The 247964-nt window shown below is 39.7% G+C and overlaps 10 protein-coding genes and 1 long non-coding RNA gene across 23 annotated transcripts; 7 read left to right on the forward strand and 4 right to left on the reverse strand.

The window, feature by feature from the left end:
• Nucleotides 1-8688: 8688 nt before the first annotated feature.
• On the reverse strand, nt 8689-123618 carry rgs3a (regulator of G protein signaling 3a). Of its 4 annotated transcripts, XM_026353996.1 has the most exons (25): nt 123350-123618; nt 123154-123281; nt 118712-118863; nt 112331-112381; nt 110531-110589; nt 110329-110423; nt 109985-110053; nt 106583-106643; nt 104507-104597; nt 93338-93405; nt 82012-82093; nt 81357-81462; nt 80782-81211; nt 78739-78778; nt 78071-78396; nt 76528-76605; nt 73413-73524; nt 70768-70811; nt 57074-57208; nt 37224-38189; nt 20747-20817; nt 13340-13441; nt 12138-12199; nt 10982-11148; nt 8689-10872 (listed from the first exon to the last, which is right to left on the reverse strand). In XM_026353996.1, exons 3-25 carry the CDS (start codon nt 118788-118790, stop codon nt 10672-10674), a joined length of 3495 nt encoding a protein of 1164 aa, XP_026209781.1. In that variant the 5' UTR covers nt 118791-118863; nt 123154-123281; nt 123350-123618; the 3' UTR covers nt 8689-10671. The 4 variants fall into 4 exon arrangements, with proteins under 4 accessions (XP_026209781.1, XP_026209782.1, XP_026209784.1 ...); XM_026353997.1 differs by lacking the exons at nt 93338-93405; nt 104507-104597; nt 106583-106643; ... (5 more) ...; nt 123154-123281; nt 123350-123618 and adding an exon at nt 85571-86041; XM_026353999.1 differs by lacking the exons at nt 78071-78396; nt 78739-78778; nt 80782-81211; ... (10 more) ...; nt 123154-123281; nt 123350-123618 and adding an exon at nt 76857-76963.
• Nucleotides 123619-123766: 148 nt separating this feature from the next.
• On the forward strand, nt 123767-126977 carry rabepk (Rab9 effector protein with kelch motifs). 2 transcript variants are annotated; one of them, XM_026354002.1, is made up of 8 exons: nt 123767-123933; nt 124368-124422; nt 124497-124651; nt 124820-124975; nt 125215-125379; nt 126077-126226; nt 126357-126506; nt 126682-126977. In XM_026354002.1, the coding sequence occupies exons 2-8, from the start codon at nt 124370-124372 to the stop codon at nt 126906-126908; spliced, it is 1056 nt and encodes a 351-aa protein (XP_026209787.1). In that variant the 5' UTR covers nt 123767-123933; nt 124368-124369; the 3' UTR covers nt 126909-126977. The 2 variants fall into 2 exon arrangements, with proteins under 2 accessions (XP_026209787.1, XP_026209786.1); XM_026354001.1 differs by lacking the exon at nt 123767-123933 and having other exon boundaries at nt 124355-124422.
• A 202-nt stretch (nt 126978-127179) lies between these two features.
• On the reverse strand, nt 127180-130959 carry hspa5 (heat shock protein 5). Its single transcript, XM_026355003.1, has 9 exons — nt 130806-130959; nt 130152-130302; nt 129805-130036; nt 129555-129689; nt 129347-129459; nt 128863-129253; nt 128524-128761; nt 128265-128432; nt 127180-128150 (listed from the first exon to the last, which is right to left on the reverse strand). Exons 2-9 carry the CDS (start codon nt 130265-130267, stop codon nt 127582-127584), a joined length of 1962 nt encoding a protein of 653 aa, XP_026210788.1. The 5' UTR covers nt 130268-130302; nt 130806-130959; the 3' UTR covers nt 127180-127581.
• A 2453-nt stretch (nt 130960-133412) lies between these two features.
• Nucleotides 133413-149943, forward strand: golga2 (golgin A2). Of its 3 annotated transcripts, none has more exons than XM_026354116.1 (27): nt 133413-133550; nt 134930-135082; nt 137519-137671; nt 137956-138002; nt 138202-138265; nt 138869-138928; nt 139570-139650; nt 140108-140146; nt 140274-140336; nt 140584-140677; nt 140808-140914; nt 141073-141131; nt 141299-141440; nt 141878-141967; nt 142166-142273; nt 142416-142503; nt 142952-143094; nt 143212-143430; nt 143702-143815; nt 144025-144249; nt 144521-144620; nt 144867-144958; nt 145089-145317; nt 145530-145691; nt 145809-145915; nt 146148-146340; nt 146810-149943. In XM_026354116.1, the coding sequence occupies exons 1-27, from the start codon at nt 133503-133505 to the stop codon at nt 147064-147066; spliced, it is 3237 nt and encodes a 1078-aa protein (XP_026209901.1). In that variant the 5' UTR covers nt 133413-133502; the 3' UTR covers nt 147067-149943. The 3 variants fall into 3 exon arrangements, with proteins under 3 accessions (XP_026209901.1, XP_026209902.1, XP_026209903.1); XM_026354117.1 differs by having other exon boundaries at nt 145533-145691; XM_026354118.1 differs by lacking the exon at nt 137519-137671.
• A 1523-nt stretch (nt 149944-151466) lies between these two features.
• Nucleotides 151467-191514, reverse strand: dnm1a (dynamin 1a). 6 transcript variants are annotated; one of them, XM_026354124.1, is made up of 23 exons: nt 191158-191514; nt 184575-184648; nt 183549-183698; nt 183071-183274; nt 182572-182670; nt 181599-181759; nt 181341-181483; nt 181124-181259; nt 180407-180474; nt 178313-178451; nt 175789-175875; nt 175236-175306; nt 175060-175111; nt 173983-173994; nt 172191-172304; nt 157113-157222; nt 156769-156880; nt 156547-156561; nt 156009-156179; nt 155642-155883; nt 154872-155075; nt 154124-154160; nt 151467-152993 (listed from the first exon to the last, which is right to left on the reverse strand). In XM_026354124.1, exons 1-22 carry the CDS (start codon nt 191316-191318, stop codon nt 154139-154141), a joined length of 2547 nt encoding a protein of 848 aa, XP_026209909.1. In that variant the 5' UTR covers nt 191319-191514; the 3' UTR covers nt 151467-152993; nt 154124-154138. The 6 variants fall into 6 exon arrangements, with proteins under 6 accessions (XP_026209909.1, XP_026209905.1, XP_026209904.1 ...); XM_026354120.1 differs by lacking the exon at nt 178313-178451 and adding an exon at nt 179757-179895 and having other exon boundaries at nt 191158-191513; XM_026354119.1 differs by lacking the exons at nt 154124-154160; nt 178313-178451 and adding an exon at nt 179757-179895 and having other exon boundaries at nt 191158-191512.
• On the forward strand, nt 167348-168808 carry LOC117152938. The gene is made up of 2 exons (XR_004463403.1): nt 167348-167683; nt 168151-168808. It is a non-coding gene; the product is annotated as an uncharacterized LOC117152938 (long non-coding RNA).
• A 1165-nt stretch (nt 191515-192679) lies between the features above and the next one.
• Nucleotides 192680-201669, forward strand: ciz1a (cdkn1a interacting zinc finger protein 1a). The gene is made up of 16 exons (XM_026355259.1): nt 192680-192833; nt 193265-193474; nt 194208-194335; nt 194497-194711; nt 195541-195652; nt 195794-195881; nt 196025-196131; nt 196261-196340; nt 196505-196711; nt 196834-196964; nt 197141-197234; nt 197344-197457; nt 197563-197703; nt 197867-197945; nt 198073-198194; nt 198847-201669. Exons 2-16 carry the CDS (start codon nt 193311-193313, stop codon nt 199387-199389), a joined length of 2325 nt encoding a protein of 774 aa, XP_026211044.1. The 5' UTR covers nt 192680-192833; nt 193265-193310; the 3' UTR covers nt 199390-201669.
• A 65-nt stretch (nt 201670-201734) lies between these two features.
• c12h9orf16 (chromosome 12 C9orf16 homolog) lies at nt 201735-203418 on the reverse strand. Its single transcript, XM_026355260.1, has 2 exons — nt 203050-203418; nt 201735-202687 (listed from the first exon to the last, which is right to left on the reverse strand). Exons 1-2 carry the CDS (start codon nt 203126-203128, stop codon nt 202437-202439), a joined length of 330 nt encoding a protein of 109 aa, XP_026211045.1. The 5' UTR covers nt 203129-203418; the 3' UTR covers nt 201735-202436.
• A 316-nt stretch (nt 203419-203734) lies between these two features.
• surf2 (surfeit 2) lies at nt 203735-206440 on the forward strand. 2 transcript variants are annotated; one of them, XM_026353796.1, is made up of 7 exons: nt 203735-203786; nt 204068-204257; nt 204467-204618; nt 204786-204889; nt 205521-205706; nt 205904-206037; nt 206138-206440. In XM_026353796.1, the coding sequence occupies exons 2-7, from the start codon at nt 204183-204185 to the stop codon at nt 206228-206230; spliced, it is 744 nt and encodes a 247-aa protein (XP_026209581.1). In that variant the 5' UTR covers nt 203735-203786; nt 204068-204182; the 3' UTR covers nt 206231-206440. The 2 variants fall into 2 exon arrangements, with proteins under 2 accessions (XP_026209581.1, XP_026209580.1); XM_026353795.1 differs by lacking the exon at nt 203735-203786 and having other exon boundaries at nt 203814-204257.
• A 1751-nt stretch (nt 206441-208191) lies between these two features.
• On the forward strand, nt 208192-213144 carry surf4 (surfeit 4). Its single transcript, XM_026356422.1, has 6 exons — nt 208192-208434; nt 210622-210808; nt 210982-211058; nt 211160-211203; nt 211838-212024; nt 212635-213144. Exons 1-6 carry the CDS (start codon nt 208387-208389, stop codon nt 212899-212901), a joined length of 810 nt encoding a protein of 269 aa, XP_026212207.1. The 5' UTR covers nt 208192-208386; the 3' UTR covers nt 212902-213144.
• Nucleotides 213145-215642: 2498 nt separating this feature from the next.
• ass1 (argininosuccinate synthase 1) lies at nt 215643-238234 on the forward strand. Its single transcript, XM_026356279.2, has 15 exons — nt 215643-215822; nt 217497-217631; nt 218871-218939; nt 219488-219676; nt 220404-220460; nt 220548-220622; nt 221167-221237; nt 221347-221377; nt 226654-226744; nt 229900-229984; nt 230468-230532; nt 233652-233783; nt 235067-235223; nt 237658-237723; nt 237830-238234. Exons 2-15 carry the CDS (start codon nt 217530-217532, stop codon nt 237876-237878), a joined length of 1239 nt encoding a protein of 412 aa, XP_026212064.1. The 5' UTR covers nt 215643-215822; nt 217497-217529; the 3' UTR covers nt 237879-238234.
• The last annotated feature ends 9730 nt before the right edge of the window (nt 238235-247964 follow it).

A 247964-nucleotide genomic window follows, 5' to 3' on the forward strand; every position in this document is an offset into this window, starting at 1 on the left:
GATCCATTTTTATCCGGCAGCCTATAAATGCACCATCAAAGAATAAGTTGTCTGCAATCGCAGGATGTGGCATGAAGCCTACAGTAAGCAGCTGTTGATGTGTCAGTTTCCTATCCTGTATTACATTACCACTCCTCAACCAAACCCACCCACCACTATGAGTGATGAGGCAAGAAGGAAGAGAAGTAACAACCAGTCATTCTTGTGTCAGACAGTTTTGTCTGTCTCAACGAATCCATCACTCCTTGAAATGGGCGTTGCCACCTAGAGGTTTGAACCCCTCCTATGTCTCATGGAAATGCTTGCTAAGACATTAACCATAAAAGGTTGATGAAACAATGCTGCTGTGAGTTTGCTCATGAGTTAGCAGCCAGTCAGAAATTGCTTATTGCAGCAATGAGACGTCGCCAAGCTCCTACAGTATGTTTTTCCATTCTCTTGTGCTAACCGTACACACATAAACACATGGCATACGCCAATAATGGCTTTTCAACAGATCCTTCTAGGAAAGATCCTTCTAGGACAAGTAGGAATGTCCTGAAATCTAAAGTAAGAGCACGTATGCAGCTCTAAAAGGAGCCATTAATTGCACACTGTGCATTTTTAAATATGATTATTTGAGGAATGTACAAAAACATACTATACTATAACAGTTCAATTCATCAAGCCTCATGAAACATCAGTTATGATGGGTCTAAGTAACCTTAAAATACATTCAATTATAATACTGTTGTTATATGCAGTGATTCCTAGCAGGCAGAAACCTTGGAAAACTAGTTGGGGCTCCTTGATACACAGTGTATTATTATCATTAATCAGGAAAACTTAAACTAATACTTAATCAATAATAGTGTTATTATTAAAAAGTGCCACATAAATGCAGAGGGCTTGAGGCTTTGCTGTTTCTTTCCAGGCTCCTGCATTAACTTGCACAGATTTGGCTGACACATAAAACCTCAGGGAGATCCATTTTGCAGATGTATGACACGCAGCCAAGATGGAAACCGCTGAAAACCCCTTTAGGTGATCCAATGCTATCAGTCACCACATTCTTAGTGGTGGAAGATAAACTTCATTCAGCAAAGTTCAGACTGATGCCTGCTGTCCAAATATTTCTCCCACTGAAGAGGTTTTTATATTAGCGGATAAGATCTGATGCCAATTTGGCAAACGGCCTTTTATGTAATAGTGTTTGTATCCCAATCTTGTGCAAATACATTTTGTTTTTTTTATCCATGTGGTTGGCCCAAATATGTTTCTAAGTCCTTTATTTGTGTCTTTCTGTAAGAAGGAACACGCACACACACAGGCACAATCATCTCTTTCTCCCCTTCATTTACAGCATGAAGCAACACCCAGCATTTACAGCAACGCATCTGATGCATTCACAACACATAAACAACCAATAAATCACAAGACAAGAAACAAGAAAAGCCCAAAGGGTGGTTAGTGTTAAGATGTTGTATAACCGTTTGACTGCGACAGAAAAATGGAAAACGGATAAATCATTCAGCATTATGGCAAACATCTGCATATGCAGCTCAGTACATCTAATCCATGTGTAAACCTTGTATTGATTAGGCTATGCTTCTATGTGTGTTTGGACATTGTCATTTGTGTGTGTGTGTCTGTTAAGTCAAGGAAATTTGACTTTTAACTCATGACAGTGTTACAGTGAGCCTGGCTGTACAAAAACTGAAGCACCTAAATAGGATTCAGCCATCATCCATTCACCATTTACACCTGTGCTTTTTACTGTGACATGTCTTTCATGACAAAGCTCTGTCGAGAGGATTCTTCTAGTTTTTTTACATTTAAATCATTTTTTTTTTTGGAGATTTGACACACATCAGCCTCTCAGCGGAGTCATAGCTGAAATCTGGGAACACTCTGACGTCGCTACAATAAGGCGCACGTGTGTGCAGAACTATAGCAAGTACGCTTGGCTAATGTTGAACCAGGATGCTGTTTTGTAAACTAAAGGAAATGTTTGCAGCAACATTAGGACATAACATTTGCTGTGTTTATCTTGTATAAATAGTTTGAAATGCGCTTCAAATGTGATATATGATTGTCAGACCAGTAGTGTAGTCTGACCTAACATTGGAGATATTAACGTGTTCTTAGAATATAGTGTTATGATTGTTGTTAGGTTGGCCTAATCAGAAACATATGACTCAAGTTGTAATACACTTTCATGGTGCATTACAGATATATGGGAGACCAATCAGTTCTCAGCGTGCAAGGCCGTGATGACTAAATGAATGAATGTTGCCTGAATGTACTCATTCAGGGAAGTCAACTGATAATCAGCTGATCTGAGTGTCCCAAATGGTTTGATTAAGCCTGAGCTGACAGTTTGGACTCCATTTAAGGGCATGTATTTAACATAAAAGGAACAAGCAACAATAAAAGGGAAAAATGTGTGCTCAAGTTTCCATCTCAACACTTTCCACTTGACTCAAAATTAAAATAGTGCAATGTTGACTGATAATTGATTGATCAGTAATTTATCTCACAGCTACAAACTGTCTACATCATTTTGAAACTAGCTTCCCTTCAAATGAATAATACCCGGTCTCTTTGTATGTTCCAAGTCGTGACCTTAAGATAATCCAGAGGCACGTGGCAGCAGAGGAGAGATGAGAAGTTTGACCTTATCTAACAAGGTTAAAGTGTGACCGGCACAGGCCGTGATATACAGCAAGTAAAAGAAGCTGGGTCATGTGGTACAGCACAGTAGTAAACAGAATGGAAGATGACAGATGCTGATGTTTCCTCACATTACAGCTGGATGGACCTTAACCAAGCAGCCGCAGCTTCAAGAGCTCCCAGTAAAAAGAAACTGAGGGAAAGAGAGATAGATGAAGTGTCAATTGTTAGACTTCGTCCTGTGTCTATAAATAAAACCTTGTTTCTCTGTGCTGCAATTTACAGAATCTACCGCACAAACGCTCATCTGTCTTCTGGCACAAGCCCCGGCTATTTTTCTCACTTTCCAAAACTCCTCCAGGCCATGATTTATGACCCTTTACATCATTATTAACGACGTGTTTAAAATGTAAAGAATGTGAGTATTTAAGGTCATAGCCAGTGGCCGATTCAGGTGATGAGGTGCTGACGTTGAGGAGGATGTTGTTTCTATTTTCACCAACGCATGAAATCAGCTTACCAGAGAGAAAATTACACACTTGTCCTTTTGTGTGCTTCACTGCTCGGAGATATGCAGAGAAGACGGTGTTCGATCTGCCGCCAAGTTCACGGTCACATGAAACGATGTGTGAGTGAGCGTCATCTTTTTACAGTCATGGATCATCATTCCTACAATTATGCCTCACATTTTTTCCATTTTTTCATGCCTACTGGGCATTTTCCCACATTAAAAAGGAGAAACTGTGCTTCTAAAAATGTCTCTCTGTTTGTTTTAACATGAAGAAGTATAAAAAATATATTTTCTGTGGCTTTTGTTTTGCCAACTTCAAGACGACTGAATGAAAAATGAAAAACAGGCTCTTCCTCGGTTACAGCGAGCGTTCGTCATTCCTTTCTATTTAATAGTATCTGTGAAGAAATATGTGAACCAGTTCGTGAGTCAAACCAGATTTTGGAACAATGTATTAGCCGCGTTGTGGTGACATCATGAGCTTGATTCATTTCCTCTGTTTCACTTCCCCACTCGGAGTTACACACACGTTCACTAATGTCAGCTCACCACAGAGCCGCTTGATTAGTGTGAATCAAGACACATAATCGACAATGCAAGGAAACCGAGTCATAACTGCAGGGTGCACATCTGTAGCTTCGATCAGCCGAGTCCGAGAAGTGTTTAGTGCCACGCACAAAAAAAGTATTCAGGAAGAAATTCAATTACCAGATGGATATTATGTTACATTAGCTAAGAGAGAAATACAACATCCATTGTATTGGATTCATTCAGTAGTTGCTGCGATTTCTGTCTGAACCAAAGTGGACGACCAGCTACTAGAGCTGTGACACTAACAGATAAAATTCATATAAGATATGATCAAAACCTACTAGAACAGTAGTGGCATTATTCAGCCTAAATGAGATGTTGACAGTCATGTTTGCATAAACACAAACAAGTTATAAATGACAGTAACTAACAGCCAGGTAGTACAGGTTGCATCACACATTAGCATCACTATTTGTGTTTCCTTATTACCTCATTTTACATGTAAAACAAAGGCGCTCTTGTCGTGTAGCTCTGACTAGTTGAACAACTATCTGCTGCCGATGCCTAACGTCAGTTTGCAGGGTGGTGTACTGAAGTTAGCCAATTAGCTGCAGCCCACTAAAGTGCTTAAAACCTGCCTGTAAATGAAATGTCACTCAGTTTAGATGCTCGTGTGTTCCACTGTTAACATCTGTCCGGCCGTGGATGACAAGCTACAGTTCAAGTCTGTCAACGTTATCTCCAGCAGCTTCTGTATGATATATATTATAAAGGTGTTTTTCCCCAAGTAAACTATTTCCTCAAATACTTAACTGTAAGAATAAACAGTGACTAAGTTTTGTATTAATTGTCTAATGTCATTTGGACATAAGATTCTAACAAACATACATAGTCACATTTACACTTGCTAACAAAATATCTATAAACAAACTCAGCAAACAACATTATGGTCTCTGTAAAGGACATTATGGTTGAGTGATTTTAGAGAATTAATGAGAAGAAGTCGAACAAACGAGGTCCAAAACAATGTCGAGATAAAGGGTGCTTAGTAAACTCCACAGTTACAGTAAGTGTTCATTGGCTTATAATCTGATGGGTTAGTGGGTTTTTTGGTTGATTACAATCCTATTAGTGAAGTGCAGTATTTGAGCTTAGTGTAACCGCACTTCCTACATTCATCATTTTAAGTGTTTTGCAGTGGAAATCCCACCTGCTTTTTCTCCTCCCTTCTCCCCTTGTTGAGTGTTTTACCTCTATTCAGCACCCCCACCCCACCCATCCCCCACCAACACACACACACACACACACACACACACACACACACATAACAAACTCTGATGACAAACTAAAAAACATTATAACACACACATCTACAAAGTGATGAGTCAGAAAATATGTTAAAAATATATTTGAACAAATCTTTCCTCCAGATCCAGGAGTAAGATGTTGAACAGATGACGTTCCAAAAACATGAGCAAAACAAAAAGGCCACATCCTCTTGTACCGTTACCAAGTCTCTGTCCTAAATGTCATTGAACCTCGTGAGTTGAAGTGAAACGTGAAAGTGAAAACACCAGTCACACATCACGTGGGCTAAAGTGGACGTCTGGACTCATCTTACCTGCCGCCTCATCCTTTGCGTTTTTCCCCTTCTGGTCGACCTCGTAGAAGGTAACTTTTGATTTTACAGCTCTGCTGCGCGGCGCTCATTAAATGCTGTTTCATTATGTAGGAACCATCTGGAGAGGTTTCACCTCCAAAACATCTCCTGGGAAGAAAACTGTGTCCTCGAACCCTCAGAAAGAGCAGAAGTGATTAAAATAACTTAGCAAACAGTGTGTCTGGTCCCAGAGAAAAGAAACAACAGAAAACAAAACTGTTATGCAATGAAATGGATGGTTTGATGATATCAGCTGACGGACACTAACACAACTAGTATTTAAGCGCAGAACACGTTGGTTAAGGAGGGAGCAATCTGCCAGTCCTTGACACCCAAATTGCATTGCACTGCACATTAACTCCTTCTGCAGCAGTCGACATCACTGCAAGACAATAAAACGTCGCTTTGAAAAGTTTCCAAAGATCCTCAGCATGGCAGGCACGTGTGCAGTTTGCTCATTTCATATGAGCAATTTATTAAGCATTTTATGTATGTTGTTGTTGTTGTATGTAGTGTGTGTGTGTGTGTGTGTGCCTGTTTTTGTTTAGTGTGTCTAATTCCAAGGTCCCCAGCTGCTTCCTGTCAGTCGGGCTGTGTTTGCCTGAATCTCTTGCACAACTTGGTCATTTTTCAAGAACAACTTTTTTCTTTAGGTTCTTACATCCATCCATGCTTAGCTTATAGTATATGCAAAACACACATAGACGACAGACATGCAGCATGCAAACATTCAGGCCATCTTAACTCGCTTTACGTGTGACTCAGTATAAGAATTGGTTTACATGTAAGGAATAAATGTGTTTAATTAAATATAAGAAAATATTATCTGCTGAGACTATACGCATGAAGACTATATATAAAGCCAAAGGGAAAGCTCTGCGTCCTTTCAGTCTTCCTTCCTGTCTCACTGTTGTTGAATTCCCTATGCAACCGAACCTATGACGACATCTGCATATGCTACCAAGCTATGATGGAAACATTGGAGCATGAGGCAGGTAGAGTGCCATGTGCAAAATGTTCCACAATGAAAGTGAGCTCAGCACAGTTAGGGATTTCTTCACTGTATGTCACATTTGTGCCAGAGTAAAAGAAAATCTGGAATCGGTACACGTGAATTGCCAGGCTGCTGTTACAAAGTGCAGGTGCAAGAAAAAAAAACAGATTATATGTTGATGTTATAACATGTTATAATAACATCACCTCAAACAGCAGGCAGAACATGAAATGAATGGAGGAGACTCAGAATATAAAAGTCACTCTAGTGTAAATGATCCTTTTTGATCTGTTCACAAATATTACACTAAGCTGTGCGGATAAGATTTGAACTATTGGTGTGAAAATAAGTTCTGTGCAGTTCATAGAGAAGACAACAAACAAATCCCTACACAGCAAATGGGACTGAGGGGTCCACTGAGTCATTGGCGAGACATGACGTTTCTTCAGTAAACCTGCCAAGTGTTGAAAGGATAGGCAGATCTTAGCATGGAGGATTAATCGAGGCTTAAGCCCCTTGAACTGCTGCACAAATAGAGTCAGGAGGGGAAGTAGCACCGAATTCAGCATGACTGCATATTGTGGGTCATCTGACTTCATGGTGCTAAAAAAAGATATCAAGTAAGCGATCTGATGGTTATGAGGTCAGCTGATAAAGATATAAAAGGAACTGGAATGTTAAATAATAGTTTTAAGGGTCAGTTGCAGTTTCATGTCTTGGTTAGAGTAGGCCTTTGTACAGCTTGAGTTTCCTATCCAAGGAATCCTATGAAGGAATGAAGCAAGCGTATCTCCCCATTATACAGCAGACAAGACAACGATGTCGAAAATCTGTAACTTAAAATAATAGCACTTGCTCTCGTGCCATGTCCTTGTGACAAACGTTTACTTGGCCTTGGCTGAATTAATGTCAGATAAGAGGCTGTCACAGTGGAGGAAACATTTAGAGCAGTGCAGGACACAAGATCTCAGCGGGAAATGCCAGCCGGAGCATTTAGGGGCTCACGTGACAGCTGAATTGGAAAACAATGACAGACTGTGTGATATGGTTTACACAGACAACAGAGAGGAAGGATATTTCAACAAAGGGATTTGGTAAGGGAATCCAGCACAAGAGCGGAACCTCCATTGTATGGTATAAAACACAACAGTGTTAAAAAATACAAGCGTGGGCTGCGAAGACAAAGAGGCAGTCGGCAAGGAGCGAGGAGGAGAGGAAACAGGCCGAGAGAAGCGATAGAAAGGCTGATGACAATTCCTTTTGGGAAAAGAAACTGTGTCTGTCAAAACAGATGGCAGCTGGTAAAGAAGATTAGACACTGTTACTAGTGTCTCCCACAGCACTTCAGACTGATCCACCCCCCAAACACAGGCAAACACACACACTACACTCGCAGACCTCCAACTGTTACCTCTCATCCCATCTCAACAACCCGAGAAAACACTCGACCCCGTGTCACACTCGCCTGCTCCTCTGTTCTGAACAACAGAACAGCTGGGATCGGGACGAGATGTTCATCCAAGTCTTTTGAGTACGGCTCCGCTCGTTCCCCATTTTATTCCTCACAATGTATGAAAACATACCCAGTTTTACAGTTTGTATGGGAGTGTGTACGCTCCAGACTAACCCAAGATATATGTTGCTTATGAAAATGAGATTGTGCTGCACATTGGGACAAGTAGTTCAAACTGTCAGATGATCAACAGGTTGCAGACAGGCCAACAGTTTGATACATAATCTAATTGGATTATCTGGGGATAAATCAAGTTCAGTACGTCTAAAATAATTAACAGATGGGCTAAAGTCTGTAATTTGTGATGTCAAGAAGAAAAAAGACATGTGAGGTCTGTGGATATAAGTTGGATTTTAATCTCAGCCCTGTTTGTCTCCATTCTGCTGGATCTGGAGTCAATTCCTCGACGGCTGGTGTGCCCACAGAGATGTTCCCCAACGACCACTTCATGATGCAGCCCGTTCACATATCACCAGCAATATTAAAACCACTTCACACGTCCACCAAGGAGACCACACCTAATGACCCTTTTGGGCAGTATGAGGGGGTCATGGTCTAACGATTCTCTACTCTTCACACCTTTTCTATTGTCCACCTAATGAGCCTATTCAGGTCAGGTGAGAAATGAAACCAGCCTTGAGCATAAAAATAAATTACCTAATAAACGTTCCCAGACTCAATAAGCTCTTTGGATGAGTAGTGAAAGGAAAGAAGTGTATTTCAAACCCCAAAGAATCCCTTTAGCTCTTTGAATGTGTGTTTTCAATCAAATTGCAGTGGCACACATGCAAATGGACAATGTAAGAAAAATCCAGAGACAAAACATCTTATTTTATCAGTTGGTTGGTTTATTTATCATTAGCAATGACACCAAATGTACTCTACTGTTTTCACTTGCTATCATAGGAGATGCATTTTGAATTGTAAACAGTGAAAATGATAAAATGCATTTCAGAGAACTCCTTACAAGCAGTGTATGACTGGGAAAAAGAGCAGATTGTACCTGCTCTTGCTCACCTATTTTATTTTAACAATACATGTCATCTTATAGTTTTGAGTCTCTCATATTTACATAGATACAGCTGGGTCCCACATTCACCACCAGCAGAGACCTATTGGTTTTTTGTTGTTTTTTTTAATGTGTTATCACATAATTTTCTTAAAGAATTATATTTACAACCATAACGCCCACCCCAGCTGCCTGCTGCTGGAGGTTAATACACAGTTAGAATCACTTGCTTAAAATTCGTTAAACTACTTAAGGTTCTCGTAAATGTACGTTGTAAGTCAACCTTATAGCTCTAAGTTGTTGTTTTTTTTTCACATAACAAATAAAGTTAATGCAGAGCTCAAGCCGTTTGTCTTTTCCCATAAAAATTTAAAATTAAACCAAAAATAATAATAAAATAAACATTAAAAAAATATTGCACTTAAAGTTCAGGACCTGTTTGGTGGTTAAGAGGAAAGTGAGAGCTTTTAGTTGAGTGCTTTGGAGGACGTGAGGGCGTCTGTAGAAGCATCCAGTAAGTTAATCTAAATAAATAGGCAAACCTTTGTACAACATGAAGCAGTTTTTTCCCTCTGACTATGAAACAAGCAACGTCTTGTGTATTGCTCAGTAGAACTAGGGAGTGCAAGTTAGATCCCTAAAGCATATAAAAACAGTGAGTGTGTAGAAAAACAGAATCGGTTGAGAAGACAAACTGAAGCTGAAACCTGTCGTAGCGATGTCCTGAGAACGCTTCCTGCATTAGTCCACAATACGCTACAATGTTAAAGGAAATGTCTGCATGGAAACATCTGTCTTTTTTCTTGCTCCTCTTGGATTTTTCATGTCTGGTCTTTGGAGACAGGAAGCAAGTCGTCTTTCCCCCCGTTCCCCCCCTCCATCTCTGGCTTTTAATGCGACTTTGAATGTCTTTTAATGTGAGTGAGATACACATCTGTGTTTCTTCACAGCTGCAGTCCATTTGTTATTTATACATCTGTGTGCTTTGCCCATCACGGTCTCTACCTCTGTCCAAGTTAAGCGAGCACAGCGTCTTTCCACAGTCTTAGGATGAACCGAATAGGATGAAAGTCATTTTTAAAAACTTTGAGAGGATGCAGGGGGGTTAACAGAGATGCGTGTGAAACACAGCGTCAACACTATTTTTCATTCAGACATCATCTCGTGTTTTGTTTCCCCTTCATCACACAGTTTGGAACCTGATCAAAAATAAAAACACGAAGAAAAAGGACTTTGTGTCGTACCAACAGCTTTGAAGTCGCTTCACAGAGGAAATGGTGGTGAAAAGGAGGGGGGTTAAAGTGGGAGTTTCAAAATAAAAGCAAAAAAAGTGACAAAACAGTACCGGACTGTCTTCATGTCTGCAGTTTGTTTTTAAGCAACCCCTCCTTTTTGCCAGTAAAACTGGATACAAACTTAAAAAACACAAAGAAATGTCATTTTTCTTACAAGACACTGACACAAAAAAGCGACAGTGATCAAGTGTCCAGCTCGTGTTTCAGCCCTCGCTTGTGGGCTTTTGTAGTTTAAGTAACAGCCATTCATCCATTCATCAGCCCATCCATTCATCCACTCATCCAGCCGTCAACCTGGTAAACTACATTCCTTTGCAGTGCCATAGCTTTGCCGGGTCCTCTCACACCATAACAACAAAAACATCATAGTGGACAGGATGACAGACAAATGAAAACTAAAAAGGCAAAGAAAACCCTTGAATTCCACACACCCACTGTACGTTTTTCAAGTCTGCTCATTTCATCATCATCATCTTTCTCTTCTCCTTATATCTTCCTCTGTTCTCTTATGATGAAGATGAAGTTGAAGTGGAGCTGGGCTTTTTTTGGTTGATTAAGTCCAAGTAGAGTTCTGAGCGCAGGAAGCGGGGATATGAGTCTTTCTCCATCAGCCCATATATCCGCCTCTGCGCCAAGTCAAAGCAGGAGCGCGTCACATTCTGCAGGTTGTCCTTAGTGTGGTCTCTGGTGTATGAATCCAGGTTTACCTGCAGGCAGGAAAGATTCAGAAAGTGAGACATGGGGTAAGACTGCACTGCTGGAACGTGCGTGTTTTATTTTTTGCACAAGGCTGTTTTTGACTCCACTTTCGCTCACCTCTTTACACGACTGAATGGCGATGTATTCTGCAAAGATTTTCTTGGCTTTTGAGGCCATCTTGGACTGCGACTTGATCTTCTTGTATTCCTCGCATGCTAGCCAGAATTCCAGATTCTCCTCGCTGAACTCCGTTCGCAGGAAAGCTCTGAACGCCGCCAGACCATCTGAGGGAGAGAGCAGAGAGGAGGAGAAGATGAGAATAAACAAAAGGAGAGTTGACTCGAGTGCCATGGCAACCTCGCAGCTGAAGCCTTCTTCGAGTTTCGGCGGCCTGAAATAGCTCAATAACCAGATGAGTCATGTGGTTGGAATAAAGTAAGACATTAAAAAACCCTCCCAACAACGCAGCACATATTAAACTCCTCAACATCATATGAGTTACATCACCCCACTGACCCAGTCTTTCCTTACTATTCAGCGTGGCATCTATGCATCACCGGTGCGCATGCTGTTAATGAACAAAGGATGGTTGTTTCGGTGTACGGGGGAAATGAGCCTCATTCTGGCACTTTGAGCTTTTTAAGTTTCGGTCAAGTTAATGATTTAAGGAAGAAGGTACTCAGAAGAAAGAATAGCGGGAAGTCGTGTACACCCACCGCTCCTGTCTGCACCTTTCCGTTCCCATGAATCACCCACGCTGATAAGCAGAGCCAGTGCGAGCAGTCATCTCTTACCTCACTCGGGTAAGCAGGGAGTGAGGTAAGAGGTGATAGAGAGGAAATTAGAAGCGAGAGAATAAAGAGGCCAACAGAGCTGAATGAGGAACAGATGTGACGTTGGCTTTGTATCAGCTTTCTGCTTTGAAGAATGATGAGTGACTGTGGAAGGTAAATTGTGGAAGACAGAAATAGCAACATGCTTGCAGGTTACCTGCTTTAGTATGGTGTCAGTCCTTTGGGATTAGTATTGTATCCGTGTGTGTGTGTGTGTGTGTGTGTGTGTGTGTACAATGTGTGATCCATACGTCATTACATGCATATGCCCTGCTCTTACCAACCTTCTCCCCAAAGTCAAAATGCACCGTATGTTTATATTCACTCACTATCAAATACTTTGTTGCACTAAACTAAAGCAAAAATATTAAAGAGTAAAGACGGTAAACTAGGGAGACGATAAGAGATACAAGAGAATGAAGGAACTAAAAGTTACTTACATTTGTGAGTTAGCAGTTTGTCAAGTGAGTCCCCCCATTTTAGTGCTTCCTCCGGGGTGGGCCTGCAGATAAAAGCAGAGCGATTCTTTAACAAGCCCATCTCAGCCAGGTTTCTCATTGTGTGACCCATCCGCAGAACTTTGTCTATGTTAAGTAGATGGAAGTGTGGAAGCAGATAATTCCTCTCCGCTGCTCCCCTCCACTCTATTCTGTGTCTACTGCTCTTTCCCTCACATTCGGTTCTGCCTTGTGAATGGTTCCCACACTGAGAGCCATGAGACATTCTGCTTCACTCTGGTGGGGGTAGGCTTTTATATTCCCACTGAAGGCAGGAGGGGAGGGACTTCAGATAGCCAATGGGGGAAGTGCTGTTGGGTTTAGAGACCTCCTCCCCTCACTGGTGTCTGTCTGCCCCCTGCTGCCTTTCATCCTTTCTGTGCCCTTCTGTGAAGCACGCCTCTTTACAGTGCTCCTCAGTCATTGTAGTCCACATCTGAGGCCTTATTGAGCACAGCAAGAAACTAGTTGCTGTGTAACTTCAAGGACATTTTGGGCAATTTGGACATTTTCAGTACCTTTTGAAAATGCATTAGAGTTTTGGCAGACACTCTTACATCTATTGCACCAAATCAACAAATATTACATTTATTCTTACACTTTGATATCTTGTTCTCCCACTGTTCATGTGGTGAAGCATTACTAATACTTTTGGCAACGTGCAGAGCCAGGTTGACTGTATGTACTTTTCAGTGTAGGTTCCTATAAATAACATGATAATATTAGAAACTATCATTTAGCATTTAATGACCAAAAGGCTCAGGGGAACACATAAAATTAATAAAAGAATATTTGCTCATCTTTTACACTCTTACATCTTTCGTAGCCACCGGTGTTCAAGCATGAGAACATTTAGTCTCTAATGTCACATTGGATCGCTCATAATTGCAAATATATTTGATTTGGTAAATATACTTCCTAGATCATTTACAAACAATTCACTTTCCCTTTCCTCTGACGTACATTCCTCACTAACACATCCTCTCATTCATTTTATTAATGTCAACCGTTACAAGCACACTCCCATCTCTCTTACTGCCCACTTGTCTGTCCTACTAGACCAGGTCACCACCAGCTGCGGTGAGACCCGGAAAACAGTCTCGCACACACCCACATGCACATGCTGTCAGGAAGTGGCCACTTACTTGACTGACTTCATAGATTTGTCTAGCTTGCTGGCTGGGTTACTTCCTGGGGATTCATTCCTCCTCCGCAGGAAAGCCAGCCGATTCTTCATGTCTTTGGCCCTGGGTGAAACAAAAATAGAAGGGGAGAGTTGAAAAGGGAAGGAAGAGTGGAAGGGAGATTTATGAATGGTGTAGGAGGTGATGTTTTGAGGTGGGAAAATGGAAGAAGGATGAAATGAATGAGAGGAGGTGGACAAAAAGAGAAATGGAAGAAAGTGTTGAGTCTCCAAGTCCAAAGTCCACAACTGAAACAATCCAACGAATGGGAACGACCAGTTAGGTTGAGCATTGTAAATCCAGTCCATGTGAAATCAAACCCACAAATGGCAGAAAAGATGAAAATAAACGTGTTGTATGTACATTTTTTAGTCTTCAGTCAGATACGTTGGACAGAACTTTTCCAAAAGGCGATGGTTAAGCTCCTTTTCCTTGCTTCGTGTCACTGTCTCTCTTGTCAATCTACTATCTCTAACAGACTTTCCTGTAGATGTGTCCCTGGCAGGTTCCTTGGCAGGGACTGAGCAACTGTGGCAGAGAAGGAGGAGAGAGACTCAATCCTCACTGCTCTGTTTCATCACGCCATTCTCCATGTGCCTAGAGGTGTTGCTTAGAGGGAGCCGACCCAGGGCCGAGGTGACAGGGCACAGTGACCTCTTCACTGCTCTTCTGCTTCCCTCCAGCAGCGGCATCCAAAATCCTCCAGACCACCCACTTCACCTCTTTCACCTTTCTACCTTCATCTCACTCGCACATGCACCACCTTAAATCTCAGACAAGGTAATACACCCACATTCGGTGCCCACGGGGTCCAAGAGAATTCTGCGCATTCCCATAATCCCATGGTAAGTGTCCTGGCTTTTCCCAACCTGGAGCACGTGCTGTCTCACTGGGATGTGACCTCACTCAACACCTATTTCCTGAGTCCCTGCTTTTGATTTCCACTGTGGATTGAACGGCCTGCTAATAATGCAGCACAGTGGTGTGTGCTCACTGGCCCTAATCACTGCAAGCTGTCCTACTGCCAACCCGCAAGCCTCGGGAGAGCCTGAACACCCCAAATTAAGAAACATGGCTTCCAGTTATAGCCACTTACATTCAAACATGCACTGAAATGAGGGGGGGGGGTAGAGGAACAACTAGCACAAATACTGTACATGAATATACTTGGATGCCGATGAAAGAACGCCCACACAAACATTTCAAAGAAGCCCCCTGCACCTGTGCCACTTCAGTGGTGCTTTTATGCCAATCACAGGTGCTGGAAAACTCTGAGCCTGCATCAGTAGTGTGCTGGGAAGAGGGGGGGGTAATTTATTCACAAGTAAATACAAGGTGGTCACACACAGCGCATGGTTGGACTGAACACACAACACTGAGCTGTCTCATGTGGGGTTTCTTGCCAGGACAGGAAAAGTACAAATATGCCCATACACATGACACAACAAAACTTCATGCTGCTGAAATATGGCTGACTAGGGCTTTTAAAATCAAGAAGAGTGGGATTTTGTAGATGCATTGACTTTACATAAAATGTCTGTGCCAAATGAAACAAGTAAAAGCATCTGGTGACAGTCAGAAAAGCTGTTAGGCAAAGAAATCGAAAAAGATGGAAGTTTTATGTGAGGAGAAAAATAGTTGGTGGGAAACACAAAGAGTAATGACATTTAGAAAAAATAAATTCCTAATAAAATCCATCTCTACCTCTTCTCTTAATCCACATCTCCTACATTCTCCTAATCGTACCTAAATAAGAGGTGACTCATCACTCGACTGAAATAACAAAAGAGCGCCACAGAAACAGGATTCAACCAGATGTTACAGTGGAAAACGCAGTTTAGGTCTCTTTTCTCAGAAACAACAGGGTGCTCTAATGCAGAATCCCTGTGGATAGTGCACACTTGCCAGCCTGATGGACATTATTACCCAAATAAAAAACATGGTTGCTGTTAAATAAACTCATAACATCAGGGCAGGATTTATTAGATTGTTCTATTTTTAGGTTGTACTCAAGGCAATGAGGTCTTGAGTTGGCCACGTGTTAGCTAAGACGGGGCCTCTGTCTTGCAGGTTCATATGGGGAAAAAAGAACTTGCATTTTATAAGGGCTGGAAAACAGTTTGTTTGACAAAGGACCCTTTATTATTTATGTCTGGTTTAATACACGCCGAGCCCAAGTGGGAATAATGTGACAATGATGTCATAACAAGTCACTTCAAGAGAAACATATGTTTCTTTACTGCCACCATGTGGCTGTCAATTGATATTGCACACACTGGAAAGTTTCACAGTGTGCTTACAAGGCATTATTCTTTCGTATCTAATAGTTGGCGTCTACACTGAAACCAACATGGTTATCCCATCATTTATCTTTTTGCCTATTGTCTGAACCCAAATACAGAACCAACACTATTCTTAAAAACGTGCTGTAATAACACTTCTTTCTTCAGTCTGTACATTAGGTGGAATACTCCTTTCTCATTAGAGGAAAATACACATTCATTCTTGCAACAGTGTCATGTAAATGACATGAGATGTAAAGTAGTCTAAGCACCTCTACCATTTCTGTGTTATTGGCTCTCACTTTGACAACCTCTCTATTTAAGGTTGTTACTTTTTCCTCTTCACTTGTATCTTCCTCGCTGCTAATAGATCCAAAGCACAACTTCTAGTAGCAAACACACTCCACTTAATTTATTACCGTAAATATACTTAACTCAGTCTGCAAAAAGACTGACTCTTGCTCTGCACCACATTACCAAACTATGATGAAACTAGGATGATATAACAAGCTGCCATCCAGAAATGTAATTCTCCAAAAGCTTACAGCACGACCATGTTTGCAGCACAATATGACAATGTGTAGACACATTTTCACACTCTCCAACTACAAGTGACTGCTTGTAGTTGGAGAGACCCCTTCATGTGCTTGAGTGAAGGAACAAGAGGTCTTAAGCGTCGCAATTATCTTCAGGTTTCCGTACTCTTTATTCCCTCTTTGCGTGGCTCACATTAGATGCACTAATAGCACCCCACTGGCTATTCCTGGTGTTCTGAAAAATAGGCCACACTCCCAGGGAAAGGCTCTGGGAGCACATAGACAGGCATACTACAAATCACAATGTACCATACAAGCACAAACTAAATCCACTGCCTCACTTTACCCTTTACAAAGTGTTCACCAGTTGTCAGATCTGGGGTTTAGCAAAGAGTACAGAGGGGGAATTAAAGTACAGATGACGAGCAGAAGCCCAATGTAAAAACATTCAAGCATGTTTTCATTCCCTCGGCCACTTTCTATTTACAGAAGGCTGTGTGCCTCTGACGTGAAAACAGGACAAGTCACACTAATAACATTATGCAGCAGAGTGAGCATGTTTGTGCATCTGCATTTGTGCAACTATAATGTCTCAAGGGTTGTGTCAGTGTGGCACATTAACACCATTCGGGCTACGTGATCAAACTGTAAGTGGTTGTCCTGTGCTTTCTTTGCAGACACAACAGCCTGGAGACATATCCATAAACATTGAATCAACACGATAAGGAAGGGAAAGGCGTGCCCTCTCTGTGAAGGTGTGAAGTACCTCATAACAAAGAGAAAGTCGCTCTGCAATGTTCCTAGAAGAACAATGAAAAAGGGAATTGTCCTAAATTTTGTCCATAAATATAACACTATCATTCATAGTCTCCCTCAATCAAGACTAAAAGGAGCTCTATTTCTGTGCAAACTCACCTTCTTATCCACAAAGACCACATGAGCAATCCTATTCCTGAAATCCAGGCTGCATATAATAAGAAAAAGGGGCAGTCTCAAGTTAGAAGTTAAAGCTGCTTCCTCCAAAATAGTTTGAGCTCTTTAGCCTCACAGGGGATTCTTCTTCCTCACTGTGACTGTCAAATGAGTTCCAAGGGGTCAGATAGCTTCCTAAACACCTCTAGAGCTACCATTCATGTGGGACACAAAACCACTCTGAGCCACACTTTCCTTACTCTCTAATGCTTGATAACAAAAAACAAAGCTTACATGAACCTACCACTTACCTTTCAAGGTACTTCTCTGAGAAATCCACCATAGTGTGAAACATGGGTGCCAGCCTGAATGCAGGTTCACTTGGGGTGTGTGGAAATTTGACTGCATGTAAGCCTATGTCAAAAGTGTCGGTGCTCAGGCCCCAGTTTGTTTGACAATCACATTCCTCTGTCCCCCAAGAGGCTCTGGTGGAGCTTTATATAGTTCTAGGGGGCTGAGGAAGGCGGACCCTGTGCTCACCCAATCGTGACATAGTGTTGCCTGGACAGGTTTTAGTTTGATGGGTAAGGAAGTTGAGATGACATTTGCCTTTTTTGCAAAAGCAGTGAATTGATTTTCTTTTACTGAACAGTTGATTTTAGGATGGGAATGCCTATGTGTACCTTGTAGAAAGCAAACTCACTCTGTTGTCTTAAGTAGTGTTAAACGAGTCAGCACTGGTTGGGGGGGTGGCATAAAAAAAATAGGCTAAACCAAATCTATTGTCCAGTTGTCAGCTGTTGAGTTGCACCGCAAGCAATGTAGTGTTGACAAGGAAGCTCCCGCAATGTTGGAAGGATGCTTTATGAATGGAGAGGTTTCAAAGCATAATATTATCTGATCATCCAAAATTAACTGTGTATAGCATGTATACCTACCATGCTGCATGAATACACAGCAGGGTGGTCTGACTATCATCAAGTGTCCCCACTTATCTAAACCTGCATGTCCATTATTAATTAGGAGGTAAACAATTACAGTTTCAGAAAGTCCAGGAACTTTAATTTACTGTCGTTAATTTTAAATTTGAGATGTCTATGAACACCACAACACAGACTCACATAATTTCAACACTCATTCTATATCAAGGTGAATGAAAATCATGTTTCACCTTGGCCTTTCACAGAACAGAAAGGAGTTGTTCATGTATCCTGGCAACACAGCAGAGAATTGATGTTAATTACTTGAAAAGTCGAGATGACACAGAATCGGTATTATCTGAAAAATACAACTCTTTATCTATCAATACTGTAATGAACATGTCATCAGTATATTCATCTTATACATGACAAACACACAGAGGGTTATTTGTGTTTTGTTTTACAAGCTGTGTTTGCTCTGCCCTCTCTATCTATCTGTATTTCCTGCCTCTATGAATCAAAGTTGGACACTAGCTGTAATTACATGAGGCAATCTTCTCAATACACACATGTTTGTTATGGAGTGACAAACAACTTCTTCACCCTCTGGTTATGCATCATTTTTTATAAACTTAGATTCATCTGTCAAGAATCTCACTTTGGTGCACTACAGCTGTTGGTGTGCTTTATTGCTACTTGTTGAAAAGCACAGAATAGGAAAAAAAGTGTATCTGTGAATGGACCTGTTACTTGGGGAAGCAAAGCCTGGACGAAGTAAAGACAAAAGGTGATAATGGAGTAGGAGAGAGGCAGAAATACTGCCGACAATCCCAGGAAAAACAGCTGTGCTGACTGCAGAGAACAAGGCACGTGAAGCCAAATGTGCGAAAGGGAGATGAGGAAAAGAGAGAATTAAGTGCTGGAAGCAGGAAATGTAAAAAATGTACAGAGACGAAAAGGAGAAAGAATTAGAGGATGAGAGAAATAATGCCTAGGAAGTTAAGGACCAAAAGGTCTTTGTTATTCTAAATGATGCATGAGTAAAAAGGAAACAATGAATTCTCTGTGCTATGGAAAAGAGCTTTAGAGCAGTGGAGAGAGGAAATTTAAAAAAGGCAGATATAAAGATCATTTATATTTATAAATTTATATTTATAATCCTATATACTGTATATTCTTCAATTGATGTTGACATTGTGTTTTGATATTTTTCACTCAATTGTCATTCCACTGAAACTACTACTACTAATCAAAAGAGCAAATATCCCACTAATTGTCAGAATGAGAAAAGCTCAAAGACCAACAGTGAAAGCTGAACTTAAGTCAGCATTATTTCAAATCTACTTAGCAAAGAGGTTATAAACACACACAGCACACAATGTACAAAATGGAGGGGCATTTGGAAGAGAGTAAATCACATGTAGTGTTACTACTGGATACCCCTGAGAGTGTCTACAATACACGAGGCTCAGAAAGGTCAGTGGGTTATCTTTTTCCCATTGACTAGTGGTGACAGAAGTGGGTTTCAACAACAACAAGTCATTCTATTCACAGGACAAATAATGGTTCCTTCCATGCGAATTTAGTCAATGTCAAAACTATTCCTTAACACTAAAGATGCCTCTAATGAAGCAAAAAGCACAGGTGACAAACGAGTCACCATTCAGCTAAATCCTGATTTATCATAGTGCCAAGTCAAAAAGCAATTACTAACTAACTAACTATCACTGAATTGGAAAATGTGCATTTTCAAATATCCCTAAAAATCTATTATGTGTTCTCTGAAGTGTTTGTTTTATTAAAGCAAATAAAGCAGAATTGAAGCTGTTTGCAAGAGCTGACAAAAAGGCAACGTACACGAGACTCTTGGAAAAAAAGCAGTGGAATCTTAATCACTTAATCTGCTGGTTAACTAAACAACACAAAACACAGCTTGTGCAGAAGAATGGGTAGCTATCAGGCCCAAGAACAGTCAGTGAGTGGTTTTATTGTCTTTGGTGGCGTGAAAAGTGCTTTCATCTTGATGAACAGGAGCATGAATAAGGCTCATTCAACAGCTGATGAATCAGTGAGGCGTCGACACACACATCTGATGTACAGAAACACACCCAAACAAAACACTCTCCACGCACACCTTGTTTCTCACACCACGGATAATGTGAGACACACATATGGTACCACACTCCTCAGCAGCACACAGATAATTTACCACTTAATTAAGTAGATGGGCAGCGATAAATGATAAGCTTTAGCTCGCACAGTCACCTTTAGCATAAAATGTGTGACTGCATTTGTAGATCTGTGAACACGTGCAGGAAATGCGCAGACCGTCACAATGGCCAGAATAGGGCACTGGATATTACCCAATATCTTCTTCAATTGCCTAATTCATTCACACTCACAGAAAACACATTATCTGTCCTGATATCTCAGTTAACCCCCCGGGGCTGGCCAAGAAACAAGGCATTATCATTCACACTAGTTTGGGCACAAGTAACAACATCGTTTTACAAGAAACGTTTCAAATTTTTGCTCTTTCTGGACACATGTTGATTAAATTAGCACAATAATAAAAGGCTGAGTCTCATTGATACTATTGTAGTTACAGGTCACAGGTCGGAGGTTCACAGGTTGAAAATGAGCAGATGGTTAAAATGTAAATGAGAATAAAAAAGGAAACACACAACAAACAGGTTCATCTGGGATGACAGTACTCACAGGTTCTTAGATTTCTTCTTCTTTGTCCCGTCGGGGCTGACCTCGCAGCTACAGGGGGATCCGGAGCTCAGCTGAGGGGAGAGGAAGGAGAGCACACACTGCATCATCCAACCACCACACAGAAAGATGGTCCTGTGGTCTCATGCAGATATGGCGGCTACTTTTAACCAGCTCCAAAAGGCTGTGACAGCCTGGCTGTCCAGCAAGACAGTCTACAGTGAGCTAAGTGTCCTCTGGGTGCCCAGTTACGTTGAACTGAGACTAGTCCAGTATGTAACACATACAGCCAGTCACCAAAATGATTAATCCATAGCAGCAGTCCACAGTGTAAATCCCACAAGGCAAAGCTCTCTGAGATGTGTGGCTGTATGTTGCTGAACCAAACGGAGAGTGTATGCAGCAGATGGTGTTTGTAAGCAGTATGTGTCCGGGTATAACAAATTAAGGAAAATCTGTGAGAGAGTGTGAAAGACTACGGCTGTTGTTTCTGTTGGCCTCCAACAGTGCCCAAGGTTTGAAGTGTTGAGCCAAGACCCCGGTTTCACATTACACTTTCTGCCAACCCACTGTTGTGATTGGCTAAGAGAAAAGGGGAAGTTGCTTCAGGGTGTGGAAGGGGTCAATCTCCACTAATCTGATGGCCTGCCCCATTGTATGTGTGTGTGTGAGAGAGGCGCTAAATAATGAGCCATTGTATTACAGAACTCATTTGAATCCTAGCTAGATACTGGCCACAAGTAGTGGCACATGATGGGGCCCAAATCGAGTTTCAACATTCAAAGTGGGATTTTTTTTTTCCTTTTCTTGTCAAATTTAGAACAGTTTGACTGACCATCGTTTCTTCAAGGTGTCGTTTTGAGGCTCATGCGACACTCTATGTAAAAACCTTGCAGGCTGTTAAAATGGCTGTAAAGTTTGTAGTTTTCTCATCGGCCACAAAATATCACAGCACAAAAATTAAAAAACATCTCTAGAAACCCAGATAGTACAGTAACATGTCCATCTATCTGTAGTTCTCCACCAGTGAGGAAGCTACAAAGTTTTTCCAGACACCTTTCATCGGGTGAGTGTTGAATCAAAGGGCAGGTTTTAGATGTAGCACCCCTTTAAGACTAGAATTTAAAGTAGAGGTGATGGTCAGTCAAGCAAGTTGCTTTTCCATTACATGAACGTAGTGACCTGTAACATGGGGTTTTCCACAATCTGAACCTTTCTGCTTCTTTTTTTCCACAGTTCAGTATTTTACAAATAAGGAAGGAATAAATATATTTGTTACTAAAAAGGTTACACACTTCAGACGTGCATTGTAAAAAAAATTGCAACAGCGGAACAGATGTTTCCATTTATACATTTTGTGCTTTCCATTGTTCTTTGTTCTAGAAATGTCCAAATGTCAAATGTACATGAATGAAAAGGTTACTGCATTGTTGTGTTTGTTGCGTTTTGGGTGGGACGAAACACCTGTTTGACCAATCACAGCCATGCCATTACAGGCAAGTACCTGAAACTTGATTTAGTACTACCTCGGGTGGTTACATGTTAAATGAAATGAAGAAAGCTAAAAATTAATACCTTAAAAATTAGCAATTGAATACTTAGTGATGTGTTTTTCAATGCTGTTGTGTGCCTAATTGTGTCCACACTGTGTATGCGGCCCTATTATTGTGTTTAAACAATAAAGCTGAGCCTCTTGAGCAAACATTTCCTGTATTACACATCGTCTATATTGAGTCTCAGGGTAATATCCTTTTGTATTTTACATTGACATTGAACCCAGTTGATAAATTAATATGCTTTTTAAGTGACTGACAACTGCAAAAAACATGAAGTGAAACTTTTTTATCCCTTAGATTACAGTGCTATACATTCAGTACTTCTTGTAGAACATAGAAGAATATTATATTAAAAACAGCATCTTTTACCAACCAAAGTTCTCCTGGAAGTTTTAGTCCAAGCTTTTTCTGACATCAGATATATATATATATATATATACTGTATATATATATATATATATATATATATATATATATATATATATATATATATATATATTAAAAACATTACATATACATTTCTATACATATATACATATATATATATATATATATATATATACATTTGCTCTGCTTGCATCCCTTAATGTTTTAATATCAAGAAGACAGACAGAAAATGGGCAGTCACCCCGATCTCAATAAATAAGCACATTTTTAAATACATTTTCATTGTTAAACGTTTTGGACAAGGTTGTAATAGAAATGTATATGTAATGTTTTTAATATCTTTAGTTACCTATGAGCAGCATGACACTTAAACTCACATCAGGGCAGTAAATTAGATCTTGTTTATTGCGGTTGAGGCATTGACTCATTGTTTATTTGACTCTGCAGAACAGATTTGTACTTTTACTCAACAATAAAATATCTGATTTAGCTCCACCAGCTCTGGCAGTAACTAAATCCTCCTTCCAAAAACAGCTACAAACTCAGATCATATTCAGTTGCATGAGCAGGGATTTAGCCATTGAGGATCACGAGAGACATAAAAATCTAATCACTAATCTCAGCGGGGACCAGCAGAGAGGAGAGTCCCAGTCCCTATGGAGCTGTCAGCCAGGCTTTCCCCAGAAAGTACAGAAAACAATTGAAAAAGGACGCAGACTTTGCCCTCTCCAGAGACATTTGTCCTGACGTAGCCCCCAGGACAGGATTATTCAGGGGTATCAGTAGAACAAATTATGCTGTGCAGCCACTGGAGATTGTCTGCCTGTCAGGCCAGGCTTTGTTCAACTAGCTGTCTGCATGTAACTGGATGCTTATTCATGCTAGACTGGTATGTTCCAGTTGGATGAGATCCATATGTACACAGATACAGGGAAATGTGTCTGCCCTCCTGCAACAACTGAGGTTTTTCATTGAAATGCATACAAACTGTTAACATCATTCAGCACTCCGACCACATCTGTCAAGGCGCTTAAAGGGTAATGTGGATTGCATTCAAACTGGAAAAGCAAAAAACATTGGCCAGACACAGCTCATAAAACAGAATATTTTCTCATACCTGAAAGACCAATCAATTAACTTTTTAACTCCTGACAGCATACACACACACACACACACACAGTGCTAAATCTCCAGGCTATGTCTGATAGAAGAAGTACGACTCACGACTCATAGTTGTATCTTGTCAGTAGGAAGTCATTTAAAGGGAGGAGCTCTCTTCAAATTACAGCACCGTGATATCATAATGGATTAAAATGGCCTTCCAGCTTCCTTTTAATTCCCATTTATGAGGATGACAGTGCAAGCTGCAGAAACACACTGATTAAATTCCAACTGAGAGAGGTCATTATGGGCCTCAACAAATCACTGCTTGCTCAACACTAAATACCAGACCACACATTTAACACAATAGAGAACAGAGCAACTCTAAAATTCCCTATGATATAAATAAACTTTAGTTAAACAACCTTTTGTATATTTTTAGTATCTGGATGCTCAAATTTGAGTTTTTTTTGTGATAAATATAAACAATCTAATCTTATAACACACAAGAGGCTTAGACACACCACACACACACACACACACACACACATAGTCAGCCTGTCTGGCAATGGTCAGTGGAGCATAAAGAGTCTTTTCTAAAAATAACCCCACTGTGTGTGTTTGCGTATGTGTCCATGCTTATTTGCTCACATGCCTCGCTGAAGACAGTAAATAGAGAATCTGCAAAAGACCACACCACGCAATAGGCCCTTAAGGCATGAGATGCAGATGTTGGCATGTTGTTAACGGTGGTGCAGATACACCAATTAAAATGGTTAAAATGGTCTTTGCAGCAAAACATGTTATTACCATATGGACTATTTGTGTGAACAATTGTCCAACGATGTAAAGTGGAGTTTGAAGTATTCATGAAAAAGTTGATAGACACATGTTGACTTGGTCTGAGAACATGCCGGTTGATCCCAAGTAGAGACAGAATGGCGTGTCTCTGTGTGCATGTGGCTGCAAATGAGGGATTACCAATGAGGACAGGGCAAAACTGTCTCTTTGTCTCAACAAACTGGACATTCTTCACGGGTGCATTGTGCTAATAAACACATTGTAGGGACAATATTCTGAACAGCTCAGAAGCATTCTTGACCCAGACTCTAAATCCTCCAGTGTCCTAAAACCCCAGAGATGAAGGAATGAATCTCGGTCTTTGTGTTCTGTTTCAGTTCAATGCTGCTTTTCTTCATCAGACCTCCCTCAGGTTGCTTCCTTCCTTTTTCTTTACCCTGTTTTGGATTTTATTTAAAAACAAATTGACAAGCCAATGTCTGAACAATGTTACAGGGATCCAGACAGTTCCCATTCCATTTAGTGAGGCCTTGCATTAGAAATCAGTTTCCTGACATTGTGTTGCTCTGCTCTGTGTATGTGCCACGGCCATTTCAAACTGGTGCGGTGACGTCTTCCAGTGTGGTGTCATGATTCTGCTCCTGGCCTGGGTTTAAAGCAGCACGAATCAATTTTCTTTTTGCAGCCTGCTTAAATCAATCTCAATAGACAGATTTCACGAGGTGAATAATTAAAGAAAATAAATTATGGAAAATGTTATCACTTTGAAGCCCAGGTCTAAATATTGCAATTACATCTTCTGAAGTAATTAGCTAAAATATCAAACCGCATATTAACACAAGATCTGATCTATTTTAATTTCCTAATTAGAGAAGAAAGAAAAAGGGGTGTACTGCAGACTTAACCAAAGCATTTCCTGAAATGCTCAGACTGCACTATTTTCAACTATTGGATTTAATGTGGTATTCACTATACAGAAAACATGGATTATAGTGTATTAAGTCAAAGTCCTTGCACATTAGTCACATATTAGAACAATTAATCATTAAAGCATTTTCTATTTCTTAATTCTAGTGATAAACTACAGATGGAAAATTTTAAGTTTTCCTGTTCTTAACTAGAATTTGGCCACTCTGTCATAAACCTCTTCCTCTTACTATAATAATCTGACAATTAACAGGCATCTTACCATTTTAGGATAGTTTGGCACAGGATGAGCTGTGAGCCGCAGTCACAGCCTATTATCACACACACTTACACAGTGTGAAGCACATGTTAACAACTTGTTGCAGCATCCAACAAAGCGGACTGATTCATGTACCTGTTCATGTTTTTGGTGGGAGTAAATACAGACACATTTTCACCAAAAACATGACTCCTGCTGTTGTAATGTGTTGGTGCATGGTACAATGATGGGTAAAACACCTCTTTCAATTGACTTTGGATAATAGCTCAATTTACAAAACTGTAAACACTTTGCAGAAACAAGCTGCAATTTACACTTCATTTACGCTTGACAGAGCAGCAAGAAAATAAAGCTACAACAGTGACGATCTGGGACATAATTCAGAACTCAGAACTCTCTCTTATACAAAACACTTGCAACACATGTCGGTTATGCATAAAGAATTCTCTATGTTGTTGCCAAATTGTCTGGTTTGCACATGAAGCACAGATGAAAACATGTCAATGTCAAACTGAAGCAGCTCATAAATTAAACTTGGGCAGAGAAATATGTTAAGAATCTCTGCAAAGAAGACCCAGTGATGTGACCTAAAGATCAGAAAAAAAACTCACTTTTACAAGCGAGGGACATAACTGTGAAAACTGTTCAATCTGGGCAAAAACATGACAAATTTTAATATACTTGCTTCTCCTTAGTTGTTTCCATGTTACATCTTTATAGCATTCCTTGTGCACAACATGTATTAGTAAGCTAAGCAAATAACCAGATCCAGATTTGCTGTTTAATGATAATCTGGCTATTTCTTGTTCTTGATAAGTGTGCGCACTTCCTTGTAGATCTTGGCCGGATCGTTGAAAGAAAATAAAAAAGTAAAAAGTGAGAATACAAGGCTCCGTCTCTGAGGGCAGTGTAACAATAGATGCTTTATATGAGCTAAAAGAACAAGAAAATAAAGAGAAAAAGATTTAATAAAGTCACAAAGCAAGGGTGAGAGATCACAACTGTGGGGGAACTTTAGTGATTATTAAGCAATATGAAGCTGATGGCTATGATGGCTACAGACAGTCTTTTCTTAGTTCTTTTGGTTTTATAAATGCCTTGAGAAAACATTCTTTATGTGTTTTTCCTCTCTAATTTTCATTGATTTGTAATCACATAATTGATTTAATGTTAGGTTTTTTCTGCTTCAGTTTATGCCAGTATTTTTCCAACATCCTTCACAAATAAAAGCAAATATCTGGTTAAAATAAACTTGTGGTTGTAACCGAGGGAGTACAGTTGTGTGTGTTTCTATAAGAGTGTGTATAATTGGATGGTGGCTACCACGCATTCTCACACACGTAGGGTACAATTGCACGGACACCATACTGTGTAATATCTGAAAATAAACTCAGTGACCTACGGCAGGATACTGACTCATTTCTATTAAAAAAAATGAAAGCACATACAAAAGGTGCATTGTCTTCATATGTGTGTGGTAATACACAAATGAGTGTGTGTTTTGTACTTGATTAGACTCTCCTCTCCCTCCTGTTATTGAGCGCAGTTCAGGAGACGACTGGCTGCTTCCTGCCTAAGAACTTCCCACATCACAGGATTATAATGAACAATACTCAGACAACGTCACGTCTCTGAGCTGCTCAGAAAGGCTGTCATGTTAACGAGTCCTGACTCTGGTACTATCCATTAATATGTTATTGGCATTTACTCACCAGTGGATGATATTTCTACTTGGATATTTAATGGCTACAGCCTCACAGTTAATTTCCAAAGCTAGCACTCGTGCACGGGCCAGCCATCAGAAACATCAGTGGGGAACTATCATTCCCGATTGGCTGCAGCATTGATTGGGTAAACCATGAATATATGAATGTATGTTTTGTTACTAAGCTACGCAGCTTACACTATATCTCAACAAGCCAATGACAATTAACAATGAACCGCAGCATGTATTAAGTTCCAGTCAGACTCTATTATCAGAAATGAAAACATCAGAGTGACATTAATTTTTTTCTGTTTGTTTGTTGGTCTTTATATACCGTATTCCACCCCTTGTTACCATAGAGGTCGCAGAGGTGCTAACGATTGTTATATTGATAGTACTTACTAAGGACACTTCTGGTCAACTTGCAATTCTTTTCATTCATGTATCACTAAAGTGCCATGTGTCATGTCAATGAATGGTGTGTGCATAACAGAAAATAATTTCCCCATGTTTAATTGCAGAGTGTTAGAACATTTATATGAGAGATTTCCATCACACTGTCCCACTGTCTTGATTTTGCAACAAGGGGCTGGCGGCCAAGCCCCATCATAACAAATTCTACTCTCATTCAACCCTGCTCACACGTCTGCAATACTGAGTTCTACATGGTAGCATCTTGAGAATAATAATTGAGATATTTACATGAGGAGGTGAGGTGTTGTGAACTGTGGGTGGTACTCCGGCCAATTAGTAGCTACAGGAATCGTATTCAAATTCAAAAGAGAGGGCTGGTTTCCATAAAAGCTAAACAATTTCTAGGAAGCACAGGATGAGATGTAGGAATGCGATTCCGACCGCAGCAGCCAGAGAATGATCTGGGTCACATAGCCACTAGAGATTGTGCTTCATATCTCAGTGGAAGTAAACAACACATAGAAGTCATGGAATAGCTGACCTTACTTTACAGACAAGATTAGAACATCTGTTCCCTGTGAATCGTACGTGAAGCTGAAGTCAAGTAACAAGCTGTGTGAAGTGGTGGTTAGCACTGTTGCCTCCAAGCAAGAGACACTTTTGTTTGAATCCACTAACAACAGCTGGGATTGGCTCCAGCATCCCGGTGACCCTTAACAGGAAAGGGGGGATGTGATAATTGATGGATAGATGGATGGTTGGATGTCCCACAATGGTTCAAATAACACAATTTGACTGGAGTCAAAAAGCTTCTACATAGTATGTAAACAATAGTTAAATATTAATCATGTGGACTTTTTTATTCCATTGATTGTGTAAAAGAAAAGAGAGAGTTACTGTCTAGCTACCAAACTATCTGGGACCAGTATAACAGTGATACAGGTGAGCTACCATTACTACAAAGTGTCAGGCCCAATTACATGTTTGATTTCATACTGCACACCTTATTCTAACATCAGGGAAGGAACTTTTGTGAATTGTCTTGCTCTACCTTCAAGGCTGATTGTTTCTTTGACCCTGTTCCCATCCTGTGAGGACACCATGTGCACTCCCATAATCCCACCAACATTGTTGACTCCTGCTGACTCCTGTCTCTTGATGGGTGTGAGAGAATGTATGTGTCCTGTCTCTGCATGTGCTGCTACACAGTTGTGTGTGTGTGTGTGTGTGTGTGTGTGTCAAAGATTCAAATCTAGCCAGGGTTAAGTTCTAATGTGGACCGCATAGCTGGCGTGCAGATGAAGTACAACACGTTCTCGTTATCTCACTGTATGTACAATTTTTATTCCAGACAGAATGGGAGACTCGGACAAAACGATTTTGTCCTTCAAAATGTTCTCTACACGCATGACAATGCAAACACCTTCCTAAAATGGTAAGGAATCATTTAAAAGGGTAGTTTAGAGGATTTGTTAAAGGCTCATCTTGACACTTTAGTGGTTTTTAAAGACAACAGAAGAAAGTTCGGGGCAACGCTTTGAGAGAGAAAGTGAGACATTATTAAATTCTCTGAGCAAGTAAGAGCATTTAAGGTGTTGTCTTAACAATTATATAACAACATAAAGCTTCTGGCTACATTCAAGACAAGTAGAAATAATTAGGTTATATTAGATAATCAATCAAAATTCAGTGTGGAGCAACTATTGCTGAGGGCTGGCAACTGAACACAGACACAGACAACTGAAGGCGTGCCCACTCTCCACCCTGACCACAGTGTGCAAGAACATTACTATGGTTAAAACATTTTCCACTGCACTATTGCTTGTCTTTAGTTGCGTCTTTTCTATAACATCCTTTTGTGGTGGTAGAATTATTTTCATATATTTTGTTTGCTGGCTAGATTTTCTATGGAAGGATCTCAAGCTCACATACTGCAGATATTATTTATTTTAGATATTTATCTATGAGACTACATAGGATCTTCATTTGTGTGTGTGTGTGTGTGTGTGTGAGAGAGAAAGTGAGGGACATCTATCTACATTTATGTAACCAGTTCCTGATTTTGCCAAAATACTGCTATGGCAATGAGTGGTGTCAACATCTACATTCAAACACACATGAGACACAACTATAAAACAAAGGGCTTCTGGATCCTCTCTTGGATTAAGCGTACGTCAGGACAGGACTTTGTTGTACCAGTGACAGCATCCAAAGACCTGTCACTTAATGGTCCAGCTGAATAGATTGTCGGGCACTTCCTACTGTGGTGGGAAGAGAGCATGGGTTTGCTAAGTGCCATGACATCAAGCCATCACGTGTTACAAAAGAAAGACATCATCAAATAAAGGTCACTGAGGAAATGTTGATCACTGATAACAGTACCTGCCCGTATATTCCACTCAGTTGGTTACAGTATAATCTTATGCTGCATCATGAGGCTTTGTGTTATTGTATTAGTCATGTTTATTATAATCATTTTTATTTGCTCAGTCAAACCACTTGATGGTAACTAAAACAATGTCTCAGCACCTCCAGGCTTTAGCAGACTGGATTGCTCTGTAAGGTGTTCACGTTACGTCTTCCTCTATTTGTTTCAATCATGGAGGACAATACCCTTGTTACACTAACACTCATTTGGTCAAATGTTAGTTCACACATGTGTCATGCACAGAAGCAATCTGTGAAACATGGATACAGTTATACTGTGGCTCCTGTGCCAAGGACCTTTGCCTGCTATACTTCAGTGTTTCACTTGTTCTGTTTTGTTCCAATGGGAAACAACCACGAATTGTTTTTTTCTAAGGAAGTTATAATGGTCCTGGTTCCCATTCTATTACAGCAAAATCAGAGTTAATGGATGAAAACAGCATGTTCCCACGCTCTTTCATACGCGGTTCATAGCAGGAACAATCCAGGTAGCTGATTAAACTCCTCAGTTATCACAAACAGCCAAACAGTTGCTAACAAATAAATAAGACTAATGCTAGCTTCATTAGTTTAGGATAAGCCAGTTTTCGTGGTGGGGATTTGTGTGTGTGTTTCAGCGTATGTGGCGCCTAGTAGCAGAAATAGAGAGAAACAGAAAAGATGCAAGTATTCAGGCTGCATTTTTGGCCACGTGGGAGCTTCCCTTGCAAAGAAGGATTAGCGTGGGAGGCTCTCCTGTGGTCAGGAGTTACTGAGATCAAAAAGACAAATTGGTTTCATTTCTGGGTAAAAATACCAAAAGAGCATTCATTTGTTCTTTGGAAATGATCTTACACAGTACTGCAGGTGTTGATCCACATGGGGCACTTAGAGTTTTAAACTCTTTAGTTAGACTAGGGTTAAATTTCTCATTCAGACATACAATAAATTGTTTTTATTTTTGTGTTAATGTGACGCCTCTGTTTATGTGTCTGTTTCATAGTACATTAATTTAAATTTAATTTAATATAAAACTACATCTGAAACATTACTCACGTAACCAAAACATTCCATAGTCGTGACCAACTATTCGTCAATCTACAGCATTAGACTAATTTACACCCATATGTTTGAAAAAGCTGATAGATAGCAAAAACACATGTTTCTAAATTCAACTCCAGCGGGATTTCCAGTGGGAAAGAAAGAAATGTAATAAGCAGATGTGTAGAATTTATATAACAAGAAGATAATATTTAATTTTACAGAATCACTTTAAAATACCCCTGTCAGGATAGAGTGAAAGTGATAGCTCTTCCCAGAATACTCTTATTTGTTATCACAGTTGCTCAACTGGAAATCATGTTTTCCCTTCCTGTTGGTATAACTGGTTATAAGAGCCAAATATGTTAAGTACTTGTCTCAGTCTGTCAGAACACAACATCCCAGAAAAATATGTATATTTAGCAAACAGGATGCAAACAAAACACAAGTGATCGCTCCCTCAGCAGCAATAATAATAGCTTAGCAACCTTCTCATGAATGCTGAAGTGATGTGCCAGAGGACAAGAGTGTGGAGGATCATTTCCTCAGCATTTCCAAAACCAAGGCTACCTGCAGTAGCAACCTAACTTTACCTCACAATGAGATTAGAAGATTATTTTTGTTACAGATTACTGGAACATCCGCTGTGTGCAAGGCCGTCCTGCACAGGTTTCAGGTACCACAAAATTGTATTATGTCAGTTGAAACCAGAGATTTTGCGTTTTCTCCAGTATTACAACAGGATGCAATAAATCATGTCTAGTGTGTTCATCTTTATATTATTGTATGAACAAGATACAGTGTACACATGAAAGAGCCAAGTCTCCAAATTTCAACTCAAAAACTAATGCTGTCTGCAAAAAATTATATATTTTTAAATTTACCACTTTACCATTTATGGTCTTAAGTTGGTCAGAATAGGAAAGAGAATATACAGTATAAGGTCCATTGGGTTGTGTGTGGTTGTGTAACATATTATGTCTGGGAGTAGAACATACAAAGGAATCACTGGTATGTGTATTTTTTGTTTCACATACAAAACAAAGATAAAGGTTTCTTTATTTTCTTTCTATTTCAAGCACATGCAAAGTTGTGCATTCCTCTTGCTTTTGCAAACATCATATTAAAAATAATAATCTGTCTGGAACCTTCCAGACAGCACACAAGTATTTCACCCAAGTGAGATGTCTCTGATTTCACAAGTGACAAGAATTCCTTCCCAAATAAAAAAGTGCTGTCTGCATTGTCTTATGTAACTATCTTTCCTTTTGAGGCAGCACACTATTTACTACCCTCCATAATTCTAGTGGTCTCCTGCAGCTATAGTCATTGTCATTTAATTTTAAGCTGAAGGTACCAGGAACTGAAAAACATTGCATTCAGTTGATTCACATTTTTGTCAATAGACACTTGGGTGACTGGACACTGTGTTGACTGTTCTGAAGCTTGTTCAGTCAGCTCAGTAAATATTTACATGTTACTCTTTTAGAGTTTCACTGGATATATCCGGCTAGACAACCAACATGGATTTGAACCCTGGAGACCCTTTGTCCCTTCCAGGACATTTACTGTACAGTCAAACAGAAGAAAATCTATGTGTTTTCAAATAATACTATCCAATCATTGTGTCACAGTGCTTTTGCAGAATACTTGTTTTTTTATGTACATATTTACCCTAAGTAAATGACCAGTGACATCTATTTTGGACAAACGACACTTGAGGGGATGAAACTAGCACTCGCTGATACCTGGTATTTTTAAACTGCTTCCATGAACCTCTTATGCTGTTCATTCAGAGTATGAACCACTCTGTATTATTAGCTCTGGTCACATGCACTGGAGCATGTAGGGTACATATTGCAGTCCTGATTATCAACATCAAGTACTGTGCCTCTCTCATGCTATAACATTTGAGCTAATATTAGGTAAACTACAAAGATCGTGCACATTCAGGCCTTGGGAATTACTAGAGGTCAGCACTAATAGCTTTAGACTGCTGAGATCCTGCTAGATCTCACTGTACCACGTAGCTGAGGTACTTCAAAAAATACATAACTTTATCCACAAATACACAAGTTTACTAACATTTTCGCATGTGGGCCCGAAATAGCATGTTTAGGTTCCTGTAACTGTTTATTCCGCTTTTCACAGAGCAGTGGACATTTAGTGGAGGTCTGGGAAATTTAAAACACTACGTATACTCTGAAGGTAAAACACTCCAAACATGTTATTGTTGGCTTTTCAAGTGGACTCTGTAGCAGCCTGGAGGACAGTCACAAAAACAGTCATCCAGGTCAGTCCAAACAAATGTTTGTACACGCCGATCAGCTATATGCAAGCTGCAGTGCACTGTTTGTTCTAACACCTGTTGGAACAAACAGCAATCTGTTTTTCCCATGCTGCCACAACTTCTGACAGTAGGTTAAATAATGTCTTTCACTTTTCCCCACTTCATTCTGCTTTTATGACCAAGCTGCATATAAAATGACAGTGTTTAATTCAGTTTAGAACATTAATTTAGTTGTGCTGTAGCCTACAGCCCTATTTCAGACAGGAATATTAGAGGAGCTGATAGAGTGAGCAGTGCATGGAAAGTGCTTGAGTGTTGAATTTTAAGTGATGTTGAAGATAAACCATCTTATTTTCACTGTTAAATATGACCCTGAATATAAAATGTTATTAGTTAATTGTAATTAATTATTAAGTAATGTGTAGTTCTCTGCATCATCATCACAAACTCCCCTCCTTTTGTTTTGCAGACTTCCTGTGAACAGAGAGTCCAAAGCTAGCTCTTTGCTCAGAGTAAGCTTGCACCACACATGTGCACACCTGTTTTCCAGAATGAATACATGCTAACCTATTTTCATGTTCTTCTATGTACCCCTGTGTATGCTTGACACAACCCAGGAATGTAAGCCATCACATAACTATCAGTATACACATTAAAATTGTTTCCCTCTAACGTCTGCAAAGACAGCAGCTATTTATCCAGATTTCAAACAAACATTCAGTCCCCATAAACAAAATGTTTGGCCTGCTTAAGCCAAAAATGCCGGGTTAGACGTACATGTGTCTGCACATCACTAACAGAGACAAGGTGATAGATAATATGGTGTCTGGAAAAAAGGAAGCTTTTGAGACAGGGCAGCAAGAGTGAATTTAATGCTCTGATTGGAAAAAAACATGCAGGTGTTTAGTCTTGTATGGCCACTTACTACATGTCCTTTTGTGAAAGCCAAGTCCCAATGTGGCTAAAAACTGTAAACAGATCAGAGGATTTTTAATACTTTATCATTTTCATTTTAGTTGTTTCATGGACCGGACATTTTCATTGTGCTATAAAGAATTACTGCTTTTTAATCCAACCACAGTTGCAGGAGCTAACATTGTCTTTAACCTTTAGACCATTAATAATAATGAAAGCTGTCCTCGACAAGATGACAAATTATATCCTGCTAAATATTAGTCCTGCTGAAAGCCCTGAGTAAGTCTGATGTCAGATTGTTAGCATCAGTTACTGATATATTCACATCTATATCCATTGGAGCAAAATCAATTAGTCATAATTTTGACAGTATCTATATTTCAAAGGCATTTGTGGTGCATTACAAATATTAGTTAAAAAATATGTAAATGAACATTTGATTAAGGAGTAATTTTACAATACAAATGTTAAGCAGTCTGCAGGAGAAGACGAGAAGTCAAAAAAAATCTATTAGTCAAACAAAATGACATTATTTCTCTTGCCCTGCTTTCTGTTTGACTCTGGTTTTGCTTGGATTGATGATAGGCCACTAAAGACATTAGGTGAGAGGAAAAGGTGCAGAGCGGAAAGAAAGACAAGACCAGAGTCTGAGCTTGCTGAAGGTCAAATAAACACAGGAGCCTGGAAAACTCAATTTGGTGAGTCGCTGTATCTAAATGATTAATTGTGCACGATCCAAAAGATCCTTACTTCATGTTCTGATATCTAATAATGTTTAAATTATGATGCAGCTTCCACATCAGTAATTGCACGTTAGTGACTAATCACAATGAGAATTCTCTCCACTCTAATACTGAAAATAAGTACCAACAAGCTTTGAGAACTAAGGCAGCATGTGCATGCTTTAGGAATATCATTAAATTTTCTTGGGCAAAGGTCGGACACATGCACACAAACTCACACATTCACGTTCTACATCTGCAGATGTCACAAGATTTATAAGTGAGGGGAGAAGAGAGATGATTTTAAATAATGGAAACACAACCCTTTATGGAACAGTATCCATGACGCCAATAGGTAGTAAAATTACCCTCGAATCTGCCAAGACCAATAGGCTCCAGCCCTGTCTGCTGCATTCCTCCTCTGCACTGCTCACACACACACTGCCATTTAAGGCTGCTGTGTGCGCTGACAGATTTGTGGAAGCAGAGGTAGATAAAACATAGCACTGCTTCTGATATTCTGCAGCAATAATCATCCCAGTCATTTGTCTTTCAATAAGTCTTGGAGATATAATTGAACCTCCTTTTTTTAATCTTCCGTTGTTTATCCATTTGTCTTTGCTCTGTTTTTAAGAAACCAAGCCATTACCAAATGCATATTGATTAAATACATGTGCAGGTCAAACTACTATAAATACTGTCGTTGGAAGAGATGGTGACCTGTATGCATTATAGTTGAAGAGCAATAACTCTGGGGAAATTATAATATAACTTGTGATACTGTTAGTTATTTGAAGCATATTATGTCATAATTTACAGGACAATGAGACACACTAAGATTAGTCATTTGTTTTTTACTCAACCATGGCCAAACTAAAGTGAAAAAAGACATGAGGCACACTTATGTAAGGCTGCTAAGCTAACAGGATGTGATTCCCTGTGCTACCCTCTGCTTCCCTCTGTTGGACAACAAGAGCAACTACTACCTGCACAATAACTACGTCAACGTCAGCATGCTTTTTATTACGAAGATATGAGTTTTAAACTAGGTTTAACTACGTTTATGTAGTTGATATTTTAGCATCAATAATCTGCATCATATGCTGACTTGAATGCATTTGAAATATATTATAAACTCCATATGGCAAAAACAATTGTAATACCAACTGTCTGTGACACAATCAATTGCTATTTTAGTGTGTCATATATAGCTCCCTATACATGAATGAAGTGGTATACAGCTGCCGTTCCATTAATCTTCCAACACATTTACTATATACATTTAATTGTGTAATTGTAATTTAATGTAATTCATCAGATGCTTTTATCTAAAGTGACTTACAAGTGAGATACCGGGTACAAGGCAAATGCAGGGTAAGCGTCCTTGCCTAAGGCCCCCTGCTGGACGTAGTTCACAGCTGGGATTGGAACCCCAATCTCCCACATGGGGGGGAGAACTTACTACACTAACGGCTCATACATGCTTATAGTACATAAATAAGTACTATAGTACATGTATATGTACTATATGTATATGTCTACTAACATCTGATAACATTTATTTTAAATTAGGCTTTAAAAGTGTCTTTAAGCTTGATAATTTAATTATTTGGGGTACAATATTAAATATAAATGCTGCCCTTTGATGTATTGTACCAGATTTAGCTTTGAACTCATTGTTATGTGTAGACTCTGGGCAGTTCTTTTGCACTTGTGCTACTTTACCACTTGATGTCACTATTTTTAATGAAACCAGTGAACTAAAACTTTAGGCTGACAAATGAGATCATTCATGCACAGCTGACACAACACTCTGGAGCGTCATAGTCATAGATAGAGCTACACTTTACTCAGTATGGGAAAATAAAAAATCCAGAGATTTTATAATCCAAATATGCCAATACCAGTATGTGCATGTTTTAATATTTACAACCCTTCCTGTTTGAAGCTGCTTACCTTCCTCCCAGAGAACAGCATACATAGTTGATGCATAGAGCCTCCGTTCTTAGTCAGCTCTTTCTTCAGGGTTTTGGGTGATGGGAGTGTCCAGCCGCCCTTGTGGTGCGCTCCACCGACCTCCAGACAATTGATGGCATTGTCAGAGGTAAAACAAGGTGTGCGGGGGTCCTGCAGGAGGCTCCCTTCGCTGTGGGTGCGTCTACGGAGGGAGTTCTGCACACTGAGGCCCCCTCCTCCGTGTTTCTCACAGGTGGCACCCTCCACCATGCTGCGGCGCTTGCTGTCGCTACGCTGCAGGTAAGCGTCATCGCTGTCGTCTTCATCATCTTCCTCTTCAGACTCTTCATCTTCGTCTTCATCGTACTCTTCTTCATCAGTATTAGGCGAGGAGAGGGCGTCAGCACTAAAGGAGCGATCAAGGCGCAGCTCAGGGATGACAAACGAAGATGAGGAGGAGGAGAGTGGAGCGTTGATATCAGGGGGTTCTGAGGCATTGTCCTCATCTGTGTTTGACACCACCAGGTTTAGGTTGACCTCCTCATTTCTCTCTCCTTCTTCTTTTTCTTCCCCGTCACTCCTTGCACTCTTTCTGCTGGTCCTATCCTCCTCGTCTTCCTCTCTCCTGTTCTCTACGTCCTTCCCGTCTCTCCATATGTCCATTTCATTTCCCTCCATACTCTTGCAATCTTCACCTTCAGTGGAAGGAGGTGGTGTGGGAGGCACCTTATGCAGCTCCATGGACCCCATCAAACCACCAAGGGGCATGTAGACTTCATCCAGAGGAGTGAGTGGCTCTGATGGGTGAGGACTGCCCAGGGTTGGGGGCTCCGAGGGACTCGAAGGGTACAGACTGCTTTCCTCACCCTCTGAGCTGCGGGGGGGCAGATGGAGACACACACCTCCTCGATCTCCTCCTACTCCACCCAGTTCACATGAGGGGGCATCCACCTTAGGCTCCAACATCTACAAAATGGAGCAGGACAGAAAAAGAGAGAGAACATTGAGTCACATCTGTGTGGACAATTAATGCACCATCTACATAAATAAAACAAGTTTGACACACCATGACTGAGATTTACATCTCTGCCTTGAGCAAAACCACTTAATTATTCTATTCTGAGGCACTGAATTTGGTTTTGAAATATCTAATGTCATGCTTACGTGCATGCTGGTGTGACTGAGTTGTACTGCCAGGATCAAACAACATTTACATTTTTTAAGAAGCTCACAATTTCCTGATAGTCCTGTCATGATTTGATGATAAGAGACAAACTACATACTAAATCCTGTCTGGTCAGAGCATGTGATCAATGCACATATTGTCCAGTGTCAAACTAGGTGAATGACAGCATAAAATTATGACATGCATCTTTTACTCTGGGTCTCAGAGTGCGTTGTGTTTCCAATGGTGACTGGCTGAACCGCCAGATACCACATTATACAATAATGTCAGTGCCAGTCAGTTTATATTGAGATGTGCTGCTGTTTTTCTCATCTGTGATGCTATATACTGTAATACATAGGAGCTCACAGCTCTTATTCAGTCAATTCCAAGCTGGTAATGGGCCCCGAGGGATCATTGAATAAAAAAAAACATCTTTCTGAAACTAATGTGATTACTAAGAGTTAGTGCCAACCCCCCATTTGTTCTTCCAACTATCTTCTCTCTGTTATGTTTATGTCATTTCAATGTAGAATAAACTTCTTTTTAACCTAAATGGTTGTACATACACACACAAGCACACACACAAAAGCACTCCACCATCTCCACCCAGGGCCAAACACAGTATCTCTGTCATACATCAATGTGTGCACACATACACACACACAGCACAGGTCCTCACCCCTGCATTTGGCAATCTTTTTCTACAATCTCCTTCCCAGAATCTTCTGGTTTTAAATGCTGCTTTAACCTCTTCCAGTCCACAAAGCCCTCGGTGGGTGGATTATAACAAATGCATTTTAACCCACAGAACTGTATTTCAAATTTGACTAAAGATGATCCAAAGTTCTTATTGATACACCAACTTTTTAGTGTCTATTTGATGAAATGATCCTGCATATGCAACATATGCAAAAAGATCACATTAAGTGTATTTTGCTGCTGCTAAACAGAAAGAGTTAAAATATCTGCATTTTGTATTTCACCCCCCAGCTCACACTTTCTTATTTAGTGTAATGCAATAAGGTGATGAGAAACAAATACAGCACAGTACAATTATATTTAATTAAAGTAGAACAAGTTGTAATAACACAAACATCTGTTATTCAACAAAACCAGCTCTACCTTCTTATAAGTCTGCAGGAAGTCCTCTTTAAAAAGGGCTCATTGTGCTGGTCAAGTTAACTCATGATGACGAGCAACGGTCACAAGATGCTCTGTTCTAATTACAGATAATACTGACTCCTCTCAGACTGCTCTCATGATATTTCACAAGCTGTTTGCGTACTTTTGCTGCTCAAATTAGCTTCCCCAGATACAACAGCCCTGCTGGTGTTTGCTTCTAAACTTTTGACTTGTATTCATGAACTCTGCAAAGAACTTCTAGGACTTTCAGTCAAGATCGACTCCAGAAGAAAAAAGGTGAACTATAATTTTCCTCAAATGTAACTACAGAAGGTGTGAATATGTGTCTGGAGACACCATATTAAGGTCAGAAACTGGGGTCACTGTGCCTTCTGCAACAATATGACCTCATATTCTTCATATGGGCCATGTAGAACCTTAAGGCTCTGTTCTGCGCCAGTTTCTTTTCATCTCTCACTGAAACTAAGAGAACATCTGCTATACAAAACATTATAATGGGTCAATTTAAATGTATATTCTGTATGAGTCACCAAACCAATCATGATGCATCATTTACAATGACTCCCTATTATTATTCAATGTTCATTTAAAGAGTTTTGAGAATTTGATTACAGTATATGTTAATGACAGATGTTATACCACATGAGATATAACTTTATAACGTTCTAGGTCTATTCATGCTATTGTTTGCAATTAAGTATTGCATGGGTGGGTACTGGCTTCCTGGGTTGGGTTGGTCATTGTCACTAATTTTGTCTGTGATCTTGGACAGGATCTCAATCTAGGGGAATGAGAGTGTCCAGTTTGGGGTTGTCAGAATCCTCTCTTTGCTCTTTGTAGATGATGTGGTTCTGTTAGATTAATTTGACTGTGACATCTAGTAAACATTATGCTGATTTTAAGTGGTCGGAGTTAAGTATCTCAGGTCCTCATGAGTGAGCCACCACTAGGTGGTTGGGCTGGCTTAGACATGTGACGCAAACTTGAAGTAGCGCACCTTTCTGCTGTAATGAGAAGCTGAGTTTATTTGGGCAAGAGTTAATGATGCCTTTAACTGGTTTTCCTTGAACTAGTAGAACTCCTTGGAGCAGATACAGTACACGCAGGATGCATTGGCTTGAAACGCTGTGGGATCCCACAGGAGGAGCTAAAAGCTGTTGCTAGGGAGAGGATGCCTGGACTACCTTGCTTAGCAGTGCTGACATCATGACCCAGCCCCAGCTAAGCATCACAAAACGGATGGCTGGAAAAGCAATTGAAACTATATTATATAAATTATTTACAATATATATCTGAAACAATTTCACAACAAAAATCTAGTCCTTGAACTTAAACACTGAATCCTGCATGATTTTATTTTTCAAAAAGCCTTTCAATTCTAGTCAGGGATCTTACTGTGAGCAGCACAATCTAGGTCTTGACAGACCCTGCTTGTTTGTTTGGGTGGTGTCACTTTAATTTGCTGTTGTCCCAGCATGGCTACTGTGAAGCCCTTTGAGACAAGAGCAGTGACTCAAGGCTATAAATATACACTCGACTTATCTCGATTTTCATGGATACATACAGTACAAATGTCCCACAGTGATACAGACCTCTCATTTTCCCCCTATAACTCCCTCTTAACCTCCATGTGATCCTATCTGAATGGTTCACAGCAGTGTTACAATCAAGACATCCAGGCTTCTTACTGACTCACAGGGTGTATGAGTGGTATTTTTAGAATGACATGCACTTTCATAAAAGCACCATGAGAGGAAAGTGGAAGTAAAGTTTCTGCCTTTATATCTTTCTGCCCATCTGTTCCTTCCTTTTCTTGTTTATGGTGGTCCAAGTCAGAAGAGTGAGTCACTGTCTGCTTTGGTGACCCCCCTCCTCTTTCCCTGTCTTACATACATAAACCCCTGACTGTTGAAGATATAGTCTGAGACACAATGGAGCCACCTGTCCTATCAAATAATCACTTGTTCCTTCTCACACTCTCTGCAGTGGATACATACATGCAAACACAAAAAAAACAAGAGGCTTCACATTAACCATGTAGATCTTTTGAGTCTATTTTATGTCTTAATTTTAAAGAGATGAAAATATCAAACACAGAAAAATTCAAGGCTTTAAGCAAGTAGGGCATTCACCTGCATTTTGCCTGCTTCAAAGATAAATAAAAGTCACAATCTAATGGGCAGTGTACACACTCTTTATTCTGTGCTTTTGTGTGTGTGCAAATACATATGCATGTAATATACGCATACACAAATATGGCTCAAAATCATCAATGATTCAACACAACACGATCTCTGGCATTGCATCAATTAAGCAAGGAAATAAAACCAGCACTAAAAGGTAGAGAGAGTGGGATAGAAGATAAGAGAATGAATAGATGCAGGAGACAAAGTGGACAAGCAGGAGGGAAAAGGAGAGCCAGTGAGGGAATAGTGGTTGATGAATTATTGGGAGAGGGCAGACAGAAAACTAAAACAGGTGAATAGAGGAGAAAAGTGAAGCGTAAATCTTGGAAAAAGGCCATCTCACATTTTCAAGTAGATTAGCAGCATTACTGGTCTAACAATAGACTAACTAGTATTAACCACCTTTGTCTAATATGAATTTCTAAACATAATTTTGGAGGTGCAGGTGTTATATCTGCCTTAGTTGTCAAACAGTGGGACAAATGGAAAAAGATTGGATTCAGTTCCCTGAGAAGATTTTATTTACGGCCTTGTTGGACAGCTAATTTCATGACCTCCATGAGCTAAAACAAGGCTTCATTATCTGAGAGCTTTTTCTCTGTGTTAAAGGCCAGGAGGCAGCCATACTGGCTACTGATATTTTTCTTCCACGCGTTAAAAAGCCCCAATGAATTTCATTTTATGTAATTCATGTCATTTTTCACACTAACGTGAACTTTACCAAAGTGAAATGGGGATTATAAGGTTGTGTAGCCACACTAACAGCGTGTCTCAGTATGGCAAATGCCCTTCATCACTTAGTCTAAAAAAATATCCTAACACAACAGCTATGCAACAGATTGCCGTGAGACCGTGCCTAGAGGATGACTGGCATCATCATCGGGTTAATATTTGTGGTAAAGAGTGACCTGTCTCTGATGGACAGAATACTGTACCATGCAGTTTGACACAGACATTCATGATATTTGGGAACTTTTGAAGATCCTATAGCTATTCATTCAAACTGACATTATCTTACAACGATCAGAGCCTCAATAAGTTCGGTTGGCTCAAGCTAGTTGTGCTAATTTATCAGTTAAGCACTCTACAGTATGTGGGCTAAAAACCAACTGGAGCCAGCGCATCAGCAGATGGTGGGGTTTAGCACTTTTCCTAGACTGCTTCAGTGTCAATCTGGGCTTGGGTCCAAAACTTCAAAGAAATAAAATCAATATCGAGTCAAACAAAATGAAAAATTGGGAACAATGCATAATGGCTCAGAGTCTTCACAAAACTGCAGAGGACCAGTGCTTAGATGCAGATTTCTCTCTTCCCATAATCACTGTGAAATAGATAAAGCTGTGGCACAGACACAGTGTCTTTTGTTCACAGACAAATCATATGCCACAAACAGATGCACAAATGCCAAATACATATGCATACTTATCAGGCCTGGAAGTCTTAAAATAGGACTTTTAAAGCCAAAGTGGGCTGTGGTGGGAAGCTAACCTTAACTTTACTTTCCCACATTCTGTGGATTATCAATGTACAAAAGTAGAAGAACACAGTTTGGGAACTAGAGTTATATCACATATTGTTTTCTTCCACTATTCTGTGCAGCATATCACAATTTTAATTTATAGAATATAAAATGTTGTTGCAATTTGTTTACTATGATCTGTGAATAGGTTTTACCATACAGTGACACCTGCCAAATTACTTATTAATGACTTGTTATTGATATAACAATGTTGACTAAGTGGAATAAAAGTAGTGAAGAAACAAGAGCAGAGAATTCATCTTTCTAAAATATCAGCAAGCAAAACAACAAAGAAATGATCTATTTGCAAAATGATAGTAATATCCTGAAGGTCTAAGTCTCTGAAGGTCAAAATCTAGTAAATAAAGTCAAACACAGTAAATAAAGACAGGAAAACACACACATTTGTGGACAGTCACCCAGAGACAATCATGTGAACTTGTCCCACAGTTACCATGGCAACCAGAGACCCAACCCAGGAGATCAACCGTGCAGTGCATTCGCTAAAGCTGCACCTATGAACTCTTCTACCCATCTTAGCTTTAATTTAACTAATTTCATGTATCCACCATTACACTTGCCAATCCATTTTCAACTTCAATAAATCCAGCTGATTAGCAGTGCTGTTATAACAAAAGGATGTGGTTTCTATTCTCTTCCTCTTAGCCTTTCCCTCTCTCTCTGCACTGTTCTTCACTAACGAAAAATTAGCTGGTACAATGTCGAAGTGATGCACATAATCAATCTATATTAACTGTGTTCTATTGATGTGATTGACTTCTTCAAAGGACACTTGAAGTCAGAGAAGTCTAGAGAATACTTCCTGTTTACAAAGCCCCGAGAGCATTGTAAAATTAACACAGTGAGAGAAACAGGATCAAAGTTAATCAGACTGGGCACTTTCATACTTGGTCTTCTTTCATTTAGATGTTGTTAAATTTATACTGACAGATAATGAAAAGTATTCCAATCTCCTTTGTTTAATGTTCCAACTTTACATTTTGGTCCATTTATTATAAGTACTGCAGAACATACTCAGCATACCTATTTGAATCTATATTTCAACAATGTGTTCTTGACTGCTTGCTTTCCCTTTTCACCATTTGTAATGGACAATTTCCTGCACACGGAGCATATGATCCCCGAACAGCTTCTGACTAACCAATGCTGCCGGTTCAGTTCAATGATCGCCAGCACACTGTGGTTTAGATTTACTAATGCATTTGTCCTACTTACCTACTTACGTTTACTAAAGTAAAGCAGCACTTCCAACCTGTACAAATACATTATGAGTATGAGTAAGTCCTGCACTGAATACTTTTATTAAGAGTAAATTAGTATGACCAGAAAAATTTACTTAAAGCCTTATAAGTACTTATTATGGAATAAGATAACTTAGTTGTATTATCATAATATATTAATAAATCATTATTATTGATGCATAGATGTGTAAGTACCATTCTAGGAGCTTGTATTAGGGTTTTGCAAAGTAACTAGTAATTATAACTGATAACTGTAGGGTGAGTGTACAATGAAAGACACAAATGTAGTGGAATATAATTATTAACTAGTAGAAAATGAAAATAAGTATACTCAAATGTTTTTTTATTTTACTTTTCTTATCTTATATCTTAATATCTTAATTATCTTATCTTAACTATATAAACTCGTGCACACGCTGCAATGACAGGTCAGATACTACAAAATACTGTCTAATCTGGAAAACATTCTGATGTTTGCTGCTGGTTTAAAACAAAGAGCAAAAAGTGTATGAGTGAAGCGTATGTTTATTGGCATGTCTGTGCCAACTAAATATATACTAGGCATGTTCTGACATGAGGATCCAGTACAATCTGCGGTCTGAAGATTTAGATGCATTATTGCTTTGAGTAAAACCAATAACTCATTAAGGGGCCAGACCATATAGATGATCAATCTCTGAATGGCCTCATTATATGCACCACAATGCACCGGCCTCTTTTGCCCTCGATTTCACAGAGAGAAGAGAGATGAGGTGGTAATAGTCGTTTATCTGTTAGACCCTTCCGTTGTGTTCAGACCAAAAGGGAAGAAGAACACAGACAATGGAAAAGGGAACAAGTGAAAAAGGTTCTTTAGATCAAAGGAAACCAGGAGGAAAAGCTGCCAGATGAATGCCAGGAACGTAAAAGTACATATTAAATAATTGTATTAAAGGAGGAGTGCTAAAATATTTTACCTAATTGAATTCCAATAATTATGGGTCTATTTCTGTGCTTTTGACTTGGCCATGTGCCTGGCCACAATATAAAGTAAAAATAGGTAAAGATAGAAAGGCTGACACCTGACAATGGCAATAAATGCAGTTATATATTCAGGTTGCAGTATCGCAGGAATATTTTTTATATCAGCAACACTAACTGAAGCAGAAAATACAATATCTCACAGGACTGTTTGGGAGTAGTAGGTGCAACTTATTATCATAAAGACTACATAATATCATTAATATGGAACTGTGACTCCCAGAAACCGTGCACTATCCATATCAGCTGAAAAGTGGAGAAATGGCATGGGGCTGGGTTTTTTGGGGGTGTGCGTGTGGATGCCACATCCAGAAATGCAAAGGCATTATTGATAGAAGCTGAGAGTTCAGAGAGAAAATGTCATTGACGTAACTTGTCCCGTGACGCCAGGCAGCTGAAGACAATGTGACCATTGAGGAATACTGGAAAAGGCCTTCACAGTGAGAACAAAGGGAGATGTTTGTGCGAATGTGTGTGGTAGGGATGGAAGGGTTATGTACGAAGTGTATGTGACTGTGTGACAAACAGACAAGCAGTTGTGACATGCGTGACATTGTTTTTAACAAATAACAAACTGCTTGTCTCTTCGAGCCGAGACTGGCTGTGTAAGACCAGCTGATAAATCTCATTTAGTCTTATGTGTTTGTACGTGTGTGCAGCAGACGGATGGCCCACTGACACTGTCAACTATCGATCAAGGACAAGGGAAAGACTGAGGGGAGCATGGATGAGGTGAGAAGAGAGGAACATGTTTTTCCTGTAATTCGTCTCTCATTAGAACTTTTAAAACTCCAATATCTTACTGCTGTCCTGTAAATTGAATTCAAACACAAGCTACAAGCTCAAACACTATAACATCAATTTGTGTATCAACAGGCACTAACACAGACCACACACCCTGCACCTAATTCTCTCATTCTCCGTCTAAGGGGAGAATAACCCCACAATATCCCTAATGAAGAAAAGAGAAAAGCAATTTTCCCCAGTGTGCTTCCTGTTGTTTTTTTCCCTTCTGGTCCCTCTGTTTGCACTCTCCTCTTGTCTCTATCACTTTCAGCTTGACTCTAACATGGTTTAGAGCATGTCTTCTTAATGGCTATCTCCCTACTGCTGTTCTTCTCTGTCTCCCTGATGCTCATCCTAAGACTCTCTAGCTGAGTGGAAGTCTAAATCATGTCACCGGCACAAAATAAAAGTAACAAAAAGGGGGCATGTTAACAAATTGCTCCTCAGAAAATAATGAGCTGTCTTCAACTCTTGCTTTTAAAGAAAAGTAAGAAAGTGGAAAATGGAAAGCAAAAAAACAACAAACAGGTGGACAGAGTGAAATGAATAAATAGAACAGCAATGAAACCCACCTGAGCCAGTCATAAAGATGTCCAGTGATAAAAAAGTCTTTATTGCCTTTTCCTATCTTTCCTCCCATCTCTACATCTTATTTCTATCCTCTCTCCGTATGACCAGACCACTCCCACCCTCCCAGCAGCACAATATCAGCAACTCAAACTTAACCGCATGAATACTCTCTAAAATCTCTTTTACCTCAGAGGCCACAGAAAAGCACCATAAAATCCATTTGTACAAAAAGCTCTCTGTTGATCACTCACAAATAATGATATATACTCTATAAATGTGTAAATGCGAAATGGGGGAAAAAAATCTACCTGGCAAGAGGAAGCGGTTCCAGGTTACAATCCACTAAAGGCAGATACAGGCACTCCACACATCCCCATTAAAGTGGCCTACTTCCTCTGTCAAACTGGTGTGTGAGTGTTTGTGGCTGGCTATCTGGGCTGGTGTGTGTGATTCTGTCAGTGTGGGCTAGGCCAACTGAACTGTGCAGAGACAGAGAAAGAGAGAGATAGGGAGAAATATAGAGAGGCAGAGAGAGAGAGAGTGAGAGAGAGAGAGAGAGAGAGAGAAAGAGAGCAAATGCCCAAGAGGCTAAGAAGGTAGACTCCCAAGCTGCACAAACAAGTGAGAAGGAAGGGGGTAGAGGGAAGAGATAGATTTAATGAGAAGAGATGAACGAGCAGTAAGAGCTCAGAGAGAAGCATATGCTTGCACGTGTGTGATGCGCATGTCCACCAAACATACTAACGGGTCTACAACGTCCTTCATGATAGCAGATGTGTGTCTGCAAATACTGCATGACGTAAGTACATATATTGTGTCCATTTGTGCCTGCACAACACCTCCACCATCCGTTTCACTGTGAAGACATTAAGCTATTACGTTCAGGTCCCACAGGACGCACAAAGCACACAATGGACATATCCATTGTAAACGCACAAAAACATACTTAAAAATACATACAGTGAGCTATAAAGTCATACAACAGCTATAATGCATACGACACAGGAAACATGCTTTATTGTAAAGACGTCCTTTCCAAAGGTAAAGCACTAGACTATACAGTACACATCACTTCTAATGTGATGCAGTGATATAAAATCTTAATCACTGACAGTTTGATCATCACTTTACTTTGTGGTTATATATTTAAGTGTGGCATTACTCCCATTTCTTTAGACATGGGAGTAGGCAGAAATGACTGGTAATCTTGCTTTACATGAAATCAAAACATTTGTACACTACAGCTTTGTCATATTACTCAGTTGTGACTGATGTGCAGTGACAGTTTGATTATTTTTTATCATTGTTGTCTAGGTCACTGTAGATATGCCCTGTATGGCTATATATAGATACATGTGCACTGTGTAACTGCACTGAGTCATAGCCTGCCACAATAACCTTGACTTGGATAACATCAATGCACCATTTCTATTTAAACAATGCCTAAACAAGCCGGAGACCAGAAAGGACCAGTTTACATTTAGTCAAGTTAATGACACTTCTCGCCATCAGCAGCGTGGGTTTAAATGTTATTCCGCACAATGAACTACATTACAAGGAGTTATTAAGATGTACATAATGAAAAAGAAGCACAGCTCACTCCTTTCAGGTAGGACATTTAACATTTTTCTTATACCATACAACACATTTTTGGGCACTTTTACCAAAATAGAACTTTTTCTTAGTCCCTTAGAAAATATTTGAAAAGTACAAAAAGTTAATATTTGATTCATGAATAAATAAATCTGCCCAAACATTTGATGCCTACATTAAAAGTTTGTTATACCTGGTTCCATATATACATTTTGTTTAGACAAGAACATAAAATTATTAAAAGCTTGTCTCAATACGTAACCACATACACCAGCTTTATCAGAGTGGCTACCTGAGTCACATGGTACTCTCTCTCTCGCTGTCTCTCTCACTCATTCACACACAGTCACTCTCTTTTCTCTCACCATTCTTATCATAAGAACCTCTCGATGCTACTTACGAAATGATTTTTTATCTTCTCAGTGTGACAAATGACGTTTGACATTGGACAAGTAGAAGACATGCACACACCTGCAGTCACTCTATACGGTTCCTTGGGTCAACTCACTGACAATACAATTGCAGAGTAGTCTGACTCAAAACAAGGCGGTTATGTGCACGGAGCAGGACCAGCTCAATAGTACATTCAACAAAATAAAATAAAAAATAAAACACCATCTACAATTTCGCTTGATTTTAAGCATCAAGAGACAGCATGGTATACAAATAAGGCACTAAAGCAGAGTTGAGTCTTTCATTTCCCTCCCTCTGGAACCACATGCACCTGAATTCACTAAAATATAAATCACACCACACCTATTTGTCAAATTTCGCCCATACTTGTGTCTCAGTGTCTTTATATTCCCAACTAGGAAAGACTTTCTATGATATCTTTGTACACAAACCGTGTAAAAAAAAAAAAAAAAACAAATTGGACAAAAATTGTCCTTTAAATTAAAAGTGTGAGATAGGCTAATAATCCTTGCTTAAAAGAGACAGGAGCAAAATCCTCCACCACCAATTTCAAAAGCAGTGATTACTGTGCAACATCGAAAATTTTGTTTTAGGTCCTGGTTCTATAAATGTTCTTCTTCACCCAGAAACACTATTTGTAGGATAGTTGTAGTTGCACCACACAAACAGTGCCACTCACAAGCATAACCTATGCATATTGAACAAGCATGCCAACAATCAAACACGATAATTTCCTCTACAGAAATGCGCCCAGAAGTCCCATGTAAGAGCTTTCAGTGTGACCTTCATAAGAGCAGTACAGAAAGAGCATACGTTACCTTAGACACAGGCATGTGGACGTGTAGTGTACTTGCTTGCTTGTATGAATGTGTAAACTGTGCTGTTGATGTGTTTCCTGGAGTATCGGCACAGTTCATCCACTCATATACACGTGTGCAGCGCGAATAGAAACAGGCTGATAATCCAATGTGACCATGTGTGATTTTTTTCCCCCCTTGTCCGTTTTCTGGATGTTCCAGTGCTTCTTTTCTCCTCCTTGTTCTGTTTCCTCACTGTGTTGTTGCTGCAGTCTCAGCTTTTCCCCAAGCTCAGTAATAACGTGCGTGCCAACGTGTGTGCAAAAGACAGTGAGAGGGGAAAAGAGGAGAGGTGGATAGGGGGGTAAAGAGGGATTTGGTAAGGGGGGGGGTTAAAAAAAAAGACGAATGGAATCAAGCAGCGACAGAGGTGTGAAAGGAAAAGGAGGACTTGTAAAAATGCACTGTATTAAACACATAGAGGGAGTGATGGTTATAGAAAAGATCAAATGCAACTAACTCTCTGGAGACCAAAGCAGACAGCGTCTTTTCTCTCTCTCTCTCTCCCCTTTTCTTCCTGTACATGCTATTTTTAGAAGTTGCTCTGTCACAAATCAAAGCACTGTATCAAAACCTCTCAAAGAGCAGGATGTTAAGGGCCAGGTCTTTCGCACTTCATAAATCCCCCCCTCCCCAACACACACACACACTCACACACACACACACGCACACAAACAAACAACACTGTCTGTTACAATGACCATGTGTCTGCATCAGACCTGGAGGGAGTAATGTAAGCTATTCATCAGGCCTTATCTAATCATATCATGTGCTAATAGGTAATGGGCTTTTCAAATAGCTATTTTAAACATGGTCAATTACACTGCACAGACTACTGTCTCTCTCACTGTCTGTGGCTGAAGGTATTCTCCAGGAAGAATTTGCAGATTATGCATAAAGTAATAATAGACATTTAAAAAGAATATTAACTTTGCTCCATTTCAGTGTCCTGTTTACTGATAGCAGAGTTGTTTTAAACTTCTCAAGCTCAGTGCTGTCATCAAATAGTTGTACTAATCAAAATTGGCTTGTGTCAAAAAAAGCCCCATGTTATTTGCAAATTAAACTATTACCCCTGCTCTATTGCATGCTCAGTGAAGCAAACATTTTAGAAAAACTATATATACATAATTAATAATACGAGTGAATGGATTTCATGCTCTGCTGCACCTTCTTAGGATTGAGTCTGCAAGGCTTCTTGTACATCCTCTTGTGCAGATGCATAATTGCCATTATATAACATGGTTATGAATAGTTAAAGGTGAGCTAAAATAAAGCCAAACACCACTCCATCAAAGAAAAAATCATTAATGTTTAAAGAGAGACGGGGGAATTAATCGCACACTACCGGCCACATAAATAACATTAGTGTGCTGAGTGCGTGAGTGTATGTGTAACTACGCCACATCAAATCTTGGACAACTTCTACGCAAAACTAAGATTTAAAATAAAGTGTGAGCAAATACCAAATGTTAGCAAATATGTTACCAACTCACCTGTAAAAAATGGCACCAACACGGATATATTGGAAGCAGTAATAACTTCACTATAAAATCTTTAAGCATGGGTCTTTATATCAGCTCCATTTGAACCAGTTCTAAAATTGAGTGTTACACTTTGAAACACACATCCAAATTTAGCTTGCAATGTGCCATTTGTGTGTTGTGTGTGTGCGGGTGTGTGTGCGCACGTGTGTACATGTGCCGGCACGTGTGTGAAGAAAAGAGATGAGCAAAGACAGGACAAATGGAACTCAACCTTATCTAATTAGAGACAGTGAAGGGGAAAGAGTGAGTCTGTTGCAGCGAAAAAGAAAAGCAAGAGAAATGTTATTCACACCACGATGCCTGAACTAAGATGCTCATATCTGACATATTGAATATTATTATTCAATATTTGTATTCACACTGTTTATAATTCCCCATTTACAATGAGATCACAGGTGTGGGTAGCAGCTCACGCCTATCATCTCTGGACACCCAGTGAAAATAAACTGTCACAAATCACACACCTTCCTTTCAGCTACTTGTTAGCCTTCTCCTCACATTCTCCCATGTCACTTACTGTGTCTTATTGTAATTCAGGGAGGCTGTCCTTGTCCTCCCAACTGTGGGCTTAAAAACCACTACTACACCTGTCACTGCCTCAACATATTGTCCATCACCACACTATTACTGCCAACGTGCTTCCTCTACAATTATTGGAGGCTTCCTAACGACCCCTATTTCCTGCCGAAATGACAAAGAGTCCTGTTCAATCTTTGATAAGTTACTGTCATGTAAGACCGTCATGAAATCCTAAAATCAGTCCAGAACAGTCCAAATCAGACCCTTATCCCCTTAATCTCAAACTTTTTGCTTAGGCTTGTGTGATATTTTATTTATTTCCTCTGTAGATTTGTAGCTTGTGCTCTTCTGCAAATCTCATGTCCAGTTCACGCTGTCTGTCAATATAGTGCTGGATATAATACTTTCAAACTAAAATGTACTAGTTTGTCACTTATTCAGATTAAAGTGGCCTACTTAGGGGCATCATTATTGTTATTATTCTATTCTGCATTGTTGGATCTTCATGAACATTCTTGCAGATCTACATCTACAATCTACACCTTTAGTGTCTTGTTGAGACTCAAGTTCTCAAGGAACTTCTGAGAAGTGATTTACAATACTGCTGATACTGTTTACATCAATGACTAAGGTGTAACACTCACAGCAGAGGTGTCACGGACGTAAATAGATGTCTGCAATGCATCATGCAGACTGAACAGGCAGACAAGGTACAGTAACCAGGGTATGATGATCGTGGGCGTGAACGTTTTATCGCAGGTTTGACATGCAATAGTGGAAAATACAGCAGGATGGTGGCAGTGGGGGAAAAATGATTTAGTTCTCTGATAAATATACAAATACACAGCAGACGTGGTGCAATCAGCATATTTTCTGTTTGTTATTTTGTGTCACTGCTTGAAATGCAGTGTGTTCTACTAGTGTGATATGCAACTCAAAAGATGCATATTCACTGACAGCTCCTATCTATCCAGAGCTTCATGTTTCATGTATCATTGATCGCATGCATACTTATTTGCCTGAGGCAGACAGACATGGTAGAACAGGAAAACAGAAGAAAGGAGAAAGCATCACCTTTTTTACTTTCATCATAAATAAACAGGTTGACAAGTAAATAGACTAAGAGCGAGGGAATGTGAGAGGGTCACCATGCGTCACTGCTTCTTCCAACCTAGATGCTGTATTATAAGCACCTCCGCAGCTAAAACAGATTCTCATAAATGTGAAATGAGCAGCCAGAGAAAGGGAACAGAACAAGCTGGCTTCAAACCTCAAAAGAGACACTTTGTTCATTAGCAGCAGCCATCTTTTATTCATTGATCATATGAGCCTACGTTCTAATGGAGAAAATTTATGTGACTTTTACTGCAGATAATTCTTTTTCCTCTTCTGACGCAGGGAAGGAGTGCCAGCATTGCTCATCAAAAGCTAACTGCATGTGATGAAGTATGGATGTCATTTTCAAAATGGCCAGTCCTGCTTAAATTCCCATTTGAGGGCGTGTGTGTGTGTGCAGCTGAACAAATTTATTTTTCCAGCAGCTTAGTGGCTAATGCTGCCCAGGCAAGAATGCACCAGAAGCTTTCCAAGGAAGGAGCTCAGAGACTTTTAATGGCTGTGGGATCACCAAAGCACAAAGCTAAGTCTTTGTTTCTGTATATGCATTCCAAATTAGGTAAAATGGTAAAATAAAGATAGTATTAGTTTATATCATGTATACTGAAGATGTTAGATGTTTATTGTCTAAGAATGTAATTTAATGGAAGTTGTCACAATTACCAATTAATTTTTACCAGTGAAGTGACCCAGTATGTTTTTCTGTACGGGAAAAAAGACCTCAACCAGAATATATCTGAAGTTGCAATATGATACATACAATCTGTTACTACATGCATATAATACCATAGCATATAATCTCATTTATTGGGGTCACTTTGCTGCAAGTAATTTGCTGTCATGGTACAGGGCTGACAAACTGAAACAGTGAGACAGAGGCATCTGTTATTCACGCTGAGATTAGTCATCACAAAAATTTGCCCCAAATCCTCTGTATAACATCTGTTGACTTTTAATGAAGCTCCACACAAAACAGAAACTGGCAAATTCTCATCATGCCCAACTCTCGGAGGGGGGACTGGTGGATTAGAGTATCTCCTAGTCAAAAGGACGCATGTCCAAATTTTTCCAAGGGAAAGAATTCAAAGTGTTTAGGGACCGGAGGAACTGGGGCAGCTGCTGACATCAACATTGTAACTCCGTTTGCTGGTAAAACATGACTGAACAAAGCAAAGTGAGAAAATATGTACAATGAATGTGATTTCAGCAGTATGTGTTCCCCTTTTGAAGTGGATTCTGTGCGCTCTTCACACTTGAACATAACTCTTGAGTAAAGTGCATGCTTCAGCTGAGTGTGGATTTACTTGGCTTTGTGAATAAGGGACAAATACAGCTTCTGAGACCAGGGAAATGTGTGATTCAATGGGTAATTTTCTAAAGCTCCTTTTCTACAGTTATTACTCACTGGCAGCAATACACACAGCGCATCAAAGATCAGGCACAAACAGAGTTGTTTAAGCACTACAAAAGATATATTATTTCATGTCAAATTACTGGAACTTAGTGGAGTCTCCATGTGTTTTGAACTCCATATTATACAAACTACAGTAGTGATTCTGAGACTGGATAAATAAAAACACAATTCTGTGTTTACTCTGTGCTAATTTAGGATATGTATGTTTATAGATATATTTATCTCTATCAACAGGGTCTTTATTTATGTTTTTTATGTTACGTTTTATGTTTATGTGTCAATGGGTCTGACCTATGTGGGTCTGTATATGCCTATGTACACAATATATTATGACTGTATGAAATTACCAAAAAGCTACATCCCAACGTGTCCAATACACATGTTCATTTTTAAAATCTCTCTTACAACAGAAGGGACACTACAAAGGCATTCTCTGTACACTTGACAGGGCTGATTTGCACATAATTAAACACATTTGGAATTGACTGAATACAAACTATTTGCCTCTAAGGTACTCTGGAGAAATGCAATCAAAAGTGAACTAATTTGTCTAGATGTAAAATGTTATGATTAAGCATGTATCCCCTTGCCTTGAGGATATCGTTTAGATTTCCATTTACTGTAATAAGAGATTACAATAAAAAGTTCTAATAACCACACAGAGAAAGTAGAGAGGAATAATTCCACAGAGCAGGATGTGCATGTTGTATTTATAAGTTAATAAAGGTTGTAGCATCTGCTTTTGTTTATAATAAAAGTTCCTTTCCATAAATAACAGATATATACTACTCAGCCCGTCCAAAAAGTAACTTGCACACTCTAATATTTTGTTGGACTGCCTTTAGCTTTTATTACGGCACTCATTGGCTGTGGCATCGTTTCGAGAAGCTTTTGCAATGTAACAACATTTACTCCTGTCCAGAGTTGCATTCATTTTTCACCAAAGTCTTCTCCAGCACGTCCCAAAGATGTAGATGCAAAAACTGCAGCAACCCCAGATCATAGCAGTGCCCCCACAGGCTTGTAAAGTAGACACTAGGCATGATGGGTGCATCACTTCACCAAAATAATCATCCATGCAGTAATTATCCAATGGGAGGCTCTTACCTATTTGCTTAGTTAAATCCAGGTGGTAACTTTTTTTTTTTTTGGATGGGCAGTGCATATGTTTGATTTTGTGTGACTGAAACCATGTTACTAACCATGGTATTTGATGTAATAGCAGTGATGTAAAATGAGATGTATGTTGGTATTGCTTAGGAATTTTTTGACTTCTCTTCATTTTTCTGCTATTTCTGAAAACACTCTAATCAAAAGGATTTACAGTCTTTGAGCAGACATAGCTCATTTTATTTGTTTGGATGTTTTTTCCACCTACACTAACATATGACTCTATGGCCACTCGGTACAGCAATGGTTAAGTTTCAGGTGTGAAAAACACTGCTTTATTGAAGGGAGTTTTATTTATCTGGCCATGTCTGGACATAGTCAGCCTCAAACATCAGCCTCCATTAGGTATTGTGTCTCCTTAACCTAAGTTTACACACTAGAAGAGTTCATCTGGTTTGTTATGTAAGAAAGCAGTAAAATATTTGAATTATTATAATTACTATAATGTTTATCACGTGAGCCAAGGTAATATTCTAGAAGGATGTTTACAGAAATTAAATATCACTAAAAATCAGAAACAATAAATGACAAGAGTTTTTTTTTACCATGTATACCTACTGATCAATACACAAGTGAAAGCCGAATCAATAACATTGGTTTACATGACTGCATGCTTGCCAAGCTGCTTTGCTATTGAACACATTGATCACTGCACTGTGTGTAAATGTGTTCATTCATGCACCTAATTGAATCTAATCATGGGAGGAAACACATATTGAAAGCAGTGAGTAAAATCCCCATGTTTCAGTGGATGGTATAATTTGCATACACTTCTTGCAGAAATACATTAAAGCAGTAAACTATTCTTCTCAAAGTTCATGAAGTTCACTCTAAAGTAGTTCAGACATTGGAGCATATTCAAATACAGTCCAGGTTCTGGGTCATTTACATTTCTGGGTAATGAGGTCTCATCCCGAATCATTTCAGATGAACCATATGAACACAAACACGCACACATATATACATGGGCCCACGCGTAAATACACACACATGCAGAGAGAGGAGAGGATGAAAGACTGTCGGCTTGTCCCTGTCTCTTCCTCTCTTTCATGTGCTGATGAAATGAAGCTCTAATGTACAACAGGTGTGCAGTCTCCACGCAAGATTATTTATCCCTTTTAATCACCTTTCAGCTAAACTCAAACAAACTGTGATAAACTGGACTGTCTTGGCTGTTTCATGAAAAATGAAAGAAGCAAGAAATGGGAGCGGTGTTTACATAAATTATCAAAACATTATCCACACAAAAAACATCATCAACATTTTCTTACCATAACTGCACAGAGAACTAAAGCAGAGCAACCATTCAAATGCAGCATTAAAGTTGCTCAAAGATATGTAAGAGCTAAAGTAGCATAATGATGGTAGTGCAAGCTGCAGCAAAGTGTTATATATTGACTGACTGAGTGTGTACGTATGCTTGAGTGTGTGTGGTGTTCACATGGCATCTGTGACGGGGGTATGTACAAATATATGCATTCCCATGTGTTCATGTGTTTACTGATTCATCTTTGGCCTCAATCAAAAATGTAAATACTACTAGACATGTGAGTCCATGCAGCTTACCTGGTCAAAATGTGGACCAGCAGGCTCCCTCCTGTGAAGCTGGAGCTGCTTGTCAATGTTGTCCTTCAGGCACTGACACACGCGGCGCTTCTGGTCTGCTGAATAGGCTTCCAGGCTGAGCAGGCAGTCACACTTCTAGAGAGAGGGAGAGAGAGAGAGAGGGAGACAGAGAGGGAGGGAGGAGAGAGAGAGAGAGAGAGAGAGAGAGAGAGGGAGAAGCCAGAGGGGTGGAGGAAAGGACAGCAGGCAATTAGGCGTCCACTGTCAAAAAAATAAAGAAGTGTCTGCTGATGCTTGGATAGTGAAGGTTTCATGATGGATAGAGCATGAGGGGAAATGTTACAATACAATACAAAGTATGAGTATAAAAAAGAAAGGATTTTTTTGCTTTATTATGGGTTCTTTAAAACGATAGCAAGCTGTGTTTAAGTGTGTGTGTGTGTGTGTGTGAGAAAGACAGTGCCTTCAAAGATAATAACGACAAAAGAGCTTAATCCTTCACACATCATCAAGGCATCAGAGGTGTTACACTCTTATATACTGTATGTATATGAGCTTGTCTGTGCGTCTGTGTGCGTCTCCTGCAGAACTGGGTCGACACTGCCTGCATGTTTCCTTTAAGACCTTTCTTTTTGTTCATTCAGCTGTCATCTAAACTTTGTTTTCATGACACCACAGACTGTAAAGTGGCAAAGCCCCTTGGGTGGCAAAACCCTTGCATTAGTGAAATTAGATAATAGCCAGTATTGACTTTAGGCAGAATTTGATATGCTGACAAAATGATTGCGTGACCAATGGCGAGATGGCACTCCAGAAAGAACATAAACCAGTACACTTATGCTGGGAAATACAAAAGAATAAATATATGGCAATTGGTTGATTAAATTAAGTTGGCAGAGATTGATGAAAAGCTTTTTAACTCGACAAAAAGAAATACCCCTCGGCTGAATCTCCAGGACATCCAGTATCCATGTTTGATGTCATTGATGTCCAGATTAAACATTTTATGTGTTAATGGTTGTTTTTAGTCACGATTCCAGCAATATACTTTTGATAAAAAAAAACAGATCTTATAGGAATTATTCTTTGCAATATTACTTGAAACTCATTTATGTCAGTTTATTGCTCCAAATCCTAATTTGGAAACAGCTTCCGAGCAGACCTCTTAAAAAGTTTAAGGAGGAGAGTTAATGGGAGTATTATATCTAGGATAAGAACACTCTGTGCCAGTTAGTGTCATTTCAAGTCTGAAGTTGTGTCTGTGCTGAAGTATTTAAGGGCTGAGTGAAAATAGGGAAAAAGTCCAGACTTTAAAATATTCAGTATATAGCAGACAAGTTGCCTTCCAGTGATGCAACATTACACTCCTAATTGTTGCAAATTTTGAGGCCACCTCATAACCTTAAATACATTTTAAAATATATAATTAGTGGAAATAGTGAAGATGGCAAAAGCCTCTTGGTTTAATCACATAAAAATACGTTATAATCATCGTAAATATAATTTAGTGCGCAATGGCAAAATGTTGCATGTTTCTAATGAAATAACAAAACACACAAATATCCGAGCACCAACATCCAAATCATCATCACTTGCTTACTCAAACACCCTGACACATTCACATCAGCTCCTCTCATCCACCTTTGCCCTTCTAAGTAGTCAGCTACAGAATAGTTTTCCATTATTCTGTATTTTTCAGAATGAAGTCCAGAAGGAAAGTAGCCTAAGTTTCAATTACATTTAGAGCATAATGTTTCTATTTCTCCCCTTTCCAATTTGATCATTTCCATCTACCTCGGTTGTTCTGCTTCCGGCGGTGCCGAGGAAAAACATTGTCCTGACATTTTTGGGCACGAGTCAGGCTATAAATAGGATTTTTTCCATTTTGTACATGTCTTCAGAGATTGATTGAAGTCCTCGGGGCTTTTCTTGACACTCACTGCCCTGGTCAGTGGTGAATCATGATGTAAGTTTACTTGCCTGCTTCCTGGCTGCATGTCTTTTGCATGCCCTGCTGTGCTGCTGTCACTAGGATTATCTGTCTTTTAAGAATGGGGATGCTGCTGTTGTAGGTTTGCAGGCACAGTGTTGGGTTAAAGCCTTGACATTGTTAGTGATACTGATGCAGGGAAAATTGGCATTTTAAAGCCTGAATGAAAGATTATTTTACTTGGACACACCATCAAATGTACTGTATAAAAGGCACAGTCTTCTGTGAAATAAAAAATATATAAGGAGAATGAAAGAGAAGCAGGTTAGATAACAAACGCATTTACGAAATTGTGCCTGACTGTTTTTCAATTGCATATGATGATGAAATAGGGGCTTTTTCAGAGCGGACAGAAATCAATGTTGATGTTCTTAGATATCCATCATTTGGACTGAATCTGAGTCTATAACGGTGCAGTGGAGGCCATAATATTCAGAACACATGCGCATGCACACACATACACACATCAAGTTCAAGTAAACAACTAGGTCCTGGGCATAATCTTATATTGCTGCTGTGAACCAAATTCTCATCATTCTATCTGAGGTTATTTTTTGATATTCTACAAGTCAGGTAAGGTCAGCAAAAACTGAAACTGAAACCCCACTTGGTGATGTGGAAGAAACACAACCAAGATGGAAATAATACTAGATCTTGTGGTTCCCAAACAATCTACCCTAAATTACTGCTTGCTTAAAATATACAATAAGGCTAGGATGTGTTTCTAACTGCCTTCACATGCGCTGCACACATTTTGTGATTTGGGTGTATCGCATTGCTTCACCTACGAGATTCTTACTGTAGCTACATATTTGCAAGATACAACCATTGAGAAAATAAAAACAAAAAGGAAGCAGCTGGGACACTGTGAGTCACAGCTAGGTCAAGAGCACAAGGCTCGGAGCAGCAGGAGGACTTACATCCCTAATCTGTCAAAGAGAGGAAGTGTGTATGTTTACACAGCCTTGGTGTGTAAATACAAGGCACGCAGTGCATACTATACTGTAAAGCACTTACTGACATCATGGACATTTTGTCTTGAGTAAAGAGAGAAAAGAGGATACAATAGATAATGACTAATGCAGACTAACTTAGAGGTCTTATTGTGAGCTATAGATTTTACATCGAATACTATAGATTTTTTCACCATATCCTCAAGTGAACTCTTCTAATGGAATACTAATGATGATTTATTTGTCTCAGTTATCACTTTTCATTTCTCTTTTTTAATTTTTGTTTCACATATAATGCATTTTTGTGCTATTTTTCCTGACAGTGACTTACATGTCAGTTAAAATAATCAATCATGCCAGCAACTTGGCAACCTTTTCACAGAATAGACCACAGATCACAGACCAAATATTTTAGGCAGGAATCACTTGGGGCCACCTGGAGCGTTCTATGATGTTGGCACCATTAGTTTAAAGTCTTAGGATGCATACAGTAGATTTTGTCGCTCATTTAGGGCTAAAGTAACTTTAAAAACACAAATCACCTTCATCATTTGGATTGTTTTGAGTTTGGGGAGAATTGGAATCTCCCAGATGCAGTGGAAGCTGATTTTCTTGGTAAGGTCAGTTATTAATGAAACACTTTGCATAATAGTCCGACTATTTATCTTATTCAGAAAATGATCTACAGAACCGTATTAGCTAAAATACCCAATGTTTTCTATACTCTAGCTCTTACATGAGTTCAACCTTTTTATAAATCCACCCGTCGAAGAGATAAACATGAGAGCTAATGACACAAAACTCAATGAATGGCCACTGGCCTGCCATGGAGTGGCTAAAAATACAGGCAGCATTTCCCCTTAATCAGATTGATTAAAGTGCTCCCTGGTTGAAGCCCTCCCCCGAGCCATCTGGCAGATGAGTTTTCAGTGTGTCACTGGACTGCTGTCAACACAGCTCACCTAAGCTGCTTTAGCGCAGGTTAGCGTGGTTTCAGTGACATCTAATGCACATAATATCATTGAAGGGTCAGGTATGTCTTTTGTAATGTAATTATTATTATGTGCAACGATCACATTCATAGAATATTATGAATGTGTAAAGGATTTGTTCAACACTTTAATAAATATGTTTATTGGCAGTTTTATTGTCACTATGAGGTTGCCAGGGAAACATTGGAGCATCCAGGATGTCAGTGTTTCTTCCCAAAAAATACTCCAATATCTAACACTATTTAAAAACACATTCTGTCACTTTGGTATTTATGTATAATCCTTTAATCATACTGTAAGTCAAACGCAGCTTCAGATTGAACCTGTTAATGCATGCACCTATTATTGATGTTAAATGTGCAACGTCAGCTATCACAAGCATGACATTCATAATCAATTCTGCTCCTCCCAGCACTTCCTCTCCCTGCTCTGTTCTGCTCTGCTATGCTCAGCTACACTCTGCTCGGCGCTTCAGAGTGTTGTTGTTATGAAAATACAATAAATGAGACTGTCACAAAACTTAGTAATCAAGCAGACATAATTGAAATTCTCTGATTGGTTTGAAGATGAGCCTCACTCACTGCTGTTCAATGAGTCTGGCTCACAATAGTCTTGAATATATTTCTAATAAATTTGTAGTATCCTAATATTGTATTCTGTCTGAAGTTTATTCAAGTAGTCAGGGCACACTTTTAAAAGTAGACAGTGATATAAAAAAAAGTGGAATCTTATTAATGCAACATGCAAAGCACATAAGATAAGTGCACTAAAATGAGATGTACATGTCCTCAGTGTGCTGTTCGTAATCTCTACAAGGCAGTAAAATAGATCTAAAAGACATAATGCCACCAATTGCACTTTCTATTACAGAATAATGATAATGTTTTGTTTTTGCAATACTGTACATTTCTAAAATTGCTTTTCAGATTTTTGCCAGAAAAAAAAAAACAGAGCAGCAGTAAAATAAAAATAAAATGTATAGGTCCTATTACATCAAGTGTCCCAGCTCCCTACACTGTTTTATTAAGCAGCCTCATACCCTTTTAGTAACACACAAGCACTGAACAGACTATAGCAACTTGTCATTGCATCACAACTGAGGCAGCGTCCAACGGAACTATGAGAACGTCATTGTTCTTATTGCTACTTAATCAAGAGCATGGTAGTACAACAATTACCCCTATATGTAGGATCTTTTCTTCATTCCCATTTCACTGCAGCCAGCTAGGGTTTCAATTCTGAGCACGGAGGCTTTGTAACTGTAGCATTTAATGGCTTTGTAGTTTCCAATTAAGTAGCATGTAAACAACAGCTAATGATGCTAAGGCAGCTAGCTGGTGAGGATATACTTAGTACAGTATATCCTCAGTAATGTCAGTAGATGTGGAAGCCACTTAGGCGACACTGTCCTTTCCTGCTATTATCTGTACTGTCTACTTTTCTGTCTTTTTTTAACTCAGTTTACAGCCATGTTAATTAGCTTTGAGGACGGTGATGTCCATCTGACAGCTGGACCAGACTGAAATATTTCCAATAATCGCTAAATCGATTACCATAGGATTTTCAACAAATATCCACGGCCCCTAGTGGATGAAATCTAGCAATGTTGGTAACGCCCAGATTTTTCTCAAATACCACTATGACGTTTTCAACTACTTCACCGCGTGTCATTAAATGTAATACAGATATCCAAGACCATCAGATCTTTTAATCCCCTTAACTAAAATTGTGAACATGGTAAACTTTATAGTTGCTAAATATCACTGTAAACATGTTACCTCTAGCCTTAATCTTCCTAAATGGAAATGTCCCTATCCAGACATCTGTATACATGAGAAGGTCCAGTAAAGACATGTGAGAGAAACGTAATGGAGGTCAAGTCCGGTTCTGTTTGAGTCTAGTTTGACTCAAGACAGTGACATTTAAACAACGTGTTTTTGGAAACATGGTTTCCTGGTGCAGTAACTAACTGTCAACTTAACTGGAAACTGTCAACTGCACCACACAAAAACAAAAGCATACTTTATATTCCACAAAATATAAAAGCACTGAAGGCAATTTCCTTTCCCACACCCTTTCATCTATTTCTAGTTTGTTTGTCTGGTTTTCAGCTCAGTGCTCTGCTGTGGTTTGTACAGACAACGCTGCCATGAAAAGAGCATGTAAATTCAAGTCCTTGACCCAAGGTCACCTTGTATGGCCACTAGGGAGGATGATGAGCACATGACAGGACCTAGAGGAATATTTCTGAAGTCAAGTACTATTTTTGAGAAGTTTTCTCTGACTTTTGTCACAGTTTTTACCCGGTCAGTGCATCAATAATCATTTGTCTAGTGTATCGATTGTGATTGTGAAGTATGAATGTACTGTCTCATAACATAACATATGTATAATAAATACATCAGTGCTTATTATATGAATTTGATTGGTTGTTGTAAAACCTTTTTGTTAATAAATAAAGTATATAGCTATGAACATGGAAAATGTATTAGTAAGTTGGAAATTACTTCTCCACTTAAAGGTTGTGGCTGATTCAGTCACTGATTACCAATTGCCTGATGGAACGTGGAGATAAACTTCAGTTCAGTACAGTTCAGGAGAACACATCATCATCAGTGCGGCTGGGTAAAGTTGTTGGTGGTCATTAATCTCTTTAAGTCGTTACATTTAGATGCATAGTCATTGTCATTGCAGTACGACCAAACTGCTCTGCCATGTTAAGCAGGTATAAAAGCAAAGTACACGTTAAGTTGTGACTCAACTAGAGCAAAGAGGGGAAGTCTTGGATAAATTAGACTCCAGAGAGACTGGACCTGTCCTGGCTATGTTATGGATAGCCACCATAAAGCAGGAATTTTGCTGACAAGAGCCCTTGGCTTGCCTTCAGGCTGCAAGTAACAGCCCGTATGTCATGAAGTTAATGACCTGCTTGAAGGCACAGACAAACTCAAATGAATATGTATAAAAGGGATACTGCTGTGCACATTACAAACAAGCACCTATAGGTGTGTGTCCTCATCAATGAGATTAAGTTTCCTTCTCCATTCAATCACCAAATCCCAATTGCCCTATATTTTACTGTGTCCACAAATGTGACATTAACATCATATTAAACAAAGAAACTGACCTTTAACTCTACAAACCTCTTGCAGAAAAAACTATTTGTATGCACAGCACTGTGCTCTGTTTGCCTGATCACAGAGCTCCCTGCTGTTGCACGGCCTACACACAAATCATCACACTGTGATTTCACCTAGTTTGGCAGAGTCTCTGCATTTGGTGCCTCTTATCTCTTATCACATTTTCTATAATGTTTCAGGTGTGCAAAAGCTAACTAATGGTTTAAAACCAATAACCAAAAACACTATGAAGTATACTTTGCAAGTACAATGCAGGATTGTAGTGTTTGTAGCAACTCACCAAAAAAGCACAAATTTTATATCTGAAATATAATATAACATGTATGCAGAGATGAGGTAAGTTGTTCTAGCCATTGTTGCTGCTGTGGTGGTAAGTGGAGATTATTCATGATGTTGTGGTCATTAGTGATGACTGAATTGTGACAATTAGATACTAATGGCAATTTCTGGGAAATAGTGATAAATTAGTGACCAGCCACTTAATGGAATTCTCAGCTTTCACATGTGGAATCCATTACCACATTTACCACATTTACCACATCTACGCAGCAAATTTTGGTACAGTACAAAACTAGTCACAGTGCAATATAAAATAAGACAATGCAAAATAGCCATAAAATTTCTGTCCTGGCTGTTATACTTGAGCCTTCACAAACACGTAAGAGCTATACACTCTACATTTAAAGAAATAGGGATTGAAGTTTGACACACTGTGTGATAAGTTCTGCTAAACAGACAATTTCTTACCAAGGATTGTCTCGCTCATGAGGTTGTGAAAACTTACATTAAAGTCAGAGTAGCGTGAAGCAGCCATTAAGTAAGTGATCCTCTTTTAATCAGTTACCCTTTTCCCAAGCTTGCAAAATGTTTTTCCATCAAACTACAACTACTCCTCTTGGAAAAGAAATGACACTATGATTTCTGTCCTTTCAATTTCATGCAATTTAGCAACACGGTGGGAACAATACAAATTTCTTGCTCTAAACCTCTGAATGTTCCTTGAACAGAACCATCAATCAGTAGCACTTACATCTCCACTGTCAGATAGCAGGTGCTGCTGAAGCGAGCTCGCCTCTCTGACAAACCTTTTTTTTGGCCCGACCCGGTCGGCCAAGTTACCCATGATGAGTCTGTGATGACCCTGATACACTCCACTTGTCAATAATCTTGTACAGTGTCTCTCCTTGGTCTCTGTGTTTTTGGTTTACCTGCATAATACTTTCTGCTCCCTCTCTTCCTGCGTCACTGACACACTTACACACACACAGAGCACACTTGACTTTCCAGAGACACAATTGCAAACCTCCTCTCCAACACACACACTTTCCTTTTTCATATAAATCTGGGTTAGATCAGTTCTGTTTTGAGCAAGTGCTAAAATAGAATGACCTCCAGCTATGGAGGAGAAGGGCAGGAGTAGACAAAAGGAAGGGAGCGGACTGTGACAGTGCCAGAGATGGAAAGTTAAAGGAGGCAAAACCCAAAATGGTATAATAGCACACAAGAAGAAATAAGGAATAAGCAGTCTTTAACCCCAATCCGCAGTATGGTTTAGTTTGTAAGTATATAAAGAAAAAGATAATGAATGCACTTCAAAAATAAAATCTAAACACATTTAGACAACTTATCTCGTCTTTGCACTTTCGTGATGTACAGTAGGAGATACAGTGCTTCACTCTGATGAGGAGGCCTAGCAGGGAGTTTACATGACGAGTGAGTCAGTTGGGAAAAGTAGTATGTAGTGATAGAATCCACATATGTTGCTGCGTGATCCCCTGGGAATCAGTGCAAATCTCCAGTTTTGGTCAATATGCATTTCTGCTTGTGTGTGTGTGTGTTAATGTCTTTATGTATTTAGTGTGTTGCTTACCCAACTTTTTCTGTCCTTTTAGTAAACCACCACATGTTCTGGTATTTCTAGTATTATTAGTGTTTTGTTTACTTTTAAATGTTCAGTATTTTCTGCCTTTATTGGACAGTCTATGGTGGAAAGAGACTGAAATGCTCAAGGGGAAGACGAATGAAATGCAACACATTAAATACACATATTGTAACTGATGTCTTTGCTGTGACCAGGCGAGGAACTCCGTAGTAATTAGCAGAAAGGGGAATAGTAGTCTTCATGAGAAATGCAATGTTGACTGAAAATATATATGAAGTCATGAGAAGGGGTCCTGAATGTCTCTTTTTTCTGTGTGTAACCTTAGCAAAGAGCAATTCAATTAGAGTTGCTCACATTGCACACATACCTCGTAGGAGTAAACACAAACACGCACAGAGAGAGACTGCAAGGGTCATCATTCACACTTCACACACTTCAAACATGTTTTCATCTTCTCTGATCATTAGACCTCAACGTGCACAGAGCTAGATGCTCTTTCTCGGTCTCTACTCCTCTCTCCATCCACTTCACATACTCCCCTACTTTACATGCCAGTGTATCCTACCAATAAGACCAGAAGGTCAACCACACTGTGAAGACTCTGTCATCACTTAAAGATAAATGAGCACTACAGTAGTACACCAGGTGTTTCTGCTGACTGTCTACCTGAGATAAGAGTGTGTTCATTAACTTTTGATAATGTGTTTCCTTAATGTTTATCTACACACAAAATAAATGTGGGTTTTGACAACAGAATTATATTACACAACTAAAGTTGCCTCTCTAGTTCCTCTTACAGTACCCGTGAGAGGAAAGAGCAAAGTGTACACAGTGTTTCATCGTGGCTGCTCTTTGTTCCATGAGGTATGAAATGAACTGCTGACAGGTGTATCAGTTATAACAGGTGACTGCACACTTTCTGTATGGGTGTGAGGGAGACTGAGTGGGGCTCATCTGACAGGACGGATGAAGGAATGAGTCTGACAGGGGAAGGCTGACCCAAGTAAATCTTAACTGGAAACAAGCACATACACACAGACTCTTTGCCGTTTCTCTTCCCGTCTTCTTGTCTGTCTTCTGTCATATATTCAGTACTAGTTTGGTATTTTTGGGAGCATTGTTGCAATGTTGTCTCAGCTGACTGTTGCTGCCTGCTGAACCAATAGGTCTTTTCAAGTCGGAGGTGTCAAGCTGTCAACAGCCCCTCCTGTTATGTACTATAATGGGAAATTTGTTTTTTCATATATGGCATTTATGACATATTTGAGCTACAAAGAGTCTCAGAGAAAACAGAAATATGAATTATAAAATACAAACAATTTAGTAAGAAGCAGCACAACTGAAATGAAAAGCTACTGCACAACACGAGAGCTGACGCAACCATTTTTGCAGACGGTTTTAATATGTCATATAAAATCTAAAGTCTGCCTTAAACTCTCTCAGAGTCTGTCTATGCCTCTCCCATGCTGTCTTACGTAAGCGATTCTATTTATATATGCTGCCTAATTGGATAGACTGAATAATATTGGAGCTTTTTCCTTCCTCTTTTCCAGCCTGTGGGACAGATATCAGGTCCCTTTCATTCAGTCTGGAATTTCTAAAAAAAAAAAGATCCTTTAAAAGATTCATAAGCTGCTAATGAGGTTATGCAGCACATTTCAAAGCAGAAAATAGTGTCGTCACACTATTTTTTGCATGTGTGTCTGCACCACGAGGGTTTGGGGTTTATATAGTTGCTCAGTAAAAAGATTAAACAGGAGCAGGCATTTACAGCCAAAACAAATTGTAGATGAATCACAGTGGCTGAATGAATAAAAAAGAAAAATTGTCTCTTCAGCTTCACAGCCTGTTCAGCTCATATTTACAACCACCTCTGAGACATTACACCTCAGTTTAGGTTGAAGGGTGTTGAAAAGCTGTACGTCTCATATAATCGTTCCCAAGACACCAAAAGTCTGTCTCGCCTTTTCTCAATTTGTACAGGCCAGAAAAGTCGAGTTCCAGGTAGTCATAACATGGTGTTCTACAATTCATTGCCTTGTCACAAATACATTGAGTCCACTGGCACCTATGAGAAGCTTCCCCACCCGGCCTCTACACAGACTGATGTTTTTTCCTCTCCGTGCTCGATGTGATGTAAGAAGCAACATAAAAGGTTGGTGTGACAAAAAGCACTAGTTTTTGTATAGCAGATGTTGTATCCAACCTGAACCTTAGCTGTTTACATTTCTTCAGTCTGCCCTAATCGCATGTCCATATCTATAATGAACAAGTCATGGGTTGCTGTCCTTTCTTTTTTATTCTGGCCATGAGAACATCCATTCCTAACTTACTCTTCAGTGTGAGAGATGTGGGACAAAATCCTCAATCTCCACAAAATTATTTCTACAGTTTAGTGAAACTAACATCATATTTTGGAAATTTGATTTGAACAAATCAAAAGTGTTTCTCCCAAAGTTTATTTTTTCAGAAACCATAAAAAATTGAAAGATTCCTACTTGATTGCCTCAGCTGTTGAAGCCTTATGTTGCCTTGGATTAAACTTCAAAAATGTGGGTTTTATGCTCCATCGGGATGTTTACACTGCCAACAACAAATTGCTGGGCCAGCGACAGCTGCCATTCATTGCCTATGGAAACCTGGTGTACAGTCGTTGCTCAGTACACCCCACTGTGTAAGACAGAGACAAAAAGACCCCAGCAACACGGCAGGGGAAAGTTGAGAAAAGCTCGGCTCTATGGAAATATGCTGTGACGGAGTTCAGCGACAGCCAGCCAAGAACCAGTAGGGATCATCCTGATTTGAGCAGAAACTACAAAACAACAGCTTTGTCAGAGCCAAGCAATTTGTCATTGAAACTCCCTGTTATGCTAAAATGGCATAATAAGAAGTGATTTCTGCTTGGCTACTGTAGAAAAATGTTTGCACACACAGTTTGGAAATGTGAGTATTGATGAAAGATCTACTTTTTAAAGCCATTCTTTCAATCTTTATGCATCTTAATGCTTAACTCTTCCAACCCAGTAGGAATGGGTACCAATTTGGATCCACACACAGTTTCCATTTTTAAAAATTTTACGGGGTGCAGACTGTCACATTTGTTGATTAAAATAACAAACTTTAAATTGTCACCAATTTAGATTAATCCATAAACATCAGCTACAGCTAGTAGCTCATGAAAAACAGGTGTAAAATTAAGAAGTTCCATGTAGTACTTTAACGTGTTAAATATAATAAATCCGCATTGAGTTGTTCATTTCATTTTCAGGTTGTGGTAACAATTTATTCATAATATTAGATTTTAGTGTTTATGCCTTCCTAACCAACCAAATACATATCTTAACTTAATCTAAGATGTTTAGTTGTTTATAGCTTTAGCTGTTTGCAAATATTTGGCAAGAGAGTCAAAATGATTCTGATTCAATAATGGATTCTGTATGTGAAAAAGTGCGATCAAACCCTGACCCTGCTCTTTGCCATGGTGCCACACAGCTACACACTCTCGTTGGTTCAAGAAGCTTGAAACTGCATGGCTAATATTTCAGTATTCTAATGTTTGCAACTTGTGAAGTTTGCTCATCTGCCAAATTATTTGGCAGAGAAATGTGGCTGGAGGTGATGGTGGGAAGGTCTCAGGCACACAACATAGTTCTAGGTCCAATTTTTTACACAGGGTAAAAATCAGTGAAGTGGTTGCAGAAAATCTGTGGCGGTTTTGAACAGTTAGATGCAAACAACAGAATATGAGGAAGGAGCGAGTGTGGGAAGGTGGAAGAGAGTGAAGACTAGAAGTGATGAAAACATAGCAGCAGAAGAAAAGGTAGGGGCAGCTGAAGTGATGAGGATAGTGGACAACTGGCTACCACTACATGCTCATTAACTACAACAGAGTTGCCAAGAGAGAAGAACATTTCAAGGCTGAAAAGGACAAGCTACAAAACAATCAAATCCTTTCAGAGTATCTTTCAGATAACTATCACTTCATGCTTTCTGTTTTCGTCTTATCCTGTTTGCTTTTCTGCTGTACTTTAAGTGGCCTTTCAAGTTTTGCTAAGACCATTTTTTCAAACTACTGGGATTCTGTTGTGGTCATGTATTTTTTATTCTGCTGAAACAATGGAAATTTTCAGTTACCCAGTGTTGAATAATTGGTGAACAAAGCTCTGAAATATTAATAACTCTACTTTTCCATTTCATGTTGAAAGCCTGAGAGGTGTTAGAGCAGGAAGAGGAGATGATTACTGGTCATAATAACGACGACCATCTTAACAACAAAACTAGATGCATCATAAGTGACCAAAGTTGTTATGTCAGCATTTAGAAAATTACTTTGTATTCCACAGCCTTTTTTAAATGAGGTTTATTGAAACTCGTCAAATATTTGTTTGCCCAATAATAATCAATAACAAAAATCCTAATAGCTTGAAGGTGAAATAAAAACTTGACTTTGTATGTGTTTCCCTATTTTTTGTTAAGATATATACAAACATCAAAATGCATGTTGCATGTGTGACAGAAGTACGTCTGACACGGAGCCAGATCAGAGACAGACAAACAGAGTAAAGAGATTTTCATTAGAGCTTTCTGCTAATCCTCGTGTCTTCAAAATAATGTGATTTCCACTGGAGTCAACTGCCCCTCTGGCTAACAGACAGAATAGGCTGCTCATATAAGACCCTCCTTTTGCCCATTTCCCTGTCTCATTTTCTTTCAAACACATCCCATCTTTTCTCTTACCTCGGTCATGTGAATAAGGTAGAATCTCAGTTCTTCAGCAAAATCTGTAAGATAAAATAAAGGGATTAAATGTTTCATTCTTTCTGCATATCTTTTTATTTCCACTGAACTAACCAACTGATGTTCCTCTGTTCAAATTTTAATTCAATTTAATTTCTTTGATTTTTTGATTGTGATTTTGCAGATAGTTTTACTGAGGGAAAGCTTTTACTGTAGGTCAACCTGATAAACATCCACCCATATCTCACAGAAGAAGTGCTCTGTGAGACAGGCCTGTGGGTCTGGAGTCAAGATAAATGGTTTTAATCAAAAAACACACTGTACATCCACCTGATCTATACCTCGGGGATAATGTTCACTTTTTATTTATATACTGTATGTGCTTTACTATTTACAGTTCACCACATACACAAACCAATGATTGGTAATGACAATGTTTACAATCTTTCAACTATACTGAGCAGCAGCTTGACCCTAAGAGGAAATTTAAAATTATTATATATGAGAAGTTATTTTTTCAAAGCATTTAATTGAGCATTGATCTGGTTGCTGTATGTCACAAGGTCTCTAAATTGGCACAGCCCATGCTATGCTTTAACTCTCTGGCCTCTATTGAACAGAGGAGAGGCCAAACGTCCTCTAAAGATTTTGGGTGATGGAGTTGTCACGATAAGTTCATGTAAAGTAGGGAAAGCAGGGCCCATGTGAAGTGCTGCATTTTTAGATTTTAAGACTTTTCTTTCCATAACTAACAGCAGAGGTCAGTGTTGGATGTCTTTCTGGTTTTCAGAAACCAGCAGAGTTCTATCACACAGGATAGTGCTGTCTAAACCTAAAAGCTCACATATTTAATGTTGGCTGTGTTGATGTTGATTCGTGCAGTGTTGGCCACCCGTGGGTTAGACAGTTATCCTGCTGCAGTGTTTAGCACTGTTACCTCACAGAACGGTGGTTCTGGGTTCATCTCTGTGGTATATGTTTATAGTTTACAAAGAATAGTACTTGTATCTCCAGTATATCTGGAAAAAAACTTACATATTGTTCTTAATGTTGCAAATGTCTCTTAAGCATTCTTGCTTTCTGCAGAGTAGACATACTGTACATTGTTCTATTACTAATTATACAGTTGCAGGACTTGACAGGTGAATTTACATGAGGTTTCTTAGCTTGTTTAGTATAGTGAGTATGTTTGGGCTGATACATGGTCATTTTGGTTTTTTTATGTGCTTGATACCACTGTCAGTCTTTCCCACGCTCCTCTGCCCACTATCAGGGTAACAGGAACGCAGGAAAGCCCCGGTATTGAACTTGTACTGTGTCATTACATGCACGCACACACACAAACACACACACACGTCAAACACACCCCTGCTGAAACAAACACAATCCCCCGGCGCCTCTTTCCTGAGTGACGCTGCTGAAGCGAAATAACAATGACAGGCAGCAGGGTGGAGATGTGTGTCTGTGTGTGTGTCCTCTAATGAAACACACACAGACACGCAAAGCCTGCTGAATCCCCACCCTGGTGATCTCTGATTGTTTAGGTGAAGGGTGGAGGTCAAAAGTGGCCCAGAGAAGACCAGCGATGTCTGTGGTTTCAGAAAAGTTTGTGCTCCACTAGCTTTTATGTATTTTCATTAGCAAATCTCATGCTTTCTTAACTAGTGTTAGACAAATGAGTGGGTGAATTACTTAATGTTTCAACATGTCTTATTGAAAGACCTGCATGCAGCTGCTCTGTTTTTCTTTGTTGTCAAAACTATGACCTTTAGACACATTCATGCTCTGCAAACTTGTTTTGTATATTCTCTCCTGCTCGGTATTGTCAACTGACCTGACACATTCAGCTAGAGTACAGAGTTACTTATTGTTTCTTACCCATTCACTGCTACATTTTCCACACTGTGGATCTAAAACTGCATCTCTCTCCACTTGCTCTGACCCAAGCATCACTCTGAACTTTGCCCATGTCTCCGCCCACCACTCTAAACACAGATATTTACAGTGAGCCCTATTTATTTGACTTGCCTGGGGTTTTTGGCCAAGCTATTCTCTCCATACTGCCAGAGGAGATGGTTGTTTACACCAAGGTGAAATAAAAAGACAAAGCAACAGGAAGTTGGGCAGCGTTTCCCTAAATATCCTCCAATTAAGCTCAACAGAAAAAAATATCTCTGTAATCATAGTGCTGTATGTTTAATTCTAATTGTGAAATTTGTGTGCGTAAGTATGTTTCCTTTTTGCATCTGTGTTGAACTACAAATTGTGGCAACATACCGATAACATTGTTTGGAGATGTATTTACAGAATGCAGTTTTGGCTGATGTTTTACTGTTTTAGGACTTTTAATTTGTTGATATATTAACATTTCTCTGATGTGATTGTTAATGCATCTATTTGATCTATGCTGTTTTTAATCTATTTAAACGGTGGCAGACTAAGATTAAACTTATCTCTAGGAAGTGAAAAAAAGAAATTGCTGTTGGCCTGGAAATTTCTGTTGTCTCCACTGACTAAAGTGCTCTCACATCTGCAAGGTTACAACACAAATAACGAAGCCCACATTTCTCCTGCCACATTTGGACATTTGCATATAGCTTGACAAATCAAGGATTTGGTGTTAGGTGTGTTCATGCATTGCGTACCGTCCTGGAGTCGCAGCTGTCGGAGGTACAGGGGACTCTGAAGCACGTTACACCTGCCTGGCTCATTTTCTCTCGTCACCAACATCAGGTCGCTGTAGACAAACACTGTAACCTGAAAGTGGAGGGGCAGAGATAGAGGAGGAAGATGAAAATGAGGTGAACATGAATAATAAACCAGCATGTAGAGAGGAGAAAAAAAGGAGGCCAAATTTGATTTATACAGCATCACATCATCTCACAAGGACTTGACACCTTGAAAATATCACATCTCGCAAACACACATCTGAACTCCAGTGAGATGCACATAGACCTACCAGTGAACAAATTTTGCACCCATAAAAGTATTCTCCCGCTTATGTCCTGACACAGGAAATTCACACGTACAGCAGATTATGGTCAAATCTACCCACGCCTAGCTGAGTTTCTTGTTAGGTAACATACTTAGGTTAGGTACATACACATAAAAAATAAAGGTAGACATTCAAGGGAACACAAACATTCATACTCAGATTTTGTGCATGTCATTATCCAAGCGCGACACAGATAAATTAATTTCATCTTACTGTAAATCCCCGGAACAAAGCTGTTATCATTCAGTTTATAGCACACACAAAGTTTACATGCAGTAGCACTTCAACAACAATATATTTAGTTGCAACAGTTAGATGCTGATATCAGAAAACGTCCTTTATAATCATTTAATGGCAACATGCCATGAGAGCACATGACTAACTTTATGCTTCTGCAGTGGTAAAGTGAGCATAACAGAGCACCAATAATGAAGAGAAATAAATAGATTACGCAAAATTAGAAGCCTACTGTAAATGTGTGCATGATGAATGGGCATCAGCTTTTATGCAATTTAAAATGCATACAGAAGAAATCATGTAAATAGGCACTGTTTCAGTACAATGCTTTTGCACCAGTAGCTTCCTCTAAAGGGTGAGATAGCAGAGAGTATTTCAGATGTAGTCAAAATGTGGTTTGTGTGTGTGTGTGTGTGTGTGTGTGTGTGTGTGTGTGTGTGTGTGTGTGTGTGTGTGTAGGTTTGAGTGGGTGGAAGTAAGTGTAAAGAACAAGGACAAAGCATATGAGAGAAGAGCAGCAAACAGTTTACACACAGGCAGACCTGTTTGTGTTTAGGTAACCTTCATCAAGTTCAAGTGAACACTTCACATACTTAAAACTTTCTTACAACTGCTAAGATTAAAATGTGGTATTTAAACATGAGTTGTGTATGTATATATCTTTTTACTACGCATTCATATAAACTCAAGGAGTATTCAAGGAGTATGTCACTTTATCCTCCAATTAAGCTCAACAGAAAAAATATCTCTGTAATCATAGTGCTGTATGTTTAATTCTAATTGTGAAATTTGTGTGCATAAGTATGTTTCCTTTTTGCATCTGTGTTGAACTACAAATTGTGGCAACATACCGATAACATTGTTTGGAGATCTATTTACAGAATGCAGTTTTGGCTGATGTTTTACTGTTTTAGGTTTTTGACTAAAGTGCTCTCACATCTGCAAAGTTACAACACAAATAACGAAGCCCACATTTCTCCTGCCACATTTGGGCATTTGCATATAGCTTGACAAATCAAGTATTTGGTGTTAGGCTTTTTACTACGCATTCATATAAACTCAAGGAGTATTCAAGCAGTATGTCACTTTTAAATATTACTTCTTTTTTTTTTAAATCCACTAAAAGCCCATTTTGTCCAAAAGTCACTGAATCCAATTATATCAATGTTCTTCTTGTGATCAGATAATATGTTTGTGTGTTTGCCTCCAGGCCACACTTGGACAACTCTGGTGGGTAAAAATTGGAACAACACAGAGGATCATATAAAAACAGTCTGTATAAAATGGCACAGTGGAGAGAAACTCCCTCCTGACAAACATTGGCTGTTAAATATTTGTTTTATGACCACAGAGAGAGGGCAGAATTACCTCCCATGCCAGCAGTCACTGCACTTCACTGCACCACACAGCAAAGATTATCTGACAATGCATATTAAAGAACTGTGGCGAGGGCCTAGTTCAGTCCAATACTCTTTTTTTCTACGTATAGTACAATCCAAACTCCCCTTAAGACAGGAATTAATCATTCAAAACTTTCTTTCCTGCAAAGTTCTTGCAGGTTGCTATAGATGTAGCTCATGGTAGCTAATGATAATTTATAATATACATTCATATTTCAAGCTATTATATGTAAAATAATATAACCAGCCTTTCTAATTTTAGCAGAACAGAATAAATAATGCAAAATAATGTCAAATTGTCAACTGTTATTTCTATTAGGTATTTGACAGCTAAAACAGTATTTGTTACAGAATAAAAAAGCAGTATTCAAACGTCACAGACGCAGAGATGTAAACGTACACGACTATTCTTACTTTTGTTTTAAATATTTTACAAACATTTCACTTTTACTTTATCAGTGAGTTCCAACAGATGCTTATAATGCAGATTATTCTTGTAAGGCGATCTTAACATATTGTCAGGGAATCATTAATATTGTATATATGGAATAAGCTTGTTCTTTTGATACATAAAACAGAATATTTCTGTCAGTCAGATCTTGGGCCCTCTCCTGCTTCATCAATTATTCATTTTCCTTGACTCATGTAGACCTGATAGTTCAGGCTAGTTACAAATTCAGTGTTCAGATGTTCAGATATCTCCTCTCCCCATATGCCTCTCAGAATTTTGCTCTGGACTTGTTATCCCTTTCTATATAAAAATGTCTATATGAAGCACACACACATTTGGACTTGAGAAGGATCGTCACTTCCAGTTTGGCCAAATAAACAAACCATTTAAATTGTTGTGACAAACAGAATGTTTGAAATCTGGAGAGGAGAGGGGCTCAGTCTTTCTGTATCAATTTAATTCTATGAAAGAACAAAGATCATTTGTTTCCTCTTTTAACAGATGAACAAAAGCCAATTCATCTTCTTGGTACAGTTCTGCAGCTATTGGGCATTTCTTGTGTTTGTTTTTTAATTGCACGTTATTCATAAAACAGAAATGACTACACAAGAACACACAAACATCACACACATACTCAATAGGAATATTAGCAGCATTACTGCATTCATGACCCTTACCTTGAGAGAGTGGTGCTTGCTCTCATGTAGTATCATCTCCTCAGATATGATGAGCGTTCGGCTGCACAGGTCAAGAGGCTGGACGTACAAGCACAACAGATTACAGACAGATTAGGGCAGTTAGTACGTTTTTAGGTATAATGTTGAGGCTCATACACTGATAACTCCTATTTTTTTAACGAGTGACCACACACTTATATGGAGATCTCCTATTATTTCTTTTTGCCTAGCTCTCATATTCATTAACATATATTCAACACTTTTCAAAATAAAAACTAGACTATAGTATTATATTTGTTATTGACTAATTAAAAAAAAAGTTTCAGTACCAAATCCATTTTTAGTCCAATATCCAAACGATCAGCTAAACAGCAAATAGCTAACAGCAAGACGTTTTTTACTGTGTGAAATACAACTGAAACAGCGAGCTTCAAGTGTGAGGCGGTCTGTGTGGTCTGAGTAAAACACTGACACTAAAAATGAATTAGCACTGCAATGTGGGAGGAGGGAACTTCCTCTCAAGTCCAGAGTTTGACAGGGGGCCGATTCAATCTATGTGTATGTGTTACATTTGCATACTGTGTGAAGTTGTGTCATGGTTGCACTCTATGTGAATTAACAGGAAGTGCCACCACAGTCCCTGCATTTTAAATGGCTAAAAGACCCCAGGATGTCATCTACGTGTGAAATACAGCATTATAGTGGTACAAGATACTGTATTAATTTAACTCTAAGCATATGTGTGTATTGTGCACAGGAAGAAGCAAGACCATTTATGCTTTCATGACAGATGACTCAACATAACTTGTTGCTGCTTCCAAATATGTTTACTTTTGTACACAGCTGAGCTTTTGTGCTTTTTGTCTTTTGTGTTTTTAGTATCTTAGGTTCACTAACATATTTTACCTAGTAATAAACAATTTACTGCGCTATAACTTGAAGGCAGAAATCCTGTTTCATTTTGACCCAAATGTAAGAGGGAAAGCTGTCACATCTAAAATGATACCATCTTTTGCACTATTGACTATGAATTTCCCTGTCTGACCACTGAAGACTTCACAAAACAGTGATCTAGTGGTGTTTGAAGCATACCACATAGTTGTTACATGTGTAGTGCATCCTGCCAGGTTTTTGTGTGTCATCACCCTCTTGCTTTTACTGTCTTTTTCCTGTACACTAAAAATAAGAGTTTTGTATATTTTGAAGAGGTCTGTGGGCACTCCTAAAGCTCATTAATTGACAGTTTTAGTATGGCAGCCATTGTGAGAACACTTAATGATATAATGCATTCTCTAGCCCCCTACTTTTTAATGTATGCATGTACTGCCTTATACCAACCCATCACAACTAGCTGCTTCAAACTAAACTTTACCCTAAAACTAATTCTAACCTTAACCCTAAAACCCCAAAATTGCTCTTTAAACACTCTCAGCTACAGTGTCCTCACTTTATAAAGAAGTCCTTACTCCAAAGGTTAAAAATCCATGCTGGTCCTCACAGTGACACACACACACATACACGCACACACTGTATATTGGCCCACCTGGACAAAAATGGGAAAGATAAGGATCTTGGGTGCCACTTTAACATATCCATAATTGGCATGTGCAGTATGTGAGCGAACAATGGTGCAGTTCTGGTAATTGGCAAAGTTGGAGCTCTGCTGCTGATAATTGGGTACACCAGCACCGGTGGAGGTAGACGACACTTTAGTTGTCTTGGAGTTGTTAGACCGTCGTAAGAAGCCAGTACGGCTAGAGAGACCCCCAACACCAGCGCTGCTACCGCTCACACCTCCAGAAAAGGCACCCCCACCACCACTCGGGGGCTGTGGACCAGAGGCCTGCCGTGTGGGGTACAACCTGGCAGCTGTGGAACCAAAAGAAGAAGGTGAGTGTGTGTATGTGCACATGGAGACAGATTATACGCTATGCTATACAATTGGAACAATATTCTGTACAGGTCAGCTGGTCACATTTGGTGCGAAGATTGTCCAGAATTGAAATTAGCTGTGAATCAACAAATCAAAACTGGCAGATACACAGTTACCCCAATTAAAATTTTTAATTTGTCTTAATTTAAATTTAAATTAAGAAGTATTTAACTAATGGTAACTAAAAGTTGAAAATTAAATAGGAGAATGATGGGAGTTCATTTAAGCCTTTAACACAGTTACATTAGTAGGAAAATTACATATTGTGATTGTCTTACCTAATGTTCCCTGGTTGTCTTGGTAAACAGGCCTCAAGATCTGAAAGCAGAACAATATAAACTTACATTAAAATTAAAATGGCAACAAAATGAAATCTCACAGTGATGTATGTATATGATATGGAATAACATACAGTAGGCTATATAAGAGTTTTAAGAACATATTGAGAATTAAACTAAAATTCTGGTCTCAGTTTCCTATTGATACTATTATTTTTAGTTTTAATAAGGTAAGGGCCGCCATGAAACATATTTTCTCAGAAAAAATAGGAGTTTAGATAATCACTCTACTCCCTGTAGTATTTGTGCCCTACACTTTCATTGTCTCCACTGCTTTTCCATGGATTTGGGTTTCAGGACCAAGCTGGATATTATCATCTGTGATTACTTGCATGACTCTGAATTTAGTTTCTAGGACTCATCTGAGCCTGTTTGGATTGTACTGGACTCAGTGAGGCAGTAATGGTTTCTACATGTCATAACAAATTACAATCAGCTGAGGGATTAAAGACAGAGAGCTTCTACCATGTCATATGTTGTAGGAGTTAGGCAAATATTTATACGTATAAACATTTAAACATATCAATAGCACATCTTACTGCTATTTTCTGTATTGTGGGCTCCTCAGAGGTCTTCTTTTTCTAAACTAGAGTATTGTGACGCTGTGATAAGTGACCGACTTGACCCATTTCCACAGGGCTTTCGGTATATTTAGGCTGCGATGCCCACCACAAAATCTCACCAAATCCCTGCCCCCTTTTTTGTTTGGGAAACAAGCGATGCGTGTTTGAAGGGGAATGTTTGTTAACCATGTCTCACTAATAATTTATCTGGGGCTATGAGACCACCCTACAATGTATCTTTCATTATATTGTCTGTCATTTCTCTGAATCCGCTTCTGTTCTTCACGCTGCCCAGAACCCACTGCCTTTTGCCATGCACTGCACTGTCCCTTAACTGAACCTGAAACGCATTCATAGATGAAGATGGGCACAGCATGAGGCGCACACAGACAACAACAACAGCAACACACACACATACACACACACACACACAGTTTCTAGCCACAGACACTCATTAGCAACCAAACAGAGGAAGGATATGGAAATAAGACAATTTAACAATGAACTCCACATATGGCAGCAAAATGATTTAGTGTGCTAGATATGTTTAGGAAGTCTTGAGAAACTATTTAGAAACTGTAAGATGAATGCACACTGTATCAAATAAAAGACAGAGGGAACAGAGTGCAGGGAGTGTCCCATTCACATCCTGAACCTTTTGTTACCCTGAGGTAGTTAATAGGTTAGTATTATGTTGTTACAGGGTTAGCTGAGGAATTCAGTTCAGTCTTTTTGATTTAATGACTTTGCTTTATTTTATTTTTATGACCAAAGATTTACCCCAAATACATGTCAGTGGATCCAAAAATAAGTATATGCTGTATAAAATGCCATATACATGTCATACTGTGCATGTACACGGATGTTATACTAAACTATGCGTTAAAAAGTATTATTTTTTGTGGAATTATTTTTCTTCCTTATTTGCCAGAACTATTTGTTTTTAAAATATTGACGTATAATCCATGGCACACAGATGATTTATCTACAGGATGTCTGTAACATAAATAATGTCAGATACCGGTGCACTGTTTTCCTAATATGACTTAGTTGATACAATAGAATATAGTTATTAAATATTGGGAAACCTTCACATAATACAGGCATATATTTTATCAACAGCTATATCTTTTGTTATTGTGTCCTCTCGCTTCTCAGCCCATTACTTCATATCTACATGACACTGAACTATATGTACTGTATGTAGGATGTTCAAAACATGTCAAAAAGCACACATTAGTGAGACAACAGTAAGCCAAATGGCCCAGACAGACTATATACAGAGTCCTTCTATCTATCTATCAGCACCAGGGATGTAAGGTAAGGAGACATATCTAGGATGAGCCACCATATGACCATAGGGAGGATGAGGAGGACGAAGAAGATGATGAAGATGCAGCCCACCACCAGTCTGCGATACCTGGCTTCCAGGGTTGATGGGCGCTAGGATGATGTAGTTGTCACCGTTGGATGCCTTTACCCTGGTACCCTTAAGTGTAGCAGTGTGAGGGTGGTGGAGGTGTCGCATCTTCCCATCCAGCTCCTCGGCTGACCCTCCTTGAGCCCCCCACGCCATGGTCCCCATCCCTAGACCACTATTTCCAGCTTCAGAGCCGTTGACCAAGAGCCTGCGGGTGGCAGTGGCACGGTGGTGAGCTGGTAGAGGGGGAACAGCTGGGGGGGTTTTGCTTGTGCCGACATCTGGCGCACGTCTGCGGGTAGGGGGTGAGGGGGCATCATAGTTAGAGGTTGAGGGCTTGTAAGAGGGCCGGTGGATGAGGCCCTCAAAATTAGGCTTAGCTGAGGGACCGGTGCGCCACACCACCACTGTAATTTCATTGGTGCTGTTTCTATAAAAGAAAAGAACAATAATGATCAAATGTAATGAAGAAATGTAAATGTAATGTATATATTTGTGAAACTGTATGAATAAATAAATGCTTGTTATTGTACTTACATATCTTTAAAATAAGAATAGATTTTATTAGTCAATACCTGATAGCATGAGCTAAGTCCACACATTTCCACTGCTCCACTGGTTGACCATTAAGCTGCAGGAGCGTGTCCAACTGCTGCAGACCTGCCTGATCGGCTGGACCTCCTGCCAAAATGAAGAGACAGAGAAAAGTCTGATCACTAAAAACTGTCAAACACTACTCATGCAGTTAGGGGCTACAGACAGTAATAATGTGATTAGCTCAGGATTCACTATCTTGTTCAAAGACCTGGCAGCAGGGTGGACACCTGCCAACATGGGGGATTTATTCCAAGTCATCAATTTGTCAGACATGGTTTTTATAAGCTGCAGCACCTTGCTGATTGTCCAATCTTAATGGTAATTCTCAAAAGGTTTTATTATAGCAAACTAAGGACCATCAAGATAAACTAAAACAACATTTACAAAAAAATAAGACACTGTGATGTTGATCACATTGTCTACTGCCTTTTAACTGTAAATTAACAATAAATCTGTACTTCCAGAATCAAGAAGCAGTTAATCCACCTGTTTTGACTCCATATTTGGAGTAACAATATGTGACTGTTCTCTCTTTAGGTGCAAAGACAGTGCAGAACAATTAACGCCTAAATATTTCAACAACAACCTTTTAAGAAAGTTTCATACATACTGATGTGTGCATTCAAAACTTGCCTGGATCAACAGCCTGCACCCTCACAGGTGAATCTGAGCAGATGGTGAAGCCATATCCATCCTTTCCTCGAAGGATGGTCACCTGTAAAACACACATACACACAAAGTCATTTTGTGACACAAAGATAGGACCTTTTACTCTCTCTCTCCCAGTACCTTAGCAACTCAAAGTAGATTTCTGGCAAAACAATCCACTTCCTTCCTACAGGACGATTAAGTAGATTTGTATTCAGCTTCTGCTTCCTATTAAAACTGTCTCGACAGCAGTTTCCCGGTGAACCCAATTAGCTGAGTTAGTGGGAAAAACAACTCCAAGAGATTGAAGAAAGACGTTCTTTGTCCATTTATTGGGGAAGAAGTGAATATAGTGAATCCAGAGAAAGCAGATTGCTTATTTATGCACACCTATAGTTTGTACAGCTATCACAAAAAACGTGTCACTCACACAAAACCGTGGAGTTGTATAATTAAGTTTTTTGTCAATATCAAAGTTAGCAGGAGAGTAAAGATTGTAAAGTTTTCATTTTATTCTGTAGTTTTAAAAAATCCAGTATTTTTCACTGGCATCAAAGATTGATGAAATTAAATTCCCAATATCAAAGTTTTAAAATTGTCAAAATTCATATGACAAATAAAAAATAAGAAGACACAGTGATCATCTGCTTAAATGTACTACATCCACACACAATCACACTAAAAACACACTGGTAATGCTGATGGCTCTTTCCCATTGTCTCTCTTTCTCTTTGACCCCACATCGTCAAACATTCAGTACCTGTGCCTGAAGGTCCCAGCCAAAGTCAACAAAGCTCCATCCAAAACATCTCATTTTTCCAGTCTCATCTGCTGATCACCAGGGGCCCAAAACACACACAGACATCCACCCCTGATCTCTCTCTTCTGTTCTACAGCAGACAGACACTGCTGCTAAATTGCAAAGTCTATCCACTGCTAAGACTCAGCCACTTGAAGAAATATGGTGATTATTCAGGGGCCTGAAGCTTGTGATGACCCTAAAATGTCGGGTATGATTCTGGTTTCTTATAGTCCACTGATTTTATATGTCCTGTGTCACACAGTTCTGGGCAACAGTTCTTTTACCATATTTCTTCTACAGTTCAGTCTCTTAGATTTGTCTCTATTTCAGACTACCTCCAAACTGACCCTGCTGAAAAATATAACTGTCATGCTGCAGAGAATGACAGCTGCTTTGTTACCGGCCATTTTGAAGAAACTAGGATTGTGAACTCTTATAGTACACATGTAACCTCTTTTATATGTCTGAAACTTGACTGTCTTGTGAGATGAATTATTAATTAATTAATTACTATTAATTACTAATAACTGTTATTTTAATTACTACTGAGTTGCTTTGAGCATTACAGACATTTACATATAACCCATGTCTATGTAATAAGAAAGGATATACAACATTTAAGGACAACTCTTATGATACTGTGGTTAACCGTCTTCCTCTGAGGCTTGTGAAACACTAGCTGACATACACATAAACAAACACCAATACACTAACCTCATTATATATGCTAAAATCGTTGCTGTGCTCTCGGTATATATTTATGTATACAGACAGACAGATATACACTAATCACCCTTTAGTCTGGAGGAGAAAAAGTGCAACAGTAGAGAAAGAGAAGAATGAGACACACACACACACACACACAGAAACCAAGAAAGTAGCTGCAGGTGGAGAGCGACCAAAAGAGACAAAGAGCCATAAACTAGATGAGTCACAAGCGATGGTGACAGAGAAGATGACAAAGACAAATAGAAGAACAGATGCTGTGAAAAAAAGGATTAAGGAAGAAAAACAACAGAAGAATCATAGAAGATTTTGAAGGATCAGCTTAATATGGGAAAGAAAATTTTAAAAAGGCAGAGACAGAAAGAGAAGAGAGATTTATCTAACACACCTCATCAGTCTGTCTGTATAAGTCTATATATATATATATATATATATATATATATTATATTATATATATATATATATATATATATATATATATATATATATATATGTATATATGTATCCATGTCTGTGTCTGGTTTAAAGGCTGTCATTGTGTCTTTTTTGATAAGACTCACAGAGCTGCTTTATTTGGTCTGATTCATCCAAACTACAGAGCCTTTATAGCATTAATTCAATTTGTAAGTACAGTGGAGTACAACCACATGGACTCACATTGGACTGCGTGAGAGACTCGTGCCCTCTTTTACACTTCTAAAAGGAAGCTGAGGGATTTTCAAACTAGAGCAGAACAGAGGAGACTTGCTTTGGAATAATACTATAAAGCAAAATGAATGTTGGTTAAGTGATTTTTCCAACGCATCAATCACAAGACATATTACAGAAAATGAATGAAGATAAATGAGTCGGAAAGGTCCCAGTCTGCATTAAATATTTAAATTGTATGAGCAGGGCCTTATTGATGAATTAATAATTCAATCAAAGGGAGTGTGGAGGAACTTATGAGAATAAAACATACAATTTTAACTTTCATGGAATTTCATTTAGAAATTTCAAAGGGAGAAACCGATGTGTAACCTGTGTCTTTATGTGTACATGCATGTGTGGAACAGATTTTTCTTTTTAACATTTATGCCTCATTGCTCCACTGTCCTTTCACACATGAATGCTTTAAGCCAGGAGGAGAAATCCTGCCGATTTCAATCGGACAAGTACATGCCACGTTTGGCTTGTTCAGCAGATATAACGTCCGACAGATACTTATACAATCTACCAACCGCATGTTTGATATACTGTACATACATATATGGTCAGACAATGTCATCTGGGTCAATTTGTTCCTGACTATGACAACACACCACCAATCCACTTACACACACACACACACACACACACACACACACACACACACACACACTGTATGAGTAGTGGTATGCTATATTTATGTCAGGTAATTTAAGGCTTAGCTTCATTATTTAGTATATTCTACATATTCAAATTACTGTCCAATCAATTAAATGAACCCCATCACATCGGATTTCCTATTTTAATGCGAAATTTAAATGTACACAAAGTGTCTTACGTAAGAAAAGTGGAACTGGTTCATTGCATAGCAAATATTTGTCTCCTCTCACCCACACCTGCGTCTGCCTATCAGATCCTTCTCTCCCTATGTGAGCGATAAATAATATAAAGGGCATTGGTGTTTGTTTTTCCCTATCAGGAAACACCTTGCTTTAGATCTCCTACATGTGTTAGCAGTAATGTGTTGGACATTTAGTTTAAAGTGCTTTTTATCTCCACAGAAATAGCAAAAATAATTAGGTTTAATACCATGAAACAATGATATTACGACTCACATTTATTTTGTGCAGCCTTTGCAATTCAAAGTACTGTAGTTTTAGCAATTAGGCTAAAAATAAATTCTAAGAGTACTGATCAAAGATTGTAGCTGTCAAAGTTTTCATTAAGTATTCCACCAACAATGACAGGCTGTTACTGCTACTGCACTCGATGCACTTTCACTCTTGACTTTCCTTTCCTCGCCTTTCTCTCTCTGTAACACAAACACACCTGAGGCAGCCTACATCCGATGCAAAGGTGGCACAGTCCATGGATAGTGTGCATCACAGGTCCCCCTCCACCTCTTTCACCTCCTGCTTCTCCACCATTCAAGTCTGAAGCCAGCACACACACGCTGTGACGCTGATTTTCAACCTGGCCAGCCCTTCTGCAGCCTGAGTATCTCCACAGTCTTCTTTGTGCAGCTGAGTGTGTGCTCCTGGGGCTGTGCTCTGACAGCTCGGTGGGCTTCAGGGTGTTATGAATCATCTCAAAAGTTGACAGCTGCCAAAAGAGTGGCCGGGGTGGGTTTAGTGCACTGTCCAATATGTCCAATATCCAGGTGTCAGTCCAGCTGTATTGGTTACAGATAACAACTGTGTTTCTTTGTCTGTTCAGTATAAAAAGAAAGGTCCTTGGAAATGTTTTGTTTTGTCAAACTGACCTCTGCTCTCCATCAACTTTCCTCAAATAAGCCTAAAGTAAATTTTCACAAAAGTTCTTGATATGTTTTCTGCAAGACAGCCGTCGCACTTCCACTGACCTTCTGCTCCACTCTTGTCCTTTCAAGATTTCTCAGTAACAACTCCAGTCATCAACACACATTGCACATTCCAAGTTGTTGAGAGTCTGTACCATTTCCATGTCATTTCATCCACACGTTTTTCTCCTTGATTTCCTCCTTGAACCTACAGTTCAGTTGACCCTACTTCTATCCTCTATCTTTTCTTTTCTCTCCTCTTGCATTTCTTCAGTTTGAGAAGATAGTGTCCAGCTTCTTGCTCTGTGGCCTGAACAGCAGCGGCTGCAGCAGTGCCTGACATCAGCTGTGTAAGAGCGAGTGGCGGCGTCATGTAGGCGAGACTGGTGCTGGCTTGGCCTGCTCAGGCCACACTGTAGCTCCTGGCAGGGGCGCTCATGGGAACTCTTCAACAGCAGAAGAATAGGAGGAAGTGCCTCCCACTGCCTCCCCTTTCCACACACATACACACAGATGCGCATGCACACATGCACTTATGCATACCTCGCCACTCCACAGCCAGGACAGCTTTGTGTGTCTGCCCCCGATAAGGCCAGTTTGCTTCCTGAGTCCACACTATAAGGCTGTGAGAGGTGCTACAACATTCAGTCTTTTGCAAATATACACTGTAGTGACTAATGTAGGTGGCACAAGTGAGACATGAATGAATAAGGAAAAGGCAGGATTGAGGCAGGATGAGAAAGGCCAGGCTTAATAGAAATGGTTAGGTGGGCAGGAGTATCAAAACCTATTACAGTGGACTAGACCGTATTTACCATTTACCATAGTGGAAATGTTTCTGATTGTTTGGGTGTAACAACGTTTAATGACCACATTTCCCAACAACAGAGAATGATAGCAGTATTGTTTGGGCCCACATACCTTACTCACACACATACACATACCGCAATCAGACTTCACACCTCATCAGACTCTTTCCACCTTAACTCCCACACTCCCCAGTCTCCGTCCAGACATTATACTTGTTTGTTATGTTTTCAACTTCCATATTTCCTTTGCTTTTCCTTTCAGCTGCTCTCCCTCGGCTCTCTAACTACACAGTACGGAAACTCACAGGTCTGTGAACTCTGACAATCCCCACTTCTCTTGCAGTTTTTCAAACATTACTTTTATTTTTGTTTTTAAGACCTGTACGCCAGGAAAAGAGGTGGTAATCGGCAAAAAATAACAACAAACACCTCAGCAGCACTGAAGGAAAAAGACTGCTATATTACAGCTAAAACAGTGGCCAGTCTAACCCTTAGCAACCCCATTAATTCCCTTCCTTTTTATCTTTTGGATGTCTGGCTCATGGAATGAAACATGGACAGAGAAGTGACAGAGAAAAAGGAGGGGTGAAAGAAGAGCAATACTGCACTAGTCTCTACAATACTAATAAAGTGACAGAAAAGGCCGTTGTCTTAAGATCCCTTCATGCCAGTAGTAATGGCAGCTTTTCTCTGTTTGCCTTTTGAAAAGGGTGAGGGTTACCCGTCAAACACACAAAAAACACTTTCTCTCCCTTTCACGCTGCGCTGTTCACCTCTAAATAGGCAGAAGGACGGATTAGAGGGAGAGAAGAAAGGGAGAGAAGAAAGCATGTCTTAGGGAGAGGAGTGAAAGAAGAGTTTGAAAAGCTTGTCTAGGAGCCAGACGAGGCCAATCTGTTCTTTAGTAGTGTGGGATCTCTCTCTCTCTCTGTCAGTCTCTCTCTCTCTTTCTGACCTGAATAAACAGCTATCAAAGGAGGAGGCGTCCCTCAAGCAAATGAATACACAAGATGGGTCTAAGGCCAAGTTCAGGGTCAGAGCTAAAGTTGCACTTAAAATCCAAACAGTGAAAGTTCAGCATAGGGATTCATAACTACAGGTACAACATTTTAGAGGTGCCACTATGAATAATACGAGACTATGACATGACAACCAAACCAAAGCAGCCCCATGGCTTTAGCTTTGGACTGAGGCTAGGCTTATTCAAATTGAGCTGAGTGCCTCATAAATACATAAGTCAAATTAATTAGCTTTGAATTTCACAGATAAGTGCACTTCAAATTCAGGGTAAGTACAAAGTAGTGGAAATAAAAACAGTAAAACAAGAACTAACAACTAATACAACTAAACAACTAATACTGTAAAGAATCTATAGTCAGCAGCAGCAGTTCACTGAGGATCACTTAGGCACACACGTGATTTTTGCTAAATCATCTTTATACAAATTTTAATACCATCAGGAGGTGCCATTGTTATTACACAATATAATATCTGCTGGGACCAACTGACCAACATACTGCTCTCTACTATAGACACATGTTTGTAGCAATTTTAAACCTCTGTAAGACAGAGGTCTGAGGTTTCATTCACCCATGGACAAACACACACACACCCTAGACCAGCAGAGTTGCCATGCATGGCACTAGCCTGTTCATCAGGAGCTATTAGGGGTTCAGAGTCTTGACCCTGAATTTTGACCTTGAAGGCAAAATTTACAATATAAACAGCAACTGGCAGGCATCAAACCACATTAACATTAGGATTAATGGAAAATTCTCTCATCCACCTGAGCCACAGCATATGACAAACACTGTACAACTATAGCCGTGTGCATGTGGATTAAACTGACTTTTTCTTTCAAATTAAACTCCAGTGCAAAATAGCAAAGGGCGAGGATAAGCATTCATACATCCTTCATCTACAAGAAAACAGAGGAAGGTTAGAAGCAGCCAGTGACCTAGGCTTAAAATACTCACAAAGGGATATGTTATGGCAATAAAACCAACCATTCCTCATTTATTCTGAGATGCTGGCCAGAAAATCCAACCTCACTATCCTCTTTTCAGTTGACCTCACCCTTCCTTCCCATCTTTTCTGTCTCACAGAAGTGTCAGACCCATTTTCACAGAGACGGTTTAGGAGCTAATGTTAGTTGACAAGCAAAGTGATGCAAGGGGACATGTTGTTCAGGGTGCATTCACTGTTAATATTCATGAACTCTCTGCAACCTTGAGCAGATAGATATTTTCTTCCTTTGTTAACATAATTGGTACAGTAAATTCTAACATGGCACATGAAGAGATGAACACTTGTGCTGCATATGAGGTTTTTACTTTATGCTACAGGTGATTAGTGTTACAAAAAGTGGTTTGACACAAATAGCAGATTTATTTAAGTTGTTTAACAGTTTTAAAAAGGCATTATCTTAAAAAAAGAAAGTCTTTCAAAACATCACACCAAGTGAAAACTGCAGTTTACCATTACACATTGGAAAAAGAAACATTCACTTTGACACCATTAAAAGGCATGTGGTTTGCAGTGAGTCAGAAGAAGATACTTGATTGGTGTGACATTTTAAAGCCTTATTTATCCAAAACGTGTTAATTATCTTAATGTATAAGAACCCTACAGTAACTTGATGTTACAAGTGTTCAGTTCTGATGACAGCTAAAAGGTTTAGTCAGCAGATAGGAAAATGTTCTTAAAATAGCCTGGTGGTTTTCTGAGCAACATTCCTTTGTGGATATCAAGTATTACTTTCACCAACATCTGAAGTGTCCAAAGCCTTAAATGAGCCCTTTGTAAATCACTGAAATTATTCATGTGTAAGGCCATCATCAAACACTGAAAAATGTTTGAGTAGGTAAAGAGCAGGCAGTTAGTGATACCACAGAGCTCTTTGTGTACTAGCCATGATAGCCATGGGGTGAAAGAGGGAGAAAAGAGAGGAAAAAAGGAGGAGGAGGAGGAGAAAGAGTTGGAAGAGGAGGCCTCAACAGTCAAGGAGGAAATACGTAGCAGTCCAGATGAACAAGAACAAGGCAACAGAAAATAGGTAAAGAGAAGAGGAGAAAGTCTAAAAGGTTTTCCATTCTCTCCTAATTTAGTCTGTGAATGTGCTTCCCCCCTTTCTTATCTCTCTCCTGAGACTATCCCCCACAAACTGCACAATCATCTGTTACTCTGATTTAACCAGAGATAAAGAGGGAGAGAGAACAAGAACAAGACGGGAGGGAGGAGAGTGGAAAGGAAAGGAGCACTGACAAATACGGATGCAAATCGTTTCTGTCTCAAATCTGTATTTTCTGCATCATTGCTGTCTCCTTCACCTTCTATAGGACTTCAAAGGTCCTTCCAAATTCTTCACATACTGGATGAGCATCATTATTTTGCTAGCAGTGCAAGACATGTAATGGCACAGCTGTATAAAAAAAATAATATTTTGCTTGTGATAAACTGTATCAAGTACAGTGCATCAACACAATAATAAAGGCATGGGGTCAAATGCGGCAGCGCTACTTTGTGAGATCATTATTACATGTTGAAAAACGAAGAGTGTGTGAAAGGTGGAAGTAAAGTGAGCTCCTCTGTCTAATCCTGTCTAAGCTTATTAACTACAGTAACTCCATATGACCACTGCCTTCCACAGACTTCACATCCTGGAGTGTTTAAAAAGAAACGCGGATACATTTCAGTGACACACTGATCTGCTAAATAGGCTTAACTTTCAGCCACTTCAGGAGTTTAGGTCTGAGCCATAATCATCAACTATCATGTTTTGAATAAAATTATAGTGTATACATTACTAGAATTTCCCATTTGGAACTTCCATTGTATGGATGACACTTTACTTTGTGATATGGTTTATGTCTCAAAGGATCTGTTCGAATTTGAAACCTGCATGATAATGATTCAGCTGGGGAGTGCTGACCATTCCAACAACAACAGTGTCATGGTTAAAAACAATATAAAGTTGACACAAAAGTCATTTCATTCCTAATTTGTTTTTTATGACTAATCACATAATACAGCTGTTATCTGTTTTACTGGATTTGTGTCCTCTGAGTAGTGTGTTAGTTGAAAGATGAAGGTTTAGGGCTACACTTCTGAGTGTGAATTCTTTCTTGCTTTTGACAGCAATGTCTGGAACAGACTGGGACATTTGTCTTAAAGCAGTCCCATGTGTGGTTGTGGTTTCCACTGTCTTTGTACTTAAGGTCTGTCCGTATGTTTTATTAGGCTACAGCTTACATTGAAATGCTGTGTTTTCCTACAATCTGCTATAAAAAAGTCATACATGTTTTAATGTTGGATTGAAAGTTGTTTAACAGCTTTCCAACAGGAACCTATTATTACAAACAAATGCCTGTGGAGGAAAGATACTACAGTATATGTCTCATACAGTGTGCGCTATCTCACTTTTCCTTACTTATTTTTGACAAAGGCACAACACATGTAAACATGGCCACTGTCACACTTGCATCTTAACATGTCAAAACTGAATTTTCTAAATTATTATCCATGTTGCCATTGTATGGGAACAGGAGTCAGAGTAAATTTCCATGAAAGTCATTCTGGAGATTTGCCAATTCAGGAACCAGTAAGAATAGGAGGCAATGGAGGAATGAATCTTGCCCCATAGCTATAGTGTGAACAAAAGCATGTGAGAAGATGATGCATTCAGAGCCAAGCAGGCTATTCTATCTTTGGTGAAAGGGTCAAATGAATCAGGAAATAAAGACAGAGATGATCCTCTACCAGTAATCATCTGAATGGTTTTGTTTTCCATTTCATTAACAATGTCTGTGCTCCTGATGCACCAAATTTAATTCCAAACTCGTTCAAATCCATACAAAATCTGCTAATGTAAAGTATTTTCATATTAATCTGCAGGTTTGACATACATATACGGCTCATTAAGACTAGGATGAATCATCAACATTTGATTTCCTTATTTCAAGCAATTTTTAAAAACATTTCCTTCTTTTCTGTCAAGAAATAAGAACATAAAAGTGATTTTAAATATTAATGTTTCCATTATTTTATTATTCAGAAGGAAAAAACGTTTTAGACATGCAACTGAAAAGGCCCCTTTAGCCTTTAAGCATCTGAGAGCAGGTCTCTGCACTACTGTGAGCAGGTGGACATGATGTAAGGATCATGCTTTGTTAGTATAAAAGAAGAATCTATAACTTGAACTATGAGAGACAGACAATGTAAGTTTAGCTGAAGACAATCCTCATCAAAAAAAGGAAAATATCTAACTAAATAACCATCCTGTAAAAGAGTGCTACTAATCATGCATGACTCACTGAGCAATCTTCTATGCTGCCTTGTTCAACAAGAGAAGGTGCACATATTAAAGGCTGCACCTTGGTTTTTATAGTAAAATTTTCTGCTAGGATTTAAAAACTGGCTTGACAGAATGAACCTTTTATATGTTACACCTTCCTAAAAGAAGAAGAGGACAAAGAAGGGCTGGCTGTCTTCATACCTCCCAAGGCCCAAGAAGCTTAAGCAGTGACAAAGATTATACTGAGGACTAACCACACCAGACAGGGTAAAATCCACATAGTATAAAAATACCATATTTACTTTTGTCATTTGTGTGTCTGTTATACTTTAGCTGAATGCTGAGGTCTCTACATGTAAATCAACTCCTCTTACTGTCATTATAATGGCTGCTATCAAGCAAATAATGACTTCAGTAATAAATATCCTGCTCGCTAGCTGTTAAAATGGTAAAAACTATACCAGTTACGCTTCCTACTTCCTGCTTAAGTAGTCTTTCACATTTATTTTTAAGTAACTCACTGCTACCATGCAGTCAACAACAGGGGAATCAAGAAAATGGACTTTAATCAGATTTTTAAACACAAAACTAAGAATCTATGCATATCAGGCGAGTAAAGAAAACACAGGAAGTACTTATGATATGCATAAATAGACTAGAAAAACTTTTCATTTTCGCCTTTCTTTTTACAAACCATGATTCTGCTCCACATGTGACTCGTGCATTTCAACAAAAAGTGTCTTTTGAGAAAGTGCTCCATTAAGTGCTCCAAGCTCAAATGCATGATTCAATTAGTTGTTATTACTGCTGATAATGTGTAACATGGGATTCATGCAGTAAATGTCTTACTTGAAGGCATGTTTATGCATGATGGGTTTGAGCAATGCCACGCAAGTCAACTACTTTGTATGTATTATTAGGCATATTCATAGACTGGGAAAGCATATGTAACACATTAAGTAAAAACATATAAAACACAGACAAATTAGCAACAATCAAAAAAAGTTAAGCACATGTATATATGTATGGAGAAATACTTCAATCACAAACAATTAAACCAATGGCACTATTAGACAATTCTGTACACACATCTCCAAACTGCATGAAACTTTAACAATATTTGTCTTATTCAAGTTTACAAATGACCTTTACACGGACATACACACAGAAAATAGAAACAGTTTGAGCACACTTACTGTTAAGCATTGCATATTCTCAGGGCGATTGGTCTCGGGGACAGCACCATGGTTTGACAGCACAGCCTCTGAAATGTAGACAAAAGAATCACGGGCTGAAACAGTGCCTTTAGAGCACATTTCTCCCTGTGCCAACACAAAACAGCCTTCTGGGTGCACAAAAATCAAGTTCTCAAACAGTTCTGAGAGTCCATAAAAGTGACTCAGAAAGATAACAACAAGCAATTATGGCAACAGTTGTCTGGAGCAGGCTTCGCTGGGCTGGGATTCAAACTTCAGAGCGCACATAAAAGGCAAAAGCAGGCAAGCTGAGTCAAGGAAAATCCCGTAAGATGTGAAGATCCAACAAACTGCCCAAGAGAGGAGTGGAAGTGAGAACAAATGAGAGGGAGGGAAGGAGGGGTGAAGAAGAGAAAAGGAACTCCTCTCTCACTCTATTATCCGTCCGTCACAGGGCTCCTGGGAAGTTACTATGGTTACAGCGACTCACGCCTCAGTGTCCTTTTAACTATTGCTCATAAAGGCAGCATTCAGCTTTGGGCCACAATGCAGATCGCCCTCTCTCACTTTCTTTCTGTCTCTTTCCTACTGCATTTTATTCTGTTTACATCTGTCTAGATCTCCTGCTTCATGTACATATCCTTACCTCTCAGTTTCTCTCTTTTCTCTCTTTATAAAACTTCACACAGAGCCACCCCTTTCCAAACAATACCGCAATTCCACTGTTTGGTGTTTTTATCCTTCCTCTTATACCTCTCTTTGCTTTTCTCTTTCAACAGGACCCACACCTCCTTAGGTCAGTAAATATCCTATCTCAGACTGCAAAAAGCTATTTTTCTCTGGTAATCCAGCGCAAAGAGCTGGAATGTGAATGTGATGTGAATCCTTTTAATGCAAACAAAACCCAGTCTGTTTTGTTTTTAATGCTGGAGGCTAATGTTTTTACACATAACCTGTCTGTCCATAAACTGTGCATTTATAAGAAACTGGTGGCCATTACTCACCCATAATCAAGTGACTGTTATTGTAATCTTGATGGCAAAAACCCTCTAACCTTAATAAGTATTTATTATTAACCCAATTGTTTACCCAAAATCTTAAATCAGATTTATATTTTTGAGATATTTGGAAAGCACTTGCAATGATATTGTCAATTTCTGTTAGTTATAGTGGTTTCAGATGAGAAAGTGCTGTTCTATAGAGCATAAAAATATTGTGACATTTAAATTAGAGTAAATCTGGATTTAAGACAGTGGGTCACATCCAGCCCAAGAAATATTTCTGTATGGCCCCAGTGGACTGCGCCAGTCCTTAAAAGGGTTCATAAAAGACACTGCACACATATCAAATGTATTCTTTAAATGATATCGAAACCCTCTGGTTTTAATAATGTTTTATGTATGACATGTATTTTTTAACGCAGTGATTAACTCCTCAAATTAGATTGGTCAGCAGAGAAATAACAAAACATGTGGAGAATAAAATCAAGTACCTCTTAATATTTAAGATATTTAAATATTTCTACCTTCTGCAATTTCATAGTTCAACCACAGAGTACTCGGTTCAATAGTTGTGTATACCATAGTAACCCCAGACTTTTTTTAAAGATTCTGTCACTAGTTAATCTGACACCTCCAGGGGTCCAGCAAAAGAGAGGGGCTAACCTGGCTGGCATCAAGCCCAGGAGAGGAGGCCTTTGTCTAGATACAACATCAGTAACACAGGGCATATGAGGGGAGAGATAGAAGCTGGCAACAAGAAGTATGCAGAATGACTGACATAAAATTGGGGAAAAGAAAGTGGGACAATAAAGGACTAAAGTAGCAAACAGTGGGAAAAATATACACAAGGAAATTCAGGGAATAAGGAAAAAAGGAACATAGTCAGTAGTAGTTAAAAGGTAATAAGAAACTGAGAGTATTAAAGAACTACAGACAATGAAACTAGGTGGGAAAAAACAAGTGTAGGCAGAAAATGAAGACATCCAAAAGGCAAGAATAAAGAAAAAAACGAAATCAAAAGGTGTTGGCAGACTTCTGCAGTTGAAACAGCCAGGCTCAGATCTGCCAGAACATAAAAAGCTCTTGACTCGCCCCAAGTCCCTCATTGCATCAGTCATTCACTTGACACCCAGTCCCTCTTTTCACCTCCTGTCGCCCACAAACAAATAAACACTTGTTGGAGAGAGTGGAAAAGCTATTAAAGGAGGCGACTGCCTCCACTTTACTGTTTTGAGTGTCACAAGATCACCTCAAGCATCTAGGAAATTATTGTTTAAACTGCTAACACCAAGAAATAACACAGAACATAAAAAATTAACTGACTGGCAAATGTGAGATTTCAAGACATAACACTAACACCGTGATGAGTGGATGACAGGATGCCGTGCTTCAAACTGCTGCTAATGTTGACAACCAATCAACACATTTGAGCCTGACAGGCCTGATGTGACAGTGGAACAGTAGGAACAGTATCTGAATGACATGAAACATGGTAGGCTGTAACGTGTACTCGTTTTTAACAAAGGCTGTGAGCAACACTGAGGTGACAGAAATCAAACTACTTTGTAAGCAGTACGAACTCAAACAACAAAAAGTCTGGCAAACATAAAATAACACCAGATTGCGCTTCTCCCCAGATGATACTAAGTGCATTTGCACTCAAGTAACCAGGTTACAGTCGGCTTTGACAAGAAAGCTGATTTCTTAGAAAACCTGGTTACCATAATCGGAGTAGGGGGTTAGAGAAATCTGATTTCCCGAGGTAGATTTCTCCTAGAGAACGCTGATTACTCTGCCACGTAACCAGTTTTCTAAACAGCTTTTTGCAAGAGTGCATGTGCAGGAGAAAGGCTGCAGACACTCACCACTCTACTACAAGCTGAGAAGTGTGTCTGAATGAAAGGAAAGATGCAATCTAGTTTTTAAATTAACTCCCAAAATTAAAAGCTCCCAGTAGACATCTAAATAAGTCATTTTTCACTGTGCATTTCTTTAATTCGGACAGTTTGCGCAGATTACTCTTTTGCTGCACGTATATTCTGATTTCCAGGAGCCAGGTTTCTTGAGTGCATGTAAACATATTCCAGAGAAACCAAAAAACCTGGTTTCCCTTAGTAACCAGGTAACATTGGCACATAAGACTTAATTTAATTTTTAATACAGCTTGAATTATGCCAATAAGTTAAATAGGTTAAGCAAAAATGTGAAACACAGCCAAACTCTATACTTAATTATGGTAAATGTGAATTACTGCCTAATGATTTGGTGATTTTACACCCATGAAAATATATTTTAGGTATTGCACAAATAAATGTAAACAATATGTTTAAAAAAAACTACATCAAGAGTAAAAACAGACATAAGTTAGAAAAAAAAAGAGATAAGAAAATAAAATGGAAATTCATCTTAATCATGTGGGAATGGGAGGACATTGGCTGGCATTATGGTAATGGTTGGACAAAAGCTTCAATTTATCGAACAACTAGAGTGGAATGTTTTAATCAGGGCTCAGTGTACAAACAGATCTCTTTCCCCACAAATCGGTTTCTACACACAGATAGACATGACAGAAGAGCTGATACAGAGATCCTAAAAATAAAAAAATAATGTACCGTGACTGGCATTTAGATACCTAGAAATCCAGGAGGCTATTCGGTACAGAACAATTTTAATTTTGGAGGGAAATTGTCATCTGGTATAATTCTGTACATATGAATTATATATGATATATATGTAACGGTGCATGGCGTATAGTGAAAAAAAAAGTATAGGGACAGAATTCAGGCTTTACACAGAAAAGTAATTACTTTAATGTTTACTACACTTTGTGACAAACATCTAATAGGTTTTCCTTTGTTTCAAATGATACTGGTAAAGCAGTAAAAATTGCTTAATTCAGCAGTTGTTTCTCACTATGCACTCACACTGCATAACTATTTGTATGCATACCTGTACTGTCATCCTATTGCATTAAAAAATATTCCTGTCTAAATGGGTTACATGGTGACTTTTTTGTATATTCCATAAACAAATGTTTGTAGGCAGCAAACACTAAAAGATAATATGTGCCAAATTATTATCAGTAGTTCAATGGCATAAGTAGAATTCTTATAATAATTCTTTTTTTTTTTTTTAGAGGTCAAATACTTCACATTATACATCTACTTAATGAGAGTAATGGAGGACGAAGATGATCCCTACAGGCGTTCAAGTCAACTCAGCATCATTGCAATAAAACCCTCAATAAGCCATTTCCAAGATTTCCTGAAATTTTCATTACATCTTTTTTTGGCATTTTGCCATTTATTGGATACATGTCTCAACAATTGAGCAGACTAAGAGAAATTGGAAATAATGGTCTTTACACTACAAACTGATTTTGTAGCAAAGCCTGTCTAACCAGGTTACGCATTGCACTAAAAGTTGTCATAGTTCCCATTTAAATCAGTTGGTATTGCAGATGTGTAGATGACCTCTTAGGGACAAACCATTTTGATAATTACAATACAGGATATGGCATCCTTTAGGAGTATACCTTCTTCTGTTTTCTGAGTTCTAAAATGATACAGCTTCAGTTTCCTAATTTGGTGAACATGTATTTTGGATTAACCTAATGTACTGTACATGATTAACACTTAAAATATTTTGCCTATGCTTGAGTTATCTGAACACTACCATCCCAAAGACAAATACAATTCAAAGCTGACAAAGATGTAACATTAAAATTGAAAACACAGAATGCATCGCCAACAACAGGGCAAACATACCGCAGTAAAAAACACCAACACTCAACAACAAGATATTATAATGACTTTTGGGCATTCTGGTTAGCTACACAGTAGTGATTGATGCATTTCATTTCCTGTTCTGTCCTTAACAAGGCACAACACCCAAAACAGATTATATCTGCTGTCTGTAGACTTAAAGTGTTGAATTGTCCTCATACGGATTTGTATAAAGGATTTAAGGAGAATAATCATGAATGAATCAAATCATCAACTTCAACCACTTCACAAGAATTCACCACTTATTGGCAGCCACATAATTATGTGTGCATGACAACATTCAGTCAAATTCTTCTGACCCTTACACATAAAGTGCCAGCCCATTGGAGATTAAGGAGTATTTATATTTGGATGTTTGAAGGATGTCTGCTGAGATTTGTTATCCCCTGTTACCCCTAATGACTGCAGTGGTAAAATGTCCCTGACCTTCTTGTTCAGATCATCAACTACTTTAATTTCTGAAATATTTCCTACAATACTTAGCATTCATGATGCCTTTGGTAGATTTTTTTACTTGTACTTTGTTTAGTACCTGAGAAAGCGACCTGCCACATACATGTATTTAAGATCCCACAACAGCCCCAAAGCCTCTTTTTTTTAAATATACAGATCAGATTCTGTCCACCCCGACAATTAAGTTCAATTTCAAAGGCAATTGTCATTGGAACTGCTTTCCATTATCGTTTTTCTTCGAGACATCGTATGCAGGGGATAATTATGTCTAACTTTAATGCCAAACGCAATGGCAGCTCACCTACACAATTGTCACTTCATGCCTGATTAGGCCTTCTGTGAAGACCATGTGGGCATATACAGCATGGACTGTACATACATACAGCTTAACGTATGTATGGGCCTCTACTAGAGCAGAGAATTTAACTCTTAACTTGTCACAGTAGAAAAAGCACAGGCTGCTGATGCCATCCACAAGGGCTCTGTTCTTTTCATTGAGGTGGCCCACTGTCATGACAGTGTGACAGCGGGCCACCATAAAACTAAAGGAGCTAAAAAGCTATTTTTACTAACAGCTGTGCTTTCCCTGCTGTAACGTGCAAATGCACAAAAGGTCTGTTGTCCAACACAAAACACAGTCATAAATGCTTTTGTATTTTTCTTTTTACAGCACAGTAGTGTAAGGTTTTTATTTCAGTACACAGTTTTCAATCTATTAAATTTTACATCTTTTCAATACTAAAATTAATAGCATATTGTGTGTATTTGTGAGACAGAAAAACAGTAAGATGTCCAATTGGCACAACACAAAGTCAAACACAGTGGCACAGAGCTAAGTGTAAGCTACTGGGTCAAATGTAACACTTCAGATTAAGTGGATATAAGCTCAGTGTTAGTGTTACTTTTCAAAGGAAACAGACACACTGAATGTCAGATATTTACTAAACACATTGTCTTAAATGATTATACACACAAATTCAGAGCTATTATTTATCTAAACAACATATAAATATAAAAACGCAGCCTTTCTATATACATTTGTCACATATTGTACATTTTAATCTTCTGATTAATCTGCTAAAGGCACAGCTTGCCATCTGGAAAGCCTGGCAGTGTTCATGTGTGTGTTTACAGTATGTGTGGGCTGCGTTCGTCCATTATAAAAAGTGTGTATGAAGCAGATGACACACTTTTTATGCAGAAGCCCAATGAGCTTTCTGCTATTTTTTGCTGTCATGCATATCTACATCACCTGACCCACATCGTAAGCTTGTTGGAATGAAATGAATTAGCAATGGTTAAAAACACATACACGTACATGTCACTCTGGGTCAGTTGTCTCCACTGGCACAGTACACATTCGAAAACAGCTGAGCTTTTAAGTTTCACACACGCTTTCTATTTCAGCAAATAACAAATGCAGACATATAGAAAAGATACGTAAGCTTACAGCTTTTACAGATGTACAGTGACATACCAACCCCCCCTCCCACTCCCACACCACAATTTGCACCTAGAATAATAATGAGAAACTAATCCACTGACATGTCATTCAGCACTGTTTATATAAACTGGTTAGGAGAATTAGTAGAAGCGTATTCAAATACATGTCTTTGTCCAATATTACTGTGCCATAAAGGAGGTTTCTGCCACTGCGTCTTACAAAACTGTGTCCTAAAAAATAACAGTAATTGCTCTGTCACTCCTTATCTCAGAAATGTTGTTTGGCTGCCACTCTTGTAAAGTCTATTTCAGCCTCTCATTTCATGTTTAGCAAATTTAAGATGGCAGCCATTTTTGTAGCCCTACGGTGTAATTAGCTGTCAAAGCTCAGAAGACATTTTTGTTATGGAGGCACAGAGTCCATGCAAGAGGAAAGTCTTTCTAAGCGGCAACAGAACTAAAGAGTAAAGAGAAGCATGATATTTACAAACAGCCCCTTTTTTCTGTTCCAGGCACATAGCCTGCATAGGATATTTTTTGTGAAGAAGCATATTTTCTTTGAAATGTACCTGTCATCAGGGTGTATAAAAGATCAAAAGATAAAAAACAATAAAGGATAAATGGGGGAAGAGTTTACATAATCTATTCTGCGTTAATCCATCTCAATATGTCTTGTGTGTAGCTCTCAATCCCAAATCCATTCATCCTTTCAATCCATTCAAAGACTAAAGACTAAAAAATTGGATCTAAATAGGTCACAAATATATGGTTTGATTTTTAAAAAGTGAATTTCCTTGAAAGATGTGTACTGTGGTATTTTATGAAATGTTACTGAAACAGGCGTAAATATTGCACAGGTACAGAGGAGTGATGTGTCAGCTCCCTTCATTGTTGATTATAATCTTTTATATTATTATTTTGAATTGTTACCAGGACACATACATATAATGTATGATCCGAGCCAGCTACCATATATTTTCTTCCCATTAGGCCAACAATACGTTATATCATGTGTGGAGCGTCTTCTTGCCTTGTAGCTCAACACTGCCTCAGAGATTTTGGCCTGTCAGTGTCCTTGCTCTGAACTGGCTCAGATCTCTGGGTGACGGATTAATCAGTCACACTGATCCAAATACTGCACCTCTGGTGAGTGTCTATGCACATCAACATGGTTTACTCTAGCAGTCAGTAAAGGACATATTTGCAATGATATTTGCTTATGGGGTTTTTGCAAAGTGGACAAGACATTATAGGATCATGACAGTTACTGTAACATGCATTGTGTTAGAGGTAAACAATACCTGATCAGATTTTTTTTTTTCATTAACCTCGAATAACAGGTTAGAGATGAGATAAAATAAATGCTTTGGTTTTTCTAAAGTACCTGTAAAGGAAATAATTTCATTGCATTTGAAGTAAACAGGTATAATTAACTTTTATACATATCTCCACGGAAAATGACATATTCTTCATTATTTACTTAAATTATTTACTACCTGAACACTTTGTGTTTCTTTTGGATATAACAGTGGATATAATGTAATTATATTTACATAAATATATTCCTTTACCCATCATTTCTGCTCTCCTCACATATTTTGCTTCTACAACTTGTTAATGCTGTTTCTTTTAGTTCATCTAGTTACTGCACTGAATGGTAAAAAAGTGCATACCGCACCTCATCCGCTCAGGGCGCTGAGGTTCTGTCTACTTAAACCAGAGGTAGGCAACCCTGGTCCTGGAGAGCCACAGCCCAGCTTGTAATGGGGTAATTTAGCATTACACATACGAAAAGCAATCACACACTCACAACCAACTACTGCTCATACATGGCATCAACCTATGCAACACTCAACCTGTGAATCTGAAGTATAAATAACAGTATAAATATTGTTGGGAATAAATTACTCAGATCCTTGATCATTCATTCAGAATTCCAAACACATACTAAAAGTGTCATATCTTTATTTCACTTAATGTTGAAATACTAAAGTGTGTTTAAGATTGCTGCTATGGCACAGCTGCTTTCAAGTAGAGAAAAGACCTTGAATTTTAAACATTACAACATAATGGTGGACCTGCCAGGCTCCCAGTGTGACTCATTCTTGTTATCGAAGAATTGTGATATATGATACAATCTATATGTTGCAAAATGTGTGCCAGCCGTTTAGTGAAAGACTTTTTCTGTTCTCTCACTTTGCAACATTACATGAGAGAAAAAATGTGGATTAACAGGCAAATGATGATGGTGTTTGACTGAGAAACAGTGATGTCTGAATAAAATTTCAAGTGAGGCAGAAAGAGAAAAGACTGTGGAAAAAAAAATTCTGAGCTTAAGGATATTCAGAAACATCCAAGTGAAAGAGACATCTTGCAAAAAATAACGGGACTCAGACAGAAAAGAGGGAAGAGAAAGTGAGAGACAGAGGACGCACACATACAGAAAGATATTGTAATGAATGACATGTTACTGCATGTCATGGTGCAGCAGTGCCTCCATGGCCTACATTCTGCCAGCTGGCATTGCACAAGTGCATGCATGAGTATGCACCCCCACTCGCACACATGCAGATCAGATGAGACAGTAGTGGGGCAAAATCACTACTGGGAAAGATTAAAACATTCTACACTTATTAACAAAGCCAAGCATGCATTTTTGTTTGTTAGTTTTCTTTTACATCATTTGAAATTAATTAAGTAAAATGCCTCCGTTTGCACTTTCTCAACATCTGTGAGTACTAGTACAAAATGTGTGTCGTTGTCAAAACACTTCTACACATCATACACCAGTAAAAATAACTCTCCTACGTAACCCTTGAGTATACTTTAGGTCAGGATCCCCTTTGTAATGGTTTGCTGCTGGCTGAGTCTAGTCCAATCTGATACCCCTGTCCCAGTTCCATCCAGAGAAGCATAAAACTAATTTTAAAGTTGCATGAGGCAGATTAGCCTAGTTCAGCCAAGCAGTGTAAATTGGGATGGGTTAGCTAACGTCTTACGATATCACCATCATTCTCATAACCTAGAATGGGTCTATGTGAATAAGCAGAAAAAAAGTCAATGGTACTGAGAATGGAGATTGGACACTGGGGTTACAGAGTAAACTAAATAAAGTGCATAGGTATATGGGTATACTAAAACATGTAGAGATACTATGATTGATCCATTGAATAGGTATGCAAAGCTCCTTAATGGCTCTTCAGTGGAGAGGAACTGTAATCAATTCAGCTCAGCAACAAATAATTAGATGAGAATTGACAGATTAGCAGCACCAGAACGACTAACAAAGAGATATTACAAGTCATGTACTGTACGCAAAAATAGAAACTAACCATAGAGTAAAACAAAGATGGAGGAAGAAGATGAGGGGAAAGTAAACTAGGATGAAGAGGAAAAAAAGATAAAACAGTGACAAGACACAGCACAACATGCAACTTCTAAATATGCAATATACCCATGTGCAGTGAGTACAGTCAAGTATAATAACACAAACATAGTACTCACCTAGTCTAGGCTGCCCTTAAGGCTGGCATAGAGTAGCATAACTCCAACATACACACAACACCACCTCCACCAATGTAAAACTACTAGTGAGTGCAAACATACAGTATGTAGCAGGAGAAGGAGCAGTCGAAGAAAAATAGAAGTCCAGACAAATGTGCACGCGCATGTGTGTGTTGGTGGTACATGTATGTGTGTGCGTGCGTGTGTGTGTGGGTATGTGTGCCTGAGTGTGAGGGGAGATCCACTCCAGCAGCGAATGGTATGCGAGGGCTCTGTCACTTTCTCTCTCGTGCTCTCTTTCTGGCAACAGTGACGCGTCAGGGTTTCGACCAGACCACTCACTCCCTCCCACTCTCTCCGTCTTTCCCTCATTCGCTCTCCCAATCCCTCTCTCTTTCCCTCTCGTAATCCCCCGCTCTCTTAGGTATCCCACCTCCCAACCCAAAAACTGTTAAAGACTTAGAGCCACGAGCCTGGCACACTTCAGGCATACATTCACAAACATGTATAATATGTGTGCAGAATACAGTTACAGTTAGTATTAGTTGTTTTCTTCCTGTTGCCATATTTATTCAAGATTTGTTTGACCGTTACACACAGCTGACTGGCCATTAGAGTTTTTATTTCATTTTGTTGTGTGTGTGTGTGTGTGTCATTTGTAACTTTTAACTATTTTCCATGTCTACCTTATCTCAGAAGGTTCAAATGTTTGTGATATCAGTATCAATGTGATACCAGAGTTTTTTTATTGGTACCAAAACAGTTTATTTTTGGATACATTTGGTTGGAGAAGTACTTAATGCAGTTCCTGATAAATCATGTATATAATGCATCAAATTTGAGAACTTGCCTACAAATAATACATAAGAAAAGTTTCCTCTTAAACAAGGAAATATCTAATCAAAAAATTAAAGGCACAGTTCAGCATGTTCTCCAAAACCTTTAAGACAGAAGAACCAGACCCAATGATTAAATTAACTCACCAGTCGTGTGGTAGATTTGTTGGGTGGGAACTTTAAGATGTTTCATCCTTCCCAGCTCTTCCCCCAGTAGGTAGTACCATCCATGAACCTCCTACAGCAAACACACACAAAAACAGCGAGTGTATGTGTGTGTGTGTCTGTGTGTGTGTGGGTATGCATGAGCGCTAAGTTAAAGCTTGGGGATTCAACCTAATGAGTACTAAATTTAAAATTTGAACACACAAACATGTTAAACACAAACACAGCAATACACCAAGGCATAGATGCAAAAGCACACACACATACACACATTCAATTTGATGGCTCCTCAAGGGCTGCAAACACTGAACGCACACACACATTCACCAGTCACAATGCCTTAACTTATTCTAGCAGCTGATGCCCCCACTTCTGCTTTGTGTGCCAGATGGTGCGTGTGTGTGTCTGTGTGTGTGTGTGTGTGTGTGTGTGTCTGTGTGCGTGCGTGTTCTGTGTTTGCCACTACTGTATGTGTGTGTTACATAAAGAGATGCAGGCTGCTGCAGAGGGGGTCTGATTTGTAATCCTGGTGATGTGGACACAGTCTTGCAAACAAGGACATGAAAACACTGTCACAGGCTCTGCCATCATTTTTCTCTGTGTCACACAGTATGCAGATGCATGCATGCACACACACACACACAAACACACACACACACACACACACACACACACACACTGCCAGGCTCATCTTTTGTACTAAATAATGTGATGCCATGGACAGTGACAATAATCTCCATTTTAAAAGCATCTTATCTGAGTGGACAGATTTCTGCGGGCTGTGGGACAAGAGGGAAGGATGGGTGGGAGACTTTTCAAGAGAAGGGGGAGGGGAGGGCATATGTCCTCAAAGTCAGGGAGGGATTTACACCGTCATTCAATATAGCACTGTACATGTAAAAAAGGAGAAAGAGTGGGGCAGTGATGGCTGTTAGTCAAGAGAGAAAGAAATTAGAGGGGCAAAAGTCCACAAACATCAGACAGGCAAAATATGACAGGTAACTACCGTAGATAAAAAAAACACAGCTGATATTCATACGCTCCTAATGCTTCTGAAATAAAAACACCATGGAGTAACAGAAAGGGATCGATTTATATAAAGAGATATATGGAAAACAACAGAAAAGAAAAACGGGTGTGGTGAGGGAGATGAAGAGACATAACTTGCTGTGACTCAAAGCTAAAAATCCCTCATTAGCATATTAAGCCAATAAAATATTCATTGGGATAAATGTTACAGGAAGGAAGCCATAAGGCTGACTAAAATATAATTTGTTGTTTGTTTTCCTCACTGATGTGAATGTTACCTACAACCACAGAGAAGATTTAGGGAGGTGTGTTTATGAGCAAACAAGATGTTTTGTAAATTCACAGCTGTGTTCATGCTTGTTTTCCTATTTTTATTTTGTAAATAACAACATTTATGTCAACTTCTCAGCCAGTCAATAAAATAATTAAAATGTGTTATGAGAACAGGATGTGCTGTGTTTTTACCAGCTCAAAAACACACTGATACAAGGAAACAACAAAAACAGGTCTTGTGATTACAATGTAAGTGACGTCTAAACACTTTTTATTAAAATATAGTGCATGTTTATATCGTATTTAGATATGGTATATTGTCATGCCATACCATAAATGCCATTGCCAAAACAGTCAACTCACTTTGAGTGGAGGTTTACATTGTGTAATGTTGCAACATGTGAATCTGCAACATCCTCTATTAAAAAAATGACATGTTTGCATTTGAATTTTAAAAAAGGAGACTGTGTGCATGTTTTTGTGTGTGACTTAAAACATTTCTGTAGAAAGAATGACTCAAAATGTGTTTCGCTCCAGTATCTGTAAGCAGTACTGCTGTGCCATAACACTGTTAACCCTAAAGTGTTTCATCTCAACTATTAAGGTCACTGGAATTCATTCACACTGAACTAAACTCTTAAATTTATGGTCTGATGGACGGATGAACACACACACGCAGCCACAAAGAATGAAAATTAAAAAGGGGCTATGTTGACAGAATATCTTTGTACCTGTAATCTCTGTGTTTAAACTCACTTTGTCTGGGTCCATAAGGGAGCGCACACCAAAGCTCATACAACCCAGCAGTACACTCATCCTGTTGATACACAGGGAGACAGACAGAGAGAATACATAAGTAGGGTAAAAATCAATTAATACCTCCAAGTAAAGTCGAGCATCATCATCTATAGTAACTCGGGACTGAAACCGCAAATGCATTTTTTATCTTCGGAGCCCATTGAAACCAGCAGACCTGACAACAAATCCAAACTAATCAATAAAATGTTTAAAGTTTTATAATGTTTTAACCTTAATCCCAGATGGCATCAAATTATATCGTAGTGCACTAGTTATAATAAATAGAAAGTAAAAGATCGGCCTCTTGGGTTAAACTGTTGCTGTAAGAACCATAATGAAAAACAATAATTCAAATTAAATAAATAAAAAATATTGAGAAACTATTTTAATGAATATGAAAACATATACCTTACAGAACTGACTTGAATAAATATATTATCAGAGTTATTGGCATGTGCATGTGGGCAATAGACATGGAGTGGAATGAGGGTTTAATTCTGCATACTGAAATATTTCTTGGCTCAACTCAGTGAGGCATACTCTGAAAAAGTTCAACTGCACCAACTGAATATATTGAGGACAATGTTAAGTTTGTTATAGTTCATTCTCCCAGAACTTTCAGTAAATTCTGAATCAGCTCTGTGAAACTTTCTTACTAGTATAGTCAGCCAGACGCTATACTGTATGTGCATCACACATAATAGTTTACTGAGGCAGCAGTGCTTCTTTTGAACTAAAAGCTAATGTCAACATGCTAACATGCTGATGTGTAGTAGGTATAATGTTTATCATGATGTGATTCAAATATGTATGTGCCAAATTTGATCAATTGAATCAATGTTGAGATATGAAGAAATGTTCAGTCAGGACCAAATTCAAAGACTGAACAACCAATATTACCACACATGGAGAATCCTCCATCCATATTGGAGCAAAGTGAAATTAATTTCTTTATGATAAAAATACAAGGACTTGTTGTTTTAGTAAATGATTTATCTTATTTATAAACAAATTAATATATTTCAGACACATTTTCTGCAATAGGACTAAATAAGCTTGATATAGATATAGATATTATTCAGTGATTGAAGAGCAGGGAAAAAATGCAGGATCATCATAAAGGTGTGTACAGATAGTGTTTGCATGTGGGGATAAATAACACTGGCGAGGTCTTGTATTAGATTACATTTGTAAACAGACATTTAAGTGAAGATATTAATTAATTTGTTGCAGCACACTGTGTTATTGTGTCTATACATCACAGTACTGCTCATATTCTTGCTGGGTTTCACTACAGCAGCACTTCGGCCAACCAATATTCTGTGCAGTTAAAGAGGATTTGCTGAAGAGGCACTACTTCCTGCATATAAGTTGAATAAGCACCTTCTTATGACATTTTAGGCTGGACCTGAACGGTGCAGCAGTTAAGATCACCCCTGCAAAGTACACAGTACTGTACATTCCAGTACTGGAGAAATGATCAGGTGAGAAAGCCAACAGAGATTCATGTCCTTGTTGATTCATTAGAAACACCTCAGAGTCTTTGCCTATTTTTTTCAGACAATAATGCTTTATTTGCCTCTGCAGTTAAAGTTAGGTATACACTATATAGTGCTGATAAGACAAAATCTTGTACTTTGCAGAACACTTCGTACAGCCCAATGCTTGATAACTGCAGCCACCTCAACGACATTATATTAAAATAAACAAAACTAATTTCTAGCAGTATCTAGACATTATTTAAGTGTGGCAACAGACCTAGTACTTCATCTCAAAGCACTCAAAGACATTTCTTTGCTGCTCATATAAAAGATGATAAGTTCCCTAAAAGTTCAAAGATGAACACATTTTCCCTGCTTTTCTTCCTCCTGTCGCCTTTAGCTGTCAGAAGCAGAGCAGGTTCCCAAATGAAACTAAATAAATAATTCTTTTTTAAAAACAGGATCCAAATCAGTCCTTTATTGTGGCATAATGTGAACACTGGATTTGTGCTATAGATTGTGCTGACTTTGAGTCTCTCAGGTGCTTTCCTTGACCAACTCCAGAATAAAGCTGTGGATGGAGTTGGTCAGATCACTGCTGTTTATCTGTGGGGACAGACAGCTGGTGCTGAACAGATGCTGTCCTGGTTTATTGTAGAAGACTACAATATTGTTTTTGCTTGACGGAGCATAGGGAATATCCATGATTATGTCTGAAATGAAGTGTGAATTTTGAAATATTTCGGGGTGATTGGTATGCTAAATACAATTATCATAACCTTGGTTTTGAGTCATTCTGCACAAAGACAATGACAGTTGAGTGTTAATTGATATTTTTTACCAAACGGAGGGCAAAGAGCCCACTGCTACTAATAAATAAAGGTCCTGGGCAAGCTACATTTGGAATTATATCAGTATTTAGAAAAAAAACAAAACTAATATTCAAATATTTCCATTAGAAACACTATTTCCTACTGGCTTTTCCCAATTACTAGCAACCATTTGGTGTGAATGGGGCTTAACTGCTTACTAAAGATGAGTGAATCACTCTTAATCTGTGTCCCAGAAACGGTGCCAGAAAGGTCTTTATCTTTATAATCATTTCATAATCTAAACTCAACCACTCATTTAAACTTGTAGCTCTATACAGTACATCTCTACATGCAGTCTCCTTTTAAATGCACACTCCGTGTTCTGTTTACGGTCACTCATTCAAAGCAGATGCCCTCAAACTTTCTTACCTATTTCAGTCACCTGAACTTCCACAACATCCTGCTCACCTGTCTCAGATTTCTTCAGCACTCACTGAGTATCTGAACTCTGTTTTCTCCTTCATTAAGGAGCCTGCATGCCTGTCTGCTCTGCATGTGGTGTTTGTCATCCTGTGTACTGTGCACCGATTGTGACAATTACATTAGTCCCTCTCTGTTCATGGCGAAGAGCCTTAAACCATGTTAAGAAAATAGTGTTCCTCAGTATTTCCAGCACATAGCAATGCTCTTCTTCTGCCTGCTCAACACAGCATAGCGTGAAAAAATGTGACTCATCTGACCATATGTTTTCCATCCCCAGCAATGACCCTGTTTTAAGCTCAAGTCTGCTGAGGCAGGGAGGCGAGTAACACATTGAGACTCTGCCAGATTCAAACACAAGCAAATAACAACAAACTTGCATGCACAGGAGCACTCAGCAACATCAATTATAAAAATGGCATTTTGCTGACCTTAGTTGCTAACATGTGACAGTTTTCTTGAACACAAACATCTAAAAAATGAGTTTAAATGAAAACTTACAAAGACGATTTTCTCCATTATCTTCCCGTTGATATTATCATGAGTCAGACTAGCACCATCTTCAACCTTCCCAGCAGGTACTGTACCTTGTTGTAGAGTCAGAGTTCCACATTGTGAGGAGCAGCCTTTTATGAAGGTCCGACTCAGTGACAACACTGAAAATAAAAAAAAATAATTTTGAATTAAAAACAGTTTTCAGACAAATGTTTACAGTCGCACAGTCAATGAAAAGATATGATTAGAGTATATTAGCAGGTGTGATTCTATTTGTAAGTTTTGCAGGAATCTAATTTATTTTAATTTACTGACGAATAGCGGATGCGCTGGGCAGAGTGTTTAATTGAAGAGAGTTTAGCAGAACTCTCTTCAATTAAACTACCACTACATCATTTTTAAAATGTTGTGACATATTTCTAGATGAAAAGCTTACAAGTAGAAGGTCTGTAAGAAAATGGGATTCCTGCAGTCAGGAACCATCTGAGTCTTCTGTCTGTCACTAGGATCACCGTCTGGGAACATGCCAACCTGAAGAACACAGCAAAGCAAAGGCACAATTAACTTAATCTATTTCCACTAGAACAGTGACCACATGAGCATTTTTATATAATTCAGTACAACAGTGGGCTACATACCTTAACATAAGAATCGCAGGGCCCTTGGCACCCTTCCAGCATGCCCCTTGCCTCCAAAACTATGTACACAGAAAATAGAATGTAATAAATTATAAAGCATCTCATTAGATCATAATAAAGACTGCTAATGTTATAGTCACATTAAATACATACTCTATGCACTTTCAATTTTCAGGAGCTAGATTGAAATGGCACCAATAAATAAATAACACTGGTTCCACAAAACCTATGCATCACCATCAGGTTGACTGTGGCTTAGATTGTCTGGTGAATTATTTTCCAAACTAACTTATTGTTGTTGTAATAAAGTAATCAGATTATGATGGCCTGTGCATATGTTAAAGACCCATGAAGTATAAATTATACAGCTATACAACTCTAATTAAATGGGCTGCCATAAATTGAATCTAGCATGATTCATTCCCTGTAAGTCACCTTTCTTTTTTTTTTTTTCTTTCTTGTTAAAGTACAGTATGTGTACTTTAGGAAAAATAAGAGGATGCCTAGCTGCTGAAATAACAAGCTGTAACAATGATTTGCAAGTAATAAAATATTTCCACTGGCTGTGAACTCAAACAGGAAATATACAGCACATACTATATAGAGACAGCTGCTCAAGAAGTGTGAGAATATCAACATTTGATGCAGTTTTTCCTTTGCCTTCTTTGCAAAAAGAGCCATTTCATCGTAGGTTTAATTTTGTTCTATCCAACAAAAAACATGTCTGGGATTCAAAAGGTATCAGCCCCCAGATAAACATTGAGACAGAATTATGATTTAACCTATATCAAGTCTAACATTTTGCTCTCCAAAGCTTTCTCAGGACACTACTGTGGTTCTTTAAGGTATACCAATAATATGTGTGGTGAGAATTCCCTTATTAAATTGCTTTAAAAATCAATCCACACTCATTACAGTGTAATGAGTTATATAACAGCGGTCAGCCAAGATACTGTAAAATAATTCCTTATATTACGGAAAGCAATGTTTTACGGTTCAATGTGAGAAAGCCCAGCCAGTTCTACGTCACGAGGCTAGCTGAGTGTAATTTCTGATGTCCTCAGACTCTGATAAAAAATTTAATATCTCAGACACTACACGCAATACATTTCCACAGCTTCAACTGAATTTTATATCAAGAGCTATGACAGCATTATTTGCTGTGGAGACACAACATGGTGAAGCAGCCACGATTTATGAAATAAATACACTATTTACCAGTGTATTTATAGTGATCATTTTTGAAGCCATATTTACTGGTGGTGTATATTATCTTGAGAGGTGTTTTAATATTCTGTCCCCTCTTGGGTATGTAAATTTAAGTGGCAAAATTTGATATTTAAATACACAGAGTAATCTTTTATGTCATGAAACAGAAAAGAATGGACATGAACACACACTGAGAAAAACCTCTAGTTTAGCATCTGATGAGTAAATGGCCATTCACACAAAGAAATGACAGGGGCACAAAAGAAGCTGAGAGGGGAGATGGGGACTCACAAACAAAAGTAGGAGGGAATATGGCGTTGGTTGCTGAGAGACCAAATTAAACAATTGTTAATATACCCAGCTCCCTTCCCACCTACCTATGCCTCTTCTTATTCACGGTCATAGTTTGATGGGTAATCTGCACTGTGGCATTTAATATTTCATTTTTTATATCTAAGGTGCTACACAAATAAAGTTGCCTTGTCACATAGTTTTTCAATATTTTATATAGTATTTTATCAAGGCTTAAGCAGGCTCTGTACTTTCTTTACCTATGAACTAGGTACAAGTGTCTCCATAAAAGTAACTCACCGCTAACAACAAGTACTTCATGTTCTTGGATGACTGACAGCTTCAGCTGACCTATTCAAAACAAAATAAAGAGGGTTATGGCAGAGTGACAGATATCATTGTTTAACAAACAGAATAGTTTATATTTAGCAACGGGTCAACATTTTGGGACTATATTCTGGCTGCTTGACTCCCTGGAGTCCCCACAGAGTGCGTGGAAACATCCAGGGTATGACTCACACTCCTAATAGCACATCTGTCTGAGAAGAAATCTTGCACACAACCTCTGTACAATCAAACAGGCTAGGTGTTCCCTCTTCTATCAGTCCATATGCAAAGCTAACCTATACATCATCCCCTGGTATCAACTTATTAATTTAACTCTCAGCAAGAAAGAAAATAAGCTATTCTGGTAACACATCTGATAACAGAGCATAGTTCTCATATACTGTAAATTTAAAAGTCTACTTTCGCCATGTCATGACCACATCTAATTTAATTTCACTTTTAAGAAATGTATAAATACAATACCATGTGCATCCTCATGTGCATGTTGAACTTGACAACATCAGAACTGGCAGCACAGGAAACACAAGCAACAGTTTTGAAAGTGCTACCCAATATAAAAAAGGTCAAATAGCCTCTAGGGGCCTTTTGTGTGTGCGTATGTGTGTTCTGCATGCCGTGGCTGCACCAATCTGTTCACACTGTAACATTGTGTCATCTCCCATCTGGGGACCAAAGAGCAGCACTTTGTCATCATAAGTTAAACTGCACATGTTTGATTGATTTTTTATTATTACATTATTTATTTAATTATTTATGTTTTATTTTGTGTGTGTGTGTGTGGGTAGGGGGGGGAGGAGGGGGGGTTGTCAACTGTCTATCATCTGTCACTTTTTCTCAGCCTCAGTCACACTTTCTGTCTGCTGGTTTCTTCGTTTCTCCTCTGTGATGTTAGAAGCTCTAGGAGACTAGGAGCCATGTTGACATGGTCACTGCTAACACTGGCTTTGTACTACTCTAAATTAATCCTGTTCATACTGTCTACAGCTAAAATGTGGGAGCCTCGTTGTGTGATAACGTTGCTGGCACTTCGGAGCTTGGGTACAAGGGATGTTTGTCGTTCCCACACTGAACTTGGCATGGTTGTGTGCAGCTGGCTGCGGTAAAAGAACAAAGAGAAAACTCATTTGAAATATCTTCCTGGTATATCTGAACCTACTTGCTACAAAGATATTTCCGAAGCAGTCTAAAAAGTGACAGACACAGTCAAAATCATAATGCAGGTATAAGCCAAAGGAATTAGAGCAAATTAGAATGAGCTAATTAGCAAATTAGAGCTTTATTCAAACTAATAAGTGTCAGGAGAGCAATAATATGGAGAAAACTAATTAATACATATTACTGTAGATCATAGCTGTAAGAAAACAACTAACAATTTTACTAAAAAGATCTGGCAGAAGTATTTATATTCCACCTAAACACCTGGAGATGGAAGAGTGTCATATAGATTAGTGTAACAGATTGAGATCACAGTCAATACATTCCTCCAATAATGGAATAAATAATGCTTATTTTTTCAGCTCATGAAATGAAATGGAAAAACCAAGGTACGATGGGGTAGATATTAATTGTCTGTTACGATGAAAGATGGTGTTCAGAAGCAGAAGCAAAGGGAAAAACCAGTCAGTAAGGACAAGAAGAAAGTTGTCTCTTTAGTTGTCTCTAGGCAGATGTCACTTGCATTTTGGAAGAGGAGGTTACAGCCTGCAAGAGCAGGACTGAATTAATAGGGCATGGCAGACGTGACAGGACTGTGGGTCAATACATGCATAACACATCAACACGCATCATAGTGCATGCACACACACAGGACACCCAACATAGACTTTATAGATTCTTGACTACTATGTCAACATCAAAATAACAAATATTTCATAAGTCCTTAGAGTCTATAGTATTAAAACTATTCCTTAGGGAAACATGATGCACCTACTGAAACTCAAGTTGTTTTGCTCATTCACAATTTTAATTAAGTTTATTTAAACAAGTTCAGTTAATATTACAGCACAGGTAACAAATCTTAATTTTAAAAACAGACTTGACTTGGATGTGATGCTACCATTTTACTGAACACTAAATTTAAGCAAATATAAATTTCTTCTACCTTTAGTAATTAAAAGGTACTAAATACACCCTCAGGTGACAAAGATGCCATTCTCCAACTTCAGTTATGATGCTAGTGTGTATGACAGCATTTGGAGCAGGAGAGAATTCAAAATGCCAGACTTGTCCAGGTATAGGAAAGGTCAAGAGGAAACAAGCCCTAAGTGTAAGGGGGATGCCAAGCTTCCACCCTTTATGAGAGAAAAAAAATCTATAATTAAAGCAATGTAGAATATTAAAAGTCCAGAATGATACTTTTTATAGCAGCCATAAAAAATAATGAGACCTATTAACAATAAAACTATTCAGTACAATGAACAGGCAGAGCAGGTTATCCTAAAAGACAGAAAACCAGATAGTAAAGAATAAAAAGGCTAATTCCATTTAAAGTGCTTACATTTATTCTCTGATTTTTAAGGTCACACAAGACTCAAACGTCTTGTTTATTTTTTGCAGTTATTATAGAGTCATGGGCTGTAACAACCCAGGAACACATTTCATTTATGTGGAAATTAAAAAGTAACTTTTCCCTAAATCCTTGTAGATCTTTTAGTAATTGCTCCACTTCTTGTCCATGTGCCAGCTCAATTAGGCCACAGTGTGCCACTGTGTCCACTAACATGACATGAGTACAAGCAAGTGAGCACCAACGTACCATGAATTCAGTACAGATTCAGATAAAATCAACAACCTGTGACTAATGTGGTGACCTCTGTGACTTTCTTTGGGAACCTTACACATGCAACTTCAAAAGAAGAAAAACATTCTATTAGTTAAGTTTTCCATCTGCACACATAATGTACACTATAGCAGCAGCGTTTTTGCCAAATTTTGTATAAAATGTTGTCTTGCTTTGTCGTGGAAACAGTGATTTTGTCATTTATGCTAACATTCAAGACAATACTATGCTGCCATGTACCTCTGCGGCTTTAGACCTGATTCAATGATCCAGAGCCATAATTACTGTGACACTGAGGACACAAAGGTCATGTTATCATCTTTTTGAAGATATCCTTGGTTTTGCCACTCATACCCATATAATCGCTTTAGGATCTTCTTACAAAAATGAAGAATGTTATCCAAAAAGACATCTTCAATCAGATTACCAAACAAGGAAGAAAAGGCCATAGACAAGCTGGTGCGAAGGTTATGTAGTATATGTGTGTGTGTGTGGCTCTTCGTTATCCTTTGCCTCACACTCTTTCACTATCTGTTTTAATAGGCTTTGCCGCTTAATTGTCACATTTACATTTGAAAACCTGTGCCCTAGCAGCAACCAATAAGGCCAGGCCAAGGGACACTGTTGGTCTTTATGTGACAGCTAAAGTAGCCATTATCAGCAGAAAGGAGCAAGAAAAGAGACCAGAGTTAATCCATGTTCTGTAACATTTTGTGTGAGAATAGGAGCCATTTTGAAAAGTTTGGAAACTGCTGTGTATAGAATTTAAAGTTTCCATCTGGGATTAGAGCCAATTCACCCGAATCGATCCAAAAAGGGAACAAAGCAGATTTGATGAGAGACGCGCAAGGTGTCTTCTCATTTCCTCACAGAATATCTTTTAACGGGCTTGTTACATAACTGCCCAAAACTCATTTTCTTTCGTGTTAGCTGCCAAAACCAGTGCGATGGAGCTCTTGCTGCATTATCTAATCTAGGAAATGGATCAAATTTATTGTGTCCACTGAATCTATAGAGACACCTATATGTCAGATGCCAATATGCCTTGAGAGACAGAACACTACAGCATTATTTGGTGGTTTCTAATGAAAGGTTTGGGGACTACAATTTAGGATGAACTGCACATTTCATATCTCTAAAGGGCCTTGGTCTGTGTTTAATATTTAATCATCTGAAATGTTTTTGTATTGTATGTATTTTAATCATGATGAAAAGGAACTTCAATGAAGAACATACTGAGGAAGAGAAGGAAGAAAAGTAAGTAATTAAGTAGTTAAAAAAAAAAATTCTAATTCTCTAGATAGTAATCTATGGCAAACTCAAAAAGCTAAATAGTTTGGGAGCATATAAATACGGAAATGGGAAACTTGTAAAACCATTTAAGACAACACTACTTCTTTAACTGGAATAAAGTAGAGATAGTAAAGGTAAAAAAAATAGAATAAGAATGAATGAAAAAGGAGTGCAGTGTCTTCTGCCTTGCTCCTATCCCCTTATTTCTGCAGCCTTCATCTATAACTTGTCTGACTGACTGACTCAAGCATTGCCTCAAACCCCAACAAATGGAGCAGCAATTAACTCTACAGAGGGAGTGTGACTGTCAAAGAAAAATTTGCAAAAAACACAAAACCTGAGCGAAGCAGAAACTCAACTCAAAGCACTCGATTCAGTAGTTACACATCAAAACATGTCAAGTCACTTCAAATTTCCTAGCAGTAAAATGGGCCATTTTCTGTTACTATTGGGCAGCTCAAGTAAAGGTTTGTGTCCTAGTTGTTGTAGCATCGTGTGTGTGTGTGTGTGTGTGTGTGTGTGTGTGTGTGTGTGTGTGTGTGTGTGTGTGTGTGTGTGTGTGTGTGTGTGTGAGTGTGAGAGAGAGAGAGAGAGAGAGAGAGACCACATTAATAGGAGAAAAACTGTGGCGGAAGTTGCAACAACCAGCACATTTGAAAAGCATAAGTAAAGCCATCTAATGGTCTGTGTACTATAAAACTATGAAAACAGTAAAAAATAGTCTAATCAGTGAATGAAATAATAAAAATGTAAGCAGATTCTTGATTCAATTATCAAAACATACTGTATATGTTGAAATGCATGAAAAACTATACTGTAGATAAGAAACAAATGCCAGAGAGGAAGTGAGAGCATTAGCCTTTGACCACTTTGGTGGTTTGGTAATTCACTCTTTGGCAGTGAAAAATCTTTCCCTGAGGGTGCCCACAGACTTACTCTACCAAACAATAGAAGCTTTCAGGAAGAAGCTCATGGCCAAATTTGACCCAGTTCTGAAAGGGCACACAGAAAAAACTAATTGAATGGGAGGATCATGAAAAACACAACATATACATATAAACTGAATCAACAAAGCAAAAGTATCAACATAAATATTAAATATCCAATGCTTTATATCAGGCATGCAGAGTTATAGCCCACAGCCAATAGTTTGTGAGCTCTTATTCTGACTAGTCACCAAGAACTAAGTATCCTATTTGAAGAATACAGGTAACTGTGGTGCCAAAATTAGAGAGCAGTGGGGAGTGGGAGGTCAAAATAGGGAGTCCAAGCTAATTCTGGAGCCATACCCAAGAGGCTTACTTGTGCCTTATGTCTGAGTCCAATCTGCATGTAGTAGGTGCAGCAAAAAGCTTCCAAGATATCTTGGGCTACTCCAGGTTGCTCTATTCTCACTAACTGACAGGACCTGTTGAGAGGCTATGTGACGGTGAAACTGAAGCTGTGAACAGACATGACACTCACTTGCTACCTAATGCAATAGAATACAGATAATACAGAACTGTGTTTAGAAATTAGGTTACAGTGAGTGATGAAGTCGTGCTGAACTCATTTGTGTAAACAGGGTGGCCAAAACATTAGATACACCTTTTAATATAATGAACCTCACTACGACTCCACCACCTACCAATGATGAACAATGAATAATAAATCAATAATAAACATATAACAGAAATATTAGTGGATCTCTTGCTCAGTCAGAACTTCCTTCCAGACCTCCCCCTGACACACACCCACACAGGCTGGCATAAAATACAAAACCCACCTCCACAACTGAATCCTGCACCCCTGTAAAGTCTTATCCATATTCATTGGAGAGGTAAATACTGGATAATGGATGAGGTTTTAGTCATAGGAAAGAGTGCAGGTGCACCCTCCTCTAGTCGCTAATACCCTCCATAAATGATTAAAAGTGTCACGAGATAAAGAGGGGCAGGCTCATTACCAGACCAAAGGACTTGTTGCTACATCTGAGCCCACTTGTTGCTGCTAATAATATGCTTCTCATGTTTGACACTCTGCGGGATCGAGTGTCTATGCTGTCAGACCTATGGGACACATCCTTTTATAAAACAAAGACACATTCCTTTACCATCACCATGATAGACAAAAAAGAAATAAAATCCGGCCCAGACAAAGACTGTTGCTACCTTTTCCGGGGGGCTATGGATGAATACCAAACACTTTTCAACTTCTCAAATAACACATATCCCATTTAAATCTATGGTCTATTTTCAACCCGAAAAACGGTGTGTACTCACCACGGGTTCTGAGGAGGTAGGATGATGTCTCAAGGGAGTCGGAAGAGGGCTTCCGCAACTGAACTCTTAGACAGGTCATCTTAAAGAGAGAATGCTAGCTTCCACTGGAGACAAGATGGTTTCAGCAGCTATAGAGAAGAGAAACTTGATGCCTGTTTGTGTGTGTGCACGAGCATGCAGTTAAGAGAATGAGGAAGAAAAAAAAGAGCTTTTTAAAAATATATATAAATTACTATATTGTTTTCAGCTTTTCTTCATGCTGCTATAATACATACCTATAATCCTCCATTTTAATCTGCATTAAATTAAACTTTCAATAAAACAACAGAAATGTAAACTGATACACTGTAAATTATTTGATGTTTATTCTTTTAAAAAAATGTGGAACAGAAAATCCAAAGTCAGAACAACTCAGTTTTTAAGTTGTAAAATTATCTGAAAATTTGTCTTTTGCAGTTATTGCAGTCATAATATTAATAAATTTGCGTGTGAAAAAACACATAAAAGTAAGAACACTGACACTGTCAAACCACAGCCTCCTCATGTATAAGAGCTATAGCCTCTATCTATGATTTCAAACAAAGCTTGTAAAGGGTAAGTTAGTTTAGTGAGTTTAGTTATGTTCTTTAAGTTGTCTATCCATTGAGTAGCAACAGATCTGCAACGTACCCGTAAAAGCCTTTTTCACTGGGTTCATCTTAATATTTTGGCTTATTCTGTTGAAGCTGCATGTTATGAATGGGCCACCTACAGGTAACAAACATGTCTGCACATGTTTTAGAGAAAACATTGTTCTCTATTAGAATCCAGCAGTTTCTTAGTTACATGATTTTACGCTAACCAAACAGTATGTGTTCACAGTACTTGATTGTACCTGTACTTGGATTTGCAGTCAACTGATATTTACACACACACACAAGTATTAATATGTGAAACCAGTGCTAGCTGAGATTTCAATAACTGATCTTTTGGTTCACAGAGAAAACATATTCACTATTTACTTTGTTGTTGGGAACATTTATCAGTTAACATTAAATACAGTATGTATTTATTTTTCAGTCAATGTTATAAAAGGCAGCTAATATATTACATTATGAAAGCATGAAATACATAACATGCCACCATCCAGAGCAAACAACAAAACATGTTTTTAATACCCAGATTAAGTCATCAGTGACTGTGTAAACTAGATTGAACTAAACCAGTTGTGGTTGTGATGATAATCCAGATTACTTTACGATACGATTTAACACACCTCCAGGTGAAATGTGACAGTGACAGCTACAGCACATTGTTTTGACATCTTGTCCAGTGGCAGTGTACCAGTAACCCAGAGATGAACTCTCCATATTAAGCCAGATTACCAAACTGCCTGCCCACCAAGAATGCACCAATCTCAAGCTGTATTTAAGGGAGATTTTTCAAATCTGGTTGTTGAATAGTGCCTACTGCCTAACATGAACCGTGTCCAAATTCAAATCATCAAGTATTGTACACACAGCATGTTGACAACAGAAAATGCACTCTGAGAAACTATTTTGGGCAGACAAAAAATATATCTTGAATTACCTCTTTCTCCTACCTCCTGTCTATTCCTCTGAACTATGAAAAAGTCATAATCGTTTTCCTTTTTCCTCTCATTCTATCTCTTCACAAAAAGTCCCTGATTCATTTGTTCCTTATCAGTTACAGTGAAGGGAAAACAAAGGAGTTCTCTGAAACTCATACTCTGCTTCCCTGAAGAGGAAACTGGGCAGATACAGTGACATGGCTTGGTCTGACCGGGACTTTCATATGTCAGTCACCCACACAGAGACAAAAAAATACACTTTTGTTAAACCATTTTAAATATGCACAATGAAAAGCAAATTGTGTTTCCAATACTAGTCTGTCAAAATCAAACCACACAGCTATTCAACAATATACTATATTTCCTTCACCCAGCCAGTGTGTTCTTACAATAAGAATATAATGTATAATAATATAATTTACTGTAATAAAACATTATGACACTATACTGTGTCCTATAATACCCTCCTGCTTAAGTCATTAACATTAAAACAAATTACAATAAACATTTCTTATTATTATTAATGTTTTAACGTAATTGTGGATGTCTATTTGTCCTACTTTCTGCCATATTAAACTTTTATTTTTCATAAAGAAAAATGCTTATCCAGTGGACTCCAAAAACACAATTCCCAGAACCCAAAGTGAAGTCTTCAAAAATCTTGCTTTAGTTCAACCTACAGTTGAAAATTATTAATATGGCATTAATGTTTAAAAAAAATGACCTGGAAGGAACTGCAGGGTACTGACATACAGTTTGTGTCAGGCAGACAAGTTTGAAGAATTGACAATATCAGATGCAACTGGAAGAGGAAAGTAGAAGCAAGAAAGATCTAATTAAGATGGAAGAGATAAGTAAGAGAGAATGCGACATATTCCTTAAAAAGGCAAAGTTTCAATTTGAGCTGGAAGATTGGGTATGACTGTGCAGAATTCCATCTCTCACAAAGAGAAAAAAGAGAGTGGACTGTGATGTCCACATTGCCATAGAGGACAGTCGCTACAAGGAACAGACTGGTGCATGGCCATGCTAAGTCCATTAAGTTAGTTTCCCTATCTAATCAATGAAATACACAACTAATAACAATGACAAAAGATCATAATGCCCTGACAGACTAACACAAGTTTAATTAAAAACAAACCTAAAGTAGAAAAGTTACAAAATTTGCATTGAGAATATACACTGTCCGTCCAAAATAAAAGTTACACATTAATATTTTGTTGGACCGCCTTTAGCTTTGATTAAGTCATGCATTCGGCTGTGGCATAGTTTCGATAAACTTCTGCAATGTCACAACATTTATTCCTGTCCAGAGTTGCATTAATTTTTTGCCAAGATTTTGTACTGATGATGGGAGAGTCAGACCGCTGAGCAAAGTCTTCTCAAGCCCATCCCAAAGATTCTCAATAGGGTTTAGGTCTGGACTCTGTGGTGGTCAATCCATGTGTAAAAATGATGTGCCATGCTCCCTGAACAACTCTTTCACAGTCTGAGCCTGATGAACCTGGCATTGTCATCTTGGAATATGCCCATCCCATCAGAGAAGAAAAAATCCATTCATTAATAACCCGGTCATTCAGTATATTCAGGTAGTCAGCTGACCTCATTCTTTTCAACCCCAGATCATAGCACTGTCCCCACATGACCTTCTTCCACTGGACAGTTCCCAACCCAGTTTTATTAGTTTCATCAATCTCCTTTAGATGTTTTCTTTGTTTGATTCATGCCAATAATTTGACCCTTTGACACTGAAACAGATAAACATCTTTTTCCACAACCACGGGATGTGTCTTCAGACATGTTTGTTTAAGAAATAAGAAGCTACTCACTGCATCAGTTAGGGCTAAATAACTTGTTGGCAACTGAAACGTAATAATCCATGCAGTAATTATACAATGGGAGGCTCTTATCTATTTGAGTGTATTTTTATCCATGTTTCTCTTGATTTATCGGATTCTAGATGCATTATCAAACTCATTGTAGCTCTCTGTTGCTGACACAAGGTCCATTTTTGAATGACATTTTAATGCAGTAATTGAAAGAAATCTCAATTAAGGAAATTAAACACAGCTCTTCAAATTGCTATTTCCTGCATCAAGAGGTCAGTGTTGTGAAAGTTGTGTTGCTGTTCAGTAAGAACTTAAAATAGTTACTTCTATGTTCACATTTCAATATATACTATTAGACCAAAAACAGAAACTTTCAGGTTAACATAACACAGACTCCCACAGAGGCCTATACATGCAAAAAAAAAATACAATGGCGCAGCCTGCTGGTCATAGTATGAAATGCAATTTTGTGTGCAAGCAAAAATGCACTCCAAATGGATATAAACCCCACATGGAAAGTAATAAATATTAAAACTGCAATTCACTCAATTAATTATAGATTACAATTGCAATTTAAAATCTATCCAATTAATGCAGCTATAGAAATGTCGACTTTCAGATCTGACAATGGACATGCAAACTTAATTCTGCTGCATTTTATACATGTCTTGTATTTTCTACACAAAATGCAGTGTGTGTCTTTTTGTCTGTTAAAATACATATATACATATATTTTATTGGCAATGTGGGGAACTGACAGACATATGTTTTGCTTCACACTACTACTACTAATACTAAAAGGCCTGAATGACACAGTGTACTGTACACAGATAATTTGAAACTATCTCCAACAAAATCCATTAAATGACAATATATATTTAAGAGTTTATGTGACTAAACGTACATGCATTGTTTCTGTATGTGGACAAGCATGGAAATTCAATGTGACACAGTATTTTTATCATTATTCCCAAGGTCCTACGTCTTTGTAGCTATGCACCTGTAAAACCTGAAAACCTCACTGGTCGTCTGAGAAATCTTACCTTGGTTTAAAGGACAGAAGCAGACGTTTGAACGACTCTAGTTTTTAGCAGGAACGAAACAATATCTCCCTCATACTGCAAATCCACGTCTTGATGTTAAACCTGGGATGGTAGCCGGAAGTGACTGCCTTTTCGTATGAAACAAGATATTAAAACTATGATATTAAAAACTGAAACAACAGAAAATGAGACTAACCTGACTTTCTCCTCTTTCTGCCACACACCGAGGACAAAACGAAAACTCACTTCACCGCAGTCACTTTTCTTCAACTGGAGATGACTTAAAACAATCTCTACAAGCGTTTTCTAAGCTAAGAGGTAAGCTAAGTTAGTTATAGTATGACAACATCTTCAAGTTATTTTCAAGTGCGGGGTATTTTTAACTTCGACATCTATTTAACCTTAATTTAACGTTAATTAGCTAACTGACAAAACAAACTCTACACTGTAAAATGTGAACTTTGTGGTGGCTTGTTGTCAAATTCAGCAGTAGATGGAAATCTTAAGGCAGCTGCGCATGCTCTGAGTGTAACCATGGCAATTACGTTTGGAGCGCACCTCAACCAGCGCTGCTAACGTAACGTAACGTAACGTAACGTGTCAAGCACCGTTTACAACGTAGATCTGTGTTGTCGTTGTGAACTGCATATTTAAGCTAGCTTGACAGTTTCACTCAGTCACAACAACTGTTACAGCTGTGTTGAAGATAGACAAACAAATACCGACCTCAGGTGAATAACACGGAAAATTAGTCTTACGTCCTTCCACACGGAAGATCAGGTGAGCGGGGCGGGAGCTCTTCACATGCTTATTTCGGTTAGCACGTAACGTTAGCAGCTCGACAGTGCTCAGTGTGTTCCCACTGCTATGATGCTGCCGCTAAATTTAATTACTGTATTTCACAGATAATAAATGAGAATGTGTACTTCATGAATCATTTACAAGAAGAACTATGAAGTCAATTAAATGTTTTGTTCATTTTTATAACGTAGCTACGTGCATATCACCCGCTATTCCGGAACTTATGAAAGTCCTAAGTAAAGCTATGCAGTCTGAGTGAAACCAACAGAATCTGACCATAACTGGTTATGTATCAGCTCCTCTATAGTTTATCTAGTATTTTTGATTTGTAATAGCTTCAAACTTAACAGATTAATCACTGACTAGAGACGTATGATAAAACCAAACACAAGATCCATTCATGTCTTTGACAGTCATGGAATTTCTCCCAGTTCTGGATCCTCTAGATAAACCCAAGGAAGGCATATGGTAAGTTGATGGAGATTAATCATATACTGAAAAAACTGTTGTTGCCTATGTTGAATTTCTTTTGTTGTCCATAGGTATTCTTTCATACCCAGGGGAAGTGCTCCAGGGGCTAGTGTGGGTCATACCTGCACCTTTATTCCATGTGGAGAAGGGGGAAAAGGAAGAATTCTTATTGTTGGGGGAGCCAACCCTAGTGGCAGTTTCCCTCATTCCTATATTATAAATCTAGGTAAAATGTCAACAAACAGGCTTTACTGTGTTGTTATTTGTGCACAATTGACGCCCATTGTTAGTTATTTTGTGTTGAATGTCTTATAGTTATAGTGATATTAATGCTCCTATCACCATTAATTAATGTGTCATGTTAATTGATATTTGTACTCTGTGATTCCACCAGATGATCATGAATGGGACATCCCAGAGTGGGAGGCTTTAGAGGCACGGTATGAACACTGCAGCTTTGTGCCACAGAGCAATCCTCAGAGCTTGTGGGTGTTTGGGGGAGCACAGCAGACTGGCAATCGCAACTGTATCCAGAACGTACAGCTGACTGGTAAATCCTTATTTTGTTAAGTAGTTTACATAGTTATCTTTGTTATTTTGTAGCATTGAACTGTATGACAACATACTAACAACAATGTCACTCCCAGATTTAGATGAAAAGTATGTTTAGGTAACAGTGCCACTTGGTTTCAACTGTGTTATAAAAAGTTATTATGATCATACAGATTAGTGACAGTTATCTTCTCTAAATAGAGAACAGTCTTTTCTGATATGTGTGTACTTGTTCAGACAGCAGGTCTCACTGGAAGAATGTATCCATAAATGGTAGCCCCCCCTGTCCCAGGACATATCACACCAACTCAGCTTGTCTTGGGGACAGACTGTATGTTTTTTCTGGTGGTGAAGCGGGAGCTGCACCTGTGTCAGACCAAAAACTTCATGTCTTTGATACAGGTTTGTGTTGAATAAGACAAGAACATGATTTGAGTTTATAGCTAGAGCTTATAGCTGTTCAGAAGATTATGTGACATATGTTTTCTCACATTATAGCTTCAGAAATACTGAAGAGGATAGATGGCAAACAACACAAATCTTATATTGTCAAGTGACTGTTACATTCCCTATAGACATTTACAGCTCCATGACTGTTTTCAACTATTTTGGGCACATGTTAAGGCAGGCATTTATGCCATTTTTACTAGTAAAACTAGTAAATGACATTTGATGCAACACAAGTTGCCACAAAAGTGCTCTATTCTTAACCCTAAGATCTAATCAGATGACTAAATTTGTGTAGGTCTGTTTGTTTAGATGTGCCCTGTTTTTGTACATGGATCATTGGCCCAATGAATGTTAAAGCACCAATGTTCATTATGTCACCACAGTTGCTTACAGGGACACTTACAAAATTCCTCACCAAAAATATTAGTAACTACTAGTTTAGATGGTTGCCGTGAAATGTATAATGTATAATACACCTACTGAAATTGTCACCCTTCCTCCAGCTATTATTGATATGTAAATATTTTTACATATCATGTGCTCTAAAATAAGTTGAAGTGTACAACCTAATGTATGACACCATAACTGCCATACATTGAATGAGATTTTTATGCTGTAAATTTGTAACTTTTATTTAAATATTTGTCAGTGTCTTCCACCTGGTCCCAACCAAAAACAGAAGGCAGACACCCACCTCCCAGACATGGCCACATTATTGTAGCAGTGGGTTCAAAGATCTATATTCAAGGAGGCATGGCTGGAGAAAAATTCCACAATGATATGTACTCACTCAACACAAGTAAGTCGTAGTCATTGATAAGATTTAGATTTTCCATCTGACTGGTATTTATTTCAGTTGGTCATCATCAGTATCTTGGACAGGGATGCTTTAAAGTTTTTGGTAATAAAACTGTGGCTGTATTTTAAAGTGAACATGAGGTGGGAGAAAATGCAGGTCAAAGGAGACATTCCACCAGGAGTAGCAGCCCACTCCGCTGTGGTACTGGGCAAGAGCATCTATATCTTTGGAGGGATGACTGCAGATGGAGCCAGTAACTCCATGTACAGATTCAACACAGGTATATTCCCTTTAACTAAAGGAATACAGACTTGCTTGCAGAGTTAATCATGTCAAATGCAACCGTTAATTTCTACAAATGGTGTCTTATTAAGTTCAGTTCTGATTTAGCATATATATATATATATATATATATATATATATATATATATATTTCACTTATATTCTTCTTACAGACAAAAATAGATGGATCATGATGAAGTTTGAAGGGGATATGCCACCCAATCGCCTGGATCATTCAATGTGTTTATTGCCATGGAAGGTGTGTCCTGAGAGTAACGGAGATGAGGGGCAAGCCAACAGCCCATCAGTCTCAGAGACAGTACATCTAGCCTTTGTATTTGGAGGGATGGACACACAGGGTGTCATATTTAATGACTGTATTGTGACTGTGGTGAGATGATGTACTTTAGTGCTGTAATATTTTTTCTGCAATAAAATGTAAAGTACTAAACTGTTTTTTGACTGGAAACCATAAGACCAGTGAGCATGTGCTTTCTATTGAGACCAGACCATTTAGACATAAATGTAATAAGAAAATTTAGAAATTCTGATCATTTGAGCTAGGGAGTAATAGATGTATATACACACACTCCAAGTATAATAAGTCTAGGAGATGATTCTCTGCAAGCTGTTGTACCAAAAAATGTAAATGAAGCCAACATAAGACAACATTTTATATCAAACATTTATTTCAATGTCTTTCCAGACGTACAATGACCAGATTCAATAAATAACTTTTAGTTTTGCCTGTGAACATGAGCCCTTGAACCCACAGACAATTGCCCACCCCACCCAGTCCAACCCCACTACAGAACCCAAACAGACTGCCTGAGAACAGCAGCAGCAAGCCTCATATCCAGGCTGACAATACCTCCGCCTTTTAGCGAAGAGAACACCTCTCACACACACTGAAACTTATTTTAAAGTCTCTGAAGATTCAGTATGGTTGCTTGTTATTGCCACCCCTTCTCAACCATTCCTCTCACTATCTGAGTCCCATTAGTCCAATATGTACATCTAGATGTCACTACCAGAGAGGCAAGGGGCAACAGAAGAGTTGATTTTAAACCTGCCTACAACTCATCTTTATCTTCTGGCTCGCCCTCAGCACCCTCAGGTGGCGGTCCACCTGCACTACCATAAAGTTTGCTGATAATGGGCTGAACAACCTCTTCCAGCTCCTTCTTCTTGGCCTGGAAGTCCTCCAGTTCAGCATCCTGGTGGGACTCCATCCACTCAATCTTCTCCTCCACTGCCTTCTCAATGGTTTCCTTATCATCATCTGACAGCTTTCCACCAAGCTTCTCCTTGTCACCAATCTGGTTCTTCAGAGAGTAAGCATAACTCTCCAACTCGTTGCGGGCATCAATTCTCTCCTTCAACTTCTTGTCCTCATCAGCAAAGCGTTCAGCATCGTTCACCATGCGCTCAATGTCCTCAGGTGTCAGGCGGTTCTGGTCATTTGTGATTGTGATCTTGTTCTTGTTGCCTGTACCCTTGTCCTCAGCAGTAACACGCAGAATACCGTTGACATCAATCTCAAAGGTAACCTCAATTTGTGGCACACCACGAGGGGCAGGAGGGATGCCAGTCAGGTCAAAAGTGCCCAGCAGATGGTTGTCTTTTGTAAGAGGACGCTCACCTAAAAAGATGGTCAGTGTGTAAGTTTTTGCAATACTTAATAGTTCTGCATACAATTAAAATTATAGGTTTACCAACAAATTGTTTTAGCAACACTGCAGTGTCCAATTCTCACCTTCATAGACCTTAATGGTGACAGTAGGTTGGTTGTCAGAAGCTGTAGAAAAGATCTGGGATTTCTTGGTGGGCACCACAGTGTTCCTGGGGATCAGTTTAGTCATTACTCCTCCAACTGTCTCAATACCAAGGGTTAGGGGGCACACATCCAGAAGAACCACATCACCTGCAATAAATGGGGACAAAAAATGGGGTCAAAAACTGAAAGCTCAATTCAGTAGAAGAGATACTTCTAATTCACAAAGCTGATTACTAACCAGTGTCTTCCTCTCCAGAAAGCACTCCAGCCTGTACAGCAGCTCCATATGCTACAGCCTCATCAGGGTTGATGCCCCTAGAAGGCTCTTTGCCATTGAAGAACTCCTTTACCAGCTGCTGGATTTTGGGGATGCGAGTAGACCCTCCGACCAGAACAATCTCATCAATATCAGACTTCTTCAGGTCAGAATCTTCAAGCACTTTCTGTACAGGCTTCATGGTGGAACGGAACAGGTCCTGGACAAGGCAAATAAAACATTTAAATGCTTGTCAAACATCCAGTATGTCATCATGCAGTTTTCAGTGTTTTAACATAACTGATGGGATCAAGAACTTACCATGTTCAGCTCTTCAAACTTGGCACGTGTCAGGGTCTCAGAGAAGTCTTCTCCTTCAAAGAAGGACTCGATCTCGATACGGGCCTGGTGCTGGGCAGACAGCGCTCTCTTTGCCTTCTCAACCTCACGACGCAGCTTCTGCACAGCACGGTTGTCTTTGCGCACATCTTTGCCAGTCTTCTTCTTGTACAGTTTGATGAAGTGCTCCATGACGCGCTGGTCGAAGTCCTCACCTCCCAGATGAGTGTCTCCATTGGTGGCCACCACTTCAAACACACCATTGTCAATGGTCAGCAGGGAGACATCAAAGGTGCCACCGCCCAGATCAAACACAAGAATGTTCTTCTCGCCATCCCTCTTGTCCAGGCCATAAGCAATGGCAGCAGCAGTACTAAAGAATACAAGTATAAAATCATTATAGTCAAATGGAGACATTTTCAGGACACAAATCATTAAATGGTTCATTAGATCATTAGATACTTACGGCTCATTGATGATTCTCATAACATTCAGACCAGCAATGGTACCAGCATCCTTGGTGGCCTGGCGCTGGGCATCATTGAAGTAGGCAGGGACAGTGACCACGGCATGTGTAACCTGAGGAAGAGATTACAACATTAGAGTCAAGGATTACAAGGATTCTTTAACAATGGTCAAATTTTTAGGGGTATATTTGTTGATGTTATTTGTACCTTCTTGCCCAGGTAAGCCTCAGCAGTCTCCTTCATCTTAGTCAGCACCATAGCAGAGATCTCCTCTGGAGCAAATGTCTTCATCTGGCCACCAATGTCAACCTGGATATGGGGCTTGGTCTTCTTCTCAAGAACCTGAAGAAGAAAGCGCACTAGTATTAATATACCAAGCATGTCACTCAATTACTCAAGTGTCTGGACACCCTAAATTCACAACTTTTATACTCTGGACAGTTTAAAGTAAATCTACCTTGAAGGGCAGGTACTTGATGTCCTGCTGTACAGAAGGATCATTCCATGTGCGACCAATCAATCTCTTTGCATCAAAGACGGTGTTCTCAGGGTTAGAGGTCAGCTGGTTCTTGGCAGCATCACCAATCAGACGCTCTCCCTCACTGGTAAAGGCCACATATGATGGGGTGATGCGGTTACCCTGGTCATTAGCAATGATCTCCACACGGCCATTCTTGAAGACTCCAACACTACAGGAAAGGATTATAGAGCTCATTATTTACAATAAATCCTTCTTGGGTAAAACTTACGGGCAAAGTTGTGGCATTACAAAGTACTTAAGGTAGAAGTTATTTTTCCTCTCACCATGAGTAGGTAGTTCCCAGGTCGATGCCAACCACAGTCCCCACATTCTCCTTCTTGTCGTCGTCATCGGCAAACACGGTGCCGGCCACCAGCATTACAACCCACAACAGCTTCATGGTTGCTTGTTTTTACTCAGATTCTCAAAAGACACCTGCGGGAAAAACAATTTGTGTGAAAACGTGGCCTTGAGTTCGTGAAATGAGCTCTCTGTCCCCCAGTCTTTGTTCACGTTATGCAACTACCAGCTAACCATATTATTTAAAGACATCTTCTTTGCCGCAGACACTTGATGGACGATAAGCATGGCCAATAAATCTCTTTTTTAAAGATGGAGCACCACTCCCTCGTCGAATTGACAACACATTTTTTTCTATATCCGCCGGTAACTCTCCTAGCTAACCACATTAGCGGCCCTCACGTTAGCACACACGAGGGAAAATACCTTATCAAAATAAGTAGTAAAAACTATGTCCATGCTGCATGGTATACTGCACTCACACTATTTGATATAAAAGGTTATGGCGATGTTCGTTAGCATTACTTAGCTTGCTTTATCATTATGAAACTGTCTTGCAATGATGTTCAATCATGTATAGAAAGTACAAAAACACTACGTTGCCACACTATCATATCCACGTCAGTATTAACACATACCTCAATCGCTGTATTGCCAGTGAATTAAAGTTGACGTTGCCTCAAAAGGTGCTAATGTACGTCCCGTTTTGTCTGTTCTGTGTCTTCTCCTCTGTGAAATGATGTTGAATGAATCGTGGTCTCTCCATATATAAGCCGTCACTGCTTCCCCGTCGTGGAGGACGGCGATTGGCTGAGCAGCTGTTCGTTGGAAGGCGCTGATTGGCGCTCACCGGCACGCTGGCTGCCGCTGATTTGCACACATCGGTCCGAGGCGACGTCACGACTTTGTGCCTACTGTGAGGATGCTGATTGGCTGTCTGTCAAGGGGATTCACGCAAGTAGTTGGTGCAACGACACGCCACTCTAATAAACAGGGAAGAGGCCTTTTTCACATGTCGTACATCTGAAAATGGGACTGCGGTTTTTATAATATGTCCTCATGTACTAGTTTGTTATATGTTCCCATGCTGATATTGTTACAATCTGTGGGTACTGTGTTAGTTATATGTGTACAAATTATGACTCACAATATGAGTAATACATGTGTATTATGTATGTGACTGATGAGCCTAGAAGCATAGTTGTTACATCAGATGGATTACCTTGTCTGGGCATTTCATCAGATAATGTACACACTTGCAAATGAAGATTAAGGCATACTTCTTGAAATGCAGGCAGTCTGCAGTGATTTGACTGTTAAATTTTATAATGGGTAGGGCTACTCTACAGCCTATTGTTTTGGTGATTGCATATCGATTACAGATTAGCTCAGTTATTTTGCACGCTATAAGCTACACCTAAGTTAAAACATACAAAACAAAATCAGACAACTGCTTTGCGCCTAAAATCTCAAAAGTCAATAGGCCAAGGTTGGGTAAATGGCTACAGGATATTCCCCTTTCAAATCTTTTGACTTGTACCAGGCCAGCCTAAGTATCATGGAAAAATTAAACTGAAGTTTGGTAGCTGTGTAGTATAAGGATGTATAGTAACTAAAAATAGAATCAGATGTTACTTGTGTTTGTCTTAATAATAAAGTCACAAGAAAAATATTAGACATTTCCTGGTGTTTGATTTGATCTTCACCAAAGTCACAAATATCTACAAACACAATATTTCTAAGCTGACAAAATACAGTTTATCATAATCTTTTATGTCTTGTATTAAACACACCTATTAAATATTTTGAGTGATGGTGGATAATGGCAACACTGGAGTGAAGGTGTTAGCAAACCTAAAGTATTATCAATAAAATGACAATGGAGGTATGGTTAACCTTGACTTATAAAAATACCCAAACAGTGCCAGTGCTATTCACAAGCAGCATCAACAAAAAAAATAGATGTAAGAAGACCTCCGATCAAGAGACCTTCGAGCTGTTCATTTGCTGGAAAGAGTAATCTCAAAGAGTTACTCCACAGTTGGATGGATGTAATTTGGTACAGTGGCTGTGGCTTTGGAGACACATAATCTGCCAAATGCATTGACCCGTCAGAGCCCAGACTGCAACCCAGTAGAGATGTTGTGAAATAACCTCAAGAGAGGTCAGAATAGAGCTGAAGGAGTTCTAATTTAAAATGCAGGTCTGGTCATGATGTTGTATATCACGATAAATACCAATGATCTCCTTAGATTAAAAATCTGACAATCAGGTAGATCAATTCACTTGTTTCATAAATAAATTAAACAATATTGCAGTGACTTGCATTTTTCTGTGCTTACTTAAAATACATAGGCTCATTTCTAGAACATTCTTGAAGTATTTTTCTATTTTGAATTGCACAATTTTTATTTCAGTAAAAGTCTAGACATGACAGGGCCAACAAGAAAATCTGCAAAAGAAGTTTTTTTGTTTTGGTTTGGTTTCGATTTTCATGTCAGAAAATGTCCTAAATGTTTTTTGGCTTGTATCTGGTATCTTGTATAACAGGACACACTAACAAGGCAGATCCTTGGTAAAAAGAATGAACTAGCTGATTCTGGAAATTTCTTTCTTGTTTGCTTGACATGGGCAACTTTGTAAGTTTTACTTCTCTTAATGGTATTTCTGGCTTCATGATATGATTGGATATTTTTTTCATAGGAGTCTGCTGATCTCTGATATGTTATTAATGTGTTCTCTCATGCAAACATAAACTTAAATGCATTAAACTTCCGAGTTGCAGGTCAAACTGAGATAGTATTGTTCTGTACCTGTTTTGTTCTACTGAGGGATTGTTGGCAGTTTAACCTCTTCTGCTGCCCCTGTAAAACTTAAAGACTCATAAAATAATTTCTGATGATCACAGTGACTGTTTTACCATCATTGAAACAACATTTTTCTTCTGTTACAATGAGATTCTGTATACATTTATACTTAATTTGAAAAAAAGTTTAGAAATAAAATTACAATTAGCTTTTTAATTCATTAATTAAATTTACAGCAGCCTATGTGACATGTTACACTGACTGCTTTTGAATGAAAACTGTCACAAAACAATAAACATGCTATTACGTTAAAAGGAAGCGCATTGTTATTTTTTATTCAGAAAATAACAATTGGAAACCATACAACGTAGTTATGTTGTATTGAATGCAATCTGCTCGATTTAAAACGGATTTCTGGAGGTTTTTAAGTGTAGAGATCATACCCTGGATACGGCGCCTCCTACCGGCAGAGGCACCACCGGGCACCGAACTGATGACGTGGTTCGGTCGCTTGACCAGAGCAGCAGGATGGCCGACCAGAGCAGGCAAACAAAACTCGCTGCAGCTAAGAAAAAGGTAAAAGATTTAAAACCGACACAGTTGAATAACATGGGCAGTATTAGTTCAGTTTTTCGTCTGTGGGCTTGTGTTGCGGGTGTTTCTTTCGTTTAGTTAAAAATTCCTTTACGGACTAGGGGTGTTGTCATTACACGTCGTCCGACATCTGTGCTGTCGCTCCCGCCGCCTTGCTCGCACATCTCAGGGCTTCAGTGCGCAGGAGAATCCGGTGCTTCTCCTAGGCCTCTGCTGATAGCTTTAACTTTCCCAGATTATGTAGACTATTTTTAGTGCTTATAGGCATTTAAAACATCCCACACAGTTTAGGTAGTAAGTGTAGAAGTAAACTTGCTCTCTTGGTGCATTGATTCCGCGTGTCTTTCAGGTTAACGTTAAATTAAGTTAGTTAATAGCAAACCATGACGTGCTAGCTAACTAAGGCAAGTTAACGTTAGCAGGCTGGCTAACTAATGGCTAGTTAGCTATGTGTGAGTAAAGAATGCTACACAGCTGTCGGGCAGCTCAGTCTAATCTTGCAGAGTGGCTTGATTATCCAACAAAAATTGGTCAACAAATCGCAATTTTAAAAAGAAACAGTGAGCTAGCATCGTTGCATAGTTAGCTGGATAGGATGACGGGGAGTGTTTTGACAGCTGACACCCCTCTTCCCTGTCCTGCTGTGTGCTTTAGCTAGGTGTGTTGTTAGGCTAGTGAGAAGGATGGCCTTATCAACTGAGAAATGTTAGCTTCAGGAAATGACTCGTCAGCATTCCTTGAAGCGATACAGTCTTCGTGGATGAAAGATCGTCGTGATAATAGATATTTAGTTACGATCCAACCCCAGTATTTGATTGCAGTGCCAGTAGTTCCCTTATAATTCCCCATGGTCCACCACGACAGCTGTCTCTGGCACAGGCACATTCCCAAACACACACAGTCACGAGAAAGTGAGTTAACTGCACATTTGGGTGATTATGATTATCACATTATTAACTTTATGTTCTCTGTTTTAAAACAGTAAGCACCTCAAACATGCAAGTCTATTTTTAATGCCTAGTATTTTGAGTATCCTGTGTATCAGTAGAGACAATTGTGTCCCTGCCTCATATCAGACTAAATTAACATCTCCTGATTCTCCTGGCCTGAAAAACTCCAGGAGTAACTGCTGTATTTCTCTAGTACTGAGTATTGTCTTTAGTTGGCTTAAAGTTGGAAAAAAATTCAGAGGCAGAGAATTGGATTTGTAAAGAATAATACAATTAGATTAGATTTCATAAAATATGCAGTAGAGATGTTTTTTCTTAGTTTTTTTGTTCGTTTGTTTGTTTACAATTAAGAGATGCTTGCTGCATTCTTGCTCACACATCCATTGTTTCATTTTCTCACGCGCTGTTTAGCTGAAGGAGTTTCAGCAGAAGAGCTCCCCTGCTAGTGTGGGAGGAGAAAAGAGTGGAGGAGGAGGTGGCGGAGCAGGGGCCAAGAAGAAGAGGAAAGTGAAGGAACTGAGCCAGCTCGATGCATCTGCAGCAGAAAGAAACTCCCCAGACAATGTAAGTCAGTCCCAGACTTTGCATTCAAACACACAGGCACACACACACACACACACACATATATGTTTGTCAGTCGGCCCTTACTGTTCAGGTAACAGTCTCTAGTTCTCTAGTTATCTGTGCACTTGTTATGACTGTGCATTCTGGATCTGGTTTCTCAAGTAGTTTGAGAATGTCCTGATTTTGATGATGTATTTCATCCACTCTTAAAACTTTAGTTGATCTAGTTACAACAGGCAGACTAGGTTTAAGATGAGATCTTCTTGTGTACCTTGGGCATAAGTACATGTTACATGTTGCACAGCTGTCAGTAGTCAATAGTATTATTGTAACTATGGGTGTAAAGACCTTTGTTAGTTTTGGCTCTGCTCAGATGATCACAAATATTTTGCCAGTTGTGAAATGTTATGGCTGAATCACTATCAAGCTGGCAAATAACTTCCTCTGTCAAACGCACCCCATGCTAATAACACAATAGCAACATTAACCGCTGTCTGCTGGCCAGGTGATGGGGTAAAAATAATGTTTAACCTAGAAAGACACTGAACAAGAGACAGGGAGTAGTGTGATGTTTTCAATGTGTTGTCTCTCTATTAATAACTGATCTGAGGAAGAAAATGTAGACATTGTGAATATTCAGGGAGTTATCTTCATCAAACACCAGTGTTTATATCTTGTTAATAATCAAATAATCGTTGAAGATATGAATCATAACTAATCCTAACTTTAGCATGCTACTTCGACACATATAAGCTGGCATACAGGTCAGTTTTGCAGATCATTTAACACAATGGTTTCTGTGTCTGATTGGAATCTGGAAATGTCACAACCTGAGACCTCATTGAGACCTCAAAATTGCACCAGTTGTTTTTATGCATTTTCTTTCTGTATCAGGGGGCCATGCTAGACAAATTACTAAACAGACATTAAACTGTCTAATCTGTGGCATTAACCAACAGGGAACATTTTACAACAGTAGACATATAGTGAAGATACTGTATGTTCAGTTATTAAGACATTTAGCTTTCAACAAAATGCTATGTTAGGTTTTCTATGTATGTAGAGGTGTCTAAGTAGGGCAACAATAATTGTAGGCTATGATATGAGATGAAAATGAGATGTGAATTTAATGTATTAGTTTATGTGATAGTTTTTTGTTTAATGTGTTGGTTTGTAGAGTCTACAAACTAAAATTGCAAGTTTGTCAGGGAATTGATTCCCCTCAAACTCAGCATTTTGGATAAATGATGTGATGCTTGTTGGCAAACTAGCTTAGTTTCTCTTCTTTATAAACCTACAGCATTTTACTTACAAACGTTCTCTATTTAAGGTGTCTTGTTTCAGCTGCTTCTGTGTCTGCTAGTTTATATCTCTGTCACTATCTCAAGCATTTGCTTCTCTTTCTTATCTCCTTCACTCTTTACTCTTGTTTCATTTTTCCTGTAGTTTGACAGTATTCTGAAAACACTTAGTCAAAGCAATGGATTAGTCCTACCTCCTTATGGCAACAGTCAGGTGAGCCTCTTTCTTCTTATCTATTCTTTCCTTTCCTTTCTTTGTTTCTTCCCTGGCTGTATTTTATGTCTTCTTCCTTCAGCTGTAAATAGCTGCTCCTCATGTGGTGTTTAATATTGAACATTGCTTCCCCATTTATGCCTTCCTCTGACATCAAGTGCACTTATTCTTTCTGTCACATAGACATGAATTAATTAATTTGAGTGCAAATTCTTGCATCGGTGCTGTGCTTTTTCTATCTATGTCGAGAGTGTGCATTAATGATTTGAGAAATGTGCAATGGAGTGAGGGTGCAATGTTATTCTTTAGAGTTCATACCAGTGTTTTTGATGAACTTGTAAAGTTCAGCACTTCATGCAGACGTACAGTGTGAATGGGCAGGGTACAGTGTGTGGGAATAGTTTCAGTAGTTTCATGGCTGTGTTGTCTGCACCTTGATAGATCATGCAGATGTGCATCTGGTAAAACAAGAAATGTTTATGTGTGTTTTACTTTTTTAACATTGGTCTCTGTGCTAGTTTTGGCTACCACAGTAAAATGTTTAAGATTATTGAAAATATCTACCAAGCACTTGAGTTACAGTTACGCTGAAGAGTTATTTGCCATTCATTCAAATCACTGTTTGAATCATTGGCATTTATAAAGTATTGTCCAGAGTTCTTGTTTCAGAAATAGTTTAATGGGTAGAATTAGCGGGGAAAATGGGACAGCAGCAGAGAAAACAGTTGAGCTTTCATGAAGGTGCTCTGTGGTCAACCGGACCCATTTGCTTAATAAACGATCACCTTAATCTAAGCTCGTACAGTAATCAGGTTATTTTTGTGCATTTAAACACATAAAATTGTGGCTTTTCGTCATAAATGCTGTTTTTCGTGGCTTTAATTCAATGTGTGTGCATTTTTTGTCTATGTGTCACCTCAGACCTTTGCTGAAGTTGAGGCCATGGGGTCTTCAGTTCCTCAGCTGCTGGAAGACCCAATTGTCGAGCCTGGTCGTGACTCATCTGTGTCTAACTCTGCTAGTGCTAACACTACTAATAACCCTGAGTCAGTTGCTCACAACATTGACCTGCAGGTGTGCCTCTCACTGTCTCTCACTCTCATATATTGTCCCCATTATTACTCCTGTCTGTTGCACTATAGGTTATTGATTTTAAAGTGTTGGGCAAAATCTACAGTTTATGCCTGTAAAATGAATTCTGCAACACAGCAAATGTGCAAAAGTTAATTATTCCAATTCTGGTTTTGTTCATGGTGTGTTGTTTGCTTTGTTTTTGTGTCTTTTTCTTAAATGTGCTTAGTGAATCTTTCTTTTTCTCTGTCTCACTGTCATCCTCTTTTGATCCTGTGTCTCTGCAGGATTACCCTGATACCAATGGCAATGAGAGTTTAACAGAAGAAAATAGGTGGGTTACCTGACTGTCCATATAATATTTTTGTGACAGTGTATACTTTTATATATAAAATTATGTTTCACTAAAGTTGATGTTTTGCTTTTAAGTGGTGCAAGTTTAGAATTTAATTATTGTACATATAATGCACAGCCTTTATGTCTAGCATGCTCGTGAATGTGCACGTGTATTTATGTTTGTGTTTATCCTGCAGGCCACTATCTTCCACAGAGAGCTTGCGGCAGCTCTCACAACAACTGAATGGACTAGTCTCTGAGGTAGGAATTCAGAACTACCGATGTCATCCCACCTCTCTCTCTATTGTGGACCAGCAAAATGTCCTCACTTTGTAAAAATGTCCTCAGTCCAATGGTTCAAAATTCATACTTGCCCTCATAGTGATAGCCATACACACACACACAACTTTGTGTGTGAATTTTTAACAATAGCACACTGTCACTGATGAGCACTTTCAACTAAAATGTGTTGCATCTACTCTTGGCAGGAATACACTGGAAGCATTTTCAAATTTGCTAACTGTGCTCAGTGGCCTCAAACACACTCACAGCATCAACTGTAGCACCAAACCACCTTAATGTATAAGCATAAAGCATAAGAATCAAACTAGGCACCAAATGTTTTTGTGATTCTTCCTCCACAACTTATTTTGGCCTCACAGGTCGTGTCTGGGCTTTTTGTGTATTGGACTGAGAAAACTGTAATGTTATTCTCAAAAAATATATATGAGGCTAGCCCAGGCATATTGTAATTAGCTGTTGAAAACTTAATAATGCTGATTTCAGTATATAAATCTCACTTAGAGACATGAGAATGCATTTTCACTTTTAGCTGTGCATTAATGTGCGTATGTATCTTTTTAGTCAACTGCTGCATATGTGAATGGGGACAGTACGCCCTCTGTCAGTGAGAGAGATCTGGAGGTAAGTTGGAAATCTGACCTTTCCTGTCAGCTATGTTTTTGTTTGCATCCCAATTTAGAGAAATCAGTGTAATCATACAACAGAAAGTTAATACCAGTTGATTTGCAGGTAAGTGTCAGCAACACAATATGAGGCAGAGTCCTCTGCTAATGGTATTACCAGGACATGCTATTAAGGGATCATTTAAAATCAGACTGTGCCCAAAATTAAATTCATTATCAATGTAATATACCCAGAATGAATTCTCTTGCAGTATTTGATTATTAGTCATGTGATTATGTGCTTGCCATGCAGCTGTGTGCCAGCAGTGTTTACAAGAATAAAGGTTATAAAGCATAGAAATAATTATTTATAATTATTTCACCAGCCACTTTGGAATTACATATGCAAATGACACCTAAACTTATGAGGGCTAACAACTATCATATATTTGAGTTATTTGATTCATTCGTCATTATTAGAAACACATCTTCGCACCACTTGGAAAATAAGTATTATTGTTTAACTCATGTTAGTGATTCACCTAGAGTTTTTTCTCCTCATGTGTCCTTAGTTTAACTTTTGTCACTTCACTATATCCCTGTTTTTTTTTATTTTTCTTTCTTTCTATCTTTTCCTGGATGCATGTGTGCACGTAATAGAGTCGGAACCAGGAGCTGGCAGCCGCCCTGGAGTCCACCAGCCTAACAAACTCTCAGCTCAAAACCAAGCTTGACCAGCTGGTAAGAAGCTGTGTATGTGCGTATTTGTGTGCGCACGTGACTGGAATAACACCTTTCCAGCCCTCTTACAAATAATTACCTATTGCATGAACTGTGTGCACTCTGCACGTCATCTTGAGTAAGACACACTGGAAGACATCCTGCATGGTTTTCATGTTATTTATTTGTGTTTCACTTGGTTTATACACACATCATAAGGAACATTTTAGGTGTAGAATGGTCTTAACCTGACAGAGGCAGATATATAATAAAACAAATTTAAAAGTTTAAGAACCAACAGAATAGATTCATTATCATAAAAAACATTTGCTATTATTGTGCTGTCTGGCATGCAAATTAGGTATTTTGCACCAGAATTGTATTTTGTTGAATAGGTATACAGTTATTTACCAGGACTCAGTTGATTAGGAAAAAAATGTTGATGTTTCCTAAATTTATTGTCCTGTTGAATTGGCAGGCACAACAATCTCAGGAGCTCTCAGATCAGCTTCAAAAGGTAAACAGTTTTTTTTTCCTCCACCTGCAGAACTGCCTGTTCATTCCTGTCTCCTTTTTTTTTCCAGCCTACTGAATTTTCACTTCCTTCTTAGTCATTCATGAACTTCTTATTGTTCTTCCTTAAGGAGCGAAAAGAATTTGAGCAGAAATTTTCAAAAGAGCAGGGAGCCATGCGGGAGCAATTACAGGTAAGTTCAAACACATCAACTGAAATTGTCAGATTTCTCATTTCTAAAATTGTTACATCAGACAAACTTGTTAAATCTATTAATGTGTTTCAGTGTAGGCCTTCTTTTACCCTGGAGTAAAATGGATAGAAAATACACCATTAAATGTAGTTTATGTTGTCATTGAATGATTGACTTGATGTAAGTTGATGTAAGTTGACATAATCTTGACTCATACCTATCAATGCTTTGTCTTTTCTCTTCGTAGGTTCACATCCAAACTATTGGCATACTGGTATCAGAAAAGACAGAGCTACAAACAGCACTACAATACACACAACAAGCTGCACGACAGAAAACAGGTGCGTGTTATATAATGAACAATGCATACGCTCTAATGACATTTTAGATTAAATGGCAAGACTTTGCACCCACAACAGTTGGTTAACAGTTTGTGTCCATCTGTGTCTGTGCGTATCTGCATGTGTATAGCCGAGGCAGAGGAGTTGAACAACCGTCTGCAGGCAACAAAGCAGAGGGTGTCAGAGCTGGAGAGAACTCTTTCTTCTGTCTCATCACAGCAGAAACAGTTTGAAAAGGTTTGCAGTCATCACTTCCTGTAAACAGCAGGAACAACAACAATTCACTGAGAGATCAGTAATGTAGATGCATTGCATTACATATAAAGACACCTTCCTTCCTCGTGTATTAAATACATATACAGACATTGCTCAAATGTTTTTTTTTTTCTTTTCAGCACAATAAAGATGTTGAAAAGGAAAGAGACAATCTACGGCTAGAGGTGTTTAGACTAACGTAAGTCATTTTATCTTAAAATACAATTGATGATGTATTGCATGAAATTTCCACAGCATAACATTTTGAAATTGCTTTGAAATAAAAGGTGGTATTTCAAATTGTATGTAATGCAGCACACAACAAAAGCAGATTAGTTAAGATTAGTGTACTTTATGTGCTTTCAGCAATTTGAGTGAGGAGTCAAAGCAGCAGAGCTCAGAGTTGTCAGAGCAGTTGAAACTGAGTACACAGGAGAATGGAGCGATGAGGCTTGAGGTGGAAGATCTTCACAAGAGGCTTGAGATAGCTGAGCTCATGTTGCAACAGGTGGGTCAAAATACTTGCATGACATTTGCGAACATAAACATCACAACTCATATTTCTCTTTTAGTGTTCAACACTGTCGCTAGATGGACCTGGTTTCAAATTCACTTGTCAGCTGTCTGCCTTTCTGTGTGGAGTTTGCATGTTCTCTATGAGGTTGCATGGACTTCGTCCCACAGTCAAAGACATGCATTTGGGTCAATTGGTGATTACCTATAGGTGTGAATGTGGGTGTGAATAGTTGTCAGTCTTTGTATGTCAGACTGACTTGTCCAGGGTGTACCATGCCTCTCGCCCAATGACAGCTGGCATGGGCTCCAGTACCACCGTGACCATTAACAGTAATATCATTCAGTCTGTTTGTGTACAATGCAGCCAAATGTCTTTTTTTTCCAGCATGTTAACCTGAGATTCACTCTAATGCATTATTTTTGTTCCAGTGCTCCAATCAGTCAGATCCTACCAGTGCAAACCAGCAGGTCCAGTTACTGCTGGGAGAGAAGCAACAGCTGGAGGCACACAATCACCAGGTCTGTGAACATGAATCTTTCTCTTACAGTTATCTGTCACACTGCACACCTATGTGGCCTGGTGGCTCAATGAGAACGGTAGCTCCGCCTCACATTTTAGCAGACCTCAGATCCGAAATGAATGCCTATTTATTTCTTATGAGCAGAAAGTCTCTTTATGTTAACAGTTTCCCTTTTATGACGTTAATGATATTGTAGCTGATGGAGTCGATCGCCCATCTGAAGACTGAGAGGGACTGCTATGCTGAGCAGATCCAGGAGGAGGGCCGTAGATGGAAGGACAAAACAGAACAGTTGTTGACACAGGTGAACAATACTCTGATATCAGTACAGACTAAGTATAAGAGTAAAAATATATAGTATAAAAATAAGAGTGGTATAGTCACTGTTCTTTATTATTGATTTAGTGTCAAACAAAAACTAATTAATTTGCTGCATGTCTGTGCAGGTGTCATTGGTTGCAGAGGAGAGGGACAGAAACATCAACAGAGTCCAAGAACTGGAAGCCAGCATTGCAGAGCTAAAAAATGCTGCAGGTGCTTTATCCTCTTTTCACTAATTTATCTGATCAAAGCAGGATCCTTGATTTTAATTAGATTTTGTGCAAATCACCTAGCAATGTGCACCCGATGAAGTTGTTTTACTAATTAAGAAGGCAGAGCTTTAGAGAAATAACAGATATAATAGTGCAAACAGACAAATGTTAACTGTTTACTAGTACTGAAATATTTGTCTGTTAAAAGCTGTAAATCACCTATTGTGCTGTCTTGTTCTCTAATCAGTTTAACATCTATGCTTCATTTTACGTATTGTCTAGAATTCACATGGTAAAATACAGATTTTTGAGGATGGTATAACTTTGAAATAGAATTTGGCAAAATCCTCAGTCTCAATAAGCTCAATCATATGTGTTGTGATTTTCTCAATAGTCTGGTGTATTTTCTAGTAACAAAATTATTAAACACCCTCCTTTTTCTCATCCAGCATTACTGTCCCAGGAGAAAGAGGCTCAGGAGGATGCAGAACTTCAGCCTTCACAACCATCAGAGAATGAGGTGTCTCTCCACGACACCATCAACAGTCTCCAACAGGAAAAAGAAGCCATTACTGCGCAGTACCAAGCACAGGTATGCATTACATTGTTTTCACCAATCACAGACATCTTAATACAGTATTAAAGTGGTAATTTCTGAAAATTGGTTTTGATTCGATTTTCTTATCAGCCTCTGTTATATTTTTTCCAGCTGCGAGATAATGAGCAGCTGAGCCGCTTGTGTGCAGAGCAGGAGACACGTTTGGGGGAGTTGGAGCGGCAGGTGGAAAGTCAAGTCCAGGAGGCAGAGGACCGTCGACGCATGCTGGAGGATGTCCAGTCAGACAAGGCTACTATTAGCCGTGCACTCACCCAGAATCGTACGCTGAAAGACCAGCTGGCTGAGCTGCAGAATGGTTTTGTCAAACTGGTGAGGATGAAAATCTTGTTGAGATTTAAAATTTACCTCACGTCCTTTTAATTAAATGAACTTTAATTCTTTTTAGGTCTGAATTTGTCCTCATTTAACTTCTTTGTATTTGTTATTTTGTTAATTCACAGAGGGTTTTATCTTTCTGTAATAAAATGTTGAGAAATTTGAAGCTTGATCAGTCATTCATTCATCAAGTATTACATGAGAAAATGGAAGGCTACAGTCCAGCCTTTAAGCCAGAATTCCTGTTACTCCTTCCTCTGTTCAGACTAATGAGAACATGGAGCTGACCACTGCAATCCAGTCAGAGCAACATGTAAAAAAGGAGCTGGCTCGCAGGATGGGTGAACTGCAAGAGGAACTGCACAATTTCAAGGAACAGGTATGGACACACACCTTCCAACAGAAGAGCATTTACATTTGTTGGTTTTTGCATTTTTCACTGTGTTGTTTTGTGAGTTTTGGTTTTTTTTCAGCTTTCTGACATAAACATACTTAAATTTTGCAATAACCCAATAGTACAGTTTTCATACTATTCTCATTTTCTGCATCCGGTTGGTATAATTTCATCTGTCATTCTCGTACCTCTAGCTGGAAATGAAAAATCAGGAGGCTCGGAATTTAATGGAGCAGAAGGACCAGGTAGTAGCCCACCTACAGCAGTACTGTGCTGGCTATCAGGCCTTGGTCTCAGAGAGAGAACAGCTCCACAAACAGTTTCTGCAGCAGAGCCAGCTCATGGACCGACTGCAGCACGATGAAAGCCAGGGCCGAGTACAGCTGGAGATCAGTCACAGTCAGCTCAAACAAGCACAGGTGTGTTTAGGAATAAGAGTTTGTTGGCGTGACCATTTGTGTTGAATGGGAAACATGAAAATATTTGCAATAAAGCAATTTTGGTTGAAATAATGTAGTGCACTGCTTTAAATTTTTTGCTCATTTCTTACTGATAGTATGCACAACTGAACAGTAATAGATTAATCTGCAGCTTCACACTCTGTTACTAACACTCTGTCAGTGTTGCTACTTTATCTCTATGACATGTAGTTTTTCGTTGTTTTGAATGACTCTCTGTCTCCCCCTTCAGGACCATTTGGAGCAGTTGGTCAGAGACAATGAGCAGCTGAAGACTGAGGTGAGGGAGCTTCTCAACAGCTCAGCTCTATCCACATCACCCAGAGATCAAGGTAAGATGATGTTTTACTTGTGTATTCTACTTTTAAAATTCATTGGTTGTCAGTTGCATTTTCAGATGACTTTCTACTTTCATATAGCTAATATAAAATAAATGAAACAATCTTTCACAGGAAATGAGGATACAGTGTCATTGGTGTATGTAGACATCATCTACTCAGAGCTGCAGCACTAACAGTTTTGGTTTGACCTACAGAGGGAATCTGTTTAATCCTGTTAAAATATGTGATTTCCTTTAGGAGATGGTGTGGAAGACCAGTCATTACAAGAGAGTCCAAAGTTGTCTTCTTCCATAGTCATCCCAGAAGACTTCGAGAGCCAGAAAGAGATGGTGAGAAGAGTGATGAATGTTCTTCAACAAATAGTTTTGCAAATAGACTTTACACTTGCTCAATCAGATTTTCAGATCAGAATTTGTTCCCTCCCAACATCCTTATCATCTATTGATGTGCTTTTCACAGGAGGAGTTTATCCGTGGAGCTTTGGCTCAGTTGGAGACTGAGAGAGATGAGGCCAAAAGACAACTTGAGGAGGAGCACAGACTCCACATGGCAGCTCGGCAACAAGCTGCCTTGGCCCTCAGCCTTGAGCACCAACACTACAGCCACAGACCTGTTCAGGACCATCATCATGAGCATGATCACACTCAGGACCAGCACAGTCACTGTGAACACAGCCATGAGCATTCAGGTAAGGACACCATGTTCATTTTCTAATGATCTCTGATTATATAAATGTAAGGTAATATATAAAAGTATATTGCTGTATATCGTCGATTGCTGTTGGAAGGTGGTCAAATTCCATGCAAACAACATGCCAGCGGGCAACCTCACATTGGCAATTGGGTGTATAGTATTATAGTATATATGTAATTCTCATAGCCTATGCTGTCTTTTGCCTAGAAGGAGGAGTACCAGTGGAAATTCATCAGGCCCTGCAGGCTGCAATGGAGAAACTTCAGCATCGTTTTACCTCCCTCATGCAAGAGAAAGCTGATCTGAAGGAGCGGGTGGAGGAGCTGGAGCACCGTTGCATCCAACTCTCTGGAGAGACCGACACTATAGGTGAGGATTTTTGAGTTTTGGTTGTGTTTTATTTGTAAGTACTGTCAGAAGAGCAGAAAAAGTCGTCCTCACTGTAGGGGCTACTGGTGTAACACTATGCTCTTTATGTCTTTCCAGGAGAGTACATAGCCCTGTATCAGAGTCAGCGCGCCATCATGAAGCAGAAACACCAGGAGAAGGAGCAGTACATCAGCATGCTGGCCCAGGACAAGGAGGAGATGAAGGTACTGTAAACCTTGTTATTCAGTGCAGTGCATGTTTGTATGTTCTTCGTTAGTTTAAAAAGATGTCGTATGCAAACATGTATTTCTTCAGTCTTTTAACAAAGGCTGTGCATATTAAGGTTGCACCGCCAACGTAAAAATCAAGAAAAAAAAGGTTGTATTCTCATTGTCCAAAATGGGTTTTCTCATCTTAACTCACTGTTTTTGTTGTCCTATCCTTACTGATTATCAGGCAAAGCTGGCAGAGCTGCAGGATCTGGTGATGAGGCTGGTGGCTGAGAGGAACGATTGGTACAACCGCTACACTGGAGCTGTAGCCGGTGCTGGCTCAGTGAATCCTGATCTTCTACCTGTTGGGGAGGACCACACTCACCCAGAGCACCAAGCTCATATACACTCTGAGCTTGATGCTTTCAGTGGGGCAGGTAGGCACAACCGGAAGGATTATATTGTCACAGCATTTTTTATCATCTGGTGTGTATAATGATGCAGGATGCACTGTGCTTTGTATGTGTTGATGGAATGTGTCACAGTGTTTACATTCATTCCAAATTTAGTCAGGTCCTGCTCCCAGACATGCTAAAAAAGCATATTTATCCCTAAAAGCGTGATCAAAAGTGTGGAATTTATTATATAGAGTTAATAAAATGGTGCTTAGTGAAGCTGAAATTGCTGAGTTACCACAGCATCAGTATTTCATCGAGTTTTGTTCTGATGATTGGTTGGTATCAGTGCCTGAGAGTAGCCAGTGCATTCTCATCTGTTATATTTCAGACAAGAACTCAATTGAGTATTTTCTAGAGCAGATGACATGTTAATATAGCAGCACTGTTTTCTGGCATGTTTGCCAGTTGGTTTATGCTTTGCACTTCTCCCCTTCTTTGTCTCCCGCAGAAGCCATGGAGGTCATTCCTCTGTCAGAGCCCGCCAAAGGTCTGGAAGCCCACACTTCTACTGGGTCAGTTCAGAGTGACTCCAAGCTGCTGGTGCCCAAAGAGGACGGCACGGCCCAGCAGATCATGCAGCTGCTCCAGGAGATCCAGAATCCCCAGGGAGCACTAAGATCACCCCACTTCCTCGGGGAAAACCCCTGCATCCCTTTCTTCTACCGGCCTGATGAACAGGATGAAGTCAAGATCCTGGTGGTGTGAGGTGTGGGTGTGACAGAGGCTGGTGTGTGTACTCAATATTGGACATGTCTTGAACGCCACAGCTTACCATGTCTGTAGATTAAGGATCATATTGACAGAAACTTCTTAAGAAATTCGACACCCTGCAAAACTGGTCACTGACACAAGTCTTTGATCTAGTTATAGTAAAATGCCCCATTTTGGTCAGTGAAGCTCTTCCCAGAGAGGAGGTGATCAGTATTCCATAATGCAATCTGGTTATTCTCCTGACCGCAATTTCTAATTCCCACGTTCTACTCATCTCCATCTTACACGTAAGTGCAATAAAGAGGCCGTATAGTACGTCCTCTCACTGATACAGTACTTAAAGAGCTGTCTGATACTTAGCATCCTGTTTGTGGTCCCTTTTTTTTCTTTTTTTCTTTTTTTTGCAAATTTGTTTTACTCAGTTTACAGTATAAATGCCAAAAATGAGCATCACATTTGAATGTAACAACCTGGATATTTAACTGTATGTTTGAGTAATGTGAAGAGAAGTGATGGTGTAGTGAGATGATACGTTGGGTGGCAGAGCGAGATGTAAGTAGAAGTTAAGTCATAATAAAAGGAACCCGGCGCCGATGAAAGCTGTAGGCGCTGCTTGAGAGTTCACTAGTTACATGATAAGATTCAGGAAGATGGAAGCAGGTGTCGCAGGTTGGTACTGTTCTCAAAACTACCTATTCTTCACATTGTCTTTTTCCTCCAAACACTGAAAAAGAAGTCATGTTTGTACAGTGCGATATGTTAATATATGTAAAACATTTATGTTGTCACACATCGTGTTAGACTGAGAGGAGAGACCACTGCTGGTGTAAGGTGGTTTCTGATTCCTTGAGGGGATAGATGCAATTATAAACACCCCCATGAAGGCAAAAGTAATTTCAGTCGAGAAGCAAGTAAGGTATTATTTTCTCCATGGCTGCTGAAAACCAACTTGAAAAGGGGCATTTTTCTTCAGAGTTCGCTTCTGATAGACGCTTCTGATCTTTGGGTGCTATGATGGGGGCTGCTATCCACATTATTGTTTCTGAAAGCTAACTCTGTCTTTGCCATCAACATGTTAAATATTTAGGTTAAGTATTTTGAAGAAGATCCAGAAAGTTTGGTGTTAAAACCTCAACATCTGTCGTCACAAGTCACCTTCGATCGTCACCTTTTTTTATGTAATCTGGCGCTCTGAGGCATTTGACTGTCCACATCACAAAGTCAGTCCGCTTTTCTATCGCTCACGTTACATAACTGTTTTCTTCCTCATCCACTGAGTTCTAACTGGAGTCTTTAATGAATTTAACAACTTAACACTATTAACAAGAGCCTGTTCTTTTCTGTTACATTTTGCTTTTAGTTCGACATATCAAAGATGAATGAATGCACATCCTGTACAACTAGACTCTGAGAGTAAGCTTGAACGTAGTGTGTGTGTGTGTGTGTGTGTGTGTGTAAACCAAACGGTTTCCATCTGTTGTATTTTTTTGTAGTTATATCAGATTATATGAGTTTGATTGCACTAAAAATGTACAAAGCTTCTCATCAGGCTCTGCTTCTGCCAAAGAGCCTCTTAGCTCCGTTAAAGAAAAAGGAGAATCCTATGATGCCTCGCCGTCAAGCTGAGGGTTCCAGACGAAGCAAATGAATTAAATGGAAAGTGTGTTAGTGTGGGAGCGTGTGGTGTTGCACTTGGAGGATTAACAAGGTGTGTAAATATGAATAGATGGTGGAATTAATGAGATCGCTCACTTCAAGAAGTAATTTTATTCCCAAAACTGTGGGACCAGTCAGAATTTGAGAATACCTCTGTTTAAAAACAGGACAACAAAACTAGTCAAGTTTTTATATTGAGTAAATCCCAAAATGTTGTCTGATTTTTTTTTTTTTTTTTCTTTCCCATCACAGCTCATTTTTCTATTTCAGATATAATTTGAGCAGATTTTATTATGCAGCAACATGAAGGCGTCACTAATGGTCAAACAAAAATCCCACTTTTTATTTTTAGGACAAGTGCATATTTATTTAATTTTTCAACTGCATACTATTCAATAAAATAGAGAACTTGATATTTATCACTAAAAGTAATAGGACAGACTATCACGGCAAATTCAGATATTTTACGCCAATTAATTATAGTTAAAATGGAAGGTAAATGGAAGCCAGTTGGTGTTTACAGGAAAATAAACAGTACTGTGTCTGCCCTAAACCAACCACAGCACTTTGGCGTTAACTTTTGAATAAATGGACTTCATCATACTTGATTTTAAAACTCCTCGCTTCTTTATCTTTGGTTTCATTTGAAACATGCCACAGTTTCTTTTGTTTTTTTCTTTTTGTCTTTTTGTGTGTGTTTAGGGGGCGCTTAGACCTTTTAGCATTTTCTGGGCTTGCATAATCAGATACGTGAAATTACTCCCCACACTTACTAATTCACTGTTAAATGAAAGTGATTGAAACAAATAGCAGTGAGGAAGCATTTATTATCTCTGCTGTAAAAGAGGTGTTGTATATACTGTAACTGTGTAACATATTGTATATTCATTATGCTTGGTGCGTTGGGGAGAAGCTGCCCTGCTGTGTTTGCTGGCAGAGGCGACTGTTAGTACAGAATTGGGGGGCTGGTGGTTTCTGACTGGCTGTGATTGAAGTTTAATACAGAGATTGAGTTAAAAACTATTTATTTGGAATAAGTTAGTATCTCAACTAATCAGTTTTAATGTTAAATAGAAGCGAGTGTTGGATGGAAGTGAAGTATCTTACTGAACTGATTTGTTTGAGTGCTGCTTCTGACAGAAGCTTTCTGATTTTTTTTCTCTTGAGTAATATTTTCTCCCCTTCTCCTGAATAAAACTGATTGAGCAACTTAAATACAGTGTGCATGGATATTTTTTGTCATTCTCCAGAGGAACACACTATCTATTAGATTATTCCATCTTTGTGTCATAGTTGCAAATATTGAAGAACATAAATAATGATTATTGTAATTACAGATTACTTTTCTAGATTATTTAGTTCATGAAATCTCACGAAAAGGGAACAGTTTTCATATTTATATATGTAGTTATTTATTTCCCTGTCCGTTTTGGGCTTTTATAAAAAACTCTGGACATTATTTATAAATCAATTGGTTTCAGTTTGGTTCAATGCAGCCTTAACCCTCTCTCTTTTTGTTGCTATTGGTTTTAAATACTGTACATTATGTCATAGTACAACATTACAAAGAGAAAAAAAGAACACAAAGAGGAAAAGCTCTGTTGAGTACACAGGTTTTTTAATGTGTCGACAAAGCACAGCAGTCCTGCATTGTAAAGTCATTGTTCTCTCCGCATCAGTTTGAACAACAGACCTGGTTGCTGCAGAAGTTCACACATTCACACTGTCCCTTCCTGCACCTCTCCACAGACATACAGACAAAAAAAAACAGCTCTGCTACAAGCTAAAGTATCAAACAACCTGCCAACGTCCATATACATCACTGAATTATACATTTCTGTATGTTTTTCAAATATTTCCTCAATATTTCACACATACTAATTTATCCATAATCATTTAAATAATCAGCATTTTCATATATTGTGGAGTAATTTCTCTAAACAGTGGAAGTACAAGTTCCATAATATGCACCACACATATACATAATAACACAATAATTAATGACCATAATAAACTATTTACTCTTAAATAATAAGTAGAATATGCTTTGTTGTGTTTGATTTGCAGTCATAGAGAAGTAAGGCTAAGAAGAAGGGATCACTGAGTGTTTAAAGTGGTTTTTAGATGACATCAATTGAAGTACAGAGGGGATTGTTGAGGCTGGTGGGTTTTGTTCTTTTTGTTTAGGGGTCAAAATACAACACATCACACTGACGGCAACGGAGATAGAAAAAGGAGTGAAAAGGGGTTCAACTCACAGGCTCTCACAAAGCAGTGCGAGGGCGAAACAGTAGGAGCGTTTGAGCGTTTTATGCATAGCAGCGTGGCTGTTTTCATGTTCTCACTCACCCCCATGACCACTGAGAGAGCGGAGAAAAGATTAAAAAAAAAAAACAGGAAGAAGAAAAAAAGCAGAAAAGAAATGGAGGATTATCAACTTGGTAAACATGCTGAAAGATGTCAGTGTATGGATCAAATGATTTGACACATTATCTGATCAAAGTTGCCTTTGAAACATGTTTTAAATATTTAAAACGAGGAGCTGCTGTATTTAACAGTCTTAGGTTTTCAACCCAGGCCACAATTTCCCTTCCTCTCAGTTAAAAATATACTCTTGTGGCTCTTGTGTGACTGGTGGCATGCAGCTGTCTGCAGAAGAACATACTATATATTGCACTTTCTATTTAGATCCCGCCTCGATGAGATAACATAGTAACAGTACGTTTTTGCAAAGAGGAGAGGAGGAATGTGGGGAAAGTGCCGTGAGAGAAAACTGTTTTTGTTGTTGCATAGGTTCTATGGAAGTACAGACAACAGCATTGGATGAGGTGGTTGTGCCAGAGCTGTCCACTCAAAAGCATCCAGTAACCAAGAAAGTAGATTAATTTAGCAACAGTGAGGCTTTCTGGAGGCTACAGCAGGCAAAATAAAATCCAGAAATCCCCTCAGATGATCGCTCCTGTCCTACAGCAAAGCGAGAAAGAGGAGGAGGTGGATGGAAAGGGATGATGAAGAGCAGCAGAGAGCCTTGACTGATTTCATTCAAGCCCTCAACCCCTTGAGCGAGTGTGTGACAGTCTTTAATAGTGGATGAAGTTATAGTAGAGAGGAGGTGAAAGAGAGCAGGGGGGTTTCTTCTAAGAGTCGCTGGGCGGCAGGGGGCTCTCAGGGCGAGAGGATCCACCCTTGTTTGGCCGGCTGTTTTGGTGGAAAGAGTAGAATTAGAAAATAGAGGACCTGGCATGGCAGAAAGAGCAAAGTGAAATCACAAAGGTCAAGCTTAGATAAATATTAAATGTATAAATGCAGCTAATTTAAGTGTGTCCTGCTACAGGTCAAAACAGTTTAAAAAGAAAATGTCAGAGATGCAACATCGAGTCCAGTCCAGTTCAGCCTGACTTGATAAAGCATCACGACCCTTAAAGGAATACTTCGTCAAAACTTTGTATCAGTAGATTTCACCTCATAACCTGAAATGCTGCAAGAAAAAGATAATTTACCTGCACGAATTTACAGGCAGCAGAGCGTCAGTGACTCCCTTCAAAACACACGTCATACAGTGTAATCCACGTCTCAGTACGTTTTAGAATAATGTATTGTTGCCATAATAGACTAAACTACAAATAGCTGCCACTTTTCTTCTAGCATAACAGGCAATTAATGGTGAGGGTGTGATACAAAACACAATTTGAAGTATCCTTTAATAAAGGAGAAATCAGAAAATATATAAAAGAAAAAATACCAGATGTTAAGTTAAGATAAATAAGTCAGCATCCAGGATACCATATAGAAATGCTGGAGTATAATGTATTACTCAAAATGTCATGCTAAACTCGCAAGAGTCCCCTCTCTTGGGTCAAAAGCAGGAATAAAAAAAAGAATCTTATGAGTGTTTTTGCTTGTGTATATATGTGTGTGTGTGTTCATATGAGCAGGGGTGCATGCACATGTGAGTACATTTGTTTTTCTTATTTTTCTACAAAGTTCATTTAAATTCTGAGGGTGCAGCATGTTCATGTGTCAGTCATGCAGGCATATTTCAAGTATTTGTGCATCTCTGTGTGAAACAGAGACGCGTGGGAGAGAGGAAGAGAGACACGGATTGTAGGAGCAGAAGGGAGCCGGGTCTTAGGCCGGGTGAGGCAGAAAACGACAGGAAGGTGGTGCTGATGTCCACGGCCTCTCATCCGGAGGAGGGGTGGATGGACGAGGAGAGAGGGAGGAGCTCAGAGGTCTAGTGGGTTGGAGAAGGTGGGGGTCGCCGGCTGCCAAAGACACACACACACACACAGGACCAGATACAAGGGAGAGAGGGGGTGGGAACAAGTTGGATTAGTGCTTTAAAGGTGTTCGCAGGTCTACATATTTCACCTGTGTAGCTTGTAAGTCTTTAAAATGAACTCTACTCGTGATGCTTTTTTATTATATTGAACTGCACCAGTCTTTCAGCTTTCATTGGTCACTGCATTAAATTATATGTTAAATTAAACATCCTCACTGATATAAAGCAGAATGCTGTCAGGAATTCAATGAGTTACTCTGTGAGCTAAAACTTAACGTCTTTTATTAAGCTTAAAGTGTTAAATAAGCTAAAAATAAAGTAAGCTGAATTTGCCTTTAGCACTTCCTGTTTGACAATTATAAATGAATTATTGTGATATTGAATGAGACTTAAAAACTAGTTCTGGATTACCTTTGTTCTATTTTAAATCTATCTTTATGCTGCATCAGGCAACAAGAGCTTTAAAAGATCCTACCTAAACTACAGTAACCTAACTTCCCATTGTTTTTAGAGCACCTGCATGCTTGTGTCCCTTTAAGGCCTCTCCTTTCTCCCTGCATGCTGCCCCTACAGTCTAAAGACCTCAAAATAAATATAGCTAAAGTTTTCGTAGGTGGAAACCAGCTGGTGCAGCAAGAAGAAGCCCAAATTAGAACAACCTGCCCAAAGCAATTTCTATGTGCCCTCGCAACTCGCAACACTGATATGATATGGAAAGACCCCACGAGCGACAGCATCGGGTATTCAGAGATGTACTATAATTAGTGGATGGGATGCCATGGAATATATGCATCACATACAACACAGACAGAAAAGCAACAATGATCTTTAAACTCTTGAGTTAGATCCTATTTAACTAGTTGCTTCTGTAAATTGAAGAAACCTTTTCTCATTCTCACATCTTGATTTTTCTTTAAAACAACAATTCATAGATAAGCATCAGCCTCAAAGGGCTGTGCCAACAATCAGCTCACACACTGATGCAAACACACACGTCCTCTGAACTGGATGTGTGTTTGCCCATGCAGCACTCTGAGAGAAAAAAGAAGAAAAGTGATGACGACGATGATGATGCGGACTATGACGATGATGGCGGACAGTACCGCAACATACCAGAAGCGTTAGTCCTCACTGGTCAGTGATAGTGATTCTGCAGAAGGAACCATAGTCATGTGTGGGACAGAGGTGTGGTGAGGAGGAGACGGATGAAGAAGAAGAAGAAGAAGAAGGAAGAGAGAAAAGTGCAAACAGTTACAGTGCAGGAATGTCACATGCGCTCGGCTCTCACTTAGGACAGACCAGAACACAGGAAGGCGATTTGGATGGACAAGCTGAGATTTTGATGGTGAATTTGCTAGTGAGAGCTTTGCCCAGCGACGTCAGTGTCTCCTACAGTAAAAGAGACAAGCTGCTCCCCTTACAGCTAGGTTGAATGTTAACTAGTACACACACATACTGTAGGGAAGCAAATGAGAAACTTTGTAGGTGCAAAGGCAGATAATGGGAAAAAGAAATAAAAAACGCTTTCTCAGTTCTATTTTATATCTTAATTGTTCAGATGAGGACGGCTGTGTGATGTGAGGGATGAACACTGGAGCGTTAGCTGCTGCTGGTGATGCTTGACAGCATGTGGAAAGTTCAAAGTGGTGACAGAAAGATACCAACAAGTGTAAGTGAAAGGAAGCAATCAGATTCTTATCCAAGCCACAAGGAAAAGAGGAAATATGACTATTATAGTTATATTTCTGTCTGTCTATCTATTAGGGGATCTCTATCCAACTCCAATTTAATTTCCCCCCTTTCCCCCTCAGCCAGGTGTCATCAACTCCCCCTTAGCAATATAATATATAAGTCCACTCACCTGGGGACACTTGGAGGTGCGCGGTTAGGCCTGGAGGGTACAGTGGGTGGTGGCCCACTGTAGGGGTCAGGAGATGCTCCAGGGCGAGATGGGACAGGGGGTCCCCCAGCAGGAGGAGGCCCAGGTGGAGGCCCACGAGAGCCTGGGCGAGCTGGGGGTCCCGGTGGAGCCCTGCGGTTTGGAGTTGGACTGGTGGCTGGAGACCTGGAGGAAAAGGAGAGGGAGGAACATTTAGATTAATAGTTAATACGACTACTTTTCCTGCTTTAGCTGCATCGAGCTTGTCAGTAATAATTCACACTCTTTTTTCTATGCTGTTGTTTTTCAATATTCTCATAAATCCTTTGATTCATCAGTCGTCATCTGTTAATAAGGAGTCATTTATCTACCAACATTTGGTTAATTATAGGCTTGTGAGAGATTTTAAAATATGCATTTGAAATTAAAAATAGTGAAATATTAAACAGGACTTTACTGTTTCCCATGTGCTACTGAACTGTATCTACTTTATGAAGGCTTTTGACCAGGTGACTCCATTTTGTTGTGATATTACCAATAAAACATGGAGCATAATGTGTTAGAAATAGTTCCCAGGGCACATTGAGACTGGCTGTGGCCATAAACACATGTTGCCTCTAATGCTTTTCTTCTTCTTGTTTTAAGGACCCCCTATAAATTGCCAGACACGCTCTGATAAAAGCACAGAGTTTTATTATGAGTAGTGATTAAATGACAAGGGAACCAGGCAGACAGTTCCCCTCGTGCCTTACCTTCCCCCAGAGCCGCCCCGATGCACCTGCAGCCAGGAGTCGTCCACTGGCGGCGGCATGGTGGTGCTTACGGTGGTTGTGCTGATGTCACCGATGATGTTCAGGGCCTCGCGCAGGGCGTGGTACATCCGCAGCATCTCATCGCGGTGCTGGGCCTGCTCCGCAGACTCCTCCATCAATGTGTTCTGGTCGCCACATGAGTACAGCTGAGCCAGCAGCTCCGCGTTAATGAACTCCTTGGTCTGGATACAGGAAAACAGAAATAGATCAAATCTACATCTTAAAGAAATTATATTTCACAAGTATATTTTGGCTTCCTGTGTTAGACTGAACTACAACACTGGTTCGTCCCTCACTGACGACTCACATTGTTAATCATGAGGTGCATGATGGTCTTTGGCATCAAGTCGCGGACGGTCTTGTTGACGATGGCCATGTAGGAGTCGACCAGGTTGCGAATGGTCTCCACCTGCCTCTCCAGCTGGGGGTCCATGCTGTGCACGAAGTTGTCAGAACCGTTTTCATCACCACCGTCACTCTGCAGAGACAAATGTAGAGAAACTGACTGAAAAAATAACAGTCTAAGAAAGAGTAAGAATTAAATTCCTCTCTTAATTCAAAATATCACTGTTCATTGTGTGACTGGTTTAAAGCAAGTACGTGTACACACTATTCATTTTTCTTCATTATTGTATAGGTACTTAGGCATTTTCTAAATAAATATGACTGTTTATTACAATTTGTAATAATATCTGCACTTTAATATTAATATTAATATTATTGATTAATATTATTAAAAATAAGCATTTTGTTCTAACATCCATGTATCATTCCATTTAGACAAAGTTCAGGATGAAATTCTCTAGAAAAGACACAAAAATGATGATGTAGACTAACATACATACCTTTCCTTCCTTCTCCTACAGGGTTAAACAGCGATAGATGTTCAAAGACATTGAGAGGGACAAATATCACACGAGAGACATCACAACATTAACAATGACTGAAATTCACATCAACAGTAACAACAGAAAACTTAACAATATAATTTTCATCAAGTGAAGGTTAGAATTTATTTCACTGTATGATGCCGTGTAATTGTGTGTGTACTTCAAAATAAATCTTACAGTGACCCGTTCAGGATAAACTCCGGCTCTGAGGAAGGAGGCCTTCCAAGCGTCAACATCTTCCTGACTCTCACAGGCCAGTTCCAGCTGACGGTAATCTTTGTACACGTTCCTATGGACATGCAGAACAAACAGCTTGATGTCTTGTCTTATGTCTATGCTTTATTTTATGCACTTTGTTTCCCTCTTATACCCAAAATGTTTCACTTGAGATGCTGTAAAATCTCTGAGTACTAATATTTTCACTTTCATTAAGAAATACATTTAAAATTACGAAGAAACAACCATAATCAATAAATGTGCATGTAGTGTTTATATATTTTGAGTTGTGCATGTGTAATAACCTCTGTTCAGTGTTGAAGAGGGCAAAGATATGTTTGCTGGACATGAAGCCTTTCTCCACATCACGCAGCTTCAGGTTGTCCACCTGCAGCATGTACTTCTTCTCCTTCTCCTGCAGGGGGCGAAAGAGAAACATCCTGGTGATACAGTACAGAGGAGATGAAAAATAAAAAGACACTGACCTGCTCTGTGAGAGAGGAAGTTAATGATAGTCATTGAGATTTACAGCCTTAGCATTACATGTATAATAAGAGCAAAAGTGTCACTAGAAAAGTAAATGCTGCACTGTTATCATTGTAGGCTGATTAATGTAACTTAATAAGCTTTTTAAACGTTGCAGCATCAGCTTCAGAACCGTGTTTCTTCAAAATCACAATCATCAAACTGGCGACATAAACAAGATTAAAACAGAAAGCCAGTGAAAGAACTCTGGGAGCTGATATTAGGTTTAAAAGCAGACAAAAAAAGAGAGAGAGAGAAGAAAAGGGCAAGAGAAGTGGATGGGAAAGTCTTACACAGGCCTTGAGTCTGTGGTTTTGATTATAGTTGTGCAGGATAAAAAAAAAAAAAGGGTGAGCAACAAATGAGAAACACACACATACAGAGAGAGAGAGGGAGAAAGGAATTGACTTCCAGAGTAGAAATCTCTTGTACTTGTAAATCTGCACACAACATATGATATCCAGACGGCCAAGTACAGGGAACCTCAAAGTTAGTCAGCTCAGTCTGACACATGCCAGCGCTCTCTCGATCTCTTCCTCCTCCTCCTCTTACTCAGTATCTCTCACTCTCTCTCACACATGTTGCAGCTAAACTCATCAAAGCCTTCGATGCAAAATGAAGCTTCTTTACAGAGAGCGAATCTGCATGCGTGTTTGTGTGTGTGTGTGTGTGTGTGTGTGTGTGTGTGTGTGTGTGTGTGTGACCATTTTACAATCGACAGTAAAATTGGAATAAACCAAATTAGAACCCAAAAATAGCACAGGGTGAGCGAGTTTGTGTAAACAAAGCATAAAAATGCAAACAGCACCTTTGCGCGTAGTCTCTAACTAACCTTAAAACCATCTGGATAGCTAACCACCAGCCTGCCCTGCCCAACCCAGTGTGTGTGTGCATATGTGCGCGTGAACGAGAGGGAGAGAATGTGTGCTTGTGTGTGTGTGACCAAACTCCTTCATCAAAGGATTTATGACCTGTGCAGCCAAATGGTCATATCCCCTAAATGCATGTAAAAAACACTCTCTCTCGCTCTCTCACAGACACACACACACATTCGCATTTGGCAGCATCGCTACACCCAGGTGTCAGATATACAAAGAACACTAGCAGGCGCCCCACACTGCTGAATGCTGACATCATCATTTATAGTGGCAGCGAGGGCAAAGAGGTCCTCGTTTTCTAACTCGAGTTAGCTCAGTATTTCTCCATCTTTGCCGTTTCATTTGTCTCTCTTTGTATTTTTCCTCCTCTTTTCCCTTGTTCCCCTCACTCTCTGGTTTCCCTCTCCCTGGGAGTGAGCAACCTTGGACAGATTCATACATTTTCCTCTCCTCTGGCCAGTAAATCCAGTCAGGAGAGTTGGAAAAGAAGGAGCGGGGGTGAGAGGGGGGGGGGCTAGAGTGTGCGCGATGTGGGGAAAGTACAGCAAAACTCGACTCCTGAAGCAGCGTCAGGAAGGATAAGTATAGGACAAAACAAGCTAGACGTAGTTAGTACTTCACATTATTACATAGTATTAACACTATTTGGGTGCGAGAGTGGTCGGTGCAAACAAGAACACATCCAAACAGCAAATAAGAAGGCGTAGATGTAATGAATGACTACTAGTTTCACATCGTGCACAGACGTCTGACACACACCTTTGTGGCTCGTGTGTGTTTTTAAGTGTGTACTTGTGTGTAGTTTGGGGAAGTTGGAGATTGAGTGCTTTCCCATATGCTCTCATAAAACCCAGTCAGCAAGAACGGGCAAATGTACAAATTTCAGATGTTAGACACACACGCACACACACACACACAGGAAAAAAAAAACCTCAAACAGTCATGACATACATGAATTATGAGATACATATGATATACATAAAAGTGCACACACTTTAATTTGACCTTTGTCTGCAACATTTTAGTTGCACGAGACCCAACTTCTGTGAATTTGGCCTGTCAACAGACTTCCGTTAATCACCACTGAAATAGCTCACGTGTAATCCAAAACGCACGCCCCCCGGTCATTTGCACGTAGGCCTACTTGTTAACACACTCATGTACGGCTGCATGTGTGTAATCAATGTGCAAGCCCACATTTGTAAATATAGAAGACGTATATTAACCACTTCAACAAGCAGCATTACCGCTTTGCTTACGGAGTCAGAAACAAATAATCCTGCACTGGCTACTAGCTTTCTTTTGTTTGTTGTGTGTAAATTAATTTGTGGTTGTTTGAATGGAAACAAAAAACTGTTGAAGGTAAAGTCCCATAAAAAAGCATCATAATTAACATATCTAATTATATTTAGCTAAACGGGCGCTCGCTCAGGATCGATTTGCCAACATTGTTCATATTTGCTGATTAATTATCAAAGCAAATAATTCCTCTTCTCTCTGTCAAATAGTTTGTTTACCTAAAGTATTTACTTTACTTTAATCAAACATTAAAGTCATTTTATGCCCTGACTCAAGAACTGAATTCTGCTTTGTTTATTGTGTTACAGTTTGTGTGTTGGCAGTTATTATTACAACAGCAGAACTATTACAGTCCTGTGCTGCGGCCTCCTTCTGCTGTTTTAGCTTCCTAATGACTCCCTCCAGTGATCGCCTGTCCTTTTCTGGGATAGCCTCCTTCCACTGCCTTTGGAAGGCACTGTGGGCGCAAATGTTATGGACAATGTCATATCCGTGGCGTCTCACTTCAGCTGCAGCGTCCACACATGCTCTGCTCACAGCAATAAGGAAGCATTTGGTGAAGTTCTTGCCACCTGCGAGGGTCCGCGTGGCTCCGAGGATGTTGTATAACTGGCTGAGGTGTTGAGCTGCACTCGTTCTAGCAGCTGCACTGCGGTGACTCAGACCAGCATTCAACAGCATGCGCATGGTACGACCAGGGCTGCAGTTTTGAACCATGGTGTCCAATGTGAGATTTGCCTGCTGCTGGATGAAGGCGTTAGAATCAGACGCTTTCAGCATCAAGAGGCGTCCTATCTCCGCCACCATATCATCCATGGCCCTCTGAAGGTGTGCATACATCTCACCCAGTGTGGCCATAGCAGTGCAGGACACCAGCGAGCGCAGGTTTTGAACCTCTTTCATGACAGCTAAACAGACCTTACGCAGTGTGGCCTTCAGCACCTCTGGATGGTTCCTTGCAAGATCCTGAATAGATGTCAAGCCGTCTATTTTCTTCTGCCAGTCATCAGAGCTGAGGAGTTTGAAGATTTGGTTCAGGCTTATTCCAGGACTGGAAGTGGATAGTGTTTGCAGTTGCTTCAGGTATTCATCAGTCCTTGGAGAAAATCTCCTAACAGAGGTTTGAGATGGTTTGGCTTTGGTAAGAGGAGAATGACAATTGGAGGTGAAAGACAGCTGAGGGGTGAATCCTGCAGCAGGACTCTGCACCTCCACTCTGCTGGAACTATCCTGAGAGCTGGCGGACATGGAAATGACCTCATTAGAGGCTTCATGTCTTGTTTGGGTTTTAATGGCCTCTTCCCCTGTCAAGGTGAAGATGTTTTGCACAGGAGCTTTCTTGTCCTTAGAGGTAGTCTGAATATACTTTCTCCTAATCAGACTTACTACTTTGTTTGCTTCAGCTTTGAGGTGAGCATGCATGTCCTCATTTTTCATGATAGACCAGAAGCTGCTCTCTTCCATGTTCTCACAAGTCATTTGGTCAAAGTTTGGCAGACATGTCTTGGGATTGCCCCAATCTTTAGCAATCCCATCAGCCACTTTGTTCGCCTCCTTCTTGATATGAGTGCACATGGTCTCATCTTCCATGATAGACCAGAAGCTGTTCTTGTCAAAGTGTTCACAGGTCTGCTGGTCTATGTTGCACTTGTTTTTTTTCAGACTGCCCCCTTGTCCTGCAATCAAATCAGCCACCATGTAGGCTTGCTGCTTGAGATGAGCATTTATGGCCTTATTTTTCATGATAGACCAGAAGTTCTCATCAGCAATGTTGTCACAAGTTGTCTGGTCTAGCTCGGACACATATGCCTTGTGATTGCCTCCTGCGATCAGGTCAGCCATCTTGGAGGTTTGCTCCTTCAGGTGTGCCTAAAAGATCTTGTTTTCCACGACAGACTAGAAGTTATGCTCAGTGAAACATCTCCAGAAGTTTTCTTTTGCCTCTTGACAAACAATTAGCAACGCTGACAAAATAAGGCAGTGAACAGTCAAATAGCACTCAACATAACTCTTGGCACTTGCTAAAGTAAAGCAGATGAGTGTGTTCTGATCTAACGGGTCATCACACTCCGTACGATGTCACAGTGCGACAGAATGTCAGTGTGATGCAGTTCCAAATCTGAGGACACTTGTTGACTTGCATGCAATTACTAACCCCTTATCCAAATCTTAACCCTTAGCTAAATGTCTAATGTCCCTAATCTTTACCTTGGCTATAATCCGAACCCCCTACTAAATTATCAGTAAAAACATGTCACTTGCAGCTGAGTGTACAGTTTGGTGGAGGATGTGCAGATATCTCAGGCACCTTTATCGTCCAGTTGAATGAATCAGCAGCATGAGAAGGTGAGTAATTAATAAGAATAACCACAGGAGCATTTAGTTTATTTAGTTAATGAAGGTGCTTGCAGAACAGGTGTTCTGGACTGTATTAGAGGTACAGGTGTACCTATTAGCAGAGTCAGTGTGAGTGTGGTAGTGTCATATAATTGTAAGTTAGACACAAACAGTAGCAGAAGATGTTTAGGGTGTGACTGGGCTTGAGGTTACAGTGTACCCACCAGCAACCAAGTCCACTTACAGTACTTGCTTATTATGTGTGTTACAACATTTACCTGGGATGTCGGGTTTTCGCCTTTAACAGCGAGCTTCATCAATCTTTCTACTTCTGCATATAACAGAACAATAAAAAGAGTTTAATATAAATTATTTTCATTTAAAGCAGAACCACAAGCGACACGTCTATGCCTACTTATCTACACAACATTTTCTTTGTGACACACACATACAGCAGACAAGTCTGTGCACTTGGTAGTTAACCTGTGGTGTTTGCACAAAAAGCGTGAGCAAAGAACTTTCCATGGTTTTGTTTTGCTAGTGAGTAATAGCTGTCTAATTATGAAAATCCAGAGGAAGTTCACTTCTGGATTCATAAGGTCACTTTACCACTCCGCACACCGTCCAAAAAACAGTTCCAACACTTCAAACATGATTTCAAAATGTGGATGAAATATGTCCCGTACACACACACACACACAAACACACAGATGCTAGAGCATGTATAAACACCAAACGCACGCACACACAATCGTATCCAATTAACACTTTAAAACAAATCTGAGCAGTTTGGTGGTCAAAACCAAGAAGATAGTCGTTTACGGCATCCATGTTGTTTTAAGAGCTGCATGTTTTAGTGTGTGTATGCGTGTGTGGTGGTGTGTATGTCGATGGGAGTCTGATAGAAAAGTCCTGGTGACTTGGGCCATGCATCAAAGGGCTGTGGAGAAGCCGCACGGCATCTGGGAGCAATAACGTTGTTTCTAACCCTTCATTACCACAAAGACTGGGCCCTGGGTGGCAGCCAATGGCAATTTTCACAACCCTCCTCCTCACCTCCCTCCGCTTTTCTTTCCCTCCATTCTTCTGCCATTCCCGCTGTTGAGTTCTGACTTAAAAAAAAAAAAAAAATTAAACACAGAGACCAAGTCTTACACGACGGGGGTGAAGAAAGACATAAGGAGCATTAAACTTGTTGGGTTTATAGCACTTGGGGAAATACTAGTTTAGCGTCTATACTCAAGGCTAAATTAGAAGAGTTCAGTCCAGTTAAATTAGTTCATGAAGAGCTTTTGACAAATAGGTTTATGACCAAATGACTCATAAAAAAATTCTGAACATAATCAACTTTTGCAAGAAAAAATGTTTACTGGGTCTGCGTAATCAAAAAACCCACTAACGCATGCAAAATCCGCATTCACTCTGTGAGTAATATGTCTTTGAGAAACAGCAGAAACAGCATCTGAAGAAACTTAATTTGACTTAATGCCATTTGGACTTTATTTAGAGTAAAGCCACATGTTGCCAACATCAAAATCAGCCCCAGCAAATAATTTTACAGAGAAAATTACAAATGGGAACAGCTAGACTGAAGCTATTCTGGGACAATGTGTAAAAATGTACAGCTGTTCATGAGTCATCAAACTACAAACTTGTGCAATAATGCTCATAACAAATCAGGCCGGGCCGCATGCCAATATCCGCACTCTCCGATACTTCATTTATCATGCAAAGTGCTACTTGATAACAGCGCAGCAAGACGGTTTTTCTACCTCGTCTGTCAGCTACAGATAAAATGTTTCAGGAAAACACGTCCAATCTGAAGTGTACAGTTTCACTGGGAATTTTTGTTCTCATAAATCCACGACTGATCGATGTGTGACGCTCTTTCTTACTGTGTCCAGCCTCAACTGACTCAGCCTCATAATTTCTCAGTGAAAAAAAAGGTGGCTCTTGTGCTCTGCTTCGCTCTTAATGTGGAAATGAGCACACGAAAATAAACTTCTTCACAGAAAGGAAACGTGGTGTCCACATGACAATGACACATTCAGTCAGAGATCTGGTTGACGGCTGGCAGGTCAGTGATACCTTCCTGTTTAGCAGCTAATTGCTAAGCAGTTAATTATCTGCTCCGCGTTTACCTCTGCAAAAGGTCAGCGCAGCAACCTTGGGGTGAGCCGGGATATGTGATCAATCACTGGTGACCACCAAAGAGTAAAAGGAGGAGGAGGGAGGGGAGCCCACTAACCACATAAACACATGTGAAAATCCCCACACGTCTAGAGACTCTTGTCTGACTGAGGACAAACTCTGTTCCACCTCTGTGTTTAGTGTCTGTGCAGAGTCTCATTATAATAAAAGGTCCTTTACAAAAAGTCATGTGAACTCTACAGTTGTAAATGTATGTGTATATATATATATATATATATATATATATATATACAATAGTTGCAATAGTAACAATGCTTAATCGAAATACAGCAACATCTCCTGTACATTAAATGCCAAGTATATTATGGTTTTTTTTTTTTTTAAATGAATGACTAGAACATAAAGATTCAGTGAGACTGTTGTTTTAGGAGTTGGTTCAGTTGTACTGTGTGATCGTTTTAAAGGCTGAGTTATGCTGACAGGTGTTTCTATTATTTTGTCCACCCCACTGAAGTCAGTGAGGGCAGGTTAGATACTGAACCAACCTTTTTATGAGTTAGTAGTTCCTTAAACTCACAATTGAACGTTGACACATGCAGAATGTCAGAATAAATTATTTAAAAGCCGTAAAACATATTAAAACACGTGCAGTAAACTGAACCTGTACAATTTGACACACACGAAAAAAAAAAAAGCTTGTACTTCTATCTTTGGCAACCACATGCTTAAAACGTACCCAACCTTAAACGAAATCTAATTCTAACCTTAACTCTAAAAACCAAGTCTTAACCCTCAAACCGCCTCTTTGAAGTTGCGAAGACTGACCAGAAATGTGCTCACTTTCCTAAAATACCCTCACTCCTAAATCTCAAACTGGTCCTCAAAAGATATCCCTACAGGCACACACACAGAGCACAACATGCCAAAAGACACACACCAGTGTGGTTTCTTTTTATCTTTCCCGTGTCGGCTCTACTCCCAGCCTTTGTTTCTCTAATGATTTTTGTATTGACGTTGTGCTCTGGATATGCAGTGAAAATGATAATTTACAGAAAGGAAAACACACTTCACTGATTTACCTCATCAGTCAGGCTCGATAAATTGAATTATCCACTAACCAGAGACTCGTTTATTTATCCAGTACTGCTTATGATATAATTGTTGTTTTTCATAAAATATCCTCAGGGACTAATAATAAAAATCCACAAATAAAATACAATGTGTAATTCACAGTGACATTTAACTCTCAGTTGTCTTTTAAGTTATTTCTACCTTTATGATGATCACATTGCCTTTTTTTGTGATTTACACTTCAGCAAATAAGCTTTTTTCTCACAGTGTGCTTAACATTTACACTTGGAACACGCTGCTACCGTTGGGGACAATGTTTAAAATATGCTGGACATGTTGTTTATTGGTTTCTTATTTCAACAAAGAAACAATAATGATATGCTATTATAAGGCAGAGAGAAAAATGAAACCAAGTTATTATGTGGTTCAAATTTGTGTTATACAAAATGAATAAAAACTATTTGACATTGCTCATAAAATATCCAGGAAAGTATTTGTGAGATTTAACAGAAACACAGCTGACTGATGACACTCACATGAAATATAAGGGATCACATTTTGGGGGCTGCCTTTATGGGTTTGGATAAAACGTTACACTCCCGAATAAATCTACAGTATGGCGTTCACAAGCTGGGCCTCACCGCACTGATGCAAACACACGAAAGATGCAATTACACCCACATGAAGCGAGGGAGATGTTTGTTTTAATGGAATATCCAAATACGTTGGAAAAACTAAATCAGAAACGTGGGGTTTTTCGTGATAATATTAACCAGCATGGATCTCATGACAGGACAGAATAACTTGGAAACACAGATTACACTGTGTGTGTGTGTGTGTGTGTGTGTGTGTGTGTGTGTGTGCATATTTTCTTAGCATTTCTGGCTTTACTGAGTAAGAGTTTGAAAAGGAAGCTGCCTGCCTGGTCATCCAAACAGTGGAAACAATGTTGATTTGACCGCAGTACTCCCCCCACCCAGCCATTAAAATTCACTCCTTCCAATCCCCTGAATCCAAAACTCATCTACAATAATCAAGCATCCTAACCCCACCTAACGCTGTTTCTTGTCGTTCTTCTCTTTGGCTTGTTTCTCAGGTGCGTTTGCGTCGCTCTCCGCTCACCAGGCATCCTGTTTCCCGCCTTTTCACCCCACATTTTTAACTTGCTTCCTTCTGGCTCTCCCACTTTCCCTCCACATCCCTCCATCTCTGCCTGTGCTGCTGACTCCTGTCCCCCGGGATTGCGCCTGCTTTGATTTGGAGCTCAGGTTGGAGCTCAGAAACCATAGCTAAAACAAACACATGGCCTTGGCCACCTCTGCACACACACACACACACACACACACACACACACACACACACGGATGAAAATGAGCGAGCACTGATTAACCCTTGTCTGTGAACAGTAAGATGAAACCTGAAGGTGAGAGTGCGTGGATGTGTGAAATGGTGGCGAAGGAGGAAAAACTTTAACAACTTATGCCTCAACCGTGGACTCGTCCTCACCGTCCACACACACACAACTTCTTTCACTCTGGTTCTGATTTACCAGTAGTATGTCACCCCTCCACCCAGCACCCACCCCCCTCTGTGTGTGTGTGCGCGTGTGTGTTTGTGTGTGTTGGGAAGGCTGCAGAGCTGCATAAAGGAGTCTTTATTCGAGTCGGACAGGGAGAGGAAATCAGCTTTAGAAGTAAAAACAGAGGGAGCAAGAGAGAGATGGAGACCACAGCGCTGCACATCTGGAGTTATTACAAGGCTTCCTCCTGCTTGCCAAGAAAACGCCGACATTCCTGCCCTCTCTACAAAGACCATGGAGCCTCTGCTCTCATCCAGAATACTCCTACACACACATCCATCACTCAAAAACCACACACACACACATTTACATGTACCATATATACAGATGCATTACACTGGATGGAAGAGGAGCTTAACGAAACCCTTAAGCGAGCGAACAAATGCAGACGCTCTTCAACCTGCCCACATACACTTCCATTTAAAGTTCCCTCCCTCAGCCAGTTCTTTCCAAACACTTTGGAACACACGCCAAATGAATGCAACTCACTTCCTGTTCACCTTTGACCTTCCACTTTCTCCCAAAAACTTGGAGGAAAAAAGCAAGACCGAGAGAGAGAGAGAGTAGAAGCCAGACAGAGGGAGGGGAGAGAGGGAGAGAGGAAAGTAAAAATGGGGGGTAGGCGAGCTCCTCCTCCTCCTTCTCTCTCCATATCTCCTCTCTCTCTCTCATTCCTTTTTCTCCTTCTGTCTCTCGAAGAGGAAACTTGGTGGCCAGTCTTTTGCCACGTCGAAACCTCCAGCCAGCCCATCTTGATCGCCATTGCCGTGTCTTTTTATTTTTGTTTTTATTTTTATTTTTTCCTGCTCTCGGGAGCTTTGGAAAACAAATCCAAAAGACGCAGACCTAGCGTTTGAACATAAATAGGCCCGGTTGTGCCTCAACGGTTGCGCCAGTGGCGAACGAAAGGACATCGGGAGGTGAACAACAGGGAGGCAGAGCAACCGTCAGGCAAGAAGAAGAAGAGACAGCAAGAAGAGGCAGCACTCCTAGATCCTAAGACGTGGAAAAGAGAAGGGAGATCTTCTAGTCACAGGTTTGTTTCTGTTGTATTAAGTGGGAGGAACCAAGAACACTTAACTGTGTAAGTTTTAAACTTCTTCTTACAGCTTCGTTCATCCCTTTAAGTATGCTACCTTTCGTTTATTTATTCATGAACTGCCTGCGGGGTCAGCGGAGGCAAACTGAATTTAGTTTGTAGAAATCTGAATGAAACGCATTATGACCTTACGTACAGTTTATACTTTAAAGCTTGTCTTTCTGTTACTTTGCACATCTGTTTTAATCTATTGTCAGTAACTAGTAACACTTTTAACAATACACATAATCACTGAATAAATTATCATCATTATTACTTTTCAGCATGTTTGGTCATTGATGTCTGCTATGTCCAAAAAGTGCTTCTGCATCTTGTGTGGAATGCCGCTACTTCTCACAGGAGGGAATGTCATTGGATATCACCTCTGTCTAACCTCTCCTCCTCCTCCTCCACCTCCCTACCAGCCCCCTCATCCACCCCTCACGCGCTGTTTCTCATCCAGCCCGCTCTATCAGCCTGATCAGCACTTTGTAGCAGGCAGACTGTGAGAGTAGGAGGAGCTGGACCCAAGCGTGCGATACCGGATTGGCAGTGAGCGCAGATTAGTGAGTATGAGTAGTGTGTGAACACATCTGAAAGCATCTCTGTCCTGAACGTGTGTGCATGAGTAAGAAATCCTCCACAGTACCCTTCAGCCGCCCAGCCCGCCTGCCCAGTGTTCAGACTACCTGTTCAGGAAGTAGTGGTTGTACAGTAGTCTGCACATTGGTTAGGCTGGCCAGGGAAGCACGAGGACGATTCATGGAGAGAGAGAGAGAGAGACAGCGCTCCAGAGGGGGCACAAGCGCATCGAGCTGTGGGAACACGCAGCACCACCCCTTGTCCATGTGGACAAGCCTAAATAAAACAACTTAAAGGCTCCACCGCAGAGGCGCCTGGCCTGGCCCTCGCCTGGCACGGATGTATGAGTGACAGATACATAAGTGCTAAGTTCTTACTAAAACTGTAACTGTATTAGTTTTTGTATTACTTGACTGTCATTAAACCAACAGTGAAAATTGATAATAAGGTAAAATTGTATCTTTGAAACAATTGAAATAAAGATGTTCAGATGTTCTATTTGCCACGTTTCTATTTTTCCTTTTTCCAGCAGGATGCATAGCCGTCACAGGAATTAAACTAGTAATAAAAACAAACCTACATAACGATTTAAATTTAGCAAATACACAGACTCCATATAAATATAAGTGATAGTTGCATGACATTCTCAACATGTTGTTTATTTTTCTACAAAACCGAAATATCCAACTGAGACCAGAAAAAGTTCAACCACAGAGAAAAAAAATGAACACTTACCAAAAAAGATAACTAAAACACACAGTAAACCCCCAGCATCACGCTGCACTCTTGACCAAAATCTACAATTACGTCTCTGCCTTCCCTGCATCAGTTTGCGGCTGCTTTACCTCAAATGACCATGTAATGTGCAAAGAGGCAGGAAGCCACCATAGAAAAATGTTGAAAGAGCAGCCACTCTGTCATTGTGTATTCACCATTTTTACAAGTCTTTGTATAGCTCTACCAAAATAAGACAGAAATTTGTTTGCGGCTTTAGTGTTTGTAGGTGACATCATGTGAAACATCACAAGTTTAGCTGGACCCCCTGCCTTGATTTCCATTGTTTTCTTTTATAGCCCTTCGCCGAGGCCGCAGTTTGCCTTTTATTGGCTGTCTTTGATAAAGCGAAGCCACAGTGTACCATTTTCAAGTCCCCGTCAAGTACACAAAAGCAAAGTAGAGGGCAGAAATATTCACAGGGTGTCCCATCACAGAGCATCGTCTGCAGGAATGAAAACCGCAAACCAACCTGTTTCCATTTACAACCCTGCCACCATGCATACGACTTGTTTTTTTGTTGTTTTTTTTTATATACACAAGTTGCTGCCCCAGTAACATGCACACACCCAGACTCAGATTCGCGCACACACACACACACACACACACACACACACACACACACGCACAAATGTTTAGCTGACATGTTTCTGGTGAGTGCACTGAAAACAGCAGTCTGCTGTTTCCCCCCAGGATGTTTACAGCTGGGATCACCAGGCGAGTCTGGCTCTCTGGCAGCTTTACAACAGGAGCAGGGAAACCCGGGCAGACGACACACACACACACACACACACACACACACACATAAGGAGCCAAAAGGGCACCCAAAGAAAACACACTACGTGCAGCCAAATTACACTAAAGCCAAACTTATAACTTATTTGTGTGTGTGTGTGTGTGTTCCCGTATGCAATGCTATCAGGGTGAAAATGTGTGTATAGCTTCATGAATCTGAATCTGAACTATATATATATCACATGTGCTTTAAGCCTATAAAGTCCCTCTCTCTCCTTCTCCCTGCTTTGGCGAAGCTTTCAACTACAGAGCAGCCTGATTCAAGAAACTGGTATGTCCTGTGGTAACACAGACCAGAGGTTTCTAAAAGCACACAAACATTTACACACACACACACATACACTGACACACACACACACACACACACACACACACAAACTCTAACCAAAACATCCCTGCACCACTAGTTGGTTTGAAAGTTATTATTAGTGTCTAGAGTTGGGTGTGTGCATATGTGCATTTGTGTGTGTGTGTGTGTGTGTGTGTGTTGCCAGGCAAGGGTTTTCCCCATGACGAGAGGCAGCCAATAAAACTGTGCTGTGCTTTTTTGCAAGTTGGTGTAAAAAAACATGTAATTTCTGCATGAAACTGTGCAACGAACGATGCACAAAATTAGTTTTTTCATCTCAGGGCAGTGATTTTTCATTTCCATTTTTTATGTCTGCACCATTAATCTAAATATAAACCAGTTTCCAGCTTTTTATCAACTACGTTTATTTTGGCATGTGTCCACCCAGGTGCACATGTGGGTATGTGTGTGTGTGTGTGACTGCACCACATAAAAATGTTCAGCTTGGATAGAAAACATTCTGGAAAGTTTCTTCTCTTCTTTCTCCTTTTCCTGTTCTCTTTTTTTTTCCACCATTGGCAGTGCCCTTTCAGCCTCAGTGCTGAACTTTAACACCAGCACCGTGTGTTGATTCTGGGAGTCCCATGTTCAAATAAATATACAGTACAAGACGGGAGGGAAAAAGTGGGGAGGGGACAGAGAAGAAGGAGAGGGTGACAAGGAAAGTCTGAGAAGGGAAGAGAGAGGAGGGACAGACTGATGAAGAAGCATTGCAGATGAAATGTGGATGATGGAAAAAAAGTGGTGAGAAAAAGTGTAAGAGGGGAAAATATGAAAGTCCACACCAAACCAATCTCCTCTTTCTTCACATGCACTTCTCCTCACTTTCTCTCTAAGCAGTTAACGAGACCCTCCTCCCCTTCCCTCCTCTACAGCCCAGTCCCTCTCTTGCTCTGTGCCCCTTCTTTGAAATGAAGTTGATTAGAAGCAGCTTGTGTGTGTGTGTGTGTGTGTGTGTGTGTGTGTGTGTGTGTGTGTGTGTGTGTGTGTGTGTGTGTGTGTGTGTGTGTGTGTGTGTGTGTGTGTGTGTGTGTGTCTGTGTGTGCACGTAATTGGGAACAGGACAGGGCAAAGGGGTTCTGGTATGCACATGTGGGTGCCAGCTTCGGTGTCTGACATGCTGGGGGGTCCTGACTGTTTGAAAGGGCATTCTCAGTGCTACACACACACACATTCATCCTTATGTCAGTGAGCAGAGCGGCTGCGGCTACGGCCTGGAGACAGTGAGACTGTGGCTAGCGCCTAATAGTTCTGCAAAGCATCATGGGAGACCACTTTGACCAGTCAGCCCAGCAACAAAGCATATCGGGTCAAATCATCTCAGCGTGCAGAGGACAACCACTGAACCTTACTGTCATATTTGCCAGTGGGATGAGCTGGAATGAATTTGGACCAGAAAGTGGAAAAGAAATATTGAATCTCTGGTGGAAGCTTGTGGAGAGTAAAAGCTCTGGTATAGTAATCTGTTGTAAAATATGATAGAAATGATATTGTTAAAAAATACATGCAGAGTTTTTGGATGAGGCAGACACAGGTGATGATGTGTCAGGCTGTGCTGTGAATGGACGTCTCAACGTGACTATTGATGATGTCAAAAATCAGCTTGGACCTTAAAGATGCCACAGAATGTGATACCTAGAAACGCCAAGGTGACACACCTTGATATAACTCATCTACATATTGACGTTACACAGCATTACACTCCCCAACAATAATGGCAAGTTCATTTTTGAATTGTAAAGGAGTTCCCATATCCTTTGTTTTGTTTGTTTTTACCAAAAAGCTTTTTGTGCACTTGTGTGTGTCATTAATTTACCAGCACTAAAAAGTAGAAAAACAAATGCCACTTATTCATCACATCCAGCCTAACAGGAAAACAAAACGCCTACAAATACAGTATAAGAAAAATAAGTACACAGGAATCTTCATTACTGCATGTGAGGCTGTGTATAAAAGCCCTCTCACCTCGTCATCCTTGTACCAGGACAGCGACTCCGCCGTGAGGACGAACCAGTACTCCTTGGCTCCACCTTTCATGATGCCAATGTTGTTGATGGTCAGCCAGCCCTTCCTGATCACCTAAGTAAAAAATAGATAAACAGGCAAAAAACACCAATATATGAGAAAGAGCAGAAGTCACCCCCCCCTCCCAACAACACATTTCTCAACTCTTGTACCTACTGTTTGCTAACATGTATCCAGCATCACAGTAAAATGTAATGACACACATTACAGTGGCCACCTATGCAAATAAACAAATTCCTCACACTTTGTATTTCCTTTCCTCCACCATACACAATCTATAGACACACGTAGGGTGTATGGGTGCACAAGTTATTTACCTTGAACCGATCGTTAACTCCTCTCTCTGGCTGAATGAGAATGTAGAGATAATGTTACCAAGCTGTGCCAACGCAGCAGGTCACTTACTACAACTTGCTGCTGGGATGGCAGCAGGGGTCAGCAAGCAGGGAGGGCACATGAGGGGAGGGGGGGGCTACAATAAAAAAATCTAATGTCAAACCTGTCTAAGACCATGCAGTGCAATAAGGGAGCCTGATATTTTCAGAGTTGGTGTATTTGTGTCTACTGAAGATGTAAAATACATGCTAACTACATGTTAGATAGTCTGGCACTACTACAGTTTCTGTGGGATTTCCACCATCCAACTAGAACATCATTACATCTAAGTGGGTTTTTATTTATTTAGTCAAACAATACTAATGTTTTTTAGTGAACTTTAAAGTTTTAACAGCGTAGACCACCTGAATATGTATGAAAAAGCAATAAGGATAAATAATATCTCATATCAAATGGGGAACAAATCTGGAAAGTTTGACTTGCATTGCACAAAACCTGGCTGCCACCTGATCCATCAGCATATTTGATGCTAAGTCTATAGTTTGGACATCTAATGGATGATACACAGACGTTTTCAGAAGCTGTCGTAAAGGGCCGACATCTTTAAACAGAATGTGAGGATCACCACTTTGTTTACAATGTGCCTCCAACCTTTGACCTCAGTCTGGGTGGTTGTTATGACAACTGATAACTATGGCAGTGATGTGTGTGTCTGCTACACTGCATGTTTCATCTTTGCTGGCTTTCTGCTAGTTTAGAGGAAGATAGACACAAGTCTGTTTTCAGGAAAGGAAATGTGTCATCCTGTCACTGTCTCTCCTCTTTGATCGGCAACTCAACCTTCTCTTTAGTTCAAATACTGCTGGGGGATGTAAACATGTCTCTGTTTTGAGACCACTACAAGAGTCTTCAAAGATGCTGCCGTCATCAACAGAAGACCTTTATAATTAAATAAGTTTGACTATTTAATATTTTCTCGTGTTATGTGTGGATAAATGTAAGAGTGTGTGTCTAAGAGAGAGGAGATGAAAGGGAAGCAGCCAAGAATCGCCCACAACAGCCACCTCCCCATCTACTGGCAGTTAATACTGTATGAAGATAAGGTACTGTAGCCTAATGCACACACACACACACACACACACACACACACACACACACACACACACACACACACACACACACACACACACACACACACACACCAGCCATCCACTGCACAAACAGTTCAAACATGTGTAAATGTATGTGTAATTCTAATGTAAGCAGATCTGAAAACCATGAGCACACATCAACAGCATGCTCAGACACTCCTGCTTCTCATGCACACACACACACACACACACACACACACACACACACACACACACACACACACACACACACACACACTACTCACCATGATTTCATCCTGAAGCAGAAAAACCAAACCAAGAGAATATGGAAATAAGGAAAAGAGACACAGCAAAGGGAGAAATCGCTCAGAAGGAACGAGATTTAAAAAAAAAAGACACCAGAAAACAAGAGCAGAAGAAAAATCCTAGAACTAAAGAATAAAATGAAAATGTGTGAAATGTCGTATCCAACTAATACAAAATCTGTGTCCTGTTCTGTAAAGACTATGACTGAGCTGTTGTCTTTGGTTTTCAGCTATAATTTGGTTAAGATATATTATATTTTAACAGTATATTATATATAATTATTGCTCAGAATCGTGTTGTCATATTTCACGGGTATTCTGCAGAAAGTTAAGGCTTACAAAAAAAACACAATAAGAGACTACAGGTGCTTAGTTTTTAGTCCAGCTCCAAATCAACATCATGCACAACTTTTTTTTAGGGAATTTCCTAACCTTGGGCTATTTTTTGTTATCTTCTTTTCAACTTCTTTACTTATTTAAACACAAAATGTGTGTAGCATCATCAGTATGAGTGTTTGGATCCAGATACAGAAAAAATCAAACCATTCTCTATTATTGAAATGATTTGGGGGGGATTGTGCAACCTTGGCAGAGGCTACTGCTCTGTGCTTAATATTTCTTATTATTAATATGATTGTTGTTTTTAAAGCTTCAAAGAGTGGAAACTATCATGCTTGACTTTTCTTTTCTTTTTTCTTTTTTTGCAACAGTCCTCAGTTTTGTTTCCAGATTTGACAAATGTTACTGATTAGTGTTATATACTGTAAGAACTGTATAGGGTATGGACTGATGCCCAGGGTAACAAGATACTATATAGTTGTGCTACATTTGGCATGGGCAAAACAGAACGCTGAGTGCTAACAGAAGAAAGCCTTAGGGAAAGACTGCAGGAAGTTCAGATGTCACATTGCTGATGAACAGACAAAACATTCTTGGATGAAATTACTGGAATTACGTTCCTGCAGGTCAAAATAGCCCGAAGAGAAAGATACAACTCTGTGCTATAACCTGTAAAATAATCCGTCTACAGTGAACATATATGTTTGTGGCTGGTACCTGATTCCCGGCTGCCTTTTTCTTGTTCATCTGGTTGATTCTCTGCTGAGCGCTGCACAAAAAGCACATCATCAGGACATGCAGTGGTTTGGCCTCAAACTTGACATTAAATTGTTTGTCAGTAAATATGCAAGTTTCACAGTCTACACAGTGGAGTAGAAAGGTTAGTAACTCACTTGGCGAATCCAATAAAGTCCTCATGGTTGGTGTTCATGTAGGACAACTCGATGTCTATCAACAGCAACACCTGAACAGAGAAAGAGTATGAATAGAAGAACAAATGTTTTCATTCCTTCATAACCTCTTTAGCCAGCAGCAGCCCTGGACTTGGCACTGGTTTGGTGCCTCAGTGGCATCAGCAGAAAGGATACTTCCTCTTATTCCTCATCTTATCATCAGGCTGGTAAATTTGCAGCTTCCTAAAGCATTTGAGTTGCTTGTTCCAGATGTAAACCAACAAAAAACTACTGCAACAAATAGTCAGTGTACTTTTCCTACATTATCATATTTGAACTGAACAAAGTGAAACGCTTCTACTTTAGCAGCAAATCACAGCTACTATAATGAATGCCATCTGTGGTATGACATGTTGTTTTGTTGTTTAATGCTGCTCTTTGTCTGCACAGTAGGATCTATAAGCCACCATTTAACAGTAAATGTTAAGCATTACATTTTCAACACTACAAATGACTTTCCCTTCTTACTATGTGTAGTTTCTTTGTATGTTACCTGGTCCTTTGTGCGATTTTCTCTGTCCCTGATGTGCTGAGTGACGATTCTCTCCATCTCCTCTCTCAGCATAGGATACTGAGCCAGCTGCATAGCATAGACAATAGTAGGTAGGTGGCAAAAAAAAAAAAATGCTAATGCACACACATTGTCACATATCTACATACAGTTTCAGTAAACCACTGCATTACTCATCTCACCAAACCACAACACACAGTTCCACCAACATAACAAAATACATCACAGAAACACAGTTAAACATGTTACGTTGTGAGGGGCTTATCTCAGACTCTGCACAACCTGATCGTGTGGGCGGGTGGATGTGTGTTGGATTTAATGTGCAAATATATCCGTTGCCAAAATGGAACAAATGCAAATGAATAGTGCAAAGTCTGTGATATTACCACACAAACACAAAATAAACAATGTTCCTGGCAGAAAAGCTTTCTTTTCCCAGCACACTGTGGGTCTTTTTCCATGAGCTCATTGCAAACCCACGAACGCAGACATTGGTGGGCCTCCAATGTGACACAAACATATTTGGAGAAGTGTGAGGAAAGAAGAAAAATCCAAACCAAAATCCCAGCGCAAGAAAGAAAAATATACGCTGTTTTCTTGCAAGTTACAATGCATCTTTCACGTCTGTCAGATGGTTTGGGGAGTGAGTGCCTATCAACAGGCCTCATTCTGGCTCCCCAAGTTGATTTGCTGCTTCCCGGGACTTAGCCCAATTACAGAGTAGACGACATCCATGAGGAGTAGATGCTTTGTAATAATGGTGCACGCTGTTGGGATGGATGTCACACTAATTACTGGCATTAACGTGTACTGTGAATGTGTAAGTGTCTGAAACAAATAATGATAATTGCATTCTGCACGTCATGTCTGTCAAGCCTTCCATCTTACCACACAGTGTTGTGCAACAGCAGCAGAAATACTCACTGTGCAGGTTGCAGAACCAAAAACTGAGCAATTGAGGCATGGAGTGTGTTTTTCTGCACTAATGTTAGCATGCCTGGCTAACTACTTATAGCTTCAGTAGTAACCAAGCATTACATACAATGTGATTCATTTATGTCATTAGCAAATCACATGGATCTGTGAGGTTTTAAAGTTATAGTCTGAGAGAAAAACCCAGGTTCAGGGCTTAAACATCTGCCACGATGGAGCGGGGCCTGAATGCTACGTTTATTGAACAGATGCTGCTCTCTGTTGGAGTTAGAGTTAATTAGTTGGCTGGCGACGGTACAAATGTATTACTGAAATCAAAGCCCATTGTTTAAAAACAATTATATTCTATTCTAACCCATACAAAATGTTTTATTCTGGAAACTTGTCAACTTGGTAAGCAGTGAGGTATAGAAATCACTAAAAGCAACATTCAGTACTGTATCCTGCTGAAAAGGTGCATTGTAACTTGTCTGTCAAAAGTGTTCTCGGTCTAAAAATTTGCACAGAAACACAAAACACTGTCCACACTTTTTTTTTTTTACAAAAAAGGCAGCAGGCAGAGGGACTCACATCAGTCAGACTGACATGCAATGCAAAGGAGAAAGGAGAGAGGGAGGGATGGGAGAAGATGGGCGGAGGAAGACTTCACGCTGACCCCTCTGTGGATTTTCCCAAACACTGTGTATTTAAATAAAATACGTCTCAGAAAGTGAAATCGAGATTTAAATAAAAAGAGAAATCCAAAGGAGGTCACGGATTATTTTGGTGATTAGCTTTGAGAGGAAGCAGCCCGTTAAAAGGGTTAGAGGACGACGGGATGGAGAGGACAAAAGAGAAAGAAAAAGAAATAAAGAGACTCTCTAAATATGTCAATTAGTCAGTGAGTGGAACCACACAACCAGTCACTCCACTGCATTAAGCCATACTGACAAAGACAAAAAAGTGTGATTCTAATACATATTATAGGATTTTTAGGCATCATGAGGTCAAATATAAAAGAAAATTCTCTAACATGCAGGTTGAGAGGAAATAATTGTGTTATTTTCAATATAAGGCCAAGAACTGATCAAGGACAAACTAAAATGTGGATAGTAAATTAACGAAGGATAGACCGATACCTGCTGGTTAATGTGTGTGATTTATATTTATTATATTTTGTAGTGTATTTGCAACTATGTGTGTTTAGCAAGCATGAAATAAAAAAAATAATAATTCAGAAATGTTTATTTAAATGTATTAAATCCTGTAAATGAAATATTTTTCATCTAATATAAAGATTCATACATTTTTCCATTACTCCTACATATAACAGTACTGCAGATGATAAAGCAATAGAAAGTAAACCATCTGAAGTTTGTCATGGTTTAGTCCATCAAATTTGGTTAAATAGCAGTTGATGTAAATCAATAAATGTGCAGTTGAACATTACAGTAACTATCATTTTCCTATTTTTGTTAATCTCATAAATCTCCTGATATAAGTTCTTAGGGAAACGTGTCCAGCCATCGGTCTACCCATAACTGTACAATTAACAGAGATAGTACAAGTGGCTTGGTTCTCTTCAGGATTTTACCTTTTGACTACACTTTTGAATGGTGAAGGTGAGTTCACTCACTACCATATCTATACACTTCAGTGTGGGCTCCTTCAGCTTTTGGATCTGCTTTTTCACTATTGCCTCAAAGGCCAGGTCAGGGGTGAACAGCCCCGTCCTGTAGGGACAAGCAGGCGGCACGGGAGAGAGGAGTAAAAATCAAAAGAAAGAAGAGAAAAAAGAGAAAAAAGAGTGGGGAAAGAGGAGAAGTCGAAGCACCAATATGAAGATTTGTAAGAGGAGAACAAGTGACTAGGTGAAACAAACAAATACAAAAAGAAGTGAATACAGATGGTGAAGGAGAGGGACGAAAAAACTGATGAGGTAGGTAAAAATTTAAGATGGAACAGAAGAAACAATCAATTAAAGAGGAAAAGAAGGAGAGTTGTGGGACTTAAGGAATAAACAGCACAGAAGGAAGAAAATGCAAGTGAGACATCTGGTTTCCCTTGAAGCCATTCTAAAACAGGGCAGTGTTGGGATCTCTCTCTATCAACAGAGAAAGAAAAGATAAAAAAAAATGGCAGAAATTGGGAGAGAAAGAGGAAGATATAGAGAGAGAACCCAGTCTGCATAAATCCACCAGCCAAAAACTCCAAGCAACGCTCTGCAAAACAGCAGCTGTGCAACCCAACATTCAGCCAAGACTCCCTGACTCCTGGACCTGACTCCCACACGTCCCTCCTTCACGTCTGACTCCTAGAGGATGCATAAGCGCAGCATTTATTATCCCCAGGTTTACAGATTGTAGCTCCGTTGAAATCGCTTGGTCGCAGCGGATCAATTTGGATAAAGACTACTGCTCTTTCTCTTGGCTGCACTCGCGAGCCTCTGATGCGGAGAATGCGCCACTGAGGCCTGTTTAAGAGCTAAGACCATCGTGACTCCTGTCTGCTGCAGGTGCACAGCTGCAGTCTCGCACACAATTAAGTCTGAAAACTGAGGTCATCCAATACGGCTGCCAGTTATGTCAAGTGATCGTGTTCTTATCAAAATTCTCAAAAATATCTCACAGATTGATTTATTGATTCATTGATGTGTTGAGATATTGCCCAATTTCCTTTTAGCATCAAGTAAAAACCTACCTACACAAATAGTATACAGGAATTTGAATATACCCTAGTATTTAGTGTACAGTTATGTTTTGTTAGCAGCTGTATTTCGATGACAGCTCAGCCTCCACACTGGTTTTCCTCAGCACAGCTTTCTGTCACAGCCTGTCCAGCCAAAAACTGTCCAAAGTAGGCAGCTAGGTAACCGCAGCCCACCCTGCTACTCCAGGTGTCCCCTTCGCTGTCCAAAAACAACGAGGGCTGAAGGGAGCCAGGTGGTTACAGTAAAAGGGAGTGAACAGCAGAGGGACTTTGCAGATGAGGCTCGAACAACACAAAAATGCTATCCAGCGTTTGCTTTCATTTTTTACCTTCTTGGTACACTGCCTAACTGTATTGACTAGCTCAGAAATGACCATGTCCACACATTTGGTGCAAGGCTCTTTAATCTTCCCAATCTGCCTTTTCACAATGGTCTCAAAGGCCATGTCCGGAGTGAAGAGGCCAGTTCTGCCCAGCAGAGAGAGAACCAGCCACAGGGTCAGTAATGAGCAGGATAGTGGAGAGAAAGAAGGAGGGAGGAGGGTTGGGTAAAGAGAAGAGTGTTAATTTGAAAGAATTATGGTCTATTGCTGAGCTTTTCCCCCCAAACATGAATTATATTTGACAGAAAAAAGGAAATGGAAAGGGGGGCTATTAAAACACTTAAAAAGCAACAAATGTCACATAATTTGAAGGATCCTGCACTTAACTGGGAAACTGCACAAAATCTCCAGTCATCCTCCCTCAAAGGTTGTAAAGAGTAAGTATGTTAATGTGGATGAGCTGGAGCACGATCCATCAATTCATACACAAGAAGGCATTTCATTATTTCCACGAAAGGAGACGAGCACTCGAGCTAAATCTTGACGTCAGCTAGACAGGTCAAGTCAATTAGATGCGGCAGAGGTGACTAAAGATGGAGAAACAGGGAGAGGTGATGGTATTGAGGATGGAGGGGTGAGTTGGAAAGCAGACGTGCCTGATGCCGTGAATGTTCTTAATGGCGTAGCTGATCTCCTTGCGAAGCTCCTTCTCGTCAAACTCCATCTGCAAAAAAAATAAAACAAGGTAGGTTTGCAGCAACTGAGTTAGAATCTATTTAATCTAATCATACGCGTATATATTGATTCTTAAATGTCCTTCTTGGAGAGATTGAAATAACACATTGTGTTATGTGCACATAACACTGTTATCACTACTACACCACTAAATTCCTTAAAAATCTGTTTTCAGTATCTAATTTTTATTTGCTGCAATATTATGTTCCACACAAAGTTTAATATATTCTCCAAAGTCTTTATTATGAACATATAAAACATAATAATGAACCAACTTCTAATGTATCTGGCAGACTCTGAGCTACCGGTTAGAAAGCAACCTGCTCTGTCGTCTCGGTGGGAAACCGACAGAGCATTTTTCTGCTGCCTCAGTCACAGGCAGCAAGTTTTATATCCTCAGAGGGAGAGTGAGAGAGGACGAAGGCAGGAGATAGATGAAAGAAGGGAGAGGAAGGAAGGGAAGGGTAACAGCTGACTGACAGAGAAAAAAAAGGGTTTTATATGAGAGGTTAGGTAAAAGTCTTAAAGAGACAGACAGTAAAGGTGATGTGCAAGGAGAACAGAGGGCACTTGGTATGTGTCTATGCACCTAGTGACGTGCCTTATTGAAATAAACGCCAAATGTGGCATCCACACACCTTGACCAGCTCAAAAGGGAAGCGTTCATGGAAGATGCGATTAATCCTGGCGCCACCTGAGAGCTCAGCTGTGTCAATCTGGTCCCCAGAACCCTCTATACACTTCTCAAAGTCCACAGAGAACTGCTGCACCATCCTGCAGGGAGCCAGAGGCACAGACATCAACAAATCCATGAATATGTTTAGATCTACCTGTGCAGCTATACGGCGTACTCACTGTAGCAGAGCCTTGGTCTTTCGAGATGGATCGTCGGGTCTGAAGTTCTTGTACTCCTCGACCTCTTTCTCTATGGAGAGAAGCTGACTCTGCAGCTTGGCCCGCAGACCTGGCAGGGTGTCCCGGATGTGGTTGGTGAGTTGCTGAGCAGGTCAAAGGTCAGAGTTAAATAACTGGGAACGTTAACACTGTTGGAATTAGATGTTGTTGCTGTTACTTGTGACTGACTCTCTCACACTGTCGTGATCTTAGACACACCTGATTGAGGACTTTCTGGAGGTAGGGCGTGCCCATACGGTCGGCCAGGTGTCGATATGCAGGGTGTGAGAGAAAGAACTTCCTCTCAGCAGCCATGGCAGCATTAATGTCCTTCTTCCCATCAATGTCCTTCTGGCTCCGATTCACCACACCAATGTAACCTGGATGCAACAGACGAGAGTCCCACAGACATTTACAGTACAACCGAACTGAAACACTGTGAGATTTGCAGAAAACCAGATCCAACTCTTTTTATCACTTCCTGGAAATTCTGAGAACAGACTGGAAAAGATTCAACGCTTGTGGTCTAAATGGTAATTTTTGAATTGTGCTGGGCTCCTATGTTCTACATATGAAATAAGTTGAAACAGCCAAAACTCAGAATGAAAAGCCCCTGAAGGACATGTGTTTAATAATGTGTAGCTGTGTAAAACCACATTTTAAAACACATAAGAATGAAGAATGGAGGCGAAAAGCAGGAAGGAAGAAGCACATAAACACAGTATGACTGCATGTGTGTGTCCAAGTTTTTAAGAGACAAGGAGACAAAGGAGAAACAACCAGTTCAGGTCAAACAGATCTTAAGTTAAAGGTGGTTTGTGAGCCAGAAGCCTTGTAAATCCGAACATCCATCACATTAGACTGAGAACGATGAGAGGAGGAGAAGAAGGAGAGGGGGGCATAGAAAAAACAAAGAACATGGAAAATATTCAAAAGCACATGCCTGGTTCCTAACCAAGTGGAAATGGAAAAGAAAATCACCACATCAGCACATAGCAAAAAAGGGCAGCCCACAACATACAGGCAAGCTCTTAGTGTTTTTGTTTTTTCAGTGGCTGCAGCACAGAGCAGCTTTGAGCATGACTGCCTTATTACCACAAGAGGGAAACAGTGTGTCGCTGTGACCACCATGCAGTGGAAAAGAGGTGGTGTTTGTGAGTACTGGTGTGGGTGTGTGTGTGTGTCTGCTCACCTCTCCTGAGTGGAAGCAGCTTATTCTCCAGGATGTCCTTAGCATCTGTGCCCTCGTCCATCAGGTCCAGCTTGGTGATGACACCAATGGTCCTCAAACCTATGTCCACACACAAAACCATAACACTGGATTATCAATTTGTACAAATATTAAATTAAATTGAAATTTCAACTGAAATAATTTCTTATGCTCTGGAGGAACACAACCCGTGAGGTCCATAATACATCCTGTGATAAATCAAGAAAGCAACCAACAATGAATCACAAAAGTACCAAATACAACAATAAAAGTACAGTTAGTGTACTCTGCATAATGTAAGTTTAGTTTTATTTTATTACCTTTCTTTATATTTGTGTACATAGGGTTACGGTTACTGATATATTTTCTAGTTTTATCAGAAAGGTGACCATATCTTTGTCATACAGTAGTTAGATTAATATTAGAATTAATGTGTTGCACAAAAATTTGATGTTTCCCTGAAATGTAGAGGATAACTCACCCTGAGGGTCGACCTCTTTGGCAATCTTTAAAGCGTCAGAGTTGGCCAGATCAGAGTTGGCTGGGGACACAGCCAGCAACAGGCAGTTGTCTTTAGTAACAAACTGCATCAGCATTTCTTTAATCTGGAACTCGATGTCTGCAGGCTGGTCGCCCACTGGCACCTTGGTCATCCCTGGCAGGTCGACCAGGGTCAGGTTCAGCACTGGGAGAAGAAAAGGGAAACAGGAGGAGCGAGAGAAAGCAAAGCAAACTCAGAGAGCTTCTTCTTGTGCACTGTTGCCAAGTGAGGGGCTTGGATGTACATAATTTATCTATGTCAGACATGCAGAACTTTTACATTAGTTTAAAAACAGAGAAGGATCTAAGAACTCTACATTTGACTCTGTAGTGTCAGTCAGACACAATTGGATAATAAACCAACATGCTAGTAAAATCAAACTAGTATCTCCATGGAAGTAGAGTTGTGTCAGCCTCACCGTTGGGGGAATAGACGCGCAAGTTGATGGGCACGGGAGAGATGCCCTTGTTGGCCCCGGTGAGGCGGTCAGTCTCTGCCTCGATCTCCAGCCGGACTTCATCAAAATCTGTGAACTTTTTGCCCTTACAGTGGAGAAACTCTGCATATTCTAGAGAACGGAGAAAAAGAAGAACTTTAATGAACACTGAAGAAAAAAGGATCTAAAGATGATGACTCCTGAACTCTTTTATTCATCTTTTGTTTTTTTTTTATTATGTATTTGTGTTGGTTCTTTTGTTGGTTGTGGTTTTTTCCTTTCTTTTTTAAATGTAAGGCAGCTGTAACAAAGCAAAACTATTTCCCTATTGCAATCCAGCAGCCAGCAGACGTTATATTAATCTCAAAGACAAATTCATTATACTACACATAGAGGCAAATTAATTTCTGAAAGGAAAAGCCTGATTGCAGAAAGGTAGAAATTTAACAACAGTAACATGAGAATTGTCATTATCAATTAAATCTGTAGAGATAAATAAAGTGGAAAACATGAGAGATTGTTTTTCCTTTGAGGAAGTGAGAGTGGGGGAGGAATCTTTTCTTAATAGCTGCCTTCTGGTAGGAAAAACCCGTGAAACGATTTAAAGTAAAGAGCGTTTTACATTTCGACAATTTTCACACATTGACTTAACGCAAGAGCTATTAATGCCCACTGACTGCAGTAGATCATTATTTCTGTGTGTGATGCCCCAAAATGTGCTCCATCCCAAATGTTTTACATCAAACACTATATGACAGTGTTTCTTCATTAAAACAAATACAAAATCAAAATAATTATTGAATAATGTTTTTATAAAGGCATTTTCTTCCAGTAATAATAGAAAACTGAGTAAATGTTTTCTACAAATACACAGAATCAAACTAAATGTCAAGAACCAAAGCAACTCAGCTGACCAGTGAAACATTTTACAGCAAATTCAGGTTTTAACTCAAGAATTCTCTAAAGACAAGAACCTCAGGGGATGTTTGTGGGTTAAAATGTTTTTACCTGTGGGACAGTTCAGCAGCTGCAGAACCAGAGGACGACGGGTCACGATGCCAGAACCGCGAGGAAGAAAATCCCTATAAGTCAATAATCAATAATCAGTAAAACTAATAATGCACAGATTAGACTAAAAAATGTTAACTCTCCATCAGACTCTATAAAGTGGCACATCCATACATAAAATATAAATTAATCCAAGAAATGCTGTGTCACAACAACATGAATCATGAAACGACAGAAAGACAGAAGAAACATGAGCCAGTGAATATGAATCAGCGTGCTGGGGGCGTGGGAAGACTTGAGCTTTATTCTCTCAGGAAATCTGCAAAGAGCAGAGAACACGTGCGACTGTGAGTGTGTGTGTGTGTGTGTGTGTGTGTGTGTGTGTGTGTGTGCGCAGTGCAGGGCTGAACAACAACAAATCCTCACACAACAGCTGTGCTCCCACCAGGCTGAATGCCCATTTCATTTACTGCAGGAATAAAACCCAAAGATTTTCAGTTTACGATCGTAAAAGAAACAAGAGGACATTTTGAGTAAGTGATTATCAAAGATAAACTATTACAGTAAGTTGTTCTTCATTATTACAGTTAATATGTTGGTATTTCTAAAGCTAATAATCAAAGTTTAATTAGCACAAATTGCCTTTTTCTAAACCCTGACACTGACTTTGGGCATTTTTTATTTGCACAGATTTGGCATTTCAGCATCAGCAACAACAATTTAACAACTCAGCACTAGTAGCACTGGTTCACAGGCAAATAAAAAACATCACTATTTGCATAAGCTTCTTCAGCAGTTTTCTTCTCCTTTATTTTGAGTCAGTGGTGTGTCTGTTAAAACATCCTCTCAGGAATCTCACCCATCTATTTTCATTTCTTGAAGCAATATTACAAATAATAAGATGGACGATCCTTGAAGCTTCATAAAATTTTGGATTTTCTCTCATCTCATGATCCACGTCTGTTATGACCCGAGATACTGTCCTGATGTTTGTGTTTGCACAGATGAGTCACGACCAGACACTAAGACACTGCTTGCTTTGGGGCGTTCAGCTGCTTATGCAACCTCAGCCATTGGCACTGTGTGCTCCTCAACCAGCTGACATAGCAGTTCTCACTCAGTGATGCATGGTGTGTGTGTGTCTGTGTGTGTGTGTGTGTGTGTCGTAACAACAACAAAGGTAACTGCAGACTGCAGTCCAGCCAAATGTTCTATTACAGTTGTGGTTTTAGTAATAAACCATCATCTAAAGATAGAGAAGGTTTCAAATGTTTTGAAAGTACACATTGGTGAATTATTCAGCATCCGAAGAGAACAGTTATCTACCAAACCTCATGAATAAGAAATAGACGAGGACCCTGTTTGAACCTGAAGCAGTGCCTGAGGCAGTTTGGATACATGAGTTATGAGTTGAGATAAATCAGAGCTGAGCTGCTTTGGCTCAATATTGTCACCTAACCAAAATTGATCATAACGACAACTCTGTTCCTATGCTATAATACGGTTTGATTAACCTCACTGAGCACATAACATTTTATCATCACAACTCTCTAGAAACAAAATATGAAACTGGATCCCGGAGATGATTACAATGGTGGTCTTTATTAATCAGATGATTAAACAAATAGAATATAGTACAATAATTTCATTTAGAGGAGCTGTTATGTATATATATGAGATTATATATGTATATATGATATTTTGAATGAAGCCAGGCTGGCATGTTTTCGGTCTATATGCTAAGCTAAGCTAACTGACTGCAGGCTTTGAATGTGTGACTGTCAACAACACACGAGAAGACATAATGCTGTAGCTGATGTTTGCTTATCACTAACATCTGCCTCTCTGGATAAAGCTTCCTTGGTGAGTACTGTTCTGTTTTTACACCTCAGCTTTGTACGACAAAGGAAACCCCTTCTCTCTGTTGGCCTGTGTGTTTGTCTAATGTCATTGGATGAATGTCGCCTTTTAGAGGCGACAGATGGCTCTAACTGTGGGTCTTCCTCTTACTCCACTCCTCTTCATCCTCCCTTCAAACACTGCAACTATCCTCCACATGGGAGAGGTAGCTGCAAAGAGATCACACATAAACACAGATGCTGTTTAAGGCACTGTATGCTGCCACAAACCATGCTGTCTATGAGTCTGCCATGTTTGACCACAAGGAGGAAGCTGTGACAAGAGTGTGACCTCCCACTCTCCCGTGTCTGTTCACTCCTCATTTACTTAATCCTGCTGAGAAGGTGAGGGTCCCCCGCCCCCACCTCCCTTCTTCCAGTTTTCATTTCATCCGATACTTGTGCCTATAATTATTCAGATTGGAGGGGGTTTGTTCCTGTTACAAAGCTGAACACACTGCTCTGTTGGTCTCTCCATGTGCGTCACATTCAGTCCATTAAACTCTGAATTAGATCTACTCCAGGACTAATGTGTGCAGCAATTATAGTCCTGATGGGAATGAAACAGCACAGGCAGGCAATTTACCTTCCCAGCAGCATTTGGATCTGTGAAGAATGAGACAGCTTTTTGGTGATGAGTTTTATACACACACACAAGCACACACACACACACACACACACACACACACACACACACACACACACACACACACACACACACACACACACACACACACACACACACACACACTGCTTTTAACCATGTTGGAACATGGAGCCAATGAAACTGCTGGTTACTGGATGGTGAACATCCAGATTAGACCAGAGCCAATAGGAAAGCGTGCTCCTGGTGAGCTGCAGTCCAAACAGAGATTAGAGGTAATCCTCCACAGCACTATGAAAACAAATGATGTCCTCTCGGTCTCTCACTGACCGTTTCTCACTTTGTTTCATTGGTTTCATCTGCTTTTACAGACAAGACAACAGCTGCAGAGGGCTATGTCAAAAGTTGCATTAATTTGCATCAACAACATGCAACGCTGATTATTCTTAGCAGTCTATGTTTTATTTCAGAATATCATTTAAATGCTGGATTGTTTGACCTAATATAGCATCTCCTTTATACAGTTTATTATCCTGTATAAGTAAAAGGGCCGGCCTTCATTATTCACGCTTCAGAAACTGATTTTCTTTCACTCCCTCCTCTTAAGAGCTTCAATGAAAGGACTTCTAATGGAGCGCCAGTATTCAATCTTTCTTTCACATGAGTGAAGCTGCTACTCGTCATTATGCTTCCAGCCTATTTATAGTTATGTAATATACCTATACATCATATATTATGAACATAATCTCTGTGTGGGGGTTTTACTTCTCCTTGTGTTTATAAAGTCAGATGGAATACTTTAATAATTTCTGGCTGGTGATTTCTTTTACTGTGTTGCCTATCATTCTGTTTTCCACCACAGTCTTCAATCATCCATGATGATATGAATATTATACATATAAAGCAGTTCTCACTAGCGATGTTATTTTCATTATTTGTTGTAGAAGAAGCAGTTTGGTGCTGATTTGATGGCAGAGCTGTCCGTGGTGCTGAAACAGTGTTCTAGCCAAAATCCTTGCCAACCATGCTGTGTTGAGCGTCTATAAACATTACAATACTAAATATTCAACATATTGTATTATCAATTCCACTAAATTGTACAAAATCTTAAAATCTTACATCATGTTTCTACAGAAAACAGTCCATAACCTAATGCTATTCGGTTTAGTTAAAAGAAATACAGTAAATTCTGTAATTATCAACTTTAAATATGATCAATTCTTTTTCTTTTCAGTGACAATTCATCCACCTTTTTGACACCTTTTAATTTAAAATGCCACTCTGTGAATGCAATAATATTGACTTTAGTCAAACCTCCATAAACGACCAAACATCCCCACCGTCATCTAAACTTCAGTGTATTTAACAGGATTCACCCAGCTGGAGACTACACTCCCTGCTTCTGTCTGCACTAATTAGACTCATGGGAGGAACAATACAGACTCTGGGGGGGAAACGGGGGTTGTGCTCGGATCCAGAACTGTGAAACGTCTTCTTCACTGTCAGATTAGAGGCAGGCCAATGGGAAAGGAACAGAAGATGCAAGATTAACACACAGTGATGTTTGACAAGTATGTAGAAATTATTTATCAATTAAGTGATTAGTAAATCAACAAAAGCTTAGTCTGCAGTGGTGCTGATAACTGCTTGTTATCAATGTTTATGTAAGTCAATTTTAGCATTACCTGCTGTCGTATTCAACAATATGGGCTCAGAGAGACTGTGAAATGTTTTTTATAATGTTTTATAGACTACATGGGTAAGTTCGTGAAAAAACTGGGAAGCAAAGCTTGCACTGAGGTGATTATTTAGTATTTATCTTGTATTTGCGATAGTTTTTGTCCAAGAAGAAGTAGTAAAAGTAAAAGAAAATATCATTGTATGTAAAAGTGTTAAAACAAGTCTTACCCACTGTATTTGTCCACACTTCACACGTTTTGAGCCACAAAACATATTTACACAAGTAAATCCAAACAGGCTTTGTACAGCCTTGTTCAATAATTGATGTAAATGTGTTTCTGCCATTTCTAAATCTCCTACACTCTCGTATTGATTCTTCTGTGTTAACTGTAAGCTGCAGTAGATGGAGGACAAAGCCAGGAGCTGTGTGGGTGAAATACAGTAATTTGTCCTGCATCACTGCCAAAATCTACAACAATGCTGTTTGTTTCTATCAAAAGTAAAAAGGAAGAATTGGCAAGCAGCTTAGCAAGAGCCAAAAAGAAAAAACACTGGATTAAAGACTTTCTGAGGAAGATAGAGATGTTGGTAGAGGCTGATAACACAAACACAATGGGCTACCTTCCTATCATCCTGTGAAAAACCTGAGGAGCAGGATGATGAGAGAACCAGAGCAGCTGGACGTGATCTACAGGATCTGTAATCTGTTCGCTGTTGAGCAAATGTATTACTAATTTCCTGTTCATGTTGAACATTTTCCTTTATCTAAACCACTGGTCCCGTGGGAAAGGCAGCGTAAATAGTCTCAAGCTGTTTCTATGACTACGGCGGAGTGAGTGCAGCAAAACGTCAGATAGTTTTAACAGCGCAAATGAAAAGAGCCCTTAAATAAATAGCAATATAGCTGCAATTAAAACTGTTATTAAGATTATGCTTATAAACATGCATGTTGATTTGTCCATTACAAAAAAAAGGCCAAACCTTGGCTACAACTCAGTTTAACACAGCAAGCTCTGATTATTACTGCACTAGCTATGTGTAAAAGCTGTTAAAGCCTGTGCCTCTCATGTATTAGCAAGCATTATAGTATATATGTTAACACATGAAAGGCACGTGGGGCTGTATAAATGCTATAAAGTCTTTTATGGTTGTCTAAAATATTAGAAATGGCCTTTGATCAGTAGCTTATCATGATATGTAAACAAGAGATGTAAACCAGATGTAAGAAAAGAAAAGGTGTCAGGCAAAGAAACAACAATGTTAAAGTACCCGTGTCTAATGAGATCTACCAGACAGTGATGAATCCATTAACGCTGTCAAATCAATTGCTGCACAGATGGATCCTTCTGTCTTCAGTGGGAGAAATTACATTGTGTCATGGTATACCCAGGCTTTGTCCGGTGTGGGGCTGAACTGGCTCGCAGCCACAGTAAGCATATACCCTGACCTTGCTTAAGCAGAAATTCTGCTGAATCACACGAGTGTCCAAGTGATTAAACGTCAGTGGGACCATAAAAATCGTCAGACCAAGTGAAATACAAGCGACCAGGGCTGACGGCTATAGTGACGCCTTTGCTGTTGCTGCCTGTGTGAGGTAAGCTTCACTTACAGCATAAGCGCCGGCGGACAGATGGAGGAGCTGAGCTGGAAGGGCTCAAAGCTCAGGTGGACTCCCTCTCTTCCTCTCTCTTTCTCTGCAAGGTCATACTGCAGCACAACAAATCAGATTTGTGCCACTTGCTTTGTTTTGCATCATCTGTTTTGACATGTACGGTTGCGTGATTGAAACCGCTTCACATGCATGTAGACAAACACACAGCAAGCATCACTGTGCATCCCTTGGCTGCTGCAGGATTAAAACAGACTTTGGACAACAAAATGGTAGTGCTGCCACAGAAACAACACATCCACCAAGCTGCCTGTAACTGTATCTGCTGCAGGAGGTCAGCATGCACACTGACCCTGCCTCTGTGAGAGATGTCACAGGATTTATCATGATAAACTTGCTATTTGACACCAAACTCGTCTCATTTAGAAACTGTCTTCATCTTTTTTGTAGCCCACATAACCAGCTGGTTTATTGTGTTAGAAATATCAAATTATCTGACAGGAATTGTTGGTTCAGTGAATGCATCATGCTGTAGATAACAGACGAACTTCACTAGACATTTATGGAGGCCTAACAAAATAATCTCCCTGCTCCCTTTTTCCTCAGAGAGATAAAATGATTAAATGGTGAAATGTGCATGATGTGACGCGTTCACTGGCAGTCGTAATATATCTCACTGAAGCCTATGTGCTGGATTTAAACCTGTCCGAGAAGGGTGGGGGGGGTAATAAGATGTGAAAAATGAAAGCTACGGCGGCCGTGCGTTCACTGCAGCCCAGAAAAGCTCCTTACTTGCCGACGAAGTTCTCCAGCACCGAGCTCTTCCCCGCACTCTGGCCGCCCACCACGGCGATCTGCGGCAGGTCCAGGTTTGCGTTTTGGCCGATGGCGGAGAAAGCATCCTGCATGCGATTCACCAGAGGAATCAAGTCCTCCATTCCCCGGTTGCCCATCTCTGCGATGCAATGGAGACGCTGCCTTCCTTTGCAAAGGAAAGGAGAGATTTAATTCTTGTTGTTCTTCTCCTCGCCTCTCTCTCTCTCGTTCAGAGGGCCTTGTGGACTACTAACACGCAGTGTTAAACCCTCATTGACTGCGCCTCGTCTCTGTGTCGGATCACTCTCCGCTCCTCTCCGCCGAGCACCGCATGGGGGAGGAGGATGAGGATGATCTCTTGTGTTTTCTCAGAGGAGAGATCCCTGCAGTTCTCCACACACGCCACTTGGTGATGACACTGGTGCACTCTCACTTTTCTGCCCACCAAACTGTGCTGATTACACCTGATTCTAACGCTGCAGAGACTCTTGAGTCTAATGTAAAGTGCTTATTAGAAATGTGTGCATGGGAAACCTGGCATCCAGTTATTTATATAATTGCACAAATACCGATGTTGTTTGTTTTACAGATCTGTCCATGGTCCTGAATCTGTTAGCACCATGGACAGAGGCCAGGGGGGCTTGTGTGTTTGCTGTAAACATTTTAACCCATATTGTGCTTTGCAGCTACTTGGTTTAGACATTTCTGAAAGGTACTGGATGAATTTACATGTAACTTTACATATGGTCCCCCAAGAATGACTAGTAATGAGTTTGGTGATCCTTTTATGTTGATCTTTTCATTCAGATCATTGAAATGCTCTATGTCAGTGGACATATATGAAATATACTGTAGGTTATATAACATAACAAGAGTATACATATATGTACATATACATTACATACAGGTTATAGTTTTCAAGTCTGTTTAAAACAACAATCAGGTGTCAAAGTCCTTTGAAGGGATGATCCCAATGTAAGCAATGGAGGACAGAAATCACAGTCCTATAAAAGGTTTATCTGCAAATAATATAAGCCATCAGCTTTCAATACTATTTCGGTGAAGAAATCCTTTGTTTTAAACCACAGAGAAAACGTTATAGTAAAAAAGACAATATAATAAAAAGATAATATGATTTAGGTCATATTATCTCTAGGTACACATATAATAATATTTTTTGCACAGAGCAAAGTCTTTATCATTTTCTGTGTAATAGCTTTATGAATTTATCTTTATTATTTTCTCAGGTGTTTAATATTCACCTATCATTTTTAGACAGGTATTAAAATTATGAACCTCTGCTTAATAAAACAATAAGGTTTTTTTTTATTGTTTATAGTGCAAAAGTAAAATGTAAGATCGAAAAGTTTTTATTTTACAACCAATATAATACTAGAGGTGTTTGGTTTGAAAATGTTATATTTAATACTTTTAATAAAAATAAATAAATTGTTGTGCTTGTTGTGGAGACGTCGTTTTCAGTTCCCAGACGACCACTAGAGGGCGACAGGCTCCACTGACTACCTGCTCTGGAGAGGTGGGTTTGGGTTCCTGCTTAATGCAAGTTCTCCGGCACTGAGAGCAAATATCTAACGCTGTGTCGTGCTTTTAATGGGATAATCAACAACCATCGTCTCTTTCCTCTCTGAGAAGTAAGTCGGCAAAATATAGAAAGTACCTGAAAAGGCGCAGCTGGTTTGTCTGTGAGTTAGCTACTACGCTAAGCTAACCTGTTGGCTTCGGTTACTGAGCGGTGGCTAATGTAGCTTCGTATATTTCACGGCAGGTGTAGCTTGTTCTTTTATTTACTCACCAGTGTTACTTTGTGTTAGTTTTGGAATAACGTGTCATTCTTTGACAAAAGCAACTCGTTACGGTGCGATTCAGAAAGTTCAATAACTGAGTAAAGAAACGCAGTGGACTAAAAATAAAGCTAAATTGTTGTTAGCTAACATGCTAACACTAGCTGTTGCCATCACGAAACATGAGAGCGACCTGCGACCTGTTGTTGACTGTCTGCAACAAAGAGTTGTTCTGACAGCAGGGTACCACTCTCATAAACCTGTTCCTTCCTCCCATCTAGAGACCTTATATTTCAAGAGGTGTAACAGAGGAAATAGGAGCCCGTAATGTTCAATCCTCACATCCATCAGCAGCAGCAGCAGCAGCAGCAGCAACAGTTTCACCAGCACCTGCGGCAGCTACAACAACTTTTCCAGCAGCAGCCTCCGCCTCCTCCGCCCCAGCCTCCTCCGGGGCATCATGTTGCCCATCACCACCACCAGACACCGCGGTAAGGCTTTTAACTCGAGACCGGGGATTGGGCAGGGCCTTGTGGAAGAAATACACTATGTGGCTACTGAGTTTGTCTGTCCTGCAATAATATATGTCAGACTGCATGATTTCAAGATGGCTTACCTTTGTGTGTGTGTGTGTGTGTGTGAGGTTAGGTAAAGGAGCATTCAGCTCTTGAACTGCTATAAATGTATTTTTGTAAGTAAAAACAGGATCTACAGAAAGCATGTTTGTTATTGTCAAACAAACGTGTTATCGTTAATGAATCTACAGTTTCCTCCTGTTTATTTGACTGTCAAACAGTGTGATGTTTATCTCAAAGCTGAACTGAATGTGTGATCCAGTCACTTGTTATCGTCTCCTGACACAAAACCTAATTTAAAAATGTTAAAAAACGTCCCTGTGTGTTAGTGTTGTCAGCTTTTATTACGGCACATTGCATTTAATGCTCATTCCTAGGATGAGCTTGCTTTTTCACAGTTGTCTTTACCTTTTTTATGTAATCCCAGGCTCTTAGTCAGTGTTTGTTTTGCTCTTACTATTTTGGTATAGCAGGATGTAAGGTCATTTTATGAGTTAAATTAACATCCTGCTAAACTATAAAACAAATTACTCTGCTCTTATAGACATGAATGTGTATTTAAACTCTGCTGCTACTGCTGTTTTTCTAGACTTCAATAAAGTTGTAACAGTTACTAATGCTACATCTTTGTTGTGTATTTGTTTTCCAGAGCCATTCCCGTGCCTCCCCAGACAGCCCCTCCTCCTAGGATGGTCAACCTATGCCAGGCGACCCAGACGACCATCATAGCTCCCAATCCCATGTTGCAGGGAGCCATATTGATGCAGCAGATGCAGGGTACTGTTTGAACTACACTTAAAATAAGCTCCATCAAGGGAAAGAGAAAAGCCCCCGTAATTTCTATATATAGTAAATAATAATATGATAAATGAAGTGACTGTTTCACAGGTAATATTTTTTTAAGCATTTAAAAACTAAATCTCTTTTCTTTTGTCCAGGTAACATGCGTGGCTTTGGGATGGGTGGGCAGCAGTTCCGTCAGTTCTTCACAGCTGGAGCCAGGTCATCTCTGCTTGGCCCGGTTCCCATGGGCATGGCTATCAAGTCCCCGATCATGGGTTTCCCAGCTGCACGACCTTATCACCCGCATCCACGCTACTATAGCAACAACACTACAGCTTCTTCTTCCACCTTATCATCCACCAACGCTACAGTAATTATAGCAGCATTTTAATGATTGGAATTATTGTATAAGTATAGGTATAGGATTGCAACCCAGCTAATATACGTTGTTAGAGCTGTGATAATGACAGATCTGTCGTGATATGATGACAATAAGGTTTAAACAGAGGTCGGGGAAATATTCTTACCATGATGGTCAGTGGTTTAAACATAGCTCATTCAGAAACCTGGTTTTCCCACTGTGAATCACTCAAGAGCAACAAAAGCTGTCAGCGTGTCTTTAGTTAAGTCACTGAAAAGCAACGTGGCGCTTGTGTGTTTATAGTTTCCGGACAACAGTGCATTTATGTGGTTGAGAAACACACATAAGCTGCACTTGGCATTGACCAGACAAATATTTGCTCTTTTTCCTTGTGAAATATTTACAAATTAGATTTTGGACAGGCAGGCAAAACAAATCATTTAAATGTGCTAACTTGAGGTCTTGGAAAATGAAAATGAGCACTTTTTTCTGGCAGAGTGATTAACTAAAAAAGTAACAGCAGATTAATGACTAACAAAAATAATAGTTGAGTTCTATTTGATAGCAGGACAAAGTCTTTGTTGGTTTAGGTTTCTCCAAGACCAAAACTAACAAAGGACAGGACAGTTTAATCAAGTTGTCAAATTACTAGCTGCTGTGGTTAAATAGAACATGTTTAAAAATTATCTTTTCGTTAATGTCTCTTTGTCTTGATAGTGTAGGCATGTTAATCAAGCCCAGTCTTGATGCTAACTTTAGTCTAAGCTTATTCATATACAGCATATTTCAAATCCTTTTATCTCTCCATGTGCGTGTGTGTGTGTGTCTGTGTGTGTAGGACACTGCAGCTCGTCAGCAGGACAGGAAGAGAGACAGCGAGCAGATGGCAGCAGGAGGCACAGATGAGCCAGCAGCTAGCAGTACCAATGAACCTGAGAAGTCTGAAACAGGTAGAACTGAAAGTCAGTCTGCACTGAAATATGTTCATTGTTTAATGTAGGAACTTGAAGGGAAATGGCATGTGACTTGGCATCTTTGTTTTTTGTTTTTTTGTTTTTATTCATTTCTAACTTTGGATCTTTGACCCACAGATGGTGCAGTGGAAGGCGTGGATGAGCCCACGCAAATCTTGGAGGAGCAACTGGAAGAGCCTGCACTGAAGAAACAGAGGACTGAGGGGTAAACATTTTTTATTGCTGCATTAAGAAAAAACAGTGTTTCTGTTTGAAGTGTTCTGGTTAAGTTACCTGAGAGTCATAAAATTAAAGAAGGCAGAAATATCCTCTTGTTGATTACCTCCTCTTTTTCTTTATTTCTATCAGCTCAGCTGAGCCCAAAGAACAGCATGTTGTTGAAACTGTCAATATTGCAGATGAGGAAGTTCTTTCTTCAGAATGTAATAGCAACACAGAAGAGAGCCATACTGAAGGTAAACATGCTTGGACAGTAAATGGTTTCAGATATTGCAGATAGATATCAAGCTCTAATTTCATCTAAATGAAGTGTAGTTGAGGTCAGTTGAGATTAACATTTCTCTTGTCCTCAAACATTTTCTCAGACTGTGTTATTCTGGAGGAAGAAAGATCTTCATGTGGATCAGATGTTGTTGAAGGACTGGAAGAGAGCAGAGCTCATGAGGTGACAGTTTAATCACTTATCACTAGTTTGTTTTTACGCAATTATGTCACCATTGCAAAAACTGCTACTGTACAAATGTAGGTCACATTAAACTGAACTGTACATCTCACCTAAATAAATCCATGATGCTGAATTTACATCTGGTTTGTTAAACCTCTCTGTAGGTGCTCAGCTGTTCGTCTGGCCCGTCATCCTCTGGCAAGCTGAATGAAGATGACCAGCAGGTTAATTTACCTCCAGGAGAGTCACCACTGGAAAAAGAAACCTCTTTGGGTTCCCCAGACAACCAGGAAGGAGGAGAGGATGGTGCAGCAGAGGGCACCAACAAGTTCTACTGCTACCTGTGTAGCATCACCTGCCACAACCAGCAAGTGGGTTGAACATTTACAAATAGCAACATGGATAGTAAACAGCTGCAAAGGAAAGAAATTGTGTTGAAGTGATGAATACTGTTGTGTTGTATCTTTAAATTCTCCCCTCTGTGATTTTGTAGAACTTCAGGAGTCACATGAACAGTGTTTCACACCAGCAGAGGATGATGGAGATTCAGCACATGAGCAACGCCTGTCTTGTCACCTTGCTGCCAAGAGTGCAGGAGTCTCTACAAGGAGCAAGCAAAGAAGGGTCAGTGTTGTGTTCTTATTTAAAAAATAAAAAAAAAAGCAATCAAGATAACTGCACACCTTTTTAATAATAAGCATAAACAGGTTGTCTTTCTTTGTGTCTAGTCAGTGATTTTGACTCTTGCTGTTCTTTAAAGGAGATCAGTTTTAAATAATATTTATCTGTGTTCATTGCAGAGAGAAAAAAACTGAGCTGAACCGTTGGTGTGCCACTTGTCACACCCAATTCACCAGTAGCATTATGGACCACCGCCGCACTGAAGAGCACAAAGTAATCAGTTATTTATCTTAGTTTTATTTTATAGTTGTGCACATTTTACAGTTGCATGGTGTAGAGGACAAACTGTTTAATAATATAGTGTTCCTCCATGTCTCCTCAGCTTGCCTATAGAACAGCTATCTCCTCCTGCACAGTCTGCAAGAAACACTTCAGGTCCTCTCAGATTTTTGTGCAGCACCTGCAGTCTCAGGAGCACAGACAGAAGGTGGAGAAGGTATGTGTTTGTTATATTTGTAAAGACATTAGCAAGTATGATATTTTTGCAAAACTAAAGATGAAATTAAACACTCACCTCACAAGTGTACTTGTTGTTTATCAGCTCCAGGAAAAGGAGGGCTGTGAGGTGTTGGCCAAGCTGACAGCAATGGACACAGAGGGTTTTTTGTTGGAAGAGGAGGAGGAGGAGGGCAGTGAAGTGGAGGAGAGGGAGGACGGAGAACAAGATTGCTTTGAGAAACAGGTGATTTTCATGTAATTTGTTGTTTGTAATTCTTTGAGTCAATTGGCAATACTATAGTTTAATAATAAAACTATCAGTATATCCCAAGATAAACATGCCTTTGAGACACTCTGTTGATACTGACTCATGATATAGTTGTTTACTATGTATTTGGTGACCACAGGAGGGCTGGCCCCCCTTTAAAGAAGTGACCCTAAAGGACATGGCAAGTGATGAAAAGTATGACCCCGACACAGTCTATGGTGAGTGATGCCAATCTCCCTTTGTTTTCCTGACTTTTCTTGTATTTTCTGTTTTCTGATCATGTCCTGTATTCTTGTGAAATAGCACATTTAGGTTAAATGTTGCCTATGATTTCTCTCACTGCAGGTTCCAGTTTCTTTGTTCCAGTAGCAGGTTTTATCTGCAGACTCTGCAACAAATTCTACCACTTTGAATCTTCTGCCCTACACACCCACTGCAAATCACAGAAGCATTTTGATAACCTCAAGGTTGGTTTTTATTGACTTTATTTGCCTTGTTTCAACTGCTAAGTAGTGAATAGCTGATGATATCTGACATGAAGGTTATTGTTGTATTAGTACAATTATTAGCAAGAACTAGAAGAAGCCCCAAAGTTCAACCACAGTGTAAGAAATGTGAGTACAGTGCAACACTGCAAGTCAGTTTAGTGTCAGTAGGGACAAAAACATATAAGAGACATAGAAAGAGCCTCTCTACATTAACAGGAGGTGGCCATCCTTGAAAAATGATGCCATGCACAGTTAGGTATTTACACAACAAGCAGACAGGTAAATGCTTAATATATTTCAGTGACTCATCAGACAGTGTGAAGGACATTTCATAGAGTCATCTTCAAGTCAAGAACGGACAGAAAACCATTGACCTCAAAAAGAATAAACTTTTTTAGAGAGCATGACAAAATGTCTGATAATTATTGGCAGCACATTTTTCAAATGAAACTAAAATAATCTAGTTTGTATCAGATGGCTATTACAGTTACCACGTAGTGGACTGTTAAACATGGAGATGGAAATGTGCTGCATTAATATTTTTTAGTGCGCACTGATCTACAGACAAATTGATCCACATCAAACTGTCTGATACATTTTCCATTGCCTAATTGTAGTGTTTTTATCTCAGGCATGCAGATTGTTGCTGAGTCAAAAAGAAGAAGCTGTTGAATCTTCCAGAGAATCTCTCCTAGCTGAGGAAAGCCTCAGGCCTCTAACAGACACAACCACAGACTGTGCAGATAAAAATTCCCATTCCAGTAACACTGATGTAGACACAAACCTAAACTCCATGCAGCCCATCATCACACTTACCCGACTGAAAATGCAGACAGACAACCAACAACAGGAGAAGGACGCAGAGCTCAGCTCAACCTCACAGGACTTCACCACCACCTCAAGAGCCAGCACTGGTAGCACAGACCAAGACCTCAGCCTCCACAGCAAAGAGAAGGAGACCACATCCCAGGAATCTGTAGTTCAGGAGAGTCCTGCCGAGCTGCCTGCTGGCAGCAGAGAGACGGCAGACTCAGAAGCAGCTGCTGCTGTTGAGGATGCTAATGAGGAGGATGAGGAGGGGGAAGCTCCTGCTGTCCCAGGGAGAAAGAACGGCACAGGAAAGGCAAAAGCCACCCCTAAACGCAGGTCAGGCAGGGCCACAAACAGACGCTGAGTCAAAGACGACGCGATGGGGAAAGACATGAAACCTGGTACCACATTGCAATAGGATGCGGCAGTATGTGAAGAGGTGCGCTCACGAAACGGAGACCAAGAAGTGAACAGCCCAGCCTCTCCCCATGTTGGACAGTTTTAAACACACACCAACGAATAAGAAGACTGTTGATGAATTGAGGTGAAACTGAATTTCTTGTGAGTTGCTGCTCCAGGGTGGGAAATTAATGTCTGGTAACTAATAAATGCATTTAGAATGGCTCAGCCACTAGGAAAGGTGACAAAGAACATTAAAAACAGATATGCTGACTTACAAAGGGCTACTCTTTGCTTAATTGTTTGTGGTTGCCCCTGGTAACAGAATTTGTGAATTGGCAGTGGTATTACAAAGCACTTTGATTGACGTTGGTGTCTTTTTTACAGATATTTAAAGTCTTTAGAGGATGTACTGTGATAATTATAGTCTACGTGACTTATATGGAATAGGAGCATGCTGCTTTAAAATCATAAAGACTAAATGCAATTTTTATATATATATATACACAATTTTCAAGGCGTAAGTAAATATGAATTTTCTGAATGCTTGAGTTGAAGGGCATAGAGATACCAATGTATAATTATAAAATAAAAATGTCCCCTAGCTTTTATTCCTAAAAATATAACATTCGAACATGAAATATCTTCAGGCTTTTTAGGTGGCCCTGATCTGTAGATTTTCTGTCCAGCAGTGTCTCTGGCTGACTCACCAGGAAGTTAATTTTCCACCCTGCTGTCACTGAGGATCAGGAGGTTGATGATGACTGACTGTGACTTTTTGCAAATTCTCTAGCTAGCTAGTTGAATGATTGTTATAACCTGCAAACGTAGAGACTGTCTTGACGGTAAAGTGGACACATTTTCCACATTGCTAATCATGTAGCACACGCTTTTAGCGAGCTGAAATGTAGAATGTAACCAAAATAAGTGTTTGAGCAGGCCACAGCTTTCGTTTTTAAAAGTGTTTAAAATTGTATTTTGCCTTGAGTGTTGAGAAATGCTGATCTTGAAACTGATCATAGTTTTATTAGGATCACCATGGGCATTTTATCATATTTAGTTAATTCTTTTCAGACATTTCTGGTTCAAGTTGTTCATGTTTTGGGCAAAAGTAGTTGTCAGCAGCTGTAGCCTTCTCACTGAAATAGTACTGCACAGATTCTTATTGCATACTACCTAAAGCTCCTACAGCATGTCAAGAGTAAGAAATGACAGGACAGCTTCACCTACTGTCAAGGTACATGGATGAGGGAAAACAAACTGAAGAGGTCAAATCTCCAACAACACCAGCAGATTACCCAACAGATTCCGTCAACAACCAGACACTTAGCTAAAAACTCAATAAGACAAGTTGTCCCTGACTCTTCTAGGACTCTACACAATGACAGAAGGTTGTCCTGTCTGCATTTAGCCTAATGTGAAATGTGTCTCTAAAGGGAGACAAAAAGATAGGAATTTGAGGTAGATTTGATGATACAGCACAACAGGGCGAGTTTAGACAAAACCCTATTTTGTGTCCACATTAGTCTAGTGTGCCTGCATTTAGAATGAAATAATATTTCCCTTCATATTTTCATTTCTGTAAAACGCATTTTACATTTGCATTGCATTCACCGCAAAAAAAAAAAAAAAAAAGATGGGTGGTGCTTATTTGCCTCACATTTACCTTTGCTTTTCTCCTCTTAATATCATCTGCAAAGTAGAACCATGAAATGTCCGTAGGCATTTAATGTAGCGAAGTATCTTCAAACTCTTAGCGTGAAGCACCAGTAACGTACAGACCATTCCAGTTAAAGATTATAGAAGTAACTTTGGTTTGGGCATTTCAATTGTCACACACCACCAAAGATTATAAATAGGGATATGTTACTTCCTTCTTCATGACTGGTTTGCTGTTGGAAACATTTCATTTTCCACATTAGAGAACAACATTTTAAACCACACAAGGCTGACACATGTAGCAATTGTTTTAGTCATGGTGGCGACTGTCACATGATTTGATGTTCTGGCTGAAATAACGAGACCTCATCTTTAGCTCTGAAGCAAAATGGAGCATGAGAGAGAAAAGACATGTAAAGGATAATTTCAAACAAAGTTGTATGTTTCTTATTGTATTTTTATTCAGCTACTGACAAATTGAGATGAATAAGTGATGTTTTCTAACTGCTGGAAGTTTAATGTATTTTTGGATGTTTCGTTTTTTGTTTGGAGGTCATTTTAATTTATATTAAAATGTCTGACTATTCCCACACTTTGCTGACTGACTTATGACCCCTGGCAAGCACTTGACAAATATAAACACTTTGCAGATTGCGTTACTTATCGTTTAATTAATGATAATGAACGAGACAGCACAGCATAGATTTACAGTCATACTGCAGATCAAACATAATACCGTGATAGACATCTGGAAAGTTACGCATTTACCTTTTGGGATAATACAGTAACTACAGAGACTGTACATTTAGGACAAGGTTGATGTCGACACACAACAGATGCTTTCGATTAAGCCAGAAACATACTATTAGGTGGCCGGAGGACAGCTGCACTTATGGTGCAGATCATGATATACATCAGCACATACGGTGCAGGAGTTAAGAGACCAAGCTCCTGCCTTTTGGTTCAAGTGCTGGACAAGTCAAAACCTTCAACAATCCTTTAGTCTAAATGCTGTTTAGTGATTTGCAAAACATTTTTTTATTGTATTTTTAAAAATATTTTATGTCTCTGGCTTTTTTTTTTCATGATCTGTACAAGGTCTGTACAGAGGGACACATGAAAGTGCCTTTCGCATTTAATTTCAGCAAGTCAACAAGTGACTGATGCGCAACTTGTATAAACAGCTGCTCATCTCAGGAATCAATCATCTGCACACTGTAAATTAAAACAGGAGGAAAAACTAGATCAGAAGTTCAGAGATGGGAGAATGAATTACGCACATCGAGGGTCTAGTCCAACAAACAGAGGTCAGAATTTGATTAACTTTCATAAGTATTTCTATCCTTGCTGAACTCAGTCTCTTTTGTCTTGCAAGTCCCCATTGTCCTTGCTCAAGTCTTCCTTGCCGGATGAGGAGTCACCATTTGCAGGACGCTGTTCTTCCTGGGTTTGGGATCCTAACAATTGGGCCCTGAACTCCAGCCGAGCTTGCCGGTTTGACTCCATTAGCTCATGCAGTTTGCCATTAAGTGCATCATTCCTCTCCTCCAGATCATCAAGATAAGAGTTGATCTGATCCAGCATGGAGTTGATGGCAACATACTCTGTGGACAAGCAGCAGATATTTTTTTTTCTGTCATGGGAAACAAAGTGATAGCAAAGTAGATCGCCACAAATGATAACACGTCTACAGCAGCACCCACGATTACAGACGGTATCCAAGTCATGCATTAAATAAACCCATATCAGACGTCCCATGAACCCAGTAAGCTAACTGAAAGTCAGAGTCACCTGACATCAAATCATGAGTGCTTCGGGACAGTTTCGACTTAGTAGATTCTAACATTACTGATCAAAATCACAGGAGTACGTTAAAACTAACTATGGGTGTGTCGTGGACTCACCTTTACTTACTGCATTATAATGTTAGTAGCATTGATTACAATAAATAGCAACGTTTTATTACCTTCTTCGTCGAATTCATCTTCGTCATTTATAATATCAGCGTCAACAGAAATGTTTGGATCTCCATTTGGTCCCGACATCGTTAATTATATTTATTTATAACAAAAACTGTTACGTTAGAGAGCGTTGCTATTAAGGTGCTAAGCTAGCTTGGTTACCAGCTAATTCCCACTCAGCAAAGATGGACAGCAAATGCATTAATAAATATCTACTTCAACTGTCGTCTGGAGTATATCCACAGTTTCCAGGGGGTAATATCCAAATAGGCTCAAGATTTGCAAGATTACCAACATTAGTTGGTTGATTAGTTAGTTAGTTAGTTGGTTAGCTAGATTGACATCCATTGTCATTGGCAGGCGTCAAATCTATGTTTACGGAAGCAATGGATTATGGGAGAAATGTGGGCGGAGTTTTACGTTCTTAGCAGAGATCGTTTTACTCTTAAGATGATGATTCACTCTGTAGAGATAACCCGTGGGTATTTAGGGGAAAACATCTACGATTCTACACCACAGAAAATGTGTAAGACGTTTTTTTTTTCAACTATAACTTGTGCCCAGCCTCAAATAATATAAACCATTAATTTAATTTAATTAATCTATTTAAGTTTCTCCAATATCCAAGCATCATAAATCGACCACACTTTCGGTGTGCGGAAATAAGGACAGAGTGGGCTCTCTTTGATTCTGCCCTCCATTAGCTGTCAGTCAGCTGACTGGACGCTCCATCAGCACCAACGTCAGTTTATTAATGTTTAATTTTGCACTTTGGCAGAAAATTAGTTTATTAACCCAATTGCCAGAGACCTAATGACATCACCTGAAGGGATCGCGACCTCTTTTGTTTCATGCAGTTTTGTAACTTTAACCTTTCTCACCGATTTCTCTGCAGGCATTGCTAAAAACAGCCTTTACTTGATGCGTTTTGTGATTTAACCAGAGGGCCGTGTTACATAAATACCGTGACGACAGGTGAACTGGATGCTTTTCATTTAACATAACCTCCCTCTCTTCGAACAGTGGAGGGCGCCAAGATCTCATGCAGTAGAGTCGGTGCAACCCACGTGTGGACGTTTCCTGTATGGGGTGGACTGATCAACACGCTGAAATATCCGTTTTCAAGGTTTTTTAAGCTATGGATGAGTTACCTACGGACCTTAGAGCATTTCTCCTTAACCATCCTTTCCTTCAACTTACAGATGGGAAAAAGGTTAGCGAGCAAATTACTTCACATGACATACTCTTTTATGAAATGCTAACCGTGTTGCTAATTACCCGCATGAGCCTTATACTGGCTGAATGTATTGACCGAGACTGGACACTCTGTAAATGATTGCTGGGTTTATTGTTGCACCAAGCTGAACTACACCATTAACACCACCAAATGCATCCCATCTGCCACCCAATTTGTTGTTCCAGATCAAATGCACACTGAATGGTCACGAGTTTCCATGCAACCTGACGGAGCTGCAGAAGTTCACTCAAGGGAAGAAATATGAGAAACTGAGTGCTGCAGCTGAGTTCAACTACAGCCAGTATGAACCACACATTGTTCCAAGCACAAAGCAGCCGTAAGGATGCATTCATTTTCCCCACACATGCTTCTATCAGTCAGTATGGACAGAACAAATCCTGTCCTGATTGTCCCTTCAAATGTCAATTTCAGGAATATATTGGATCTGTCAGATTATCCTGCACTTTATCATGTCTCTTCTAATGTTTCCTGTGTGTTTCCCAGAAAACAGCTCTTCTGTAAACTGACCCTCAGACATCTCAACAGGCAGCCGCATCACGTCCTAAGACATGTGAACGGGAAACGCTTCAAGAAGGCTCTCTCCAAATGTCAGTGCATCACTCTTTTTCAGTAATTAATTAGTGGGTTACTTTGGTGACATCTCCATTATACAGTGGAGATGTTATACAATCCAGCCCCAGGTCACTATAGACTTTTTGTCACACCCATCATTCAGACTGGGAAATCAACACTGCCTGATGTAATTTTGTATTTGTGTTTTACCACCTTTCTGCTGGTAAAATACTGGCTGAATATATGACACAATCGTACAAATTCTGCTTGACTTGAACCTGCACTCTCACAATTTGTGTAAATTAGAAATTCTGTGAACTGTGTTAAATTTATATTTTCCTAGATATTCAGTTATGATACATTACATTTACAGTTTTCAGCCATAACTTTTTTTCACACCATTTTTGTGGAGCTTTAATATATTTTGGCAGTCACATATTTAAAGTTTTAAAATAACTGTAAATCTCTATTGATCGGCATTCATATTAAGCTGTGTAGGGCATTCTTTATTCATGAGCTTAAAAACTGAAACAAGACATAATTATGACAGCATCAGAACATAACAACGTTTTAACTAACTCTGTTGATATGAGTGGTTACACAGTTCACAATGTCATTCCACAATTCAATTCATTTCCTGACATGACTGTCTCATCCTCGCTTTAGATGAAGAGTGTGTGCAGCAGGGGATTGAATTCCTTCCAGCCAGGCTCAAACAGAAAAAGCCCAAAGACATAGGTGGGGAATTCAATCAGGGAAAGGTTTCAAAACACGGGAGCAGCAATTGGGAACCTTCATCGAGTGACGAGGATCACAGTGACTCAGAAGACAGCATGAGCGACCTCTATCCCCGTCAGTACCCCAAGTGCATGCATTGTAGACTTTGTCCACCTGTTTAATGATAGCATTTAATTGAGGATCTGTAGTTTTGCCTTTGCTGGTGATTTAAGTATTCCATTACATTTAATTGGTAGTTAAATACACTGATAAGCCACCTGGCAGTGGTGTGCAGTTTTACTGTTTGCTGAAACACTGTTATTTTCCCACAGCAACCATGTTCAGTTTAAAAAACACAGCAGAAGAAAGTATGAAGAGTGACGGAGATAAAGAGGAAGATGACTTCCTAACAGATGAGGATGAGGAAATGGAGGTGGACAAGCAGGTGGTGCAGAAACGCAAAAAGGTCTGAAATAACATTTGTGCACATGTTGGATCTGTTTCATCAATGTTGTTTGGAGGTTTTCCTTGGCGGGCAATAATGCTGTTGTACTTATGTCTTCTAGGTCCAGGGCAGTGGTTTTCAGAAGAAATTCAGAAATAACCAATGGAAATCAGGACGGAAGAAACATGCTAAAGTGAAGAAAGGTGCAAAGTGAAAAGTAATATGCAAAACTATATGTGTAAAGTATTTTTATATGTTGTGTTGGCAAGCAGCACTACACTACAACATCCACTTTGGTATAGAATTACTACATCTGAGTTTTCCTGATCTGTGTAAAAGTAAGCATCCTCTACCACGATGCTTAACAGGAGCTGTCTGACTTTCTGCAAAGGATGTTTCACAAGTTGTGGTCAAAAAAAAAAAAGTTAAAAAGGCTGGTTATTGACCGTGATATGTAAAATGTGCTTGTGGCACTAAACAGATCATTTAAACTGAAAAGGCTGTGTTTCCCAGTTCCCAAGGAAGAACACATGTATAAAATACAACTCTGTTTGGACTGGCAAACATTGTCTGTGCTTTTTCTTACAATCAATAATGTGAAGATTCAAGCGAAAGGTGAGACTGACCTCAACTATTATTTGCATTTAACAGAATGTTTAAAAAAAAAAAAAAAAAAAAGCTTCTCACAAAATTAGAAGAAAAACATGTCTTTCCCAGGGAAGCTTCTACTTTTTGTACATTTATTGGACAGCATATTATACATAATGTAGGTGGAGTAATCATCTGTTAAAGTGCAGTTCACACTTCTGAATTAGCTGCTGCAGCTTATCGTGTTCTGTGTTCTTGTGTGCTATCAGCACCATCTATTTCCTCTTCCGTTTGCCTCAATCTAGATGTTGAAGCCACTTACATTATTGCCTAATACTTGGCAATGCATTTATAAAAACATGGCATGTTCTACACAAGTCCTGTGTAAGGGAATATATATATAGATAGATAGATAGATAGATATAGATATACATGTAGTGTGTGTGTGTGTAAAAGCAGAATATTTAAAAACCTTCTCTGAGCCCTCAGTCTTGATAGTTAAGAAGCCGTCTGTACAGTAGCTCAGCCTTCTCCTGGCAGATATGGTCATTACCCAGCAGCGGCATGTCTGACGGCTCATTCCCAGCTGGCTGTTCTTCATTCCACAAACACCAACTTCAGTATGAAGTAACCACATGTATTGATCTGTTCCCATGAACTAAACCAGATCTGAACCAGATCGTCAACCTTGAACAGCATGGTCAGATGCTGATGCTTAAGACTGTGAGACTCTGCAGCGTCTGTGAAGCCTTCAGCTGTCTTTACAGCTGGCTCAGAAGGCTTGTTTTGTAATTGCGTGGTCTAAAGCCTCAGTACACTTTACCTAAGCGTTACAAGCTGGTGGGCCTGTTATAAATGCCATACAGGCTGGACGGACAGCGTGTAAAACAATGATTCTAACCACTTCCAAGCCCATAGAATTAAACCTTCAGTATATATTACGATGCTTCTGAATGGTTGCAAGTTATGCGTACTCCCTTCAGCAGGAGCGTGTGACCTCTTACATTCAGCAGCACCTCCAGCATCTGCAATACTCAAATGGCGCATGGTAAATACCTAAGTACATTTACTCAAGTACTATACTTAAGTACAGTTTTGAAATACTTTCACTTTACCGGAGCATTTCCATTTTCTGTTTTGCTTCAGTTTTACTTCACTCCTATTTCTAATAATGTTTCATATCATCATGTATCAATCACATATTTTGATTTATACATATTTTTTGCAAAACTATAATTTCTTAACACCTTTACCAGCAGCATTCAGACTAGTTGAGTATTTCTACGTTGTTGCATTAAAGTATTCCTCCACCACTGACCAAATGAGACATTTTAATGAATGGGATGAATGCACATCTGTCCAAAGTGCAACCAACACTCTGCAGCCGTGCAGCTGAGATGCACTATGATCAGACGCCTGTACGCGTGTTTGACTGGTTGAACGCGATCATACGGTAAAAAAATGAATTAAGCTGAGGTGGAGGGTTTACACCTGGACTTGTTTACATGTGTAAAAGCCGTAATCAGCGCTGGGTAACACCGACGAGCCTCTGGACGGTTCAGTATACGTGGCACACAGCGGTTGCAGTACCATGTAGGGGGGCTCTGTGTCACTCGTCAAATCGCGGAGCATTGTGGGGCGGAGGCGGCCTTTCTCTGCGTCCAGATCTTCAAGTAAATAACGTTAACGGGGAAGGAAGAGTGCAAATAAAAGAAGCCCCGACACCTGGAAACTGTGTTGTGCTCAGCGTTAGTTATTTAATTAATACAGTGTTGGACAAATATGGGGCAGGAGGATCTCATGAGCACAGCCGAAGACGTGGCAGACCAGGTAACTTCAATATTAGCACGGCAGTTGTTACCACTAGCCGCTGTTAGCATGTTATCCGCTAACTAGTTGGTGTGAGAATGAAGTGAAGTCAGGTTAGCAGTGTTTCCTCCGGGGGTTTTTAACCGCTTTATTTATTATTTCTGCAACTCCACACTAGTTTGTTGACAGCTTTAACGCGCCTGCTAATTTACTTGCGTTTTTAAATTTGCAAGTCAAATGGTGGACTGCTGCTGTCATGTGTGTCTGAATGGATTTGATGATGTTATTTCACGTCGATTAAAGCGACCGAGGGCTTGGCAGCGACTCGTTTACTCAGCCTTTAGTCAACAGGTATACATTTAGTGGGTCGCTTCACCGTGCCAGTGAGTTAGCTTGTAGCACCCCCGGTTTACAACCGTGTCACAGTCGAGTCGGTGCCAGACAAACGGTTGTGAAATCACTTAGCTTAGCAGGCTAACACGTATTAGTCATAGTGGATGTGAACACCTGGACGACCTGATTGCAGGTGGTCCAGGGTAGTAAGGCAGTATCTCTTGCTTGAAATGCATTTTGCTCTTTCTAAGCATCTGCATGTGGCCTTGACAGAGCTGCTCCAACACTAAGCTCACCCCAAAACTGGACCTGAACCATGCCCTCATTTTATCACCCACAGCACAGCTGCCTTTATTTGCTTGTTTTTGCTTTCCTGATGAGTTTTTGCTTTTACTTATGCACTCTACAGGCAAACCACTGGTCTATTTGAGGCAAACCGGTGTCTAGATCAGATTTCATGCATCTGTGACTCATGTCACTATGTAGAAACCCTCTGAGATTTGGGTTTGTGTCATGTACCATCTGTTAATGTCTGACCTATTACAGACATTGGTTTTAATGGTGTGGTGCTGAATGGTAGATTTGTGGTCTTCCGTAAGCTTCTGCAGGACAAGCCAGGCTTTATGTTAGTACCGTCAAGTCATGGAGTGGGTTCTGTGTGTGTGTGTTTGTTGCAGTTGTGTTGACTGAACTAAACTCAGATGCTAAAAAGGCCCAGCCTCCCTAATGTAATCACCCCTGGTTGATTTATGCACTCCTATCATAGACGTTGATTATTGCGCATTGTAAAAATGCCACAAAAAGGGGAAACTGTAATATCTGCAACACTTTGTTTGCTTTGTGAAGACAAACTAAACCCTTTTTAAGGGCACATCCCTCACTAGTGGATCCTAAGTCAACATGTTGCTCTACAGAATGGTCTATTTCTAAGCTGTTGCAGCAACCTGAGGCTTGTTCGGATTGGTTCCCAATTCGTCCATTCATGCCCCATTCAGCAGTCATAGTGGTAGTTGTTGAATGCTGATAGGCTGCTGAATCTTGACAGTGCTGATGTGGACTGCTGACGAGGTGGAGCTAGGGGCAGGCCACTGCTCTTCTACTGTATCACTGTTGTATTTGAAGATCTGGTCATGACTTTAGTTTATTTATTTCTTTTTTGTTTAAACATTCTTCATGGTTTGCTAAAGAATACAAATATTCTTTTGTGTGTAATGGGGAATGAAAGTCCAATCCTCTTGAGTTCAGTTAAAACTATTAGTAAAGTTTCTTTTTTTGCGAAGGTTGACAGAGTTGAATATATAAGAGGAGGAAATGAATGTGACCTTTAACTCCAATCCAATTAATTGTTTGATTTTGTTTAGATTTAGGAAATTAAATGATTTATTTGATTGTCTTATGGAATAACCAGTAAATAAGTGTGTAGTAATGCTGACATTTAAACACAGTAGGCATAACTACCATAGCTTCAGGTACCAACATGTACCTTTTCCTACTTTACAAGTGGAGCCACACTGTTTTGGGATTTTAGTTTTTTTCTGTCTAAAGTTTGCCCAAGGCTACAGTTCTACTTTGAATGGTTGTTTCAACATTGCTGCTATAATTTACAGTGTAAATAATAATTTGTAGCGTTTGTGATGACTTTATAGGTGCTGACATCTAGGCTGAAATGTTATTGGGTTGTTGAAATTCAGTTATATGATGCTTTTCTGCCCTATGACCCAGGATAGTAATGTTGTTTCTCTGTATTGCTGTTATAAGCAAGCTCAGCTCTGCGTCAGAAACCACATCCTCCTATCGTTCTTTTGAACTCGCATCATTTTATTTTATTTATTTTTTTGTGTCAATCACTCACCTGTGTTTCCTTCTGTCACCCAGTTCTTGCGGGTAACTAAACAGTACCTGCCCCACCTGGCACGTCTGTGCCTCATCAGCACCTTCCTGGAAGATGGTATACGCATGTGGTTCCAGTGGAATGAGCAGCGAGACTACATTGAGGCTACCTGGAACTGTGGCTACTTCCTGGCAACATGCTTTGTTCTGCTTAACCTCATAGGACAGCTGGGTGAGTGCATGACAGGAACGTTAAAATGACTGTAGATTACATTACATTACATGATTACAATAACATTTTTTATTGTAGAGACGGAAATAGAGAACCAAAACAACGGTGTTGCCACCACAGTCTCCATGTTATTTCCCTTTAAAAATCTTTGGTCATGTTGTGTGTCCCAACAGGTGGTTGTGTCCTTGTCCTCAGTAGAAATTTTGTACAGTATGCCTGCTTTGGATTATTTGGCATCATAGCACTACAGGTGAAAATAACAACATTATTACTACTTTTTTATTCTACACTCCCAGTCATTATCACTGTCATTGTGTCTAATCTGGAATATTTTGTCTATTTCCCCACCAGACAGTTGCATACAGCATTTTATGGGACCTTAAATTTTTGATGAGGTAGGTGCCTGGGTGTATTTTAATGTTATGCTGTTCAAAGTACAATAATGTCAGTAAGCAAATTAAGAGCAGTTATGTGTTTATTGGAATATTATGTAGTGTATCATGTTAAGCCGTCTGATCAACCCCCAAACATAATTCGCCATCTGCTATTACAGAATCTCTGTTTTAATTGTCTTATTCTGCCTTATGTTGTAGATTTCACACAGACTGGTGATATGTGATGTTTAACTTCAAAGCTTATGATCAATGATTAGAGCTGGTTTAATTAACTAGAATGTAGTGATTTTTTTGTTGTAGTAAATGTTAAGTATCTCAGCAGACTGCAGACAACAACAGTTACGATTACTGTAATTACTGTGGAGGGGACCTGTGATTTATTTAACCGTCAACAGATGAGTCATCAAATCATCATCTAAGAAATATGTTAAATACAATTCTAGCATGGAGGTTTCTGTTTGAATTCTGTATAGTTTTAGCTCACTGTTTTTCATCATATAATTTAGTATAAATTGTATAATCATTAGGTTTTCAATTCTCCATGCTAAATAATTTCCAGCTACAGCTGCTCACTTTTTGTTGCTTGTCTGTCACACGCTGTCCAAAAATAACTGTCATTTTCTCTCTCTCCCAGAAACCTTGCCCTTGGAGGTGGTCTGCTCCTACTGCTGGCTGAATCTCGTTCGGAAGGAAAAAGCATGTTTGCTGGGGTCCCCTCCATGGGAGAGAGTTCGCCAAAGCAGTACATGCAGCTGGGAGGTCGGGTACTGCTAGTGCTCATGTTCATGACTCTGCTGCACTTTGACTCCAGCTTTTTCTCTGTGAGTACTAACTTGCAAATCAATCTTGCATTACCTATTATTAAGTCAGGAGCACTGATATGCCACCACATTTGAGTGGACACAGTCTGTCTTTGATAAGAGCAATTAGATCTATGGTTCTCGCACATGTAGCACACAACAAGAGATTGTCTGAGTCAGACACTTTCTCACCTACTGTAAATACAGTTTGGTTTGAGTGAGGGTTGGGCCTGGGTAGAGTGTGCAGGAGACAAGACATGAAACAAAAAGCCACGGCCGGCATGTTTTATTTCAAACACATCGAGGTATTGCCAGTTGTATGATAGAAACGTTGTCAACATGCCCACTCGCTCGTGGTGAGTTTTCCGGACAGTGACCTGTTTTGTTCACACACAAGCTCAATTGGACTTTACACAGATTTTGTACTAACGAGTTGACTGTGTAGCATTTCTGAAAAAAGCTATCAGAAATGTCAGTATGTGCAAGATGAGGTATTTGGAGAAGTTAACTGTATAGTGTATGATAATTCTTTAATGTAATGAGCATATTCTGTTTGTTCATCTTGGTAAATTCAACATACACACTTTGCCAACCTTCACTTTTTCACTTTAACTCATCCGTTCCTTTACAGATTGTTCAGAATATGGTGGGAACTGCTCTCATCATCCTGGTGGCCATTGGCTTCAAAACCAAGCTAGCGGCGTTGACCCTCGTCGTGTGGCTTCTGGCCATTAATGTTTACTTCAACGCCTTCTGGACCATCCCTGCCTACAAGCCCATGCATGACTTTCTTAAGTACGACTTCTTCCAGACCACCTCAGTCATCGGGGGCCTGCTTTTGGTGGTGGCACTTGGGCCCGGTGGTGTGTCCATGGATGAGAAAAAGAAAGAGTGGTAGGCAATGGGAGGGTTCAGAAAAGATAAAGCGCACGGCAACGCTAACATCCCCCACGACCGGGACACAAAGACCCTCCCTTTCCTCCAGTTCCCCCCACCAGGGTACATTGTTTTGTTTAGTTTTTTTTTTTTTTTGGCCAAATCCACAGACAACGTCTCACCCACAGATGGACTTTTTTGTAGTTTCCACACACAAATGAAGTTTTTGTTTTTAAGTTTGAATGCCAATTTTCTTTCTCTAAACCTCTCTAGTAAGTTTTGTTTTTTCATGAGGGCAAGGTATTTGGGAGAAAAGATTCATTTGTTCTGTGTTCACAAGAAGAGTGAAAAGAATTTATTGTATTGTATGGCTTTTATGTGCCATACATAGTCATAAACTGATTTTCATAGTTTCTGAATAAAACCGGCAAAGTGGAGGGAGTGCAGCAGCTTGGCTTTCCTCCACTTGGATGCTGATCTTCTGCTGTTGGATCCTCGGAGACTCTGAGACTTACCATCTGATCCTGAAACCTTGGGCACTGATTTGGCAGCAACTCACTTCGACTTCCTCAACGTTTTTTTCTGATACCATAGCCTTTCAGTACATCTGTATCACGTCTCAACTCGTTCTTGATCATGGGAAGTCACATCTGGGGGGGCGGGACGTGTACATTGTAAACTAAGTGGTGGATTGCAGTCGTGCTTGATTGAAAATTGCGACACAGTTGTTAGCTCCAGGACTTGTTATTGGGCACTTTGTACTGTACATCTTTGGCAAATGCCTAACTAGTGAACTGTATATGATCGGGGATAGTAGTGGGGAGGCTCAGCATTTGTGAAACGCCATATTCTGCGATCTAGAAAAGCAAAGAGGACTAAGCAGAGTCATTAGCCACCTGGACTTTGTCTTTGCTCAGTGTTTTTTGCCTGTAATAAAATACAAAAATATTCAGTGTATTGATTTTTCAGAAGTTTATATTGTATTTTGATCATTTGTTGTTTTGATTTTGGAAGTTCATTGCGAAGAAATAAAAATTCAAAACTTCAAAAATTCAATGTCACTGTCTCAATCAAGATTTGTAGCTCTAGGTTAATGTCATCTCTCCACCAATAAAGCTAGACATGCTGACCTCTGGTGGACTACAGCAGTACAAGTTCACTCCATTAAAATTCAGTATGAGACAAGAGACGATGACATTGATGCATATGTACAGATCTAAAGTCATCAGTATTTTTTGATTTGCCACCATGATCAGAGAAACAAAGTAACGCTTTGACTTAATAAAAGATGCCATTGTATACATATATAAAGGGACACATAGTTGATTATCCCTTGTGAATTTGACACACCTATAAAAAAATCTGCTGATTATTTGGGATGTTCGGTTATCTAAAAAAGTAAATGTCTATTTTGAAGAAAGGTGACACAGGAAATGTATGTACAGTCTGTCTTTTATGATACATGCTGAGATAATTCATGGTTGGTTTCTTTTATCGTGTAAATACTGTATAAACACAGTGTTGCTCATGACAGTGGTTAGTATCCACTTAAGTTAAATCAGCCCACTTGTTGTTTGGCCTGATCCAAGAAATAGATCACACAATGTACCAAACATAATTCTTAAAGTTTGTTTTTTACCCAATTTACATCATAGACAACATGGATACACAGTTTTCCAAAGTGTATTAACATATTTATTACTTTATCATTATAAAGTTATACTAATCTGTCTGTAAAGGTCATAAAAGTGATCTAATATAAGTAAATCATCATTTTTGCACCAAAATATGACCTGTTGTGTTTGGTCCTGATGATCATTGCCACAACTTATACAAGACTAATTAACACACTGCTAACAAATTGCTAAATGTGGTGTTAATTGATTGGTTTCAGTCAATATGTGTGATTTTAACTTTTAATAATAAGGTAGGTTTACGTAAGTTATATCTACAGTAAGGTTCAGAAGTATTTTAACAGTGATGGAGTTTTTATTATTTTGCCTTTATGCACCACCGCATTGGATTTTTCAGCTTAATTTCAAGACGTTTCACAAAAATATGGCATTTACCATTTAGGAATGACAGAAAACCATTACTGATAAATAACCAGTTAACCAGTTTTTTAAAATTGCACAGCCTGTGGACCTAGGATTGATATTTGCCACACCAGCCAACAAAAACACATAATACCCCACAGGACTTGTCTTTTTGGAGGTGCTCTGATTCAGTCATCAGAGTTTGGTCCTTGTTAAAGTTGTTCACATTATCCTTGCCCATTTCTCCTGTTCCCAACAAACCAAATTTAGTGTCTGTTCATTTGCAGCCTAATATACCCCACTGAGAGCTGCCATGTGAAATGATAATCAGCTGTTCACTTGACTTGTCAGTAGTTTTAATCAGTGTATCTCAGTAAGCCAGTGTCCATGGTTTGATGGGTTGTACGGTTTGCTGTTTCTACCGAACAACAATCTTTTTATTGATGTAAGAATTCAATCTGAATGTGTCACTTTTAGCAACATTGAGGATGGGTATAATACTATTTGCATTAGTTGCATGTATTTACTGGGTCCACTGAGGCGGTGCAGCTCATTCAGCTGTGGAGCCCAGATTTGTCTGCTATAAATCACTGTCAGTAAAAAATGTGTGCAACTCACATGTGTCTATAATGCAACTCAAAGAACATGTTTCATCATCATTGGACACTTTTGTGTGTTGCAAGCCAAGAGATCGGTGTGTTTTATGTAGTCAGAGGGATTTTTCATTCATCCATTCATTTCACATGAGCACGCTGCTGTGGATGACGCAACAGGAGCCGGAGCAGTCAGATAGCCAAGTTACACAGCGACACCCGGACACGCTGCAAGCTGCAAGCTGCCGAGGATCCGTTTAGCACCGACCGAGACCTGCTGTGATCTCCGTGCTGGATAAGAAACCCACTCTCTGGTATGTATCCCGCCATGTGTGCGTGTGTTGCTTTTGTTGCATTTGACGGTGTGTTGTAAATCAGCTGCGGCTGCAGGCCACCGAGCAGCGGATTGCCTCAGCTACCATGTGTCGGTGTGCAACATGGAACTTGACGGGAAAATGGAAAAATCAAAGCCAAAAACCAAATTATTCCGCAAAGAATGGGTCCAAAAAGACAAGAATGTGTGTGGTGTATGTTCATCCGATTGATGAATACCTAAGGACATTTATTTAATTATTATACATGAGTACAACTTTGAGGAATTTCTACTTTAGTAATGTATTTCCATTATCTGCTATTTTATACTTGGGTTCCACTATATTACACAAGCAAATGTACTTTTACATTTCGGTGATAACTACTATTTTCCTATTAGAATTTAATCACAAAGAATATAATTTCATATCATTATAATATATGATTGATCTTTGTGTGAATTAGTAGGCTGTATGAAGTAATTTATATTTATTAGATACAAAACATATGATCATCAAGACAATATAATGTGTTAAAATCAGCACAATGGTTACCAGCCTTACCAGTAAAGTGATGAATCTTTGAATCTTAAAACTTGAACACACAGTGACAAGAAAAGGTACGTGAACAACAAACAAGTATTATGTGCCTAAAGTAATAAACCACCATTAAAACCTCATTGGAGTCAGGTATCAGCTAGTTAGGAAAATTAGTTTGGAGGTGTGAACTAGAGCTGTTTCGACTGACAAACAAACAAGCTACAAATGGAGAAACTTTGGGACTGTGGTACTTTTCCAGTCAGCCAGTGAAAATAACTTAAAGAGCACAAAAAACTCAACAAACGTCAATGAGATAAAGAAACAACCCTGTTTGACAGCCAAAGATATAAAGGCATCATTGGAACTGGCTAACATCTGTGTTCATGAGTTTACAGCAGGTAAAATATTGGTGTCTATGGCAGGACACAACCAAGGAAGCTGCTGCTTAATAAAAAGTACATTGTTTCACACCTGAAGTTTGCCAAAGAACACGTTGACACTCCGCAGCAGTGTTGGCAAATGTTTTGTGGACTGATGAAACTGTATTGAACTATTTGGAAAGAACACACAGCACTACATCTGGTATAAAAATGTCACTGCATATCATCCTGAAAACGTCATCCCAACTGTAAAGTATGGTGGAGGAAACATCATGATTTGGGCCTGCTTTGCTGCATCAGGGTCTGGCCAGCTTGCAGTGATTAGGCGGAAAATTAATTTCCAAGTGTCTCAAAACTTCTTCAGCTAAATGTGACAATGTCTGTACATCAGCTGAAACTGTAAAAGTTGGGCGATGCAACAGGACAACCAGTTATTTATTAATTAATTCCAAGGGTTCGGTTGTTCTCTATAAAGACATGAAAGATCAGAATGTTTTCATAACAATCATAATGAATTAACCACCTTTACCAGCTGAGCTGTTTGTGATTCACATTGTGGTGTGTCATTTTATTTTATATACATTGTTATTATTCTTTACCACACTGAATATGTTCTCCTTTTTAATGTCATTCGGTCACAGTGACCGTAGATTAGACTTTGCCACATGTTTTAACTCCTAATTATACTTTGGTTATATATTGACATTTTCTTTCCAGCAACACTGTAACAGCTTATGCCCCCGACTCCTCTCCACAGCTTCACTCTCTGTTGGGCAGACTGACCTTCATCATGTCTAAAGGTACAGTGGTGCTTGCCTACAGCGGTGGACTGGACACATCCTGTATTCTGGTTTGGCTGAAGGAACAGGGCTACAGTGTCATTGCCTACTTGGTAAGGTTTAGGTGCCACTACACTTGTGCAACAGGTAGTTTTGTGTTGCCAACCATCTGTTTTTTGCATGTTATGTAACTCTGATGTTTTCTAATTTGCTGATTTTAGGCAGTTAGTGACATTTCTTTTATACGGGTATGTGGTATTCAGTCACACCCAACCATGGGATTGCCTACAAAATGCCAAAGCAAACATATCTGGATTTGCCCTGGGGCAGATCAGAACTGCGCAGCAGGCAGTTTTTTTCTTCTGACTTTTCATTCAGGGGATTTGTGGGGGGATGGGTGGTGGTCTATAGTTAACCGTTGTGGTATTTGAGGGTCGGCCTTCCATATCTTTTTGAATCGACAGAGGAGCAACAGCAGACAGTGATCCAAAGTTCAGTTGTTTGTGATCAAATCCCAAACTTGTCAAGCAGAAAGAAATAACTGTGGCTCTAACACGACAGAAATATACAGCTGCAGTGCAAATATGCTGGAGTAAGCCTGATATACTGTTATGTAAGAACAGTGTAAAGTGCAAAATATGTTTTTCATTTGAGGGCCAGTTTCATGTTAAATGGTTTATGCAGTCACATTTTTTGAATTGATGCACTTGAGTTGTTGAAAGTTTTGTTTATTACATTTACATTTACAGTTATTTGGCATACGCTCTAAGCCAAGGAGAAAACTTTTACGTAAAGTGCTCTAGGAAGAATTGTGTCAGTTTCATGTGGTATGAGTGCATGACTTTTTTCCAAAGGTTTTTAAGTGCAGAGAAAGGTGCAGGAGACTTCTGTTTTCAGTAGGTTTTTGAAAAATTTGGGGTGAGGCTGCTAAGCGTGCAGAGGTGGGTAACTCGTTCCACCATCATGAAACCACTGAGCTGAAAAGTTCAGCATGGGATCTTTATGCAGGCGGCTACAGGAAGCCGGTGCAGAGATCTGAAGAGTGGTATAACGTGTTCTTTATGGCTGATCAGAAATTAAACGTGCTGTTATTAAGTCAGTATGTTTAAGGCAATTAGTCACTAACTTTGTGTTCAGGTCAGGACCTCCGACTTAGAACATTTGGGTTCTTGCATGACATTCATGCTTGGTTTGACTTGATGTGACTTGAATTACAACGTGGAAGTTTGTTGGAATAAACACTTTCCTAGGCAAGTGTCTTCATATTCTAGTGCACACCTCTTTTTTATTTACACAGAGATAACATATGTAAACATTTATAAAATGTGTGAATGAAGTGTGTGTTTTTCTAGGCCAACATTGGACAAGATGAAGATTTTGAAGCTGCTCGGAAAAAGGCTGAAAGTCTCGGTGCAACAAAGGTGAGACACAGAATGAAATGTGCTATTATATAAATAAGCTTTGTGTGTTTAGTGTTTAGAGAAGAAGATCAGGAGGGGCCCTTTTCACACGAAGCACACACCAGGAGGTTGTCCATGTCGAGGTGTTTTCACCTTCTTGAAATACTCAGTTTTGGCAATTACATCGACTTTGTAGTAGGAAGCTGGTAAATGTAATTATCCAGTGTACCCAAATTTGCTTTCTGACATAGTTTCTCCAGTTTATTACCCAGAAGAGTGATGAGCAAAGAATATCCGTCTAAAACAGAGTAAAACGTAACATGGAATCAAAATTAAAATGTTTTTTTCTCCACTGAATATCTCTGGGTAATGAACCTGTGTACTTTGTATTAGAAATGGTTTAAAATTATCAGACTTACTGTACTCTATAATAAAGCACAAGTACAAAAACACAATAAAATATCATAAATAATTTATTCAGTATTGCTCGTCTAAAAATTGACCAGGAAAAACCCTAAAGGATCCGATACAAAGCTATGTTTTGTGTCCTGACCTTCATTCCTGTGCAGGTGTTCATTGAAGACCTGCGTGCAGAGTTTGTGGAGGACTTCATATGGCCCGCAATTCAGGCCAATGCTGTTTATGAGGACCGCTACCTGCTGGGAACTGCAGTAGCACGACCCTGCATCGGCCGCCGCCAGGTTGAGATTGCACGCAGGGAGGGCGCCCAGTTTGTCTCCCACGGTGCCACAGGAAAGGTAAAGCAGACACAGGGCAAGAAGACAATGTGGGTTCACATACAGTTTGATATGTGTATTTTCCTGTAGTTAGGAGTATTTAAAAGTAATTTATATTTATGGCTTCATTGTCAGATCCGGGACAGAATAGGGGTAAATCCATTATTGTTCCGTGTTTTGTGCCTGATCCACCAGAACACAATAAATACTTCTCTAAACAACATGGCTAAATAGGCCATTGTCTGGAGTCTGGAGATGATGAACCAAGACTTATTTTTAGGGTAAACATGACCTTCTTTCAAACAAACTGCATAATAAATGATAATAAATCAGCTGCTGTACTACATCATACCTCTTCTGAAAGAATACTTCCTCTTTTTTTCTTTTTTGGTCAGAATCATTTTTCTTTAATGCTTTTTATTATTTCTGAAGACTAACTGGTCAGTGACTAAAAGGCACTTCCATATTTTGCCTGCAGATGGAGCCAAAGCCACATCATAAAATAACAAATTCAGGCCTCAAGTTGATGCTTTGGAATTCGTATAAACTGTCTCAGTTTTATGTGAGACACAGATGATGAAGACGGAGACAGAGCACTCTACAGGGAAATATTTAAAAAAATAAGCACAGTTCTGGGCGACTGTTATATCATAGGAAACATCTCCACTCATTTACCACTGTGCATGCTTAGATTAGTGTTGACTTTACTAGAACACACTTCACACTTGGATGTTTTTTTTTTCTCCAGGGTAATGACCAGATACGTTTTGAGCTCACGTGCTATGCCCTCTACCCTGAGGTTAAGGTGAGCTTGCTGTTTTGCCAGAGTCTGCTGAGATGATGCTGCTTCAGGAGAGACTACCTCCTCACTCCCTCACTCTGTCCCTTTCAGATCATTGCACCATGGAGGATCCCTGAGTTTTACAACCGCTTTCGGGGGAGAAAGGACCTGATGGAATATGCACAGGTAACTCCATCAGCAGAGTTAGTTTCATTACTCCATTACTTCCTTAGATCTTAGGAAACGTTTAAGCAGACATTTGCTTGCATGTAGTAAAACATTTGATATGGTTTATTACATCTCTGCACTGCAGCTGTAATTTAATTTACCTAAAACACACACACACACACACTGTGGCTGTTTGTTCACATGGCTCCGTCAGATGATAACCTAGACTAATTCTTTCCACTAGAGGGTGATCACGATGTTCTAATCAACACCCCTCTCCTATTGGCTCATAAAAAAAGTCTTTAGGCACAGAACTGTTGACTTTTACTATGAACACACCAATATGTTTTTCTTTCTCTTGACATTGCTGGATTTTAAAGCAGAAAGCGGCGTGGATGAACAATTATGGTTACACAGCGTGTCATAGACTGTCTGCTTGAAAGACTTTGCCTGGTTCATTGTATTCAGAACTGTCATGACAGATGTGGGTTGTGATAGTTAATGTAGAGATGTAGAAACCTGTCAGGTGTGTTGATAAGTTGTTTTCTTTGTCAAATTATAGCAACATGGGATCCCTGTGCCCGTCACTCCTAAGGCTCCCTGGAGCATGGACGCCAACCTCATGCACATAAGGTGGGTACGACTGGCTTCATTCATCATGTTCAGTTTCAGCATTTCATTGTTTAAGTCAGACTTGACTTGAGAGAATGCTGCTAAATCTCTCAAATGTATTTCTAAACAGCTACGAGTCTGGCATCCTGGAGAATCCCAAGGTAAGACAAGTTCTGAAATATGTTCACAAATTCTTGAAAAGGCAAAAACCCTAGTAACTCCTTGGAAACTTGTTAGTCTAACGTTGTTTGACATTTTCAGTTTACTAGACCTAATCAATGCATCTTAAATAATCCCCGCAGTATCTTTCTTTGCACTGTGGTGTGTTCACGGACGATGACTTCGTCACATGACATCAGTGATTTATTTATAATCTTCACACCCTCATTCAAGAACCTGTAAAAACTGAACGTGAACTGGAAACATTTGTGAAATTTAAAAGAAAATGTGCACCTGATGACACTAACATTTACCGTCTGTGTTCTCTTAAAATTTATCATGATGTTATCTAGCACTGAAACAGATGGCGACAAAGCTTTACAGATTTGTCCTCACGTCACACACAAATCATTTCTGCTCCACGTCGGCAGACAGACAAAATCCTGCATGTTTTCTGTACAGTTAAAACGCATCATCTACTTGGAATGACTGTAAGAATAACATTGCAGTTAGCCTACTGTCTCCTCTGCTGGCTTGGCCTCATCAGAGACAAACACGACTCACTCTTCCCACAGTGCTATAAGTGAGACGGAGTTTGATCTTTGCTGGGGTCAGAGGTCCAAGCAGTACATACAGGTTGCCCCCGCTGACCCCCAAAGCTCCCATCCCTTGCTTGCTGTGTCTATGTCTGTGTCTCTCCTCACCCTGGGTCCTCGCCGGGCCCTGGGAAGAGCCGGGGACACACAGACACTGACTTGTCGTCAGCAACGCTTCGACTAATTCCCGATTTCATGGGAGCCACGGAGGGGGAAGGGTTAGGGCGTTGCGCCCAGCTGGGGCCTCCTGAGTTCCAGCCCCAACTCCTGGGGACCTCATTGTTCCACTGGTTGTGCTGCCGCGGGCTGCAACGTGGGAGGGGAGCCATTTCATCGTGACACCGTGACACCAAAATGTCACCAGTAACAGTAAAGTACAAAGACAGTGCACCAGACAGATGAATCCCCAATGGACGGGGTATCGCAGCGAAGCGAGGGTTCCCGCGCTGCTTGGGCGTAGATGCAGGGGCAGGGCCACTGTAACTCACAGGCCTCTATCTCTCTCGCTCTCTTCCTCTGTCCCTTTCCCACCCCTCCGCTGCCTCTTTAGTGGCCAGCCTGTGAAGAAATGTTTTGAAAAGACTATGAACCAGCTCAATAGCATAGCGATGTATGATGACAGTATTGTGTAACTGATTTCATTCAGGGGTTTTGTGTTGGACCATTTACTCGCAAGTTGAATCAATTAATGGCATTAAATACAATGAAATATTTATGATGCAGGGGTCCAGAGTGGTAAAAGGATTTGAATACATTACCCCGGGCACCAAATGATATTTTAAACTTTGAACGAGCTGTGATAATTGAGTAATTTTCAGTAGCCGCAACCTGTGGCTCTTCTGGCAAGTTTTCAATTGTGTTTGTTAATTTTGGTCAAGGTAGACATCACAAAAAAAATCACAATATTTAAGTTTTTCTATATTAAAGTCTCATTTATAGCTTACAAATAACGTAAAATTTAAATGTAACTCAAACCCCTAAAGTAACCAATAAAACCACGACAAAGTGAATTTCTCACCCAAATGCCCAAATCAACATGTCAGATTCTGATCCACCTAGAAGGTCACCAGAAAGGTCATTTTGTTCTAAGTATCTCCTCTCTGTATCAGCCTCTTTCTGTCCTCCGGTTACAGCCCTAAAGGCTCAGGGTGAACCTCGACTATTCAGCCCGCCCCCCTAGCTCTTCCACCTGTGGTACAATGGCCCCTCTCTGTTCAACACTGTCACATTAGGAAACATCCAAATGGTCGCTCACATGTTTACCTGTAGATAAGAGTCAGCAGAGTTCGGGTTACTCTGTGATGAACGCTGTATTCTTCCTGATAACCTCGAGCCGTGTCGCCTGTGGCACAGCGGCCTGGTGACTTTTATGTACACACCTCCATCTGGTGGCATTAACCTGTGTGAAGACATGCACCTATGCTCACTTCAGCCGAATCTTATCGTGTCTGTACGTTGACATATAAAACAAGCGCGTGATTTAATGTTAAATCAAATCCCTCATTCAGATTTTGTCGGCATTAACATTGGGAGATATGATAATATATAAACATTATCAACTGACGGTGTACTGTTAAAACGCTCACTTTAACATTGTATCTTGTTTATGACCAAAAGACTGAGTAGGGCTACTTAGTGGTTTACACAATTATGATTTGATTTTGTTTTATGTCATTGCAGAATTAACATTTAAATCTACAGTAGTATGTGAACCTTTTGGAATTTCATGGTTTTATGCATTAATTTGTCATAAAATGTAATTTGATCTTCAAATAAGTCAAAACTAATAACAAATATGATGTTATTGTGAATATGAAATCGGATCTCTTATTAGTGCAAAAAGTATGTGAACCCTTGGAATAATCTCGACCAGGCGCTTCCTGTAGCTGTGGCTCAGACCTGCACATCGTTCAGTAGGAATTTTAGCCCATTCTTCCTGCAGAGCTGCTTTAGCACTGTCATATTCTTTGTACGTCTCGTGTGTGGCTCTCTTCAAGTCGTTAGCATCTCTGTTGGGTTGAGGTCTGGGCTCTGACTTGGCCACTCCAAATGAATTTCCTAAATCTATCTACATCCTCCAGTTTTGTCGGTGCGTTCTCTCTCTCCATCTCTCCACACATGAGCAGTCAGGGCCCACCCTGAGGCAGCCTGACACTTGTCCTAAGTCATTAAAACATCACCTTAGTCTTAATTATAGCCTCTGTCAGTGAGCTTCCCTGAGCTTACTCTGTCCTTTGATCAGGGACTTGAGGGGCCACTGCTTGCACTGACCAGGAGTTAAGGAGCGTAACGCCAAGCCTCTACTCACCTTAGAGGAAATGAAAACTTGTTTTCTGCTGGTCGCATGGCCGGCTGGAAAGATGGATGGATAGAAGAGTGCCTGTAGGGGAAGGAAGTGGGCTTGTAGGTGTATGTATGCATGTGCCGCGTGTGCTTTGAAGCAAACAGGTCAGTGTTTGTCTTGTTGCCTTAGCTGCCCTCAGGTCTGATTGGTGTGACCTGTAATACTTAGCAGTATGTAGGAATCTTGTCCTCATTAAATTCACTTGAGAGTCCAACATTAACCAAAACATCCTAGGTGTTAAGAATAGAAATATCTCTCCAACATATCAGGTGGATACTGTTTTATCCCTGTCTCAATTTGCAGTGTTTGCATTTTAAAGAGAAGGACAGACTTGAAACATGGTGATTTAAGTGTCATTTCCAACCCATTGCACCAAAGATGTTTTTACCATCCTTTTCTCCCTCTCAACTCTCCCATCCCTTTGCTTCCCCTCTCTCCCTCCTGCCACCTCTGCCTCTTTTGGCCCCATTGGCTTCGATTTAAAACCAATGAGGCAACTAATATGTGGAAAGATAGAAATTTACTTGCTTTAAGTTCATGCGTCAGCCTTCTTCTTGGCTGTATGGGGCACGTTTAGCACAACAATATGGCAGAAGCAAAGACTGCCAAAGGAGCTGCTCTGTGCTACATGATGGTGCGCTTCACGCCCCATTTCCCACTAATACCCCCCACCCCCCACCTTCTATATCTCTACCTTTTCCTCTCTTTCAGGGCCATGGCTTTGGGACAGGTCCACCTGCAGGGGGTTTGAATTGAAATGCATTGATCTCTTGCTCACTAGAAACAAGCCTGTTCCCCATACTTTTCCTTTTCTTTTTCTTTTTTTCTTCTTTGTATTCAACAGCCTGTAAGTTGAAGCTCTCGCTGTTGGAACATGCAAGATGTTTCAAACATTGCTCAGCCAGAAACATGAATTTGACATCATGAAGGTTTTAATTGATGAAGCTAAAAATAGTTTCCTGCAAATCAAAGTGCAGATCGACACTTAATGTTGGTTTAGGAAATTAAGGTACTAACAAGTGGACAAACCAACTTGAGGTTTAAAGAAATCTCCAAATAACAGTAATTAATTCTATTTTAAAACCTATAAAAGTAGAAGTTCCCCTTAAGTAATTCCCCTGCCACACATACTCTTACACCTTATGGCTCTTATGTACCATACCATGTTTCATTAGGGAAAAACATTTGTTTACAGCCATCGTATGACACCACAGGAACCGTAGACCTTCTCACTCTCTAGTATTTAGAATTCAGCCCATCTTTTCTCCCCTTAAAGAGTATGCATCAAAAGGCTTTTTAAGGCAGTGATTTCACCCCTCTCCTGGTTCGCTCTCATTTGGCATCTTTCAGGGCACTGAGGCAGAAAATAAAGGAGAGGGAGACGGGCGCCTTGCCGGTCAATTTTAGTGTTTAGTTAAAAGGAAGGAAAGTGATTGCGCTGCTCGTTTTTCCCCTCGCTGACAGGCAGCAAGCGGATGCCGATTAGTTATTGTATGATGATTTAGTGTCTGGTAAAGCTTTCCATTTAAATGCACCCAGTAGTTATTTTGCATAGTTCCCCTGCAATTTGCCTCAGCTCAGGAGACATTGGCCATCGTCTTGTCCTAATGCTGTGTAATTGTTGGAGGGGCACATCGCTGGGCGGACATGTCAGACCGCCACGCTCTTTTAGGTCCAAACCATGACTTACTGAAATCGCTTCCGGCTCCCACCAAGTGGAAAAAAAAAAAAAAAACGCATTTCTGTCACCCAGGACAACTTCACTGGATTTGGTGGGGTTTGTGGTGTGTCGCCCATTTAGTAAAACTCCTCATCTAACAGAAATGTCAGTCAGAAAATCAAAGCTGGGTGATTCGAGGAAGTGCAGGTGGTTAGTGAAGAAGAATCCCAGACACAATCAGCAACCTTCACAGATTTTTTTTGACGGGGAGAATATAATTGAGAACTTACTCTTTAGTCATTGTATGTGTTGTGACCTGTCATGTGTTTACTATTCATGGGGGTGTGAGTCATTTCTTTCTTTTGCCCTTTCCCACTCCCACTTTTTCCCTGCTTTCCCCTGTGGTGAAGGGCCATGTGGGGAAAATGGAACTAAATAGGGAAGAAAAGTGGAACATTGATTTTTTTTTTTTTTTGTCTTCACTCGACTCCTGATTGTGTTTCCCCCTTTTTCACGCATCATCCTCTCGTTTCTTGTCCGTTATCACCTCACACAATAGTCTCCACACTTGAGGTACTTTGTTCTTTGATGGGGTCTCTGAAGGTCCTGGTTACTCATCAAGGGGAATAAAGTGTGTGGAAAAAGAGAAATTGACTGTGTGTGTGTTTTCTCTTTCAGAGCCATGCTCCGGCCGACCTGTACCTGATGACCAAGAACCCAGAAGATGCTCCCAGCGCCCCTGATGTACTGGAGATAGAGTTCAAAATTGGTTTGTGATTGCAGCATGTGACACCTGTTGATTCTTGATCAGTCTACAGTCTACAAGTGCAGAACTGTCAGGACTGATGTTGTTAATTTGATTAAATTATTCAAATGAGTAGTAATTTCATTACACGACAAGTCACAAATAATAGATTTAACCTGAATTTGCAGTAATTTAAAAAATCCTCAGAGCAGGTTTCTGAAATTCATCACCTATAATAAACATGTTATGGGTAAATACTGTTTAGTACCATGCACATCATCTGGAAAATACATTTCCATGATATCCGTTCTGAATTTCTCTGATGCATCAGTAAGAATTATTGTCTTATCTTTGCTTCTTGTCTGCTTCCCTTCATGTTAGTTAACATTGATGGTTATAGCCACAGGGTTACAGCTCTAACGTTGACCCGGCTGCACTTTATCACCCTCCCTGACCACCCAGACTTATCCTTAACCCTTCACAGCATTACTCGGTCCAAAGCTGCCATGTTAGGCCTGCAGGCACACACACAGACCGGAAGCATTAAGTCCAGCTAATACACCGAGGCCTGAGGGGCCAGTGAAACACTCATTAGATATATTGCCACAAGGGCCTGGCTGAACAGTGGAAAGTGTCACATGTTTGTGCAAAGAGAAAATGGCAAACATCCAAGCCCGGGGCAAGTGGCACAGATGTCCCTTCATCTGTGGTCACTAGTGGCTGAAGAGCACACACATCAATTGCCTTGAGAGACACTGGCTCCTCTGATCACAAGGGCCTGACTGATAGCTTTATGAGCTATAATTGTAATTTAAGGGAAGTTCAGAGGGTTGGCATGAGGATGTGCTGGAGATATTCGAGATCATTAAATTTGAAGCTTCCAAAAGTGTGAATGAATTAATTACATATCTGCACTGAAGTGCTAGTATTTTAATCTCTCAAAAGAAAATGTTTAACTAAAGAACTAGGCTGCTGTCCGTTTAGCTAGAGATGAGATATGCTTTTGAAAAAGTAGTAAAGTTTAGTCTGGTTTCGCGGGTTCTTTACAGGCCTGCGCTCTGTTTTCACACATATTCTCTGTCCCCTTATTGAGCACCCTATGACAAAAGCTGTTTTAGTTGTCCACACAAAGGCCCGAGCCTACTCCTCCCTCTGAGCACAAGATCAGCGCAAGAATGTTTCATTTCATTCCCCCTCCCACCTTTTCATCCCTGCTTTTCTCACCAAAGTTTTCTCACTGATTAAAAAAGAATATTTAACGACAGGAACCTTTCTCCCCCCCCCCCTCCATCAAACTCTATTCCCTATTCCTCTCCCCTCTTTTTTTTTTTTTTTTTTTTTTTTTTTTTAAGAATAAAAATTATCCCTCCCTCCTTTCATGCCAAAGAAGTGTAGAGGAAAAAGAGACAGAGAGGAAAAATGTAAAGCAGTAATTTTTCCTACAACTGTGTCTGCACTCCCATTGTCTGCACTGTTAGGCTGCGAAAAATCTCAAGAAAAGGATCACTGTGAGAAAAAAGACCCCTCAGTGAATGATAGATCCTGGTTGATGGAGAGAGCGAAAAAGAGAGCGCAGGGACGAAAGGCCAGCCCCTACGCTCCCATGTTCAGACGCCCACTTCATTTACGTTTTTGAACTTTTAATCTAATTATTAGCTCACTGTGATGGGGGCGCGGTTTTAATAATGCACCATCCATTCTGTACTCTCATGCACGGGAGTTACTTTATCTTCTTCCACCACGCAATTCCCGCAATATGAGAGCCTTCAACAAAGGGCTTGTCTAAAAAAATTTGCGAAGTCCTTCATGTGTCATTGCTGAAAGGAGGCTGCAAGTACTGCTGATCTCTTCAAATCTATTTGACTGACAACTGCAGGAATGCTAAACGATGTATAGGACTGAACACTGGATGGATGGAAAGTGAAAATCAGAGTTTCTTTCTCCTCACATGATTTTATTCCCTTCTCAACACGCACTCTTTTTCACCCATGTCTCTGTTTGTTTCCTCGCCTCCACCTTTGGCCTGTGGTGCTCACTGAAGGCCATGAATAAGCAGGTCCATGACAGTGATTGATGTGCACTTGGTTTAAGTGGCTTCGGGCAGGAAGCACGTGGAGCAAATGTAGGCGTCTTTTTGAAAGGAAAACTGTGTGTGTGTGTTAAAAACACAGTAATAGGAAGATGGGGTGATGAATTTGCAAGTGGTTTTGTCTCCTGCACATGCGCATGAGCACACAAACACTCAGTGGTGGCAAAAAAAAAAAAAAAAACTCTCAGCACTAAAGAGAGTATGGGTAACAAAGCTGCGTGTGTAATTGAATTAGGTAAAGGCCTGCCCACGATTTCACAGCTTTCAAATGAGCAGGGCCTTTGAATTTATTATCCCTTCTCACCACCTCGTTTTGAATGGGTTTTCACTTTTAGCTGATGACCATTGATTTCAGTGACTGAGATAATGAGCAGTTGTCAGCAGATTTGATCAACTCTTTGCTGTATTTATTTATTTGGACAATTTAGTCCGTTCAATTAAAATTTCCTTTTATTTTTGAAGAGGAATTTCCTAAAACTGTCTGTTAGCCAGGCTGTGTAAAGGTTAATTTGATTGACTCATTATTCCTGGTGTGTGTTTATCAGTTAAAACCACCATTTTTTTTTAGTTTATTCTTTTTTATTTTTCTCAAATAATAAGCAGCTAAATGCAGTAGTAGTAATTTTTTTCTTTTTAATTGTCAAACTTGCAGCTTTTTTCTTGTAGAGTGTTTTTTACATCAAGTCTGTATTTCCTGTAAGAGTGTCCACAGCTTTAAATGAAGAATTCAAACAGAAAACCCACATCAGGTGCCAGTTAAAGGAAATGTATTATCATAAAGCTAATTTTCACTTCATGTATAGTAATGCATGCAGTGTTGTGTATGTTTACAGCATAGACATTATGTGTCAAAATTAGCAACTTTCTCTTTTATCAAAAGGCAAATTTCTTATCAACCTACACAGAAAACGTTGCGTCGTAGATTATATTTTGACTATGACACTGTCGAGAGCACTAGATGTGTCACAGTAGTATAGTATAAATCATTTACATCAAGGATGGGTTTTTTTGTTTGTTTGTTATTGTTGTTTTATCTTTAGTTTGTTGATGTGTGTGATATCATTTAAGAAAACATCATCTTTCCCTTTAGGAGTACCTGTCAAGGTGACCAATGTGAAAGAAGGCATATCCAAGGACTCCCCCCTGGATATCTTCACATACCTCAATGAGATTGGGTAGGAGAGATCATAAATCTGCATCTTCTAAGCATGGTTTGTCAGATATCTGGCATAAAGATTTGATAAAATATATCAGCATACTCATGCTTCTGCTGACCTACATGAGTTTTCCTTCCACATCTCCTCCTCTCTGTCTTCCTGTCTTCCACCTGTTTGAATAAATAAAAAGTACTAAAGTACTAGTAGTAAGGCGATTGATACCAGAGATTTAAAAAAAAAAAAGTTTACTAAATATACTGCTATGACACTGTGGTTAAACTTAGTTTAACGTGCATCTGTTAATTTAGTGCTGATTTCTTGTCCAGAGAAACTGAAATTGTTTTTCTATATTGTGATATATTCAATGAGAGGAGATAATAAGGGACTATAACTCTAATGCTGACTTTATTAATGATGCTCACCATCCTCCAAAATACTATATTACAAGAAAGTGTGTGTGTGTCCTTTGAATCTTTTTCTGTCTCTCTGTCCTCCTCTTAGAGGGAAACATGGCGTGGGTCGGATTGACATCGTAGAGAACCGTTTTATTGGAATGAAGTCCCGAGGTAAGGAATTAAAAGGAATATTTTTATATTTTGTGACATTTTTTCTGCTTGTGTCAACTTAGTCTGAAAGACAGATTCGCCCACACAACCCATGATAGGCTCTGTAAAATTCAGTAAGATGGACATATTTGAACACTTACTCTGAAACATGTCTCAGTATTTTAATTTCACATCCATTCAGAAGAGTTCCTTTCAGTGTTCGGGGCTTTCACGCAATTTGCAGTTATTTTACATGAGTGCTTTAAGTGTCACAGTTGCTATTCTGCTTCCATAAAAGTGAGCTGGAAGGCAAACACGCTCTCCTCAAAGGTAATGTTTTCCTCTGGTTTACCTGAAGTTGCTTGTGTGCACTTGTACATACACACACACACACATACAGAAAACACACACTGTGAACAAGACAACAGCACACGCATGACTGGATACACACAATAAGTCGATCACATATGTGCACGTGTAGTCGCATTTGGATGTTTTTTTTTTTTTTTTTCATTACCTTTGCTAACAACGGGAAGCTCAAAGCTCTTTTATGTTTCTACATGTGTTACCGCAGCATCAATACGAGGCCAGTGAGCTGTCCTGGCCACACACTCGAGGACACACACACACACGCACAAACCCGTCTTCCCCACGACACTATGCGCTGTGATTGGCAAATTGACTGGCCAACAGATTGTGGCTGTGGCACAACTTGGCAGGTAGAAATTGGAAAATGGGAAGCCCACTTTTCTCTCCCCTCGGCTGAACAAAAGATCAAAGCTTTTTCCTCCACCAAAGCAATAGGAAGAGGTGGAGCACAAAGAGTCCAAGTGGTTGAATAACTACCATTGAGTGTACATGTTGGTCTCCTCTGGAATGGCAGCCGTGTTAGCACAATATATGACAAGAGGGAATGAATGGGGACATGTCATACGTATTTGTCTTGGGTCATATTTATCTGCGAGGGGTCAGGGAGGCGGAGGGGATTGAAATGGTTTGTCAAGAATGTTGTCATTGCGCTACATTCAACAGACTAACATTTCCCACCTGTCACAGCACTGTCAAACCTCTGACCCGTGCACCGGTGATGGTGGTGGCTGAAGTGCGCCTATCAAAAGCAGTTGGAAATGGTTGAATCTTTTGATGAACAGACTGCTTTATGTCCAGTTTCCTGCTGCTGTCTAACTCCAAAGCGGTGGTATTAAAATAATACAAACATTTTATTTTATTTACTTGTTTTTTCAAGTAAAATTATTTTCTCAATTGATGGACAGTTACAGACGTGGACAAAATTGTTGGAACTGAGTAATTTAAATTAACTCTTATTTGTCGTTCAACAGAAGCAAAACAAATAAATGAAAGTGGCCTGGACAAAAATGATGGTACCCCTAGAAAATATTTTGACAGTAGGAACATGTTAAACTAAAGTTTATCCTGTAATTATCATCACAGGTGTCTTCAAACTTGTTATCAGTCAGTTTGCCTATTTAAAGAGTGGTCACTGTGCTGTTTGGTATCATGGTGCGTATCACACTGAAGCAGAAAGCTACGGAGAGAGTTGTCTCTGGAGATTAGAAAGAAAATTATAGACAAACATATTAAAGGTGAAGGCTTTAAGACCATCTCCAAGCAGTTTGATGTTCCTCTGACTACAGTTACAAGTTAAAGGTGACAAATTAAAGAGACGCATAATAACTCATAAGCAATGTCTGATTTTCATCAGTTAATTTTTAGTACATTTTTAATTCATTATTACTTTTGTCAGTTTCACATTATTTCAGTGACCATTGTGGGTTTTTCTCTCTTTGAAAGGAAGAGCACCAACAATTTGGTCCATGTATTTAGTTACATGTGCTTACATACATGTGTTTACATGGGTTGCCTGTTTATGCAGGACTAACAGTTTGCCCATAAGCTCAGAGGGAAGAATTGATGCCCGACTTGAACCCCTGCAGCCCTGCAGCATGGTTAGCAAACTGTACCTGCAGTAGCTATATAAGACTAAACCCTGAAAAAAAAAAAAACACACACAATGGGCGTTGTCTCGTTAAGCTTAACTAAACTAACACAGTTAGAGCTTACCCAGATAGTGCTTCATTGTTTGCTCCTCTCTATTAAGCTTGCTCTGTTTGGGAGCACTTAAGCCACGTTGTGTTGGAGGGCAGGTTTAACTTATTTATCTGATGGAGCCAACGGAAATGTCCCTACGTGCCCTCTGTGGCCCTGGATCACCAAAATGCCACAAGCCGTACGGACTCAGGTGGAAATCTTTTGAGGCTTTAGACAATTAGAAAGCATTGCTAAGCTCTGTTCTGGGCTGCAAGTACAAAGCGAGTGCTTCTCCATTTTCAGATTTAGAGTCTTTAGAGTTGTAAAGATGTCAAAAGATGGGAAGAGTTTAAATAACACTATTCTACCAAATGTCAGAAAATGGACCGTCACACAAATTGAAATTTGATAGCTGTATGTTAGCTGTAGTGGAGGATCTGCTTGGCATCATGGCTTCAATCAAAAAGCTGTGACTGTCATTCTAATTGACAGATGATGTGAAGAACCGTGTGTTAGCGGCGGAAACGGCGCTCAGTTTTTTCAGAAATTTCAGCTGTCACAAGATTGATGATGACGATAATAAAGCTCCTGTTTCTGTTGTCAAATGTGTCTCGTTGCTTTGTTCTCTGCCCTCCTTTTGTTTTAGTTGACATTTGATTGACAGCTTCATTTCTCCTGTCATCTACATCTTTTTACCCCCTTACCCCTCACTCCCTGTCCAGGGAGGGGGGTAAATTGCAGGTTAGGCAGATCTGTGGTCCAGGCTCCAGGCTGGCAGGGGCCTCCTACCCTGTCATTTACCCAGGACAGGCTCATCCATGTTTTGTGAGCACTGTGAAGGCCTGTCTGTCAGACAGCTGATGGCTAATAGAGATGTTTGTTCACAGTTCAGATAAACAGGGCTGAGTAGTTTATGTTCCTAAAATAATCATAATGATGACAACAGTGTCACAAGTAGTGGTAAAATTAAGAGATGTGCTTTTTTTTTTAGTTTTCAGTTTCGTTTCTTACAAAGACTTTTCCAAATCATGAAAATGATGAGATTTTACAGATGAATGCAACTCTTTACTGATCTGTTAACTTTTTTCCAGGGATTTATGAAACCCCCGGAGGCACCATCCTGCTGAACGTCCATCTAGACATTGAGGCTTTTACCATGGATAAAGAGGTACGGCGAGTCAAACAGGGACTGGGTATCAAGTTCTCTGAACTCGTCTACAACGGTAAGTCTCTGAAATACATCTTTATTTATTTTTTATTTTCAGAACATGTTAGATTACTTAAAAATGTCATTATTGCCAGTTACTCACTAGATTGCCAACCCAACATCGCTGTAAACTATAAGAGAGAAGTGTGTATGTACGTTTTTGTGTGTGTGTGTGTGTGTGTGTGTGTGAGTGTGTGTGTGTGAGCTTTTCTTGGCTCAGGTGTCTTAATCCTCCCTTCTGTTTGGTCTCCACTCCCCTGCACCTTCAACCACATAATAGGATCAGTGCCATTAGAGACTGAATACTAGGCCACTTCAGTTATACCCTCCAGAGACAAGATGCAAACACACACACACACATAAAGGTGCTATCTTCAGACGTAGGGCAGAGATTAATCCCAATGTGTGTTTAAAAAATTAATAACTGCAGATAGATAGCAGATGGTTGGTAGTCGGGCTTATGTTAACATTCCACCTGTCCTGCATCTGTTTTGCATTAAAACTGCACTATTTATCCAAACAGTCTTTAATGAGAGAAGTTACAGCCATTAAGGGTAGTGCAGTAGAGTGCAGTGCAGATCCAAGAAGCATTTAACAACTAATTGCTTGGTTAATTAACCTAAAATTAATTAGGTTATGTTTTAAGAATTGTAAAAAAGATAAGCTATTTCACATTAGGATATGGTAAAATGTGAAAGGTGTTTTTACATTTAATAATAAAACGGTCCAAATCATAAACTGCTTTTTTGATATTAAGCCCACATTTCCCCCGAAACACAGACACAACCTACATAAAGACACAAAAACAAAATTTGTCTGTACTAAAATTGGGTCTGTGTGCGAATGTCATGTCATGGTGCCAATTCAGAGGTAATAAATACAGGGAAGGATTGTGTCTTTGAACATGGCCAGATGATGAGGTGGAGGTCAGCCGCTGATGAGAGGAGGACCCCTGCTGAGCGGGGCGTGCCTGACCTCTGAACATATACAGACACATCCCTCACCCATCTGTCTCCGGCTGACGGGCCAGGTCAGCAGAATAGGAGAAAGGAAATGGGGTTTATGGCGTTCACCTGGAACAGAAATAAGACCAAAGCACAGAAAGAATCATATCACACAGGTCCCTGTAGACAGTGCTGCTAATTCTTCACCTGCCCTTTTTTTTTATGTTGTGTTGTGCCAGTATTTATGATATTAAATGTAAATACAAATATCAATAAAGGTCTTTCATTGGACATTTGGGTGAATGAAAACCCTTGGGGATGAAGATTAAATGAATTGTTTCATTGTTCTCACCAGGTTTCTGGTACAGTCCAGAGTGTGATTTTGTGCGACACTGCATAGCCATGTCCCAGGTGAATGTGGAGGGCAAAGTGCAGCTGTCCGTCTTCAAGGGTCAGGTCTACATCCTGGGACGAGAGTCACCCAAGTCCCTCTACAACGAAGAGCTGGTCAGGTGAGGGTACACTACATGTGTGTGGCTGTGGGCGAGCTTGTAAAACAGAAGTTGTGTGTGTCGTTGAATGAAAGTGTGTGCCGCTTCTTATGTGACAGCTGTGTTTGGCTGTTCCGGGCACAGTGCAGCTACTCCACATGTTCACTAGTCAGCTTGTTGTTAGGTCAGCTTGCCCAAGTTCTTTTCTTAGGACCTCCACATCAACATACTAAACTGACCTTACCTCACAAAGACATCAGAGAAGTGTCAATCTCAGTTCCTGGAGGCTAGCCCCCGACTCTAACCCCTCCTGCTGCACCCTCTGTGCCCTCTTAGCTGTGGTAACAGTGGGTTTGTTCAGGAGGCTGACCCCTGATGCCCTCTGGGCAGGCTCAGCACTGACCAAAGTAAAACCCCTCCATATGCCTCTCCATCTCCACTTCAGTCACACACACTTCAGTTGTACCCTAGAGTCAGAGAGCTAATGGCGTTTTCAGCCAGAGGAGAGAGGTGAATTCGCTGGGCTTTTAAGAGGAAAGTACCAGGGTGTCATGCTAGTTAAGAAGGTCAGAAAGACAGAGAGTAGGAGACATGCCTCACACAGTCAGCCATTCAACTCCTTAGGCTGGTTTGGCAAGCGAAAAAGCCATGAAAAAAAAAAATCAATACCCTGAGTGTATATTCAGTCCTGTGAGAGCGAGATAAATAGGTATCATACTGTACTCAGAGTGTGCATTCATTCAGCCTTAATGATTCACATTGTATTAACTTGCGACTTTGTCCATTTTTGTAGGGCTTTCTGTTTTCAGTAAAACATTTAATAACCAACAGCTGAGTCACACTCAAGATAAATGACAACTCATCGACCTTTAAACTAGTCAGTTGCTAAGAAACTCTCGCTCACGAAGGCTCGTGTTCTCGTTTCAGCACTTCACCTTGCTGAGACGCATTTCTTGGCTCGGGTGACACAAGTGTGACAGATGTAATGTTGCAGTATCACCAAGGTCCTCGGGGCCACGGACAGATGGGCCCAGTGGTTCCCCATAAAGGAGCCCATTACAGACATGCCGAGCACAAACCTTCAGTCTCAACTTGATATTGTGCTTGTAGAGAAGACGCTCTTGTGATCGGTTGTGTATTTTCAGATAACCACACATCATCTGAACCCCATACATACATGGCTCAGACCCATTCTGATCCAGAGCCTGATCAATACATAATTATTTAAACATTTAACTTAAAAAAATAATAATAACAATAGATAAAATTACAATACAAGCAATAATCATCATCATCCCTTTTATGTAAAATATTTTATTTTTGTTGATCATCATACCTTTATCAGTGCCATATGGTTAGAGTAATATGTGTACCTGATGCATGCTTATCTGCCACTACATGAAATCCTGACTCACTAACACGCGCACACACACAGACCAGATTAGGCATGAAACCCCTGCTGACATCCTGTTGGCTCTCCACGGGCAACAGTAAACGGCGTCATTAACACACTGGTAATACAGCCCGTCACTGCACCCGTCTCAGAAATGTCACCCTCCTCACTGTCTGCTGGCTCCGCGCTCAATTAGACTGCAGGGTTTCTTAAAGCGGGACACAAAATATCACACGGTTGCACACGCACACAGACACAAGGTTTTGTATTCTTTGAATCCACTCACTCATAATGGTGTTCAGGTGCCGAGCAGGGAGCCTTGTATTGAGAGTTGATGATTTAGTTGTCGGTCTTTCTTTTTATAGTGTTTATCCTATCATTTGTTGGCAATTTCCTCTTTTGCTAAGTGCTTTTGAAGAATGAGTGCAAGCTGTACATTGGGTGTTGGGGGTGTCACGGGGAGGACAGGACTCAGTGAGAGAGTGTATTAAGCACTGCAGGTAGAAACTGCTGTAATTACACAGCACACAGACTCTCTTTGTGAGACAGTCACACACACACTAAGAGGACATGACTATACAACAAGCAGCCTAAACAACTTAGAACAGACACCAGAAACTATAGATTTACTATATTTTTGGAAACTTGAAGACAGAAACGCCCGATTACAAAATCACCTCGACGCTTAGCTCACAGTTGATATGATGGGACTGTTGCAAAATGTGCTGTGTGCATCTTTTGTGTTCCCGTGTTTTCATTCTCCTGTATTGATTGTCGAGGACAAACAACGCTAAAGAAGGGCATTCAGAGAAAAATCGATACGCGCATTATTATTTCAAAAGAGCAGATTATCAATGATCCAGTTATCCCAGCAGTTGATGAGGCTTCATCTCTCTTATGTTTACTGCAATGATACCAAACATTTAAGTTGTATTATTATCAGAATATTCTGTAACTTTTTCCTTCTTTCTTGGTTGATTTTAAGTGAAGTTTTCCTCCAGCCGCAGATTTAGAAATGACTCTCCTTACTCCACCTTTTTGTAATTACTCCTTTCATTCCAGCATGGACGTTCAGGGAGACTACGACCCATGTGACGCATCTGGATTCATCAGGATCAACGCTGTCAGGTTCGCATCTTAATATGCAAAGTAGAAAATGTAAGGCCAATATCACATGTACATGTTAGATTGTTACAGGTTCCTTATTCTTTCTCCGTCTTGTTTCCCTCCACAGGTTGAGGGAGTACCATCGTTTGCAGGGATTCCCCAGCATCAAACAATAACTGATCGAGTCCTGTGAGCATCCTCACTTAAAACACTAAAACAGTAGTGGGCTTAGACACTGTGCCTCCATTTTCTACGTTTTACATTAGATTCTAAGGTTCAATATATTAGCAAGCACATTATCAAGCACACCAGACTCTGTAAACAAACTGTAAACATGTTTCCTAGATTATGTGTGATGAAAGAAAATATAAAAAATGTAACTGTAACATGAAAAACAGAAGTTCTTTAAATCATGACAAAATGTGCTGCAGATGTAGATGATTTTATTAATAAAATTTGTATTTATTAGTCCTTAGCATCGGTAGGCTGGCACATGAACTTCTTTACTGTAGAAATAAAATGGAGCAAATGACGTGTTCTTTGTTTGTTTTGGCTCATTTCTCAGCTCATTACAGGAAATAATGAGCATTTATCATCAGTTTCCGTGCAGACACTGAGGTGATGTGCATCAGCCCCTGTCAGCATGTTGGTGATTAATAGTCTTTGGCAAACGGCCTATTTATTAATGCCTGCCTGTTTAAGTCCTGGAGCTGTACTGTCACTGCCCCATGAAGATTTTCGGGTCAGCAAGAACAGTTCATTTTTACAATATGCAGATAAATTGGGCGCAGAAACAGGAGTTTGGCACGGGCGAAATTGAACCTGGTGGCTCGCTGATAGCCACTGGAGCGAAAGTGATGAGCCATTTCTGGGCTTAAATGGCACAATGGAAGTCAGATGGAAGGAAAACAAATTGGCCACATTATGTATATTCCACTGCTCGTTTTATGGGATTCTTTTTTAATTCTTCCTCATTGTACTTAGATGATTTTGATTCTCCACTGTATGTCACAAAAAGCTCTGTATTACTTTAGACTTCACAGTCTGTAGGACACTTTTTATGCACACCTCTCCACCGGCAACGGAGACCCCCTGCCAGGTCTAATGGCAATGAGGGATCCTCTGACCCTTTCAGTTCTGCAAGAGCCCCTCAGCCCCCGCTCAATTACGCGGCAGGCGTCTCAGTTTTTGCCTGGTCAATTACCAGCCAGCCCCTGCATTTACTGTCGTGCACACACAGGTTGCAAGATAATCAGTGTCCAAAATTGCCTGGTTAGAATGAAGGGATTGGATGGAGAGTTATTCAGATTAGTTAGTCAAGCTGAAAGGAGGGATGGGGACAGCTATCAATCTCAATATGGCCTCTGTCGATGGAGGGGGAGGATTGTGGTGACCTTTCAACTTTGGTACTGGACAGATATGATCCTGAGAAACGTTTACTGATGTGATACCTCTCTCATGCAATATGTGGATGTTTGTTTTAGGAATAGTAACTTGGTTTGTGCATGTGGGCTCCACTCTGGGCTCAATTTATTTAAGCACAGACTTCTCTAATCAACAGTCCTGCTGGTGCGTGTATGTGCATGTGCACGCCTGGATACATATCCATTTACCCACTCATCTACCACGTCTCATATTCCATCCACCTTCCCCTCCCTCCTACCTGTCGACCCAGCCAGCCAGGTATGAAAACTGCCTGACACCTGACCAAGGGAATTAATCATCCTTGACCCTGGACCAATTACCCCTCATTACCCACTCTGTGTCTACCTCTCAGGGGAAAGCACTGTAACAATAGCGCAACATGAAAGACTGCGGCGTCACCGGACCAAGCCCTAATGGACACTTCTGTGCCACGGCGTCTCCTCAGGAGTCCAGGTCGACTAACCTTCAAGTCCTTGCCACTCTCCAAAAGCACACATACAAAGGAGGCTATTGTTCTGGATCAGGGTCCATGACCTCTTGAGATGAAGAGCCTGCCGGCAATGAGAGGGAAGCCATGGAAAGGGATGATTCAAGGTTTGGGAGATCAAAAAACTGTAGAGTAATTTTTCGCTCCGTTTATATACCACCGCCAAAAAAACATTTGGGTTTGTGTCATTTTTAAAAACTTATTAGATGTCACTTTTCACTCATTTTGTTGTATTAACTTTTATCATATTTTTCGTATCTAAAAACGAAAGAAAACTAAATATATAACATGCTCAAACGGAGCATGAGAGAAAAAACACACAAGAATGTTTCCTGTTTTTTACCCAACAGGATTTTTTGTGGTCATTCAATCTGTGCTGTTCACCTACCTTTCTGTGTTGAGACTGACCTTTGCTCTTAAAACACAATAAGACAGGAACAATGACCATGGAGGGTTAATTACCTCCAATTAGTGGCTCTCCATCACTATGGGTTGTGTGTAACTCAAGACCAGGAAGCTGCATGAAGCCTCTATTGTAATATCTGTGCCTCTGTCTTTGGTCCTCACAAGGGGCTGAGACTTGCCTTCGATTCTATGTTTAATTCAACTTGTGCATAGAAAATGTAATGTCTTCTGCTTTGACACCTCAGATCACTGGATTTACTGATCACGACTTCCTTCTTTCATTTGTTACCACCGTTGCATTATATTTTAGCCATCCTTGTATTATGACAACTCAGTCATATCTCAATAAACTGTCAATTGTGTCTTGTTTTTCAACATTTCACTTAATACTACTTTACTTAGCAGGTGAGGGATTAATGCACTGGTCCCCTGAGATTTGGGCAGGAAGCTAATGGGCCTGGCAAACATGATGAGGTCATTCTCTCACCACTAAGAAACAATGGGCAATTTACAGGTCAGGATCCCAGGCCAACCAATACTGTTGGCTTACTATTAAAATATAATTTATATTTATACACTTTATATTGACTTGTGGCACTAGATAGAATGGCTCTTGGTTTATGTAATGAATTACAAGTGTGAAGAATGTGAAATTGTTTAAACCTTACCTTATGTGGTGGCTGACTTTGAATTGGGATTGTGAAAGTGAGGACAGAAATGTTAATTAATTAATGCTGTCGCTCAGATCTCCACTTCTGTAAACGAACAGCCCTCATTTATCCTAATAGCTGAAATGTCCATTTCATTCATTCTCGTGAAATTTGATCTGCTGCTACAACATCAAGAGCCCATCTGTGAGGAACCATCCAAATAAAGCACCACACACTTTGCCTTCCAGGCTGCCTAACATCCATGGATCCTGTGAGTGTGTGTGTGCGCAGTTTGTTTCCTTAATGTTGAAGCCTATTTGCTAGTGTCAAAGGACACCCATATGCTGATCTCCTGAAGATCTATAGACAGATGGAGCCATTACAGTCAAAGCCCCTGGCTTTGTTTGGCCTGAGCCGGTGATGAAATATTGATGGAAAAATAGAAATATTTTGCCTGCTGCTCAATGTTGCCCATCTAAAAGGGTTAATGAGTGTGAGGACTTTCCTGTCTCCTGTTACAGCAAAATTTAGCTCAACTGCCCACTAACAGTGACTAGACTGGAGTCTGCAGGCTCTATGGGGCTAACAAGAATCGATAACCCTTTTCAGTGCCGGATTAAGTTACTCTGTTGAGATAATTGATTTAATATCTGAAATTGTGGATGTGTTGAGTTGTATGTTGTACACTGACATGTTGACATTGTCTTCTTGTCTTTAAGAGGATTTGGGGGAAATTAACATTCACTTTCCTGCTGAGTGTTCAATAAGAAAAAAACCTGTTAGTTTAACTTAGCTCAGAAACTGGAAACAAGTAGCCGGACTGTCCAAAAGCAAGAATAACTTCCAATTCCTGTTTTTACACTTCCGTTTTTTTGCACAGATTACATCATTTAGTTATGAGGTAGTATGTTTTAGAAGTGCCAGATGATGTTTCTTGTAATCTTTGAACAGGAACAGGGGACAGACTAACTTTTACACCTAAAGCTGACATCGTATTTGTTTATTTGTAATACTGTCACTGACAAACAGGCACACATTCACCAAGGCATCGTTTCAATAAGCTTCTGCAATGTCTCAATGTTTATTCTCTTCCAGAATTGCATTCATTTTTCACTAAGATCTTGTATTGATGATGGGAGGTCCGGACCGCTGCACAAAGTCTTCACAAACTCCAGCACATCCAAGATTCTCAGTAGGGTTAAGGTCTGGACTCTGTGGTGGTCACTCAATGTGTGAAAATAACCTCTCTTCTTCGCTTCACATGACCTTCTTCCACTGGACAGTTCTTAACCCAGTTTTAGTAGTTTCATCAGTCTCCTTCAGATGTTTGTTTTGTCTTTGTTTGATTCATTCCAATAATTTGACCCTTCTGAAACAGACGGACATCTTTTCCATAACCACAGGATGTGTCTTCTGACATGGTTGTTTAAGAATTGAGAAGGTACCCACTGCATCAGTTAGAGTTAAATAACTTCTTATCAGCTGAAAAATAATAATCCATGCGGTAATTATCCAGTGGGAGGCTCTTAACTATGTACTTAGTTAAATCCAGGTGGTAACTTTCTTTTGGGAGGGGTAGTGTAAGAAACACACAAGTAAATGTTAATCACTTAGTCGTACACACTCTCCTAAAAGGAAACTTTCATTGCTGATTCACCTTCTAATACAGACTCTAATGTAATTAAAGTGCTTTACATGATTTGTTTGGTGGTTCCAGTCTATTGTACAGAGCTGGCTGTAATCCAGATCCATCATTGTTGGATGCTGTTAAAATCTGCTGAGCCTAGAACTTCCTGTTCCTTCATTTTACATACAGACCAAGAGTTTCTGTAAGATTGAATATGAATCAAAGCATCAACCAGTCGTTATCAAAAACCAACCTTCACCATTACACCCTCCCTCACTTCCTTGGTCCCCTGGTGCAGCAGCAGCAGTAATGCAGCACGTTGATCTCAAATCAATAGTTTTATCTCCTTCATTTTTAAAGGGACTCCTTCTCTTCCCCTCCTTTCCCTGGGGTCTGCTGGTGGGGTGTGTTTGCAGCAAACACTCTTTATGTTCTTCGATCTGTTGCTGTGCTCACAATGGATGAGAGGCCTATCAGGTTCAAGGTGGCCATTCTGGTAGGTTTGTCTGCCCCACTCTTGGTAAATCCCTTGGAAGATCTAAATGTTTAATGGCGCTGGTTATTCGGTTGTTATGGCGTGTGTTATGATGGATGATAATGCAGTTTTTTTTCTGATGGTGCCTAAATTACACCACAGGGTATACAGTCTGTTTGCATTGGGTGTTTAACTGGCCTTCAATTTGTCATGAAGAAAATTTCAATGATGTTTGCTTTCACTGGATCCTTTAAACATGATGTACACACTACATAGCAGGAGCAAGACAACATAATAAAACCACATATATATTACATATTGTGTTTCCATCCAGCCATTATTATCCTAACTGCTTTACCTAATAAAGGTCGTGGAGGTGCTGGAACCACACCCAGCTGCCATTGGGTGCGAAGCAGGGTGAACTCTGGACAGGGTGCCAGTCTACAGGGCTTACATATGAGTCCTTGGCTGTGAGGCTAAGAGGGCCAACCACCACACCACTGTGCCACATTATGTTTCCTCACACTAATTATTCTGTTCCTAATTTCTCTGACCCCATTCCTACCCATGACATTCCCTTACTGCCTGACACTTGGGCATCTTCCACCGTATCCATAAATGTAAACATAAATAAATGAAAAGGAAAAGAGCAAATAGCAAATATGATACTTGACACTTGGGTAATGATAAGTTTTAAATCTTACTTAGAATCATTAATCAGGAGTAATAGTTTGAAGAAACATTTTAAATTTTTTTGGATATCTATTAATAAGTATTAATCAATTAATCAGTTTATTATTGATTTAATGCACAGTTTGCCACAACGATCCATATGTTGTAGGGCTATAAGTTGATTTTAGAGTTTAGTTTAATTTATAAACCATCCATCTATTCCTACATAATATGAATAAAAACATTTATAATGTACCACAGCGACAGACAGCGCCAATGATTTTAGTTTTGCTTCCTAAAAAGTGACAACATAACAATAGATCATGCTCGTCAAGTGTCTGTTGGACAACTGTACTCCTTTTGTATGCATCAGATTAGGAAAACATGTTTTGCTTCGTGGGACTTGTTGATGTATTTCCACCTTAAAGCCGATCCAGCTTGTCACTTTGCACCTCAGTGAGTCTGAGCGACACAGCAGTAGGTGAGGGTTTTATCTTGAAAGTAGACTCAACACCAACAGCGTACATCAAAGATAGTCTCCACTTTTAAAATGCTTCAGAGCCCCATAAGCTGTGGGTTTAAAGTGCTCAAAAGAATAGCCACACTGCCTTTAGTTTGGATGAATAAAAAAAAACATTCTGTCCATCTTTTCAACTGTGCCTGCTGATATGCTTTTATTTCAGTCATGCCTGGTGTTTGGATTTGAGCAGCGCCTCGTGTCATCCTTAAGAAAGTCTTTTTGGTGGCTTGTTGTGTGGTGACAGCAGAAGAATTACCTGCAAAACACTCTTTGTCAGCTCGCTGTGCAAATAGCTCACAAACAAGACCATTTAGCTATTATTTCCTCTCAGTCGCAGATATCCACAGCAAAGGGAACGTTTAGCCAGAAAAGAAAGGGGGGGGGGGCGACTGTGGGAGACGAGCAAAATAAGACAGGTGGAGAGAGAGAGAGGCCCAGAGAAAGGGATGGGGAAATAAGGAGAGGTTATTGGAGCCAGGGAGGGGTCACGGTGTCCCAGTGGAGAGAAATAGTGGAAAACATCCGTAATTTTCACCGCGGGATCCCATATAATTGAGTCATTTAAAATACAGATACAGAGCTGAATCAAAGCAAAGTGGCTTGTGGAAGAGGAGGAGGCTGAAAAGTAAAATGGAAGAGAGGTAAAAACAAGGAAACAGAAGTGTGTGTCTCCTATTATTGGACAAAACTGGTCTGTTTATCCTTTTCATCTGTCAGTCTTCTCTTTCAAGAAGGGATGTTACCTATCACACATCTTTTGTAGAAGTCTTTCATGCTACTCTTTCACCCTCCATGATACTCTTGCTTCCTGTTCTTTTGAAAATGCTTTTTTTATTCCTCATATTTTTGCAGTCTTTGGTATTTCTGGTGGCGATGATAGATATAACTCATCAGTCATGTTGTGACTCTAGCTTATATCAAAACGCTGTGACCACACAATTACACTTAAACAAAAAAAACGTAAGTTTAGCTTAAACATTAGATTAGAAAATGGCACAATTACAGTATAAAAACAGTAAAAGACGAAATAATACTAGTTACAAGTTCTGCCGGTGAATATTAAAAATATATGGAAGTTTGGAAATAAAAAGAAGTAGCTCCTTATCTCTGCCATGATACATGAAGCAACTGATCGAACTGGCATTTGAGTTGTATTGTGGGTGATGCCTGTTTCAGCAAGGAAGAAGTAAAGTGGTGTTGAGTAAAAAAGATCTGTTTCTGCTGCAACGCGAGTCCAATAATGTCTTCCAGAAACTGTAATAACAGACCACATAATAAAAGGGAAATATTAAAGCAAAGATTACACTGAAAATAAAACCAAAACAAGTTAAATACATTATTAAAATGCTTTAAGAAATTAAGCCTTTGAGACATGCTACACATTTGATTCAGATTTTTTCAGTGTTTTTATGTAGTATGAAAACATGTTAGAGTGCTAGCTTTAATTCACTGCTTCCCTCTTTATGAACAATGCGACCCTGATTGAAAGCTGCTCTGGGATACATCAGAAGCATCAGGATGTAATACTATCCGTTTCTTGTATCCTGCCTTTAGAAATGTATGCCCATAGCAGAACCATGGCAATTATAAAGCAATTACAGTTTCATATGGCCTGCTCCTTTCAGATTGAGGAGAAGAAAGGAGGAGGAGGTGAAAGCACGGCAGTTAAAAAAGAGTTAAGTGTGCCAATATTGATGTTCCTTTTTCAGAGAGCTCTCTTGTCCAACTGAGCATGAATTCCACTCGCCTGACCACAAAACTTCATATTTTCACTTCACTGACATCAAAATGGATCAGTTACTCAGCAGACGAAGATGATTTCTTGAAGCTTTTCTTGCTGAGAAACCAGACGTCTTGGTGAACTCGTGCTCAGACAAAGTCAGTAGATGAGCGGCCCTGAAGGTTTACCACAGGGAACCCTGGGAACAAGAGTCAACTCTCTGTAAGACAATGACAGGGAGGGATTTGTGTGTTTGTGTGAGACATTTGATCAGCCTGCTACGGTAACCACAGCTTGTCTAACTCTGTTCCCACTGCATCACTGGCAAGACTCCAGAGACCCACACCTGCTTTAACAGCCTTTACATTTTAGGCTGTTTGACCAGATGGGAGCTGAATTCATAATAAATATGTGTGTGTCCATATGAGCTCATGTACATGTATGCATCATCTGGCTGTATGACGACCACCACCTGACTTTCCCTTTGATACAAGAGCTCCAAAATCATTTTCCAGCCACCTCCAGGTTTGAATACATTGGAGAGCACATGGTAGCAATATGTTGTCTGGGTCAGGATCAGACTTCAGTCATGCTAAATTGGAGGTCTTTATTTAGAGGTGCTGGTCCACTTAATTTCTGTGCGTCTTTTTTGGAGGCGATAACATGCCCAGGGGCTGGCGGTGTAGTGAAATTGATATGTGTATGGATGTCTGTAGGACACAGCACGCCAATCTGCTTGTCTCAAATTCGAGGTCAGTCATCCCTCTTCCAGCAGCTGCATGAACATGTTGTATATGAATAGCCAAACAGGGAAACAGTTATTTAACTGTTTACAAAAAGCACATAGCTTAGTAAACACAAATTTCCTCTCATCCACATCCTGAAATCACTTTTTTCTTTGGTCGAGATCAGACAGATTTGAGTGTTCACATCAGAAGACACTGGACGTTATTAAGAAAATGTCTTTGTCCTATAGAAAGGTTACATAAGATACCCAGAAACCAAAGCCTGAATCATGTTGTACTCTGCTGGACCACACATTGATTTTAGTTTTTACTGATCCACTTTGCTCATTGACGTTTGGATACAATTTATGGAGCAGGAACTGTTTTGCATAAACAGTTTGGAAATTTGCTGCAATTTTACTTTCTTCTGTCTGGCTGCTGGCATTTTCCAGATGTGCAACAATAGATGTTTCCACATGTGCAACATGGGAGAAAACCAATATCCTATAATAGGATTTTTTTTCCATTCTGACAAGACATAATGAAATGTTAAATAACAAAGGTCTCACTAAAAAACTGATGTGCATCTGTGTGCCCCAAGATGTAGGTTAGGGTTTCTTGTATTTTATATTTATTCTGTTTAACAACACTCTTTTCTAAAGATGGACGGTAAATCCAGAGGTAAGATGTACAGAACATTTACATTTAGTCATTTACATGGGATGTAAATGAAAATGTACTGTACGAACCCAACTCAAGAAGAAGACTGGAGGTGTATAACAGCTCACCACGGTGCCCTTTCTGCCACAGAACCACTGAGCTGATGTTCTGCAGCTGACATGAGAAGGACAAGAAATCAAAAGAAGAATTAAAATGACTGCCAACATCATCTTCATTATCATATCACTGTGTAATTATTAATTAGTTTGCTGACACTTTCATACATCTTGTGTGTACTTGCTTGGACTACATATTAATGCATATATTTATCAGAATGTGACACTATTTAAAAATGATTAGAATTAACTTAATTGCCCAAGTAAGTTTAAACAACTGACTCTAGTTTTTTTGTAGATTTCTCCATACCTCTATAGCATCTAACTGCTGAACTTTGATACAACAGGTTGTCTGCAAACATTAAGGATATATATTAGATTTCCATGTGTTATTAAAAGAGGTGTTAGCCTGCAGTTGAATTGTACTGCATTACATCTAGAGGTGTTTATGTACAGTAATATTTTGTGTATTTTATATGTTTAGATGTGTATTCATTGTGCAATACTATCAGGGAAGTGTCTGATATTTATTCTGCATCATGAAAAAGAACTGAGAGGGATAGAGAACTATCTTCACCGAGACAAAGAAGAACAAGGTGCCTTGAATGAGTTTGGTCTCCAAAGAGTTATGATCTCAGCATCATGGAGTCAGTTTGGGATGACATGAGGCAACATAAGACACAGAGACGGACTAAAGCTGTAGTGGCAAATGTGGCAAAACCTTTCTCCTTTTAAACATTTTAGCTTCAGCGGTGTGAAGCCAACCTTTTCCACTTCAAG

Source organism: Anabas testudineus, chromosome 12 (genome assembly GCF_900324465.2).
Source record: "Anabas testudineus chromosome 12, fAnaTes1.2, whole genome shotgun sequence".
NCBI classification, from domain to species: domain Eukaryota; kingdom Metazoa; phylum Chordata; class Actinopteri; order Anabantiformes; family Anabantidae; genus Anabas; species Anabas testudineus.

Coding starts and splice junctions, on each gene's coding strand:
- rgs3a (XM_026353996.1), bottom strand. CDS start 118,790: ATGACCTGTCTAAGAGTTCAGTTGCGGAAGCCCTCTTCCGACTCCCTT. Junction 110,590..112,330: donor TGAAGTACTTGTTGTTAGCG/GTGAGTTACTTT, acceptor CTGTGTACATAG/TTTTGGAGGCAAGGGGCATG. Junction 20,818..37,223: donor TGCTGTTCTCTGGGAGGAAG/GTAAGCAGCTTC, acceptor CTCTCCCCTCAG/CTGAGCTCCGGATCCCCCTG.
- rabepk (XM_026354001.1), top strand. CDS start 124,355: ATGTCTTTGACAGTCATGGAATTTCTCCCAGTTCTGGATCCTCTAGAT. Junction 124,976..125,214: donor CCAGAACGTACAGCTGACTG/GTAAATCCTTAT, acceptor GTACTTGTTCAG/ACAGCAGGTCTCACTGGAAG. Junction 126,227..126,356: donor TATGTACTCACTCAACACAA/GTAAGTCGTAGT, acceptor TGTATTTTAAAG/TGAACATGAGGTGGGAGAAA.
- hspa5 (XM_026355003.1), bottom strand. CDS start 130,267: ATGAAGCTGTTGTGGGTTGTAATGCTGGTGGCCGGCACCGTGTTTGCC. Junction 129,690..129,804: donor TCAAGTACCTGCCCTTCAAG/GTAGATTTACTT, acceptor TTTCTTCTTCAG/GTTCTTGAGAAGAAGACCAA. Junction 129,460..129,554: donor AGGCTTACCTGGGCAAGAAG/GTACAAATAACA, acceptor TCTCTTCCTCAG/GTTACACATGCCGTGGTCAC.
- golga2 (XM_026354116.1), top strand. CDS start 133,503: ATGGCCGACCAGAGCAGGCAAACAAAACTCGCTGCAGCTAAGAAAAAG. Junction 138,003..138,201: donor AGTTTAACAGAAGAAAATAG/GTGGGTTACCTG, acceptor TTTATCCTGCAG/GCCACTATCTTCCACAGAGA. Junction 140,147..140,273: donor TCTCAGATCAGCTTCAAAAG/GTAAACAGTTTT, acceptor TTCTTCCTTAAG/GAGCGAAAAGAATTTGAGCA.
- dnm1a (XM_026354119.1), bottom strand. CDS start 191,318: ATGGGCAACCGGGGAATGGAGGACTTGATTCCTCTGGTGAATCGCATG. Junction 181,260..181,340: donor AAGACCAAGGCTCTGCTACA/GTGAGTACGCCG, acceptor GGCTCCCTGCAG/GATGGTGCAGCAGTTCTCTG. Junction 175,112..175,235: donor GACTTTATTGGATTCGCCAA/GTGAGTTACTAA, acceptor CTTTTTGTGCAG/CGCTCAGCAGAGAATCAACC.
- ciz1a (XM_026355259.1), top strand. CDS start 193,311: ATGTTCAATCCTCACATCCATCAGCAGCAGCAGCAGCAGCAGCAGCAA. Junction 196,132..196,260: donor AGAAGAGAGCCATACTGAAG/GTAAACATGCTT, acceptor ACATTTTCTCAG/ACTGTGTTATTCTGGAGGAA. Junction 197,946..198,072: donor TGACCCCGACACAGTCTATG/GTGAGTGATGCC, acceptor CTCTCACTGCAG/GTTCCAGTTTCTTTGTTCCA.
- c12h9orf16 (XM_026355260.1), bottom strand. CDS start 203,128: ATGTCGGGACCAAATGGAGATCCAAACATTTCTGTTGACGCTGATATT. Junction 202,688..203,049: donor AGATGAATTCGACGAAGAAG/GTAATAAAACGT, acceptor GCTTGTCCACAG/AGTATGTTGCCATCAACTCC.
- surf2 (XM_026353796.1), top strand. CDS start 204,183: ATGGATGAGTTACCTACGGACCTTAGAGCATTTCTCCTTAACCATCCT. Junction 204,258..204,466: donor AACTTACAGATGGGAAAAAG/GTTAGCGAGCAA, acceptor TTGTTGTTCCAG/ATCAAATGCACACTGAATGG. Junction 204,619..204,785: donor GTTCCAAGCACAAAGCAGCC/GTAAGGATGCAT, acceptor TGTGTTTCCCAG/AAAACAGCTCTTCTGTAAAC.
- surf4 (XM_026356422.1), top strand. CDS start 208,387: ATGGGGCAGGAGGATCTCATGAGCACAGCCGAAGACGTGGCAGACCAG. Junction 208,435..210,621: donor CCGAAGACGTGGCAGACCAG/GTAACTTCAATA, acceptor TCTGTCACCCAG/TTCTTGCGGGTAACTAAACA. Junction 212,025..212,634: donor TTGACTCCAGCTTTTTCTCT/GTGAGTACTAAC, acceptor GTTCCTTTACAG/ATTGTTCAGAATATGGTGGG.
- ass1 (XM_026356279.2), top strand. CDS start 217,530: ATGTCTAAAGGTACAGTGGTGCTTGCCTACAGCGGTGGACTGGACACA. Junction 221,378..226,653: donor GCATCCTGGAGAATCCCAAG/GTAAGACAAGTT, acceptor TTTCTCTTTCAG/AGCCATGCTCCGGCCGACCT. Junction 229,985..230,467: donor ACATACCTCAATGAGATTGG/GTAGGAGAGATC, acceptor TCCTCCTCTTAG/AGGGAAACATGGCGTGGGTC.